General features: G+C 43.9%; 4 protein-coding genes across 10 annotated transcripts; 2 read left to right on the top strand and 2 right to left on the bottom strand.

The window, feature by feature from the left end:
- Positions 1 to 7472: 7472 nt before the first annotated feature.
- PKDREJ (polycystin family receptor for egg jelly) lies at positions 7473 to 13736 on the bottom strand. Its single transcript, XM_077178250.1, has one exon. It carries the CDS (start codon positions 13726 to 13728, stop codon positions 7588 to 7590), a length of 6141 nt encoding a protein of 2046 aa, XP_077034365.1. The 5' UTR covers positions 13729 to 13736; the 3' UTR covers positions 7473 to 7587.
- Positions 13571 to 54293, top strand: TTC38 (tetratricopeptide repeat domain 38). Of its 3 annotated transcripts, XR_013182282.1 has the most exons (17): positions 13592 to 14083; positions 17678 to 17755; positions 18203 to 18284; positions 18635 to 18806; positions 19769 to 19942; positions 20765 to 20840; positions 21917 to 22036; positions 24164 to 24223; positions 25249 to 25287; positions 26037 to 26118; positions 26989 to 27154; positions 29129 to 29288; positions 29575 to 29648; positions 30173 to 30358; positions 32118 to 32242; positions 35293 to 41973; positions 54110 to 54293. XR_013182282.1 is itself a non-coding variant. In XM_054631485.2 (14 exons), exons 1-14 carry the CDS (start codon positions 14060 to 14062, stop codon positions 30264 to 30266), a joined length of 1401 nt encoding a protein of 466 aa, XP_054487460.2. In that variant the 5' UTR covers positions 13571 to 14059; the 3' UTR covers positions 30267 to 32011. The 3 variants fall into 3 exon arrangements, 2 of the variants coding, with proteins under 2 accessions (XP_054487460.2, XP_077034369.1); XM_054631485.2 differs by lacking the exons at positions 32118 to 32242; positions 35293 to 41973; positions 54110 to 54293 and having other exon boundaries at positions 13571 to 14083; positions 30173 to 32011; XM_077178254.1 differs by lacking the exons at positions 13592 to 14083; positions 32118 to 32242; positions 35293 to 41973; positions 54110 to 54293 and adding an exon at positions 14250 to 14311 and having other exon boundaries at positions 30173 to 32011.
- LOC129119962 (protein mono-ADP-ribosyltransferase PARP12-like) lies at positions 32973 to 57306 on the bottom strand. Of its 4 annotated transcripts, none has more exons than XM_054632207.2 (15): positions 56897 to 57300; positions 54741 to 54873; positions 51870 to 52119; positions 51649 to 51759; positions 51202 to 51270; positions 50539 to 50607; positions 49913 to 50014; positions 46700 to 46823; positions 45342 to 45507; positions 43376 to 43496; positions 42709 to 42805; positions 42217 to 42298; positions 37438 to 37568; positions 35364 to 35515; positions 32973 to 34759 (listed from the first exon to the last, which is right to left on the bottom strand). In XM_054632207.2, the coding sequence occupies exons 1-15, from the start codon at positions 57175 to 57177 to the stop codon at positions 34428 to 34430; spliced, it is 2220 nt and encodes a 739-aa protein (XP_054488182.2). In that variant the 5' UTR covers positions 57178 to 57300; the 3' UTR covers positions 32973 to 34427. The 4 variants fall into 4 exon arrangements, with proteins under 4 accessions (XP_054488182.2, XP_077034366.1, XP_077034367.1 ...); XM_077178251.1 differs by having other exon boundaries at positions 42217 to 42295; positions 56897 to 57299; XM_077178252.1 differs by lacking the exons at positions 32973 to 34759; positions 35364 to 35515; positions 37438 to 37568 and adding an exon at positions 38727 to 40753 and having other exon boundaries at positions 56897 to 57306.
- Positions 57307 to 86509: 29203 nt separating this feature from the next.
- ETV6 (ETS variant transcription factor 6) lies at positions 86510 to 213714 on the top strand. 2 transcript variants are annotated; one of them, XM_054631376.2, is made up of 8 exons: positions 86510 to 86980; positions 129511 to 129637; positions 181873 to 182037; positions 184988 to 185122; positions 189598 to 190140; positions 203968 to 204110; positions 206443 to 206543; positions 209711 to 213714. In XM_054631376.2, the coding sequence occupies exons 1-8, from the start codon at positions 86948 to 86950 to the stop codon at positions 209814 to 209816; spliced, it is 1353 nt and encodes a 450-aa protein (XP_054487351.1). In that variant the 5' UTR covers positions 86510 to 86947; the 3' UTR covers positions 209817 to 213714. The 2 variants fall into 2 exon arrangements, with proteins under 2 accessions (XP_054487351.1, XP_054487352.1); XM_054631377.2 differs by having other exon boundaries at positions 129514 to 129637.
- Positions 213715 to 263819: the final 50105 nt, after the last annotated feature.

Genomic DNA, 263819 nt, shown 5'->3' on the forward strand with positions numbered 1-263819 from the left:
TGTTAAAGCCTGAAACCTAATTTTGGAAATAATCTGCCTTACCTCATCATTCCTTTACCACCAGCCTTTCCACAGCCATTCCTGGCATTTCAGTAGCACAGAGTTCTTCAGATGTAACACAGATGGGACTGGGCACTGGATTTATAAATAAATTCACCTTGAGAACACCTTAGGAAGATATTTTTTCACAAATTATGCGACCCTTGGATATGATGTGTTTTCCCTACCTCACAGGGATGATTGAGAGGATTTAATTAACTCAAGTGCTTTCATTTTTGTCAGTTAGTTGTATGGCATGTACATGCTACCCCTTTCTCCCTGTATATTGTAATTCAGATTCTTCACACTATGAGCTAACTCAGCTAAGAAGTCTACTTTTTGAACCCTGTATTTTTGTTATCAGTCTTCCTTAAAAAGGAGAAATCATTAACCCCGAAGAAGTAGAGTATGGAAAGTCACTTGAATCAAATTGAGAGGACTAATGCTGACTTCTTCTTTAAAATAGCGCAAAACACCAAGAACCACAACAACAAAAAAGAAGTATTTATGGCAGTGAGGGTCATAGACTTTGGAATGAATGTGTCCTGATCCCAAGTTAAAATAACAGCCCTGGGTTCAGAGCTGAAGTACATTAGATATAGAAACACCTGCTCTCTCACAGACCATGGCATGTAGAACAGAATCTGTTCAATGCCTACCACTGGGAAGGAATGATATCTATGTACAAACACATTTTTGGCTATGCCAGTTGAAAAGCATATGATCCTGCCTGCAAGGCACAGATGAATTTATGATGCTTTCCATCTTACTCCCAGCTTACAAGTCACTGGTAGCAGCTGTACCAAGTTTTATTTCACTGGGAACATCATTTGTCCTGAGAGCTTGTCTACGCATCAGCACTTGGGAAAGTTAAGGTTCCTAACTAAAGGTGTGAGGTCAATGAATGCACAGATTTCAGAGTTGAATGCTTCCATTCAGAAGTAAAGTTTGCTGTACAACAAAGTAAAGCCATTTCCTCCTGAAGAAAGATATTTAATGTCAAGTTTATGCATGTGCTTCACACCTTTAGTCTAAATTGCCAAGCAGACAAGTCCTGAGATGCACTTTCTCACAAAGAGTGGCTTCCAAAAAGTTCAATTGCTTTGAATAACCATGGCTTTATGCCATAAACCCAGCTGAGCCAAAGCTTTGTCACATTGGTCAGCTCCACGCCATCCTAGCAGGATGTGACAGAGTGCCAGGTGTTTGTCTGCCCTCCAGACACATGAGGCAGAGTGAGAACTCATTTCTCTCTAGCAAACCAGCAGCAGCATAAAGGACTTCTTGAGGAGAATGTCTGGGGCACTGATCCCTTCTTAATAATGACAGACAAATTTGTGGCCACAAGCAGCCCAAACCATCACCAGGTGCTACCACTATGGGGTTTTTTTTTTTACCTTGGAATGTTCTGAAGCAGCACCATTTCCCAGTAACACATCACAAGTCTGTCTGGCTGACACATGCTGAACAGGTCTTTGACAACAGCTTCTCTAGAACTGAATTCTGCCCGAGCATTTTCCACTCTGACTGGAAGCCACAAGGTATTTTAACACATCTTTACCTGACACACATGCCCAGCTCTTCTGGAAAGAACACAGATATCCACATGCTTGGGTAACCACTGAACTAACACGCTCCACAGAAGCTTGCTAGGTCAAGCCTAGAGTGCTGCAGGACGTCTGTGAGGTTGGCTCACATATCCTGGCAAAAGGTGAAGCACACAGATTTCAGTGCCATGGTAAGGAAATAACTGCAGTAAAAGAAAGGCACAGGTTAGGTAGTGCTGAAAGAGTGTTTCTCTGTGCTGTCTGCAACTGATACCTGATATAGACATGGGGAAATGGCTCTCAGTCCAGTTCTCTGGAGACTCCTAAAGGTTTAAGGGCAATTCTGATTGGAACACTCTGCTAAGAGGCCTGGAAGGCATGCCAGAAATCATAAATCACCCTTAAACTGTCAGGGTCAGTGGCAAAGAAGTAGCACAGATAAGTAATCTGATTTTCTTTGCTTCAAACCTCATTAGCACAAGTATTTATAATGCATAGGTTAAGCCCTTCTTAATACTCCACAGGAGACTCCTGTATTTCTGAGTCACTGATAAACTAGAGAAACCATTCAAGAAACAAAGTACCTATAAACAGATGCAGACTTTGATTTGAAAGGCTGTCAGATAAAACCAACATTGACACACCCTTAATCCTCTTCTATAAAACCCTTGTTTCTTTTACATGCCAAGATTTTCTTGCAGTATTCGCTGCTGATGACAATGATCTATTAAAATGTCCACAACTTGATTTTCTACAGGTAGGAGTGCTCTCTAGTAGAAGGGCAGTTCATACCCTGGCATGTGCCAGTGTTTGCTGTGACTGATATTTAAACACATTTCAGCACCAGCAACTTTGCCTTCTTCAGAAAATCTGCTGCCTAATTGATCAGGCAGTAGATAAAACAGCAGAACCTTCTGACTTGCTAGTTAATCCCCGGGTGAACAACTTTCTTCCTCCTGTTCTTTCATGCTACAGCCCTGATGTCATGTTTAGGTCGCCTATGGCTGCCTCCCTGCTTCTCCTTTGAGGTGACTTACCGTGGGTTCAGCATGAATTAGCCCAGAACTGCAATTTCACAAGGTGTGAACAATCGGAACTTTCATCCTTACTCCCTCTCCCAATGATCACTTGATTGAATTAAACCTTGATTTGTTGCAGCACCCTTTTCCCCCAGGCTGGGGGTTGTGCTGGCTTTCTCTGCTTGGAAGGAACAGAGATCCCTGCAGGCTTTCTTCTAGCCACAAGTCACAGAGCAGATCCCAAGCCCTGCTCCTGAACAACAGCTCCCATGGATTCCTCATGACAGCAGCAGGATAAACAGTCTAGGTGGTCACAGATGTGAATGACAGTGTGTCTTCTGAACAGTTGTCGGGACAGAGGAGTAACACAGACAGGCAAATCAAGCCCCTCCGTTAGGTAAAAAGGCTTTCTGAACACACAATGAATCTCAAAAAGTCATCTATACCTAAGATCCATGATTTCACAAAGCTGAGAAACACTCAACAGAAACTAAGCCCAAGTGCTCCTTACTCAGAGATGCCTGCTCTAAATTAGGCAGCATTTAGTGAGAATCTTAAATCAGGTGGGAATGTAAAGGTTCACATGGGAAGGCTGCACAAGGCACCATCTACCCATAACACACGAGATCCAAACACTGAAGTGTTGCTGAAGTGATCATCAGTTCTGGATCGCAGAACTGTTATTCTTTGCCAAAATGGAAAAACCAGACCTGAGGTCAGATTTCATTAAATCTCCTTCTGGTTCAACCACGATATTAAAATCAACCTACAGCAACAGTAGCCCTCTGTTCTGAACTCATTTTGCCTCCCTTCCACACTGCAACTCCCTATTAGAAATTTGTTACATTAACAGCCATAGGGGGAAGAGCAAGTTGCTCTATTAATATATAAGTTACTTTTTAAGTTGTCCTTAAAAAAAGTTAAGTGCAGGGCCACACAGATACCACTGAAAGTATCAGCTTGGTCAAGCACAACCTAAAACTTAGTGCAATACTTTCCAACAGAGTGTGAAAATAGGAACACCAAGATTTTGTGGAAATACAGGAGGAGAGGCTAACACAGTATTTCAGGAAATAAGACACTGCCATTTGACATCATCCTGAAAGGAAGAAATAGAGCTCCAGTGATTCATCTCCCTACAGAAAGCAAAGTTGGGACTATATGGAAAGACTAGGAGAGACTCAGCCCCATGACAGGGGGTTGCATGTGACAATGTCCATGCTGTGGAGCTGGTGCCCAATTTCTCCTGTGACCAGGAAGATGTTCAGCATTAACATACCTGGGAAAGGGAATTTCTTCCAATAAAAGCGTGACTGCAGCTCTCAGTTTGTTGGGACTGAGATCAAGTTGGGGACTGCAGAATGAAGAAAAAAAAGAAAGAAAAAAAAACCCACCAAAAACAAACAAACAAACAAAAAAACCAAAAAAAAAAAAAAAAAAAACAAACCCTAACCAGAAGGAAGGAAAAGCAAGGAAAAGCAACCAAAACTACCAGAGGGGTGAGGGGTATGGGGTGAAGAGTGCCAGCTTCAGGAAAGCTGGGAATAAAGACAGGCATGTCCCTGCCTAAAACTTCTGCACGTACATGGCCCAGCACACCTTCTGCAGCCACGCTCATTTCCTCTGGGACACGATCCTCGAGGTTTGTTATCCCATCTGGAGTGAACAGTAAGCACAGAAAAGCATCAGAGAGATCCTCTGGCAGCACATCTGATGGAGCAAAGCCCACCATCACCCAACCCTTAAAAAGTTATTTTCCGGGGCACTTGCTGGGAATTGTCACCAAAATTTGCAAATTTCCTTGTTTCACACCAAGGTCACTTCATTGGTTTCAGTTTACAGTGGAGATTATTAAGTCTTTTAGTCAGGGGTTAGCAGCTTCCAAACCTCCTGACATACACCTATGTCGAATTCCTGTCTTCTTGCCAAGCAGCAATATGGAACAAAGTGAATTCAGGCAGGCACAAGACTTCCTGAATTTTTAGCAATGTTTTCAGGTTATTCTGTTTGCCCCTGTCAGAAAGACTTGGCTTTCCAACTATTACTTGGATTACTTTGCCCAAAAACCATGCAGGTACTGAAGCTGCATTTCTTTCAACACCTGATGCATCAAACAGGTATTGAGGCACATATACAAGAACCCCTCCCACAATTCTCTGTAGGACACAGAGAAATATGTGTTCTTAGACAGCTGAAGACCTATTTTATCACAGAGTGACAGGCCATTCCTTTTGTGCAAGCTTTGTACCCTGCACAGTCTGTTCTTCAGAGGGTCTATATTCATGCTCTTTCCTTCCAGAAGTTCTCTTGGACAAATTTACTTCTCTGTTCTCTGAACTTCTCTGTTCATCACAGGTAATAAAGAAGAAAAATGGCTTTTTCTAATATGACAAATGTAATCATGGCTGGAGGTGTGTGGATCCTAGAATTCACTAAAACCAGTGAACTGCTCTTCCTGGGTCACATGTTAGGAAGGCAGACACATAACATTTTCACAGTTCTGACTCTTTACCCAAGCAGCTCAAAATCCACCAAGAATTGGCAATATCCTCAACATGTCACAGATATTTAATAAACTTTTCTTTGGCTTTAGTTCTCCATCTGTCCAGTACACACAGACAGGTCTGACCAAGATTTCACTGAGGTCCAAAAAGAAAGTGTGGGCTCAGAGTAGAGTTGATTAAGCAGCAAAGCTGATGGGGTCAGCTTTGACAGAAATTGTATGTTGCCCATGTTTTTCAAAGTTTTTCAAAGGTCTATGTAGATAAGGCTTAAAAACACTGTGATGTTTCATGCCAGATTTAAATGTGTCCTTCCCTTCTGCACCTATACATGGCTCCAAGCACAGTTAATGAGTAATTACTTCACTCATGTTGGGAAAATTATGATAAAATGAGCACACAGCTGGGGGAGAAGACATAGTGCAAAGTTATTATGGCCTGCAGTTAAAAGCAGACTTCAAAGGAGGCAGCATGGTTCAGGTGTTAGATGGGCAGCAAAAAAGAAAACAAAAAGAGCAGGTGAAGATGTCTTCACCAGGCTCTGACAAAAGGAGCAAAAAACACTTGCCAATCCTTGCTTTTTCCAGGCCTGAACTAAAGAACAAAGATGCCCAAGCCATTGCAACCACATAGATAACCTGTTCCTTTCTTAATCCAAATCTCAGGTTTTGCCTATCTATTGGGAATTTGGGGGCTTTTAACACCTTTTTTGGTGTAGTGATTTTTGTAGTAGTAAAAACACTGATTTAGTCAACAGATCAGTGCAAAGGTGATGCACAGGCTAGAGAGCTTGGTATCTCAACCAGCCTGGGGAGCACATCTCCATTACAAGTCCCTTTACCAGCAGAATCTGAGTATTTCCCTACAACTCTCCTCAAACAAAAACCATCTTTGGCCTGAACAACCTCAGACTGTTGCATCTGGGCAGAATAAAACTTTCAGGGGAGCCTTCATCGGGCTCTTGACACAACCTTGTCATATTTGTAGAGATCACAGACTGTGTTTGAGGCACGACACAAAGTGAGACAAGGTATCACTAATGCTTTTATTGTAACAGCTCTTTGACCGTAATTTACATGGGAAGTTAAGGCATGAGGAAAATATTTCTGGTACGGCGCCCAGAAGCATGAAGGTCTTAAATTTTGTTTACATATAGCATGCCATTTCATTTGTAAGAATATAGTTCTATATCCTTACTAACTACCAGTGCCCAGATCCACTTCTTTGGCTCCAAGGTGCCTGGAGCTGGAAGACAGTGGCCTATGGCTCGGAAACCGTGTTTCCCGCTCGGCAGTGCCCGGCCGGCAGCTCCGGCCTCCCTCACTCCCGGTTCCCCGGCCCGGATCCCGGTTCCCCCTCCCCTGGCTCACGTTCCCCGCCCGGATCGCGGTTCTCTGCCCGGCTCCCCTTCGCCCCACAATTCCCGGTCCCCAGCTCCCTCAGGCCCTCCCTAGGTCCCCGTTTCCACCCCTACGCGGAGCTCCCAGTTCCTTTCGCCCCGTCTCCCATTCCTCGGTCCCTCCTCAGCTCCCATTGCTCCCCATTCCCGGTTCCTGTGTCTCTGCGCCCCCACATCCTCAACCCCCATTTCCCGTTCCTCCCGTTTGCCTCCCGATTCCCGTTTCCCGCCGGCTTCAGTTCCCTCCGGGGCCCACTTTCCACCCATTTACCGGGGCTACCCCTTTCCCTGTTCCCGGTCCCGTACCCGATTCCCCTTCCCCGTTCCTGGTTCCCGTTCCCTCACAGGGGGCGCCGGGCGGCCGGCAGGGGGCGCTGTGCGCCCGCGAACGCCTCCTGCCTTCCCTCACGCCCTGCTCCGGCTGAGGGGGACACCCAGGCATTCCCCGCCTGTCCCCAGCCCTCAGGACGGACACCCAGGCGTTCCCCGCGTGTCCCCAGCCCTCAGGACGGACACCCAGGCATTCCCCGCGTGTCCCCAGCCCTCGGGATGGACACCCCGGCGTTCCCCGCGTGTCCCCAGCCCTCAGGACGGACACCCCGGCGTTCCCCGCGTGTCCCCAGCCCTCAGGATGGACACCCCGGCGTTGCCGGTCCCGGGATGGACACGCCAGTGTTTCCAGCCCTCAGGGTATGTTTTTTTGCTCTTACATCAGCATGTGCTCAGCCGGAGGCGAGAGCCATGCTCAGCACGGCGCTGGCTCCTCGGGCATCACCTCTGCGAGCTGAGCAGAGGAGTTGATACTGCCGTGAGATGCAAGGTCATGCTTAGCCACAGAAGTTGGGTGGGAGAAGTATTTTGAAAGCAGCTTCTATTCAGGCACTGGCTGTAGTGGAAACTGTTGGCATTCTCAGTGGAATATGCAGTGGAAAATTTAATAGCAGTGTTAAAAAGACAAGGTGATGGATGAAACCTTTCATGAAAATAAGTGCATTTATTTTAATTTTTGCCCTTCTCAGCATGTTTTCTTTCATCAGCTTCCAAATGCTGATATTGTTTGGTGCCTCTGAAATCAGCAAGTTTCAAGTATCTCTTTGAGTTTCTTCAGCTGAGTTAATCCCCACAGGCTTTTCCTGAGTTTCCAATGTGGTATCTTCAGAGTATCTTGGACGAACTGTGCTCTGAGTTTCTTCAGCTGAGTTAGTCCCCACAGGCTTTTCCTGAGTTGCCCATCTGGTATCTTCAGACTGTCTTCGATGACCTGTGCTCTGAGTTTCTTCAGCTGAGTTAATCTCCACATGCTTTTCCCGAGTTACCCATCTGATATCTTCACAGTATCTTGGACGAATTGTGCTCATAGCTGTGAAAAGTAAGGATTTCAGAATTGAATTGAAAAACACGTTCTGAAGAAAGGAAGTTCCAGATGCTATGAGCCACTCTCGGGAAGTCTGGTAGCCGTAGGACAAACCATAGAGCACGATGAAGAAGGATGAGAGCACGGTTATGGTGAGAACCAGGCCCCAGGCCACAGGGACACACCACCACCACAGCAAGGGCTCGCTGTCCGGGATCTTGCGGAGCTGCCTGATGGTAGTGCTTAGTCTCCTGACTTTGGACAAGATGCTCCCTTCTAGGAAACTGGAACCTGACTTCTGGGGCGTTTTACCCACCTGAGGGGAGCTCACAGATGTCGTCTCCTCCTGTGTGTCAATTACATTTGCATCTTTTTCAGATACTATGCAATTATTCCAGTACGTAGAATCTACCTTTGGGTACATCTTAGTCACAACAGGAGGAGGATCCTTCTGGGAATACTTAAATAAGACAATTATTAACATTTCCACAGGGAGGGTAAGCAAAGCACATTCAATTCCTACTGATATTGATCTCATATACCTCAGGTATATTGGAGCTTCGTCATCCTTTCCAGCATTAAAGAACATAATGTTAACAAGCAAGGTGAATAATAGTACTGCTAAAAATGTACACAACCTTTGGAACCTGGTGAAAGCCCCAGCGTTAACAGGAGCAAAAATTGAGAGCCACAGATGGTACTCTGTTAGTCTCCTGTTAAAATGAATAAGAAAATAGTCGATTTTGGGTAGAGGTGTCTGGGGGTCTGTGACAGAAAATTTCAAGGCTCGTGAGGGATCGTTCTTGTCAAGGGAAAGCCATTTTCTGCACAGAAAGAACCAGACCTTCCTGGTGGACATGTCCTCAACTTCAGCTCTGCTTAAGAACCAGGTTGGAGATATGCCATCGTTATTGAGCCTGACCTTGAAGGAACTAATATCTCCCAATTTTTTCTTAGTAGTTATCAGAAAGCAATCAATGCTTCCCCGTTGGAAAGCTGGAGAAGGCTGGTGCCATAAACAACGGAATTTACTCCTGCCGTACTGGCCGATGAGCTGCAGGAAGACCTCTGCTTTGGTCCCAGCATTGCAGCGACTGCCTGTGTACAGAGTGACCAAAAAGCTCCCATCATCAGAGGCCTCATTGTCTGGCAGAACGATAATGTACTTGATCTCCCTCTCAGCCCTGTCTCTTCTTATAGCCCAGCAGCACAAAAGCAAGAAGATGATAAAAATACAGAGCACTATTATGAGGGTCAGTGGGTTTTTAGGTATGTCTGCTATCAGGTTTCTCCCCAGATCTACTGTGTTGGGAAGAACTACTACTTTGGCTGCCAGGAACCTGATGCTGGGTGCTGGAAGGGCTGACACACTCCTGCGACGCCGCATGGAGACACAGATACAGTGCACCTTCTCCCAGTTGGTCAGGGGACCAATCACACATGTCTCTTTGCTCCACTCATTTTCAATCCCATTCAGAAATAGGCACTGGTCATTAAAAATGTATATGCTCACCATTTTCTGGTTTGGGTACCTTAAGATATAGTGTGTCTTCAAGACAACAGTGATGTTCTGAGTGTCTGCACCACCTTTCTGCACTATGTCTACCAGCAGGGACTTTGGGAGACAGACTATATAGGGACCTTTAACGCTACAGTCATCAATGATTGTCTCATTTCCACTTGCAACTGTTTGCATGTTGTGAAAAGCAATAAATGAGGCCACGGGCTGAGCGCCAGTAAGATTGGTACCTGTAAATATCAGCACCTTGAAAGTAACTTTTAATTTTGTCATGATCTGGAAGTACATGCTCGTGGCAGTTTCATTGATCTCAAAATGAAATCCTCCAGTTGTGTAAGTTTGTGTTTTATCGGGTCCCATTAGTAAATTAAAAGTAGCAACTCCACCTTTCCTGGCAAGAAAAGCGTCTGCTCTTTCAGGCATGAATGGAACTAGATCCCCATCAGTCTTAGTCTCTGCCATTTTAAACCCCATGACCATTGATATAATATCTGATGTGTAACCTAACCATGGGAAGGGGCTGTCATCAAATTCAAAAACGGCAGTAGAAAACACGGTGTCCGGCGCCACTCCTGAAACATTTCCTCTTCTCATTATTGGATAAAAACAATTGTGGCAGGTGTCTGTTTCAGGCAAATAATTTGTAATGTTCCAGGCTTCATTTTTCTTCAGAGTGATATTCCAGTGTTCTGTTTCTATTAGAGTTTCTATTTCTTCAGGGACTTTTCCCCAGAAAACTACCTCTGTTACACCTTCCATGATGGAGAAAACATGTTGAATTCCATTTGCACTGACATTCTTGAGATGCAGAAGATCAGCTCTTAGGACATTGGACAAGCATCTTAGTATTCCACTGGTCTGAATTTCTGCTCCCTCAGACCAATGGATCTGACTCCTCTGTCTCTTCAGAATTCCTGTTACTTCTGTCAGTTTCCCAATGGCAAGGTCTTGTGACCTAACATTCATTTTCTCAACTGACTCTGTGATTTCAGAAATAACAGCCACTACTTGGTTGATTTCCATGATGCTATTTACTGAAATATTCAAGGCTGCTTTAACCACAGTTTCCCGAAGGTGAGCCTGGGGGAGCTGGACAGTTGGTATGGTTTTAACAGAGTTTAAGAGTGAGGCTGCAAGATAAATCAAATAACCAGCTCTAAGACGATCACCAATTTGCTGAGCAGATGTGGACACGCTTAAATGGCTTGCTGAATCCAGCAGGTCATGAAACACACGTACAAGGGATTGAGCTCTAAGTGGCCTCCTCACATAGGCACGTAAACTCACCTGGGTAAATGCCCTGAACGCATCACGGACTTGAACGTGAATTGTCAAACGGTACCAACGAGAGGGCATTCCAACTGGGAGAAAAGATGGAGGAGTTTTAGGCTCAGAACCAAAGTACAGAATTGTGCCAAATGTGTTTTCCACCACAGAACTTACTGTGGTAGTCTGGGGTATGTTGGAAGCTACTATCACTTTATATGTCAGAGGTAAATGGCTGTCAGAAAATCCTCTACACTTAACAACAAATTTTGTCTGAAAGGCAAACCCGTAGCGGGGTCTGATGTTACACCTGCCATCCTGAGGTGGAGTATTTACTGCAAAGGGTCTTCTGTAGGAGGTGGACCTACCATCCCAGGTAGTTACGCTTAAGTGAAGTATGTAGGTTGGATATTGAGGCTTTATGAAAGTCATAGCATGTATAGACAGGTAAGCCCCAGACCTCCCCGTTGATGTTTTGGAATCCCAATCAAAATCAATTTCATTAGAGGTGTCTGAAAAAAGGGACCAGTGATATAATGGCTTGTTGCTCGGTTTACAGTTTGAGCATTTTCCAGATAGGGCAAATCTCTCTGTTGGAATTAAACTGGTACCACAGTTTTCAAGGCATTTCACATCCAGAACGAGTGGAGGGCCAGGATCTATTTCTATAACTTGATCAGCATAAGCCATCCTTCTGCCCTTTTGAATCACCAGGCGAAAGTAGTATAAGGTGCTTCCTGGGAGGTATTCTGGTGGTATTGTTTGAATGGGACCTGAGGGTGTTATCCATCTCAAATCCTTCTGGAATGGATGGCATCTGTTTTTCCATTTGAATCTCATGGTTTTATAGTCTGCTAAGTCTTTAGTGCAGTACCAAGTAAATATCAATGGTCTTTCCTCTGAATCAGGATCAGAGGATGCAGAACCATCAAGAGTCCATCTATCAGAAAATTTCACTGTGCGGACAGAGCCTCCTGAGATGTTTGCCACTAGATCAGCTCTCTCAATCTGAACATAAATCATATCATGGGCCTTGAGGACTATTGAGGTCCTAACTGGGACTACCTCAGCAGTGAAATAAAACAGATACAACCCATAATCTAAACTATTAGCGGGAACAGTTAAATGTATCATTCTTACGCCAAACATGCTCGAAGTGTTTACTGGCTTTGACCAGTCCGGCTCAGTTTTTGTGTCCACGGCAGGATAGACTTGCCATTGAGGCCTGATAGATATGCCAATGTCGCAGTCTACGTTCAGCTTGACAAAGAGGAAAAATTCTAATGCCCTTTTCTTGTACAAGATAATGGATCTGGGAGTAGGTCTCTGAATCCAACACCTGAGTATCCTACAATTTTTTTGCTTACAAACCACTGGTGCTTCTATGGTTTTTGCAGTGCGGTTGTTGACCCTGACACTTAAAAGAGCCGGTGTAGGTGCACTGCTGGTGCAGTTCACTTTTGCCACAAACCCCGTGTATTTCTCTGCATCAAAGGGTAAAGTAGAGCGACGGACAAAACGCGTGGCATTTTTTACGTGGTCATTGTATGTGTATGTGCTTCTCTGGACAATATGGTCTTTTTTTGTGCCAAAAAGCTGCAGATAGAAGGTCCACTCGCACTGAAGCATCGGATGTTGTGTAGGGATAAACCACACTAAATAACTAAAGTTCTGCAGAACAGAAGGACGGGCACTGCTGAAAACGTGGATGTCAAGGTCTCTTTCTGCCAGTGACCTAATCAAAGCCCTCTTCTGATTCATATAAAGGTACATTTTGAACTTGTACCACTGTAAGGCCAGAAACTCTATAGTGAGTAAGTAGGAGAGCTCCTTGTATTGGTAGAACACAGTGTGTGTGTTGGGACAATCTGTGGAAAAAGTGCTGTTGTTGTCTTTAGATGTGTAAAATGTTCCCTGGCTGTACCTGAAAATGTAAGTGCTGCTCTTGGTCTTCCCTGGACAAAGGTCGACACGTATGGGAGTTTCTTTGCCAGCAGTTAAGCTCAAGGTACCATTGAGCAGGTGCAGTTCCCCCATCAATTCCTCAAACCTCTTTCCATCAACATGGAAATAAACGCTGGCCACCACTATCTCATCCAGGCTCTGAGGTGTAGAAATGGCACAGAAGTTGCTTGGCAGTGTAAATGAACTGTAGGAGCAGAGCCAACCTCCTATAGCCTGTGTGTCCACCAGTCTGTAGGCAAGTGTACTCAGGGTAAGGGGCTGAAGCCACCAGGACAAGCTGAGGGGCTGCTGAGGAACACTAAGGAGCTTGGAGCTGACACTGAGGACATGCACCAAGTCAGGCTCCACCTTGAGAGAGAGGTTGAGGCTTATGTGAGGCATCTCCTCAACACTGACCGAAGCAACGTGGATCCCGGGGTGCCTGTAGCGCACAGTCAAGCGGTAGCTGTAGTAGGTGGCACAGGTCTGTTCCAGCTCAACTGTTGGATAGACAGCAGGTGATGTTGTGTCCTGGTGCTCACTGCTGGGAAGGAGAAGGCTCGAGGGGACACCTCCCCGGCTGCTGAAGCGGTACTGCCAGCCAGCACTCTTGAGGCGTGCACACCAGCCCAGCTCCACGGGCTGCCACGCTTGGATAACGTGTGTCTGCGGCCAAAGCACGAACAGCCGCATATCCTGCTCGGCGATCTCCACGCTCACGTTGCGGTGAAAGCACTCGGGTGCAGCGCAGGAGGCAGACGAGCACTGCACTGTAAGAAGGCTGGAAGCCCCGGATGAGGGAGCTTCTGTCTGCAGTACCACCTGGCCTGACCAGCGTGAGATGTTCCTCAGAGAGGCCCCGTTCAGGTACCAGAGGCAGCAAGGTGGGGATGGTGGCTGCCCCACGTCCCCCTCTACCTCCAGCCCTGCTCCTGGGGCGGGCTGGTAATGCAGGGTCACGGTGCTGTTCCACAGGCACGACACCCTGTGCTCGTTGTCCTGCCGCTGGAAGACTTGGCCGTGAGGGCCCGGGCAGCTGACCCGCAGGGGTGACGGCTGGAGACGGACAGGAGACGCCGCCGAGCCCCGGCGGCAGCAGGCGAGCAGCTGCAGAAGGAGGAGAAGGAGGAGCGCGGCCATCGCGGCCAGAGGGGACGGGGCGGAGGACGCGCGGCCTGCCGCGGCTGCTCGTTGGGGTGACCCAACGGCTGGGACAGCAGCCCGAAGGCACCAGAGCCTCCTCCGCAGGGCGGCTGGTGAGAACACTATTTAACCTCGGACACCGGGCCGGGCCGGAAGAAGGAGCAAAGACTTGGGGGCCAATAATCGCCACCGAACTGCGACTGGCGTCCCTCAGCGACGGCGCGGGGACTCCGCGCGTACCCGGCACGCACCGCCCGCCGCTCGCGCCGCTGGCGGCCCCGCCCCCGCTCGCGTCGGAGCCGCGGAGCGGCGAGATTGCAGCGGGACCATGGCTGCGCTGAGGGACTGCAAGGTGAGGGCAGGGCTGGGGGGCTGCGGGGGGACCATGGCTGCGCTGAGGGACTGCAAGGTGAAGGCAGGGCTGGGGGACTGCGGGGGGACCATGGCTGCGCTGAGGGACTGCAAGGTGAGGGCAGGGCTGGGGGGCTGCGGGGGGACCATGGCTGCGCTGAGGGACTGCAAGGTGAGGGCAGGGCTGGGGGGCTGCGGGGGGACCATGGCTGCGCTGAGGGACTGCAAGGTGAGGGCAGGGCTGGGAGGCTGCGAGCGGCTGGCGGCGTGAGGGCGGACGGGGCTAGGGGGCTGCGGGGGGACGGCAGGATGAGGGGCTGCGGGGGGACGGCACCGCTGAGGCGCCGAGCCAGCGCGGCTCGGTCCTGCCCGTCCCCTGTGCCCAGGGCCGGCGGGGGCCTCCGTGGGGTCCCGGGGGCTGTGACGGGCTTTGGGGCTGTGGCGGGCGGGGAGCTGAGCCGGGCTCGCTGAGGCTGGAGCTCAGCTTCATACACTCGGGTGGGTTCCGGAGGAGGGAAGCTGCTCTGTTGGGATCTGGAAAAGGGCTTCTCCTTCACCCATCTTTTCTACCGGGGAAACTGACCCATATGTGAGCATTTCTGGGTCTTGTTCCCAGCGCAGGGGTCCCACGGCACCCACCTGCCCCCTCCGTGGGCCTCAGAAGTGGGTCAGGCCTTCGATTAAATCAGCCTCGGGTCAAAGGGTGCAACCTGCGGGAGCTGCTTACTGATTAAGTAATTTGAGTGCTCTCTTTCTGACAAACTCCTTTTATGGTTGTGTTTTGGTTAATTAGGGCAGTGGCAGGTTAAAACAAAGTCTTGAAGATTGTGTGAGAGGTGCGTGGTTGACAGAGCTTTGGGGATCTGTCACGCAAGGAGTTCAGTAGGTGCCAACTGCAGCCCACAGAGAGCACAATTCTCAGAGCCAGCTAAGATTCTAGCAGAGGAGAAAATACAAATAAACAGTCAGCAGATCTCATGACTGAACTCTAATCTTAGAGCAGGGGAAAGGGCAGGGCTTTGGTCACACCAAGAAGCAGTGAGAAGAGCAAAGGCCATGACTCTCTAATACAAGAGGAAAGACTCTCTCCTGGAGTTAGAGGGAGGGCTGTGGGAGATCAGTATAAGAGAACCCAAAGGGAGCCTCTGTGGGAAGGGGAACTGATGATCCTTACAGACTCTTGAAGCTGATTTTTGCCCACTCACACTCCCTCCTGGACTTCTTCAGTCACAGTCTGATAACTCGCTAGAGAGAAGCCCCAGGACCTGAGTGTTCCAGTAGTCTGGGCAGGACCTCTTATGTATGTCCTAGAGGACAAGGGGTGCTGCCTTTTCTGTGATCCCAGTAGTTCTTTAGCTCTCAGTTGGCAGTGACAGATTAGGTTTGGAACACATCTTTTACATCTCTTAGGAGCCAGAAGCTGCTGTGGGATGGTTCCTCCCTGTAGCCCATTGTCCTGATGTGCTAGCAGTGGCACAGAGTAGTGGCATCCCTGATGTGACACAGTCTTGCTGCCATTCTCCTGTTGCCAGAGTGGGAGTTTCCAGTGAGTCAGGTGGGCTGTAGCCATAGCAGGACAGAGGCTTTCCAGAGTGGCTGGAAATAGCACATACCTCAGCTAGATCAGCAGTGTCCTTAGAGATAGATGCAGGCACATTTTCCACTAACCTTTGTTCTGCTGGTTTGTTCTGGTGCTCACACACAGACTTTTCCATTCTTGTGAATCAGCATCAAGTCCCCTTAGAATGGGACATCATTTTCTGCTTGGCAAGCACCTCAGGCTGTTGTGTAAAACAGTAAAACAGGCAGTGATGCAGAGACCTGCTCCAAAGGAAGCTTGTTTTTGATGACTGATGCTGAGGGTGGCTCCTGGCCTACTTTGCTGGGCACCATGGAAGATAGCCAGTAAGTAGCAAGCCTAACCTTGCTACCTGCTTGGCTTTTCTCTTTCTTCTTTTTCTGGGTGATAAATGGCATAGAGAATAAAAATTTTCAGCTCCCATGAGGCTGCTGAATAGAGCTTAAAGACTAACTGGCAAAAAAAGATAAAGGGATATATATATAAAAGATAAAGGTTTATGTAGGTATATATAAACCTATAAAGATATATTTATAAATAAATGTATATATATATAAAAGATAAAGGTTTAAAGGTATGCACACAGGATTATAAACATGGCTGGAACCAGTGGAGAAACAGATAAGAAGGACTGCAGTGTTTTTTTGCCAAGTTACATAACTCAGAAACAATAGCACATGACCAAAGAAAAAGTTCAAGGAAAGGTCACCTTTAATATCAAAGCATTCAGTGAATATGACCACCAGAGACCCCTTTTTATGACTCTCCAGGTCCAGAAAAGAACTTCCAACAGGAGGAAGATGCATGAAAATTCATTCTAGGAATTAGTTCTGTGTATTAGATAAGAAGCATGTATTAATAAATATGTATGATTATGGTGGATAAAGAAAGACTTTGTTGCAAAGTCTCACCACACCCACAGAGCAGAGTGTGTCCTGTACAGATAACAAATGCCTGCTTCCTAGTGCTTCAAATTGTGTTAGGAAGTTTATTCCAGCCAATTTCAGTATTGTGGATGTAGTATGAATTTTAAAGAAAATGTGTAATTTTAGATTCAGGTCTAGTCTTTCAGGCATGTAATTTGAAGACTCAGTTGCTTTAGCTGTTGGAATGTGAGCCTTTAATCCAATCACAGTGGGAAAGCTTTAGGATATATTAACAAAGTTGTCTTTGCTGGGTTGCTTAAAAATTTTGACGGATTATTATAGCTAGGAAATGCTTTTAAGTGTAAAATGAGAAGAGCTGAATTCTTGCAGCATCAGGAAGGACTAAGCCCCCATTAGGAGAAATCTGAATTAGCTTGCCCCAGGTCTGTTTTTATAATAGTTGTCTATCTTCCATATTCTGTGTACTGCATTAAAGTAATGCTGAAGTGATCGGGGCAGCTTCTCAAATGAACTCTGCTCATTTGCCAACAGTCAGCCAGGAGATGTTGTGCCTCAGTCATGTTATGCTGCTAGAAACTGTGGCAGCCCAATTCTGTTTTGCTTTTTAGCTTTATCCATTTCCCATGTTCTTACTGTTGTTAGGCTTGTGTGTATAAATGTGTGATCCAAATTTTCAGTTGGTTAACTCCAGAGACTGAGTGGATTTGCTCTGCCAGGCTGTTTGGTCTGCAAGTTGATTCAGAAGAACATTATTGTTTGAAGAAGATTACAGATTTATAGATTATAGGGTTTTATTTTACCATGTTTCTACTTCACACGAGGTGTGCCTGTAGCAGAGGAACTCACCAACAGCTCTAAAGAATTCAGAATGACAGGTGCTGGGGCAACCCATCGAGATCTTCTGGTACTTGTTGGCTTCTTTAGTCTCACTATTAGCTCCAACTAATTGAGTGTTGATGTAACTGCAACTGAACAAAAGGTTTGTTTCTGCCTCACACTGTGCTTCCAACTTTTCTTTTTAAAAGTGCACAGGGGATGAAAATACCAGAACAGCTTCATTTTGAACATCTGTCAGTGTCAGGAAGATGAGGGTGTAAAAGGAGCACGTTTGTGTTTGTTTGTTGTGCAGGCCTGGCAGGATGCTGGACTTGTCCTGTCCACGACCAGCAATGAAGCCTGTAAGCTCTTTGATGCTGTGCTGACACAGGTATGACTGAAAATGGGATTCAAAGGGACTCGTGCATGGAACACTCTTTACTGTAGCTGATACTTAAATTTCTTATCAGCTGGGAGAGCCTCAAAATGAGGCCACCACAGGAGTTCAGCCTTTAACTGGCTGCAGCTTTTAGCAGAGGGCTGTACCAGATGCTGCAGCCATGGTGAAAACCTCAGCCAGTGAGCTCATTCCACTTGATGCCAACACATCAGCCAAAAACCCTCTAGAAATCCAGAGTAATTGGTTCTGCTGGTGACTGAAATATATTAAACCCCAGTTTTTCTGGCTTTTTACTACACTAAACCTTCCAGAATGCAACATTTGTCTTTTAGTCATTTGCCTTGCTGTTGAATTTTAAGTGTCTGTGAGAACAAAAAGAAAAAATCCTCCTTATCATAGAGGATTTCTCCACCCTCTCTTGCTCTGCCTCTCTTATAGTATGCAACTTGGACCAATAATGAGAGCCTTGGAGGTATTGAAGGATGTCTCTCCAAGCTAAAAGCAGCAGATCCAAACTTTAGTGAGTATAACCTTTGATTCTGAGCATTGGAAGTGCTGGGTTAATGCCTGTTGTCTTAGTATTTAACTGACTTGGTTTATTCAAGGGGAAGGTGATAATTTATAGAATTCTGTAAAACTTCCTCAAACTGTAGAGCAGGCAGAATGCTTTTGTGTGGTGTTTTTTTTCTTTTCATTTCACATAATATTTGAGTGGCTGTCATGAAAACCTTCTGAGAACTTTAGGCTTGGGAGACTTCCAGACCCCTGTGTCCACAAGTCAGCTTTATTGAAAACGCTCAGCTCCTCTGGTGTTTTGTGGAGCTGAAGGCTCTGCCGTGAGCTCAGCTGGTGCTGTGCTGTTTCCTGCAGCAATGGGACATGTCATTGCCAATGGCTTGGAGCTGATTGGCACTGGCAGGACCGTGAGGCTCGACAGGGAGCTGGACAGCGCCGTGAGAGCCATGGTGGCACTTTCCGAGTCACAGCCACTGACAGAGCGGGAGAGGCTTCATGTGTCGGCGTTGGACGTGTTTGCCAGGGGGTGAGTCCTGTGTCACCCTGCTCGAGGGGCTGGCAAGAGTTCCTTTGTCTGCTGCAGTGAAGTGAAGGTTGGCAGTAGCAGTGTGTCGTGGTGGCTGACCTCTAGCAGAGGATCAGGGTGAGATGTCACAGATTGTCCCTGAATTTCTCTCTTCACCCCAAGTGCCATGTCTAGCTGGTGAGCAGCACTGTAGAAAGTAAAGTGCTCTATTGCCACCACTTCCTAGTGTTAAGCACTCCAAGTTTAAAATGTGCAACAGATCCATCAGTGTGGTTTAGAACTAGGAAATGAAGTATTTTTCTGCAGTAGGGTACAGACTCAGATGCACAGACAGAAAATTACAGACTTATCTCTCTTGTCTCCCTATGTCAAAACCTATTTTCCCTGTAAAACAGGGAGGTAAGAGTGTCACACTGTGTGCTGTAGAGGCACACTCCTTCATTCCATATGATAAATCTGTATGAACTGCAGAACATATGGGCTAATGATTCACTTTCATTATTTGTTTGCCAAACAATTGGGCAAGCATGGATTTGCCTCACATCTCAGCAAAGGAAATGAGTAAGCTACTGAGGCCCTGCCACTGGGTTTGATTCCCACAAAGGAGAGAGAAGGCGTCTTTTTACATCCAAAGTTCCATTAATTATGGTGGGTCCCTCTAGGAACTATTCAACCCTGGAGGAAAATTTTTAGGTTTATGGTTTAAGCTTGTTTCATTTTCCTTGTGTGTTACAGTGATTTGGTGTAACCCAACACTATTTCTTTCATAAGATTTCTCAGAAGGTGCCAAATGAAGATAATCCTATTATTATCTTAGAAAAGACTAAAGAATTCCTTCAAGGAAGACAAGAAGTCATTTGGTGATGAATTTTCTATTTCAGCATAGTTTGAGTTCAGGACTAACAGTAGGGGCAGGCGTGTGTCCCCTCTTTCGGTGATGGAAATATTTTTTTTATTTCTAGCCAACTTCCAAAAGCTTGTGATCTATGGGAGCAGATTCTGCAGAGCCACCCCACTGATCTGCTGGCCCTCAAATTTTCCCATGACACTTATTTCTACCTGGGATACCAACGCCAGATGCGAGATTCTGTTGCCCGTGTTTATCCTTTCTGGACCCGTGATGTTCCACTGAGCAGGTGAGTCATGCTTCACTTGGAAATTGCTCTTTACCTGGTGTGCAAGGACTATGTGGTTTTTAAAAGTTCAGGATCTTTTGGAAATAAGACATGTAGACAAAAATCAAGAGTCTAGAAATTAATCAAACTTGACCACGGATAGAACGTGTATCCCTCTTGACACTGTTGGTGAGGGATTTTTCTTAAGTGAGCTGTGTCTCACTACTAACAAATATAGCACTTGGTGTGTAACACATAGGATAAAATCATGTCCTCACCCAGGGCAGTGGCAAAATTTCTTCATTTCTTCCAAAAAAATACTATTCATCTTGATCCACTAAATAAATCAGGTGCACATAACATCCCTATTTTTTTATTTTTATGGCTTAATGGGGATGATTTACAACCAGTTTTAAAGGGCCACTTCATGTAAAAGTACCCTCCTGTGGTTTTGTGGGCACTGGGGAAAATGTAGAAGATTGCCTTTGAGATGCTCAGATAGCTTTGGTGATAGCAGTGTCTCACTTCTAGTCTTTTAATTCTGCATCTTCCAGCTGTTTTGGAGATCAGCAGCTGGTTCTGTGTAGCTGGTGATTCCATCTCATCCAGAGATGGAAATGTCCCTTCTGATGTGCATGTTGTCACTGTTTGCCATACTGGTGTCTCAGGGTCACTCATTTCCTCTGAGAATTAGCTTGGTAGTTCTGTATCCTGTGAGCTTGAACCTTGTTGTAAATTGCTCTGCAAGGACTTTTTGAGTTAAATGCTCTTTCTAATATGTGTTTTCAGTGGACTAAGCCTTGTTATAAATGGATGATGTGTTCTTTTTCCCCCTTCTGTTAGCTATGTGAAGGGCTACTACTCTTTTGGACTTGTGGAAACAAACCTTTTTGACCGTGCTGAGGAGGTTGCCCATGAGGTAAACTGCCTGCTGTTGGTGCTGAGAGGCTTGAGAATTCTCAGACAGGGTGTTGGTTCCTGCCAGTTGTTAGTCAAAGCAGCAAAGAGATACAGCTCATCATGGAAATGCTCACAGATCTTTGTGAGACTTGTTGATAACTCTTTTCACATCTCTGCCCCACCAAGGCAGTTTCACTGGACTACATTCCCCTCACTTGCTCATGAGCATGCCCTGTCAGATGGGGTCAGAACACCCCTATAAAATCCATGTATCAGCCCACCTGCTGCTTCCCACATGTATAATTGGCTGTTTGCTCCTATTAAAGAATGTTGGATTGTTTTGACATAGTCTGCTCTCAACAATCAGTCCTGTTTGGCTTCCTGCTCCCTTTTTGTCCCCTAGATGCTTGTTCCTGGATTATTGAACGATTAGCTGTAACAATGTTCCTGGGGATCAGGATCAGCCAGCCTGTTTCCTTTCTATGAAGATAGTAATTACACTTGACTTTCTCCAGTCCTCAGGATTATCCCTGTCCTCCAGGAGTCTCAGACACAATTAATCTCTAATGGGTGTTCTTGGCAAAACTTCTGTTACATCAAATTGCTGAAAGTGAAAATAGAGACTAAACCCTAAAACTTAGCCTTTACTAACATGCCAAAAGCCTAATGGGAGCTGTGGGCCAAGGAAGAGGAATTGGCTGAATACTCATAGCTGGCCATTTTTTGGAAAAGAAATAGTTATCTGCAAGGCACTATATGATGGAATATATTGTGCCTGTGCCTGCAGTTCTTTCATTGATGCATGTCTGTGAAATAGGTGTCATTTCACAGTCATCATCAAAGCCTGTGTTTTAAAGTGTTATGCAGGTGTTCATCTCCCTGCAGCAGAAGTTGGGAAGTGAAGTCAGCCAAGAAACATTCTCTTCCTTTTCTGTCCAAATCAGACTTCTGGGCTGTGGTTAGTTGGAGTGGTACAAAGATGTACTTAACATGCAGCAAGTAAAAAGTAGTCTCTTGTTCCTAGATAAGCAGTGATAAATGTCTGCATTTGCAAGTTTGTAAGGCTCATCGTGTTTTCCTGTTTTTCACTCACAGGCTTTGGCTATAAATCAGACAGATGCATGGTCTGTCCATACTATAGCTCATGTAAATGAAATGAAAGCTGAGGTGGAGAAAGGCTTAAAATTCATGAAGGAAACAGAAAAGAACTGGAAGGTAAATGTTTTTGTGGCATCTCTGAAGAAGCTATTTTTAGGTTTTCTTTAATTCCTGTAGCCAAGTTCTTGAGTCTTCTGCCTGCAGTTCCTTCCTATCTGCAGACCTGTTACAATCAATGCAGACTTTGCATATTAGAGGAAATCCTACTTTGAGGTGCTGCTACTCTCCATGCAGCTTTTAAGCAAGAGGCAGGAAGAAGTGGCACGTTATGAGGCACATGACTGTCCCTATTTGTGATCTATTGTGTGGTTATGAAGGTAAAGTGACCACTGATTCTTTCACAAGCTTTTGACTTAGGCTGATGTATGCCCAGATAGTCAGTTGAAGGACCTGGCTAAATCTCCTCATGAGACCTAAGGTGAAATGGAAAATGGCACAGTCAAATCAGCTGTTTCAAAACACTAAAATACTTGTTTGCTTCTGGATGGGGAGGGGATTTCAAGAACAAAGAAAAGAGAAATTATGCTCTTACATATATTCTAATGTACTAATTACTTTTTAGTGTATCAGTTACCTTATATATCCAACATGTTTGATACCATCTTTCAGAGTATTGAACAGGTTAATTAGTCTGTTACATGGTCCTTTGCTGTAAATCAAGTTTTATTTTGTGTTTGATAGCATGTACCCAGTGATTAAGTTTGTTACATTCAGAGCTGACAGCTGTGAGGTTTGCCTTTGCTAGAATCCACAAGAGTCTATTTTGGAGTCATCTGAGCTGACTGTCCCACCTCACACCAAGAGCAGGACTGTACTGTAGTAAGACTAGAAAGGCTGCTTTTATGCTTGTTTGATTTTTTAAGTTTAGCATTCAGATACTGGGCTTGGAAGCGCAGACAGAAAACTCTTGCTTGAAGTTCACACCTGTCACTTCCCAGAAAGCATTTTGTCTTTTAATATGTTAGTTTTAATGAAACTGTGATTGACAGTTTGGGTGATACCTTAAAAACCCCAGTCAGTGATTTCTGGATCCATTTTTTTTTAACTCTTGGTTCTTAAAATAGTTGCATGTCTCTGTGATTCATACTCTTTTATCCAAATACAATCAAGTGCAAGCCCACTTCTCTCTAGCAGTTTAATCTTTTTCAGAGCTCAAATTTAGCAGCAGGGAAAGAGTTTTGCTTTATTTAGTGAGGTAATTCCGTAATCTTGTTTGTATGACATTTGGAATGGCAGTGTGATATTCAACTTGATATTATCAGTGTTTATGCCAAGCACATAACTGCTTCTGTTGCTTGGGTTTGGTTTGTGATTTAATATTAAACAAGAAAAGATTACCAGAATGTTTATCTTAGAAGCCCTGACATTTATTGGGAACTTTTACCTTTGTGCTTCCTGAAAGTGGTTGTTACAGTTGTCAGTATGACAATAAAGATGATTTTTCCACTTGTGAGACCATTAAGTTTAACTACAGAACCAGGAGAGAGTGGGAGGAGAGGGGTGAACCTTTCTGATACTTTAATTTTCACCAAAGGATTCTGGAACTACATTGGTCTGTTTTTGATGCATTCACAAAAATGAGCTGCAATTGCCTTGAAGTGCAGGCTGGGGAAGGGGATTGGAAGTTCTGGTGCCAGCTGGAAAGGACAGTGTGAAATTGGTGCAGTTCAGCAAAAGTTCATCTCACCTGATGAGCTGCCAGTGTGTTTGGCATCTCTTGCAGCTTCTGTAGCCTGTAGTAAAACTTGTTTAAAAAGTGATTCCTCTTTGTCTGAGGTAGGTTCTATGAATGGCCCTCAAAAGCCTCCATATCCTCCTCTCTCCACTATCTGGCCAGGTTACTTCAGACAGACAAGATGCCTAAATTTTAGATGAGACAAATCTTACTCTTAGAGATGTGGATTAAATTTCTTTTTTAAAAAGGCTGCTGAAGAAAGATGAATTCTGAGGCATCCAAGTGAAACTCTTATCTGAAAAATGATGTGGGGGGAACCTTGGGTTTGGGGTGTTGCCCTGAATAGCTACAAATGTACCAAATGAGAAGGTGTCCTTGCAGCTGATTTAAATTTCTTGTCTCTTTTGTGTCTCCTGAAGTACTCAGTTTTGCTGAAGGAGGAAACAGAAATCTGACTAGATAACTTGAAAAGGGGAGTTATTTTGTAAATAATTTTTTTTTCTCTCCAGAGCAGTGATATGCTTGCTTGCCATAATTACTGGCACTGGGCTTTATACTACATTGAAAAGGTATGAGATATTTTCATACATGTGCTTTATGGTCTAGATAAGTTATCTAAAGCTCTTTAAAAGGCAGAACTAACATTTCCTTGGGGGGGTCAGCTATTTAAAGGGATGTTTTTATAAAATAGCACAATTCTATATTTACAAAGTGGCATGGTCCTTTATTGTTGTTATTTTGAGAATTTTAATTGCATTGGTCATCTTTCTGAGAATGTTGAAATATTGCTTTGAGATTATTGCATGTTTGAAGATCCAATAGTCTTACTAATTACATTTAGCACAGTTATTTAATACCAAGATGAACGTAGATCTCTAATTTTGAGACAAAAATTAACAAAATTCTTAGCAAATTCAGTTCTCATTTTCTGGCCCAAAAATTTGCTGACTATAAAAAAAGAGGCCATAAACTCTAAATTGGGTTGCCAATGCTATTAATTATTGTAACTAATTCTTACTATTGAAAGCCTTTAAAAATGGTTGAAATTTTACCCAACCTGTCAGAATTTCCTTGGATTTAATGCTTAGCACTTGTGGGGCTCAGCTTAATAGGGAGATAAATGTGGCATCCTTGAGAAGGCAGCATCCTTTGGCCAGAAGGCAGAGGAACACAGAAGGAACATAATTCTCAACAGGAGTCCAATAGTTTATTTATTTTGTCACTTCCTATCTACATAACTTTTTTGAAGGCTGCTTAAAGCTGCTTTTTCCCATCTCTTTGCATACACCATGGGATGCACTGATTTTTGCAAATAGCTGTGAAAGGAACATTAGAATGAGAGGCAATACTTCTATGTTTCTCCTTCTTGCTCAACTTGTGCCAGTATTGGTACTTATTCTTAGTGGGAACCTCAACATACTGATCATTTTGCCTATTAAATCCAGGTTTTTCTGCTTTGAATACCTCAAGGTTTCTTTGGCTTTGTTTGTTTTGATCAGGCAGTCCTGAAGAGCTGTTATGATGTCTGTTAATGTGTTTGTCTCTGGTTGCTGTGTCTGCACATTAACCACACAGTCCTCCTTTGCTTTTCCAGGGGGAATATGAAGCTGCTTTGACAATTTATGACAAGCATGTGAGTAGGGGCCTTTTTATCTTTACTGAGATCATACAAGATCATGATGTGATGATGGTGATGTGTGCTTTCTTCCTTCTGTGTGACATTGAAACCTATCACAGTGCATGATCTGTGTATAAATATTGTTCACATCTGTTACCACAGTCTTTTAGGGAAACAACTTCTCAGCAGTTCTGGGGAAAATGCCCCAAGGATTGAGTGTTACATAGTTTGAGTGCTTGAAAGAGCTGCAGTGGTACTGATTTCCATTCTGTCCATGTTTCTTATTCATACCTTTCAAAGGTAAATTAGTCAAAGGACGTCTACAAAGATCTAGTTTTGCATGTGAGGTACAAAGTAAACTGAATTTCAAAACAACGTTTGTAAATAAGCAGTATCAATTTAGATAACGTAGCACATCTTTGTAAGGATTGTAAAAATACTGCAAGCATTAGGAAAGCTGCTGGGCAGATTTCTATCTGCTAACATTGATCCAGTGAGGTAATATTTGTGGCAGAATTTTGGAAAAAATAAAATACTGTGGTGACTCCCTATATTTACTGAGAAAACACATGTAAATCATATAAATTTCTGTCATTGCAAATTCCTTTATTCAAGAAAAATGCAATTAGAACTATTACAAAACAAGTAATTTTGAATTAATAGAAGGATAAAATTAATTTAGTACTGTGAAAATAAGTTTGATAATCTGAGGAAGATTTCACTAGTGCATCACTTGGCCAGCCTATGAGTCCTTGTGATTACAGATTGCTCCTGTGTGCCTGGCAAGTGGAAGCATCCTGGATATAGTTGATAACTGTTCAATGCTGTACAGGCTTCATCTGGAAGGTAGGATATCCTCTGGCCATTCTGTTTTATAACTTTTTCTTTTTCCTTTCCCCTGCCATTCATGTTGGGGAAGTATTTCAATATAATTGAAGCAAGCTCGATCAGTGTGGCAGAAAAAACTTGAGAAAAGCATCATTTTGAAGTTCCTAATGTCCATAAGCTTTATTCTTCCCAAAAGTTTCAATTTTCTATGCCAGTGTGGCATAGCAGTCAGCTCCAGCTAGCATAGGTCACATACTTCTTCTCTGACAGCTTCACTTCTATTGTTCCTGGAGTCTGAGGCTGAGCAAACAAGTGCATAAACCTCTAAAAACCCATAGCACTTTCTGGATGTAAATTTCCAGTCACATCCTTTTTTTTCTGTTTTGATCCTGATTGAAATAGTATGGGTGTATCATCCTCTGGCTTTTGTACTCCCCTAAGTCAGTGGCATTTCCCCTTTTAAGTCAGTGTTTATACACCAGGGTTCATGGCAGGGGACATGATGGGCAGACAGTATTTCACACTGTTCTGCTAAAACACTAATGATGTATTGGGGTTTTTATTAAATCCATCTTCTCACTCTGTCTGTGATTCCTACAGATGGCTCATGATGAACAGCACCTCCAAAACATTATGAGCAATCTCATAACAAAGCCAGAAGCTCACACAGTGCAGGCTAAAATAATGCCTTTAAACTCCTGACAGTCAAGAAACTCTTGGCCCACATAAGGCAGGCTGCAGCTGAGCATTATTGCTGCATACATTTTGCTCCATCAGGAAATGTTGAGTTCAGTGGGAATGCATTTTATGCTGAGTGGCTGACAGTAATTGCAAAGTTGTACCTTCTCATGTGGCAATGTTATTGAGAGAAGTGTTTTTTACTCTTAGGTGTAAAGCTTGGGAACAGGTGGAATGATCTGCTTGGGGTTGCAAAGAAGCACACCAAGGATCACATTCTTCTGTTCAATGATGTGCACTACTTGATGTCTTTCCTTGGAGCCAAAGACCACAAAGCTACTGAGGAGCTTTTAACAACTCTGCAGGAACTTGCCAGGTAAGCAATGGAATTCCTGCACTGGGTTCAGTGGACAGCCCTCTGAACTTCAGGGCAGTGATGCAGTGATGTCTCTGGCTTGCTGAAGCTTCAACACGCTGCTCCCTGCCTTAGCATGTCACTGGGACACATCTGGTTTAAGCAGGGCAACATCCAGCTAGGAGATCCAAACTATTGTCTATTTATTGAGTTAATGTCTAGAGAGGTTCCTCATGTTGTTGAGCAGAAATCTTTTGTGTTTGAGGTCATGGACACCACCTGAGCAGTTGCTGTCTGTTCCTTTAGTGAGGTCACACTGCTGTGTTACAGACAAGGAGTAAAGTGTATTAATAAGAACATTCTACAGGTTATGTCAGCTGGCTGTGGTGGATGTTTTCTGCTCTAGTTTAAAAGGTTAATAACAGAACATTAGTTGGTAGTGATATTCTAATGGCTACTCTTTGATGTGTTGTTAAGTCCTCCTGCAGGAAATAAGGCTTCAAGTACTACTAAAGTAATAATCTAGAATATTTCACTTTCAAATTAAGTTATTTGAAAAGGTTGAATATTTAAGTACTACATCCAAATGGTGAAGGTTTTGTGTTCCCTTAGGTATTAAATGACTGTGAATTGCCTTGTTTATTGTTTTTAGGGGTTGATATACAGATGCTTTAAATTCAATTTCTTCCCCCTACTACACTCTTTTTTCCTCTGTTTAAGCATCTGTTGCTTCCTTTGCCTTGAAAAAGAAGGAAGGAAGGAGAACCTGAAATTGTCACTATTTGTTCCTGACTATATGTAGTTTTGAGGAATACTGTAATTTTTAAGAATACTTATCAAAACAAATAACTTTCAAAGCAAGCCTGTCTCATTTAACTAAAGTAGAAAACAGCAAATATCTATTGTTATTTGTTCTATTATTTATATAAATATGTCAGGATATATAAAGTATAGAAAACTGTCCACCAGAGGCTTTAATGAACATGTGTTCATATATGTTATTTATTCTTTCGCCCAGTGCTTCCTTTCACTTAATTTCAGCCTTAATAATACAATACATGTGTACATTTTTAGCTGTAATTTGAAAATTATAAAGCTTCATTTCATTATTTGAGAAAGCAGGCTGTGAGCTGAAGGGACTATATTAATGATTGGATTAATTTACGTCTATCACAAATATGTAATATATAAATGATACCCCAGAGGCGTTTTGTATGTGTTAAGAAAGCAGTTTTACAACCTGGGCACAAACAAACATCTGGCATTGCACCAGTATTTTTGCCTGGCCTTAGCCATGGAAAGTTGCTGGGAATTTGTCGGGTGTCCCATGGCGCTCTCTGGTGGTTGGTGTTACAGGCTCCTTTCCGTGGAAATGCTGGACGAGGCGTGGAAATGAGGAATTGTTCCATCATTTTCATCACTGGCTGTCTCAAGCTGCTTCAAATGAACATCTATTGTGCACTTTTATCTTTCTAGGATGCCACAGTTTGTTTAAGGAATGATAAGCACATAGGGCAGGGTTGCCTACTGGATAATGAAGGCTGGCCCAGGGAAAGAAAAGGAAGTTTTGTAAGGCTGACTTGAGAAGGAGCTGGCTTGCAAGGTCATGACTGGGAGCTGTGTGCAAGGACTGGTGGCCACATGTGGCCAGACAAAGGACTAGCAGTAGGATGTTCTGGTGGGGTCAGCACAAGAGAAACTGCAGTTTTCTTACTCTCCTAGCCCAAACTGTTCATTGCAGAGCTAGGAGGGGTTGGGCTTGTGCCTTTTGTGGGTATATTCAGGAGGATAAAAACTGATTGCTGGATGAGTAACAAAAAGGTGAAAGTAGCATAACTACACTGAAAGATACGACCTAAGTCAAGTACCTGAAACATCAGGCTTTGTACAGAAAAAAAAAAATAAAAACCTGTCTGCAGGCAGGGGCAGACTAACATTGGAATATGGCTATTTATGCTTTGGCTTATGGAAGTTAACCACTTTTTCATTCTACAGAGCACCTCGTGAAAACCACCAGCTTTCCCTGGCTCCTCGTTTGGGGCTGCCACTGTGCCAGGCTTTCATGGAGTTTGAAAATGGGAATTGTGACAAAGCTGTCGACCTGCTCTACCCAATCCGTTATGAACTAGTCCAAGTGGGAGGCAGTGATGCTCAGGTAAAGGAGATCCAGAAAAGACTTTTTGATGTGACTCAATCCCCTCTCAGTAGCCACCATGAAGCACTTACCTCATCAACAGCATTCAGTGTTAGACAATGAAAAGCTGAACTCTGCTTGTCACTGAATCCTGTTTGCAAACACTTACTAGCAGGGTTAGCTATTTATTTTTAATGTTGATTTGTTTCCTTCCTGTGAATTTAATAGTTTGGTAACCAAGACATTGTAACCAGCAATACATTAAAAATTACTTATTAGTTTGTATTTTGCTGACTTTTTTTTCCAGAGAGATGTTTTCAGCCTGTTGTTGATTCATGCTGCTTTAAATTCTAAATCAAAGGCCAAACGAAACCTTGCAAGGTGAGTATTTCCCCTGATAAATACTTGTAGAAGTAACACTGTTGCTAAAAGTAAGGAGTAATGAATATACTCTAAGTATAGAAGTAAGAATATATTCAAGTCAGAAGTAATGAATATATTCAAACCAATAAATTTAAGGCTAAAATTATATGCAAGCATTTGTGTTAAATGTAGCAACACTTAACCAGGATAGAAAGTACAACAGCTTCCAATTCCAAAGGTCCACTCTTTCAGCCTGGATGGATGATCTGTGTATGTTCAAGGGCAGTTGATTTTCAAATGGTTCCGGATTTTCAAATGGTTCTGTCTTCAACTATAGCCTGTTGACCACGTGTGTTATGGACTGCTAAGCTTCTGTGAACTGCTGCAACTCCAGTCAGTGCCACTGCTGACATCTGCTTTGCTGGGGGCTCAGAGGTGTGCTCTGCCATGTGGGCTTGCCCCTCAGCACGGAGCACAGCCTGTCTGGCAGAACAGTCCATGTTTATCACCCACTGCTCACCCTCCTGCCTCTCCTTTCACAGGTGTCTCCTGCATGAACGTGATCTGCTGAGACCCAAGTCACCAATGACCGAGCGACTGATCAGGAAGGCAGCAGCTGTGCACTCCATGGCATAGGGTTTTCCTCCAGCTTCAGCTGGAAGAGCCAGGAGCTTTCCACAAAGCCTGGGTGCAGGGAGTGCAGGGGTGCTGTGAAGGAATTTAAGGAGGTACTCAAGGTTAAAAAGATCTGAGAATTATTTCTTTAAAAAAAAGACAGAGCTGTTGCATTTCTGGAGGTTGTGCTTTAGATGATTCCACAAGGAAAGAAGAAAACTTGTGATAATGCAAGCAAAACTAGCTGACAAAACTTTCTGAAGCATCCCAAAGGCACTGCTGCCCTGGTATGTTTTCCTGAACATTCCCTCTGACTCTGATTATGCACAATGCAGTAACAGTGCCTGGATTTCAGTCCTTCTTTGGCCAAGTTTGTTACTTGGCCTACATGTGAATTTTAGCTGCTCAGGTAATTCAAAGGGAGCTTTTAAATAAAGCTGATAGGAAGATGCAGGGCCAGAGCAAATACAGGCATGAACTGAATTCCATATTGAGCTTCCAGCCCATTCAGGCAGGAGTCACAGATCTGTCTGCATTCAGGATCTCTTTCCAGGTGTACATTTTTAAACTCCCTCTCATAAAATGTTAAATTTTTCCCCCCAGTATAGCACATCAGAGCTTTCTGGCATTACTGGGTAAATGAAACCAGACAAGAATAATGACTACTCTGACATGGGTGCTCCCTCAGCACTTTTAAATCTTTGAGAAAAAGGGAAGAGCCTGGATTTCAGCTGAACAGTACCATTTCTGAAGGGTTGTTGGACTAGGTCTTTGTGCTTCCCTGAGCTTTTGGATAGTCTGGCCTTACCACCATCTCACTCCAGAGAGGCTCTGCACATTGGCAAAGTGGGGTTTAAACTAGAGGTGAAGGCCAGGAGGGAGCTTCTGCCATGGGAAGGAGGGCTCAGGGGGACAGGCACAGCTTGGTCCCAGCATGTGTGATGGGATAAACTTCAGTGCTGCAAGTCAGGCACAATGTGAGCCACAGGCCTTGAGGGAGCTCTGGTGCCTCTGGATTCCTGCAGCATCCCAGAGCTAACACACTGTCTTGCAAAAGTATTCCAGAAATCCCTAATGACAGGGAAGATGGTATTTCTGACCAAAATTGAACTCATGCCTCCTCTTCTGGAATAGAAGTCCCACACTCTGCTCTGCCCAAGCTCTGGCTTTGTTTCCACAGCTCTCCTGGCCTCACAGGCTGCCCCTCCTTCCTATCTAGCTCAGGCTTTTCCCCATGTCCCACAGCAGCCTTGTCCTACAGTTTCCTTTTGACCTAACAAAGCACTTCCATAGCTGGCCCTGCACTGCCCTTGGAGTTCCTGCATCGTGGAACAAGAGGTAGAAGTGCTTTGCTGACATTTTGCTTTACCCAATCCTACCATGATGCAGAAATAGCTTATTTTTAAAGGAAGAATAATAAAACCATGTAAGGGATTGCATTCCTTGCCTTCAGGTGTTCTGATGGATGAGCATGCTGTTCTTCAGCAGACAGCTTGTCTGCTCAGCCATGGTGGGGATGACTCACCTGGGACACGTTACACTGGATTTTTACTATTATTTTTAATAAGTGCACTTCAGGCAATGACTTTAGACAGGTAACTTTTTACTCGAGGAATGTAACAAATTGTATAGGGAACAAAAGCCTGAGAAAAGCCTGGCTATGCAGGGTGTGATCAATGTAATCAATGACAGCTCTACTTTCAATAGAACATGACTGAGAATTTTGTCTGCTTTGCCTTAATAAATTCAAAGATGATCTTTGTTAAGCTTGCCAGTACATGACTTCTTTCCATGTGTGAAGCTTTTAAATGTGTTATTCAGCCTAATTTCATAGATGTGTAGCAGTGTGCACCCACTTTGTTTCCATCACAGTGGACAGAAGCATGCAGCAGCAGAGAGCAGCAGCATCTGTGCTCGCACAGCTCACAGCCCAAGCGTGACACAGGCTCCTAGAGGTTTTCCTTGGTGCCAGTTAGAAGAGGCTGAGGTGCCATGAGGTAGGTGAACCACTGTTTCTTTCTCATCCTCCTGCATTCAGAGTATGCATTTTCCAGCTTTCCTCCCCCTTCAGCTGAGTTATCCAGACTGCAGCTCTCACCCCTAGTCCGGCCCTCTGATGGAAAAGCCAAAGCCTTGTGCACCAGACAGCTGCATCCATCCCTGCTGCAGGGTGGGTTGGACCATGGAACAGCTCTGCAATTCCTGTACTGCTGTGTCCTTGCTCTCTGTGTGTGGTGATCTGGACTGATCCTAAGCTGTCAGCATCTCACTGGCACCCTCCCCATACAGGCATGGGGCTTTCTACAGGTGCCTGATTTAGAGTCTTTAAAAGTTACTCATCTGCATATTAAAAAAAGTACACCCTTAGAACCTCTCAATATCTCACTACTTCAAGATTTAAAACCAAGAGTTCTGCCACTACCTCACTTAATTCTTTCACCTTTTCTTAGGACTTCATTAACTGCTCAGAGCAGCTGTTTAATTACATGAAATCTAACCAAACTACCTCACCACTTTAATATTAAACATCTCCTAGTTAGGAAGTTAATTTACAGAAATATTCTCTCCTTAGCAATTAGCTGAACACCTACCCTACAATAGCAGTCCAAGTGTGCAATTCCCTGATGTAGAAACACTGAAGGAAGACAGGGAATGCAGGCAGGAGCTTGTGCACTCAGCATATTTAGTCTTGCCATGTTTATGTAAAGACAAACTGCACACTGAAAGTGCCTGAACACGGGTTTTATTTGCAAATACAGCAAGCTCAGTAATTCAGGAATTCTACAGGCAAACAAGAGAAAAAAAAATCTTTAAAAGTGTTAAAATCTTCTCCACGTGTTTTCATTTAGTTCTAAGTAATTTTAGTAAGATTTTCTGGATTTATCTCTTCTGTTCTTCTTGGGAAGAACTTGCTGTCTTTGAGTGGTTCACAGATTTCTATCACAGATGCAAAAACCTTAGAGGCTATTGGTTTTTCTGTAAAGCTTATCTGAAGGTAAAAATTACTGCTCCTCTGTCCTCAGTCCCAGCTTCCCTCTGAACAGCTACAACTGCCTGAATATGGCATTTTGTACAGAGGGCCTTCAGTTTGATCCACTTACAGACTCCCTGCTAAAATCCAGTAGAAATTGCAGAGGTTTCTGACCCAGGATCACCCCCAAACCAAAAAGAGGATCCTCACTTGTCAGCACCCTGCCCCATGCAAGTGGGCAGCAGAACATGCAGACAGTGCCTTGGGACAGCACTTCTACCACTGGCCTCAGGAGAACCTAACTGGTCTCTCTTGGTCCCATTCTAATCTGGAAAAACGAAAATTACTGCACAAACAGGACAGAACATCTCCATGATCCTTAAGGAATTTCTCCTGTCCTACTGTGCTACGTGGCCAGACCCACTGGAAAGCCTGGCTCATTGGGACACAGCCTTTGTGTCCTTATGCCATTAGTTACAGCCAAACCACCAAATTTTGGTATCTGCTTACTCACATGTGGTGGCTTTCACAGTTTCAGTTGAGCTCTGCTTTTGTGTAGGTTACAGCAAGTAACTGCTCATTTCCACAAAGAATCTGATCCAACAGCTTTCTGATCCATCTGCCATTGTACAGATGAAAATTCTCGAGAACTAACAACATGGATTTAAAATATGCTTTTTCTTTTTTTGTTTATCATTTTAACTCAAAACACGTACCAGCATTAACAAGCAGTGCTTTGAAAACAAACTCAAGTCATTATTACCTACACTGAGTTCTTTATAATAATGATAGATGAGAGGATCAAGAACAGGTAAATTCTGCACTGAAAAGAATTTCTGGCTACTAAAACCTGACTGCTTCCTTTAAAACTACTGTACTGTTAATTTTCCTTTTAACTGTTTGCAAAGAGAAGTCCTCTCTATTTTTTTTAGACGATGCATTTACAATTATTTCCCCACAGCAGTCATAACATTCAATTTCCCATCCCACAACTCTGATTTTTCTGCTATGGTTATCAAAATGTCTGTGCTTCATTTAAGAGAGGAAGAGAAGAAGATAAGGCAGTCACAACAATCTGCTTTGCCAGCCCTCCTCAATGCAAAAACTGGATTAACATTCCAAAGAACTGTATTAAAAAGAAAGAAGTCACCAAGTAGGAGAACACCTGCAATACGAAAAACAAGATGAGGGACACAAACTGCCACGTTCCTCTAAGATATAACACATTTTCTTCCCTCCTCTCTAGGCACTCTTGGTCCTGTGTCTTTCTGCTCTCTTATTCTCTCCTCTCTATACTCTATTATGTACTCTGGGTAAATCTGGTGTTTTTCAAAGACAACAAAAACAGTAGGATTGAACTCATCATCCACACAGCTGTCATATAACCACAGCTTGGCAGCACACTTCATTGGGGGCCGGACAAAGGCGGCGTTGCCTTTCACGTAGTCTCCAACCAGAACACGAGCCACGAACATGGAGTGTCCCTGCAGCGTGGTGTGACAGTAGTTGTGGGAATAGCAAGCATCTCTAGCAAAGTAACTTCCTAGAAAACAAGATGGAAACGTGGGTCTGAGGAGAATCTGTACAGTGACAGCAAAATCTGAGCATCTCATGGGTTTTCAGGAGGTATCTGACTCAACTTTCAGGACTTCTCTTAGTTTACAGAATATCACCAAAATTTTTGCAAGAGAGGGGACTGCACATTTCTATTCATGTCATTTCTATTCACATGTCATTTCTATTCACCATTTGCTATTTCAGGAGTAATTTTTCAAAGCTTTACCAATAAGCACACTACAAGTCTGCGTGTTGTGTTGAGGGACAGATAAGAAAACACGAGGACCTTCCAAGATCACAATGAGGGTGTACACACCCCTCTGCTCCCTGCCATACAAACCAATTTGTAAGTTCAAATTATGGTCTCAGACATCAGAAAATGCCACCTACAGCAAATCCCAAATCACTAATGCTCTTAACACCTTGTGAGAAGACTTACCCCCAACCCAAAGCAAATCCTGGTCCTCTTCAGAAGGATCATAATACCAATTCTTGTCTTTTTTTTTTCTCCTTCTACAGTTAAAGACTTCAGAACCTTTGACTGCTCCACTATCAGGGGAGTCTCAGCAGACATCTCACTTTCTACATACCCTTCCCATATTTAGTTCCATTGCTTCCACAAATTCTCCAGTCGAAGTTCTGACTGCAGATCGTTTCCATGAAGGTGATGTCAGCTCCATGGAACAGGCGTTTTTCCTGGACTTCCTTTCCTCCATTTTCCCTTTTCATCTTTTCTTTTTGCCTGATAAAAATGAAGGGGAGGAGAATGTGAACCATGGAAGAAAGTGGTTTTTTAAACAATTCTAACAACTATGTAACATCTACACAAATGTCAGCTGGATGAGGTTTCCAGCCTGCTCTACCCTCTCAGAAGATGAGACACACTAGCAGCATGACGAACAAGATGAGATGAGCACTATTGACACAACTGCTCAGCCATGATTTTGGCTTTACTCAGGGAATTTAGGCATTTGACACTATTCCAGTTGCTACTGTGCCAACCTGTTGCTCCTCTGTAGGGCCCTACTGGTTGTGCTGTAAAGCCCCTTCCCACTCAAGCTCTCAGTGGAGTAGAGGCACCATTAACCTCAGAGGCTCTGTGCTTCCATAGTGGCTCAGAGCTGGAGGCAGCTTGTGCTCCCTGCCACAGCCCCCAGCTCCTGCCCCTGAGAGGTCAGTGCTGCTGAGGAGATGGGGCCAGGACACAAACCCAGCCTGCTTTGCCCACTGCTCACCTGGCTGGTTGAGGCCAGAGTCAGACTGAGCTATGAAAAGAGAAATCACAACAAAAGGCTCAACTCGTATTTCCCATCATTATTCCTCAGCATCCAGACACCTCTCAGTTTTTCAGAAGCTGCTGAAGTGGACATGACAGCAATATTCTACAGAGAATCATCAGCCACAAATTTAGCAGAGCCAGGGGGAGGGGAGAATCCTTCCAACTTGTAAATTAATTAATGGAAAGTGAAGAGCAACAGACTGAAACTTGTTCATTGAGAGCTTGCTATGAGGTGGTGAGGCCCTGGCACAGGGTGCCTAGAGAAGCTGTGGCTGCCCCATCCCTCAAAGTGTTCCAGGCCAGGTTGGACAGGGCTTGGAGCAACCTGGGATAGTGGAAGATGTCCCTGTCCATGGCAGACTGGATGAGCTTTAAGGTGTCTTCCAACCCCAATTACTCCATCATCCTCTGGACTTGGCAATGTTAAACTCTGCCTGCTTAGCCTAATTACCTCACTGGAGGAGGATAAAAAATATGCATTGTTACATGCTTTGAAGTCTCTTATGTTTTGCTAGATGAAAAGGTTTTATGAATCAGTTTCTGGGTTCCATCATTTTGCAAGTGCAAGCATTTATTTGAGCAGTATTTTTCTACTCCATTACCATTCCATACAGTCCTTGAATACTTACTCTTGTTTTAAACTAGACAACTGTTCTAAGCAACAGCTTAATCCTACATCAAACTAACTTGAACATGTTTGAACCCCAGCTCTAATCTGCTGGCATCCAGCTTGGCCTAAGTACTTAGTGTTCAGTGTCACTGATGCAGATGTTGAAAACCAGAAAGGAGCTCTGGAACTCAGAGATCATCAAGTTAAAACACAAGGATTCTTTCTCAGTGAATACTGACTTTGTTCAGCAAAAGCACCTGAAATAAATCTGACTGGAACAAAAAGGCCCAAGCAGCCTTTACTCTTTTTAGTATTTCATATACTCTAATGGATAAAGATTTGTAACACAGAGCACGTGTGCAGCAGGCAGTTACTGCTCCATCCCCAAGACAATCACTGTGTATTTCATATACTCTAATGGATAAAGATTTGTAACACTGAGCATGTGTGCAGCAGACAGTTACTGCTCCATCCCCAAGACAATCACTGTTCCACATCCCTGTAGGTATCCTCATCCCAGTTCTGCATCATTCATGTCTTTCTCTCCATGCTCCTCTCTCCCTCTTTCAAGGAGCCAGGCAAAGGGAACCTCCCCACAGAGCATGGCATTCTGTGGAAGGGCCCAGACACCAATCTCACTCCTGAAATTCTAATAACTAAATACCAGTCATGTCAAGGCACAGGTGACAACCTCCTTTCTCTCCTAGAAAGGACAAACAGGACAACCTGTTCTTGGAGACTGCCTCCTCATAAGGACAGGGAAACAAGTACTAACCACTGAAACACCTTCCAGAGGGATGGATTCTGAATCCTCTGTATTTTAAGGATGCTGTAATTTTTCATAGTCTGATGAAACAGCTGCTTTATTTCATTGTATTCAGAGGTTGTGTTGCTGATCACCACTGCCTATAAAATACAAACCAAAGCAAAGAAAGGCATGAGGCTGCAGCAGGTCTGGAACATGCAGAAGCCCAATTCCAGCAGATACACTTTCAGAAGGGTCCCCAAACTCTGCTTATGAAGGGTAATTAAATGCTTTAGGTCATGACTATGTGAATAACCAAATACCAAGGAAATCAGTCGGTCACTCCTGCTTTGCAAGGACACCTCACCTCTCTTCAGGAAGGATGTTGAAAGGTTTATCATCTCCAAGAGTTGACACCTGCAACTTTAAATCTCAATGGAACAGAAATTGCAAAAAGAAAATTTGACAGATTATTCCAGAGAGTGTCAGTTTTATATCTAAAGCTGATTAAGAACAAAAGATCTTAGATAACAGCATCATTTGTAATTAGACATTTATGGGAGCTTCAGCTATTAAAGATTAAACAAACAAAACATAGATACCCTCCTGGCATTGCAGTGTCTTACCTTTTCAAAGTTAGAACTTAGAAAGCTTCACTTTAATGTGGACTTCAGAAAAAAACCCCTCCATTTCTAAACAAATGTGACATCCAATACCTGCTTAAACAAATACATCTCCTTTCCCAAAGGAAACAAAGTCTGTTTAGCCATTATCCTTTTATTTATTTATCCATACATTTTGTGTTTAAAAATCCATTAAGAAATGCTTATTTTTCCCGCAGCAAATTTAATGCAAAACATAATTAAAACATTACTCGAGGTCTTCTGCTTGTTTATGTCATGCATGAATTTTCCATTTTTTTCTTCAAAGTAACTCATGTCTTTTATTTTCTAGAATCAACATTTATCTCCATAAACTGCAAAAGTGTGATGCTGGCAGGCTGATGTCACCTGGTAATACTTTCCACTTTACCACAACTCAAGTCAAGTGGGAACTCAAGATTACAAAGTGAGATCCCAACATCCCATGTTCCAAAGCGTTTTAAGCAGGAAAGCTGTGGCCATCCTAAAAGGTAGCAAGGAAACTAACATTTTACCCTACCAGGTAAAAATTCCCTGTTTTAGAAAGGTGAGTTTAGAGAGAAAATAAAGGAGGATAAACCTTGGGTTTCACAGATACTTTTAAGTACTTACTAATGAGGAGATCACCCGCAGAGAAGTGTTCTAAAGATTAAGAATGAAGTCAGCTGCACAAGAAAGAACTATTTCTTTGAATTTATTTAAAAGCCTTTAAAAATTTTAGTGAAATTTCCTATGGTTCAATACAGGATCATTTTTCAAAGCTTTACAGCACAGCACATAAAACAATCAGGATGTGCAAGCAGTGATTGTCTGTACAGTCTGTGGCACCACAGCCCAAGTTGCTCACCATCACCTACAGGATGAATATCATGTCACTGTATTTCAGGACTACATCTTTTATTTAGAATCACAGAATGGTTTGGGTTGGAAGGGATCTCAGAGCCCATCCAGTGCCACCCCCTGCCACAGGCAGGGACACCTTCCACTATGCCAGGTTGCTTCCAGCCCCATTCAGCCTGGCCTTGGGCAGGCACTTCCAGGGATGGGGCAGCCACAGGTTCTCTGGGCACCCTGTGCCAGGGCCTCACCACCCTCACAGGGAACAATTTCTTCCTAATACCCAGTCTAAACCTACTCTCTGTCAGTTTGAAGCCATCCCCCCTTGTCTTGTCACTCCAGGCCCTTGTAAATGATCAGCTCAGCACAAGGGGGGTTCAGAGGCAGGACATGTCCAGCTCTCACCACCAGCACCCCCAAATCCTTCTCCCAGGGCTGCTCCATCTGCTTATCCCCAGCCTGAATTGCCCCCAGGGGTTGTCCTGGCCCAGGTGCAGCACCAGTACTTGTTGAACCTCACTGGATTCCCATGAACCATTTCTTGAGTTTGTCCACATCCCTTTGGATGGCCCTGTCCTTCAGGTATGTCACCTACAGTGTTCAGCTTGGTGTCATCTGCAAGTTTTTTTATACATGAACAATTCCCACTTAAACTACAAATGTACTTTTGCTCTGCTGCATCCTTCAGGGTCACGGTGGGATTCTTGGGGTGTCCTGTGCAGGGCCAGGTGTTGGACTCTATGATCCCAATGGGTCCCTTCCAACTCAGCCTGTTCTATGATTCTATGATCTCTTCCTGAGGAACTGAAACCTTTCTAGGTAAAACAGAGGGTCAGCCATGATACACAAGGCCTAATCCTGTAAGAAAGGTACTTCCATTATTTTATCATATGACAACAAAGCTGTTCTTTCCATGAAATCTTTGTGGGCTTGTCCTTATTTCCACAAGGATGCTTCTAGTGCTAATAAAGGATCACAGCATCACATTGCTGTTGAAGGCTTAGATATGGCATAACTGCACAACTTCAACTTTTTTCACCTTCAGGCCTGAAAAGGAAATCCCACTGAGTGTGAGCATTTGCTACACTGTTATCAGAGAGCAGAGTTCCCAAGGCAGAGAAGGAATTGCTCTGGCAGCAATTCCCACCAGTGTATGACTGCACAAGAGCAGTACTCTGTGACTCACACCCTGAGCTCTGCTTCACTGGGGTGTTGGAAGGAGCAGGGTTGGTACTGGTGGCAGTGAGCCCACCAGAAGTGACATCTATAAAATGCACAGACACTCCTTACATTGCATCCTGTGCCTGGTACAGTGCAGCAGTCCTTGGCCTGCATGGCCAGGATTCAGCAGCACATCAGCCACACAAAGACTGACAGGAAACCACACATCCAGTGCACACTTTTCTCAGTTGTACATTAAAGACACAATTTTAAACCCAGCAAGAAGTTTCAGGATATAATAAATTCTTTTTTTTTTCCTTTAAAACTTTTAAAAACTACTAATTCCACTTTGTGAAAACATAGACAGGAGAAAGTCACACCAACTTCCCAAACAGTGTTACTAATTTCCACTGTGCATTTTATACACTTCTTTCTACAGAACTGTTCTCAATGACTTACAGATTAAGACATAGCAATACTCAAAAAATAAGCAATGTTACCAAAGCACAGATTCCCATTTTAAGCCAAGATGACTTTCTGCCTATCTCACAGGTTCCTTTTTAAAATGGATCACTTCCAGCGCAGCAGATTTTGCCAGGATTATTTGTCAATGTCTGAAGAGAAGGCAGTTCATCGAGTTGTAGCTGTCAGCTCTTACAATGGTCACCACAAGCATGCAGAATCCCAGCCACTCCCAATATTACCTACTGCAAAAAAACAAGCTTAGGGTCCCACAGAAAGATTTAATCTAGCCCAGGCTTTCACTTTTAGTGCCAACAGGTATCATGGGCATTGTTACTTTTCCTTTCCTGTGAAAGGCACTCACAAGTTAAAGAGATATTTTCTTAGGTGCCAAACTGAGCTCCTTCTACTCACACATCCCCACATGTACAACCAAAAGATACTATGGATCTGTGCACTGCATTCCAAAGCTTCCCACATTCACCCCAGTGACTCCAGAAACACCCCAACAAATGTACTCAACTAAAATTCAGACAAGTTTTCAGAACAAGTATGGGAAGCAATTAAGTACACACAGCTCAAAAGACCTGAACAGAACAGAGGTACCTGCCTTTCTGGCACTCTTTGGAAAAAATTATGCTTGGAAGTTAAGATGCTGATAAGCCAAGGGAAGAGCATATTCCTTTGTTACTTCCACTGGGCTCCAGATATCACAGGCAAATCTTCAAGTGGGCTGACTGCCAGATTCCCACACACTCTCATTATTATTTCATCTTTTCTTTATGAAAGTCATGACTCAACAGGAGGGTCTCTCTAGTAGTTTTGTCTGACCCTGTCTATGCAGTAAATAATCAAGTGTACTTTGCTATCAAATCTTGTTAAACCACTGTCTCCTTCACTATCAAATTTTGTTAAATGGTGATTTTATATCAACATAGCACTCCTCTCTTGTAAGTGAAGTGCTTTACTCCACCCTGACACACAGCCACACACTGGTGCTCCTCAGCCCCCAGGGTATCTGTGCCAACACAACCTGGTCAGCATCACACAGGATCCTGTGACACAGTCAACAAGGAAAGCCTCTTACACTGCTCCTCAAGCAGCACTACACAAAGGGTCCCTGTAACATGAAAAAGCCTTTTTTTCTAGTCCTGCAGTACTTTCACAAACTGTGCTGCTCTTCCAGAAGGACTGCAGGACCTAGAAATCTAAAAAACACCCACACATTTTGGTCTTGGTAGACCAAATAAAAAGCTAGACTTTGGGCTGACAGGGGTTGGGTTTGTTTTGTGGAAGACATCACTGCAATTTTTTTTTTAATTTGTGGTTGTAGATCTTTATTTCTGCCATTTCCTGTGGCCAAGGTCTGTGCTCAGATCCATGCTCTATGTGACAGTACTGAAGGATACAGAGATTTCCTTTCCTGGATCTCCAATCCAAATTTACTCCTCCTGTCTCAAACTTGGTGAGTTTGGTTTGTTGGAGTTTTGAGTTTTTGGTGTGTAGATAAATGCCTAAAATGCATTTGAAGTTAAGGCAATTTGGCACCTGTTTCATGAGCCCTTGGGAGATCACCATGATCTTTAGTACACCCACTCAAGAAATTGCTCCTGTCCTTTTTTAGCAGCCACAGTTACAGTTGATTCAGTTAAGCTCTGAATCTGTTTCTTTCCATCAGAATTACAAGAAGGGGGAAAAAAATAGATACCTTGTATCCGAAGTCAGGCAGTGCAGATGCATCCCAGTGACTAGGACAGGTCTGATTTGGAATAGAAGAATCCCTTTGGCTGCTTGCAAACAGACAGAAATGAAGTGTTAGTAATTCTAGTACTGCTCCATTTGGAGCATCCCCTTTGGCCAATTCCTGTATTTAATAATTAACAAAATAAACCACAAAGAAACTGGGAAATAGCCTCAGTCTGTAGGCTGAGCTCTGCATGCTGCCACTCAACCACCACAGGCCTCTTGCACTTGCTTTTTAAAGGAACAGCTGTGGCTGGAGTACCTGGAGTAATGTGTACCCCAGGCAGCAGGTGAGGCACCACAACTGCAGTTTGTGACACAGTTTCTGTTCTTCAGTCCCATGGATAGGCTTTCTCCAACAGCACTTGTGTCTTTGTACAACTACTGCCAGCACTGAGAGCCATTTTGCCTTATGATTACTTCTAAAATATGAAAAAACAGCCTAAAGGGCACTTACCCTGTCTTTATCTTCTGCACATCTTCAGAAGACACGAATTTTGGTCGCCTGCAAACCTGTCTTCGAGTTTTAAAATGAATATTTGTCTGAATCATTTCTTGAGGAGAAAAAAGAGAAGGGAAAAAAAAAGTCATGAATAAGTCTACAAGACAGGGTCATCTTGTCCTCATCAGTCATCCTTTAATGAAAACTGCATATTCAGTGTCAATTCTACCTGCTGAGGAGCAGTTGCACAAAGTCTGTATAAGCTTCCAGTCTTTCCTGTACCTCTGTGACCTAACCTGTGCCTATCCTGCTTGCTCCCTCAAGCCACTCAATGCTCTTTAAACATTGCTACAGCAGCACAAAGATGCCTAACTTGTATTTTTTACCATCCACAGTGTTAACTTACTTTCCTTAATATTTACTATGACTTTATGTGAAGACTATGAACTGTTATATTCCTGGTCAGATGTGAGTCTGGAGAGTGTCAAGGAGTAAGGGGGGAAGGTTTCTTTTGTGAGGAATTTGCTTTGGGCCACCACTACCTCACTTCCAGTAAGTGAAACTGGTGGTGTCAGGAAAGGAAGTCATGCCTTCCAAAAACTGGGAGACTTTGCAGGAGTCCATAAAGCACTGTATAGTGCTTTAGTGCATAGCTGTAGATGAAAACCTTTAAAATTACTACCTTTAAAATTGAGTTCATACTGATGTTGGCCAGCCTGGAAAGGTACAATGGCACATGGATCTGCTTGATACAAATTCTCAATAATAGCAGAAGATGGTGAGGTCGTGCTGTTCCCTTCTTCCTTTGTGGGGAGAAGAGAAAAAAATAAAGAGAATGAGAAGTATTTAGTCAGGACTAAACCCTGGATAACTACCTGGGGTAGAGGGAAAGAAAAGGCCAAGTGTAGGATGACAAGGAATCTACCCAGAACTATGGTGGCCTGGGCTGAGTACTGAATATTTGTAACATAAATACAAATACATAATTAGTAACTTTAAATTCCTGTAACAACTTGTGCTGGATTTGGCTGGGGTAGAGTTAAATTTCCTCCCAGAAGCTGGTAGTGGCTGTGCTTTGGATTTGTCCTGGAACAGTGCTGATAACACGGGGATGTTTCAGTTATTGTTTAGTTTAGGCATGCACAGAGCCAGGGCCTTTTCTGCTCCTCTCCCACCCCACCAGTGACAGGACTGGGGGGCACAAGGCCTTGGGAGGATACACATCCAGGAGAGCTGACCACAAGTGGCCACAGAGCACCCCAGCCCATAAGGTGTCACTCATGTATACAAAGCTGGGGAAGGAGGAGGAGGAGGAAGGAGGGGATGTTTGGAGTGATGGTGTTTGTCTTCCCAAGTCACTGTGAGCTGTGATGGAGCCCAGCTTTCCTGGGATGGCTGAGCACCTGCCTGTCCAAGGGAAGAGGGGAATGAATGCCTTGTTTAGCCTTGCTTGTGCACACAGTTTTGCTTTAGCTTTTTTCACTTTCAGGGTCGAAAAGGAAATCCCACTGAGTGTGAGCATTTGCTACCCTGTTATCAGGGAGCAGAGTTCCCAAGGCAGAGAAGGAATCACTGCTCTGGCAGCAATTCCCAGTCTTTATCTCATGCCATGAGTTTTCTCACTCTCTGCCCAGCTCCATGGCAGGGGAGGGGGCAAGGCTGAGCTGCAACCAGCTGTGATGGATACACTCAACTCCTTACCAAACCAAAGTAACTTTGGTTCAGGCTCCAAAGGAAGCAAAGGCCTAGGCCAAGAACTTTTCTAGTCTAAAAACCCACAAAGGAACAGGGTGATACCGTGAGCATTGATGCATATAAGCTTGGAAACAAACACTGATGATGTGATTAATGCATGAATTAGCAGGTGGTTCTTCCTAGACTGATTTGCCAAGGAAAAAAAAAAGTTGCAGGTGTAAGGAGTCTCACCTTTTACTTTGCTTGTGATTTACTATGAATCAACCACTTCATTCCACAGACAGAAAAACCTGAGTGAGCTCCTTACAAGCTCTCCCTGCTAAAGAGCAGCTGGACAGCTGTGATCTCTCCTGGACCTGGGTGACTCCTTGAGGTTGAGTACTCTGTGAGGTTACTCTGATTCTTTTAAACTGTGCTCTATCCAGCACCCTTTCTCTGTGTACTTTTCCAAGCCCCTGGATCACCTTGTGTTCTACCATTTGTGCTGCTATACTGTAAACCGTATGGGATAAACTCATCTGCTGTGGGGGAAGGTGAGATTCTATATATATTTCTTTTCCTGCATTTTCAGATAGGTTACTTTCTCATCAGAGGACTTGGACATACATGGAAAAAGACTGCATTTGACCTGAGAGAGCAGAGCAATCCTTGCATGTCCAAGGAAGGAGGGCGTTGCTTAAAAAAGAGGCAACTTCTTCCCAAGTATCTTAAGAGCAGTGTCTACATGTTAAATCTCTATGGAGCCATGGACAACTCCAAAAGGGAGCTCTCTTTCCTCCAGTCTGTCAGCATTTTATCACATCTGTTACAAACAGATGTAGCTTCACTGCCTTACTCAACACTGTAAAATTCAAGCACAAAGACTCAATTAATCCTACTGAGAAAAGGGGAAAGGATGCAGAAGCTCCACATATTCCTGCAGAAGTAACTCAAAGCACAGGATGTGAACTCACCGGTTCTCCATATTCAATCCACTTGTCTTGGTTATTCTTCCAGTACCAAATCCATTGTGTGGTCAGCAGGAATGTGGGTTTTGTGACTGATGATGGTGTAGAGAGGCGTCGAACCAAAGAAGAAGAGCAGGTCATTGTCTGGAAATTAATGTTCTTACTTGGCAAGCTGTAAGGACAAATTCAGGTTTATTAGAGTTAGCAGTACATATTTTATCCTCTCATCCCCAGTTTAAGCTGGTGCCATTTACTTTAATATAAAGTAACCAAACTTCATTAGATCTGAAATAGGAGTATTTATTTCCCACAGCACATGGCAGCTCTGAAAGCCATTTCCAAGCTTCAGAAGTGAACTGTGGCCTGTGAGACACCAAATGCCACCTCAATCACATGTCACACTGCCAGCTTTTTACAGATAACATCAGGCTCCAAGTACAGTGTGGCAAAAGGAACTTCTGTTATAACTAGGTGTGGTTACAGTCTTTCTCAGTACAAAAGCAGAATGTACAAAGTGTGGGACTGAATTTGCCAGCAAACACCTGCAGCCTATCAACTTTGTTCTTTTTCTGTGGTTACAAAGGATGCAATCACAGCAACCACAGCTGTGAGTTCTGCAAACTGCATTCACCACTGGAGCCACCTGGGCTCTTACTCCTTGAAAAGTTAATTCCCAGGAAGGAAGACTTTGATGGCAGCCTTCTCTTGGGAATATTGCTTGTGATCTCCAGAAAACTGCCAATCAAAATCATCTGGTGCCTTAAGAGGCATGGGCCAAAACTAGAATGCTATTTTGTGAAGCCAAACTTGGGGTGCCCTATGAATCCAGATCACTTTGAGTGGGACTTTTCAGAAAGGAGCTAAAAGGAAAACATGCTCTTAAAATAGAAATAAAAAAGAAGAAGAAATAAATGGGCTGCTTACACAAAGGACATTTAATAAAATGTCTCTCGGTACATAATAGATTACTATTATTGTTAACTAGCTGCAGTGGGAAAGAAGTAGCTATAGAGAAGGACCAGTTCTGAAATGTTGCCAAAAGGCCCAACTTCATTACTGTAAATAAACTGATTAATGATCTGAAATACTAGTATTTTAAACACTGGCTTTTTACTTTGTACAAAGTTTTACATGCAAGATATAGTTTTGTTATTTTTAGAAGACAAAACTGGAGTGGGATTTTCATACAATCATTCTTTCTTTGCTTTTTTAAAAGGAAAAATTCTTATTTTTAAATCCTCCCAGCTTCTGAGAGGCTCAGTAACCAGAGGCTGAGAAGTCAGACATCTTCAGGAAGAAAACACAAGTATTCCTACACAGGCTCAATCACAATACTCCAAGCAACGAGTCCAGCATTACTACACCTGCTGTTCTTTGGGTCACAATAGGCCTTTTCAATTTCCTCCATCACGGAAAGTTCTTTCCAGTCCAACCCATCATGTATCTCCCATTTATATGGCAAATGGTAATGAACAGATTTGCATCTATCTGTAACGAAATCAGACATAGTCAAGAATTCTGCAAACATTAACACAGAGAGCAAGACAAGAAAAAAACCAAATAGAACCAGCATCTTTTATACTTGGAGGCTTTCTCTCCTGGGCTTTGGTATAAGCAATGAAGACAGAGTGCTGAAAACAGAAGGGGAGTGTATTTCTGCAGTCTTACCAAGAAAAGCAACATATACATACATACATATATATATATATATATATATATATACACACACACACACACACTGCCAAATTTATTTGAAAGACACCTGTAGTGGTTCGCTAATTTGAGATTTTTTGGTTAATCTTCTAATTAGTGTGGTGGGTTTAGTGTTGGTTAATTACTAGTACACTTAATAGAATGTACTGATTTGGTTTTTGTTGTGAGATAGAATTAGGAGAAAAGTAAAATAGGATCAAAACTTTAAAAGGGTATAAATAAAAATTTATTGACAGTAACTCAAAGAAAGAGTAATAAGAATCAGAACACAATTTTTAGGACACTTCCCTTTACAACTTTTTTTTTTCCTCACTGATAATGTAAAGAGAAAAAACCTAAAATCTTTAGTTAGTTTACTATTTCTAGAATAGTCTTTCTTTAGTTTACTTAGGGAGAGAAGTCCTTGTTAATACTTCTCTACAAGAAAATAGTTCTCTCATGGCTCTTAATTTCCACAAATAGCATCTGTTTGGGGAAATTTGTAATCATGAAATCTTTCTCATTTTCTGTAAGTTTGTCTCATAGTTGTGTTTATGGGCCATGTCAACTTATGGGGTATTGGTTTAAAGATGAGTTGTTTAAAAGCAAAAGTTCTTAATATCTATCTCTGAAATTATCTATATCTAGGAATATAGACCTTTTCTTTCTTTGGGGTATAGGATCTTTATCACTCATCTCTCTTTTTCTTTTCAAACTTTTTATAGGATTGTAGCTACTTTAACACCTGTTTACTTTAGTATGGAGGTTTTTGCTCAATATCTACAATATCTACAATCTACACTTTCATTTCCTCATACTTTTAAGTGTTATAGGGAAAAAAAGAGTCCTTCTCTATAGTTCTACAACAAAACTTTAGCCTAAAACTAAAGGCATTTTTTCATCCTTCTTATTTGGGACTTGACTTCTTCTTCATTGACTTTGGTGTTTTTATGTTGTTTCTTTATGTGTTTGTACTTCCATCTTGTTCTCTGTCACTGTTGTATTTTCTGAAAAATCCCTTTGCCAGGATTCTTCTCCTGGGAAGCTGAGAAGCCTCGGAGAAAAATGAAAGCAATAATTATCTGATTTGCTTCTCCTGTGTTTTGCTGCTTTGTAATGTGGTTTGGACATTGTTTACCAACTGGTCATTGATTGGTTTCATGTAAATTGTTTTAACTTAATGACCAATCATGGTCCAGCTGTGTTGGGACTCTGGCAAGAGTCACGGGTTTTTCATTAATACCTTGTTAAGCCTTCTCTAAGTATCCTTTTTTTATTCTTTAGTATAGTTTTAGTAGCATATCAAATTAGCCTTCTAAGAACATTCAGTCAGATTCATCATTTCCTTCCTGCCACGGGGGACCCCAGAAAATACCACAGTGAGGGAGGACTGAAGTATTGGAAGAGTTAATATTTTGCCCAGGGCCTGCAGAAGGTTATGTGACCCCAGGCTCCACTGGGGCTGGGGGAAGTGGTTAGCATTTCAGCAGCTACTACAGTGATGGCTTCTCCTCTGCCCCTGCCTGGTGGCCATGGGGGGCCCAGTGGGCACCCTGTGGCAGGGGCCATCTGGCCAAGACAGAGGCCAGGCCAGCTGTGTCACCTCTTTGCCAGCCAGAATGGAAAGGAGAAAGTTTTTGAGGTTTTTTTGTCTTTAACTTGTGTTTTTCACAGAGGTGTGTACAGCTTTCCAGTGGTTTAACAGGCTGTCAATTCCCAAAGCCAAACACTGATTGGTTTCCTATCAGACACGGAGGAGATTGCTAGCAGCCTCTCCTAAAACATCATTTCTGTGATGCAAAACTAGCACATTACCAGAACCTTCCCTTTGCTGAGACACAACGCTGGCAGCTGGGAGAGCAGTGCCACAGACAGGAAGTGCCTGTTATGTGTCACACAACCGTGTGTCTCAGCTGTAAAAAGTCCAGTCTACACAACACATAAACACTGATATATCTGGTTGTCTTTTCCTTAGTCCCTTAGAAATCATGGGGTGGTTGCCAAGGCCTGAAGGGTCTTCTTCTGACTGATGCTCCACATTCAAGTGTGGATCAAACATCTTACAACTTTCTGGCCCAATGTAGCAAATAAAGGGCACTCACACTCCAACAGTTACTTGAATTTAGTTATCTGGTGGTCACAGTACAGCTACTTTGAGCCTCACCTTCACAGTTTCACCCAGGAACACTGTTCACATTACACAGGGTCTTTTGTCAAGACCAGGTGGTCAGAGGAGTCCTTTAAAAACTGATTGGACCAGATCAGGGAAAGAAAATGTCATGGTACCTCCTCATAATTAAGGAAGAGCCAAACCTGGGGGTTAAATGACTGTTCAGGACAGCTCCCAAATACAATAACTTATATTCTTCCCTCAGACCTCTGTTCTGGCCACTACCAAAAAGACAATGGACTATATTTATCTTTAGCTTAGCTGGTACAACTAAGTGGCTTTTTCAAAATGTTTTAACATCAGATCACTTTTTAAACAACTTAATGAGGGAGAATATGGCTATTATCTGATCTACATAGGATAAAGGATAGCATACATTTATGATCTGTCAATAATGACAGCACATTCAACTCATAACTTGATTTTCTAGCAACAGAAAGGGTAACACTTCACACTTAAAGGGCTTTGCCACAGAAATGTACCCAAAGCCTGCTACCATCAAAAAGCTAAAATAGGCTGGATTATAAGGATAAAGGGTTTAAGTACACCATTTGGCTTTCTTCTGATTATGTTTGTAATTCTGACAGTGTTTATTAATGACTTGGAAAGAAAAGAAACCACTGAAGAGGCACAATTGTCACCACTAGCCCAAGCCACTGAACAGGAGTCCCTCTGCAAACAAGTCTTCAACAACATTACTTTTCATAAAGCTTACCCTTGTTTTTGCAGTACTTCCAGACATAGAACAAACAGATCTCATCACAGGTATCTTTTTTGTTGTCTTTTGAAGCTTCTTCAGAGGAACTGTCCTTTTTACCTACAGCAAAGAACATCACAATCCATATTTGCTTAAAGAGAAAGATCCTGCATTTGGTACTTCCTCCCAGAAATAACAAGAATGTCAAATCCTTGCAGTAGCAAAGTCAAGCACTATAAGGATCTGACCATCTCCCATACAGCCCAACACAGAAGTCAGAGCTTTGTGACTGAACAATAAACCCTGACACTGGAAGGAGTCTCAGTGAGAGACCTGACAAAGCCAAATTCATTGCCTAGAAACAGTAGGCAAGGGAAGATCCTGCATGCACAGATACAATTCTGTCACCTTCCTAGCTAGGAAAAAACGTGTCCAGGACAGAACAGAGTGCTGCACAATTTCTGCTTGGGCAGAAATTCCAACACTGCTCTGCTGGCCATCTGGTACTATGGATTTCAGCACACAGCAAGGCACACACATAAGCTGCTGCACTCAACTACCACTGGGAGCTGTCAGGCTGTGTGAAATCAAGGCCCAGTGAAAACCACTGGTCTCAAGACTGGAGAGTTGTAAATAATTCATACCTTTATCTTTACCTCCCACTCCTGCTGGCAACTGGTCTTGGCTCTGGGCAGGTCCGGTGCTACTGGGACCTGTGTGAGAAGACTGAATGAGCAGCACTGCTGGGCCACAAGCTCAGCCAGCTGATATCCCCATCTCTGTGGAGAACTATGTCCATCACGTGTGTGATTTGATATGAAACATTACACCATCCATGTGTGGAATAGCTAAAAGACCCTCCAGTACTCCAGAGAGTACTGGACTCTTACAAGCTTTAAAGCCAAGGTCCTTCTGCCCAGAACAACAAGAGATTTACAAGTTGCTGTTCACTCTCTGGAAGGTGTATCGAGATAACAGCTCTACTGACAAAGCTGTATTAATTCCCTATGGACAGAAGGCAAGGAAAGATGCTGCATGCACAGATACAATTCTCTCACCTTCCTAAGAAGGAAAAAACATGTCCAGGACAGAACAGAGTGCTGCACAATGCTTGGGCAGAAATTCCAACACCGCTCTGCTGGCCATCTGGTACCATGGATTTCAGCACACAGCAAGGCACACACATAAGCTGCTGCACTCAACTACCACTGGGAGCTGTTGGGCTGTGTGAAATCAAGGCCCAATGAAAACCACTGGTCTCAAGACACCACTGGTCTCAAGACTGGAGAGTTGTAAATAATTCATACCTTTATCTTTACCTCCCACTCCTGCTGGCAACTGGTCTTGGCTCTGGGCAGGTCCGGTGCTACTGGGACCTGTGTGAGAAGACTGAATGGGCAGCACTACTGGGCCACAAGCTCAGCCAGCTGATATCCCCATCTCTGTGGAGAACTATGTCCATCACGTGTGTGATTTTCCACTAGCACTCCACTGCTGATACCACAGAGGTGCAATTACAGTTACAAACCCCAGCTAGTCAATGTTATTGCCAGCCACTCAACTGCTGTTTTCAATGCAGTACTTCAGGCAATAAAAGTGCAGCTCTCCCTCCCACCACATGATTGTGCCATGACTTACTCCATTCTTGCAAGTGCATAATAGCAGAGAGGAAAAAATGTGTATATATTGCAAGAAGAGAAATACAAAAGCTGATTCCACAAGGAAACAGTTGGTACTATTATCTAGGTATTTACCTTCTGAAGGTGGCACATCCTGCTTGCATTGCACTGTTTCCAAAGTTGTCTTCACTTCTTTAACCCTTCTAACTTCTGGCTTTTTCCAATTATCATTTCTGTAGTTGCGTCCTGAAAGCATCAAAAGGATGGTAGGGTTTAGCTGGGAGGTAAGGCAAGAACAGTTCCTACCTCTATCATACTCAAAATCATGATTAAGACCACTATTTCTTGCAACTTACCATACACCCTCGGTTCCCTGGTGAATTCCATATGCTTGAAATCATATATAGCCTGGAAGTTTGAAGCTGTCTTCCTATCAATGCCTACAGTTTCCAACACTCTCAGTGCATGGTCATCCAAGAGGTTATGGGAATTGATGCATCGAGGAAATCTGCATCTCCCCTTGAGGAAGTGTTGACAAACATGAAGCTTGTTGCAGTTGCTTTGCTGCATACAGTGAGAACCTTTTTTGTTGTATAACTGGCAGGTCTAAAAGTGGAGAGGATACAATAAGAAATGGAAAAGCACATTAGAATTTTTGTTTGTCCTACAGGCATACAGCTTTAACAGCAGAAAAATGGCGATTAAAACTCATGTGTTTATTGTGACTTCTTTAAACCAGACAGATTCCTTGCATAGAGGAGCAGGTATTTTAAGCTGACTCATGCATTTTCACTTTTGAAATTGTACACGTTTTGTTTCCAAGAAAAGCCAACCCAACAAGCTTAGGAGTGCCAAAATGTATGCAAGACAGTTGCATAAAATGGATGCAAGACAGTTGCATAAAAGAGTGGTTTACAGTTATTTTATTTTAAAAACCCCTACAGCATAATGAACAACAAAGAACAAATATCTCCATAAAAACATGTACACTGTGTCAAATGAGTTATCATTTCATGGAGCTGAAACTCAATTTGCATTTCTAATTTGTAAAACTTATCCTGCATTGAAGATTTGACCTTATAAAATGGTAAGAAGAATGCTTTGAGATTAGAGTACATATGGAAAAAGCAATGCACTTCTTTATTCCTCTAGTCACTAAGAAAGAGGTACACAGAGAATCAGATGAGTTACCAAATTACAGACCAAAAACTCCTTCACATTGAACTCTAAGCACCACAGTAACAGTTTTGCTCCCAGAGCAGGCTGTAATAAGAAACCTTCTTTGAAGAGGACACACAGATGTCTGGCAGAGAGCCCCAGTATCACACTGGGACTCTCACAGGTCCCCTCCAAATCCCTCTTCCCAGGAGCCACCAACCACTGCTGAGGGATGATGGGTTGGGCATCAGTCAGTGGGTGGGGAGCAACTGTACTGGGAATTACTTGTATCTCTTGGGTTTTATTAGTTTCTCTCTCTCATTCTCATCACAGTTATTATATTTTAGTCTATTTCAATTATTTTAGTATCCTTATCTCAACCCACAAGTTTTACCTCTTTTCTAATTCTCCTCCCCATCCCACCAGGGTGGGAGAGAACAAATGGCTGCATGGTACTTATCTGGGCTTAAACCATGAAAATAGGGAATTCACTACTTAGCTACATCAAGAAAGCACACTGTCCCCTTGCACCTGCCAAGTAACAAGAACAAAAACCAACCAAAAACAAAACAAACGAACAAAAAAACATGATAGCCAGAGAGTTGAGGGAAAGTGCGAAAACTCCTGATGTTGTGGTGCTGTTGTGTTGTTTTACTCTGAACCCCAGTTCAAGTCAGAGAATTCCAAAGTGTCCTTTTCTTGAGAGGTTCCTACATGCCATGTCTTCACACACAACCAGTCAGCATTTCTAAACAGGAAACAGCCAAATTGGCTTTTACATCCAACCTCCAAACTCTCAGGTTTATGAATGGCCTTCATTGATCCCAGTTTTCTCTTGGTTTTGCTATTTTACTGCATGACAGGAGTTAAAGTGCTCAATTACAGGTAGTTAATGATGCCTGCCAGGGGTGAGGGCTGAACAGATTTCTAGTAATCACTGAAGGGTAATACCAACCAAGAACAGTTGCTACTATTTGCTCACTACTGGGAACAATTAGTATTCTCCTTGCTTAGCACCACGCTCCTTCAGTCTGCCAGTAAAACATACTTTAAAACACTACACAATTTAAAAAAAAATATGCTTTGTCAAAGTCTAGCACTTTAACAGCAGGGAACAAAGAAACAATAGAACTGTTGTGTCAACAAATCTGTGGAGATTATAACCTGCAAAAGACAAGGGCAGTACTTTGGTAATTTCTTTACCAGGAACAGGGCATGACTGACTTTCAAACAGCCATACCTTGAAGACAGTACTGCCCTTATACACACATGCTGAACCAGAATGAAATGTTCAACCAAATTTAACAAAATCAACGAGTGGCATACAAACTGGGCAAAAATTCTTTTGTAGAAAGCCAGTGTACAAAAACTCCATGCACTTTGGAAGAGCCAGATTTGACACGAAACTGACTGCAGCCATTTGGTCACTTTCTCACAGGTTCTTCTCATCTCCTATACCCTCAAGCACCAAAATGTGTGCAGGCCTGTGCAGGCCTACATGGACTGGAAAAGGAAAGGGGCACTCACTTCCCTGTCATCTCATAGAGAAGAAGCAACAAACTGGGTTTTGGTCATGCCTTTTACCCTGTAAGCATGTGCAATTATTGTGATCTTTCACTCTCTCTTGCTTATCTCACCCTCTGTAAACCTCTGGTGAAGTTGCTGACATTTCTGTTTGCTTGTTTTGAGCAGCTTTATGGCCACCCTGCTGAGATAACAGAGCTGGCACACGAGACAGGCTGTAGCCTTGCTGCCCACTTCCTGCTATCAGAGGGCAGGTCTGCTCCTGACACATCCCAGATGACAGGGCCTTCTCCAGATGCGTGCTCTGGGTACTTATTGAACAGTTTTACTGCTGTGACAGTGGTTTTTTCATTATTTTAAGTACACAGCCCTTTCACAGATCTGGCTTTTTGTTTGACATTGCCATTCCAATTCCTCCTTCATTCTGACTAATCCCATTTCATATCTTAACAGCTGGACATTAAGATCAGAACTCCATATTCTCTCTTGCCCTCTCCCATTCCTAATAAACCATAACTTTCTCTTAAGAAACCAGTACAACTCACATCAGGGAGGAAGAACGCATCATTCTGGAGAAGCAGGACTTGCAGCTCATTCTCACTGAGGCCAGACAAATCATGTTTTTTTAGAACTTTCTTGTTCTCCGCATTCATGATGTCATGCGAGTACTTACAAGAGCTGCAAGAAAATACACAGAAATATCAATGTTTACTCCCTTAGTCGAGTTGATTTAAATCAGATAAGGTACAACTTGATAATGTATAACTTGGGAAAAGCCATGAGAGAAAGGTGGCTTGGTGAGAGTCTCTGAGCATGTAGATGGTGTCTGTAATTAGCCAGAGAATGGACAAACAGCAGAACTCCTCTGTGAAGTGTGGTGACCCTATCCTCCTCATTTTAAACCCAACTCCAGGCATTCTTTGCCTCCAGGAAGATCCAAGTCAAGTCACATGAGCTAAACCCCAGGAAAAGTTAATTTTAAAGGAGTACACCAAAAATTCCAGAAGTTACAACAGCCTTCATTTTGTGAACATAGAAGGTTGTTGTCCTAGGGATGGCAAGTAGAGAGACATGCAAGAGTCTGCATGAAACAAAAGCAACAGTGAAGCTGAAAACAACACATTTTGTTATCTTCAGTGGCTGTGAGGTTTTCTTAAAAAAAAATCAAAAACAGGTAAGACATTTTAAGTTTTGAGTTTTGATTAAGGAAGCAATTAAGCTACAATAATGAAGTCAGTGCTGCCACTTACAAAGCCAAAAGTCTGATGAGTATGAATTAGAGAGGCAGATTGTAGATTTTTTTTCATCTATTTGAAATGGTACTGCAAATCAGTAACAGAGAGGAGACACATACATAGTCAGCCTGTGTGTTAATTTAATGCAGTAAAATGCAGCTTCCTCATGTCCTGCTCTTCAACACATGATCTGATACAGCTTTAAGATCAGACATACTCAACCAGCAAAAGTACCTGTTAATTTACCAGATTCAAGTCTATCCCTTTACTCTTTCAGCCTCTAGTTAACTCCTGAAGCTCTCCTCATGAGTTTTACCTCAAGGTGTGTCTGGTCCAAGGTGTGTCTGTGTTTACTGATCTTTAACGCATACCAAAGTGACTTCAAATACTATGTGCTATTGAGAGGGCAGGATGGCTTATCATTATGAAGGGAATGGCTTCATTGCAAACTTTAATTCACACAAACTCATCCATCATGAGTGTCTGCACATGTCAAGGCATTTCCAACACTGAACCCCATGGGAGCTTGCTCTATTGTCTGTAATGTAACAAAAAATAAGAAAATCTTATCATCCTAATGATGAGAGAGAGACATGGCTTTCCCCCTCCCTGCTATCCAGATCTTAGTGCACAGTGATCCATTTTGTTGGGGGAGAAGAGGAAGGATCCAGTGGGATCATGCACATTCCTAACACTGCATCAGCACCGGACCTGGGGCTTGGGAGCTGAAACTACAAAGTTTTTCCATCAGTAATTGTAGTGGCAAGGCTGGGTTGCTCTTCTGCATTTGCCTTTGGTTTCCTTTATGTTTTTTAAGCCAGGCACCACCTTTGGCCACCTGTGGCTAGAAGAGGCTGCCAGGCCTGCCCATCCCACGAGTTCTCCCTATTCCAGAAACTGGGACTGATGCACCTGGGTGATCAAACAGTGCCTCTCAAACAAAGGGCCACAAGCCAAGCAATGACTTCCAGCAAAACTCAACTTTTTGTAACTCTCTCGAGCGAAACCAGAGGGCATGTCAGCACTTTGCTTTTTCCTTCTGAGAAATAGGTGTGAACAATTCCACCCAATTCAGCCAAGGAGGGCTGAGCGACTCGTGCGGAGACGAGTAGATTGAAACAAACAAAAAGGAAAGAAACAAAAAACCCCCATAAATCGTCCGCTTCTACCGACACAGCGGGGGCAGGACACGAATCCTTCCGGAGCAAGGATCCCTCGGGGCTGATCCGAGGGCATCCTGCCCGCTCCTCCCAGGGCACCAGGGCGGGAGCGGCGCATCCAGCGCGGCGTGGGAGAGGGGGCTGCGGGGGAATTTGAGGGGTGTGAGGGGGTTGGGGTGTGTGAGAGATGGGGGGTAGGGAGGGTTGGAGGGTGTAAGGGAGTTTGGGGGGGATGTGAAGGCGTTTCGGGGGTGTGAGTGGTTTGGGGCTGAGGGCATTGGGGTCTGCCCGCGCCCCCGCGCTCACCTGGGCCCCAGGTGGCACCTGCCCAAGAGGTGCTGCTTGCAGAGGTGCAGCTGCTCGCAGCCGTCGCACTCCTTACGGACACAGACCCGCGCGTCCGTCACGGCCAGGACCACCTGGCCGCCCTCCACCAGCAGGAACCGCCGGGGGCCCGCCGCCGACAGCGTGTCCTGCAGCTGCTGCGCCGACAGCCCGACGTTCTCCTGCAGCTCCCGCAGCCCCAGCCGCCCGCCATGGGCGCACAGCGTCTGGGTGAGGAAACTGGACACGGCCGGATCGCACATCCCGCTCCTCCGCCCGGGACGGGACGCGAGCGGACTGTGGCAGGAGCGGGGCGGGAGCGGGAACAGCAGGAGCGAGGCACGGACTCGTCACCGCCTCTCGGCCGCGCTCGACGGGAATCGAAACCGAAGGCACGGGCGGGGCCGGCGGCTCGGGTCGCCCTGGGGGCAGGGATGTGCCCGGCATGGAGGCCTTCTTGGCTGAACGTCACACGGGAAGTAAATAATGCAAGAAGTGATTGAAAGGACTGTGAGGTTTCCTTGTTATTATCACGGAATCACGGAGTGGCTTGGGTTGGAAAGGTCTTAAAAATCATCTCGTTCCGCCCCGACGTTGGGCAGAGTCTCCTTCCACTAGACCACGTTGCTCCTGGCCCAGAACACTTCCAAGATGAGGCAGCCGCATTTCCTCACCTTACTAACTTTTGCTCTCTCTCGACACTAACACAAATCCAGTGCAGAGCATTAAGGATATAAAGCAGGGTAAAACACATAACATACATAAATGACTCTAGTATTTACGTGGCAATGCCATTACTTTTCTTTCTTCCTGGCTGGCAGTGAGTTGCTGATTAGCACTGGTTGCAGCAGTGTCCTGGCAGGGCTGTGAAGACGTGCTGGTTGTGGCTGGGGTAGGTTCATTTTCTTCAAGTGGCCGCTGTGGAGCTGTGTTTTGGATTTGTCCCAAACACAGGGATGATAACAGACATGTTTTCATTATTGCTGAGCAGTGATTGCACAGAGCCAAGGTCTTTTCTGCTCCTTGTACTGCCACACTGGGGAGGGGCCGGGGTGTGTGGGAAGCCAGGAGAAGGAAGGCTGGGACATTTGGAGTTACAGCATTTGTCTTCCCAGCACATGGAGACATGGGATAGAGCCCTGGTCTCCTGGAGATGACTGAACACCTGCCTCCCCTTGGGAAGCAGGCAGTTAATTCCTTGATTTGCTTTGCTTGTGTGTGTGTAGCCTTTCCTTTCCCTATTATGCTGTCTTTATCTCAATCCTGGAGTTTTCCAGGTTTTACCCTTCTGATTCTCTCCCCAGTCCCACTGGTGGGGAGTGAGTGAGTGAGTGAGTGAGTGGCTGCCTGGGCCGGGCTGCTGGCTGTGGTTAAACCAGGACAGAAGTGCCAGGTTCCTTTTAGTGTTTTAGTAGGGCTGGGGAGGGTCTGTGGGATGGGGAAGAAGCCCAGCAAATACTGCCTCGAAAGAGGGTTGAGGATTAAATCCACTTGAGATTAAGTTTTCTACTGAAACCCTTTGGAAATGTAAGTTTCAGGGACAGTATCAACTGCTCCCTATCAGGAAGTTAGCCTTGAAAATAAAGCAAGTGGCCTGTGCTGCTTATTGCTGATGCCTGATTTGAAAGGCATGTGAAACTACAAAGTCACAGCCACTGTTCAGGTCATGAAGAGAGAACCACCTCCAGGAATAAGGCCAAAGTGGTACTGCCTGTGATATGCTGTTTCTTTGTTGTTGAAGTCTATGTAAGAACCTTTTCTTTGGGCATATTTCCCCATATCTGTCCCTTTCCTGTGATAATCGAACCAATGAAATGATTTTTAAAAGCAATAGAGAAGAAGAGGTAGGAGGAGGAGTTTGCCACGTCATAGCTTTAGAGAAGTAAATTGATAGTTCTGGGTTGGTTTATGCTCTAGGTGTGGGTATTGGCTTTCTCAGGTTGTCAACAGATCAGGAGGATAATAAAACTCAGATCCATACTTGAGGTAGCTTCAAGAGTGACTGATAAGGACAAAAATAATCCAAACATTGAGTCAGCAATATATTGCCAGCTTTAAACAGTAGATAATAATAATGGATCAGGCAAATTGTACAGTAATTTGCTTATATTTATTTGTCTTTTGTTTTTTTCCATCCAGTTCCAGTGAAAACATACATTTCTGCATTAATCCATCCAGAAATCTGAACTACTGGCCTGAGTTTTGCTGCATATTTTGTTGGAACAATATTAACAGTATGGAGCAGTAAAGTGAAGCACTGCAAGCAGAAAGAAACCACAAATGCAGTCTTGGCAAGCAGGTTCTATTCTCCACTTAAATACATTCAAGAAGTGTTTTGGATCAGGCCTGAGTAAAAGCAAACAAAGAAACACTGATGGATCTATCCTGTTTGTTACTATGTTTTGCAAATGCAAATGCCCAAATGCTTCCTTAGCAACTTTAAACAGAACCAATTTATGTGACACAACACAACTGGGCGAGGCAAAAGGGATCACAGTACGAAGGAGTCCCAAAATGGTGTTATTTTCATGGTGATTCCAACCTCAAGTATCAAGCCCTTTGCTTAAAGTTAGAAACCAGTATGGGTGGATTGCTGTAACCTCTTGCTACCCTGTAAATCTTTCTCTCTGGTGTCCTCCACTTGCAGCTGTAGTATTTCCTTATTTGCCCTGACTCTGGTATTCAGCTGACTCTGTAGTGAACAAAATCAGCTTTCAGAGACTTGAGACTGCAATATTGATTGATATGAGCAAAGTATGAATGGAAGTGGCTGTGTGCAAGCACCAGAAGAAACAGCAGAGCAAAGGTTAAAAGAATGACCTGTGTTAAATAACCAAAACCACAGCTTCAGGCAGTAAAATCGAGAAATCAATTGTTTTTCTCAAAGTGGAAGTTTTGCTTTCTGTAGCACAGACAACTTGTCACCAGAAAATCCTACAGTCCTACCATCTGACATGCTGGACGTGGCAGGAAGAGACACAGCACATCACCAATAACATTTATTTCCTGTTGGTTCAACTGGGAGCAGACTACAGAACGTGGAAACATAGAAAATGACCACAGAAGTTCCACGATGTGCATGAAGGCAGCATAGCCAAACTGTGAAGCACGAGGATGCCACCACAGTCAGTGCTGGGTCCCACAAGCTTTCACAGGCAGTTTTCCTCTGCCAGTGGAAAATAACATAAGCAATAACAAAAGGGTGTGTGATGATTGGTGCCCATCTTCCCTTTTGTTACATGCAACGTGGATCCTGCTGAAACCAGCACCCCTCTGGGGCTGTGAGTATGGGGACTTGACAGTGTGAACAGAGTTGGATAAATGGAATGAATGTCAATGAAGGCTGGGGAACTGAGTGAAATGAATGCATACATAAATGCAACTTCTGCAGGGTGCAGATGGATTTTGAAAAATATGTGCCTTGTCTGATGTATCTGCAGTTGAAGCACAGGACATGGTCAGACATTGGATTCTGTGGAGCTGCCTGCTCTGTGTGAAGTAGAGGCTATGCCTGCTCTAAAGTTGGTGCAGCCCAGCTACTCTGGTGGCTCTGAGGGCATCAGCAGTTTTTTTCCCTTCGGGGGATAAATAAAGTATGCAGAAACACCCTGGAATGATGCGGTCAAACCGGCTTTCCCGCTTTTTTTCTGGCAACTTCTTCCTCTTAATCCTGACAGCGTCTTCAGAGCGAGGCAGGATGAAGTTCGTTTCTTCTGATGAGTGAGCAGTAAATTCTTTTTCTCTGAAAGATTTAGGTGTTCTGTGGCTGCTATCTCAGTGGGAGTATCTCATTCCTCTCTTTTAAAAAAAGTATCTTACATAGCATAGTTTCTAGTTTAACATTATGTTATAACCTAAAACTATATTTAACACACTACTTAAGAGAATTAATACAGCATTACTTTCTAACACAACACATATAATATTCATTTTAATATTTGCGAAAAGTCAATCATAAAATACATGCACTTTTCACTCTCCCCTAAAATTTCACCCCTAAAATCCCCCGGCAGGATCCAGAACATGCGGGGGAATCGATGGGAAACCACAACGGGCTGGTCCGTGAGCTGCGCTTTGGGAGTGCCCGGCATTTCGGGTTTCCGTAATTTTGGAGGCTCCCTCATAACTTTTGGCAGGTTTTAAATAATTTTTAGGCTGTCGCAGTCATTTGCGGGGAGGGTCCCCGTAATTTTGGGCAGTCCCCCTGTCATTTTGGAGGGATTCCCCATCAGTTTTGGGGAGTCCCTCATCATTTGGAGAGGGGGTCCTAATAGTTCGGTGGGGTCTCCGTTATTTTGGGGGGTTCCCATAATTTTGAAAGGAAACATTCATTTTGAAGGGTTTCCTCGGCTTGAGGACTAAATCCAGGTGCACCGAGCCCGCTCCAGGCGCTTTGGAGTAACGGGACGAGGAACAGCGCCGGGATCGGGACGGGAATGGCGGCACGGCGGCCGCGCTTTACGGCAGCGCGGCGGCACGGCGGGGCCGTGGCTGGGCTTTACGGCAGTGTGGCGCCTGAGGGGGCAGCGCGCTTTACGGCAGTGCGGTGAGCCAGGTGGTTACCGCCTAAAAATCCCTGAAAATTCATAAATTCTTAGGGACGGGGTGTGTGTGTGTAAAATGCTAAATCCTGTTAAGTTTCTCGTTTATATATATATATATGAACACGTAATAACAATAATTTATATAAAAATTGATTTCAAAATACCACTCCCACACACACCCCCACACCCCACTCCCCCCCCCCCCCCCCCCGTACCTGCCATATTACATACAAATTTTTAGAACATAAGAACTCCTGAACAGATCCATAGGGCTGGAAAATGCAAATAAAACTTTCCTATGTATTAGTGAAACTAGAATTAAGGGCTTGAAAATGTGAGAATTTGTGAAGGAAATAGAAATAGCTCTTTGTGGTGTGGCAGGGGAGGAGCAGAGCAGTTGCTGAGTGTCATGAGGGGAAAATTGAGGTGAGCTGTCGGAGGCAGGTGGGCAAAATTTGGGAGATAAAGGTTGTGTTGTACAGAAAAACTACCTTGTTTTTATTTTGAGATAAAAATAAAAACAATAAAAATAAAATATTTTGAGATAAAAACAATATAAAAATATTTTATTTTGAGATAAAAACAAGGTAGTCAGTCGTGGAGAAGTGGGGAAGGTTTGGGTGGTAAAATTTCATGTAATCTTTAGGGGAAAGAATGAAGGTCAAAATGAAGTTCTTAGTAGAGGGCATTTTAGGGGTAAAAATTGAGCCAGGTTGGGGAAATTGTGGTGGTAAAAGTTGAGCTAATCTGTAAGGGACAGAATAAATTTATTTTGGGGGATAAAAGAGGTAATTTGGGTTATAAAATAGCTAAACTACAGGGCACATAATGAATACTTTGGAAGGATAATCTGATCTAACCTGTAGGGGACATTTGGAAGAAAGATTGAGACAATTAGTAGGTGACATTTTGAGGGTAAAATTAAGGTTATTTGTAGGGGACAGGTAGAGAGAACCTGGGGTTAAAACCTGAGGAAATCTGTAAGGCACAGAATGAACTGGTTTTTTGTAAAAGTGAGGTGACCTATAAGGGACAAAATGAACACCTTGGGTTTAATATGTGAGGTAGTCAGCAGGGGATGGAGGTAAAATTGGAGTAATCAGTAGGGAACATCTTGGAAGAACAACCTGAGGTAATCAGGGGATGTTTTGGGGATAAAATCGGAGAGAATTTTCTCAGGGACAGAATGAACATTTTTGAAGGAAAAGCAAAGATAAATTGTAAGGGGGAGCAGAGGTGACATTTTTGAGACAAGTGCTGAATTAATAGAGATGAAACAAAATCAGCCTTTTATGGGTGCAGAATCTGGGGCACTTTAGAGAGAAAATAGAGCCTTTCTGAGAGAAAGTAGGGGACTGAATATTTTGGAGAAGAAATTTGAGGTAATCTCTAATGGATAGAATGAGCATTTTGCAGGGAAAATTGAGATAATTGATGTAATTTATGGAAGGCTTTGGGGTCAGAATCTGACTTAATCTACAGGGGACAAGTATGGGACATTTTTTAGGGAAAAACTGAGGTAATGTGTAAGGGAGAGAATGCAAAAAACTTACATAATCTGCAGAGGGGATTAAAATTAATATTTTAGGAATGAAGTTGAGTTAATCTTTTGAGAGAGAATGAAAATACTGAGGTAAACTGAGGTAACCATTAGAGGGCAGCTAGGGAAAAATTTGGGATAAAATTGAGATAATCTCCAGGATAGATAATGGATATTTTGAGGTAAAAATGACATAACCAGTAGTTTATAGGAAGGAAGGACACCAGTTGCCACTAATATCCATTGGGACACTGAGCCATTGGCTACAACCCTCTGGATTTGACCATCCAACCACTTTCTTACCCAATCTAACAGCCCACTCATCAAATCCATCTCTCTCAAATTTATAGAGAAGGGTGTGGGGATCATGTCTTTACAGAAGCCTTGCACAGCTACTGTAATAAGTTGTTATTACAAATGTTCATGATTCTGTTTTTGTTCTTTTCATGCCACTGCTTTGTTCAGAAAAGCTCCCTGAAATCTGTTTGATACAGGTGATGGGGAAAATCTCCTTTAACATCATCATTTTGGGGCACCTGCCTCCCAGATAATTCATGTATTTGATCCAAACACTCCCTGTGTGCACTCATACTTTTTTTCTAGCAAGTGTGCTGCTTTGGTCATTTGCCAAGGCTGGACACAAGCACACAGAAAGGACCTCACTGTCATAGTTAGGAGTGCAAATTATTTAGGCAAGCACAAGTGAGCCAGAGAAGACCTTGTGCTGAGAGAGTTAAACTAAAAAGCAATTTTTTTCAATGCAAGTAGCATTCTCATGATTGGTGGTAGTAGGAAAAGAAAAGGGAAATATTCAGCTCTGGGTAATGTTTTTCTCAATCCTTCTGAGCAGAGTTACTGGGGGAAAACTTAATGCAAAACTTCAAGTGAAGTAATATTGAAACACTCTGAATGTGGGTATAACCTCAGTTCTAACTGCAGTGTTTTAGAAGATTATGGAACAAACCCCCCTGGGAATTCATCTGCCATCACATTTAACATCCTGTTAAATGAGGAGTGCGCCCTTCTCAAGCTGTGTGAAGCTGGGAGGAGCAGGTGCTGCAGAGAATTAGGCTTGCTGCTGACAGGGATCTGACAGGGTGGGTAAATGGGCTGACAGTAACCCTGTGAGGTTTGAATGAGTGAATGTAAGTCCTGCACCTGGAAGGGAGCAGTCCCAGGCTGGGGCTGACTGTCTAGGCAGCAGATTTGCAGAAAAAAACCAGGGGCTTCCTGATGCTGTTGAGTCAGGGACTGAATGAAAGACTCCAGTCTTCAGAAGGTGGATCAGAAGTCAAATTAATGAAGGTAGTGTGTCTTTTATAATGGGACTTGCTAAGGTGAGACTTGATTGGTCTCAAAGTAAAAACCTCTCACACTGTTGTGAGAGGTGAACTATGAATAGCACACTCTGGAGAACCATATCTATAAACAATGACTACAGAAAGAGAGATAATAATTGTTTTAATTCATTTCTCTAAGTTTCCCACAGCTTCTCACAGCTGTCCAGGAAAATCCTGGGACAGCTATGACTCTCTCTGTTCAGAGGAAATGTGATTACCACAGGTTCCTAGTGAGCAACCAGTTGCCCATGAGCCAGTGGTGTGGCCTTGTGGCTAAAAAGCCCATTGGCTTCCTGGGATGTTTTAGTGAGATGTAGCTAGCAGACCCAGGGAAGTGATCCTTCCTCTCTGCTTGGCACAGGTGAGACCACCTTTGGAGTTCTGTGCCCAGTTTTGGGCTCCCCAGGATAAGAAGGGTAACAGCATACTGGCACAGGAGTGATGGGAGACCACCCAGCTGTTTGAAGCTCTGCCATGTGACAAGTGAGGAAAGGCTGGAAGAGCTCAGTGTGACCAGCCTGGAACAGACAAGGTGAAGGCGAGACCTTACTGTGTGCTCTACTATGAAAAGCATGGAGGAAGCAAATGGTTACCTAAAAGAAGGATCCAGACTCTCAAGATGCACAAGGAAAGGACAAGAGGCAACAGACACAAACAAAAGATCTTCCAATTAAATATGGGATAAAAACTCTTCCCCCTGAGGATGGAGATTTTTTTTCAGCAGCCATTTTTACCAGTGGATCATTCTCCCAGGTAGCCTTTACAAGCATTACCTAAAATGCTGCAGTTGTTAGCACAAGCCTGAATTCACAAGGGTTGACAGTACAGTGAAGACAGCATGGTGAGTCTCTTAAGCCCCTTGGTCTTTCCAGTAATCCTCCTTGCTGTGATATAGTGGGATGCTGAAAATCAGCAGGAGTTGCTTGCAGCTCTTTGGGAAAGATTACTGTGACTTAGAGCCTGTGGAGAAAGCTAATAATAGAGGAAAATGGTAAGAGTGTAAAGAGAAGGATAAATGAAGGTAATGAAAATGAAGCAAAACTCCAACACAAAGTAAATATTTAGATTATTTAAAAAAAAATCCACAAAATTTCCAGTCATACGGGATGGAAGCTGAATGAAGAAATGAACTGTCAGGAGCAATAGGCAAGGCTGGGTTGTTCTCTGCTTAAAATCATACCCACCACATTTCATGGTGTCAGTGCAAAGCTCTTGGATCTTCCTATTCTCCTTTCCCACTCTCAGGGACAGGTGTCTCACACAGCTGTGGTACCAGGCTGGAGCTTTTCTCCTCTTGTGATGCTTCTGGGTGTCAATGCCTCAAAAAGGCAAAGGCTAAAAGACTGGTCAGAAATCAAAGGACCAAATAGGTGATGATGACATAGTAAAAAACATATTATGTCCTGGCTGCCCAGCTACTTCTGGGGCCCTGGGAGAGGGGCATGGGATAGGAACAACCCATTTGAGAGACACAGAATATGCTGAGTTGGAAGGGACTTATCAGGATCATGGATTCTAACTCCTGGCCCTGCACAGGTCACCCCAACAATCCCACCCTGTGCCTGAGAGCATTGTCCAAACACTCCTGGAGCTCTGGCACCCTTGAGGCTGTGACCATTCCTTGGGGAGCCTTTTCCAGTGCCCATTCATGCTCTGGGGGAAGAACCTTTTCCTAATATCCAATCTGACCCTCCCTGACCCAGCTCCAGCCACTCCCTTGAGTCTTGTCACAGGAATGAGGAGGTCAGTACGTGTGCCCCTGCTGCTCCTCAGGAGAATGTTGAAGACCATGATGAGGTCTCCCCTAAGTCTCCTCCAGGCTGAACAATCTGCTGGTGAGTTTGTAACCACTAGATGGAACTCGAGCACTTTGCATTAATTCACTGATGATCTGCAGGGAGATCATCCTGGTTTTAGATAAGGCTGTGAGTCTGGTAGCTGAATGTCAACACCTGGGCTCAGTAGCAAAGGCCTTTTATGGAAATAGAGAAAGAGCTCCTAAAATATGGGTGAATAATTAATTCATTCATTCTAGTGAGCAGGGATACTGAATATTTTATGTCTAAACCAAGGTAATGTTATGGGCACCTACAGAGTGGCACTGATGACTTGATGGAGAGCACTGGGATACATCATTCCTTAGACAGACCACCAGCACAGGATTTTGGGTAAGTCATTTAACATGGCTGTGGCTTGGTTCCCCCTTTGCTGAAGTGAGTTTTGAAACTGTCTGCCTTAAAGTGTGCTTGAGCATCCAGTATGTTATTCTTGAAGCTTTTTAATACTCCTTGGTAGGGTATGTCTTGCCAGTATACAGTTGCACACATCTTGCCAGTATACAGTTGCAAACAAAAATGCAGTCATCTACAACTCAAATCCTACATTCTGCTGTCTTCCAATTTCTGAGACTCCAGATTTGTTTTTTTACAGCCCATTAAATAAAACAAACTAAAGGACAAACAAGCTACTGTTCATTTCTTCAAGGCTAAGCATATTTAATAATAATTAAAGAATAACCAGTATTATAAAGCCTAGAGGCCCCAGGCAAGATCAGCTCTGTGTTGTGCTGTGTCTTGTACAAACAGAGGAAAGGGAATTCCTTCCCTTAAGCAGGTTACAGTCTTCACAGGAAAAAATGTACCTGGGGACAAAGAAAGCAAGCAGTGCCCTAGTAAATGCAAAAAAAGCTATCACTTGACATGAGGGAATTCAGAGGTAAGAGAGTAGCTCAGCAGCTGGTGTAAACCTGGCATAGCACCATGGGTACTGTGAGTTTACAGCAATTTATACCAGCTGAGGATATGCCTCAGGTAGGGGAAGTGTCTTTCTTAATATCAGATTCAAAGTCTAGCCTAGAGTTGAACCAGATCTTCCAAATCTTGATCTCAAGGCTTTGTTTTCATGCACTTGCTTCCCCACTGGCCAGCCCCTGGAAGGGTGGCTTGCTTGTCTCAGATTGTGCTGCTCAAGGCCTCAGCTGAAACATCACTGCACACAGCTTGTGTGGGAGTCAATCCAGCTGGGATTTTAGCTGGGCACAGAGTAATGTGGAGAAGGACTAGTTCAGATCTGAAACAGAAGAGACTGAAGAATTGCCATTAATTGTTTTAAAGGAGTAGTTTCTCCAGTTCTCAGCTGGAAGGAGAGTAGAATTCTTGCTATTACCAAATTTTAAAAATAGTTCATATTCTAAATGATGCTTAATGATTAAGTATTGTCTTTTCTCAGCAAACACAGTATCTTTAGCTGTTATCAGATAAGTAGGTTGAGTGTTAATTGAATATATTGTTCCAAATGCATTAGCCACCTTCAAAGTCAATAGAGATTATTTTTTCTTACCTGCATTGAGGTGATACTGTGATTATATTAAAAGTAGCAGTATACTTCAGAGCAATGAAGAGATATTTGATTTCTCAAGACACTTCAAAATATGGGAGGCTTCAAAATATTTCTCAATAGTTATTTTACCATTCAAATAAAATTAAAGAAACAGTAATAATGGTGACTATTCTGAGAAAAAGACTCCTCTTTGTCAATTTGTATGTATAAACACCAATAAATTAGTGAAATTCATCAGAATATTGAAAATGGAGCAGGAAGGCCTGCTCTGGTAGTAGGAGATTAATGATATATTCTGATAAGGACAGATTTTTTACAGGTACATTTTTCTGATTGTCCAAAGCATGCAAGGAAAGTGGTAGGGAAGTTAGTTCCTAATCTAATGTATCAATTAATTGACACATTATGTGAAATACATAAATACATAATTGATACATTATGTGAAGTACATAAATTGATAGCAGAACAGTCCAAATCTGTAATTTAAAGGTTTGTACAGTGTTTTAGTCTTCCCAATTCAGCTTGGACTTTTAACAGAAGCAGTTCACAGAACCTAAGTTGAAGCCAGTGAAGTTTCCTTTGGAGGGGTTTAACTGGGAGAGTAAAGCTCCAGAGAAATCATTACCAGGTGGGGTCACACAAAAAAGGTACAGAAAAAGAAAGAAGATGAGCACTACCCATATGGAAAGCTCCTTCTGATTCACTGACCCAAGCTAAGAACATGGCAGTTCCCATTTTTGGTATTTCTTCCTGTCTGTGTGGTGTTACTCCAGCAAGATACAAACCTTTTCTCAAGAGAAGAAGGTCAGTCAAATGAGGTACTTGGGTTGAGAATAGGTAGATGAGGAGGTTTTTAATTGGAATCTTGCCTTGCATGTGAATTCTGAATTTCCTGGCTTTGGCCAGTGCACGTCTTCTGTTTCACAAATGCTAAGGACTGAACAAATCCATCCTCCTGCTCTAGGAAAGAAGCAGTTTGCCCCAGAGACTTTGCAATATTCTTGGCAATAAGGACATAAATGAAATGAAGAAGCAACTGACTTGTAAAAGGGGATTAGAAGAGTTGTAGCACTCTTGGCATATAAGAGACTGTGTTTGTGATGATAAATTTTATTAACATGATATAAAATAGCAAAACTTTAAAACAGTAACTAACACTTAGCAACTCATTGCTAATCCTCCTAAGAGTAAATAATAAATGCACATTCAGCTGTTTCTTCACTTTCATCAAGCTATTTGCACTGACCATGCAGAAATAGTGTCTTCCAGACTGATACTACTAACACATTCACAATTTGTGCTTTATTATAAAATCCCCATGGTCTTGGCTGGAGACAGTTTTCCTAGACTTTGGGCTTGATTATTTTGTGATATGCAGGCATTTGTTTATTGGAGGGTACAAGTTACTGATGTTCAACATTCAGAAGTGATAAAGGTTCCACATTTAGTTTAATCCTATTCCATCTATTTTGGAATAATTCTGCCTCCAGGAAAGGGCAAATATGAAATATGAAGTGTAGTTGAGTAACAAAGGTAAAACTGGAAGTTTTGGTCTGAATTGGATATCACAAAAAATAAAAGGTCATCCACAAGTTTTGCTAAGCTGTGGTGACTGATGGAGGACGAGAGTGTGATAATTGTTTGCAAGCCTTTCCTGGAAACATCTTGACTGTTCCAAGATGCAGAAATTCAATCTGAGGATGATGTAGCAGTAATCAGCATTTTACCTGAAAAATGTTACCAGAGTTCTCTTCTTGGAAAGCTGAAGTGATAGGGAACATGCTGCCAGCATTTAACTCTGGACTAGGCAGTGATATTTTTCAGGGACATAGACAATCACCAAGCCAGCGTAATGTAGGCCAGGTTAAACCTTCAGCACAAAACTGGAATCAACATTTGAAGTTTTTACTTTTCCAACAATTTTCCTTTAGATTTTATCATTGCTTGGAAAGGTTTTTATGTAAGTTTATAGAGCTAAATATCTCAAGAGCTTGTAGATTTTTTTCAGGCTGGCTTGGAGAGGTGACTTTAACAATGATGTTGTTGGCTATCCCATGCCAGCAGTGTCTTGGGGACACTATGTTTACCTGATTTTACTGATGTTACTGGGGAGTAAGAGACACAGTTTGCATGCACCTGTGATGTCTCACCCTTCAGGGGAAGAGAGCACCCAAGATTCATAGATGCTCGTGATCAAAAGGAACAACAAAAGTCAGAGGGTCTGCAAAAACTCACATTAGTAAATTACACCCTTGGCATGGAAATTGGTAGGTTAACCCCACACCTACTATACAAGCACACACCAGTGGGGGTTGGATAAAGGGGTAAGATGGAAAGGAGGAAAGAGAGAAAAAGAGAACACCAGTTCTGTTGTTGATCCAGCCCATGAGATGTCCTGGGAAATGCTGCCTGGGATTGCTGGGGATACCTTTTTATAGATAAGTTTTCTCTGCCCTGAAGACAGGGTTTTATTTTCTGTGCAAATTACTTCTTAGGCACAGTTCCTTCTTTCAGACCTTTCTTGAAATGGGTAGGAGGGCTAAGGGGTTCTTGGGAGGTGTTTATTCCTCCCTACACTCCATGCCCACCTCTGAGCCTCATCCCTGTGCTTGCTCTGTGCTGTGTTGTGCTTATTTCTAGGAGCTAGAACAAGAGTGCTTGTCCCAAAAAAGTGCTGCCCTACCTCCACATGTTCCCCCTTGCCAGCCACACTTTGTTCTTTCCCACAGCATGTTATTGTTTGCTATTTCCAACAGTCCTTGGCTGGCTCCACAGCCATCTGGCTGTCAGTGTTTGAGATGCACACATTAGCCCCTTCTGGGGTTCTGCAGCACTGGATGATTAACCTTGCTGGGAAAGGGAAGATTTAATCCCAGTTAAATTACTGCAGTAACAAGGTTGCAGCATCTCCATTACCTGCAGTGCCCTGGGCGTCTCTAAATGTCCCATCATGACAGGCACTGGCCAGATTCAGGTTATTTCTGCCTGTCAGTGGGCAGGAGGGCTTTGCATCCAGCAGTCTCTCTCATGACTTGTGCCACATGCCAAGGTAACATATCTTTTAGCAGCTCATCCATGGACAAATGTAGACTTTTGCAGTATGGAATGTGTGTGTGACAGGATTGACTCGAGCTCTTCACGAACATTTGCATGAATGAAGGAAACCTTTCTCCTGTCCCATGAGCTGTGTCACCCCTGGGCTCCCAGTGACACTTGCCAGCTTTGTGTGCCCACAGACAGAGTGTACCAGCCTTTCTCCAGGGCTTAGACTCTCCCCTACACTGTAGACAGGCCAGCAAATTGGCCCCGAGACATGGCTCTTGGCTTTCAGCCCTTTCCAGCTTAGGAGAAGCTAACAGATGTTCTGCTCTGAGTTCATTACAGGTTTCCAGGCAGGGGAAATTAGCAAAGTCTCTTTAGCATCTGCCTTTTCCAGCTGAGGAGGAGTCACATGCAGAAGAGCTCCTCAGCCCTGCCTATCTGATCTTATTTGGGCACAGATCCCTCAAAGTTCACCACCTAAACTGTCCCACTCTGCCACTGTGGTGGCCCCAGCTGGCCCTGCCTTTTCTCTCTAGGGCAAAATGAACTGGCTGTGTTCAAGAAGTGTTGCTTCAGAGAACTTGTAATTGGTTTAGATGAGGAGTCAGAAAATTAAGAAAAAAACCCCAAAAAACCAGCCCTCTAAGGTCTTCACAGAATCCCAGGATGGGTCAGGCTGGAAGGGACCACAGTGGTCATCTGGTCCCACCTCCCTGCTCCAGCAGGGCCATCCCAGAGCACAGGGCACAGGATTGTGTCCAGAGGGGTCTGGAATATCTCCAGTGAGGAGACTCCACACCCTCTCTGGGCAATCTGTTCAGTGCCTGGGCACTGCCCAGGGAAGAAGTTCTGCCTCATGTCCAGGTGGAGCCTCCTGGCATCAGTTCCTGCCCGTGGCTCTGGTGCCATTGCTGGGCCCCCAGAGCAGAGCCTGGGCCCTGCTCTGAGCCTCCCTGCACACAGGGACACCCAGGGCTGAGGGCCCCTCTCAGCTGGGGCTCCTCTCCAGGCTGGACAGCCCCAGCTCCCTCAGCCTTTCCCTGTCAGGGAGATGCTCCAGGCCCTAAATCCTCTCTGCAGCCTCTGCTGGCCCCGCTCCAGGAGCTCCATGTCCCTGCTGTGCTGATGATGCCAGAGCTGGACACAGCTCTCCAGATGTGCCTCCCAGGGCTGGGCAGAGGGGCAGGATCACTGCCTGCCCTGCTGGCACTGCTCTTCCTGAGGCACCCCAGGGTCCCACTGCCCCTCTTGTCCCCCAGGCACTGCACATGGTTCTGTCACTCAGTTGCCATGGTTATTTACTTTTCTTCAGGCCTCAGGTTCTACAGCCCAGTAATTGCACGAGAAACTTGATTCTTGCTTCAATATAAATTATAGTAATAGCTGCAGATAAAGGCATGGAATTACTGATTCTAGCAGGCAAAATAAGAAAGGCTAAAAAACCCCAAGAGAGGCAGATGCATGGATGTGCAGTGAGGAAGGATGGCAGCTGGCTGGGCCATGTCCTAGGTGCCATGTCCTTACACCAGGTCTTCTGATGAGGAGCAACCTCAGCATCAATTCATGTGCCCATGCCAGACCCAGTCATACAAGGAGCAAAAGAAACACCATCCCTTCTGCCAGGCCTTGCACCAAAGGTGAGGAAGAGAACTCTTTCCCTCTCAGAGGGACAGGGGAACAACTGATTTGGACCCCCAGCTCTATTGATTACAATTAATGTTTTTTTCTTGGTGTCCATCAGCAAAGGTGAGAGCAGAATTAAACCTTGTTTGAGGAAGGAAAGGGTATCTGAATTTGGTATTGTATTTTTTTACCTGGAATTCTCCTTGGCCATATTAAGTATGGTCCAATGTATGAATCCACAGAGTTAGGAAACTTAGGAAGTATCCAGGTATCAGAACAAAAAGTAAGAATATTAATATGGAAGTTAATAATTCAGATTTTTCAGTGGAAAATTATATAAATTGAACTCTGGAAAGACAAGATTAACAGTATAAATTTAACATTACAACAGTGATCTCTGTATTGAGTCAGTGACTGCTCCATAACTCTGCCAAAGGCAACTCTGTATGGGCTACTTTTGAAATACTAACTGAAAGGCTTTATGGCAAATGGAAAAAGAATCCAACAAATGGTAATTAACCAAATTATATCATGGTAAAAACAAAGAAAAGATTAATCTCTTCCATTTAAAATTAAATAAAATGCCTTGTAATATGACACAGATAAATACTCAACAATTATGGGATGCAACATCAGTGCCTGTAGGCAAATACAGAACAATATATTTCTAATGGGAGACACTTGAGAGACTATTTATTTAAGTTGCACAAAGATTTATACTGTACTAATCTCATTATGACCCATACATAGGAAACATGGGCTGCAGCACATTATAGGATAAAATGGGACCTTAAAAGATTATCACATTCATAAGGATCTTCTCCTAAACAAGGGTAGCATGACACTTTATATATTGCAACACTTGGCTCCAGAAAGCAATGCTGTTAGAAAACATTAATGCTGTTAGACTGGTTTAACAAGCAATTTGTCTTCCAGGATTTCTTTTTCAGTTGAAAATCACCATTAACACCTGTCAGATCCATTCAAAAACATTCACCTTTCAAATCATGTGACCTGGTTTTATTATGGCTTATGTGCATTCTGAATTTGTGTCTCTGAGGGTGGTAAATAGAGTAAAAAAAAAATAAACCTTTTCTCCTGCTTTATGATAATATCTACTTCCCATGCTGTATTTTTCATCTGTCCCTGCTCAGCTGCTTTACCACTACTCTAATTTTGTTTGGTTACAGAGAAAGCTGTAACAGAGAGGGGAACTCAGGTGCAAATGCCCCCATGAAGGCACTAAACCCCAGGTTTTTGTGTCCTCTGGTCTCTGGAGGTGGGGATGGCACTGTTGTATCTCTGCTGATGCCACTGGGACAGCTGTAGGTCTGGCACTCTGGGGTTGGCCAACGCCTCCAGGCACTCTGGGCACATTTATAATCAGCAGTGGGCAAAGTGGCAGCTTTGATTTAAAATCATGAGCCTGTTTAAAAGGATTGAGGAGCTGTTCCTGTCTTTTTTATCAGCTGCCCATTGCCATTTGAAGGACAATTGCCCAGCTGGGCACTTCACCCATGGTGGCTTACTGCATCCAAGGAATAGTGGTATTTTTATAGAATTGTCAGACACATGGATCTGTCTATCTTCATCATGCCACATCAGCAACTTCTGTGATTCTGTGATTGATTCTGATTGGGAAAAGAGGTGAAAAATCTCATAAAAAAGGTTTCTGATTTTTATTTGGAGTGAAGCTTTTCTTTCTTGTGTAGCACTCATACATATCCAGAAAGATACATTTTCTTAAGCAAACTGAAGAAAGTCTTGTCATTCATCAAGCATTCATGGCACTGACCTCTAGAGTTTTAAGTGATTTGAGTTCTCTTGCACAAACTAGGAAGCAACTTTTCAATCAACTTCTCTTTTTTCTTTATAAAATAATGTGGCATTTGGCATCAAACAAGGCATTTTAAATAGAGACAGCTGGTGGCAAGTGTTTTCAGGGAGAAAGCCTGAACTTGTGATTTTCCTCACTTTCCCTCATTACAGATTTGGTATCTTTCAACCATAACATTTTTTGATTTTTTCCCCCATCCTTTCCTCTGTCTTGTGTTGGTTGGACTTGCTAGCTGGTGGTCGGCTAGAAGGGTTTTGGGCTTAATAAACAATATAAAGGCCAGACTGTTCATTTGGGATCTCTGGAGACAGAAGTATTGTAGGGACTGGACAGGGAAAAAAAAAAACCCCACAACTATGCTATTTATGTTGCAAAGATATTTTGAGGTTTTCCAATTTGTAAGAAGGTTTCAGAAAGGACTTTCTGTGGGAAGGTGTACCAAGGAGGGACATCTAGAACATGCTCTCTTCATCTCTGCTTTCTCTGCAGGTTTTGATGGCAGACACTTCTACCTGTGAAGCACAAGGATTCAGCCTTGTGCATGCTTTTACCCACTCTGCTAGTGAGAGATTTGGGATCACAAAGTGAGAGAATCCAATCCCTTAACTTGGTTAGGAAGAGGTGGTGGAGTTTTCATCAAATATAATAAATGAGATGGTATCGGTGAAATTTTGCCCGATTGGCGGGAGGAATGATGAGGAGGACTCCATAATATCAGAAGAGTAATTAATTACTTTATTATACTATATTATCCTATACTATATTACCCTACATCTAAACTGAAACTGCACAAGAACTCAACTGAACAAAATCTTGTGACTGTCTGCTGACTGACAGTCTGGACATGCACAAGGCCCTGATAGGCCAAGGAAACAAAACACCATCACTTTGGGTAAACAACCTCCACATTGCATTCTACTTTGGCACAACACAGGAGCAGCAAATGAGATAAGAATTGTTTTGATCAATTTTTTCTCTGCTTCTCTCACTGCTTCTCTCAGGTTCAGAGAATGTGATGCATTCTTCTCCCAAAAGGAACACACATTATCTGAGCAAATAAGCTGAGCATGGGAAATCTTTTATTGGTGAACGTCATTTTCAATACTGGATGATCAGGTTGGGGGGGAATTGTATGTGGGGTTTCTTGTGTTTGGTTTGGGGGGTTTTTTGTTTATTATTATTAATTATCATTATTATTGAATGCATCATGTCATCAGCATCAGAAAATGGCTTAAGCAGCAGCACCCCCAAAGTCCAACCTTGGCATTGAGAGGCAGTAGATTTACTTGCACAATATTGTCACCTGAAGACTCACATTTACTGTCCAGGGAGGAACCAAAGGTAAAGTACAGCCTTGGTAGGAAGTTCCTTTGACTTGGAACTTGGAATTTGTTCCCTTTCACACACTGTGACATGCCAGTTTTGGCCATTGCAGAGTGTGATGCAAGATGCCACAGTTTGCTGTGGCTTCGTCTTCATCTGGGCAGATAGCCAGGATCTCTCTCGTAGATGGAAGTAGGAAAAATGAGTTTTTATGTGTCAAGAGCTGCTGGTTTTAATTTTGGGAAGCATATTTTTAGTAGCAAAATGGTGGGCATATTAGATGTGTTTTTTCCTGATAGCTTTTTGTTCTTTAAATAAATGAGCACTTGTTTATGGACAGGAGGGTAGATGAGAGGAAAAGGAGGGTCAGCTTGTTTTTGAGAAGTTTTAGAGATGCTATTGGACTTATTTTTTCCAAAGGGTAGCTTTGGAAACTTAGGTTCCCAAAGTTCTTGGAGAGAATAGAATAGAATAGAATAGAATAGAATAGAATAGAATAGAATAGAATAGAATAGAATATTTCAGTTGGAAGGGACCTGCAGTTGCCTGGAATCTGCACATGAACAGGTAGGACATGAACCCACTGCCCACGTGAGCTGGACCTGCAGAGCACCAACACATCTGGAAGTGTTTGACCTTTGCATCCTTCACCCTGATGAGATCTCTTTACAAAAGCAAGCAGCCCAAACAGGCATTGTGTAGAGCTGCATCAGAAGGTGTAAATCACTGTCTCTCTTTACTGTGGGCACTGAAAAGCAGCGTTTATCTCCCCTAGGTGTGCGAGGCAGATGATGGAGCTCAGAGCAGTTCTGCAGATGGAGGATGGTGCTGTTGGCAATGGCCAGAGGGTGGTAGCACTGCACAGCTCCTACTACTCTATCCTCCTCAAACGATGGTAAAAAATAGCTGCATTTTTTCATTTCTTGTGAGGAAAAGAAGAAAGAAGAGGTGAGGAAAGGTGGGGATTTTTAAATGAAGAGGAGCTTTTACAAAAACATGTCATTTTTCTAGGCCCTAAAAACATTATGCTAGCTCAGACTAGGGCTGTTGGCAATTTTCTGAGCTTCTGCTTTTTCAGAGAATGCTCCTTTTGATATGACAGCCACAGGCTGTCAGGCTTATAGTTTCTCTGCCATGGCACACAACGACCATGAGCAATGACTCCACTACTAGAGTGGTCATTGCAGCTTCCAGGCAATTGCAGGTCCTTTCCAACTGAGATATTCTATTCCATTCTGTTCTCTATCTCTAAGGACTTTGGGAATGTAACAATATTTGGTGTCATGGAAGTCTTCTGGTATACACATCTCTCCATTTTTGTAGTTGTAGGTTACCTTAATTTTTCTGCAGGTTGGAAAACTGAGAAAATCAATTGTTAAAGGGCACAAATCACACTAATGCTAACATCAGAACTGTTGTGTGCACATGTAATTGTGCATATGGTGGTGTGTCTGACTGTTAGTATTGCTTAGCTTGTAGTTTAAAGCATAGAGGGTCCAAATGTCATTTTATGTGACATTATGTATTTTAGAGATATAAAAGCTTCCAAATGTCATTTTATGTGACATTATGTATTTTAGAGATATAAAAATAAACTTGGGCTGCTGACATCAATCATCTCTTCTTTTTCTCTCCTATGCCAGTGAGAACTGTGTGCCCCTGTCTGTTTTCTCCCATTTCCAGTTGCATTTACTGTAATAGTTTAAAGCAGAATAATGTGTTGGCCTTGCTGTGTGACCATAGGCAGGTGGCTTCACTGCTCTGAGCCTCAGTTCTTCCATAGATGAAACAAAGATGATGATGCTCTGTGGAGGGCTCTGAGATCTCCAGCTGCTATGGAAGACACAATAGTGTGATAATAATTGCCCAGGCACTGTAAGACCCCATGTTTAGTGGCTTTTTTTTTTTAATCTGTCTCCTGACACTTCCAAATGCTGCCATGCACACTCTCAGTGTGTTTTTTTCTCCCTCCTCACTGCTGCTCTTTCTCCTCTTGCTGCTACCTCTCCTCTGTCCCAAAGGCCTCTCTCAAGAAAATCTACTTCATCTATGGACCCATTTTCCTCCTCTTGTTTGGTTCTGATTTGTCAGTGCCTTTCCCTTCATAACCATTTGTATCAACAGTTCCTTCACCACCATCCCCTCTCCTGCTCCCCTCCTCCACAATTCTCCCTCAGCCCTGACACTTTCTCTAGAAACAGCCTCAGGCTATTTCTAACCTTCCTTCCCTTATCAAAGTGCTTGAAAAATCAGCTCACTTCCTTCTCTAGGCAGGGAGGCTGCCGTGGTTCCTGAGCCGGGGTGGGAACCAGCAGCTCCTGGTTGGTGATGGTGGCAGTGCCACTGAGTCAGCACCCGGCCTTCGGCACGGCACTCACCCTCTCTCCTCTCCTAGCTTTAAAATAGGAGCAGTTCTTGTGTGCTTACCTCACATGGATGTTGTAAAAGCTTAATTACCACTTGTAAGATGGTATCTAAGAGTGAAACGTGACTTTATCTCTTGCTGTGGTAGTTGTGACCACTGCAATCTGCACTTAGTTCAGGCTCTGGCATCGGGAAGTATCTTCCAGAGGCAGCTATAGCCTTCCTTTCTCCTGGTCACAAAGGTCTCTGTGCTATAATCCTCTGACACAGAGGAGTCTCCCTGACTGTGAGGATAACAGGCAAGGAGGCTGAATTTCCATCCAGTCAAGGTCCAGCCTATCCAGCCACTATCTGATCACTCTCTCCCTCTCTCTGCCCCCCTGAAATTGCTGCCAAGGCTTCTTCTGAACAAAAATCCCGGTCCTCATCACAAATGCCTTTTCCAACTTCACCAGCTGCTTTGCTCTTCCCTTCCTCTACAGCTGACAGGACCAGAGTTCAAGGTGCCCTCCCTGCTCCTCCTTCCTGGGTGCCCTCTGAGCCTGCCTTGACAGGTCCAACCCAGGACAGAGCCTTTGCCTTCCTGGGCAGCAGCTGCAGGGACAGCTCCGGTGGGAAGGGGCAGTGAACCACATGCTGGGCAGGCAGCAGTGGTTATCCCACCACTGTCTAAGTAACAGCCCAGGTTAGGCCTTGGCATGCAGGTCCACCCACCTCAGCACCTCCTGCCAAGCTGATATTGGGGTCAGCTCAAATTTCCGGTCTTAATTATGCCACTCCCTACACACACTGAAGAAAACCATCAGCAGCCTGGGCTGATTGCTGCCTCTTTCCTGGGAGGGGGCAGTTGTTTGCTCTGATGGAGGTGGCAGAATGTGCAGTGCCTGCAGAAGCTGCAGTCAACCCTTCTGGGTGCAAGACGTGCCTTTGGGAATGGGAGACAACTACAGAAAAAAAGGCCACCTCAGATTAGGACAGTCCAAACCCAATAGGAACAGAAAAGTTGTTTATCTTTTGTGTTCTTCACCAAAATGTTTTTCTTTGGAGTGTATTTGTCTGTATCTGAGCTCAAGGTATACTAGGATGTGAGGATGGAGTAGGACCTGTAAGTGGAAACTGCTGCTCAGCCAGGGAGCGGCTACTAACTCTCCATAATGCATGCACTCTAAACTACATCCATAAATGTCAGGCATGATTTAATGGGCTATAAAATCCTACATCATGATGCCACTGGAACTATTGAAAATAAAAGCAGATAAATCACAGTTCTGTGCAACAAGCTGTACTTGTGTTGCTATTTTTTTATCTACCAGGGTCTCATTGTACCATTTGTTGAGCATACACAACTCTCAGCCTTGAGTTTCCATTTCCTTCTCTATTTCCAAGCTTGAGTTTTCACAAAGCCCCCTGGCTTTGCAGCTGTGTGGTCACACTGCTGTAAGCCCTGGTCCCAAAGTCTGTAGAACTGCTCAGAAAGGTGCTGAGCCTTCCACAGGCTCAGTTTTTCCCCTCAATACCAGGGGACACAATACCATTATGAGCAGATTGACTGCTGTTGCTCATACAATATTATTCCTCACATTAGGTTATGAGCATTAAATCTACTAGACAATTTTTATCTGGCAGGAAAACAATTTGTGTCACTCTTCTACTGCCAGCAAGATACAGAGTTACAATGACATCGATGACAGAGTGCACAGCACAACTTGGAACTGGCACGACAGCTGTAATCCTGTCACCCTGTGGAGAAAATGATGCTGAAAAAGGAGGGAGGGAGGGGTGGGACTGGGAAAATATTACTAATAGAGAGGATTGGGTTTTTAGAAAAGTTTGCCTCACCTCTGCAGCTGAGGTGACTGAACTGAAGAAGTAAAAATCAACCATAGGACCTGCAAAACATAAATCAATTTGGATTTACCTGAAACAGAATTTGAACCCTGTCCCTTCAGTTTCTATTTTCTTTCTTTTTTTTTTTTTTATGTTTCACAGTAACAAAATATAGGTTGGTGATTTTTCTACTTTTACCTTGAGTTACATAATATAACTTAATGCTTCCTAATTTTTCTGATCCACATAATTTAATTACATATGAAATCAAGAGGCAGGTGGAAAGGCAAAAAGGAATAGAGAAAAATAACAGAGAAGCAAGAAGAAGGAATGAAAGAGAAGAAAGAAATTTTTTTAGCATTCAGAATTTGTGGGGGAAGTTTGAAAACATGTACTTTACAAGACAAAATCTGGAGGCAGGTAATGAAATACACACACATACAATTCAAGGAATTTTCCAAAGTAATTTTTCCCCTGAAAATCTTGTGATTTTGAGGTGAGATGCAGCTGACTCATTATTTTGAATTCAAGAGGCTGTAAATACTGAGACACACTTCACTGTTCTGGACTGTGAATTAACCAAACACAAAAGTAATAGCTTCTGATGCTTGAAATTGGGAGCTGGGCATCTAGTGCTTTGCAGAATTGTCCTCCAAAAATCCTATTTTTGGTAACCTTTTCTGCTTTCCCTTACTTACCAGTGCTTTGCAGAAGCAAAGCCCATGATGAGCCCATGTTCACAGCATTTTCTCTGTGGTCCCTCCTCTGGCTGTGCCCATGCCTGAGCCTGGCCAGCACAGCCCTGCCCCGTCACTGCACGTCTTTGGTGATGCCAGGAAGTTCCTCACATATCTGCAGAGATTTAAATTCCATTTAAACAACCAGCCCTGCTAAAGTAGGTGGAGTGGGGAGATTTTGCCTGGTGCAGCCCAGCCTCTTACCCCAGCTTGTCTATAGCTCCCTCCTGCTGACCTTCCTCTTCCTGTTCCACCCAGGGGCTGCTCTCCCTCTTTTGATACAGCCTGCCCAGCCTTGTCCATCTCCAGCCAAAGGCAGGAGTACCCTACTTTTACTCCTTGGTCCTTGCATGCCTGCTGGGCCTTCCACACATTTTGCTGGGGCAAGATTCTGTAGTGGCAGAGCAAGGAGCAGCACCTGGCCAAGGCTTTTGACTCTTTGACTCCTCCTCAGTGAGGAAGAGACACTGCCAGCATGAGCCGAGGGGACAAGCTGCATCTGTGCCCTTGAGGAACCAAAAGATTCCAGTTTAAGGTATCCCTGTCAGTCTCCTTCTGAGGGAGACCACAGTCAGGGGAGCTGAGCTGGCTTTAAACACAGGGACACACACAAACATACAGATTATGTATTCCTGTGCCTTTTCACAGAACTGGCACAGTCAAAGGAGGCTGTGCCATGAGCTGCACAGCCCAGCAACGTGGGATGGGGTACTTTTACATCTTTTACTCTCTTAGCCCTGGAAGTTTTGCTTTGTGGCACCACACTGCAACCAAAACAGTAGGAGAGGTAGAAAAGGACTTGGCTGTAACCAGCTCATGGTGCCATGGGACTGTTCCACAGCAGCATGAGAGGGGCCTGTGGTCCCAAGCATTTTGGACTAACCTGATAGTCAGGTTTAGCTTTTGCCAGGCTGGTGTCACTACAGTCAATGCTCTCAGGAGCTTTGTCAGGGCCACTCACTGCCTCATTTTTATGTGCTACATCTTGAGCATGTGTTCCAGGAGTAGCATTGTCAGCATGTGTCTGAACAGGGACCTGCAATGGAGTCCACTTCTCAAACACGACCACCAACTTGTCTCTCAGAAAATGCTGCACTGCTTTGAACAACGGTACAATTCTCAATTTCCCTTTTCTCTTTCTCGAGCACAAGAGTCACACTTGGAGCAATAGAAAACTTTTTCTCCTATTTACAGAAGCAATACACTAAATGATTCAAAATAATACAATATGTGGCAATGTGTGAGGATGATGTGGCTTAGACCACCAAGAATGATGTTCAGCATGATTTTCTTTTACATATATTTGCTGCTGGATGAATAGGTGTCATACCAGCATTTTTGCATTTCTAGTTTGGCTGTTGTGAGTTTCTGAAATGGGAAAGTGATGTGAGTACCTAAGAAAACTCTCAGTATACCTAAGTATCTTTATATCAAAGTGCATGCAGCTTTGGGGAATGCACAAATATAGCTATTTTGACTTAAAACCAAATCAAATCAAAGCAAAACAAACTTATTATCAAAATAATTATATTGGTGCAAATCCTATTCATAGAGCCAGACTATGGAATCTCAAGTAAGACTCGGATCTTAGATGAAGCAATTTGCAAGAATGCAAATGAAATGGATATAGCATTTCTCACTCTAACAGTATAGACTGGATTTCATAACTATTCCTAAAAAGTCAAGGATTTGGGACTTCTACCACAAGAAACCTGTCTGAGTCTTGGAAATGTTCATGATATCATGTTATTGACTTGCCTGATAACATGAAGTGAAGGCTAGTCTTACTGCTAATGATGACAGCATGACTGATGCATATTAAGGCCATAAAACATAGTTTAATTTCAGAAACTGATTTGGTAAGAGGGAAAGGAATCACAGTGCTAAATGTGCAATGAGAATCACTTCCACAACATCTCTGTGTACCAACCCTCATGGATTTCCCTTTAGCCCTCAAGACTAAAAAATCAGTTGCATTCTAAAATGAACATGTCCTTGCATATTCTGTGAATTTCCTGTCTCCTCCTGTGCTTTGTTGTTATTCTGTCCCTCAGTTTGGAAGAGTCATCTCTGTTGAGGCCCAGTAGTGTCAGCAGACCCATCAAGTCACATTTAAATCTGCTTAAACACTGGGAGACAAAAATAAAACTAGTAATACAAGTGAGGCAAACAAGTGAGCACTAAATGAGTCAGTTAAGTTGTGCTGGGGAAAGATAAAGGGAAGGAAAAGATAACAGAGGAGAAGCAGTAGAGTGAGTTAATGATAACTGGGCACTGGGAAGTAATGACTGGTTTGAAAATAAAAAGAGGAAAGGAAAAATACTACAATGAACAAAGTCTCCTTAATAAAAGTCAATGATTATTGCAAACATCTGAGGCAGTTGCTGTACACTGCTGAAACCAGAAAAACAAAAGAAGGAATGTACACACAAAAGAAAGAATGAAAACCTTGGCTTTCAGCTCGATGTAGGTAGTCAAGTGTCTAACTCCTTTGGAAAAAAGGTTTCAACATCCTTCTGGGACATATGAAAAACCCCCTGGTTTAGCTGCTGAGCAGGTGCAAGTAGGAAGACACTGGGAGTCCTATGGCTGTGAAAGAGGCCCAGGTGGCAGAGGATCAATGGAAGGTGCTGGGCAGATGCACTGCTGTGGACAGAAAAATTAAGTCCCAATGAAAGGGTGGTTTGTCTCCTTTACTTCAGGGTTTGCTCTGTTTTCAGGGACAATCTTTAGGCCAGAAAATACAATACCAATACAATCTAGAGCCAGATTTTTCAGACCACTATGAGAAAAACATACTTCAGTCTATTGATTTTCTCATCCTGCTGCTGTCCCCCAGCACACCACCCACCTTCCCTTTCTGGGAGAGCCCTCAGCAAGGTGGGAACTTGGCCTCACCTCACAGGCCATGGTACCTTTTGCCTGTGTTAGTGTTGTTGACATCCATCTGAACAAAAATTAGGGGAATTCTGGCTGGAGTGTTGATGACAGGTGGCTCTGCCAGATCATAAATCCTAACTAATGGGTCCTCCCTGGAGATAAGCTAAGCAGTAGCCTCTAGGTGAGAAGGAAAGAAACTCACTGGGAGCCTGTTCAAGGTTAAATGCGAGCTAATGGACTTCCTTTCCGCTCTGTGCAATCTCCACGTGGCACAGATCTAAGGGGGAGCTGACAGCTCGAGCAGCTTCCTCTTCCTTTTAAACCAGAACAACTGTCCTGCAACCATGGACCACCCTGCACACCAGGAGATTTGGTAGTTTTCTTCTCCTGCCCAGAGCAGGCAGGACCTTAAAGTCTGAGGTCTCAAGAGATGCAACTAATGAGAGGAGCTGCAAGAAATCAGGGCAGAGAAACAAGGGCAGAAAAGCTGACACATGACACAGGGTTTGGCCCTCCTTGTTCAAAGGGTTCAAAGGTGTTCTCCAGTCACAGTGTGTAGCACCTAGCCAGCATGGCTGAGGCAAACCTGCTTCTGTTGGCAAGGGCACACCACAGGGTGGGGTGTGTTTTGTGCAGCCACATTTCCTTCCCAGCTTTCTTACAGCAACTTCAATGGGATTGACTTGTGGCTGAAGAGATGCTCCAGTCATGGCTGTGGCCTTGTTCACCTTTTCTATCCTTCCCTTTTCTAGTTTCCATCCATTGAACTCACATTTAGTGGAGTATTGGAGAAAACAAACAGAATGAGCTGAGAGAGAACAGCTCTTGTAGCAGTGGGGAACAAAGCGACACGGACCCCCTTATGTATCCGAAGGAGATCTCTTTATTGTAAAAATTGGCCCCTTTTTATACCTTTAATTTCAACCTGACAAACTGAGACTTAACAGAACTCAACAGAAAGAAGGCACCCCTTGGCTGGCTCAGCTGCCATGCTGCTCTCCACATGTTCTCCCATCCAGTCAGCCTCCTGCTCATACACTGTGCACACATTCCTTCAGCCATCACAATCTCACTTCCAGCTGACTCCCTCCTCACTCATAAAGGCCTCTCACCCCTCAACCAATTCCCAGCCCTCCAGCCTGCAGCTCTGCCTTTCCCATGGGATCTTCTCATGAGCATAAGCCATAGAAACTTTAATAATTATAACCCCACATCCTACAAGCTCTAAATCACGTTGTGGTCTTGGACAGACACTTGCAACCGTCCATGCTGGTTGACAGGTTTGAGGGGATGGATCACGGCCTGTATTTATAAGGGCCATTAATCAAAGTCTGAGGAAGAGCAGCTATCAATGATCCCAAAAGGAAAGGATGAAACTCCAGGCAGAAAACTGAAACTTGGGATGCACATCTTCACCAGAATGTCTGTGGAGAAAACCAGATTGCAGTGGCACTGTAGGATGGAACACATCTGATTCAGAGCCATGCCAGGTGACAGATTCTGTACAAGCTTTTAAGGCAGCTGGGAGACAAATGAAACTCAGGATTTTTTAATTGGATGTGAAAAAAAACAAATGTCACTGTATGGGGGCATCAGGCGTTGGAAGGGGCTGCCCAGGGAGGCAGTGGAGTCCCCATCCCTGGATGTGCTTAAAAGGCATCTGGATCTGACACCAAGTGATACAGTTTAGTGATTTAGGGGATACAGTAGTGCTGGGTTGACAGTTGGACTGGATGATCTGGAAAGACTCTTCCAACCTTGAGGATTCCATGACTTTGAAGAGCAACAGCTCTACTTCATCAGTTTATCTGTGCTGAGGGAAGACAGTAAATATGAATCCTTCGCTGTTGAGTTGGTCCTATATTTTAAAAGGATCATTGGTTGCCAGGCTGGGAGGGGATAGTACTGTCCCTCATTTAGTTTAAGGCCAAAATGAAGCTGTAAGAGGCTGAAAAGAGCGAGTCCTGGTTTGCAAAATGGACCAACGGGTGCCTACAGCAGTCTGGCCTATTGGCCATGCAGGTGAACCAGCTCTGCATCGTGCCAGCACACCACGCTTAGGGCAGGCACCATGAAACATGAGCTAAGCCTTGCTCTGAGAGCACCGCGGTTGGATTCCCTCTCGTTTGCCATTTTTGGTAGCACCAAATCACTTACAGGAGCCTCCCCTATGGCAGTGCACAGCATCCTTCCAGCAGACTCCAGAGGCAGCTCTGCCTTGCAGTCCTACAGGTACAGAGCAGTGCCCTGGCCCTGCTCCCAGGCAGCTTCAGCCCTTGCAATAAAGCGGGTGCATCTAAAAGCCAGCCAGGACCCCAGAAACTGCCCGTAAAATCACAGAGAGATTTGGACAAAGAGATGGCCAAGGGGTTTCTCACTTTCTCCCCGCTCTTTTCGCTCCCATCACGAGGGCTGGAGCTGTGCCGTGCAGGAGCCGGGCAGAACCGGGCGCTGACCCCATCGCGGATGGGAATCACACACAAGGCAGGGGGTTGTATCTCCCCGCTGCGGGTGATACAGACACATCCCTGAAACCGCGCTGGGCTCCGAACGCAGGGCCAGGCCGGGCTCTGAACACGGGCACCGGACCGGACCAGGCCAGGCCAGGCCAGGCCGGGCTCTGAACACGGGCACCGGACCGGACCGGGCTCTGAACACGGGGACCGGACCGGACCGGACCGGTCCGGACCGGGCCGGGCCGGGCCAGGCCGGGCTCTGAACACGGGCATCCGGACCGGGCCGGTGGCGCCTCCACACACGCCCCGTGCCCACAGCGGCCGCGCTGCGCTCCCCGGCCGGGGCTGCCCGAGCGGCGGCGGAACAAAGCTCGCAGCGTTGCCGGGGCCCACCCGTCCCGCTGCCCGCCCCGGGACCGCCGCTCGGCGCTTAAAGGGCCCGCGCGGTGTCAAACGGCACCGGCTTGGCTACGGCGACACGGCCCGGCCGCGCCCTTCCAGCCTCCCCCCAGCCCTGGCCGGCCCGCAGCGCACCCAGGGCCCGGCCAGAGCCAGCCGCACACCCGCTCCGCCCGTGGGCGGGGGGCGCTGGGCCGGCGGTGGCGGTCGCTGCCGGCGCGGCCCCTTTAAGGGGCGGTGCGGGTGCCGGGAACCCACGTCAGTTTCGGCCCCGAAACTCCGGATCAATGAGCGGCGGCGCGGGGCGGGGCGCAGTGCCCGGCCCGGCCCGGCCCCCGCTGCCGCCTTTCGGTTTCTCTCTTTTCCAGGAAGGAAAACACCGGCGGGGACCGGGGCCGCGCCCCCCCGCCCCCCACTTCCCTTCCCGCGCCCTCTTCCCCTCTTCCCGCGCGCGCGCGCGCATCGCCTCTCGCGCGGAGCCGCGAGCACGCGCAAGGCACACGAGCGCGGGGTGGGGGGGCGCGGGCGGCCGCGCGCGCCCGCGGGGAGCGGCGGCGGCGGCGGCAGCAGCGAGGAGCAGCCCCGGCCCCGCGGCCCGACCCCCCCGCGCCACCCCGGCCACGCCGCGCCCGGCCCCGGCCGCCACTTCCCCTTGAGGGGACGGGCCGGGTCGGGCCGCGCCGCCGCGCCGGGAGAGGAGCGGAAAGTGGGGAAAGCCCGAGAACTTCCCGTCTGCCCGCCCGCGCCTGCCCCGTCGGGCTCCGCCGAGTCCCTCAAGAGAGATGTCCGAGACTCCTGCTCAGTGTTGCATCAAGGTAAAGCCCCGTCCCCCTGCCCGCCCGGCCCCTGTCAGCGCCGGTCGCGGCGGTGGGCTTCGCCGTGGTTTGCCCAGGGTTATTTTGGTGGAAATAACTGGTTTTCCCTCTGGTGTTCTTCACGCGGGCGGGGGTCGGGGCCCCCGTTTGCGGGCGCTCCCCGCGCCGCTCCGGCCGCGGTGCCGCGGGCTGTCAGCGCCCTGCGCTGCCCGGGGCGGGACACGGCGGCGGGCCCGGCTCGGCCGGCGTGGCTCCTCACGGCACGGAGCTTTAAGGGGGCCCCGGAGCCCGGCCCGGCCTCCCGCGGGGCTGGCTGCCCGCCGTCCCCGCCAGCAACTTCGTAGAAAGTTTCCTGCCGTCGGGGAGATGCAGCCGCTCCTGCTTCCGCCTGCAGTGGGTCGTGGGTCTTTCTCTCTGTCTCCTTCTCTCTGTCTTTACTGAATTTCAATATTTTTCCCCCTCTTATCCGTATTACTGCTGTTTATTTTAGTGGTTGCGATTCCCGGCATCGCTTGCCGGTGGCAGGTAGGGGAGCCAGGGCTGCCCGCCCGGCCCCGCTCCGGCAGGGGCTGAGGGATTTGTTTCCCCGTGCCCTGGCCTGCTGAAGAAGGGCTTAGCCCGGGAAGTTTATCGTTTTTAGTGGAGGCGGCATGAAGCTGAGACAATGGAAACAAAATTGAGTTTCCTTTTTTGTCCAGACCCTTCCTATCTAGCAGCCCACTGCTTTCCTCTCGCCTTCCCTCACTCCCCGGTTTTGCCTTTTATTTAGGAGTCGCTTTGTCTTGTTGCAAGGCAGGAATCTCCCTTCTGCTCCTGACTAACTGTGCCCAAGTAAGAAAGAGATCTTTAGTGGTTGTCTCTCCCTGCCCAGAAGAAAGAGGTGACTTCCAGACTCTCTCTGAGGGGAAGAGCCTGGAATAAACACTTATTCAGCATTATGCTCTTTTGTTTGCTTGTCCCGTGTGCGTACGGGGGAGTCTTGCATTCTGTATGGTGGGAACACAATTTGAAAACTTCTGGGTGTATTTTCTCTTGCTGAGTTAAACGCAATCAGGCCTGTGTCCCGTGAAGTCTCGTGGCTTAGAGTCTAGTTTGACTTTTCGTAACACAGACAGGCAAACTGGATAACGGGGTATTGTATGTGTGTTACTCTATGGTGAAATGCTAATGCAGGCAAAACGTGTTCTATTAACTCATTGGGTCCCTAAAGATATATAAAATGAGATATAGCTGCTAGTTTTTTTCTGGTAAACCCCATGGAAAGGTAGGATGTGTTCTCTGGACCAAAGAACACAAATATAATGAAAAAGTGGTGTCATATGAGCTGTATTTCCTTGTTTTCGACGTGTCATTTTGAAAATAGGAGGCTTACTTCTGCTCTTACTGAGATGAACAACTATCTTGTTGATTTTAGGAACTGTAAAACTGGTCCTTACGCACTGTCACTAAGGTATGTTAAGGAATCATACTGTAAATAATCTGTTTCCTAACTGGAGAGATACAAACTTTTCCTTCAGTCTTGACATTAAGAAATGCCACATTTCCATTACATTTCAACAGTTACTAGAAAACTGATTTTTTTTAGAAGTGACTGATTGTAAACATCATGATCTGAGCTTATTTTTTAATGTACCTTTTGTCTACATGTAGAAACTGCTGTTACTGGCTTCTCTCTTACTGGCTATTTTAGCAGTTTCAAATTTTAAAATTAAAACTTTGCAGTCAGAAATGTGAACTTTGAATGAAAACATTTCTTTACCAGTCTAACTGTTCTTGGTAGCTTTCCTTTCAGCTTTTCTAACTATCGTTGTTTTTTGGACACTTTTTTAAACCAGGTGGTAAAGGTGATTGCGTTCAGCAGCTGGATTTAAGAGGAGCTGTTTAAATGGTAGTTGATTATGTGAGTGTAGCTGATAGTTTCTTCAGTATTCCAGTCTGGCTCATGGCTTGGAATGTGATACTGAGGCAGGGGAAAAAGCTGCACAGAGTACCCCAACTTTGCTACCTTGTTCTGAAAAGTAGGGGAGTGTTGTGCTACATGGGTGTCAGAAAGTTTCACTGGGAGCCTGTGAACGGGAAGCCGTGGTGCTGGTGGGTGTGTTTTCTTGTTTTCTTGTTCTTTTCTTGGTTTGTTGTTGGTGTTCTTTCTTCCCCTTCCTCCTCCGATTCGGGACAAGGGTGCAGGCAGTAAATGCCACAGCACCTGGGGTGATGAGCACGGAAAGCTTCAGCAGAGAAGGTGAAGGCTGGTGCTTTGTTTATGCCCAAGCTGCTCATTCTTCCTATCTCGCTGTGTTAGAGAAGTGCTCTAATCAGATTTGGGAAAAGTTTGAGGAGGTGAAGTTTGGGTTTATATTTTATTACTGGTAATCATTATAAGCTTGCAGTAGTATCTTGGATTGTGTTAAGTAGTTATCAGTACGTGTGTGTGATTGTGTATTGATATGTGCTTGCTTTGCAGCAAGTATGTGCTGGCTGACTCCTCTGGGAGATGAAAAATACCCTGCTGATAGCCAGACCTTGCCAGCACTTGGGTGTGTGCTTGCCTGGCTCATGGCAAGCAGACCCACTGTACACTTGTGGCAGGGGGGTTAAGTGTGTGTGTAGGGTCTAAAGCTGTAGAGAGAACTCATCCTGGGGTTTAGAAGGTAAAATCTCAGGGGTGAGAGATGAGGATGAAGGTTGGGCCCTCAGTTTTTGCTACAGCTTCGGGTGTCGGCATGCTCTCTGCATTGACTGGCGGGCTTTGGGGTTGTGGTGAACTCCAATCTGAGAGGGCTTGAAGGCTTTTGACTCTGAGGTCAGCTGGGAAGGGGCATCTGGTGTGGTTGTGATAGTCAGACTCTTTTTTCATAGATGGAATATCTGTGTTGGTAGTAAACCTGTTCCTCTGATCCTGAGCCACAGTAGTTAGCTGATTATATTGTTGTAAATAGTGCCACGATGTTGGCACTCATTACAGTATTGGCAAGTGATCCTTAAGGCCTCACCTCTCCTCCCACAGATGGGAGAATTGAGGCACCAGGAGAGTGTAAACATCTTGGCAGAGACATGCACGGGAGCAAGAGCTCAGAGGGAGACAGGACTAGCAGTTTAGGCACTGATGATGATTTTTGTGATTAATTAAGGTCTATGTGGTGATAAGTTCTGTTTAAAAGCTCACCTGGAGCATTCTGATTGTCAGGATCTCCTTAATTTTTTGCTTGAAGTGAATATATCTTGAGAATATCACTGCGGTGTCATACGGAGATTCAAAATACAGCAGGCAAGTGGAGGGCTCCCAAAGGGCATAGTTTAGTTTGTTTATTTTTTTATAAACATGACACTTTCAGTTGCTTAGTCTGACTCACCATGTGACCATACAATTGTGCTGGCACCAGTGTGAAGTTGTGTGGGAGCTAAAACTGGGGATATGGGGACAGATCAGCTGCTTCAGGTCTTGCAGACCAGGACCTCAGGTCCCTTTGTGCCCCTGGCTGATGCTTGAGCTGAGACTGAGAGTGCTTTCTGTGGGCAGCACTGGAGGCACAGAGCCTCACTGAAATCAGGTTTCACAACTGTTTCAGTGCAGGTTTTATGTAGGTGCAAGCTTGGTGGATATAGGTGCTCTCTCTTGTGCTGAGCTCAGTGGGGTGGCTGCAGGAGATCCAGCACAGGATCCTGTAGCTGAAGGGCTTCATTAAGTGCTCATTTTGGATTGGAGAACGTACTTTGTAATAGTTTAAAAAAAGGCAGAGGAAAGAAAAAGCTAAAGGGCAAAGAGTCAGTGTAGTGTTTGAGTTTTCAATCTTAATTTGTTTCCCCTGACTGACTTACTTTTTGGATGGTGGGTTATGTCTCCTGATACCTCGTTGGTGCTGTTTCTGCAAAGAGCCCTCTCTCACTGAAGGCTTCCCGTGCTGAGGGACTGTTGAGCTCCTCATGGCCAGAATCCTGTTGCCCTCAGCCAAGGCTGAGTATCTGTCGGTGCAGAGCATGTTCCTTAGTGTTTACTTGTGTACTAGGAGGAGGATCCTCCTTCTGTTAGTGTCAGTGACAAAGCTGTCATTAAATTCAGTGGTGGAGGATTAAATGGTAGAAGACCAGTGTTTGGAAGTACGTACTATTTAACACCTGATTAATCACTTAACTCCTTGGCACCAAGTAAATTGAATCCCTCTGAAGCAAAATTTTACTAGCACTGCCCCAATTAAACAGTGGTCATTAGCATTCACTGTGTCATTACAGGTGAAGTCAGTTTCCTGGGAGGCAACCCATTAAAAGAGCATCTTGAATCTGAAATGCCCCAGTGAAACAGAGTATACTTTAATGATAATTTATATGCATATTGCAGCATGCATCCCACAGTGCCTTTTGGAGGGAGGTGACTAAACGGTGCTGTGCTGATAGAAATGATGATAAAAGGGACATGAAGTCTTGTACAGTGACACAGAAGCAATCTTTCTGCCTTTTAGAAAAGTTATCTGAGTCCTTGAGTGCTTGTGTTCTGAGTTCTTCTGACAAAAGTTCTCCCAATAACCTGCTTAGTGCAGGAAAGGGAGAGAGCTGAGGTAACTGGTGCTTTTGGCCAGTAATATAGTTTTGACCTACAGTCCAAAAATTGGCTAACTTGTTTTTGGGTTCTTTTTGCATATGTTTGTTTTGGAGTATTTTGTAGTTCATTGCCTTCAGCTGGGCATCCCCAGAGTACCAACAGCTCAAAAACCAGTGCTGAAATTGTTCTGAAAGTGATTGCCTTGTCTTTTGCTTTCCCTACCTGTGAAACAAGCATAAAATAACAATAAATGTTCCTATGCAGGGCAGTAGCAGGGCTAAGTACTTGTAATGCAGTATGGAAACAAACTGTTTATTACAGAAATCAGGGACAATATCTGATTTGTACCTGGCTTTTTAGTTCACACAGTGCTTTGGGGGCAGTGTGCTGGTGGTTCTTTGGCTGTTGGCTTTTTGGTGTGGGCCCCCTATTTCTGCTGAGCAGTCAGAGCAAGACCTTGGAGCTTCCGTATGTCCTGAGGTCTGGATCAGCCACACGTGGGCAGGGTGGTGTTTCTGTGCCCACAGAAACATGGAAGGCGGCTCTGGAAGAGGCTGGCACGTGTTGCTGCCACAATCCTGTTCCTGGCCCAGGGCAGGAGCACCTGGCAGGGATGGCAGCCAGATGTGGCTGCCAGAGTGATCCCCACCACCTTCCCCTGACCACCGCCCTTCCCAGGGCTCCCTGAAGCTGCATGCAGAGCAGGTTCCATACACAGCTGTTCCAGGTGTTACTCCTTCCCTGGTGAGGACAGGATGATGATGAGCTGCTAGCATTGCCACAACAATTAAGTTTTAAGTTGCAGTGTGTCCCTGTGCCTCCCAAAGGAAGGAGGCTGCCTGGAGCAGCCCATGGGTGGGATGTTCCTCTAGGCAGTGGTGAAGCAGCCAAACCAAACCCAGATATGTTCAGCCTGAGCAAAGAGACCAGACACCAAAGCTTCTGTGCTTTTAGCAGTGGAGTTGTGCTATTGATTCCTGCTAGTGTGGGTTGTTTTTTAGGTCTACAACCCATGCCAAATTTAGACCATACTGGTTCTGATGTTGCTGAGTTGTCTTCAGGCAGTGTTCTGAAGCACAGAGGAGAACTGCACTCTTCATCTTCTTCTTTAGTAACATGTGGGACTCAAACCTAGATTATAGTGACTGCTTTTGTTTTCTTCTTTTTTTTTTCCTTCCTTTTTTTTTTTTTTTTCTTTTCCCAAAAATGCCATGGCTGGCAGGAAAATAAATGCAGAAAACTCCAGCCAAAGTTAAACTTGTTTGTGGAATGTCCTGGAGCACTGGTAAATAAAGGATTTTGAAAAGGGTTAAGCTTTTCACTGATAGATGGTGTCATCTGCTGTAATGCTACAAAGCTCTAAAGTGAGCTGGGTACAGCAGTTAAGGAAAGCCATAAATGATTCTTCATCTAAATGAATTTCCAAAGGTTATTCCTTGTTAAACCACATGCAGTGTCTTTGCTTCCGTGTTGTTCTTGTATAGTTTGCAAAGACTGTCTTGGTTAAGACAGTCTGGAGAGAAAAAGGGTATGGAGGAGATTCTCACTGCAGTGTATTTGGTGTTCTATGGAATGTATGCACATAGAAATAGATAGCATTGTAAATAATTTTAAAGATGTGTATATTGCCAGGAGTAGCATTGGGTGTAACTGCAAGAGATGTGTTAATACAACTCCAAAAAAGTACTTTGGATGTGGCAGCTGGATTTCACATATTTAACTATTAACAGCTGCCTAATATTAAATCCAGAGTTGGGATGTTTAATTTTAAACTAAAATTAAATATGATTATGAATAGGGACAATGAATGATTTCTTGGGGTTTTTTGTTTGTTTTGTTGCAGGTTTTGTTTTGGGCTTCTTCTAGCCAGCTCAAGTAGGGCCTGATCAAGAAATTGTAAATTATTCATTTTAGGAGTTTGTTCTGGAGAAAACCAACTGGCAACCACTAAGGACTATCCTTAAACCTGATGAAGTGAAGCAGAGAGTGAGGTTCTTTATATGGTTCAAATTTCAACTGAATGTAGCCAAAGTGATTTTTTGCATTGTCTTCAGTGGGATCCTCCAAAACATATCTTAACAGAAACTAGGAATGTTTTCTACATGGTCTGGGATTCTGTGGAAATCTATGAACTTGGAGCTCTACTAGGTAAATAAAATTTCTAATAACAGTGCCAGAGATAGCAGTACTAAAATTCAGAGATGCAGTTATCCAGATAGTAGGGCCACAACAAGGCATTCTGTAGCTGCAAACCACGTTTCCCCTTTATGCTCCTCCTTTTTTTCTTAAAAGGATTTCACATCAAGGTAGTTTCCATCTTTGGTGGAGCCCCATGAAGCTTTGCTGATACTCTTGGAGGTCAAATGCAGTGATCCCAGCATTCACAGCAATACTGAGGAGCCTTTTCCTGACCTTCTATAAGGTCTATATTGTGATTTCCCCTCTCTATGGCAGAACTAACAGGTTTTTTTCTCCTGGTGGATTAGGACTGGAGATAGTTGTTTTACCACATTGCCTCTTGAATGACTTGTTCTCATCTTCCTCCCTGCCTTGTGCTTTAAAACACAGGCAAAGCCAAGCATTTCCTGACCTGGCTGAAGTTGAGCTTTGGTAGAGTGTGAGGAACTTCACAGATTCTGAGCTGAGGCTTTTGGTTCCACTTGTCACTGGAGGCTACTGAGGAAAACATTCCTCAGTAGATGGATCTTCCCTGCCACATCTGTGAGAGAGAGGCTGCTTGGATGTTTCCAGTGGGCACCACTGTGAGGGACTGGCTGCAGCTTGAAGCCTGCAGAGCAGAGGAGGTGGTGCTGATAGGCCATTGTCACCTGTGCCCCTGCCCTTCTCCTGTGGCGGCTCTGGTCCCAGCAGTGTCACTCCAGCTCCATGGGAACAGCTCCCTGCAGTTCAGAGCCCCACTCCTGGCTTGGGCAGCCTGGTGGGGACACGTGTAGGTGTTGGATGCCCGTGCCATGCTGGGTGCACACCTGAGGGGCAGGCCCACCATCTCCCTGGAGGTGAGGAACTGAAGGGCTGGGCTGCTTTCACAGAGGGATGAGGGTGCACTCAGTGCTGCCAGGGGTTCCAGGAAGGGCACCAACTTGCAGGAACAGGAGTGTTGATGGGTATGAATTCCATTCTCAGCTGGCAGACTGAGTGGTTGTGTCGTGTCTCATGACTTGAGCAAATGTGCTCTCTGGAAGAGGACCTGGGGAAGACACTGGGAGCAGCTTCCCGGAGAAGGTTATGGGATGTAAAATGTTTCATGGCTTGTGGCTTGAGATATGTATCACCCATTGCACAGTAAACACTGGGCTCTGTACACTGGAGATTCTGTCCTAGCAAACTGCCTCACAGTAGCTGAGTCATCAGAGCCATCCATGACTGACCATGTGCTGGCTTCTATTACCTCCCAATGGGGACAAATTACAATCTCAAAGTGAGAAGAGAGTGAATTAATAGTGTATGCAGAGCCAATTAGCACAGCCAAGTGAACCATGTTGACAGGCAGTGGCTGCAGGCTTGGAGAAGTGGGCAGAAAGTGCAGGGGTAGGGGTTTTTCCTTGGTAGGTTTGGGTGGGGCACTTGCAAAACTTTTCTGCTTAATAGAAATGGGTCTCTCTGAGATATTCAGTACTGTTTGCTGATGGACCTCCCAGAACTGGTCTGGCACCTGGGATCATATTTTAGGAAATGGTTTGGTTAGTGAATGAAAGGGAAAACTGAGCTCAGTTTTCGATTTCGGGTGAAATAGGCAAAAAAAAAACCATAGTGGGAAAGCAACAGGGAGTAAAATAGAAATCATCTATATATTGCAGTTTGAATCTGTTCTGTTTATCAGTTCTGATTACAGCGTGCCTTTCTGACTACTGAAAAATATACAGAAATGTGCAGTGGAGTTGCCTGGGGAAGCTTCTATAGGAAGACAGGCTGCAGTGCCTAGGACTTTTTGGCTTGGAAAGGAGACTGCTGAGGGAGATATAATAGAAAGTTGTAAAATTGCACAGCAGTGTAGGAAGGAGAGCAGCTCCTGATAGTTCATAGTTAAGAGCAGGCAATGACCTTACTAGCCAGGAAGATTAAAACAAGTACTTCTTCCATCTGTGGAGCTTTGGAGCTCACTGCTGCAGGGTTGTGTGGAGGCTAAAAGTGCAAATAGATTTAAAAAAAGAGGGTAGATGAACATGAGGGAGATACTAAGACTAACAGCCTGTGTGTGGGGGAACCTCCCTCTATTTACCCTGGGGAAAGTTAGCTTTTTCTGTGTGCTAAACCTTTCCCAAAACAGAGACTTCTTTTGGGGATAAGATCATAGACTTGCTCTGATGCTGTGTAGGCATTCCGATGCTTCCATATAAAATTTTGTACCTTGGAAGGATGGTCTTAAATACACTTCTCCTTCAGGCTCTTTTCTAAGTCTCAGCCCCAGCAGTCTTGATTTCAAGATTAGTTAATTGTTAGTGAGAAGAGAGCTAAGGAAGAGTTGGTATCTGTGACTCAGACTTGTGATATCAAGGTTGCTTGGACTAGCAAGAGATTGATTTGCTTTGCTTCTGAATTTACCCAGATTCAAATGCCAGAAGGGAAAACTTTGAGGGAATACACAGAATTGGAATTACAGGTCAGGATTTGAAAAAGTGTTCTGGTTTTGGGGAAGAGACAATTGTTTCTAAAGCCAAATGTGGGTTACCCATGCTTTCCAGAGGTCTCCTAATTACCATTATCACCCATGTGAAATGTGTTGCTGAGGCATTAACTCCTTTTCACGTGTGTGACAAATGGGGTCCCAACTGGAGCTTGTAGCAATGGGCATCAGAGTTGCTGCTTTCACTGCCTGGCCAAATGTTGCAAACATTCACTCAGCTGTGTCACTTGCTAAGGAATGCTGTCATTTGTACAGACTTTGCATCATGCTTTGACTGTGTTTGGTTTTGGTGTGGTTTTTTTTGTTGTTGTTTTTAAATGGCAAACAGAAGAATGGCTATACAAAATCAATTCTGGTATTATTTTGCATGTGTAGTTTTTAGGTATTTTCCTAAAGAGAGAGTGATTCACAGTGTTGGATGGCCATTAAAATGTATTGATGTGCAGCTAAAAATGGCTTTTAACCTAAATTTAGTTTTCCTCTCTGCTAATCTATACCATGTCCACAAATATCTATTTAAGTAATTCGATAGTCTCATAAAGATTTAGTTAGGTTTTTATTTTGGCAAATAACAAATTACTTTATTTGCTGAATGATTGATCTTTTTGGTAATAATTTTGCATGTTGTTAATGACTGGCTTTGCAGTGAAACTTAATTGCAAGTGCAGTGTCCAGCATCAAAACCTGAGCATTAAAAGTAGGTCTTAAGAAGAAAGTAAGTTCTGTTTCATGTACAGTTTTTAACCTATCTGGTACATTTTCAGGTGATATTATGTAATAAATAACAAGCTTTTTTCTTAAGCACATGAATTTTCATTTTTTAAATTGCACTGATTGTTTTCTGCCATGTTGATTTAGTATTAGTAGATTTTGTACCCTCACCTCTCACCTTTTGTTGACTGGAGGAAGGAAACAAGCTTTCTGTTTCTGCAGCCCTAAAGCATTTCCCAGCTTTGGGTGATCTAGTCATTGTAATGAACTACTTGACTGAACTGAAAGAAGAAAATCTTCTCTCCATATCTGTCACCAGAAGCTTTGCTCTTTGACAGGCTCAGGCTCTAGAGGTAGAATAGTGGGTCCCACTTGTTTGAATGTGTTTTGGAACTAAGTATTGTGCTTGGGATTTATCTTTAAAATTATTTTCTGCTATTGTTGTTAGACCTGGATATCGATGCACTTTAGTTTCATGTTTCTTAGTTTGTATTAAATGTGAAAAAAAACCCCCAAACCCCATAAAATTTCAGTTTTTAAAGGAAATGGCCTGGAAAAATTGTACATGTTGAGACATAATGCCTTGAATGAAGTGCTAGTCAGAATCTTTTTCTCTCCTCTGCATGTTACCCTCTATACTGTGTTTTTATTTAATGCTTTAGTGGTGAGCTCCATCTTCTTCAGCCACAGAGAGCTGCAGCAGTGGAAATCAGCTGATGTGGGAGAGATTCCTCCAGTTTGACATCAAGGTTTGGCTTTGCAAGCAAGAAGGGGAGCCATGGTAGCTGCAGAGCAGGCTGTTGGTTCCCAGTGACCCAAACCCCTTATGGCAGCAGTGTTCTCAGGAAGAAAAGGCTCAGAAGAAACAGGTTTTAGCTCTTGTCCTGTAGTAGAGGTGTGGTACCCAAAAGTCTCCTTTAGCTCCATGTTTGTGTTGTCACTCCCCATGAGGGAGGGAGCCAGGATTGTCCTGCTTCACAGATGGGAGCAATGTGGTTCCATGGAGCCCCTTGGTGCCCGTGGGCTGCAGCACAGTGACCCTGTGCTTCACCAAAGGGGTGTCCCCAGGCCCTTTGCCTGCAGCCTGCTGGGGTCCCCCCTCCCTGCTGGCTGGGCAGGTGATGCTGTGCTCCTCCATCGCTCCTGCTGGCTCTTCTTGCTCGGGGTGACAACCTCATGGCCCTGCTGCATGTGAAGGCTGATGTCAGCGTGACTTCAACAAGTGGAGTTGTTAGGTGAAGCTAAACACTGACGAAAGAGAGGTCTGTTTTCCTTCAGTCTAGACTGGGGTTTCATAATTCCCTGTTTGCCATCACTGGTTCACAGAGCACCCTGTCATATGAAAAATACTTGTTCAGCTCTGTAGGCTTCAGCCTCCTTTTTGTTGAAGAAGAGGAGAAGCTCTTTCCCCAAGTAACAACTGAGATTCTCTCATTTTCTTAGCCTCAATTAAAAGATGAGCATAGGTAGACCCAGGTTGTTGGCAGATGGTTGGCACACCAGTGAGGAAGGTGTAGCCCCTTCCATGATTTGCCTACAAAGGACACTGAATGCTGGCCTGGAGTGAGTTTTAGAGCATATTTACATTTAAACATTACAGTGAGTCTATGCATAATTAAATCTCCATCTTCTAAAGGGGAAAAAAACAGCAAACCCCAAAATAAATTAAGGGATTTCATTAGTAGAGTTGGCTAGAGTGATAGCTTTTGGGGATGGAGACAGTACTATTTTTGAGTTGCTCTCTGTATAACACCTGAGAAACAGAGCCACTTTGCACTGACTGGTCCTCAGAATACTTTAAATCAAATTACTTGTTAAAAAAAAAGGTTTAGTTGGTATCTATGCTTCTGGAAATAAATACATCTACTTGAAAAATAGAAAATTTTTGTTCAGAATTTATCCCTGTGGATTTTCTGAGAAAACTTGCCATAGTCTACAAAGTTCCAACACACTGCTCACCTGCACTTTTTTGTAACCACATATTGATGGTAAGAGCCCAGGTGGGCTGTCCTGCACTTCAGGGCTGGAGCTTCTGTCTTGATTTCCAGTGAAGTTCCCAGGCTGTGCTGCTCTCAGCCCACCCACCCTCACAGCCAGACACACAGAAATTTAAAGGTTTTCTATGGCACTGCTGCAAGGTGAAGCATGGGGAGGCTCTCCACACATGTGTAGATAGGGAGCTGTTTGAACCAAAGAAAGATCTGATATCTGTAATCCTGCACACCTACTCTAAGCTGTGGGATTGGATGTAGTTGTAGGAAGGAAAACAAGAACCAAAGAAGTAGGGTAGGCTTGAAACTGAAGAAATTAGAAGTGAGGATGAAGAGTTTGCTATGATGAGAAATAGCAAGATCCATTGCGGACTCCTGTGGAAATCATAAAAAAAAAAATCATAAAAATAATTTGCTTTAGTCATGAGAGGCAGAGGCAGGGAGAAGCTGAATTGGAAAGGGTTATTTCTCATTGTATGGGAGGATCAGATGGAAGCACCTGGCAGTTTAGGAGAGTGGGAAGTCTGTTTTCATACAACATGCAATGAGGTTCCAAAACTTGCTGCCAGCAGGTGTAATGTAGGGCCAAGCAGGCAATTGTTTTCAGAAGACAGTTCTACACAGATTTATCCAGGCCATTCACTGCAAAGAGAACAGCTGTGGTCCTTGGCTCAGAAAGCCCCTAACCTGTGGATTTCTGTGGGTGTGTGCAACAGATAGTTTATTCCTTGTGCTCTTACCCTGAGCATTTCCTGTTGGGTGTTGCTGGAAATGTGGTATTAGCTTAGACAGACCTTTGAGCTGACCAGGACTACTGTGTTTTTCCATTTTAATTTAGGACTTTAATATTTGGTGCTTGACTCTGTACAGATGCCTCTGACAAGTGGAAAAATAACAGGAAAACCTCTCATGTGAATCAGACCTTCTGCTCTGTTTCTTGATCTTGTTGTGCTAGTTCCTTAGCAGAGGTAACCTGACCATCTGAAATTCATGAGAGGAATGTTCTTCAGACTATGAAATGAATTTTGTTTGGGAAAATTCCTGGGGATTTTCCTATCTTTGACACTCCTCTTGGGCTGTGATGCTATTTATTGGCATAAAGTGCCTTGGCCTATTTTATTTCTTGAGGTTTTTCTCAAGATTTGGCTGACAGAGGGTGGAAAAAATAATTAGATTATTAGATAATTCAAATGCTGTGTGCTGTGTCAGGCACACCTCTTCTCATGTCTGATAAGTGAACAGTTCCTTACAAGGAGCTTTCTTTAGATGCACAAACATGTAACCACATGACTGTGGCTGATGAACAGGTGTTATACAATACAGGGACAATTCCAGCACTTCCATTGATTTATTCAGTTGGCATGCCTGAAACTGCCTGGAGTGACTATCTTGATTTGATAGTTCAATCTTTTTACCTTTCAATCCCTGACTCTTCTTTTCAAGTTCCTAGAAGCTGGGAAAATTGAGAAGGAAGTGTTCCTTACTGAGTGCCTGGACTTCATTTTTCTACACACAACTTAAAAAATGATCAAGCCAGCAGACAGGACCTTCTCGTGGGACTGTGTGTACACCAAATGTTTTCCTTCAGTGCAAGTTGAGCTGTTTCTCAACAGGTGCTTGTCCTGTGCTAGTGCAGTTAGTGGGCAGTTAGAACTAGAGAAGGGAGCTGGCTAAAAAGGAAAAAGCTCAACCTACAGATGCTTCTGTGACCTTTACAAAGACCCCCATCTGGAATGGTGTCCTACAGTAGGCAGGCATACCCACTGTAACAGCCTGGCTTTAGGCAGGACTGAGTTGTGATGCCTGTGAAGCACAGCTTGCTCACCTCTAATTCTCCTGAGGTCCTGTCCCATTGCAGCAGCCTGGAGTCACCTCTGGGACCTTCCTTTGCTGCTCTGGGTGCTGGCTACAGAGCCTCCTCAATGTCTAAAGACATCCACCTGCTATCAGTACATTAAAACAGAAGCAGAAAATCCCAAAAGATGCTGATAGCTGAAGGAATTCTGTTTTTCCAGTGTTAAACACAAGGAAGTTAATTTTATTATTCCATACAAAAGCCAATGGAAGTATGTCTGTGTATCCCATGCAAAGTCTGGACAGGCATTTTCCTAACCCACTATGCAAGCACAACAGTAACATGACCAAAGGCTGTATTATTTGCCAGGTTTCATGGATGAATCTTTCATTTCTAACTCACTTGCACCCAACTACTTAGCTCCTGAATTTCCCACTCAGGCTTTGGGCATTGTTGTGGTTCATGGTGCTGGAGTGCCATCAGTGACAGATGAGCACTTAGTGGTGCACTCTTTAATGCAGAACTCACTTTAGGCTGGTGAAGCAGGGCTCAATTTTACCATACCTGCCTTTTCTAGTGCTCAGCCCACCCCTTTCTCACCATTACAAATGGATAGCCCTGCACAGTCATGCTGAATTTTTCTTCAGGTTTGTACCTCAAGTTTTACCTCACCCTTCATACTTTTGAAGCCACAGTCCTTAAAAGGGGTGGTGGTGAGTATACTGGGAAAACACCACCCTGGGAGACTGAAGTGTTTGTTTTTCAAGTCATTTGAAATGGGAGGTTAATGATAAGCCTTGTTTTAGAAAGCAGAAGTATTCTATCTGATCTTGTCCTTCCAATGGGAAAAAAAAGGTGAGGATTGGATAATTTATATGGCAATACAGTCCTAAACTTGGACTGATTTAGACTGCTAATGGGAAGTACTTTAACTTTGACTTTTTAACTGTGTGTCAGATGAAAGGATAATCTTAGACTGTCTGATTTCCCATTGGTGCTGGGTTGCACAGCATCTGCCTATAAAATGAGAAGGAAGTGTGCAGATATCAGTGTGCAAATGTGGCAGGCTCATGTGGCCAGGTCCATTGCCTGCCTTCCCTCCATCTTTCTCATCTCAGGTCTCACTGGTGTTCATTGTTAATTAGTCTGGCTCTGGGCTTGTTAAGAAACCCTGAAACCCAAACATTTTTCCAGGCACAAGTCATTTGTGCTGGGATGTTTGTTTAACTAGTGACTGGCCTTCTCTTGTTTTTCCTCTTACTCATAAGAGGTGAGGATCTTAGACCATGATGAAAAGAAGAGTCCTGCTCAAAATATGGTGAGGCATGTGAAAATTGAAACTTCAGCAGGGGTTCTGGGTCTTTGTTCTCGGTTGACTCTGCCAATTCCTGAGTTATACAGCGTGGCTGTACAACACTGTCACACCACCCTTGCCTGCCCCAACAGTGTCTCTGAAGGAGTATTTGCTCATACCCAGCTTTGAGTTGATCACTTCTCCATAAATTTTTAACCATTCTTTAAAGGCACGACAGAAGTGCACCGCTGTTACTTCACTGAGGTTAAAGTTTGATGAAGCTCTTAAGGTAAGGTGGTAGCACCCTGAGAGATCTCATTCCACCCTTCCCCTTTCTTCTGCCAGGGGCTGGCACAAATGTTGTGGTGGATGTGGGCATGTCAGGGCAGCAGGCCTGGGTGAAAGTGGACAGCTTGTGCTAGTGCAAGGCACAGCCTGGTGGGAACATGGGGAGGGCAGGGCATGGTTTTTTTGGTGGTGGTGCCAACAGATCTGTGATTAAAGCATTGATGAAACTCTGAATAAACCTTTGGCTGGATCTGTGTTACATGACATCAGAACTGAAGCTTTTAAGGATTCACACCTACTTTCTTTACAAAAGCTGTCCCTTCAGGCTAAGTAGATTAAATATAGGAAAAGTGGTCAGGGGTTCAGGAAAACTTGATGGTTCTTTTGCTGAGACACCATCTCTCATTTTAAAAAAAACCACACCAGGCATCTGAAGCAGCATGGTTTGCTGTTGGAGAGTGAAGGGTAGAGCTGTTTCCTGGAGGTCTGAATGAGCCTTGTGGTATCAGTGTGAGCCTCTGCCACTGTCACCTGCTGCCTCCCAGTCATATTGTGGCTTGCTCTGTGTTTGAGCACCCCATGGCTGAGCTGTTTGAGTTTAATTGCTTCAATAAAAAGAGGTACTCACATGTATTGAGCTTTCTGAGATAGAGTGAGAACAAGCCTGAAAGCCAAACCTCCCTGCATTCACTGCAGATTTGTCTGTTCTGTACCACTGGTGCTGACAGTCTGGACCTGTTTAACCATGCAGCAAAGCATGAAGCCTCTCTGGGTCAGGGCAGGAAGCTTGTCCCAGGTGCCTAATCTAGAGGGCATTTCAGAGTTTCAATTACCTCTTGAAATGATGTGCTCAAAGCATGCAAACATGGCACTGATATGTTCAGTCCTTGAGCTGTGCTTACCACAGCTTTCCTGGGAACTCGGTGTATGTGCCCAGTTTGGTGTGCAAGGTATCTGTGGCAGCCTTTGGATAGAAAACTAGGCCAGCTCTCAGATCTTGTTTTACATTTCTTGTATCTTCTGTGCTGGCCTTGTAACATGGTTGTAAAATATACCAGCCTGGTGCATCTACCCATTACCCTGGACAGGGAGGGTAGGCTCAAGTTAAGGTCACTCTATGGAGGTACAGGAAGTTTTAGTCCAGCCCCTGCTCTGTCACTGTATTGTCTGTGACCTTGAAGTCATTTAATGTGATTGCCATGTCATAAAGTGTTAACACCTAGCAAAACGAAGTCAGATGAGTGGTAGAAACTGCTTGTGCTTCTGTTATACACATAATTAATAAGATCTTGCCTTAATCTCCTGCTGGAAGATTAATGCTGCAGATTCCTACTGGTAGTAGGACTCAGGGTTTAATAGCACTGGGGTTATGATTTTGGATAGTTCACCCCTTCTTTTTTTTGTCCCCCCTAATAAAACTTTTGTTGTGAACTCTTACCTGAAAAACTCTGTGGATGCCACTGTGCTGCTGGTTAATGCACAAAAGAAGGCCTGAATCATGGCTAGGATAATGAACTTAAAATTTAATGAAAATCAATATTGAAATCTGCTCAGTATGGGACTGACTAAGTTACCAATTCTGTATTACACCAAGGTTTTTGATTTGTGTAAATTTTAATGAAATTGTTTCTTCCAGCTGATAGCAGTTTAGATGATGTTGTGGTGAAGACTTGAGAAGTTCTCCTCCTTCCAAAGTTACTTGAACAGCTAAAGAAGATTCTGCAGCTAAAGGAGAAATGATGTCATTCTTTGTGACACAGAGACTGTAAGACAATCGTATTTTATTGGGCCTCATCTCTAGCCTTCACTGAATTCAAGAGGATTTGGCTGAAGCCTGTAGTGATAACTGATAAAGAAAAACTCCTTATTAGTCAGTGGCACTGGTCGTAAAGAAAGTTAGGAGAAGAGACAGATGTTGTCACAGAGGTAACATCAATAGTTCTAATTCATTTTCTGAAAGCTCGAATATGAGGAAAAAAGAATGCCTTTGGTTTCAAGAAAACAAACCCTTAGAAGTTGTGTAGATTCCTAGGGATTTATTAACAGCAAAGTCCACTTGTCTGTTTAATTACTATTGCTTTTATTTTGAGGTGTTCTCATAGAAAGCAGAATGATTCAGCATTTCAGAACTCAATTAATTTGTTTTTTCCTGACTCAGCTTGAGGAAGCTGACTGAAAGAACACTTTTCCCTCCAAATATAGACAGACAATATGTTGTCCAATAATGATGATTTCTGAATAGCAGATGATCAGAGTAGTAGCAGAAATAGGAATTGGTGGTACTTTTTTATTTTCTTTTTTCTTTCTCCTGAGCCTCAGCACTGCCTGCAAAGTTGGAAAACTTAAATAATCTCATGTACTGAAGGAAGGTTTGTATCCCTCCTTCCCAGTAAAATACATTCAGAAGGTCTCTGACAAATAAGAAATTGGTGCAGGATCTACCTCATCAGTTTGGTTGACTGCTGTAGAAGACATCTGTCTTTTATTCATCTGGCTATTATTTCATTATCACCTCCTTGTGGGTACTGTAACAATTGGAAGAAATCTCCAGTTATTAAATCCCTTTCAGGTTTGTTTAGAGTGGTTGTCTCTCTTGGTTTTGTGCCTTGTCCCATCTCAGAGGTGTGATTTCCTCTTTATTCTGCTACTCCTTGCTGAACACTTGACACAGTACAAAGAGGTGCCAAGGTAAGAGTGCAGACAAGCACTGCTGTAGACTTGTTCAGCAGGGACTCAGTGGATATCAGACAGTGAAAAGGTTGGATGCTGAATGTTTTTGTTGAGTTTAATTTTGTAAAGGAAAGAACCCCTAGCTTAACCCTTCCCTGTAAATAGATAGCCATTAGCTCTTGGGACATTGTAATTAGTAGATAGAGCTAAATATACAGAAATGAGATTTTCATTTTTTGTGGGGGGAAGGCAGGGGAAGTGGTGAAAACAAATTATGTAAGATTAGAAATCCTTGATTTAGAAATGTATCTTCCACAGTCACCCTGCTGAATGTCCATGCATTGCCCTCCCTGTTTCTCCGAGTCCTGCCACTCTTCCTGTGTCGCTGCTGGTGTGGGCTTTCAGCTCTGTTAAGGGACAGCAGCTCTGACCTGACAGGCAGCTCCCAGGCATTATTCCCTTCCTTTTCCTTTCCTAGGCTGAAACAATCCATGTTTGCCACCTTGTCTGAGATCAGGCAGTTTTCCAAGCTGCAGCAGCTGTTAGTATATTCCTCTTAGGTTATTTGAGCTGATGATGCACAGAAGATTTTGGAGCTGCCCCTGCTGGGCTTACTTAAGTTTCTGTGAGTTCTTTTTGCTGTATCCATCCTTGAATTAGATCAGCTCAAGCAGTGTTATTGTGCAATTTTTCCTCAGGACCAGTACAGCAGACAAGAAAGGTGTGTGTGTGTGTGTATGTGTGTGGGAGGTTTTCAGTCCTGTAAATAATAATAATAATCTCCAACTCTTCACTGGTCACTTCTTTCCTCTCCCATTACTCCCAAAGAGTGCTCCTGCATGTTTTACTGGTGATACAAGGTTTCCTTTGGAAGTTAGGTGCCAATTTGAGCTTCACTCAGAAGCTTTACATAAAAGTTGTTGAAGTGCCGCGAGAGAGCACGAGCTCCCTTTGAGCATCTTGCCTGCCTTTGGGGTATCCCTGTGAAGAGCTGCAGGTTCTTAAATGCTTTGAGAAAGGGCAAGGGGATCAGTTCCTGGAAGAGTTTTCTTTCCCTGGGGGACCCTGGAGGAATTTTGCTTGTACTTTATATCCACTTAGTGGTGAGAACAAATGCACCTTGCTCTGCATTTCTTGGAACTCTATCCTGCTCACCACTTACATCTCTAGTTGTGGTGCTGTGTGTTTTTGTGTACTCCTGACTCCTGTGGTGGTTGTGGATATTTTGCCTTCTGTGGTTTGAAGCTGAGTTGCTGAGGACTCTGTGTGTGTATAGGAATAACAGATTAGAAAATGAGAGGTTGGTAGGCTCAAAGAGCTTCCTGAAAGTGTGGGAGTGCAGGCCAGAGAAAGGAAGAGAAATCTTTTTGAAGCTGTATCAGTGCTTTCCATGGACAAGAATAGCAGGCAGAGGGTATTGACAGAGTGGTCTGAGGATAAGTGTTGCTGCATAGCAAAGTGTTACTGCTGTAAAAATCACTGCAGTCCACTCGTGAAACAAATTCTTCCAGTGTGAGTGCAGTTTTACTGGTGTGGTTGAGTCACAGCACATTCTGCTCACACAGCTGTGTTAATGTCAGTCAGACCTGGTGAAGGCTGATAAATCTGCACGTGTCAGTAGTGTACGTGCAACCCTTAGAAAAATGATGGAGGTGATGTGAGGAGCAGCTCAGATCATGCCTTGTGACATGCTCTGCCCCTGGAGGAGATGGCTGGGTGTTCTGTTGCAGATCTGTAGCATGTGTGGTTCATTACTGCTGCAGTGGTGTTTGTGCCCTTCCTCCAGCTTGTAGAATGTCCTTCCTGAAAACAGTTCAGCTCTTTACCTGAAAGATTGTAGTGAGCGGTAACCAGGCATTGGGTTCTTGGTGGAGCTAGGAAATATTTTGTTTCCTGTTTTAGCTGCTGTTTCCAAAGGCTTTACAAAGCAAATCAGTGGAATTTTCTGGTTTTCTAATAGGGAAACTGAGGCAGAGAGGAGCAGGGGTGAGAAGAGAGCAGCTTATGTTGCACCTACAATCCTAATATGGGAATAGCAATCTGTTTTGCTTTAGCCTGGTGCTTTGGGCACCTGTTCAACAAAACATTTAAGCATATGCCTAATGATATGCATGGCAATAGCTCCCTTACCATTTCCTCTTTTCAGAGCATCATAAACAGTGCTTCTCCCTGAACCCAGACTGCAGGGCTGTGCCCACTCATGCCAACCCATTAGAATCACCCAAGCTGTCAGCCAGGACACAGCTGGTGTCAACATCTGGCCTGTAGAACCTGTCTTATCATTAAGGATGCAGAAGGTGGAGCAAAGAGTCATCTGAGCAGTGAGGAAGTGGTAGTAGTTGGGTTGCAAGGAGATGGAAACAAGCTTGTTTGACAGGTGGCTCTTGGATGCAGTTGACTTGAAAAGAAACTCCTGAACCTCCAAGCGAGCTCAGAACAATCACACAGAGACAGCACAGGGTCACCAAGCAAACACTTTATTGCAGCAGTGTAATGACCCATGTTAATCAAGCATTGAGTGTTTAAGCAGTGTAGAACCTCTGTTTAAAAACAAACACCAGCCTAAACCAGCACCAAACCCCAACCCAAACGAGCAGTGACTGTTCCAATACATCTGCTTGTCTGTCTTCAAAGAGATTTTCAGTCTTTGCAATTATTCTGGCATAAAATGCTTCATGATTGTCAGCCCTGGAAGCTGCTTTAATGAACCCCAAGGTCTGACAGCCAACTTCCCTCTTTTAAGAGCAGCAATTTGTGTATCTCAAGAAAATTACCTTTTTCAGGATCTCAGCTCAGGAGCTGTTTGCAAGGTTGTGGGATTACAGTGCCTAGAAAGCATTACAACTCCATTTGCTGCTGCATTCTCCTCTTGTATCACATGAGACACCATTCATTTTTCTCCTCTGAAGACCAGCCTCAGTTCACTATGTCCCTCTGGGCATGTTGATCATTCTGGGGCCTTTGCCACTGATTTTGGAAGGATATGATTCAGAAGTTTCATCTGGGTTGGATTTTCTCAGTGAGATTGTTTATGAGAGAACAAATTTCAGGATCATATCCCAGGATTTTATATACTTTTGTTTCTTTCCATCTATAGATCCAGGATTTTTGTGAGTGTTGCAATCTTAGCATCAGGACTTAATCCACTCTGATTAGAACCAATGGGAGTTTCCATTAGTAATTGCCACTGACGTAAATTCCAGCTCATAAATTAGGGATCAAAATTTATTATGATATTGTAATGTGCTGCATTAAGTGCAATATAGATTATACATATATATATAGTAATTTTATATGCAATATGTGTTGTTGCTTGCTACATTTACTTTTAGAGTAATGTTACTTTCTAAAATTAGAGATTACTGTAGCTGTAGGCTGTCTGTCTGAAGAGTTAGTCTGGAGTAGATTTTCTTTTTTTTTTTTTTTATCCAATCCCAGAGACAGCTGGATTTTTTTATGGGTGACTCCTTGCCTGTGCCTCAGTAATCCCTGCATTTAAGAAAAAAAATCTAATTTAAAAAATACTCCTCTGTTGTCTTGTACAGCGTTCAGTAATCCTCAGACATCTTACACCACAGATCATAGGCACAAGCCAGTAGCAACAATAGACTGATGCTGTCTTTGATGTTTGGAACATGCAGATAACTTTGTTTTCACAGAGAAGCAAATTCTGTAAAGGATTGAAGGGAGTGAATTGATGTCTAAAGATGCCTAAAAAGAGCAACTGTATGGAATGAGAACAAAAACTGGTCACTGCCATAAAGGTGCTACCAAATTAGTAGGCATTGAGTTAACATCTAATCCCTTAGCCAGAAGGGTTAAGATTTACGTAAATAACATCTGCATAATGATTTTTTAAATGGCTAAATGGTTTAATAAAAGGTTGAATTAAATTTATTAAATGGTTAGTAGAAAGCTAGAGCCACAACGCAAGGAATATTTTCTCATTTTCCTCTTTTGTTTTGGGAGATGCACAGGGCAGACAGAACTGGTGGTTCAGAAAGGGATTGCTCATCTCTGCAATATCTCAGAAGGTAGAGTAATAGAGCCCAGCTACAGAAAGAAAGGAAGATACCTCTCCCCCTTAGAAACCTACAATTTGTGATGCAAATCAAAGGGAGGCACATGGACCAATTTCGAAACTTACTCTTAGCTCACCCAGGTAATTGCCATTCATGAGATTTGCATCAAAAATTTTGTTAAACTTTCATAAACAGATTACCAGAATTGTATAAAACTTCTGTGATCTAAGGTTCTGTGGGTCCTGTAAATGTCTACTGAGATGTTCTGGACCTGAACTTAATTTTGGCCAAATATAAGTTGAGCATCTTCATAACTTGAGGGTGAAATAATTGAAAACTTCAGCGTTTACAGTGATGATTATAGCTAAAAGACTTGAACAACAGCTCTTGATCTGAACATTCCCAAATTTGGAAGTCTGAAATTCACATCTGGTTAGAATTTTTAGATGGAAAGATTTTATCCTTAAAAAAAAATACATCGCTGATGCTGAAACTTAAACAATTGCAAAATACATCCCTTAGGAAATACAAAACATGGTATGGAGGATTTTTTGTTTTGTTTTGTTGTTTTTTTTTGTTTTGTTTTTTGTTTGTTTTAGTTTGGTTTTTTTTAAGGAATTGATTGCTGTGCTTCTCACCTTGATGTTCTCAGTTCACACTTAATTCATATTGATTATGAATATTCATATTAATTCATATTTTATTCAAGTTATAAAAGAGGACGGTAGCTTAAAGCAAGGTGCAGCTTGTGGTTAAACAAGCTTTGGGAGTTTTGGACTGGCTGTCAGTGGGAAAGCCAAGGGTTAATGGTTTGTTGTGTCAGCTCTTGGTGCAGAGATGTGGTGTTCACACACCGGGAGCAGTTGTACAAACGCGCTCGTGTCTGAACGCCTGCAGGCTTGCGGCTCAGTTTTATGTGATTGGGGGGCTTTTTTTAGAATCCTTTTTAAAAATACACAGGAATTAAGCAATTTCCTTTACATGGTGCCTCTGCCAAAGCCCACTGAAGTCACTGGGAAGACTCCCACTGTTTTTAGCTGGCATTCAGATCTATCTCTACGTGTTCCTTACGGCCTAGGCTACTGCGAGCGTCTGTGGAGGTGTGGAACCATCTCAGTTCTTCTGGAAGGGCTGTCCTGCTGTACTTCAGTTACCATGGAATAGATTGCCTGCATTACTAGCAACATAATTATTCTGGATCAAAAATACTTCAATTCCAGAATTGTCTCCATGTGGGGAGCAACTCTGGAATAAAAATCAGGCGATGGCTTTGTCTGCAATAGCTGGTGCTTCTTGCTCGCTTTCTGTAGGCAAGGTGTTTTAAACAGAGGTGCAAGGCACTAAAGTGAATCCCTTTTTACATCAGCACAGCCAGATTCTGCGAATCTTCCCTGAATTGTAGTTGTTGTGATTTATAAAATGGAACTAAAACATCCCTCCTCCCCTGACCCAGGCGTGCAGAAGTCCTTACTGTGAGCCCTGGCTACACTCGTGAGCCCACATTCAGGTCTGTGCCTGTGACTCCAGTGGGACACTCTGTATGTTCAGCTCTGATGACAGGATTGTGGCCCCACAGGAGTAAGGGAGCACAAGTGTTGCCCTTTGTTTAGGGATCAAACCTATCCACTCTCACATTTTAATGGGAGCCCCATATAGAGATGCTGGGGTAAGCCCTGTGTCATTGCCTTTTCCCACTACTACAGATGAATCAAAACACTCAGTAAATGAACTCTTTTTATAATGCGTGTATAGATCCTGTGAGTAGACTTGGAGCAGACTTTAAGGCTGAGATTTTAAAATTTCTATTTTTTTTGTGGATCTACCAAGACCTGCAGGTCTAAGCATTTTGAGCTCATTTTCCAAACTGCCATATTACTTTTGTCTTTTTATCTATTCCTTTAACATCCTAACTTTTCTATTAATGCGAGTACTGGTAAATTCACTACACAGATACAATATTAATTCCAGACATTTCACAAGCCAGTTTTTAGACATTCACCCACATGATGATGTGTTAACTTTAAAGCATGTACTTCAGAAATAAAGAAGGAGTTAAGCAAAAAAAAAAAAGTTAAAATGGAACTTATTCAGTCCCTTCTTTGCAATACATAAATTCATGTACAAATACGGAAATAGCACGATGAGTTAGTGTGTTTCCGTGCCATTTTTTATAACCACATGTGCTGTTACCTCTCTAGCATGTTTGTTACATAGAAATAGAACATGGCATTTCCCATGAAAAATGTCCAAAAAAAGGGGTTTTTTTTAATAGATCTTTCCTTCATGGTAGAAAAAAAAAGTTGTTTTTTAATTTAACTTAATAAAAGGAAAAAAAAAATCTGATTTCAGGAGAAACACTTTTTTTTCCCCCCATAAATATAAGGACATATTTTGTTAACCATAAACAGAAAATTTGCCACTTCTCTGTATTACTTCCTATCTTTAGATCTCTGCTATCAGTCTGTCCTAAAAGCTCATATCAATTAAAGCAGATATAGAAGCTTGTCATTATTGGACTTGGAGAAATCTGGTTGAAGACCTGGTCAGACATGATGTTCTGCCTGCAATTAATCCAAACTGAAGAGGTACTGCCTCAAGTATGTATCACCATATTATTTGTCCCTTCCCCTCCACTCCACCTGCCTAGAAAAGGCTTATTTGCTCAGCTTTGCCTCTGTAGTTGCTTCCTAATCCAGTTCAATCAATATTATCAGTTTGGGTTTTTTTTTTCCTTAATTTATTCTGGATAGCAGATTTATTTTAAGTTAGAACATTTTCATTAAATGGTGAAACTGGGAAGCTGAGATTCCCATCTCAGTGAGATTTAGCTCTCAGTGAACTTGGGGTCTGTTGTGTTTCCTGAGCTAGATTTTCCATCTATCTGAAGCCTACTTTCATAGTGGTATCTATATATTGAGGTGAAAATGTTTATTAGAAAGCAAAGGCGTTAGAACTGCAAACAAATTCTGTTTAAAAATAGCAGAGAATGTATTTTTCCATTATAGGAAAGAAATGGAAAGCAGATGGTGGGAATTTTTGACAGTGGGACTTACTTTATTTGTTGGTAGAAGGGGGCTTGTTTTGGAGGGTCCTTTGTTCTGTAAGTAGGTGGGGACAAAGAGACTCATCTCCTTCAGAGCCTAAATTGTGCTGTGAACTTACACACCCCTGGCCTGGGTGCTGTAGGGCTGAGGGGCCATTCCCATCTGCCTACAGACTGGGTTCCAGGTTCAGGTAATTGAAATTAGCCCTCAGCAGTTTGAATCATCTGTGATTTCATTGCCATGGTGCATTTTGTGATCCCGGCTCAGTTGGGCAGAGTCACCGTGCGGCTCCCTTGGAGCCATGGCCCCTGTGCTGCTCCAGCACATTCTCTGTGTGTTTATGTTCCTTACCCTCTGTCAGGCGCTTGCCACATCTGCTCAGCTCCCTGTTCAACCCCTCGCTGCCTGCCATGGGAGTGACTCTGCTTCCTGAAAGGGAAGGGGAAGGGAGGGAGGAACAGAGCAAATGGGCTGGTGCAGAGCAGTCCTTCTTCCAGGCTTTCTCTTTTGTATTAAATTTAGCTGTTGTGGCCATGAGCAGGCTTGTGCTCGGCAGTGTAGTCCCTAAACAGTGTAGTCCCTAAGCAGCACAGTGTAGTCCCTAAACCATCTCTGTTTCCTGCTGATTTCATGTTTTGCTGGGAAGGATGTGGTGCAGGACGTGAGGCAGGATTGAGCAAGGAGCACGGGCGTTAGTGGAATGACCCTAGGGAGAGACAGGCTGGTTCTGTCAACTCTGTCCAAAGGCAGGTAGCTGTGACCTGTCATGTAACAACAGGCTTTTCCTTCAGTGCTGGAATCATTCTCTTGTGCCATGGTTTAGTTGCCTCCCAAATTGCCTGATGCTGAACATTTATTAAGGACTCCGTGATCAAATGTTTGCGGTTTGACAGAAGCAGCTGACACTGGTTTAAAGGGAAATATGTTGTAATATTACCTCCAGAGAGCCATGGAGGAGAAACTTTGGACAGGATTTATACTTGATAAAATTCTGTTTCGACACAGTTGAGAGAGGCAGGAAATTTCTCCTGTGACTTTTCATTATAACATCATCATGAGAGCAGCATCTTTTGCTTCTTGAGAATCTGTCTGTCCCTGCTGCTAATTCCCCACCTGAAATCTTAATTTAACATGGGTGACATGAGACACACTTCAGCAGCCCTGAAGAGAAGTGTGGACAGCCATTCCCATGATAAGGATATTAAGAAGAGTCCAAGTTGTCTCAAAGCCTGTTTTTTTGCATGAATCTTGAAGAAAATGAGGTCAAGGTTCAGGTAGACTTTGGGGATTTACAGTGGTGAAGGAAATCTTGCCTCAGTGCAATTAAAATTTAACTGAAGAAATAACTTCTGGTTTGTTTGGTTGGTTTTTTTTTTTCCTGTAAAATTTCCCCTCTTGGCTTCAAAGGTCTTTGAATAAAGAATTATATTGCTGCAGTCTAGCTGAACAAGAGCAATGAAACAGCACGTGACATCTACAGTTTGTACAATCATCCTTAATGTGCTCATACATCACAAGAAATAATCAGGTATGGATTTTTTTTTTTTAATATATAGACCTGAAGTTTTCTGAAGACAGAGTTGGCATTTTGGTCAAAGATTATACAGATGCATCAGAGAATCATAACCTCCAGTGCAGAGAGGATCCATGTGGCCTTTCCCAGTCTGCTCTCAAGGTGCAGTCAGGTCCTGCTTCTCAGCCCTCAAAGCTTATTCAGGCTTTTGCTATCTCTACAGGGATGGCTCAGTGATAGTTAGCATGGGCAAGTACTGCCTTATGTTTAGAAATTAATCCTGTCTTTCTGGATGCTGAGGATTTACTCTTGGCCTAGATTTAGTGTTTGTGTGAGTGAGCAAAGCTTTTTTTGTTTGTTCTTCCCTTGTTCCCTTGTTCTCTGAAACAAATGTCTGAAATTTATAGGTAAAGAAAAAGATAGTTGTGTGGGTAATAATGTTCTTTAATGATTCAATTGCCCTGTAAATCTATGTCAGGGAGCTTGCACTTGGGATTACCCTCATTGCTGTACAAATTGGCTGGCAGAAGTTGAATAATTTGTGGATATGGGGAACATAGATTTGTCAAATGTGTACATAATATGTGAAAACACAGATTGTATCACCTGGGCTAGATTTTTTTGGACTAGGGAAGTGTAGGGTTTTTTGGTTGTTTCTGAATACTGGTCTAGATTGTATCCTTTAAATAGCATCCTTTAGTAGGAAGTGAGAAAAACCAAACACCTTGAGAGACTGACCACTAAAGATTTGTCCTCGCTGCTCTGTCAAAACACCTGGTAACTCCAGTTTCCCCACTACTCCCTTTCCTGTTTGCATACCCATCATCCTTACCTCCACTAGAGTGCTGCTTTCTTCTTGAGCTGAAGTGGTTGAAACTCCTTGTTTCCAAAGCTCCAGTTAGGGAAACAGTAGAGTGTAAGCCATCCCAGCTCCATTAACTCAGCAGCTGTGTGTAGCTGATCCAATGCCTCTGCTTAACCTGAGGGCCATTTTTGCCTAGGTTTGAGGCCCACTAGCTCCAGGTGGCTCCTGGACTTTGCTCTGGGGCAGGTAAAGAGCACTCATGCATTCCCTTTTGCCTAAAATGCTTTTGGATTGTAGCTCCTGGTGACAGGGCAGTAAGGAACAGGAGTTGAATCCCTGCAGTTGTTCATTAAACCCAGGGCTTTGGCTAGATGGGAATTTGTGGTCCAGGGTGAATTCAAAGGATGTGATTACAACTGACTCCCATTTACTAACACAGGTGTAATATTTACTAGCCAACACTGACTTCAGGATGACCTTTTTGGGTGGCTCTGGGCTGATAAACCACTTCTGAGATCAACACTATGCTGTATGTTTGGTGCAATGTCTGCTCTTATGAGTATTGAGATAAATTGGTTCAAATTAATACAGGACAAAGGAGCTTCTAGATGACCCCTTGCATAGCAATGAGTTTCATAACGAGATTAGTGTTGAGTTGCATCTCTAAAGGATGGAGGTGGCTTTATCTAAGTAATTTTTCAGATGCAGCTGGTGTTGGCTGACCAAAAGAAATCTTGCAATTTTGCTTTAATCAAAAGGATTAAAGTTGCTGGGGTGTGAGGCTGGAATAAAATGATTTTTTTTTTACAAAAAAACCCCCACCTGCCTTCATTGTATTAATAGCACCTATATTCTGAATAGTGAAAACTCCATCTCTCCCTCTCATCTCCAGGACTGTTCTTTAGGGCTTGCAGAGGTATTTGGATTTGCAGTTTTTTCCCTGAAGTCTGCAGAGCTAGTGCCCTTAGAATTTGTATTTCCACAGTAGGGGATAGAGATGGGATGGAAAAAGCCCCACCACCTTCAACAAAAACAAGATGTTTATGCTCCTTCTGACATTCCAGCTCTTGAAGGCAAGAGTCTGCTGCTTCTACAGACAAGGGGGTTGTGGTGTTTCCTCTCACTTGTTCTCATGGGTGTCTTGTGTTTCCTTTCCTCAACAGTGAGATCTGATTCTTTTTCATGTTTCTTTTTCTCTGCTATATCTGTGAGATAGCATTGTTTCCCATTTTTCTTTTCTCCCATGCACTAGAGAATTTGTGCCCCTAAACGTCCACCTGTCTCTTAGTAACAGGATTCCTCATTCTGTCTCCAAACTAGGAGCTCTGGGTACATCTGATAACAATTTCTGATGTGCCAAGGGTGGTATGTGCATCTCCCAACAGGATTGATGTTTTGGGGTTTTTTGGTGGTGGGTTGTGGGCGTTTTTGGGTGTTATTTTGGTTTTTTCTGGGTTTTTTTTCCATCTGTTCTGTAATTGCAGGCTTAGCTATGGCCAGGGGTATTACCATGCTGCATGGTATCACAGACTGTGTCACCAGCCAGGTATTGCAAGTAATAGGAGCAGGTAGTTCGGCTCCCTAAAAATTCTAGGATCTTTATTTTCCATGTTTGCGATTTCCAGTGTTCAGCAAAACCTCCAGTTCTTGTCAGTAGGAATGTGCATGCTTGCTCACAGGGTTTTTTTCAGCTTAGTTTATGCAATGTCAAATATTAAGATCTTGCTTTTATTTTTGCATACATGCAGGTTGAGGTGAGTTCCAGCACATGTTTCTGATTAATGCTATAATTTTTGGCATTAGGATTAAAGTCGAAATAGAGATATGTAGTAAAATGCATCTATAGCATAAATATATGTGCATACACATGTTGAAAGATAGAAGAGCATTGTTTGAGAGACTGGCCACTGTTTCACCTACATCAGTTAAGCCAGTAAAAAGTTTTACATTTCCATCCAAACCAGACTTACTCTGCTTTTAAATGAAGTAGTAGCTTTAATTTTTCCCCACTGGGACCTTGGATCATTGTACTATGATTCTACTTTGGATGGGGATAGGAAGAGGAGAAGCTAAATAAGTTTAAAAATATGTTTTATTTTTTGGCTCACAAAGTTATGCAATTTTAGCACTGGATTGAAGGCAGGAGGCAAATAGAGTGGTCTATAGTTGACTGCACAACAGCTGCAATTTGCTGCATGGATTTCATCCTGTCATGTGCCCGGTGTCTAATTCTGATTGGATTCTCCTGGTGTGAAGAATCACACTTGCCATCAGTGGGATGTCCGTCTGTCTGAGCCTGAAAGCAGCTCAAGGTTGCAGGCTGTAGAGGAGGAGTTTGTGGGATGGCCTCACTATGCCTATGAAGTCTGATGCACATGATTTATAAGCATCCAGTCTGTTTTGAGGGATCCTTTCTTGCACTATGAATGCAGATATTAGTGTTGAATTCCTCTGTGGTGGCCACTAAGGGAGCTGGGCACTCAGGCATCTTGCAGACATTGGGGGTGGTGTTTCTGTGGGGCTGGCCAGTGCTAGGAGGTTATTCTCATTTAAGGTGATTTTAAGGACTCTCAACAGCTTTCTGATTTTTTTTTTTAGTTGTTTTTTTTTGGTCGCAGGTGTGTAAGGAGTGGTGCCCATTCACTTGCTGTGCACTGAGATTGTATATCCCTCATAAATGGTTTGTAAATCACTTTGGGATCTCTGTGGCTGACAGGCAGATCCTGTGTAAGCACATCAGGCAGCCCTGCAAAGCCCAAGCCTTAGGGAGCTAAGCTGGCTGCCAGAGCAGCAGGTGTGTCAGCTCCGAGTTACCCGTGAGGAGCAGCTGGAGGCTCGAACTTTGCCCGTCTGTTTGCTCAGGGTTTATCTCATCCTTTATTGTGCAGCCCAGTGAAAATGAGCATTTGCTGTGGCAGTTCAGGCGGGGCCCTGGAGCCGCAGCTCAGCGAGCGCAGCCCTCGCTGCTCTGGGGGAAGCCTGTGCTTCGTGTGTCATCACAGGACATGACTGCTTTGGTACACTCCACTGATTTTTTGTATTCCTTTTTTTTTTTATTTTAATTTTTTTTTAATGTCTATAGGTTTTTTTGTTGTTGTTGTTGTTCTAGGGGTAGATTTTGACATTAGAGAAAGGCAAGAGTGCTCCAAACAGAAAGCTAAACTTGCATTTTAGTTTTAATTTTGCCTCAGGATTGTGCAAGTGGACAGCAAAATTAATATCAAACCAGAAATTTCTTCTGAATCAAAGGCCAAGTGGAAAGTGTACTCTTGAGCACTGCTGCACTCAAGATTGTTATTCTGAAAAAAACCAAAACAAAACAACAATCCTCAACACTTAAAAATAAACCCTATGTAGCAATTGAAAAGGCTATTTTTGGTGTAACATTTTGATTTTGGCCAGATTGCATGTATTGAGGGAAATGTTTACTAACATTTGTTACCAGTTCTGGTCTTCAGACCCCTGGCAGCACACTTAGAGCCAGGCAATGATGAATAATTTTTTGCCTGCTGCCTTACAGGAGGATAAAGTGGCATCAGTTTCTGGGGTTCAGAACTGTTTGCTGTTGGAGTTCAGTTATCCATATCCCAGCACTGGTTGGGAATTAGACATGTGCAATGTAGAAGTGACAGACTGAATATGCAGGAAACCGGCTGGTTGCTCAGAAGACCTGATCTCTGCCTCAGTTTACCTTGAGTAGTTAATTTGACTACTCTGTGCCTCAGTTTCCCATTTTATTTGCCATGTAACTTATCTCTTTAGCTGTTGAACAATTTAAAATGGGACTGCCACTATTCAAAACAGCTGTTCTACTTCAACACACAGTCTTAATAATAAATGTAAACAACTATGGTCTTCAGATAGTCCAAATAAATTTAGGAGGATTCTGGTTAATTTTTGATTTTTCAGCTGTGTTAACAAGGGTTGATCTTTGGACTGATATAACCAAACTTTTTCCTTAGTTGCTTTCTGTTATTCTGCCTTTCGAAGGACTTTGTGGAAAGGAAAGCAGTATAAAAATCACACAACCGGTTTGGCAGGTCCTGTATAAACAGGAGAAATGCCAGGAAAAGTCTTATGTCTTTGTTGCCAGCTTAAAAAAAAAAGGGGTTAATTTTCTCCTAATGAAAATTTCAGCTGTTGCCGTGTGTGAGGTGGACTGTGAGGATGGGCACGTGGTGGAAGGGGCTTGGAGTGCTTGCTGGAAGGAACATTCCCTCAGATGCTGGGAATATTGTCTCAGTCACCTTCTTGGCTGTAGGAGCAGAAGAAGCATTTTATCATGGTTCTTGTAAGCAGATTTGGGTTTTTTTTCCTTCCCCCATTTCCTCTGACAGTCGCAGAGCTCAGCTCTGGTGTTGAACACACCCTGGTTGATTAACTGGGGGTGATTGATGTCCCCCTGTTTTGCTTTGCTTGTAGAGGAGAGAGCTGTGCTGGTATTTAAGATGGTGTAGCTGTGAATTGGGATGGGTGAGGAAACCTGCCTTCCCAAGTGGATCTGGGCCGTTGCATAACCGTGGGAAGGGCTGGAGTGCCTCTGTCCTGATTCTTGTGGCAAAGGAGGGATGTGTTTCTGGAACAGCTTTGAAGCTTCCTTCTGATTTAGGCCATCTCTGCTGCTGCTTGTGAGCTGAGAGATTTCAGTCAATGCGTTGACAAGGAGGAGAGTTAGAAATCAGAAGTTCCCTCCCATGAGGAGGATGTTTAAAATCAATGCAAAAATGCAAAATGAAATGCATTCTGAGAGCTTTTGCAAGTTGTCCATGTCATTTTACTTCTCTTGTAGTTCATCCTTCTGTTTCTAGAGCAGCAGCATAACCCCAGAACCATGGCCATGTGGGTAGAGTGTTGAAATGGGATTCAGGTGACTTGCTGCTTCTTCCTGCACCTCTGTTCCTAACTGTGAACTAGGATTCAAACAGGCCCTTCCTGTGGTGCTTCACTATCTTGAGTATTTTGGCTTTGAGCTCATCAGGGCTGTCCTCTGCTCACTATTCCTGGAACACTTTGGGCAATGGTGCTGTGTTTGTTTGCTTCTAAGTGCTGTCACTGTATAAATGTCAAGTCCTAACAGTGAGATTCACAGCCAAATAAGAGTTCTTGGGAGAACATATTGTTTTCTAAGGTGCCAAAGTAGGTTTTTCCTCAGCCTCTGTACCCTGAATGGGTACCTAATCTGCTTATATTTTGGTCCCTCCACTTGTAAAGGTGAGTGTAATAACACTTCCCTTCATTGCAAGAAAGTGCTAAAGGTATTACAGGACATATTTGAATAGTGTAGTAATAAGGACCATGAAGAAGTCTTCAGATTGAGTTAAAATGGGCTTAAGACTTGTACTTTACTCTCTTTTTTTAAATAAGTCTGAAGTTTATTTCAGCTGGCTTAGTTCCCAAGCTTCTCACTTCTGTAGTGAGGCAATATTTGCAGGTCAGAGGCAGTCCTATGGTAAGGGTGGAGTGGCTCTCACTACAGTGTCCATTCAGAGGTGAACCAGCAATGCTTGGTTGTGAAAACAAGCCAAAGATAACCAGAGTGAAAACTTCAGCACTTCTGTTCTGCCAGGAACAACATCATAACCAATGCTTCAGGATTATGAGCTAAAACAAAATAATAATTTGAGGAAGAACAAAAAGTGATGCAGAGGTTGAAAGGAGCAATTAAAACAATTGGGGAACTTAATGAACAGGAAAAGCTATGGCAGAAGGCAAGCAGCTAAACTGAGATTTGTCACAGGACTTGACACACCTGTGGGCCTCAGCATTTATCCCACTGTCCTGTTGGCACAACCAAGGCAGTGAGGGCTGTGGAAGTGCCACAAGTTATTTTGGAGAGTCACAGCAGGTCTGGCAACAGGCAAACTTGTGTCCTCACTGTTTCTCTTCAAACCTCTTCTGTGGAGCTTGTTTTGTCCTATGCTTTGCTGTCTGGCATCTGCCACCCAGCCCTGTGCAGCACCCCTGTACAGGAGGTGATCCACTTCTTGTTCCTCTGCTGAGTGCTGGGAGTGCCTCTGGAATTTCCAGAGTGAAGGAATAAGGTCTGTGTGGGGTGTACCCTGTCACATGGACAGGTCATACCTGGAAGGCATCTCTTGTTTTCAGAGCAGTTGGGAAAGGATTGCTAATAGCTCTCCTTACGCAACAGAATATTCACCTGCTTAGTTAATTACTTATTAGCTCCAGGCAGGGACATGGCAGATTTGTTAATAGCAATGGTCAAATCATTAGAGTCTGCAGCATTAATGGAAGAGAAAGCATTTAATAAAGAGCCATCACTTGACCCTGTCATTGTCCATGGAATATAGACCATATTGTTGAATTCAGGCTCTGCTCTTTGCCTGTCATCTACCACTTCTTAAAGGTGGTAGATGTCTTGCTCAGGAGCTTCAGCTTCTCTTTAAACACACATGAAAGCACATCTGTTCTTTTGGATATGCAGTACCATGACCAGCTGTTTCTGTACGAATATGTTTAAAAACTCCCCTTAAAGTTCTGCCAATCCTGATGGTCCTGTGCTGGAAGGACCATGTTTTATAGGAAATAAGAGATTTTACTGTGCCTCACACTATCCCCCATGTGGTTTGTTTTCTTTTCCTAAGTAGTATTTTGGTGTCTGATGATCAGCAAAAAGTTCAGTTTCTTCTACTTTGCGTTCTCATACTATTAGACTGCTGACCGGAGAGACCTTACAAAAGCTTGTTTAAAAAAAAATCCATTTTTTTACAGGCTGACCTGCTGCAGATTTTGTTTCTTTTTATGCAACTTGGCTTCTTTCAGTGGTCTACCAGTGCATCTTTATGTTTTGACCACAGCTTCTTACTAGCTTGTCCTTCTGCAATATGTCTTCCAGATTACCTTCTCTTCCCTCTGTTTGTATTTCCTTTTGGATGTTGGGCTGTATCTGTCCTTTCTTCTGTCCAGCTCAGTAGTTCCTTTATTCCTTCCTTACAAGCTGGATTGTTTGACTCTTGTAAAACTTGCCTGCCTTCCATACATAGGGGAGTGTGTATGATGCAGAATGAAGAGCCTGCAAATGTGCAGGATGCAATATTCTATTCTAATATTCTGAAATCCTACCAGCTGTTTTTTATATACTCTCCTTTGTCAGCTAGAGCTTCCTTTTCTAGTCACACTGTTCTTAATGTTGCTCACATTGAAGTAAGTAGTTGGAGTGGGTGAAAGAATAGGGGGAGAGGAAGATTGTAATTTGATGTTTGTTCCATATCCAGTTTCTGTACAGTAGTCAGGGTCAGTGCAAGTTATGGCCCTTTCTAGGAACTCCCTCTGCATTTAATGTGTTGGGAGTAGAATAATCTGAATCTTTGTGATATTTTATAGTGCCAGTCATCCACGATCCCTTGCTTCTGGACTAGCTTACTAAGACAGTCTTTGAGAATGGGTATTTTATTTGGCTGTCTTCTCTTGTTGAGGATTCTGTTTAGTTTTACTCAAGTAGATATGCCCATTTTTTTCACCAGCAGCCCTTATTTATAGCTGTCCTATTCCCAGACTGGCCTAGATTCTCTCTGGAAAATTGTTTTTACCTACTTAGAGGTGTTTTGGAACAAGGGGATGTGGCACACTTCCCTGCCATGCTGTGTGTGCTTGGTTACTGTGGCACTACTTGAATCTTCAGGATTACAAACTGTAAGGTGCAGCATTGGACCTTGGCATGGTGCTTCCAGGTTTCTCTGGGCATTTGGCATGTCCTTTTTCATGGGAAGTCTGAAGTGTGAAGAAATGCTGTGGTGGGAATGCAGAGGTGCTGTGTATGCCAATATAAGTAAGCTTAAGTTACTGGAGAAGGGAAAGACTGAGGCCCATATGTGGATTTTACTTCCACCAGTGTAAATCTGGACCAGAAACACTGTTTAAAAATAAATTGATAAAATTAACTGAAGAATTTTGCAGGTACAGATGGGAGCAGGATCCAGGTGTGTATTGGGACCAAGAAGGGCAATTTCTTATATTTGTAAGTGGTATTTTAAAAATGTGTATTTCAGGATGTTGCAGCTCTACAGGAATTCTGTTTCCATCAGTGACTGAGGGTTAAAAGAAGCTATGACTTTTATGTGAATTACTCTCCCATGATTTTTTCACTACTTAACTGATGGGCAATTAGATATCCCAGGACAGTGAATAAGTTGACCTCGTCTGTGTGACAGTTCTGACCTGTGATTTGTGCTATGTAAATATTTGATATCCTCTTTTGTGAAGGACCCTGCCCACAGTAACTGTAGCTTCACTAGAAATGTTCAGAAGGCTCAGCCATGGTAGGAAGATCAGAAATACTGATTGTCCTTGGTTATGTGTTTGAATGAACAGTAACATTGCAACTTTGACAGCTCAGTAATGCAACCAAGTCAAAACACTTGTGCCATGCCAGCCCTGAGATGCAGAAGAGGAGCTTTCCCATAACTCATGAGAGGGCAGCTCCCTGTACACCATGTTTCCCCTTAGTCTTCCCATCTCAGTTTCATGGCCTGCAGGAGCCTTGCCCTGAAATGAGCACATGACTGCAGTAAGAGTGTTCAGGGTGTCAATTCCCACGCACACAGGCAGGGTTGTACAACCACCATATGTGACAGAGATGAGGCTTCCCAGCTCTGCCTCTTTTAGAAAAGAGAACACAAAAAGTGCAGTGAAATATCTCTGACGTGCAGCTAAGCCTGGAAAGTTCTTTGCTGTTGCCTTCCTTGCTTCCCTGCTGCTTACTCACTGGCCACAGTACTTCAAAGCCTCATGTGGGATTTTTTTTCCCTAGCTATACAATTAACTGTCTCTCTTGAGCCTTCTGTGGTGCTTTTTGTGGAGTGAGTGTACCAACAAATCATGGTATAGATGCCAAAGGGACCCTATGGGTTACAGTAGTGGCCCAGCTTTTTCCATGCCCTGCTTAAACACAGGTCAGTAGCAAGTTCTTCAGAGGAGCTTTGCAGTGACACCCCCAGGATGCAAATTTTGGAGTTGCATGTTGAAAAGGGCTGGGGGCAGATATTTTCTTTATGTCAGGCAGTTGAATCAATGGTTGACTTCTGCTTTGAAGTAGTAGGTCAGGGGGACAAGTCCCAGCTTTGCTACCTCTTCTTGGAGCCTTGCTGCAGAAGGGTGGGTGCATAGATAAGGCTTTACCCCTGATTGGACTATGATGATTCTGTTTCCAAATTCTGAACTAGAATCTGCCTCTTGTGTATTTTCTGCTGCCTAACTGGGATATCTACAGATGAAAATTTTTATTATATATATAAATGATTGATCTGTACTGTGCTTTTTACCTTAGTTTTATCTTCTAGTTTTACTTGATACTATCTTCACATAGCCTGTTCTATTCTCTATTCCCCCATATTAGCAGCAAAAAAATACTTTTTGAGTGTGTGGTTAAGCGAGTTTTTTGCTGCTTTGATACTTGCTAATTTGTAATATTTTGGAGTGCTTGTACAATAATGCAGCTGTATCATGGCATTTTCAATGACAGCATTGACCTCCTCAAGCTGCCTTTTCATAGCACTCAAGTGCATTGGTATTGCTGTCTGTACAATTTTCATTTAATTAGGACAGTGGCTGTAATCACTATGGGAGAAGCATGAACATCCCTAGTGTCTCTTTTCCCCTTCCCTTTGTGATGAACTATTGCACCACTGTGTTTGTTTTTTATTTGCTTGAGTAAGGATTGAGGCATGAGGGGAGAGCCATCACCTGCCCCTGTGCAGGGAGGACAGGCTGGAAGGAGGAGCCAGGGAGGAGCTGAACTTCACAAAATTGCTGAGGTTACTGACACAATCTCTGCTTTCTGCCCAGGAAACGAGATGTTAATCTTTCCCAGTGCTGCTTTGCATAAGGTCCATTCCAGAGAGCTGTGTTTGTTTTAATTTCTCTAATTACTGATGGTGTGCTGATTATGCTGCTATAGATTTGACGTGAATTGCTATATTAATGGGATCAAAAATTAGGAGATGTCTGCCATGGAAATTAAGAAGACGACAGCAGTTGGAGGAGGGGAGGGAAGTGGAGAGTTGAGTGCATCCCCTGTTACTGCACAGCTCTAGTTGGCTTATTTTGGGGTCTGAGCCTTTGTGCCTGGCAGAAGTTGGAGTATGCAAACTGTAACATGGACCAAATCCCCAAATGTGCTGTTCAGTCCATTAGAGGCTCTGATTCTTTCCTGCTCCCTAAGTTAGACCATGTAACTCGTCTCACAGTGGTCTTCTGGACTTCCATATCCAGCTGTGGTACTGCATACAAACCACTGGCAAACAGTGCATCTGCCTTCCTTCCCTTTCCTCTTCTCCTCACTTGCTTGCCTAAGGATTGATTCACTTGAATCTCTGGCTGTTTTTCCCTGTTCTGCTCTGTGGCTGATTTGCTGTCATTGTCCTGCTGGGTGCTCAGATGTTCAGGGCCTTCTGAATTTTTCCTGCAAACACATAATTTTCCTCCAACCACCCTTATCTTTTAGGCCCTTTTCCCCCCTCTGCTTTGCTTGAGCCACCTACTCCTGTGAGGATCCACAGTAGGGAAACCAGACCCTCCCAGGCTCCCCCTGGCTCCTGGTCCCTTGGCCTGGCTTTCCATTTCATGGCACAGGTACACCAGCACCCTGGGACACAAATGTGTGTCAGCTTTCACTCTCAATTCCTTTCTCCCTGGGTGGTATCATATAAAGCAGGGGAAAGCTTTTATTCAGTGATTAAGGTCAGCTGCCTTTTCTGTCCCACACAAGGTATTTACAGGCCACATTGCCTGTTTTGGTTTCCTGAAAACTGCTGCATAGGTATTGCATTTCTTTGCTTTATCAATTAAAAAAAGTAGTTTTACTATGCCACCTATCCAGCTACTGAAATAATCCTGTCATTGGGACGACACAGGAGCTTGCTTAGCAGACTTTCTTACATATTTTATTTTCATTTCTACAAAAACATGTATATTCTTTGTGCCTGCCATATGAGTGAACTTAGTAAAGGGACAAAAAGACTATCAGATTGCAAGGCTGTTTGCTTTGGAGTTTAGAAGGGTGAAATTATATCAAAAGCCTGAACCTATTTTTACTTGCAGCCTCCCTCATCCTCAACTGTTACACTTCTTTTCAATTTAATTTTGATACTTTGATTTTTTTATTAATATTTTTACTTTAGCAATATGAATTATTTGTGTTCCTGACAGAGAAAATTCTGTTCAAGTAGTTTTTGTAAGTAAAGGATGCACCCTAGCTCTCCAAACTGAAATTAGTGTGTCCTTTGATGGCTTTGGGAGTTTAGTCAGCTGTTAGATACATGCCTACTACATAGTCACAGTCAGTATAACTTGATTTACACAGGATGGCTTTATCTATGGCATTCTCAGCAGCTGAATATTTAGTAAAGAGAAAGAACCCATAGATTCTCTTGATTTTTAGCCATGTGTTTCAGCCTGTCTCTGCTAAGATGGGCAGGTGGAAGCATGTCCTACTGTCAGCAGACCTAGCTGCTTGTCCAGGTGGCCCTCTTGGAGCACCAGCCACCAGAGAAAACCCCAGGGGGAGAGCCTTCCATAAAAACTGACTCTGTGTGGCTCTTCAATTACTGTAAGCAACATGAAATTTCATGGTGAAACTTTCTTGACTCCCTGTGAGCTGAAGAAACTGATCAAAAATGATGACAGCAAGCAATATGCCACCTGTTTTAGTCACCTCTTTGTGGCTACTGGCAAAATGCTCAGGAGTTGCTATTTTGAAATTTCTTAGCTGGTAATTCTTTGGGGCTGAGCATTTGGTCCCTTGTAGGTTTAGATGTTTATAGAGTCCCCTGGCAGGTGGTGAATAAGGAATGTGGTAGTACCAAGCTCTTTCTTAGCACTCATCACCAAAAATCTCACAGGACCACATCAAATGTGTATTGATTTAGTTTATTTTACCAGTACATTAAGCTGCAGCAAGGCTGTTTGCTCAGGAACACGCAAGGTTCATGCAGGTTCTACCAGCACTACCTATCCTTCCTCCCAAGCTGTGGCTTGAACAAGCCTACCGTTCTTGGCCTTAATACAAAGGGAAATATTAAACTTGACTAGTTAGGAAATGCTTTCAGAAAAATTCCTAGTGGCAGAGTATCTGGTTGCATAACCTTAGAAGCATGTTTTTAACCAGCCACGTTTTTGTTTGGTGGATTCCACAGAGAGAAGCACCGGGCAGTCCTGGAGTTGCGGAGATTGATGCAGTGGTGTGAGCACAGGAGGTTCCTCCTGGAAACGTGACTCTAGAAAGCCTCAAAAAGCCTGGAGGAGCACATGTGACCTTGTGCATGGACTGTGCAGGCTGAGCACTGCCTGTGGCTGAGCACAGAGCAGGGCCAGGTTGTAGAACTGGCCTGGTGCTCGCAGTTCTGCTGCCAGCCGCGTTACTGCCCCATGCTGCACACAGGGATTAAGCTCATTTTTTCCACAAGCCCAGTGTCTTGACCTCCCTTTGCCATTACCATTCCACACCTTTTGGAAATCTGTCCAGGACAGTTAAAGGGCAGCTCTTTCAGCATGCAGTTGTTAAATGTATTGCCCTTGAGAGGCACATGCTGTCCTTTTTCAAGACAGCTTAACTCTGAAATTACTTCACTCATTTGAGCTGTGCTCTTGCTGTAACTCAGGTTGTCTGTGTGTCTAATAAAAAGAAAGACCTAATGTCTGTAAATTGCTTTGATATTTAGGCTAAAGGTGCTGACAGAAAAATGCAGGATTAGCAAGAGAGGGCATTTCAAAGGTACTAATAGGAATTGGATAGCTAACTCCCCTTAGTGCCTTGTAAAATGCCTTCTGCAAATAGTAATTCACACCGTACTGTGGATATCCAAGATGTGTGGGAAAAGTAACTGCACTTCCATATCTTGTTTGGTTTTGGCTGTCCTGTCCTTATGAATACTAGGAAACAATGAATCAAATGCATTTGTTTAAAACAGTAAACCTCAATGAAACTGCCATGGTATAAATCAGGTTATGGTATGCCTTTAGGAGATTGATCAGTAAAGGCAGCACATACTGGAAGCATAATGCCTTAGTTTGATACAGCACCTCCTGGGTCTTGAGGGAAATGGATGGGTTCTGAATTTAATTTCATTTTCCACCTGCTCTTGGGTAGTGAGGAGACCCCTTGAAGCCACTTTGTCTTTGCAGTGGTGATTCAGTGAGCAAGCAATATGACCTGAGCTTAGACTGTATCCTGCATTCTTCAGGAGGGAGGATAGGAAAAGGACTTCAGATCTCCCACCTATCCCCCAGTGCCTGTTAACAGAGGCAGCATCTGTGTGGCTGTATTTCAGAAATGTTCCTCTTTTTTATGAATGTCTCCATGAACAAAGCGAGCGGCTGCAGTGTGGTTCGATATCTGTGCTGTGGATGGCAGCAGGAAATGCTGGGAACTGCCAGGTCTCCCTGCCCTCCAGGGGTGCTGTGCACCAGGGGCAGAGGTGCAGATGGGCACAGAGAGCCACACCTCTGCAACAGGAAGCACAGAGTCAGCTGGTTTGGGTCAGGGAGGGAGTTGGGGAAGCTGAAAAATCAAATAATGCCTTGTAGCTCCACAGGTGCGTCTTATATTGCGTCACAGTGAACATCCCTGTTTGGTAACTGCACAAAACTGAATTCATGTTAGCTAATGGGTTGCTGTTGACTGGCCAGTGATGAGTAGAAAGAAACTGAGTTTTTGGGAGACAGGAACATAAGATTGAACAATTTCTCTTTAGAAAGTACTGAGCTGACAGACACAGGGGCCATACTTGCCAAAATAACAAAGTGATGGTGGAGTGAAACAGGCTTGTCTTCTCACTCTGTCTAAACCTGTAATATTAGTGTGTTCTCCACATGCTGTCAGTCTTCTCTGCAGTGTGGTTATAGGGTGTTGTGGTGGGACTCCTGATGTTGAGGGTAAACTTCTGGTTCTACCTGAGCTCCTGAGCAGCAAACAGCACCTTGCAAAAGATGGAGCTGGGCTTGCTTTGAAGCGGTGGCTGCAAGACTTTCTAGGTGTTCCCTTTATTTTTAGATGTCACCTAATCTGCCTGTAGAGTTTTTTGCAAACCTCCCCTTCCCTTTGGTGGCAAGGGCGCTTACATTACATTCTGCAGGTGCCTCTATCAGCCTCAGTCTATTTTCCTGTCTCATGGCTGTGATAATGCTGTGGTTTGTCATGGAAGCAATTACCTTCTCTTGGTCCAGCACCAAATTTGTCTTTTCCGTTTGCCGGAGATCAAGGTCAGGGTGAGAGGCTGCATTTGTACTGTCCTGCAGATGCTCAGAAATTACAGTACCTCCTCCTGCTTCTGTATGTGCAGGGATCTAAATCCATACTTGCACTGGTGGGTCAGTATTCTGGAGAATAACATGCATTACCTTCCAGGAAGCATATAATAATAGTTTCTTATGTTTCTGTAAAATTGTGGCTATGTTTATTTACAAAGAGTATATTTTGTACTATGATTGGAGGCTTAGAATATGGAAGAATTTTCCCTTCAGATAACATGAAGTTTCAGTCTTAGATTTCTCGTCAGGCATTTTCCTAAGAACCTAATTGTGACAGTTATGAAACTAATACAACATTCACAAGTTGCTCTTTAACTCTATTTGACTGTACTTGGTTGCAAGTTGAACTACTTCAAAGAAGGTAATGGTAACTAGTTCAGCAAAAACAGGAGTACTACATTACTTGATGGTAAATAGAGTAGTCTTTGGTCATGTGTTTTTCTGCAGCAATGACAAAAGTTACTGATTAATGTCTTTAAAATGGTAGGAAGGGGTTGAGTGCTAAACACTTAGCTTGTTCAGATCATGACTGATTTGATAACGTAAGATTAAGTGGTTTTGGCACTTCAGTGGTACTCACGCATGTATCGTGGACTTGCTGTCAGATTTTCACTGACATAAAGCCCTCGGAGTCTCCCCACTTGCATGTCACTTCCCTGTTCCTCCCTTGGCAAATTTCTGAGAAGGCCCTTGGAAATTTCATGGCTCTCTTGAAAAGTAATCCTGCCACCCTAAAAGGTGCTTGGCCCCTCCTCAGCATTGGCCAGTGTTCTGTGTGTGCTCTGGAGCTCCCTGGGCAGCTGGTGCACCACTAGTGCACATCACCAGGCACACACTTCCTTCCTTCCACCCACATCCACCTCCTCTGCCATGGTTTCATACCTCTGTTCCAAAGTTCACGTTGTCCTCTCTCTTTCTCTCCCCCTCCCCCCCCCCCCCCCACTTTCTTTTAACAGCAGGAAAGAATTTCGTACACACCTCCAGCGAGCCCGGTACCAAATTACACCTCGTCACCACTACATGTCCCAGTGCCTCAAGCCATCAGGATGGAGGAAGACACCGTCAGACTGCCAGCACACCTGCGTGAGTGTCAGCACCAGGCTGCTTAAGCTCTTGCACTGAGGAGGGGGTGGGGCAGGGTGAGGAGTTACTTCTGGTTTTATGGAAGAGAGCAGGGAAGTCCCTGGCTTTATACTTTTTTGTTGTTGTTTTAATAAGCTGGTTTGCTTTTCCTGGCTGTTGTTTTTAACTGAAGAAAATTACTCTTAAATACAGCATGCTGAACTCCCCTCCCATCTCCTGCACTCCTTGTCAAGCATTTGGCCTGTTTTTTGTGACAGGCACAAATATGGAGGGTTTATTCTGACGGGAAGTGCTATGTTTCCTTCCACTTTATTGGAATTGCTCAGTTACATTCTGCATCACAAGGTCAGAGTTTCACCAGCTGTGGCAAGTGGAATGCGCTTGTGCTGTGGCTATTTTCAGGTTCTGAGGGGTCTCAAATACTTGTGATGCCCAGGCTCTCTAGTGTAGAGCATGATTGCTGCCAGAGGCAGTGGGAAAGGAGGAGGAGTGAGCTTAGCTGTGCACAAAAGGATGCTGCAAAGGAGGAAGGACATATCACTCACATTGGAACAAAAACTGGAGCTGAGGGCAAGATCAGAGCCAGGTACTTCCTTGCTGAGATGATTTAATGTTTGACAAATAGGAAAGGCCAAGGACTGTTGGTCAGTGAGAGGTGAATTAGGATGGGGACAAGAAGAGTGGAATTTTCCTTTTTGGAGGGGAAGCAGTTCTGATGGAAATAAAGATGTTTTAAGTAAACTTTTGTCAGGCGTTACATTCCTGGGGTACTTAAGCAACAATGAACAAGAGGGACAGGAGCAAACAAAACTTTGTGCTTTGCCCTCTCACAAATGGGTTTGGGACTTTATGGGGGGGAAGAGGGAGAAGTCCATGTTTGTCACAAAATACTGTCATTCCTGTCTTCAGCTGTCTTCCACACACACTCCTTTTCTGGATGCAAACTGTGTTTAAAGCATTTCTCTAGTCCTGTGCTCGCTCCCTTACTGGCCATGAGTTACTCTGCCCCAAGGTCACTCGTTCCCATGCTGTGTCACATGTCCTGTGTGGCCCAGTTTTCTGTGCTTCCTGGTGGGAATGGGAGCTGCTGCTGCAGCGTTTCTGACTGTGTCTGGTCCCTGCCTGAGCATCCATGAGCTCCCAGGCCTGGCTGCACGTGTGTGTGGCTGCTCAGCTGTTCCCCTCGCCCGGGGAGGGCTTGGCTGCCACACTCACAGCCATTTCTATGCTTTGCCCAAAGTAGGCACAATAAAAACCCAACACAGAAGCAGTTTTTCTCCAGCAGTTCTTTTCCATACTGTTACTCCCCAGATCTTGGGGGTTTCTTCCCAGGTGCTTTCATCCTCAGATCTTGTGGGTTTTTAACTCACTGCAATACTTGGTGCTGTTTACTTCTGCTGTGGAAACCACTGTCTGTCCACTGCACAGCCAGGGTCACAGCTGGGTTTCCAGTTATTATTGTCCTACCCACTGTGTCTGGCAGATGCATAAGGCAGGGAGGCAGAGACTCCTAATGCTGACAGTAGTGGTACATGCTGTACCTGCTTCCTTCCCATCCAGCCAGCATGCTGCATAGTGTTGAATTTATGAAGCTTCCTCTCAGTGAAGACTTCTTTCACAGTATTTTTAGAATGTGATCCAACCTTTCACCTTGACTCTTGTTTTGGTTTTTCTGTTCTTTTGGTTGGCACATTTTTAAACTTGCAAGGCTTCTTTCCCTTTAGTATTTCCACACCAGTCTGACTTGTTGCAGTCTAAAAGCACAGATGATTAATCATGAAATATCTGTGAAATAGCCTTCCATAAAGTTAGTGTCTGAGGTCATAAACAACATGAACACATTTACATAGCCTTACTAATTGTAGTCAATGGCAGTGTAGTATTTTGTAGCTCAGTGTGCAGTCAGTATTGACACAAAACATTGTTATCAATCAACAGACCACCCAAACACTGTTAAAACCACTCTGTAGGTACATAGCTTCATAGCTAGGCCAGGAGCAGCCATTGTGAATTTCTAAAACAATCTCTGGTGTATCTTTTGTTACAAAACTTCATGCAGTAACTGCTGTGTTTAGGTCCAGTAACTGAGCTACAGCATGTGCAGAGAGATTTCTGCTCTTCGTGTAAAAAACTTAAGTGATGAGGAGGATATAAGGTCTCTAGATGTTCTTTTAATGCTTAATTATCTCCTTATTTGCTTTTTTTTTAAGTGTCCTATTTATAGTTTGAATTAGTCAGCTTCAGTTTCCAACTATTAGATCTCATTATCGCCTTTCCTGCTAAATATTGTCAAAAGACTCCTCCTGATATAGGTGCTTTTAAATTGTCACTTCTTAACCTTTTCTTGACTAAACTGTAGAGGAGGGAGAGGTTCTTAAGGCTATCAGTCTTCTGTTAAGCTTTCAGATTTCAATTTCTGTTTATGTCACCTCTGTGAACCAACTACCACTTCAGACATCCTTCTTAAACTGAAGACAACAGAAGTGAAGATGATATTCCAGTAGTCTTGCTAATACTGTGTATAGAAATAACTCAGCTCCTTTGGGATTTCGTGGCATGAGGTTTTAAGAGGTATTAATACAGGGTTTCTCAGTTCCTGCATGGAGTCCTCTCATTTATTTTTTTGTTTATTTGTTTATTTTTAGAGATGTGTCTGAGGAGCAGCTTTGATCTTAAACCCACCTGCCTCAGAAGTCAGGCAAAGTAACTAATTTCTAGTTCAGGCTGTGTGTAAAGGTTGGGTTTAGATTTGCCAAGTCCAAGGATTTTCTAGGTCTGAGTTTTTGTTATGTTCCATCCCTACAGTTGTTTTTTTTGTTTATGTGGAACATAATAACTTCTTTCAGGCCTCCCTCATTGCAGTAGAACAGGGAGATGTGGTAAATTCCTCCAGAGCCAGTAGGTTCTCAGGCCTGCACTCCTTCTGTTTCCAGGACATTCTGATGGTGTTCAGCAACACCAGGGCAGGGTTCAGTCCCACCCCACACGTCTTCATCTACTGTGCCATAGGTGCAGGTGACCCAAAGAGAGACCTAGAGACAAATGTTTCACATGGAACATGTAGAGCACTCTCTGGATTCAGGCAGTTTTATGCCTTCTGATAAGAAATGTCACTGTTTCTAATGTTCCAGATCACTCAAAGAACCAAGCAAAAGCAGCAGAACAATAAGTAAAGCAGTTTCCTTTGGTGTGATAAATTACTTGTCACTACTTAGTGAGCAAATGAGCCTCAGGTAGGCTGTGCTGATTTCATCCAGAGACTGGAAAAAGAAGTGCAGTTTGGAAGGGTGGAATGTGGACCTCTCTTTGCTACAGGCATCCTTCTCTTTAGTCAACAGAGCTAAAATTATATAGACAAACACCTTTTTCTGGGAGTGATGTGAAGGCCCTTTCCCCTTCTCACAGAACCTTTCATATTCTAAGTAGCTGCTTTCTCCCCAGCTAGCCTATTGTATAGAAATGCAGTGTAATCAGTCTTAACTTTAAATCTCTGGGATAGTAAGAATCATTTCTGGATAAAACACCTTTCTTTGGTGCTGCACTTCTCTGTAAGGGACTTCTGACCCATACTTTTAAACATAGTTGTCTGCCTGACATCCACCAGGAACAGATATTGGGGGCATTGTTAACAAAATACCAGTGGGGAGCTGGGGAATGTCCTTTCCTACACTTCAGGCATGTAGTCAGAAAACAGTTGCTCTCTGTCCCTGGTGTGTCTGCCATGCAGACATACATGATCTCTTTGCAGCATATATGATCTCCACTAGCCTACACTAGTGTCAGATAGAAGGAGTGTTTGGAAAATTTTTTGGTATTTTTTACCGAGAATTGAAGAGAAGCAAGTTCAGCTCACGCACAAGGTGCTGCCCTTGGTGCCTTCTGCGACCTTGGACACCTTGTTGATAAATGAAAAATGAAAATGAAAAAAACCCCATGAGTGCAAAGACTCTTAAATGTTTTGAAAAATAATACAGAAACTGTATTATTTCTGTATAATTCTGTTCTGAAACTGCCCAGGTATTGTGATAATGAAAGATGTAGAAATAGGTGGAAGTCCTCTGGAACTATTTACATCCCCCTTATTTCTGGGGAAGCACTCCATTTTGCCACAGAGACGGTTATTGGGGTTTTGTGGTGGGAGTCTGTGTTTTTTTAAATTTCATTTTATTCTTTGTCTCATCTGGTAAAATGTTAATAGCTACTTATTTTATGCTATGGCCAATACCTTGTAATAAACAGCTCTTGGAACAGGATAGAGGATACAGCATGTAAGAGATGGATATGAGAACCCTTTTCTGTGTCTGTTAATAGGCTCTGAATTATGGAGAAAACAGCTTTTTTTCCTTTTTTGTAATACACAAGATTAAAATAAGGTGGTTTGCCTGCTGAAACAGCAACTGTAAATGTGTGCTACAGGCTTCATGGTTTTCTTTTGTTTCCTTCAATATAAAACTTCTTCAAAAGGAGAGACAGAAGAAATCCCAGTGCTGAGAAAGGATTTGTTGCATGCTGTGGTCCTGTGCAACATCGTTCCCCCTTGCATGCTTATGTTGATTTGTACAGTTTGATTTTTATCTCTGAAGGGCATCTTCTCTTGGGAACATGTGTGTGTTTGTTTAGGAAGAGTGATCTCATGGGCAAAGATTTCAGAGTTTTCTCTTGATACAAACATAAAAACAAGTTCATTTGTTCCTCTGAACTAATTACTCTTCTCTCCTTAGTGTTGGCATCCTTCACATGCCTGCAGCCCATTGTCATAGTAAGACACTGCATATACTTTTCTGTGCACACAAAGCAATTCTTCTTGGCAACAACTAATTTTTCTTGCTGTTGCCTTTTTTCTGAACCCCCAACAGTCTGCACTAATGTTCAGAGTGCAGTGATACACTTGAGATGTCACAGTACATGCATCTCCTCATAGGGGAGAATTGTACTTTGGGACTGCAGTGTTGTCTTGACTCCACTCACGTTTGGGGTCTAGTGGTGGTAGGGAAAGCTAAAGAACTGTTTGTAAAATCACCTGAGTGCTTTTTGTTTCCACTGTAGGCTTGGGTTCTGGTCTTTGGTTTTCCAGTGTGTGATAAGTTCCAGGTCACAGCTGATTTGGATAAACTTCATAGAATGCAGGCCTGGTCACATACAGCCAGTGAGATCAATTTTTTATTTTAGTATCTCTCTGTTCCATGTTATTATGGTCTGTTCTACTTCCCTCATTAAGAACAGAAAGGAAATTTGTTTAGTTTTCTGCAAAGATTATATTAAAGGCCTTTAAGTTTTTAGTGAGTGTTTCATAGGAATCTTTCTGCATGGCTATTTGTATTATTATTGGATACTCTGATTTGGTGGGAACTAGTCCAGTGCTTCTGTATTGGTTTGGTAACTTTGTGACCTTAGCTGTACCAAATAGTGCAATAAAGTTCTGTGTGGGCATGAGTAGCAGGGTAGGACAGGTAGTTGGGCAGTTTCTTTAAACTAAGGCATTTATTAGACCTGAAGGCAGTTTGTTGCCAGTTTCTTTCTGCTGATCATGCATTGTTGCTCATATGTATCATATGTATCATTTGTGTTTTAAGGGCACTAGTTTTCTTTTTTTTTTTTCTTATTAAAGGAATGCAGGAAACAATTAAGAGAAGGTGGAGGAAACAACAACACTCAGGATTGCCAGGGATTCATTTTTTTTCTGTATAGTGTCTATTAATTATGCTACTCCTTTTATTAATCCTTTGGCACCTGTTAATTATTCTACAATTTTGGCTAGCAGCTGGAAAGCCACTTTGAAGCATTAAGCATATTGTTGTTTAGTTACTAGAATATTCAATGCACTGAACTGAAAGTATGCAGTGAGATGGGAAAAAAAGCCCTTTACCCTAAGCCACATTTAGAGCAGCAAGCAATGAAAATATTTGCTTTGGAAGGATCTTTGTGGAACAAAACTGACTGACGCACATACAGGGAAAATAAAATAAAAGCTTCATATGACAAAGGGACTGGGAGAGGTGGCCAGAATGTCAAATTAGTGGCTGAGACTAATCCTGGTCCTGCTGAAATGAGTGGTTAAATTCCCACTGATTTTCGTGGGACCTGGGCTGGCCTCTTTCTCAAATTATTGGCTTCTCCTGGACCTCTCTTTGCTCTTCTCTAACATTATGGCCACTTAAGCCTTGTTCTTTCCTCTTACTGCCCTTGCCTTTTCTCCTAATCTGCTTTTCACCTTATATGTATCCAATGCCAACCCATGACAAAAAAAGAGAAAAAATTAATCCTGGCAATGGCACTGCTTGCTAACACCTAATTGCAGTATTTAATCTTGATGTTACATCTTTGTCTTCTACCATGGGCTCTTCTTGCACATTTTATTGTGAGCTGTTCAGAGAGGGTCCATCCAGCAGTGCCTCCTGGTCTTTCAGTTTATAACTGTTAATGATCTACTGGCAGGCTGAGTGGAGTGTGGAAAGCCCAGCCAGCCATCCTGTCAGCCTCAGAACCCCTTACCCCAGCAAAGCTCCTTCAGCACTCTGAGCTGTGCCCAGTTGCTGGGCAAACAGGATGCAGAGCCTGAGCTGGGGAGGTACTGATCGTGCCTCTAACCTAAGGCAGGCTGTTCCACAGGCACCCTCTGGTGCTCACCTGAATTGAACTCGTCTGCTCCACCCTGCATCCCAGGGGTTTCTTACTGTCAATCTCTGGCCAGCCTCAAAGAGATCATCCAAACTTGGATGGGTGGGAAGCCCTGTCTGAGTCACTCTTGTGCCATGGCTGGGGAGGAGATTGAGATTTTGAGTACATCCAGAGGGGCAACGAGGCTGGAGAGGGGCTTGGAACAGAAACCCTGTGAGGAATGGCTGAGGGAGCTGGGGGTGTTTAGCCTGGAGAAAGGGAGACTCAGGAGTGACCTTATCACTCTCCACAACTCCCTGAAAGGCGGCTGTAGGCAGCTGGGAGTTGGTCTCTTTCTCCAGGCAGCACTGACAGAACATTGGACACAGTCTCAAGCTGCATCAAGGGAAATATAGCTTGGATATTAGGAAAAAGTTTTTTATACAAAGAGTGATAAAGTTCTGGAATGGTCTGCCCAGGGAGGTGGTGGAGTCACCATCCCTGGATGTGTTTAAAAACAGACTGCATGTGGCACTGGGTGCCAGGGTTTAGTTGAGGTGTCAGGGCTGGGTTGGACTCCATGATCTTGAAGGTCTCTTCCAGCCTGGTCACTCTGTGAACATAAATGCTAATGTTTTATGTGGACTGTGTTGCACTGGGAAGAGTGAAACACCATTCCTGATTCCACTGGGAAAACTGTGGCCTTTGGATCACGAAGATCCTGCTTTGCATTTTTCTGGCATGGTCTTTGTTCATCACCTGTAGGAAATTAACCCCCTTGTCACTGGGTTTGCACTGGGGTGACACAGGGCCCCTTCACTTGTAACTTTTGCAAACAGCCTAAATCTATTCACTAAATAAATCGATTTACTAATAGATAGCCTAAATCTATTCACTCTGTACTGCTGCCTGGTGGCTATGGCAGAAGCATCCAGGTTAAGTGTGAAAAAACTTGTAAAGGAAGCTCACTTGCTGTGAGCTGCTTTCTGCTACTTGAGAGATTCTAGAATCAAGTGGTTTATTTTTCCCAACATGCCTGGTTGTTGCCCAGAGTTAACAGCAGTTTCCTGCTCTGACCATTCCCAGTGGAAGCATGGGGAGGGGTAAGAGCCTTCCTGCCTCAGTGGGAGCTTGCAAAGCAGTCCTAATGTGGGAGGTCAAAGAGACCTGTGCTTCAGGATCTGGAAAGCTGGCAGTGTGGGTGGGAGTCCCAGTGGTGCTGAGCCAGTCTGTTACCCTTTTGGAGAGCTTCACTGTAGGGTTTTAAATCTCCAAAATACACATTCACCTCTATTCAGAGGGGAAAGGAACCATGTCACTTTAATATGGGATTCAAGCTTGATCCCTTGTGGAATTCCCCTGGAAAGTGTGGAGAGGAATAAGAAGCAGAAGCAGCAGGACATTTATGGTATTGCTGGGTTTGAAGCATTTTTAGCTTTGTCTTAAAGGGACATTGTCACGATCAGTATACCTAAAATTAGCTTGCTTTTCTCTTTCCATCCCAAATGTCTGTTTGATTTTTCATTTGTATTATGTTATAAGTGCTTCCAGGCTCTTTTTAAAAAATTATTTTTGTAAGAAATAAAATGAATGCAAAGAATGCAGCATTCATAAACAGCCATACAAGTAGAGAAAACACAGAAGAGAAACTGCGTGTAAGCCATGACTAACAACTCCACAATAAGAAACCATTGTGTGGTGAGAGCCTTGCAGCAAAACACAAGTGTGGTAAAAAGCCCTGCAGAAACAGCATAGCATCATGATCTTTTAACAGAGATGAGCTGCTGCTGCCTCTTGGGAGAGAACAGCTCTGTCCAGCACTGAGAGGGACATGCAGTGTCTAAGGAGAAAGCTGCTGTAGCTTTGAGGTCCCAGGAATTAATGTGATAGGTCATGTGTATACACACAGAGAAAGAAAAGGATTATTTGATGCCCTTTATGAGAAGCTGGATTTCTTTCTGCTGTACTTTTATGTCTTTCCTCTCTGGTGCTGGCACTCCTTCGGGTGCTTAACAAATACAGCTTGGTAAAATATCCATTAAATGGGGTTTTATGCCATTTTTAGATCTCCTCATTTTACTGCTGGAGCAGAAGGGCTAAATGATTCTTGAGTTTGTTGGAGACATTTTTGGTAAAATGATTCCATCCAGATTTGGAGGCCCAGTCCCAACACCTCAGCTAAGAGCCTCTTTGCAGTACCATTCTCCAGAGATTCTTGGGAGGGTGGAGCTCTTAATGCATCAGGCATTCCAGCCTTGTGGAATGCTTGTGCACTTTTATGGGATGAATACATTTGAATGTGCTCACTTCTCATGTAAAATGTTTTGTGCAGGACTAGCATGGTCCTATTAATGTAGCAGTGATCCTTGTTCAAGAAGTTATGAGTTAGTTATAGATTTAATAGGCATATGGTTGGTGATGTTGGGAGTTAATAAACAATCACCACTGATTGGCTTTTGAGAGTCAGAGCATTAGGAAACTTGCTTAACTCCAAATCTTTCCTCATGAGTTTTTATGCATGGAAGTCATACCCCAGGAATAGCCTGAAGCACCCTACTTTATTTACTCCATCTGCCTGTCTGGTTTTGATCTCCCTATGCTTTTGTATCCCACTGAAAAAAAAGTGTCTGCTCTGCACTGGCAGCATGGTCAGGTAGTTCTGTGGCAATTATACAGACCAGAAAATGAAAATGTTAAATTATACCATGACAAGTAAAAATTAAATTAACATCTCCAATGATTAACCAAAATGTTCTTTCTGCTTCTGAAGCCCACAGGAACAGTATGGGCTGTTCTGTAGGCAATGGAGAGGAAGGATAAAGGAAAGGATAAAGGGAAATTCTTGGTTATGGGGGTTGCTTTGGAGACAGTAGAAGTTTTCCAATCTGAGAGTTTACTGTGGGGCTCTTTGTAGCTGGAGATTCAGTATCCCAAGTCCAGAGCTGTTTGTAGCCCTGGATCCCATGGGCTATGAGAACCTGAACCTGCCCTGCAGGAAAGCATTGTTCTCCCCATGTCCTGCATGGCCTCTGCCCTGACCTGGTGCTGTGAGGTGCAGGAGGGTGTGCTACCCCTGTATGGGCTTTTTCCATCCCCTCTCTGAGGAAGAGTGGTAGTTTCACTGAATTTTGGACTCTGTACCACTCCTGCCCTGAGGGTGCAGGGGAAACATATGAACTGAGCCACAGAAGTTGTCAGGAGGGGCTGGGAACTTTAGAAACACACTGATTTCAGAAGTGGATCCTGTAGCACTGGTAATGAATTTGCACTGTCTCAGCATCCTGATAAAAAGGGTTATTTTCATACTATGTTCTCAGCATTCTCCCTCTTCAAGTTCTCTAGGAGCATTTTTTCTTCATGTTTCCCTCAAGTGTCTTAAAGCTTCTTGTTTGCAGAATAAACATCCCAAATGGGCTGTGAGCTGGTTAGAGCACTGACATTTTATTTTAAAATGCCCACCAGCAGCAAAAAAAAACCCCCACAGAATATTTTTGAAGGGAAATTTCCTTTTTGGGTTTTTGTATCCCTGAAAGAATTTCCGATGCAGGCTGATAGTAATTCCCAGCTACGTACTTCCTGATAAGGAAACAGCTCCAATAAATGCAGCTATAAATAGCTTCCTTTTTATTTTTAAAAAATGTAGGGAGATCTGTTTAGCTTTTATTTCAAACTACTGAAAGAAAGGGACAGTGTACAATAAAAGTCTTAGGTTTGGCACCCATTTGCTTTCCAGATAAGTAAAGTTTTTAAGCTGCATTTATAGATTTAATTTTATAAAGTTTAGATGTCTGTTTATTTCTGTTCATCCTTCTCACAACACTGTGAAAAAAAAAGCGCCACCTTTTTATATGGTAAACATAAATTGCATTTTGCCTCCCTCATGAAGGGAAAGTATTACCTGCTTTGTGCAGAATTCTTTATGCTTTTGCTTTGTGCCTATATTTCAGAGCTTCTCTATGTATAGTTTGTTACGGTGCTTTGTCATCTCAGAACAAGTAGTGTGATCTTCAACTGCATTTCTTTCACATTTGCTGTGGTATGCTGTAGCAAATGCATGGTTAGACTGAAATTCCTTTTTTCTAAAAGTAACTTGCTGAGACAATTCTGTGCAGTTAGTTTATAAACCTTCTGAATTTTCTGCATTATCTTCCCCCTTTTTACAGTTGTTTCATGTATTTTTAATTTCATACCTTTTACTTTGGACTTCTGCTAAAATTTTCCCTTGCCAGTCCTGCTTCTTTTTGTTCTTTAAAAAGCAAAGACCAAACATGCAGTACCTTCAGAGTAACAAATAATTATTTACCCCCACAAAAATTTATAGAGATGAATAAATTTACTGTATGAGCTAATGTGAAAATGTCTTTGCAGGTTAGATTTCAAGCTAACCATAGCAGTTATTTTGATTACAGCTGAAAATACATACATGTCCACTGCCTTGAGAGTTGTATAGAGGATGAGTGCTTTGTAAACCATCCTGAGCAGCACTTGGACCTTAGTCAGTCCCTGGTTTCTGTGCTGCAGCAGGGAAGGGTGTGTGCAGGCTGGCATGTCCTGTGATGGATGGGGGTCTCCAGCAAAATCCTGAGGCACAGCTGAGGATGGGTGTTGTCACTGGGGGTGTTGGCAGCTGAGTTATCCCCTTTCCCACTTGTTCCTGTGCTGAGCATTCCCTGATTTTCCCAGAGGTGGTGAGGTGGATGTGCTGGGCTGGATGTACAGCACTGCTCGAACCATGGCCAAAGCCCCTGCAGGGCCACGCTGCCATGTCCTCAGAGAGCTGGGGATCAACACAACAGAGATGAGGTGGAATATTCCCCCTTTTCCTCCTCCCTCTTTCTCCTTCCAGCCATTTCACAGGATCTTGTGACTTGTGGCCAAACCCTGCCCGTGAGCGAGGGCACTCAGCTGCCCTGGGCTTCTCCTCTTGGCCGCTGGCTCATGGCTGGCCCGGAGCCGAGCAGATTGCACAAGGGTGCAGCTGGTGGCAGATTCATTCCCCCGCGCCCTCTTGCTCCTTGCTGGCTGCAGTGACATGGCAGGGCTCAGCACATGCCCCTCCACAGCCCCTGAGCACTTTGCTTTACACTGTGCTCCTCTGTAGGCACCCAGAGGGGTTTTACCTCCCGTCTCCTGTGCTCCTCTCTTGGCTGCAGCAGCAAGGTTGATCTGCGTGTGCAGGCCTTGCCACACCTCCTCAACAGGCCCGTGGAACATGCACAATTAATACGGCATTAATTAATTATGGGGAGAACTCGCTGCTGGCACAAGAACCAAGGCTTGCAGCTTATAAAGTGAATCCTTTGATGCTGAGCTTTAAAGAACGTTTCTATCAACTCAAGCCAGCAGAGAGATTCTGTGATATTTATACCCTCCCTCTGTGCAGGCTCCAGAGCGCAGGGTTTGGCCACCCTGGACACCAGCAACAGGAGTGGTGGTGCTAAAGGAGGAGGGTTCAGAAAGCATAACCAGGGCTTGACCCTCAGGAACAAAATTGCACAAGTCCTGGGTGAAAATGTTGGGGTTGAGCCAGCTCAATAGGTGTGAAAAGTGACCTACTGGACTTGATGAAATGAACAGGAGTTGTCTCACTGTCTCCAGCAATTCCCACAGTTTTATCTAGAACTGTGTGTGTGTGTGAGTAAATTTGTAAGCTTGTGCTGTGCTTCTACTTGCTTGGCCAGTGTTTGGGGGAAGAGATGAAAGAATGACTGTGCCTGTTTGGTTTGTGCAATACTGAGAATTTCTCCCTTTGTACTTCCTCCTTCTCGGTAGTGCAGAAGGAAGTAGCCCCAGTTCCTGCTGGTCCACAAACCAGTTACTCATTTCAGTTCTGCCACTTGAGTGGGTCCTTGTGTATTTCCTACTAGGGGAAATCTCCCTTTATGTGTATAAGTTCCTCCTTCCTACTCTCTCTTTTGTTCTGATTTCTTCCAAGCAACCTGTCTCCTTCAATTTTTAACTTCTTTGCTGGCTTTCGCTTCCTCTCCATGATTCAGTGAAGGCGTTCTGTCAGAAAAACCCTCTGTACAAAATACTTCTTTGTTCCCTTTTTTTTTGTTGTTTTTCTGTGTTGTACTTCTTTGTATCTTGCTTCCCTGGAAAGTTCCTTAGTAGTCTTACTACCTCTGGGCTTTTACCTTCATTACTCTGGGTAGTCATTACTGTGTTGCAGGGTGTGTAATTGTTCAAAGCACCTTGTTCTTTTTATTAGAGGTTTGGTTTCTTTTACTGCTCTTTAAATACTAATAGGCAGTGGTGACAAATGTTGTTATTAAATACATGGGCTTGTTTCATCACTGCTGTACAGCTTGCTTGGTGGTTTTTTGCTTGTTGAAAGTGAGCATAACCAACTCACAGGAGTCATTCTCTACTTCCACTTTATGTTCTCAGGGATGCAGTGTGTGGTGTGGAGTAGTGGTGAACTGGTCACATGCAGCAGGTTTAGTGCAGGATTTGAAGCCTTGGAGCTCAGCAAAATAGAAACAAGGGATAGTACTTAATGTCTGTAAGAGCTAAAACATTATAGATCTTCAATTTTTACACCCTCTCTGTTTTAAAATCACACAGAATGAAAAACAGGCAGAGGAACTGGGAGTGACAGCAGAGGTAACAGTGACAGTGAGCTGAGCTGTGTTTGTGATGGGCAGACCTGGAGCAGCTGGGCTGTTAAAGGAGTCAGTATTTGCTGCTGGCCTCCTGCCACACCATTATCAGTGTGTGCAATAGCAATGGCTGAATCTCACAAGGTTTGGCGCTGATTCAGTTCAACAGAACACCCAGAAGTAAATCCAGATGTCTTTTAAATTGGTTGGATCTGTAGTGTTATGGTGAGTTCTGCATAATTATAATTTTCTTGTGAGAGTTCTGGGAGAATATACCTAGTCCCAAATAACCCTCAGTGCACAGCTTCTCACGCATGGCCTTTCTGGTACTCCACATTTGCACTGAGAACATGTGCACACAAAACCTCCACTGGAACTCAGACAAGAGTTAACAATCAAAATTTATTTTAAAGCTGAGAAATTCTGATTTTTTTTTTTTTTAGTCTGACACATGTATCTCCATGTGCATGTACATATTTAGATCCTGTGGAAAGAAGGCTTGCTCAAATACTTAGGTTTTATGCAGAGAGACTGTAACTTTTCCTTTTCCTTTTGAAACTAATTAACACCTAGAATGCATTACAACCATTTCTTTTAGGCAGAGTTGTAAAATTACTGCCTATGATGAAACAAAAAATGGGTGCAGAAGATGATAGAAGGTGTCTTTTGTGTCACAGGAGTTTCTAAGCAGGCTCAGAATTGCTGCCCTCCCCACATCTCAGCAGCAACCAGCAGACACAAGAGGGTTAGGCTGTGTTTGAGTCCAGAGGCTTAGGTTTGAAGGGGTCTTTCAGTCTGTTTTTACTGGTTCAAGTGTACAGAGTCAGCAGTATATGTGTGAAATCTCCAAGTTGGCTTAAAATTGTAGATGGGGCTCAGTCAGCTGTTTTTAATGCTTTCTTACTGCGTGCGCTCCATAGGCCACTTCCTGAGGAGTACTAATATGAAGTCTAATCCACAAATAGTCTTGGCACAAGTTTGGAAGCTGAAATAATCAGAGTGTTCTAACCTATTGTGAATAAAGGTAGCTTACACTGATAATTTTGTCTTGAAATGACTTGACCCCACTCTGAAGCATTTTCACTGCACAGTTTTATAAGTCCATATAACATCTACAACAGAAAGGTTGTAAAATTATCATTTGCTTTACAAAACCTGTCTCTTGGTCAGCTATAAATTACATGTATGCTTTAAGTAATTTGAGCATCGTGACAGTTTCATTCAATAGATCCTGACAGTGGTCAAGAAGAGCAGGGACATTTTCAGTAGGAATAAAATGCCCTGCATGTCATTACAACTTGAAGTTATGGTCATCTACTAAATTAACTGTTCAGTTAATTTCATTCAGAATTGGGATGAAAGTAAACTATCCTTATTTTGATAGTTTTTCTCAGTTTTTCATATGGGACCACAGTACAAGGAAATCTCATTCAGAAGGGTGTTGTGGTTGTTCAGCAGAAAACAATTATTGATGTGAGCAGGTCATGACATTTTCATGTGGTTTTACAGTAATACCTGTGAATGTCCCTTGACTGTAGATTAAGCAAAGATTTGTCAAAATCTTGGTCAAAAATCTGTCAAAAATCAGTCACCAGACTCCAATATGTATAGCAACTGTGCATAGATTCCACAATTTTTCCACAATTGAAGTTCTGACAGAAGCTTGTTAAAGCTCATGAATTCTTTGGGAGGTATCTTAATGCTTTGTATTTATTCAAACTCTGACCCGCTATGGGTGTGGTGGTCTCATCCACATGGTCATTTTTGTGCTAGGGAACTTAGAACAGACTACTTCCCCAGTCCTCCTCTTCCTAGGAAATGGGAGGGGCAATAGGACCCTGCAGTTTAAAGAAAAGGTCGTTTTCTAAGTGAATAGGTTTGCAGGGAGAAAGTTATAATGTGGCTATGAAATCATACTTGGTATGGAGAAGGTGACCAGGAAATGATTATTCACAGTTCCTGACAGAGCAGCAAATCCAGAGATCCAAGATAAGTCATTGGGCAACATGTCTAAAAGAAACAAGAATGGGGATGCATCACTACATGAAAGAAATCATTGCAGGAAGATGTTTGCAGGGCTGAAAGTGTGAATGGATCTCTAAAAGGAACCAGATAAACCTGTGCAGAGGGATAGGCCATGTGGTCAGTATGGAAACAGTGGCCTGCATGCAACCACAGCTCATGAATTCCTTAAAACACAGATTACCAGAGGCTGAGATAAGTAATATATGTTACAGCAGAGATTGCTTCATGTTTCCTTGTTCCTTTCACTTTTTGCTTATACATCAGCTGCTGTAGATGTTTGGGTAGATGGGTTGGGGATCTTTCCTAGTATGGTAGTTTTTATATTTTTCCCCATGTCATAACCATCTCCAGTGATTTGACAGTAGTGTGGATGCCATCCAAGCAGATATATATTCAGTACGCATATGCTACGCCAGAGGGCTCTTTTAGGTGATAACTAACTCATCAGCTAGAGGCCACAGAAAAAAAGATAAGTGAGGGGATTTGCCTTTAAGCAATTCTGACAAAAGTCTCTTTTACACAACAGCTGACTCGATCGATGAATGTAATGCCAAGGGCAGCAAGAGAGGGGGAAAAAAAAGTCATGTAAATTAGTTGGCGAGGGAACAGGGCAAAGCTATCTGGGAAGGGGGGGAATGGGAGGGAAGGGCAGGCAGCCACCTCCTGGAGCTTCAGCTTTAGGGACCAGGTTTGCTCCAAGTGATTGAAAAACAAATTTTGAAGTTGAAACTGGGAAAAATATGGAGAGCCTCTCTCCATAGCATATAAGCCTCCAGCGAATTGTAGTCACCCCCATATGCAATTCTGTTATCCCTGGCATTTGTTTCTTCCATACACCCTCAAAGGATTGCTTTCGTTTTTCTGCTGTTGTTCAGTCCAAGATCCAGTTTGACCTGTGGCCCTTTTTATGGCCCTGTCTCACATCCGTGTAAATGTTAACATGAATTTCAGTTCTGCTTTCTCTCTTGCCCCAAACAACAGTTTGGGTTTCTGGGCATAGTCATTTAAAAAAGTTATTCAGTATTATTTGTGATTTAAAAGGGTAAATTACAAACTAGCTGGAAGACTGGTGGTGCTTCTGATCTGTATCCCCTTTGCTAAGGTGCTTCATAAAATACCGTATGTCGTTATTCACTCTGGCCTGGATGTTCTTGGCTCTCTCCCACTTAGTGATTCACAAGATGTCTGTGAGATTCATTTTTGTAAGTGTGGTTCTCCCCCTTCCCGCTGTATATCCTCCCCTCCCTTCTCCTTTGTTTTCGAGCTCGTTAAATGAAACCCACGGTACATGTAAGGGACAGAGTGCAGTCTCTGACATGCCATCGGAAGAGATCTGAGATAGGCCGGAGAATTTTCCCCCTGATTTTCAAGTGGGTGATTACAATAGTTTGCAAAGCTTTTCTACAGCTCCCCCTCCTCTTCCTCTGCTCTTTTGCAGCTCTGTGTGTCCTGTGCCTCTCTCAAGATATTTTTTTCTGGTAAAAAACCAGTGCCTTGTGCCCTGAGAGCCCTCCTGGCTGTCCCTGGGGAGAGGGGAGCTGGAGGGCAGAGCTGCAGATCCCAGTGCAGGCAGGGCTGTTTGCGGGGCTCGCATGCCACAGCCTCTTCAAACAGCTCTGCTCAAAGGCATGAGCTGGGCTCACTTCTGAGGGAAATTTCCTTTTTGGGGAAGTTGCTGCAAAGGAATTTCCTGTGTGGGCAGACAGAGCTTCCTGACTTGAAGGCTTCTTGGAAGGGAAACCGTTTCATAATGAAATGATAAATTAAAGACATACCAGCCCTGGTTCGCTTCAAAACAGCTATTGAGAGAGCTCAGGCGGTGCACCATTATACTCCTGCACAGAATGAAAATAAATTGCATCCTGACAGGATTCTCCATAGTAGACCATATCCTTCCCCCCAGCCTTCCTCCCTGTAGGTCCCCTTTCCCCCTCCTTTCCCCTTCCCCTGCTATTTGCTTCACTGTCATCTGTCTTTTGCAGCCCCCTCTAAACCACCAGGCACAGGGGCATGAGGTTGGGGAATGTTTGTTAAATGTGTTCCTTCCTCCATGGAGCAGTCAGCTCTGGTTTAAGCCCTGCTGTGCTGGCTGGCAGGGGGAGTGCCCTGGGTGGAAGTCACAGAAGTGGCACAGGGCTGCCCTCAGAGCTGGGTGCCAGTGCTGCTGATGCAGTTGTGGCAAGGAGAAATTTGGGATATCCTCAAAGTTTAAGTCAGTGCCTGTAAGGAATGTCTTGGTGGGGTTATGAAAATATCTGGGAGGAAGTGTTGCAGATAACTGTTTCCTGTTAAATAAGAGGAAAAAAAGGACCTTTGCTCCATCCTGGTCAAGACACAATGGAGGGAGGGCATGGCCAGAGAGCTCAAGCTGTTTTCAGTAGGCACCAACCAGCTCATAGCATTTCCCTGCTCTGCCCTGTGATGATCTGTGGAGAAGGGAAGGCGAGTGCTTGGGGGTGTCTGTGCCCCAAGGGATGCCCATAGCTGTGAGCTCAGCTGGGCTGGGTGAAGAGCTTTGATCAGGCTGCTGGGGTTGCCAGCTACGTGGTACCTGCAGATGGAGGATATCATTTCAGATGACACAGGGGTAAGGGGAACAAACAAGTCAGAGTTTCATGTTACCTTTCTTTGTCTCGACTGTGTTGTCTCTAAACTTGATGGATGATTCTGCCCACAGCACCTAGTTCCACAAAGTGATTGCCATGCACTGATACAAGTGTGGTATCAGGATTTTCTTTTCTCCCTGGAGAGAAAGCCTTTATTCCCTGCCTCCTATTTGGCTGGCAATTAAAGCTGTTTTAATTCTTTGCAGAACTCCCCAGAATTGATGTGCATTATGTGCCTTGTTGTTCCAAGGAGGTCTTATCCCTCTCCATTGCTTACTGAGTTCCTTTGGAGTTTTGAAACTAAAATCACTGGCAGAGCACTACATGATTTTATAATAAGTGCTGTAGTTTTTGGGAAATTTTTCTTAAAAATGCATATGATGGAGTTAGTTACGTGACAGTGAAAGTATTTGAGGTTCTATTTGTATTTTTTAAAGCAAGTTTTTGGCCTATGTTAAGAAAAACTTGAAAAAGTGGTTCACATGGCTCAGAAGTCAGGTACAAAGGACCCCAAAGTGGATAAACACTGGGCTCATAACTTTATGTTGTCACCACCTCTTGATAGCATTAAATAAATGATTAGAATCAATAGACTACATTCTGTTTGCCTAAGCTGCACTTCTTTTTGTCCTTGCTAATGTATCAGCGAATCTCCACCTAAAGAAATGTCATTGGACTTTCTATATTGCCTGTCTCCTGCTTAGACTGGGGTGATGTGCCCTTCTCTCTTTGTGTGCTTGACACAGCCTCAAGCAGCTGTGGGGTTGTCATCCCTCCTTTCCAAACTGTGAGCTCCCATTATCTTATCTTCCCCCAGACAACATGGTGCTCATTTCTGTCACCTTTCTGAGCAAAAACTACACAGAATTACTTCTAATCTACTCAGAAATAAAATCCAGGTGGCATCCTGTAATGGTGGCAGCTATAGCCATGCCAGGAGGAAATCTGAGTGAGAGCAGAGTGATGAATTGCTTATAAAATAAAACAGTTTCACCAAGGTTTTGTGTGTAACAGGCTTGCATTGTTAATCAGGTGCCACTCCAATCACTGTTCAGCTTCATGATAGTGAGTTCCAGTAAAATGTGGGTGGGAGGACACTTAATTTGTGCTGGTTTTTTATTGCTTTAAATGCACACACTGCTTGTTCTTGGCTTGATATCAAAAGAGTCCTGGAAGGAAATGTGGTAGAACAGGGACATGAAAATCATGGCTGATCTCTATAAAGGTATTGTTCCTGCTTCCACGTGGAAAGCTCAGAGATTCCTGGTAGACATTCTTGCTGGTGTGGCAGAAGGGGGAAGTCTTACATTTTACTTCTGGAAATAGTGGGTCAGTAGGGATTTCTCTAATCAGCTAAAAACTAGCCATGATGAAATTTAAATAAATTGTAGGCAATTACTCCTGTCATAGAAATAGCTGTGGAAAACCAATGCAAGGTCTTTGACGACAAAGGAAAGGCTGGAGAGGTGAGGTTGGATGCATCTTACTTCCCTTACTCTTGCAGATGATGTTTTAGGGCCTTATCTGGAGCTCTGTCCCTCCATGTAGCCTGTATTTCTGTTTGAAATTATGAAGCTGGGCTATGGTACATGTCCCTGCTCCAGAACAGTTCCTTTTGTTATATGTTTGCTACCAAATATTCGTAGGCATTTCTCTTGCTAAACTGTTTGCTTCTGCTACAGTGCAGCATGAAATACATGCAGTGTTTGTGAGAGCTCAGCAGGTTTGGTATTGGAAAAGTTGGGGAAGGAATAGGAAAGCCAAAGATCATTTCCAGGTAGCTGTTCTTCAGATTCTTTTACTGTTCTGAGTCGTGGGTTGTTAGGACAGTAACTGGTGTTTTATCCAGCTGGATTTTGTCCTGATCATTTGAAATGCTTCCTTTTTCACCTCATTTGTGATTTACAATCACAAATCTATTGCAGCAAGAAATGTTAACAGGAAAGAAATGTAAACACTTCAACTGTGTTTTACTTCCTCTAAATATCTATATGTTTGTGTTGAGAGAGTTTTTAAATTAAAAATAAAATAAAGCTTTCCAGGCAGCTCTGGGAGCTGAGATAGGTTCATCTCCTCAGGATCTAGAGAGAGGTGTGCAACAATGCTGGTTGGTATGTTGCCCAAGCAGTGACTGTGATGGAAATTCAACATGGAATTTCAACAGAGGCTGTCCTACACCAGCTGCATTTGCTTCCCATGAGAAAGTTGGATTGGTGTGGAGAACACTGAGGTTGAAAGAGAAAATTAGGGACATGAGTTTCCTCTCTTGCACAATCCCTCTTTAGGCATTTTCAATCACTATGTCTGACTGTATATGAAAGTGTTTGACTTCTTAACTGCTGAAGGGTGTAATGCTTTTCTCCAGGAAATTTGTCTCTTGGTATTTGAACAAATGTTACTTCAAGGGAAAGGGTGAAAAAAGATGTGGCTCCTCATGTAACTTACTTTACTAAAAGATGGATAACATGGTAGTGAAGACCTGAATTAAAATACAGCATAAGGTGCAGATAAGACAGGCAAAGTCAAACTCCTCATAGTCTTTAGTAATTTGCATCTTTTTTTCCAATGCTTCTCTTAAAATTTTTTTCCAGGGCAGGTTGCAAGCAGAGTTCAACTAAGCAAGGGTATTGGCAGTAGGTTTACTTTTTCAATGATCTTTCAAAGTCTCCTTGGAAATACTTTGAAAGACTTTCTGAAATCCATGAACTAGAATTTGAGAAGGAAAATATTTGTCCTTTTTACAGAATGTGTTTTCAGTTCAGCAGTCTCAAAACCATAATCATTTGCATTTCCCTTGACTCTTTTACACATGTCAGAGATTCAGCTCTGCCTAGCTAGACTGAGGTGACCATAACTATCTGGTTTAAATGTTTTTGGGGATGGGCGGTCAGCTTTTTTGAAGCAGGTGAAGGGATGTGATCTCTCTCTTCACACTGACACTAAGATTGTTTACATCTATGAAAAACTAAGAGAGACAAAATGATATTTTTCTTAGGGAAATTTCCTTTCTAAGGAAGTTAGTCATATGAAATAACTATTATTATTTTTAAATCCAGTGTGAGTTGAGGGAGTGCCCTGATTACACATTTCCTGGAAAAGGCCGTTGGTGACGTACCACTGACTAATGAAAATCGCCACTCAGAAGTAGCTCTTTTCTATTCACTATTTGAAAAGGAAAGAGTGTTTTAATAGCACATGCCATTGACATTTCCTTGCTCTTTCTTTTTTAACCCACCAGCAGTGGGCCTGTTTACATCATTGGCAGCTACTGATTCACGGCCCTGAAAATACAAAACCATTCTGATATAACAAAATAAGTAAAACCAAAGCCTGATTGCTGTTATTTGCCATAAATGAGTGTGCACAGCTTAACGCCACAACCTAAAATTCAGAGAGGAAGAAGAGAAGCACAAAGGAGGCAGAACAAGCATGACAGTAGTAGATGAGTTGGATTTGCCATGAAAATCAGGATAATGCTTTTTATCTACTGGTGAGCAGCAGCCTGCAAAGAGTTCTGTCCAGAGGTTAAGAATGAAGTTTTGCACACATATGAGAAACTCTGGTCAGAAAAGGGAAAAGCTGTAGGATAGAACTTCTGTATTTCATTGTTACTAATTCAAGCTTTTCTAGTATGTGTTAAACTAGTGACCAGGAAATCTGAGAGCTGATGAGCCAGAACTACTAAATACCATTTTAGCTGTTATGTCTAAGACTCTGGGAATTGTGTTGCTTATGCTCAGAAGAGCATGACTTGTGAATGCAATTTGTTCAACTCAAAATGACCTTTGAGCCTTACTGGAAGTTAACTTGAATCACCCTCCCCCCCCCCCCAAAAAAAAACCACCAACAAAAAACCCCAGAAAAGCATAAAAATATGCCTCCTCCTACTAAATCCGTAAGAAATTGTTTAGTTTTAAAATGATCATCCCGCAATATTTTGTTTTGAGTTTAACCCCAACAACATTGACATGACAGAATTATGCAAACAAGGAAATTTCCATGGGCTGAATTGCACAATTTCAAGAAACAATCTGAGTTACTAAATAAACATGAGCACTGATGCATTAGCATTGAAGGGCTGTGCATTCTTTGTAGCTGTTGGAACAGAGAGAATAAATACACCTTTCTTCTTCCCTGTTCATTGACTTAACACACAGGAGGGTAGGAATAGAACCTGACTAAATGTGTGTGCAGTGCCAAACCACAGGAGTTGTTTGGAGGGCTGCTGCCTGAGATTTACCATGCAGTCAAAGAAGTAGCACTAAGGGAAAATACTCACAACGCTGATGGTGGTGTTAAAGCTGTGCACTGAAAGTCTAAAGTGTTCCTAGTGCTTTAAAGATTTTCCTTTGTGCTTTCATAGGATCCTGTATGGCCTGTGACAGCAGCTACTCTGGGATACAGAAAGAATTTCCAATTCCACCACAAATATTTCTGTGAAAGGTGCAATGCAGGCACCAGCCCAGAAATGATGTACATTTCAGCTTTCAGAAACATGCTCTACTTAAATAACATTGTATTCTTACCTAGAAACCTTAAGCCCACCAGAGTACATCCTAGGTACTCTCCCATAAGTGAACTACCAGGTTGTATTGTTTTACTGCTGTTTCCACTCTGTAAATTCATCTCAGGCCCTGTTATGCCTCTAAGGGCAGAATACCTTTTTTGTCTTTCAGTGCTACAGCTTCCATTATTACAAGGGTGCTTGGCTATTGTAGGGATGAGTCTTACAGAAATTAAGATAATTAAGTGATTAAGGTAAGTAAAAATCCAGTACCAGCCTCTGCCTTTGCATGAGTGAAAACCAAAACCAGTAATGGCCATGAGCAGGTTGATGAGGGATATGTCAGGTGTGTACCTGTTGGAGGAGTGGGATTCTAGAACAATCATCCAGCAAGATTAATGGCTGGAGCAGTCTGAGGAGTTGATGGAGCTGGTACTGTTTCATACAGGATTAGTGTAGAGAGGATTCAGTTTGGGGATGCTTTCTGAAGGGTGATCCTCTAATGCTCCAGCCTGCTTGATGGTTTTAGGGAAAGATACTTGGATTTACCCTGGGTGGTGCACAGGAGAAACAGCCAAATTCTCAGGAGGGTCAATAACAGGTTTTGCTAACAACTTTAAAATACTCAAGTAGAATAAGGTACTTAGTACATTTTACAACATCCAGACAGAGTAAGGCACTCTGCCAACTCAGCAAACTTTAACTTATCCAGTCTTGAGCCAGTCAACCATTCCTCCAGTCTTCTACAGATCCACTTAGGGGTCTCTTCTAAACCTGGAGGCCTTAAAGCCCTGTGTGCTGCTTATGTGAATCTGGAGTTCTCTGTGGAGTTTTCTGAGTCAAGGTTTATGTGTGCAAAACCTGAGATTTATTGACTTTCCTATGGTTATAACTTGTCACAAAAACCTGTGTCCCGTGCAGACATAACGTGTGTATGTTTGTGGAAGGGATTAGAGCTCAGACTGAGATGATGAGAGAGAGAGTTGATAGGAGCAAAAGGATTATGTGAGGAGTTAGGGAATTACAGAGGTGTTTTCTGTGAACCCAAGAGTGGAGGGTACACAAGAGACCTTCGGTCTGCTCTGTGAAAAAGAAAAACAGGGATCCAGACATAAGCTACCTGCCCTGGGATAGAAAACTGGCATATTTGGCATCATGTGACTTGCAAATGTGTGCAAAATACATTATTCCAGCAGAAACAGTTGATTTCTTTCTGAAGGCTTAGTCAATGAATACAAATGAATCAGTATAGTCTTACATTTTATTGGGTGATTATCAACTGGTGAGACTCTTCAGCAGAATGATGGATGTGGTTTCTTTATCTGACTGTCAAACAGAGAGTTTATGTGTCATTCTTCACTTACATGAGTTTGCCCAAGGCTTGCATTATTGGTAAAAACTGTCCTATTTGCTGTGTTTAATGATCTACAGGTTATCAGGTCTTCTGCAATCTTTTACTGGCTGTGACAATTTATTGCATGATGCTCCTTACTTTTCCTATTTAGAAGAAGGTCCTTTGCAAGGATAAACACATTAATTTCTAGAAAATATGTTTAAATCCCCCAGTGAAAGGTGCTTATTTCCATTATTCCAGGGGTTTAGCAATAATTCTGTCTGAAGAGGATGGAAGAATAGGGAATGTGGGTCAAAAGGCATTGACAGATAGAAGTTTATCTAACAGGCTTGCCTTTAAAGAGCATTTGAGGAAGGGTAACTGAACGCAGCAATGTGCCTTTGCCCTGAGCAATGCTGAGAGAAGCTGGAGCCCCATAGTGCCTTATGCCAGCACATCTGAGTTTCCAAAGTCAGCACTGGATGGGTGGAAAGTCTGTAGCACACAGCAGTAACTCGGAAGAGCGCAGAGAGTGAACAAAACATGAGCTGAGGACACGTTTCCTCAGTTGTAGTTATCAGGACTTTGAATGTGTTGTTGACAACTTAATTCTGCTCCATGGTCCATCCTCCAAATGGTCAGGGGAGTCTGCAAACACTGACAGACAATGGCTGCATTTTGGAAAAGGTTTCTGGTGCTACTAGTCTGAACAAAACTAGCTGGCGTGGTTTTTCACTTCAGTGGTTGAATGCACATGCTGGGAACTTCAGAAAGAGCTGCTCTGACTTTGTTTCCTCTGTGGGATTTTGCTGCATGCTCCTCTTCAAGCACACAGAAACAACTGCAGATTTTCTGTGGTGTTTCATGTAGTATGAAAGGCAGTGTAATTGTAATTCATTTTAAGAGGCACTGATTCGACTGTTTGATGTAAAGGGGTTTTCTGTCTTCCTGATGTCATTTCAGAAGGATCTCAGTGAAAAAGATCTGCAGCAGTGCAAAACTTGTATAAAAGGAAAAGAGAATTAAGCCTCAGTATTTGAGACCAATACTGATATTTACCTTTGTCTTATTTTAAAGGCCTTGGCACATGTTACAGTTATGTAACAAAAGGGAAGTACTTCACATTAGTGGTGTTTTACTGACCTGGGTAGTTTCTGTCAGTCATAGATTTCCAACTGTTTACTTTCTAGGTAAATATAAAGATGACTACTAACTATGTAAATATAAAGAGGTGGCTATTAAAAGACAGTAGCTGTCTTTGAAGAAACATAAGCTCCTCATAGTCCAGGTATCTTCAAGAACTTTAGAAAACAAAGAAACAATGTTGCTGGGGTTGGTTCAGAGCCAGCATTTCCAGTCAGTTCTTTCACATGAGGCTCTGGTGTTCTTAACGTTAAAAGAAATTAGGAAGTTCATTCTCAGTCTATTACTGGTGTGGCTGTGATTGTTCTGGACCAGGTTCTTCTTTATCACATTCCATGCTTGTAGTACGAGAAACAAGGCACTGAAGCAGGAATTCTTGCAGAGATAGTAAAGAAGACAGATGAGGGAATCTCAGGCTGCACTAGAGAAATTGTTCCAGTGAGATGATCCATGTCCTCTGACTCTCAGCCCCTCGTGTAGCCACAGACAGAGACATGGAACAACTTCAGCTATGTAAGGTCTGGTTGCAATACATGAATCTGCTCTAACAGCTTTCTTCCCTCTCTTCTCATATCCTCAAACACGACAGAATTCAAATGTTTTGAAGATGGGGATCGTTATATCTTATATCTCCTGTCTGTTGTGTTTTGGGGTTTTTTTTAACTTTTTAAATTCTGTCCTTTTAGTATAGTCTTTCTTCATAAAGCATCACACCATCTTCACTTCTCCAGAACCCATAAGTATGAAAGCCATGTAGCATACATTAAAGACCCACTAAGCATCAATTTTTATTTCAGTCACAGAACAGAGTAAGGAGAAAAATGGGGGAAAATGAGCCAGTGAAAAGGGAGGACAGGCTGGATAAAGGGAACATGAAGAGATTTGGTTTGAGTCCAAATCATACAAGCAGTGACTGTAAGTAAGCACTTGGTGGTGATCCAGTGGTTTTTGCTAAGTGAATGGATGATATCTGTCCTCTCGTGGAAGAACTGTCCGTGCACATCCATCCCCTATCGTTAAACAAACTGCAGGTGTATCTGTGAGCTCAGGTGTATCTGCCAGGCCTGGAGGAATCAGAGAGCAAAAGCTCAGAATGACCTTTGTGTCTCAGGGTTATCCCAGGCCTGAGGCAGAGTCATGTAAAGAGGCTCTTCTCCAGTCTACATAGTAGAGACTTTGTTGGTGGCTGGGGCTTCCTGCTTTCCCAAGCACTGACTTGCCTGCTGATACACAAGTGTCATGGAAAGCGATAGAGAAAGCTGAACTGGATGGTGCAGCATCAGAAGGGGGAGGGAAGCCAAGAAAAAACCCACTTGTCAACTGAACAAATTAAAAAATTAGAAAACTCAGTGTTTTGTCAGTCACTTCACCCCCCGGCATTTCCTTCACAGTTAGGACTTTAATCATCAGTAAAACAATAATAACAAAACATGTACAAGGATTCCAACCATCAGCTATTATAATTCTCTTCAACACAGCAAGGAGCTCTTCAGCAAATAACCATTAAGAGATTAAGTCTCTTTTATGAAGAAATTGTTTGGTATACTGAAGGCAGTGTATTGGATGTATTTTCACAGGCTTAAGGAGTGGAAGACCTTGACAACATGCTAATTGTCTATATGTGCCACAGAGGAATATGAGAGCCTTGGTAGTGTTCTGTGCCTTTGACCATGTAGCATTCACTGGGGATTGTTGGCTAATGCAGCCCTTGGATTGGCTGCTGATAAATGTGAGTGTTGTATATTATGATGATGCTTTCCCACCAAGATCCTGAAATACCATTTTCGCTGAGGGACTTTCAAAAGTTTTAGAGTTTCCCCAGAGGAAGGGGGTATTAATGTTATTACCATTGTCCATTTTGGAGAGGGGGAAATGGAGGCTCCAGTTTCACCAAATACAGTAAAGTAGGGTCATGTAATGCTCCTGCTGAAAATGCCAGTCTTGCCCTTCTGCTGCTCTGGCTCTTACTCTCATCTGCATTGCTGACTGCTGGCAAAATTTCTGTTGCTCAAATATTCAGACTAAGAAATTCCTCTGGGTTAAAACTAATGCTGGGAGAAAATAGTCAGGTTTGGTTCTTTTACCTTGCTAATTTCCCTGATCAGAGTGTTTGTACAGCTACTTGAACACTAACAAGTTTCAGGGGAGCTGTGTGAAAACTGGAACACGAGATGGGAGTAGGTAGGACTTATTTATTGTCACAGTGCCACTTTAAACCAATCTGAAGTGCTCATAAAACTCTGGCCTGAGGTATAGGTAAATGGCCTTTTGAAGTGCTTGTTGACATCACTCCTGGGGGCTTCCCCAAGTCAGCTTTACTCTGGTTAAGCTAACATGCACAGGGTCCCATCAAAGGCAGTCTTGTGGTGCTGCATTGAATTTCAGCCAGCCTGCCTAGCCCACAGAGCCCACAGGTGAGTAGAAAGTGCAGAGGTGGCACCAATAGTGCAAGATGCAGAATCTGGTAATCCTCATCTGTGCTCTCCAAAGCAGTGAAAAGACTTCCCCACAGCCTGATAGTAGTACTTAATTGGTTATGGTGTTTTTTTCCTTTTGTTTTTATAATGGCTGATCTATGGGCGGGAAGCCTCTGCTCCTCAGATGTAAGAGCAGCCAGGGAAAAATAAAGGACAAGGAAGCAATTTTTCCTGAAGCTTATTTCCTGGCAAGGCATGGTTTTCAGCTTTAAAAGGATGTATGAGGCAGAGAGAAGTCCTGTAAACAGGTTCTCATGTGCCAGGGCTCCTTCAGCTTTTGTCTAAATGTCTCCCAGAACACACTGACTGTGGTTCATTGTCCTCTCATAGGAACTTGGTATTAAATTGTAAATTCCATATACACACAAGACAAAGAGAAAACAAGTGAGGCTGTGTCATATCTCTTACAAAAACCCTGAGTCTTCGTTATTTCCTCACCCTGGTTTCTGAAATACTTCTAATAATGAAAAAAAATCATGAAAGCTGTGATCATTCCAATAAAAATTAGAATTAACACAACTGGACAAGGTCCCTTAAGGACTGTTTCAATCACCTGCTGCTGTGCTCCTGCAAAAGCCTTGCAGCTGAAAGGGTATCGCCAGAAGAATGAGACTTCACTTTTTTAGAAGCATGATAGGGATCAAAAGAAGTCAAGTGGTAATAAGGTCTGTGTCAGTGATTTGCTTTATGATTTAATGGTCCAGCATCTGCTTTTTAAACTTTTTTTTTTAAGTGTACTGCAGGAAAACCATTGCTACATGGCTTTATTCAGGCAAGGCCCTTGTTGCATTGCATTATAAAAATACTGGTTGGTGCATGTATGAGTGGTCTTTGCACGTGCAAGGGCACGTTTAACTTTGAACATTGAGACACAATAATGTCACATCCCTCTGAGGTGGATGCAGAGGCAGATACCACACAGTTGGATAGCACTGGGGATGTCCTCTGCAGCTTCTCAAAGGAAGCTCGCCCAAAATTCAGGAGTTCATATCCCTGATGCTGGTCATCTCTTTAAAGTCAACTCATCCAAGCTTCTGCCACATAATGATGGGTATTACAGATTTTAACTTAGCAAAATGCTGTCAGGAACAGAGACAAACAAGCTCTAGTATTTTCCTCCTACCAGCTCTGTTCCTGGTGGTTTCCTTAGGAGGCACATTTTGGTGGTTGCAGGCTGTAATCTCCTAGGATTTACTGTGCTCCCCTCTCAGAGAGCTTCTTGCAACATGACCACTGCTCACAGCTCTAAGCACACTTAATTACGTCTCAGTTTCTGTTCTGTCTTTCAATTCAGGCCTTGTGCTGAGAAATCCTTGGGGTTGTTGATTTTGAGCTTTAACTGTTAGGACTTTGTTCTAAGCACGAGAAGGTTTGTTTTCCTGAAACAGGAACAAGGTGCTGAATGAGGTCACTGCATCAATAATTCTTCTTGCTTATTGATTATCTGGCACGTGCATTTATCAACAGCTGACGAATGGAGTTTTGTTGTGATGGAGATCACAGCAGGTGTCAGAATCAGCCAGCCCACTTTAGTTTGTGAGATCAGATGTGTATCTGTGTTCTTAGTTAATACCTGTGTGTGCTGATGGAATTCATGAGGTCATTCAGTGTGGGTGTGTGTCTGCATCTGCTTCGTCAGCTGCTGATGATTTGCAGAAATTTGCTGCTGCTTTAAAAGATGGATCATGACCAAATAGCTGGTTATCATCCTGGCTACCTGATGTATTTTTTCTTTATACTATGTACTATGCCTGCTTCAAAAACTACACTCATCCTGTGCTACTTTGCACTAGATTTCTCTTTCTTGGTTAACTTGCAGATGGGTGTGTTTAAGCATGTATTTAAATTTCAGTGCTTTTATGTCTCACTGTCTGAGAATGGGAGAGGAAGATGGGGAATTGCCAATGAGGAAATAGTGTCTGCAAGCTAGGAGAATGGAAATAGTGAGAACTCAGGCACATTTTTAGGGAGGTGTAATGGGGAAAATAAAATCCCAATACAAATCTAAATGTCCCTAAAAGTCTTGGAAACCTGAATGGAAACCAACCCTGGGTACTTGCAAGTGTACAAATGATCTGTGTATAAAATTCCAAGTTCTCTATGGATTGTACAATGCCCACAGCAGATTTTTCTAACTGCATAAGGGTAATGACTTTTACTGGACAGGGTGTAACATTGGCACTTTCAACATAACAAATTATCTGGTCCAGAGAGCAAAACATTCCAGGAAATGGTGCAATTGTATACTCAAAGTATAATAAATAGATCACGAAAGCTTTTGTGGCATTATTAGATGTTCAGAAGAAAAGTAAGCATTAAACTCACTTAGAGTGTCCAACTGGCAGTCCTTGGTGTCATGGCCTAGTCTATACTGTAGAACAATTTTCTGTCACACTGCCTTCCTTGGAAGTGGGAAATGTCTATTGTAGTACCTGCTGGATTAACTCTGGCACTTCTCTTTCCTGCCTTGGATTGGCTGAGTGAGGAGCTTCAGCCATCCCCCTGAAGTCTGGGTGCTGTGCTCATATCTGGATGGTCCATCATTCCATCCCTGGTGGCTTCCTGACAAAGCTTTGTCTCACAGCAAGGTCAGCTCTGAAGTCTTTTCCTTGCCTTGGGGATTTTTTTGTTTTTCTTTTTGCAAACAATTCCTCTAAAGCACATCACCTCTAAAAAAAAAAAGTTGAATTCTCAGTGATCTGTTTTCCTTAAAAACTAAAGGAAAAGCTTTGCCTCTGAACCTGCATGTTTGAATTCTTGGTTGACCTGATCTAATGTTTGATAGTAGGATATCATGTTCCTGATGGTGGCATAGAAATATATCATTTTTTCTGCCTTAGTCTCACAGATAGGCCAATCCTGCAATGCAGTGCTTTGTCCAGTCCTGGTCTCCCCATTACAGGTAAGAAATGGACATAGGAGGAAGTCCAGTGAAGAGCCATGAAGTTTATCTAGGGACTGGAGCATCTAAAATGAAAGGAGAGGCTGTGAGAGCTGCAGCTGTTTACCCTCAAGAAGAGAAAGCTCGGGTGTGTCTTGTCACTATGTATAAATATTTGATGGAATAAAGTGAAGACGACAGAGAAAATGGGCACAAACTGAAATACAAAATATTCCATTTACACTGAAGAAAAACTCCTCTGGTGGGACGTGATCAAACACTGCAACAGGCTACCCAGAATGGTTCTGGAGTCCCTGTCCTTGGAGATACTCAAAACCCAAGTGGATGTGGCCCAGAGCAGCCTGCTCTGGTTGACCCTGTTTTGATCAGGAGTTGGGCTTGCCTTAAGATGCCTTCTAACCTCATTTTTTCTGTGATTCTGTGCTGTGTGCAGGCTGACAAACCCCAGGAAAAGCCTACAGAAAGGAATGTCAGGCTGCTGTTGACTGTTCTCCTTAGTCTGCTGTCAGGATAAATAAGCCTAGCAAAGGAGCTGATGTAGGGACAGTAGTTGCTAGGTGAGTTTCAGAACAGTTTGGAAACATAAGCATTCACTAAATTATTTGAAGAACCTCGTTTACAGGATATCATCTGTTCCCCTTTATTTTCACTGAAGTTCATTCAAAAATTCTGTCTTTTATTTTGGATAGTAAACTCTAACTCTGTTCTCAAGTACTGTCAAATTAGAACTTAAATGGCAGTGAATTGCATTTACAGAGAGATTTGGGACCACACAATAATTCATGTCCAAAGGGACCTTAGGAGGTCTCCTCTCCAACCTCCTGCTAAAAGCAGGGTCAGCTCTGAGGCCAAGGTCTCTTGGTGCTTTGTCAGGTTGGGTCTTTTCAGCCTCCAGAGATGGAGATTGCACAGATTGCACACCTCTAGGCAGCCTGTCCCAGCACTCTGCTGTCCTCATCGTGAAAAAGATCTTCCCATCTGAACCTTTTGCTCTTAGACTTTTTCTCCTTAGGTGAATGAAGGTAACAAACAGGTGCCTCTTGGGTTTTTCAGGAGTGTATCTGCAATCTAGATCTCTCACTCTCTTGAGCACTTCTAGGAGTTCCCCCATGCCCTTACCTTTATTTTGAAGCATGGAAAAGCATTTGAAAATCTTATCTGATGTCTCCTGGGGTTCATAGCTTTAAGAATTTGCAAGATTGAAACTCAATTCTCTTCTCTTTCTAAAATAATAACTTTCTTGTGCTGCTGAGGAGTGATTTAGGATTAGAAAAGTCCTTGATTTGCAGCAGGAGGGTGTGTCTCGTGAAATACAACCAAAGCAATTCTTTTTAAGCATTTCTTTCTGTTAACTTTGCTGATAATGATGTGGTAGAGATCAGAGCTAGGGCCATAATTACATGAAGTTTGCAAAGAGAGGAAAGCTCCAGAATTCCTTTTACACTGCCTAGCGTATTTCTAGGAAAATGCAACAGTAAAATCTTCTAAAAGGGAAAGAAAACTTGTGTGTGGAATCTTAAAAAGCATTTGATACACAAACATATCTTTGTGTATCAAAGAGACTATTTTTTGAATCATGTCTAAGGTAGCAAACCTCCCAAGTCAGCTCCAGTAGCATATTTTTTCATGTGTGACAGAGGTTAATTTGATCATGCTTGTTACTCTAACCATAGCTGCCTTTTTTTTTCCTTCTTTGTGGCAGTGTTTGCTTTTTCTTTGTCCATTTCTTGTTGTTCCTAAGAACAGATATTTGCCAAAACAAATGTATGTGAGTGATAAAAGCCAAGAGGAATGTCTGTTGGACCACAGGAAATTTCCTGTGCAGGAAGAGATCTTAGGACTTCCTGTGGAACAGAGCATTGTGGGTCCCTTGGCAGAAGTCCCTTTACCACAGCTGCAATTAACCAGAAGAGGGTGGAAAATAGTTGGCACTGCCTTTTGCAGTCACATAGCTCAGAAGAGCCTGAACTAGACACTTAAAAATCCACAGCATAAACAAATGGTAGATCAGAGTGGGTTTGCAGATCATTACTCCCAAAACCAAAGAAAGTAAGAATGGTGCAAAATTTCAGGTCACTTTTGCTCATACTCCCATGCTTCCTGCCCACCTGACAGACTAACTCAGTGTACATGGTACTATCCCAGAGTTTGATGGTGCTAGAAGGAGACCTCTTCACTGAAATGTGTCCATGGTCCCTGTGCTTTGTACCCCACTGTACCTTGCAGGATTTACAGGACATTGCCAGTCAGCCTGTTCTCTCCAGCAGGGTTTGCCCATGTCCCTGCTTGAGGCTTCCCTGTGGGTACTTCCAGGCGAGTTCAAATTGCCAAACAAGCCATGTCCCACATGTTGTATTAAACCTGTGTGATGCCAGAAACTTGTGCTGATTGCCTGAATTTCAGCATGGAAGACCCTTCTTTTTGAGTGATCTTTATTTTTGCTTATAGCAGATGTGCATCTCTTTCCCCAGCCCTCTTAAACAACACTTGCAGGGAGCAGAGGATCTGTTCCTGGAGAGAGGAGTGAGGAGACAAAAAAGGAAGGGCACAGGATGCTAACATAAAATGCTGTAGTAAAAAAGAAGGGAAGAGAAAACTGGATAAGAGGAGGAAATGAGTGTAGTTCATAGGGCAGAAAGAGTAGGGGACAGAAGAAAAAAGACACCAGGAGCACAAATTTTATAAAAAGGGAAACTGGCCAGTTTGAAGACAAATGTAATTTTTGTAAGAGTGTGTACAGAGCATGATTAGGTCCTACACAAGAAGGAATTTGTGATGCAGGGGATGTCAAACCCATTATTAGGTGATGGCAGAGTGAGCTTGATACGGACATTTGGCACTTCATGCTAGACTGCAGTCACAACTTCATCTGTGGGGACAGTTGTGTGCCTGTACCAGTCCTTGACCTTGCTGCCACAGAAAAAGCCCCAGAAATGGTGCCCGAGTTGTGGTCTGTGCTCAGTGTGACATTAAGGCTGTTGACTCTTCAGAGAAGTCAAATAGAACCTGACTTGTGACATTTAAACTTCTGCCTTGTGAGCCAGATTTGATGACAGTGGTCTCACCTGGGAATTTCTGTGCCTCTCAGGTAGCTTGGTGCTCCTCACAGAGTTTGGACTGTGACCCAGTGCCCTCGCCTCTGCTGCTTCAGCATTTGGTGTTTTCCTCACAGCTGTGTGCACGTTCACTCTTCTTTTGTACCAAGGAACTCTTTGTTTGCTTACTGAGTGCTTCCCCACAGGAAATTTCCTGTGATGGAAAACTCTGGGGAAGCTTCCTGTCAGAGGAGAGGCTGCAGGGGGCAGATAAGGGAGGCACTGGAGGCCGCAGACCGCAGCGGCTGAGGAAGCGCCGTCACCTGGCCAGGGAGGCTGGGGGCAGGAAGAGCCAACCACTGCCTTGAGTCATCTGGGCTGATAGGACAGGGGAACTACTCACTGGAAAACCCACAGCTGCTGTTGACTGCTGGAGCCTTCCCTGAGCTGGGCACTGTAATTTGGTGGTGTTCAACCCAGGTCTCTGGAAGCTGTGGATGAGTTTTTATCCTGGGGGACCCCCATGGGTCAGTCAGGTCAGCATTTACTGGGCTCTGAAGAAAGCCTCTAATAACGTGGCCCACTGTCAGCTGAGTGGGCTCTGAAGCTTGCAACCAGTTGAGGAAAAAAGTCATTCCTTGATGGGAGAACAGCACATTTTGACAATGTTGCCTATCTCCTACCAGTTGTTTTCCTAAAGGGGAAAGGGAGGGTCCCCTCTTTAGGTACCATTATAATTTTTGAGCCCATGGCTGACCCTGGCAGTCTCTGCAGAACCACTTTGTATCACGTACTGGGATTTTATCTTACCTTGGTGCAAAAAGGATGGTCTGACTGCCAAATAACTTACTGTGAATGGCACTCCAGGCTCCATCAGAGATCTCTTGTCAGTTTGTGCTGGGCAGCACTGGAGCTTGGTGAGCTCTTAGGAACTGGCCTGCAACTGCCAGTGTTTAATCAGTCCAAGGCTGACTGATTTAGTGCAAAATAATTAATTTGAGGAAAACACCCTGATGCCAGAAAGCTCTCCATAAACATGCAATCTCAATGGTCATGATGTTGCCTCTGCAGTTGGGTGGGACCTTAGGCAACACTAAGGCAAATAAAGTACCTGAAAACGACCTTAATCCTTCCACAGCTCTTGCCTTGTAGCCTTGCCATGCCTCAGGTTGCTCCTGTGTAATGTTGGGATGGTAGTGCTTCTTTCTGCCCCCGTTGATGTCTCCTCTGTCAAGCTCAATGAAGGACTTGAGAGCTGTCAGTCTGTCAGCCCAGAGATGTGCCAGCCCCACAAACCATACTTTGAGCTTCCCTCTCACCAATCTACCCTTTCAACTCTTCAAATTTTTCCCTCTGTCCCTACTATACCTCAGCATTCCATGCTGTCTGCTGAATTCATCTGTACCACACAATGATTTTTACAATTCCTCACACAAAGTTACTGGGTCCTGGTAACATTTTTTAGGCTTCCTTGTTGGTAGCATTCATCTCCATCGGCAATCTGTTGCCTAAATATTGCCTGCACAATGGGGTTTGTTGTCTGCATGTAATTCTTCTGTAGGTTGATTTATCCCAGGTATGCATGACAATATTTTGCCAAAAGATGCAAAATCTTTCTGACATTTTTACCTTAATGTTCCTGTTTTTCTTCAGAGCTCAGCCTCTTGAATCTGATGGAAGCATGTCATTTGCCTCTTTGCTCTTCTGTGTGTCTTGTTTTAAATACTGAGGTTAAGAGCAAATTAAATCGGACTATGAAGTCCTGAAGGAACTTCTTTAGGTGTGCTCTCCCTAGACTAGGAAAAGCAGGTGTTTTAAGCTTTTAGTTTGGTATTACAGTATGGTATAATTTCAGTACAGCCTTCATTCAGCCACCAGTGATTTTTGTGGTTTGATTAGCAGAAATGTGTGCAGCCTGGCCAGCTGCTCCAGCTGTTGGCTTGGTGACACTGGCCAGCTGGCTGTCATTTCTTGGCTAGAAGGAGACCCCAGATTGCAAGTGCTGCTTCTCAGCTATGGGGCAGACAGGAGTGAGGCACTGCTGGATCCCAGGTCTCTGGGGAAAGAAGCAAAGAAAAGCAAAGAAACAACTTCAGAGTTAGATGTTGACATCAGTCCTTATGTTTGTAACCTGCCCTGGATCAGAGGTATCTGGGAAAAATTGCAGGCTCATTTTCTGGGGCAAGCGGTTGATCCCTTTGTTTTTCAGGTTTCCAAACAGTTGCCAGTATAAGAACTTGGGTTTGATGGGTTTTCTGCTTCTTACCTACTGCAGCTGATAATTTCTTTGCCAGGACAGAGACCAATACATTGATGTTGAACTCTGAAAATGTCCAGTGCCCCAAGACCTGGAAAAGACTTGAAAGAGAGGAATTCTCTCCTGTACCCTCAATACCCCTCCTCTGGGCCATGTGGACAGGAGAGAAGTCTGCCTGTGCACAGGCAACAGTGAGAAGAGTTCAAACTTGGGCAGAAGGAAGAGCCTGCAGCAAGGAGGCTGGTCAGGGAGATCAGCCCACCAGCACAGCTAGAATTCCAGAGAGAGGGATGTGAAGGCGAGCTAGGAGGATGGATTTCTTAATCTCACCTTCCTTTTACTGCCATATATACACCTGCTCCTGCACAACTTGCTGGGAAAATGAGCCAGAGTTATGGCAGGGTGTCTGATGCCCTCCTGGAGTGCTGGTTCCTATAACAAATGACAGTATATTCCTGCTGCTATCTGTTGTCCCTTTAGCAAAGAGTGCCAAAGGTCTGAAAGTTGGCTGTAAAAGGCCCAACCCTCCTGCTGCTGACCCATGCAGGTTTCATTATGATGCCACAATGGAATTTCTGAGGGCTTGTTTTTTCACCACTACTCATCCTTTAAAGACAAGGGAAAAAATTACACTCAATATATTTATTCTGCATTATAGCTCCTAAGGTTTTAAAGGTGAAGAAATGTCAGAATTAACATTGCCAGTGAGAACCTTGATCCTCCAATCACACAAGCCTTGCATATACATCAACACATGCAGGGCTTGCAAAGTGTGGGCTCTGGGGCTGCATGGAAAAACTTCACTAAATGCTGATAAAGAGGAAAGGAGGTGAACCTTAGTAGAGGGGATAAGGACAGGAGAAAGCACTGTATTGTTCATTAAAAAAATGTCATTTTGTTTTAATAATTTGTAATGCTAATAATACACTAGGAAATCTGTGATATAGTGTGAAAACACGATAAAGTATTGGGAAAATTCAAGTTCATTACAGTTTGGCTATTAAATATTTCCAGTGAAGTAAAGTGAAACAGCTCAAGGCTGCAAAGAAATGATCCAACTGGCAGATTAGTAAACTGAGAATTCACACCCTTAATTTGTAAATATAAATAGTAAAGTTCAGAAGTGAAGTCATTAATAGACCTTATCTGTCAATAAACTTTCATGACATAAATTTTTAATACTATAAAAGTAGTGTCTTTAAAACAAGTTCTTCCTATGGAACATTTCTGCTGTTTTTCTAAAATATTCTAAATTGAAATAAAGAGCTTTCAGAACTGGCTATCAAACTGGTTCTTGTAACAATTTCTGAAAATTTTGCTTACCCCAAAATCTTTCTTACTCCAAAACTCAAAGTAGATCTTACAGTAAGTGTTACAAAACCAAAACACAAAAGAGAACTTGCATCTTGACTGCAATTGGAATGCAAATGGTTGGATTAATGCCAACCTTGGAATATTGCAAATTTCTTCAATTTTATTTTTTCAATGGGTCTGATTTTGTGTATCAAACAAACTTTTTAGGGGTCTCACCATTCTCCAAGTATTGTAAACTTTCAGTTTTCCTTTTCCCCTCAATTACTGCCCATGGAGATCAAAATGCTGCCTTCTATAGCAAAATCTATGGTGTTACCCCATCATTTCTGTTTTGTTCAGCGTTCATGAACTGGGGATTTGGGGAAAATACCAATACATGACATCCTCTTAATAGCTCAGCAGGGAGATTACAATCCAAGGAAGCTCTCTGGACAAAAATAGTATTTCTCTCCTGTTTGTGCATTGCCAAGCACACTGTGGGGTCCTGGTTTATGATTGCAACTGAGACAGTACAATTATGCAGAGTAATAATGCAGGCCTGTTGAATTAAATGATGAAGGTCATTTGATTTCAGTTAGGATTAGCATCTCCTGGCCCTTCACATGGACCAGGGCCTCATAGCATGAGCTGCTGTGTTCTCTCTTTCTGTACAAACAGGGCACCAGGCACACTGGTTTAAAGATACTTGATATTTTTAAGCTGCCATGAAAAATAAGGCAAGGGTTTGTTTTGTTAGGAAGAACTTCAAATTGTGTGCAAATTTCAGCATGGTCCTTTCCAGAGTAAAAAATCTGGAATTAAGGTGACATACAAACACCATGATAAAATCTATATTTTAAGAAAGAATTTGACCAAGAGAAGGATAGGGTTTTCAGCCCTTTCTTTTCCTGGATGGCAGTTATCCAAGTGAGACACCCCACTAAAATCACTGGAACTGCTCACAGGAATATGAGTTAAACCATGCAGCTCTCAGTGTCTTGTTTATTACTTAAACAAGACTTAAATCGATGCAATTTAGTATTCATCTTCCTTTCCACTATTTATGAGGGTTGCTTTGAAATTTTGCATTTATCTCAATTTTTACAATGTAAGTATGGATATCACTTAGACTTTTGTTTAGAATTACTTTTAGTTTGAACAAATGTCAATTGTTCATTTTAAAACAAAAGTAATTAGTAGGCTTTCATTTAAAAACAGAAAGAAAACACACATCACATTTTGACTGAATGTGAAAGAAACCTATACAGAGAAAGCAGAATTCTTTTTGCACTAACAGTACAATTTTCTTTGTTTCACATTGTGTAAGAATAGAGTTACCAAAATGTACACCAGCTTTTTACAGGAAATGAAAATAAATCAGTAAATTTTTAATAGAATGAGTATTGGGATTAGCTAATATAAGGATTTCCTAGTGCTTCTCTGGCACATGGAGAACTTACGGAGTGGAGAGAGAAAGAAAAAGAAGAGGAAAAAAATATATGCAAAGTAGGGTTATGCAAATGACCTTATCAGGGCAAGCAAAAGGCCTCTCCACCATGCCTGCCAACTCGGAAATAACAGCTATGGACACACTCAGCTCCCTCTTCCTGAGGAGATGCAGCTTTAGCCTGTGATGTTGGCAACCGCACCATGAAAGGAGATTAAAAATTGCCTCCTCTTTTATGTCTTTTTAAGAGGTTGGCAGAGGTGTTAAATGAATCCTGGAGAGGGCAAGCACCCTGATGATATCCCTGTACCATTTTTTCAATTTCGTATGGGTTCTAGCAAATGAAAGGAGCAAAGAAACCACTAGGCTTTGACAGGGGCACAGAATTAGTCCCAGATTTCTCTTGAGGCATTGATATCCATCCATCCTGATGTCCAGTTTGAAGGGAGAAGGCAAGAAGAACCATTACCTCTGATTTTCACAGGAGATGCAGACATGCTTTTCAGGTTTGAAAGGCAGTATTTTCAAAACCTTGGGCAGGCACTAGTTGGTCTGTACTTTAACATTCAGCTGGGTGGATTGAATTTTTGGTCAATGTGACATATTGGTGAGATTTTTCATAGCTAGGGTTGGACTCAGATGTCAGGAGGCAACCAGAGGGTGCAGTCAGATGAAGGGGTTGGCTGAATTGCTGATTTTGGGTTGGGTGCACATGCTGAGGGTACATCCAGTGTGTCATTGCTGCTTGTTTCAAGTTGCTGCTTCCCAGGCTTAAAAGATAAACCATGTGTGCAACATTACTTAAGCAAAATGGTAAAGACTGAAAAGAACCGGGGGAAAAACAGTAACAGTGCCATGATTTTTTTTTTTGTACAATGCATGCTGCTCACTCCTTGTTTTTCTTGTGATAACACCAAGGCATTTACGTGCAAACAAAAGGTTCCTCTTGCCGAGTCAGCCTCCTCCTCCTCCTCCTCCTCCTCCTCCTCCCACCTGATTCCGTCAGCAGAGTTGCAAAAGCATGACTTGTGACAGTGCTAAATTAATAAGGCTGAGGTTGGGTTGACAAGGGGAATCTCCTCTTCACACGGTGTGCACACCTCAGGGGTAGTGGGGGGAAGAGGAAGTCTAGTAAAAATCCAAAATGAGGCATCACAAAACATTTTGTTAAAAATCAATCACAGTGCTTTCTTTTGAGACTTAATCTTAGAGGGAAGTAGAATTTCAGGACCTAAATCAACAAATTTGATCACAGCAGGGAGGACACAATATTGAACAGGACCAATGGCCGTTCCAGCAGCTTTGGAAGAAGATGTAAGAAAGAAATACTGTAATTTATTAAGGAATAAGCCAGCTCACAAAAACAACTTTTCTGAACTTTCATTGTTGGTTATCCTAACACCTGAATAACAAGGGTGTAAATCTTTTCTGAAACTGCATTCATGTCCTCAGAAACTCTGCATGGTCTCAAACACGGAGGACTCCGTTTTCATGAACATTCAGTACTTGGGTCCATATGCTCTGTGTTTATTATCTGCCAGAGAGGTGTGAGACATCTAGTTTGCAGATTTTCTCAGGGCTTCACGGGAAATTTTTGACACTTTGCATTCCCTAATGTCATTTTGTGTGAAATTGCTGAAGAAGGCTTCTCCCACTCCTCAAATTGACAACGTGCCCGTGTCTGCGTTTCTGCCCCGTGCTGTCAGTGCCAAACTGATTGACCCCAGTCATGGGGGGTGGGGGAGGAGGGAATCACATCAGTAAGCAAAGTATTTTAGAAAAGTAGTTTTCCACTTGAAACTTGTTAAGAAGAAAGAAAAGACGTGGGAATGTCAACTTGCTTTGCACTTATGGGTACCAGTGAGCTTAGTAATTTTTGTGATGTAGGAATTACAAAAGCAGGCATGAAGGCGAAAGCCAAGGCAACCCGAGAAGTTAGGTTAGAAGGTGCCCTTTCTTCAAAATGTAGTTCACCATCCTTTCCTAATGTTTGTGTTTGCTTCCCACCTTCTTAATTCTCCAGTCTGTCTTTTTTAAAAATGATGTTCCAAGCTTTGCAAGTTGGTTGTGAGTCAGTCTTCCCAGGAGAGCAAAAACTTGAGATGATTTGGAAGTTATGATACAAAAGAATGAAGCAAAACTGGTTTGGACTTTGTAAACTAAGCAAGTTGTGAATCATTGGAAAAATAGAAGAGAAATTACTTCATGGAGACACCTCTGTAGCTCTCCTGCCTTCAATGTCATTGTGATTGTCTGAGTTTTTGTGAGTACAAGTGGTGTGTGAACAGACAGACCTACAAATCTGGATTTCTGCAATAGATAAGATAAAATAATTAGACAAATGTCCTTCACAGAGCTGACTAAAAGTTGCCAATGTACAGGGGAGCACAGCTAAGACAATTTTAATTAGACAGGTTGGTGAAAAAGCATTTCACCTTTGTTTTCTCAATAGCCACATAATGAAGTGTATGAGGAGTCCAGGAGTTTCCTGGGGTTGTTCCTGGGGACATGAGCATGGTCTGCACACTATCATATGGTTATGCTGAATCCCTTCCCTGTCCTCTCTGTCCATATTGTAGTGTCCTCCAGGCAGGTAGTCCTGCCTCAGTGTTTTATGCTACCTGGCACAGCTGTCATATAAAGAAGCCATTAGATGTTGTAAAATATTTCTGACAAGTGATACAATTGAGGGGTGAGCTCCTCACTCCTCCCTGCTGTCACAGCTCCACAGCCCAGCTCTGGGGGCTCACAGCACACAGTGCCCCTCTCCAAGGACAGGTGTCCCCTTGGCCCTGGCACGTTTGCTGCAGTTCTTTGATCGTGGCAAGCACAGGGATGGTCGTGCTTCCTGTGGGAAAGGAAGGGTGGGAAGGACAGAAGTCCTGGGGAGATAGGTTCACTGATGTCGAGGTCACTGAGTGTCTGTAGCAGCACAATAGGATTATGTAGCACTAGGAATTGTGAAGCTGGGATGATCCCAGTGCCATCATTACTAGGTGCCTGCAGCCTCTCTCACTGCACCTTTACAGTGGCAAGAAACCCAAAAAGCAGGATGAGACACAGCCTTCTTGTGATTTAGGTCATCCATTTGTTTTTCCTTTTCATTCAAAGCTTGATCCTTACTGGAACTGCATAGGTAAATCATTTGCCTCTATTGACAGTGCAATCATTTTTCCACTCCTGGAAGCAAGCCTTTCTCAGTGACATCATCCAGATTAAACTCAAGTGATGCAGCAAGCCCATGCATTATTTTTCAGTGGAATGACATGTTCTGTAACAATACCAGCTGAAGCGTTTTCTCAATTTTCTGTTACCACATCCAGCTGTTGTTTTTGCAATTTGCCACCTCCCTGCCAGTTGTGTTGGCCTAACTGTTAGTGCAATTGTGCTCTTAATTGTGTTCAGAAAGCTGATCTGGCAGAAACCAGTGTACTTATATACATGAACACAGATTCTCTCTCTCATTAAGCATAGCTCCTCCACCAAATGCACTGGCACATCAACGTAGTGGCCAGAAAACACGACAAAGTCAGCACAGTCACTAAACACTAGATATTGTCCAAGTTGTCACCTAGGATGAGCTTGTTTGAAGGACATTTACTGCAGACACCCCAGCACTGAGATAGAAATTATCCCAAACAGGATCTTGCATGCTGTCCCAAATGATAAAGTTAATTTCTTATTCCTTGTAACAGTATTTCAAGTGCTCCTGAGTAGAAATACTAATGCCTCAACTTCATATGACTTCCATAGAAATAATAAATGCAAGCCAGTTTTTTGGGGCCCTAATATGAGAAGTTAGTGGGTATGTTGACTAGCTTCAGAGCAAGAAGGAGTTAAATGCTGGAGAGGAAGCAATTCTCAAGATGCAGCAAAGATAATCATGATAATTTATCATCTGATAATCAAAGAGCACACACTTAATTCGTTCTCATTATCAATGTATTTCAAGCACAAGTACCTCAGTACAAGAGGCCTTTCTGAGCACAAGTTGCACTGGAAGGTTAAAGGGCCCCATGGAATTGTAATGCAGTTACTTCTCCTGCATGGGTGATGTGTTGTAGTGCAGTTTGGAGTCCATCTCAGTGGCCTCCTTGTCCCCTGAATGTGGAAAAGCATCTCTGGCATCTAGAGCTGTTCTTTGAAGCTCTTCACCTTTCTCTAGGACAGCAGTGTCTTCTTGGAGAAATGACTGACATTTGTAAGAGCTGTAGGGATTTGGTTCATTAAGGAACCTTCAAGAAATGAAGCTAAATCTGGACTTTTAATCATGTCATAACTCCAGTTTGCAGCATCTTGGGAGCGAGAGATGTATGCAGCATGCTAAGAGTGGGCTTTTACCTCCAAAGATGTGATTCAGAACTAAGTACACTCTGCAGTGTCCAAAGTTGGAATTTGTACAGTTTCCACCAGTAATTTGATATTTAATGTCACCTGAAGGCAGGTCTTTGCATAAAGCACAGAAGAACTCCTGTGCTGGTGTATTGAAGCAGGCTGTCATAGCCCTCCTGCATTAGGACTCCACAGACAAAGCCTGCATGAGCAAGCCATCCAAAAGCAAAATCACTTACAGTAAAAGTATGACATACTTTAACCACATGCTGGTGGCAATTTTTTTTCTATGGTGATTTGCTTAATGGTTACAGGCAAAGTGAGCCACGGTTCTGGGCTGTGCTGCCAAAATCTGCTTTTACAGTAGCAGCACAAGTGCAGCTGCAGCTCAGGAGCCCCAGTGCAGAGGAAGCCAGCAGATGACATCTCGCTGTTACAGCATGGACTGTTCTGTAGTGGAGCTGGCCCCAGGTTCCCTGGAAACAGCCTGGAAAACATGCTCTTTGTGTACACACTCACCCCTCCCCAGCTCTCACAGTCACACTTGAGTTAGGAAACTAAGTCCCAGCCAAAATTCCTCAAGGGAAAGGGACCCAACTTCTTCAGGATGTGAGCCTCTGAGAACAAAATCTCCCTGTGAGAAAAAGGCAGCTTCTTAATATGGAGGATTATAATGTTGTTGGTAGTGTTTTGTTGATATGTGAAACTGAGATTTCAAAACCTTCCACTTCATTCAGCTGTACGAAAAGGGCTTCCTGACCCCTCTTTTACCAAACTCTAGGATCTCTCTAAATTTGCATCCACTGGAAGATCAAGGTGGTGCAGCTGATGGTAGGTTAAAGTGATAAATTGCTGAAAGGAACCATCTTAATTTTTGTGTATTTATTGCAGCTAGCAACTATTTCTTCAGTTTTTCAAATCTTTCAGCAGTGTTGATCAGGTTCCTAAACCTGGAGCTTCCAGTTTGGTTACCAGTATTACTGCCTCATAGTGTAAGCATGGTAATAATCTGAGCACTCTGCTCCACTGTACAGCAATTAGGTAGCAGGCAAAAGACTTAAATAAAACCATATGTAGGTCAAGACTACCAAGATCAATTTATTTCTGATTACTTTCAAATCTTCAACCCCTCAGCCAGAGATCGAGGCCATATTGTGTTAAAAGAAAGAAACAACATGTATTGACAGTTCCTTCTAATATGGGGTTGGGCTGTTTACCTTAAAATGACTGTTGCCAGGATGCATCAAATAATTGATACAAGAAGTGGGAAGGTAAAGTAGATGTAAAGGATGTAAAGATACTCTGCATGTGTCCAGTTATAAAGAGGAGCAGAATAGAGTTCCTGGATTTGATCCCTCTGTGTATGGGCAGGCATCCAGTGCCTTTGTGCCTCACATCTGTAAAACAGATATAACAATCTAATTTGTCTGCAGTTGAAAGGCACTGTGTAGTATAAAAGTGCAAGTGTTACTTAATATCAGCAGTGGCCATAGCCAGTGCAGAAAAAATGTAAAGAATGCTTTTTATACATGGAATTTTGACCTGGATGAAGATTAAATTGGTTTGAAACAATAAAGAGTTGCTGAGAAGAAATGAAAGTTTTTATAATCCCTTGGCTTCGACTGGGAAAACTGTTTGCTTCTGGCAGCATTGTCTCTTGAGCTAGCTACCCTGTGACATTGTCAGGGCTCAGCTGCTCTTGTTTAGGATATAGCTTTTGCACATACAAGGAAAAAACCGACAGAAGACATTTCTTTCATCTCCTTTTGGAAGGGAGCAGTAGGAGAGCAATGTCTGCTCCGTGGACAACAGCCAAAAATTGGTTGAGAAGAAGTCAGGAGTAGATTAAGGCTGTAACAGGGAGCGGATCCAAGGCATCATTTCCCCCCTCCCCATTCCACTGCCACTGCTGGTGCTGCACTGGCTGCTGGGGCAGGAATGCTGTGCTGGGGCAGCTGTGGGAGCCCTGCTGTCCATGGCTCACTGACCCCTGCTGCACTCTGGCCTTCTCTGAACGTGCTGCCCAGATGGAAAAAGCCAGCTTTTACCCTGCCCTGGAAGGAAAGCTCTTGTCAGGCTTCTAGGAAGGCTTTGCAAACAACATGAAAGGAAGCTGGAGCCGTCTGCAGAGTTCTTAAAAGCTCTTGGACATGGCTCATGGAATGAATGCCTAGAAAACCCACTGGTCTTTTCATCACCTCTGTGGTTGCTCACTTCTTTGGTAGCTTTTCCCTTTCAGAACCTAAAATCCAACTTCAACACACAAACCAGCACCATTATCTACACTGGTTTGTCCTGGCCTGGGTGAATTCTGTTTCAGGCTACAAACTGCCTGTCATTGTAATATTTTTCTCTTTCTGACTAATCCCAAAGTGGGGCAGCTCACAGAGGACATCCTGATATCCACCTATTCTATAGGTTTGCTCTGGATGATGCAGTGGAGACAGAAGGGAGACCTAGTGGCTGCTGTGGGTCAAATGTAGATCTCAATTATAAGAAACACAGCCCAGCTGGCCACATTAAACCATTGGGGTTGTACTGGAAGCTTTAGTCTGACATCAGGTACAACTCCAAGGACTTCAGGAATTGGTCAGCAGAGTTTGGGGAATTTTCTGACTTGCTGGAGCTGGGGGTCTTAGACATAGTTGAGTAATTTTGTCTGAGAGAGTTACTTCATTTACTGACTTTTCTCTACATAGAAAAGGGCTTGGGCATAGAGTGAGAAAGAATATATTCTTCATTTTGAATTCTGTAGTGTGGCTTCAAATTTTGTGGGGTTTTGTATCGGTGACTTCATCTGCCATCGTTAATCAGTGAGCTGTCTCAGCCCAGCAAGCTGATTTAGAGTCCTGCTTGTGCATTTGATCAGCAAATGCAAACCATGTGTAATGTCAGCAGGTCAAGTGAGGTGATGGAACATGGGATTTTCACCTCAGTTCCAGAAAGGGCCATAGTTGCTTCCAGGAAGCTGAGCTTGGCACAGGGTGTGGGCAATTGAAAAGATTTATTTCCCTGTATGAGAGCTCGTTCTAATCGAACATTTTCCAATCAATATGTTTCTTACAGACTTTCCAAAGGCTGCATTAGGAAAGCAATTTTATTTGTTTTATGACCCCGAAGCCCTGAGGGATTCAGATGTGTCAGCTTCCCAGGGTCTCTGTAGAGACAGTGAAAGGAGAAGGGCTGGGTCACAGGGCACCACACCAGCAAAGTCAGCATGGCAGAAACCCATGGCAGAGCTTTGCTGGGTTGGTTTCTGCACATGTCTGCACACATGGAGGCCCCAGAGCAGGCACAGTGCACAGAGCATTACCTGCACTTGTGCTCTACCTCTAATACCTTGTTCAACAGGACACCAGGAGAAATAAGCCTGTGCCTTTTATTTCAGATTACTACTGAAAAAGCTGTTTTGCCCTCTGTTCCCAGCACTGTAGGAGATTCCTCAAAGCCTTGTCATTCTGATTACAGGCACTTTCAGACCTTCTTAAAGAATGTGCAAGCCTCACTTGTGGTCTCTTTTCCTGCCACAACTCCTGTGCTCCCTATCCAATCACTTTTTTCCTCAACAAGACCTGTAAAGGGGCATTTTTATCTGCTGTCATGCATTTCCGTTGTACCACTTCATACTCACCTACCAGATAATTCTCTCTGAGGATTAGCCAGGATTAACCTTTTCTTCATTTTCTACCTTTGCTTATCTCTGGGCCTGGGAAGTGCAGAGCCAGCTCTCTGCTGTAGGATGAGGCAGTCCCTGTAAGCCAACAGCAGTGAAGGGCCACTGCTTCTCCACTGCCTTGGTCAAGGGCACCTGCTGCAGAGGGCAAGTGGTCAGGCACATCACTGCACACAGATTTTTGTCCCCTACTCCTAACAGCAAGTGCACAGACCACCAGCAGTGCAGGATTTACCCTGTGGCAGGGCTGCATCTTCCACATGTATGCTAACCCCATAAGAGTCCCTGAGGGCACATAATTACACTCTTCATCTACATGGGAGTAGCTAGGCATGCCACAGATTTCTGTTACCTCTGAGGAACTGGAAAGACTTCCTGAGAAAGCAAGATTTTTGCCCTTCCTGCCTTTACCTTCCACAGAAGTGATAGTTCTGAAGAGCAGCCTGTGGGTGCTGGGTGCTTTGGGGAAGTCACTTGGGTTCAGAGATGGATGCAGCAGCCCCAGCAGAGAAAGCCCAGAATTGCTGCCTTGGTTTGGAAAGGCCTTCAGCATGATCCCACGCTGCTGTTGAGCTCAGCACTGCCCTGCTGGGCAGCAGTGTGGTGGTGGTGGTGGTGGTTCTGTCATGTCCAAGCATGTACAGGGCCCCTGGTCTGCAGCAACCATCAGTGTCTCCGAACAGGGAACCAGAGAGCAGCACACACAGCACCCTGGCAGTGCTGAAACAGGATCTTTGAAGCAGCTGTGCAGCAATTTGCACTTCAGAGCATTTTGGATGTTAACTGGCAAAGCACTATGACACCTCTCTGCGTTTTGGTAGTCCAGCATTCCAAACAAAGATGTGAGATGGGAAGGGACTTTAAAAAGTTGCTCTGGCAGAGCCTGAGAGAAGGATTTAAGTCTAATCATATGCTTTTCTTCCAGACTGTGTTGCCTTTATACAGAAATCAAGACCAAAACACAAACCTCATCCACCTCTCCTGCTTGACATACACCATCATATGCAGAGGCACATACTGTGCTTTGCAGCTAACAAGGAAAAATTTTGTTAATCAATAACAAAAAAAAGAGAGCATCAGTTCATAAAGAGTTACTTGATAGGAGACATTCAAGTGTTCTGAACTTCTCCAGCATCATTTTCCCACTAAAGGCTCACAGTAGCTACAGACTTGAGCTGGCTTCCCTGATGCTGCCAGTGGTGATGCATCTGTCCCTGGGTGTTTGGAAACCAGCTGCTGATTTGCATGCACTGGCCCTTTGCTGTTTGCCCAACCATGCTTAGTAGTTTTTGGCGTGGGAGTGTGAACAATTCCGTCTGCCCTGCAGAAAGCAGGGATAAATGAGAGCTCTGTCTTTAGCCCCTTCTCACACCAACATCCTGCCTGCCAGGGGGAGGATGGAGAGCATAGCTGAAGTGGAACAAAAAGTGAGACAGAACTTGCTGTGAGTGCTGTTTTCCATGTGTGTGCTGTCCTGTGCCTGTGTCCTCATCTCAAAACTAAAGCAGAGCAGCAGCTCTCGGTGCTACAGTGCATCACAGTCTGCATTGGATTTGTGTCCTCAGATTGTTCCAAAATGAGTCAAGGTGAAAACAGCCTGTGGTACATTATACTTCACATTTTAGGTGTTATCTGTTGCATTCACTGAACACAGCAACTCATACTGTAAAATGCATACTCTGTCTTCCAAACCAAAGAAGGGGTCGCTGAGTGCAAGTGCTTTGCATGATTTTAAGTTGGCTACATCTCTTTAAAAAACAAAGTTGTAACCCCATCAGAAGTCTGTGGTCAGGTGAAGATATTGCTGGCTATGTAGTTCTAAGTGCAAAGGTTATATTGCCTGAGCAGAGCACTCTGTTTTTCTGCCCTCAAAGCCTGACCATGCCTCAGTTTCCTAAGGGGCTCTCTGTCAGAAGTGAACTCTTCAGAGACCATCAGCCTAAACTGTCCAACAGACCAGTACATTCCTGTTGGTGCTTAACAGGTTTACTGGCTACTTCAAAAAGTAAATTACCCCATCAGTCCCTCTCCATTGTACTTTGCTTTGCTGCTTGAGTGAATAGAAAGGAGCAAAGAGTGGATTTCTCCTGCACTCAGGCTGGTTACCAGCTTGTGCTCTGCAGTGTGAGAATTGATCATCCTCATCATTTATGAGGTCACCAGAGTAGCAGGTGTGAGAACCAGGACTTCAGGTGAGGAGCATGCTGCAGAAGTAGATAATCTATTAAGACACCAGTGCATCAGCCTGCAGCATTAGAAAGGTGAGCATGGATTTTGCTCCCTGTTTAATGCATCTAAAGCTGTCAGTTTATAAACATGTCAGTGTTTTACTCTGCTGGAGGTGGTGCTTGGAAACTGACAGAAGACAGAGAATGTGCTGGATCTCAAAGAGCCAGATTTTGATGGTTTGCACGGCTTTGTCTAACCTGCTTTCAGCTGTTGAGATCAGGAAGTTTTTGTTGTTGTTTATTTTTCCACTACACAGATAGGGAAGCCATGATGGGGACTGCTTGCCAGATTTCAACCAGAGGTGCAAAGGCAGAGATGGGAGCAGAGCCAGGTCTGACTCTTCGGTCAAAATTCACCCTGGGAAGTCCATGGTCACCAACAGGGCAGGCTGGCAGAAAAGCAGCATCCCCCACGTCTGATCTGCACCTAGTGAAAGCAGCAAAAACTTCACACTGATTTCAGCAGTCAGTTCAACAGGCAAAACTCTGCCTTCATTTTGCAGCACAGCTCTTGTTTTCCTCACTTATTCTCCTTGGTAAATAGCTTTGTTAGTTAAAGACAGTGCTGTTAGCTTCTGCAGAGAATAAAACCAGAGAGATAAAAAGAGCCCATTTTCCTCCACTGTGGGCATGACAATAAAAGAAGATGGAGAGAGGAAAATAAGAAACAGCATCCAAAGAAGAAAAATAGTATAAGTGGGATTAGGTTTTCTTCCATGGACAGTACAGGAAAGCATTTTCATTACCTACTGATAGCAGTGTACACTGTGCTGTAAAATCCCTTCAGCTGCAAAGTCAAGCATCTCATGACCTTGTTTTCACAAAACCAACTACTTCTCTTAAGAAGGGTCAAAGAAGGTGGCATTCGAGTTTAGTAGATGCTGTACTGCTCATCAAAGTATTATTTTTTGAATGACAGTTTCTGAGGCACTTTTTAGCAGCACTGCTGTGCACCCCTAGAAAAGCCTCTTGTGACTGAACTGGTTCAGCCTCACAAAACAAATGGGCATGTGGTGGGGGCATGTTTTTTTGAGAAACTTAACTTCCCAGGAAAGCAGCAGGGCAGGAAGGGGGGGAAGTGAGAGGATAAGAAATCCATCTAGGGAAAAGCAGTTTACTTATTTTATGGCACCTTATGTTTTCCAAACACAATGTAAGTATTTTAATTATGGGATCACCCCAGGGGTGGAGTGATGTGGCACATCCACCCACTCAGATTAGCCATAGCCAAACTGAATTAGACTGGCTGCTTGCTGATTTCTCAGTAATTTCAAGCCAAGTGGTCCTAGGTCATATTACTTTGGGGCTTTTCTCACAAGTTTCAGAGGTGCTACTGAAACCCAGCAGAGACCTCATTTGCAGTGTGAATTGTTGGGTCTGTCTCAGAGCTGCCAGCACAGCTCATGGGGTTTGTCCCAGTCTGTGTAACTTACTTGGATGTTCTGGGTCTAGCACTCATCAATCTAAAGCTCTCTTTGGACACAGTACTTTTGTACTAATTGAACAGAAGGCAAAAATGTACTGTCACCTGCAGGTGGGAAGTGTTGATCTGTGTTTGTACAGGGAGTGATTTATTTATTACATTGTTATCTGTAAGGGAGCACACACCTCATGGTGATGTTATGGTACAACTCTGTCCTTGTCAGCCTGATTTTCACAGTGATGTTCTCTTTGGTTTAATGCCTCATCAGGTGAAGTACACATCAGGAGGCCAGTTAGATTTCTGCACAACAGTTTTCCTTTGGGCAATTTATTGCTTGCATGGCATGGCAGAGAGGGAGGCAAAAGAAATCATACACAAGCATTTCAAGCACTCCTCAGATGGTCTTGTAAAAGCCTTTCCTCTGTTGTGGTCTGCCTGCATCATGTCTCACCTTTCTCTTTTAGCTACAGCAACAGCCTGGGGTCTGGAGTGTATTTTCTGCAGCAATAGTCCTTAATTCAGCAGAAGATGAGCCTCACTCTGGCATTTTAGATGACAGTTTCCATGTCTCTGAGCAAATCTACACCTCACCCTGGTCCCTTCAAAAATAAAGGTCCTACAGAAAACTCTGACCTCAATAAGCAGACCCTAATTCATAGGGGGGAAGAGAATTTGCTTCACAAATAATTAAAGGCTACTACTTGTTTCTGTAGTACAATAGTATGCCACAGTTGAGAGCTAATGGAAATTCTTGCTACGGCCATGCAGGCATCCCTTCCTTAGGTCAGCTCTGACCCTTTCTCAGGCACAATCTCAATTCCTCTTCTGACAGAGATTCAGTTCTGTATGCAGCTGTGGCTCTGGGACTTTCCAAAGCCGTTGTCTGGGAATCTGGCAAAGCAGCAGAATGCAATTCACTTCATGTTACCTCTTGCTAAAACAGAAATAAAAGGGTTGCCTGTCTGTTAAAGAAGTAAAAACCAAACCAAAACAAGAGTGGTACAACTCTCTCAGGCTTCTTTTAGTGCTTGGTAGGAGGAGGGTAATCAGATCTCAGAGGATGGTGTGCCAGGAAGGAAATTTCTTCCCATGTGCAGTGTACAATCAGCCAGGTGCAATATAAGGAAGGGAGGTTTGTCTTCCTCTGAAGCATAAGGTATTGGCTCCTGCCAGAGGCTGTGTACCAGAGATCTGATCAGATATGGCAAATTTTATGTTCCTATGCACAGTGGGTAAGCTTTGTAGCAAGTCAAACAATGAGTCATCTCACGAGGGGGAAAGGAAAATAAAGCTTTTATCGCCCATTGGATTGGAGATAATCTCTCAACTTGGGTATAAACAGCTCTTCACAGTGCTGCCTTCTCTCCAGGGGAAGGAAGCTATTTTAAATTTGTGTGTAGAACAGATACTGAATTGTCATACCTCCCAAGCTTCTCTGGGCCCAATAAAGGTAGCAGGCAAAATGTCTTTGATAGTAATGTGGTTGGGCCTCTGTAAGTAAACACAATAGCCTAGGCTGTATAAAGTGTATGAGCTGGCTGGCAGAAAGGGAGTGCCACATTCTCCTTGGCACCTTGGAAAATCTGTCCCCAAACCAGATATCCCTACTATTTTACTAAAAAATGGTATACCCTCTTACATGGACCTAGTTCCATTGGTAATGTTTGATTGCTGTACAGGAAGCACAGGCTAAAGCAGTGCCAAAGGTGGCACAATCCTGGCCCTGGCTTTCCTCTCCAGTGTGGGAATGGCACCTGCTCACATAATGGCACCTGGAGAAGGGGTGGGCCTGTGTGAATACACCTCTCTCAACAATACATATGCTGATAATCACTCTGTTACAGGGGCTGTATTCAAGCTGCCCTTCCTTACAGACCCACCCCAGCCACCTGCAGAAGAGCCATGGCTGTCTTGCATTTGACAACTTTTCATTATTCTTGATCCATGAATGTACAAGGGGTGTGAAGAGAGAGCTTTCTGTGGAAGGAAGAGAGGATGTGCACACCAAAGATGGATGGCACCAAGGACTTTTCCTGCTGCTTGCTCTGCACATCAGAAGGAGCACAGGGAGGAAAATCCTTTTGCACAGTGGAAACCTGGAATGAAATAATGTCCTGTGAGCTTTCTTCAGGCTGCTGAGTCAGTTCTTGGTTCTCAGTGTGTCACAGATAAACCAAAGTGCCAAAGTATTTTGCAGCCCAGTGCTTGGAGTAATCCTGTACCAACATGGCATTGCTCTCCTACCCTTTCCCCTGAGACTCTGTAGGTTATGCTGTGGGGAGAAAGGGGGAATTCTGATGTCTGCCTGTGTTCCTGTGTCGCAGTTTGGTAACAGAACTGTGCTCTCTTTCTGCCCAGGTTTGCAGCCCATTTTCTGGAGCAGGGAAGATGTGGCCCAGTGGCTCCGGTGGGCAGAGAAAGAATTTTCCTTGAGGCCCATTGAGAGCAGCACCTTCGAGATGAACGGCAAAGCTCTGCTGCTCCTGACCAAAGAGGACTTTCGATACAGGTCCCCTCATTCAGGTGAGGATTATTTACAGAAGCTGTCATTGCAAAGAGAGAGCAAGCTGCAGCAAAAGCTGGAGAGGGTCAGAGGAGGAAATGGTCACCTTTGCTGAGGTGGACTGGGAAAGGGAGGGGAAAGGGAGGACAGAGACACTTGTATGAGGCAAGGACAAAAAGGTCAAAGAGAAAAGGAAGTCCTGATACACCTGAGTTGTAGGCATATTTGAATGCAAATTCAGCCCCAAACATCCAACCTGTTTATAGTTAAAACTCCCTGCAGAGCTCCCAGAAAGCAAGCTGCTCTGGCAGCATTTTGTGACTTCCAGCTCTTCCTGTAAAGGCTTATCTGTTCACAGACCCAACTATAGCAGCAAGTCAATCAAGTGCTCCAGCCTCTTTAAGCAGCCCATATTAGCATTTTGCCTCCCAGTTGTCTTGGCTGAGGTGCTGCTAAAAGTGACTGCAAAACTCCTTCCTTGGGAACTTTGCCTCTATTTAACAGCCCCCGTGGGTTTTGCTTTACTTTACCATATTCTCACATGTGCTGGAGTCCAGCCCTCAGCACAGCACAGACAGGTGTGTGAACCAGCCTGCCTATTGCTCAAATTATGTCTTCATTTATTCACAAAGGAGATTTAGAAATGTGTGTGTTGCCTGCTTGTATTTGTATCCCCTGTGGTCTGTCTGCTCCAGTTATACAGTCAGAGTAAGCCTCTGCCCTCCTGTGTCAGGGATGTTTAAATATGAGTTGTGGGCTTTGTTTTTTGTGACCACACGAGGTACTCCTGTTAAATAGAGAGGCTTGCACTTCAATCACTGTAGGTGATTAAAGAGCTTGGACCAAGTGGTGACAGAATTGCTGTGAGGAGGCTTCCAGTGCAAGGCTCACAAGGTGCAGGAGTACAGCTGGTGCTGCTGGGATCCAGCTGATAATCAAACTGTGGGGCTGATTCTGCACCAACCTGCTTGGCCACTCTCCACAACCATCCTCCTGCAGAATCTGCCTCACAAACTGTTGCTTATGTTTAGTGTATATATAAAGTTTTTAAGCATGTGCTTCAAATCCAGGATTAATTTTGTATGGAAGAAGAGCCCAAACATTAATGTCTGTTGTCACTCTAATACATTAGTGAGAACTAATGCCTAGAAATGTCTCCTTTTTTCTCCTTTTTTTTTTTTTTTTGAATTCTGGTACACCACTTGGAGTGTAAAAATTAGCCCTGCTTGAAGCAAAAGGAGTATTGAAAGCAGGGATGTGGGCAAGGGCAGCAAGGGACACCTTTATGTATGTTGTCTGCAACTCCCCTTCCTGCCTGCAAGTTATGTTCCTATTCTTCCCCTTGTGTGCTGTGAGGGCACTTGAAATAAGCAGGATTAAAAATGTTTCTAGGCTGGAAATAGAGTGTTCCCAGAGAAGAGCCTTTGACTTGCAAAATCTCACTTTATTCAGAAGGTTAAGCTGAATTTGGAACGAAATAACCCAGCTAAAGGCCCCCTCCCTTGCATTTTGTCTCTTCCTTCCCTCCAGGTATTCCCCACTGATAATAAACCTTGTGGAGGTTATCTGAGTCAGTCCCTAAAAGTTGAGATAACTGTAGGTAAAGGGACATTAGCTCAGCATTTCCCAGAATTAACTGTACGTGAAATTGAAGAACTGTGAAATAATGTTTGCCACAGAGGCATTAAGCTTTTCCAGACTGAGGCCACATGAAAGCTGTATCATTTCCCCTGATGGTTAAAGCAGGAGAAGGGCATCACTCCCACAGTCTTGCCAAGAAAGGGGCTCACAGCCCCAACACTCTTCTGTTCAGGGCTGCCCAGGGAGGGAGGGAGAGAGTACAAAACATTTTTCACCATCTAAGCATTGCTGCATCTGCAGCAGTGATGCAGAAGTCTCAGCTATTTCATTAGGTAAAAAAAAAACCCAAAAACATAGGCAGCTTTATGGATGTTTTTACTGGTCTGTCCAGCCAATCAAAAGAGGTACAAATTTGCTACCTTATTGCTCTGAGTGTTACAGCACTAGTTATTTATGATTATGCCACTGTTGCATTCAATGATGGAAATTATGTGGTAAAATCACTTTTTAGACTTTCCTGTAACTGGGTGCTCAAGGCTTTGTTTTTAATTAGGCTTTCAGATATTGCAATCACCTTTTAAAAATGCCCTAAAGTCACTGCTGAGACAGTAAAAGCAGCCTAGATGTTAAAAAGGAAGGAAACTGAACTATGGAAAGCAGTATGGCTTTAACTGTTTCACACTGAGAAACTCAAGTTGCCCACAAATTAGAATATTGGCAATTTATGGAGGCAAAGGACAAGTGGTACAATCTCATAGAAATGACCTAAAATAAACTACTAAAAAACCCCCATGTTTGAGAAAACTCTCCCAGAAAATCTAAGGTTTCCGAAGTGAAACTTCACTAATTTGCTTTTCAGATAATATGTAATTGTTGCAGCCTGTTCCTCTGTAATATGAGCAGTGACAAACAAAAGAGCTGGCAGAATAAAAAGTCAAGAGATTTCCTATCCTGTGATGTGCAATTTCACTTTGAAATGCACAGCCAGTTACACCAGACCAAATGCACAAGTACCTTATGTATTAGGTGTAGGTGTTGGAATAAGGTCATCCACACAAGATGAAATTTATAAAAGGCACAAAATAAGCAGTTAGTCCACTGGTCTCCTGGATATTGTGGTGTTATATTCCACTAAGGAAAGATACAACAATGATGGTGCCAGGGAATGTCGTTCTGTTTTGCCACAGTCACACTCAGAGGTGTGATGTGCCTTTTCTTCCTTTCAGAGGAGGACTTTGCATAGCAGTGAAATGCAGGATTTTACTGCTAGCATTTTTGGGTCTGAAAATAGCACCCAGGAGCCATGAATTCATGCATCAGATGGCTAAATGAGTCTTCTCATCAGTTATTTACATTTTCATTTCCTTTTTCCTGCTGTTTGTCTTTCAGGTGATGTTTTGTATGAACTCCTTCAGCAAATCCTGAAGCAAAGGAAAGCTCGTATGCTCTTCACACCCTTCTTCCACCCTGGGAACTCTATCCATGCTCAGCCAGAGGTCATATTGCACCAGAATCATGATGAAGGTAACTCTGTCTCATTCTTACAGGAGCTGCCTTTTACAGAGGCAAATAGGAATTATGTAATTTTCTTGTTCCAAAGTTACTTAAATAAAGCTGCTCTCCTCTCTCTGACTCCATAGCTTTGGAACAATCAAATGGTCTAGTGAGTCAACAAGCCCTTCTCCATTTATCTTCTATTATTTTGTTCTGTTTCCAAAGCACCTTTAAAAGCTATGTCAGATACAGATTAAAAAGCAGAGCATTTTATTGACCCTATTGATTCATTTTTCCTCACACCCAGTTAGGTAGACAAAGTTGCTTTGTGGACTTTTAGTATCCTGGAGATGCAACTAAATGCAGTTGTTGGCAGAGCAAGGGAGGGCAGCCTCAGAGGGGAATATCCAGCTCCCAGTCACTTCAGCTGGCAGTCTGTCAGGACATCATGCCAGAGCTCCTGGCACTGAGCCCATCACATGGCTCAGCTGTTGGGCTGGTTGAGCAATTCCTGCTGAGAGAAGTGGGCTTCTGCAGGTTTTCTCTCCTTTTTACTATCAGAATTATTTGCTTAGATCTACTAGTGGGCACACATACCATGACTATCTGAGGTGATGAAAAAAGAATAGTTAAGTTTGTGGAATTGCATATTTGAGCTTCTTCTACTGCAAAATGGAAGTGTGCTTCTTTTCACTGGAAAATTGAGGTTTTAATTTCTTTAAAAATACACATCCTGAAGTACTTCTTGATTTCTTGGGTATATCATAGAAAAAATAAAACTTAAGCTTCTTCAGAGGTCGTTTCCATGAAAGGCAGGAATAATTTTTTTCAATTAAAAATTAATTCAATTTTCAATTTAAAAATCTAGGAAAAAGTAGTGTTACTCCTTTTTTGAGTAAACAGGAGAAGGGAATTTGAGTTCGAATCTCACCCTGGTCTCTGCTAATTGGAAAAAAGGTGTGCTTATCCTATTTGACATGAATCTATTTCAAGATTCAACATGGGATTGCAAGAGAAGATTCGGGGGTGCTGTCAGACCTGTACAAGTTGCCTGTGGCCAGTCTGAGGTGGCCAGAGTCAAATGGCACCAGCAAAACCCTGAGACTAAGCCAACAGCAGGACAGCAGCAGGTGGAGGAAGGACACTCCAAAGTGTTTCCACACAGCTGTGTAAATATTCCAGGTTAGCTGAGGTTCACTTGGCAGAGCTGAGCAAGAGACAGTTGCCCACTGTATTCAGACCATTAGTAAAATCTGTATTTTCCTCAAGCTTGGCCTTCACCCATGAGTGTTCCCACTCTAAATTTCAAACAGAAATACTAGCTGCTTTCTCAGACACTCCTACCTTTAACATATGGAGCAACTTTGACTGGAGAGGATTTCACAGAGATGATGAGTTCGTATTTCATGTGTGTCATTTAAAAAATATGTCTTTTACAATCTAGTGATTAAGAAACAACTTAGATTTCTTCCTTACAATACTCTGGCTGCTGATAGCAGCACTGCTTTTCTCAGAGAACTCTGTGCTATTACTTAAAACTTCTCTTTATAATGACAAAAATTAGTTCTTGGTTTTCTGTTAGAGGAACTTCAAAATAAGCAAGAGAAACTACAGCTTGCCTGCCACAAGACTGAGCAATCAAAAAATCTCTATGCCAAAAATTTACAGGCAGGTGAATTTGTTTATTTTGACATTACTTCTTCCTGTTTTACAAAGTCACTTGGGAGAAACTATCACAATTGAGTTTTCATTTTGCCTCAGCAAAATACAACTTACTTTAAAAAGAAGAATGAATGCAAGGAGCAGAACTTAACCCAGGCTAACTCACAGACTGTGACACTGGGGACAGATTTTACCCTGGCCCCATTTTGAGTGGTTAAACTTCACAGGTGATGTGTCTTTATTACCATCTCTCCTTACTGCAGTGATCTTTTCCATCTTCTGGCTCTTTTGCCTGTTTCCTAATGGATTATACGTATGATCCTGCTTTTAAATGCTTTCCCTCTAGTGGTTTCTTACTAGGCTTAAACAAAGGGGGTTTGGCTGTTAGAAATCAATTGACTGCAGTTCAGGATATTGGCTTGGAATGGGCTCTGTCCCTGCAGAGGGATGAGCAATGGAAAGTGAATTACCTTCATCTCCAGTGGTCCCTCTGACAGAGCTCTGAGTCACTGGATGGGATGCCATGCAGGAAGCTTACACTGTCATTCCCTGCACTTCTTTCATGGCTAAGCAGAGAGTGCCAATCTTTGGGACTCTCATGCCAGCAATTGCTCACTCCCAAAGTGCAGCCCCACCCATCCCTGTATGGATAGGTCAGCAAATTTCCTGGGAGGTGAATTTCCTTTCACAGCTTTGTCTTCAAGAAAAATGTTGCTCATTTGGGATAAAGATCCAGAGTGAATCCAGTGCAGCCTGAAATTATATACCATATGTGCTCAACGTACAACCACCAGATGTGCCAAGGAATGAATGTGATGAGGATTTTATTCTGTTCAGGGTCGTTTGTAGCAGTCTTGCTTGGAGCTGAGTTGGAATTGTTTTATGGCAAACACCATCTTTGGCCATGAGGGGATTCTTTTGTTAAGTACTTTAAGAAAAAGATCTTGAAGGAAAGTGAACCATTAGTGTGTATCCATTTGTGGTGTTTCCTCTTCCTGCTTTTCCAAGAGTTCCTTGGTCTCTACTTTCTGTCCTCTCTGTCCAGGTTCAGCATCACCATGGTTTGGAGGCAGACAGGTAGGAACACCTCTCTTTGGAGTTTGCCAGCTAATGTTTCCAGAGAGCTTGGTGAAAAGCACAGCAGGGCATTCCTTTCTGCTTTAAAGATAGGTGCTCCCTTCAGCCAAGGCATTAAATAAATAGGACAAACAACAGAATATTCTGGTCTGTATTTACAGGCCAAGAATGAGCACAGTGCATTTGAATGTACAGTGATGGGGGTGGATGGTCTGTAGAAGATAAGAGTAAAATTTGGGAGTTGATTTTCTTTCTGTTGTGGCAAAGAAAGGGGACTTTAAGGAAAGCAGCCACAGAGAGTAGGTACAGTTGTAAATTTTCCCTCTTTGATCTTCATTTGGGCCATCCCACATTTGCTGGCCAGATTGTATTTAAAAGTGTTTGGGTTTAAGCAAGAACAATATATAGCTCTGGAGTTTCATGTCCTCCAGCTGTTCCATTGTGAGCATCTTGAACAGCCCTACAAATGCATTTTTCTTGTCTGGGACCACAAGTGTGTTTAATAAGTATTCTAGAGCAATGTAGGTTCTGCCTAAAATTCCAGCTTTTCCTGTAGACTTTAGTGTTCTGCTACAGATGCTATGTCACTGCCTGGCACTGCATTTTCTCAGGACTTGAGCTTTTCCTGGTTAGGCCTTCCCCTGGGTATGTGCTGATCCATCTTCTGATGCCTGCCTGGCTTCCAGAGCAGCAGGAGCCCTTCAGTCTTCACTCGACAGGGTTTTCAAACAGGTATCACTGCCTTGGCAAGAGAGCAAGAGAATAATTTCATATCCAGAGAAAATGGAGTGAACAAACAGGCAGCCTCAAATAGGCAGCTACTTGTTTCAGTTGTTGACACGTACCCAGAAGTTTCCTTCTCTTATCACCCAAGGCTTTCAACAAACACCACTGAAATTTGATCTTTGTTTTTTCTGATAAAAACCTGTTAGTCACGGTAGCTCTGGTGGTACTTTCCTCTTTGTCAGTAGTTTCCCAAGTCAAAATTGATGGCCTTAGCTAACCTGAAAGTCTGCACTGGCAAAAATTTTAATTTTGTGAGAGGATTGTTAGTGATTTATCTCCCTACTACTGTTAAGCATCATAGCTGGGAAAGCGTGTTCATGCAAAAGCGTTGCTAGAAGTCCTCCTGCTGAAGACATGTAAGTGCTTATGTGGGGCATTCCATCAGTAGACACTACAGACTAAATAAAAGAAGATGAAAATGTCCTTATGAAGATGTAACATGCTCTTAAAATTAAGGCAGGGATCAAATATAGGGTTTCATAAAGAGCTTCCTACCAGTAGGGTTTTTTTAAACAACCCGGTTCACATTTCAAACTGAGTTACTCTCTACCTTGACCTATGCCTCTACCATCTAAAACTTAATACCCAGTATTTTCCTGGAGACATTTTCCCTTTTTTTCTTTCCCTTCTACCTTAAAGTGCTCATCATGGTATTAAGAGCAATGACACAGAGAGGCATGAATGGCATGAGAAGGATTTCAAAAAAATTGTGCAGAAACACACTTTCGTCACAAGTGTACAGTCAGCTCCTCAAAATGGGATTTCTCTTAGTGTGTTTCCCAAGGAACTGTTTTAACATGGTGGTGGAGGGAGATTGTTTTCACTGTTTTCATTCTGTGTAGAAATTAATAACTATCTGCATTTATGCAGATCTTTACTGGTCACATAAATAAAAAACATTTACAAGCTGTCAGCAGTAGATCCTACACCTTGATCACAATAGACAATCTGTATTTTGGGGCCTTTTTTTTCCTCCACAGATAGCTTTGTGCAGAGAACCCCGAGGCCATCTGCAGAAGCAGTCCACCACAACCCCCCAACCATTGAACTGTTGCATCGCTCGCGGTCGCCCATCACCAACAACCACCGTCCATCGCCAGACCCCGACCAGCGCCCGCTCAAGTCCCCCATGGACAGCACCCTGCGCCGCCTGTCCCCGGCCGACAGGATGCCAGGGACAAGGCACCAGCATGAGAACAACCAGCAGGAGCCCTATCCTCTCTCAGTGTCCCCAATAGAAAACAACCACTGCCCGCCTCCTTCCGAGGTGCTCCAGAAGCCCTCCAGCCCTCGCCAGGAAAACACCAGGGTCATCCAGCTGATGCCCAGCCCAATCATGCATCCTTTGATACTGAACCCCAGGCACTCCGATTTCAAACCACCGAGGTTGTCTGAGGATGGGCTGCACAGGGATGTCAAGCCCATCAACCTGTCTCACCGAGAAGAGTTAGCTTATATGAACCACATCATGGTGTCTGTCTCCCCTCCCGAGGACCACGCGATGCCGATCGGCAGGATAGCAGGTAAGGGACATTATTCTACAAGCTACACCAAAGCTGGTGCTCTTCATTCATAACTAACCATGCTTTGTTTTAAGGGCTTCTTCTTTCCTTTTGCTACTCTGTGACATCAAGAGTTTACTGGCATTGTGCAAGTTTCACTACATCTGTGGCTTAGGCAGTGCAGTATTAATACACGAGTTTCATGACAGGTAAGCAGAGGTGCAGAATGACTTGCCTGTGACCACAGAATGTGTAATTGCTATTGAAACATTTGCATCCTGACACTCGCTGCCTCTCCACCCACTAGCAATCCATTCATTTCCCAAGATACCTATCTCTGAAGCCTTGCTCTGCAAAGAGAGGATTTCGAAGAGGTCCATTCACATTAGTGTCCAATCCTGTGGAAATGAAGAAACCCTCTGTCAGTGGCCTTTGAAATAGTGCAGTGTCAAGCCCATTATGAAGCTGGCAGCACTAATGAAATACCACCTCAGAGTCCTACTTCATAGCCTTTCCTGGGCTTCTCACATCAGGACTGTCCCTTTTTACAGAAACGAGGTTGGCTTTGTCCCACACAAACCACAGGCATTGTCTCACTTTTGTTATCGTAAATAACTGACATCACAACCACTGAATCAGGAAGCTGAGGTTACAGAAAATGTTTCTTGTACTCCAAAGGGAACTGTAAACAGGGAGAGGGGGAAGAGGAATCCAACCACTTCAGAAATACGCTGAATGCCCCAGTAACCAATTTCTTTTGAGAGATGCAAATACACACCACACCCAGAAAGATTCCATGCAGTTGTGTCAGCAGTGACCTGATGTGATCCTCAGCTCCTGTGAGGTATTGCACATGTCCACAGAGCTACAAACACCTTGTTCTTTTTTGTCCTTACATGCCTTAAATTTGTTACAGATGTGGTGCTGCTTCAGTTTTAATGAGGAAGATTTTCTGTTGTCTTAAGATTTGCTCCTTTAAATTCCAAAGATACATATCTTACTATCTAGTCAAGATCAAGCACAGCAAGAACCATGATCCTCTCACTAACAGAAAGATGAGTTACAGAAATTAATCCTTTGACATTTTTGCCAGGCTGACATTTGTCTCTCTCCTTTTGATTTTTATTACGCACAAAATTCTCAGCAAGTTAATAAATATACTTAAAGTTATGGCAGAGAAAATACCCGACTGGTCGCATCACTGGAGATTTCCTTCCCAGAAAGTGTTATTGGGAGATCAAGGCAGTTAATTTTTATTTTCCAGAGGAAAACATTCTTTAAGAATAAACCATAGTCTGAAATAAATGTAGGAAAAAATATGGGGAGTATGTGGTGGTGTAATTTTTTTACTTTACTCTTAGGAATTTTCTTACATAGTTGGTAATCTTTAGTTTCTGCACGTTGTGCAGTGGGTCCAATGACACCAGCCCCAGTAAATTCCCATGTCCTTTCTATCCCTGTGTTGTTTGCAGGGCAACAGAGCCCAAGCCCTTGGAAATCTGGGCCTAACACAGTTGCTTGGCAAGTATGTGTAGCCATGAAAAATGTTTTCCAAAGGCTAAACCTGCAGAGTTAGGTGCTTTCTCCTGCAGATCCATGTTTTGGCTGAGACCCACAAGCAAGGGTGGCATACCTGAAATAGCTGGTGAATTATTTAATGCCAGAAAAACCTGGAGTGTGTTCAAGCATTTGGTTCAGATGAGGGCAGTGTTTTATGGCCCAGGGTTGGGGAATTACAGAGCTCTTGGTTAGATTGATTTGATTGCTGCTGATAAATTGGCCTGTGTACTTCCATTGGTGCCCAAGTCCTTTAATTGTAAAAGTTCTCATGCCTCATTTGCTGTACAGGTACAAGCTACTGCTTCTCTGGTTGGATTGTAATGGCCCCTGAACTGTAGAGACACCCTCTAAAGAGCTCACAGCTAATTTAAAGGTGATAAAAACTGGATTGCTACCAAGCATTTAGACAACCCATGCTTTATGCCTGATGTCAACTTCACTGGAGCTGTTGAATTCAATGGCAGCATACTTAGGCCCCCTAGAAAGAAAGTAGCTTTCTAGCTGCTTCCCACCCATCTCTCAGCTCTTGCCAATAAGTGTTTTATTTTTTATGTCATCATAAATGTATTTTTCATCTCAGTGTCCTCACCTTTACTGCCATAGTTAACATGGAGGTGCTTGACCAGCCATGCTTGTCACTTCAGTGTGAGAGAGAGACCATGAAAGGTGTGAGATGTGGCTCCTAAACTGCAAATGTACATCAATGCAGATAAATTCTTCAAAGGGGCTTTTTAGAAATCACTGGCATTACTTCTGTTTTCTTGATGAGGATGACTGATGGGTTGGGCAATGAGAAGATTTACCAAGAGTCCAGTGCCAGAGCTAAGTACTCAACTGTTTACCCTGGTGAGAAGAGCCTTGACTTCTTATGGCTTAACCACTTGGATGCAGGTGATTTTCAGAGGAGATAGTAATGAGGAGCTGCTAGGGAAGCCTGGTAGGCTGCCGATTAAAACCTTAGGCAGTGCTCCAGAACATCTTCTGTTCCCAGCTCAGATGTTTTATATTGTACAGAAATTTTCCCTGGACTTAAGACACCTAACAGCCTCATGAATCTGTTTACTTGTAGATTGAATGTGGTTTTAAATGCAGCATGCAATTAGTTGGTGCTGAGAAAGAAAATAATGTTTTTGCTTGCTGCTATACACAAATACTCTCTTTTCAGGAGGTCGATCAATAAAGCTCTGGACTTTCTGTCAGACAAAACAATGACCTCTACTCACTGGCTGACTAATCCTTCCTACCTTTTTATGTAATACCATTTTTCAAAATATTAATTTTACTGGTAAAGCACTTTCCCTTGTACAGCAAAGGTTTTCAAGTTGAAGGTCTTATTATCTTTTCATCTAAGGCCATTTAACACTTTTCTAGCAAAGCCAGAGGCATAAAGTATCTTTATATTACTCATTAAGGTCACATATATTATTCATTATTGGCTAGAGTTGATCTTGAAAATTGTGGTTAGCTATCTTCTCAACACAATATGCACAAGTCTTTTGCATAACTTTGTCAGAACTGGAGGTCACCATGTTGAGATGAGCAAGAAGCAGGTTTGCATCCCCTGTAAATGCACCAGGCAAGGGATAAATGATGTAATTCAGGCATCATCTACTTAACAGCATGTGAAAATATGAAAAATATTAAAAACTCCCCTCAAAAGGGGAGTTCAGCAGAGAAGTGTAATGGAGAATTTTCCATACTGGAACTGTTAATTTAAAGCAGCAACACTTTTGGTAGTCAAGTCCTAACTTGGACTCTAGCAAGCAGGAATTCTATATATGGCTTATTCTTTTTCAGTAGTCAATCTTGGTTCCCCACAAACTATCTCCAAGGATATCTCTCCCCGTGGGGTGAAAATAGATACCTTTTTTCTTTTTTCTTTTTTTTTTTTTTTTTTACACAATTGCAGTTTAAATCAAGATTAAATTAGCCCTTCTGCAGTCTGGAAATTCTAGTCCCCATGAACCTAGGACTGTGAAGGTTTTGTTATCAAGGATTTTAGGGCTTTGATATCTTGTAAAAGGTACTTCCCCAAGGTGCAAGAGGCAGTTATGGGACTATCCAACTATAACAGGGTTGGTTTCATCCTAACCTTTATCACATAGAGGTTGAATGAAACATCATTCAAACAATCTTAGAAACATCCAAATTAAGGTAATGGCATGGTGCTATTTACCTCACTTTTGATTTCTTAAAACTCACTAATACAATTCTGGATATTTCTTTTGAGGGGGAATACATTGCTGAGCAGGTACAAGCTACTGCTTCTCTGGTTGGATTGTAATGGCCCCTGAACTGAGGCCCCTGAGATTTCCAGCTCCCAATGTCTTTTTCTGAAGCAGCTCTAGGACTGAGAGACTTGTTCACTAATCCACAGCATGCTGAAATCTGAAGGCAGTTGAGTCCTGTGCCTGGTGTTATCTATCAGCTGCTCTTATCAGCTGGGTTACCTTAGCAACTGGGCTGTATCTGACTTTATGAGCTGCTGGATTTGCTTCTTCCCCTTCAGGAGTCTGAGGAGAAGCCAGGCAATGTTTAAACTGTTGGGAGGCACATTGTCTGCCACTGTGTTGGTTAGGCCATAAAGCCATTGGCTGCTGTTGGAATGAGGATGGACAGGATTCTTACCCTGCTGAAGTCGTGACAGAGGTTGCCTCCAGACTTGCTCCTGGTTTACCTCAGCCTCTCAGTGTGCCACACATCCTGAGAGTACAGGGGTGTAGCATGAACCCCGTGCACCTGTGGCAAGGCATGTGGAAGTGACATCTCAATACAAACAGTCTGATGGCCAAAACCAAAAATGCAGTCCCATGGTAAGAGCCCATCAGCCATGAATGACTCACATTCTGCTGAGATCTGCAAAACAGGGCTTGGGATGGGCTCTGAGCATGGGGAGGTCTTCCAAAGGGGTTTGATTGTTTTATGTGGGGATAGAGTTTGGAGGGGGAACAGAATCATGGATTCTCCTCCTTTGTTTGAAAAAATTACTTGTCTAGGAGGGGAAAAGACAGGAGGGGACACTGGAATACCCCTTTCACAAATACAGGGCTTTAAAAAATGAAAATCAACTAGTACTTTTTTCTGTTTATACTTTGGAGTTGGGCTGGAAAGCTTTTAATGAGGATAAGAAAAGCTCAGCTGACTGAGCTGTCAGATTTGTAACAATAGACATTTAGAGTTTAAACATGAGAAGACACCAAACTTCAGTGTCTCCTCACTACTTAGCTACTAGGACCAGAGCCCCAGTGCCCATGTCTGCTCCACATGTGTCCATGGGACATTTACAGCTGTGTCACATCATAGGATAATCTTCTAGGGTTTTTTTTACCCATACACCAGCAAAATCCTTTAGGCAAATGCACCACATTGGTTTATTATTTATAATGTGTTACAACACATTAGTTTCTTTTTCTTTCTGTACAAAACAGCTGTACAAGCACAGTTTGCTATGCAATGGTATATGCTGGATGGTAGGGAGGGAGAGTGGGAAAGGAGGCAAAGAACAGTTATGCCTCTGTAGTGAAGAGGGTGAAAACCAGCATCAAAGCACAACTTAGTTACAGGTTTTGTAACTGATACCATTAGCCCTCATAGAAGGGCTGGAAAAAATGATGAAAAAGTTAATATTGGGTACTATTGAAAGGCATTTAAAGAATAATGCAGACATCAGGCACAGACAGCCACAAAGGTAAATTTCTTTTAACTAGTTTGCTATCTTGGTATGATAAGATCACCCAGCTAGTGGATTGAGGGAAGGTGGTGGGTATAGTTGTTCTGCATTTTAAGGAAGGCTTTTTGTACTCACAGCAGGGTTGAGTTGCATGGCTGTGGGATGAGCAGGTTCCCAGTACACTGGGTAAAGAACTGTCTAAGGGCAGGGCTCAGGGGGCTGTAGTGCATGGGGCCATATCTGGCTGGCAGTGTTCCACAGGGCTGTTCCACAGGGCTCACTTCTGGGGACAGTCCTGTTCAATGTATTTATCAGCAATCTGGATGCAGAACTTGAATGCATCTTTAGCAATTTTACTGATGGTACCAAAGTGGGGAGTTGCTGTTGGCTCTCTTGAGGGACAAGATGCCTTGGAGAGGGGTCTCCATAGATTGGAGCATTGGGCTGTGGTTGATGGGATGAAATCTGACAGCTCCAGCTGATAGATTCTGCACCTTGGGTGGAGCAGTGCTGGGCACATATAGAAATGGGGAGAGAAGTGTCTGGGGAGCATCCCTGCACAGGGGGTGCTGGTCAACAGCGGGCTCAGCATGAGGCAGCAGTGCCCTGGCAGCAGGAGGGGAAGCCATATCTGGGGTGTATCAAACACACAGCTGATTTCAGGACAGCACATAGCATTGCTAATACCATTTGGAAGCTACCTGTGTACCCACCTGAGAGCACCAAGGCTGTCCTCTCCACTGTCATGAGTGATGAAGCCAGCAGGATTCCATGACAGCACAGAAGTGGCTGGTGGAGCTCTGGTGACACACAGACTTTGGGGGGCAGCTTTGACAGGATGGTCGCAGCAGCTGGGCAATTTCAAGTTACAGACTGGCAGCCTAGAGAAAGGCAAAGGACTGGTTCACTTTGGCAGTTCTAAGCTGTAAGTGGTAGAAGTTCTGGTAGTAGCTGTTTTCCAGGGAACTGACCTTCCTTCCTGTAGGGCAGCAGCTCGTGCAGACAGATTGGAGCCCTGCAAGAACATGAAAATCCTGGTGTAATGCTGGCCTGTCACTTCCATTTGGATATGACAATGATAATGTATGTAGATTTACATTACATGCCATGCCAAGAGACATGGCATGTAATGTAAATGTAACTTTTACATTTCCACTACATGCCATGTCTCTTGGAACCCCTGTGGAAGGCCAGACTGCTGGAGAGACTGAAGTGTGGATGAGAGTCAAGCTCACAGAGCTCATATTCATAGGAGTTTTCTTTATAACCTTGAGAGTCTTCTTAACATGGCATTAACAATTAATTTGGGCATGAAAGTGGGCCTTCCCTGCAAATTTAACTAATGACACTCAAGCTCAAACAATGGCTGAATAGCAATGGTTTGGATAGGTGGTTGTAGGTTTTATGTGAAGTGTCTTGCATCACAGCTGTCTCATTCCTACTGCACAGTTACAGGAGCAGAAATTGCAGTCTGGGCTTATTTAGGTCTGCTCAAAAGCCAGGACTGACCAGGCCAGAGGAAAGCTCAGGTGTTTAGATTTCATTCTTCTCATTACTGTACTGTAGCACCCATTTACATCCCATGGCTAGACAGATAAGTGGCTTCAAAGTACCCCAAGCATCCCTTGGGGTCAGCAGGATGTTACACTCTCTTTTAAGAAATTTGCCTTTTAATGGAAACAGGTCCCTTATTTTCCCTGTGTACTGCACACTTCCTTCAGGCTAGAGTTTCAGTAATTCAGATTTTCTTCTACAAAGCAAACTTGGATCACTTTGAATCCTCTTAGTTAAATCAGGAGAGAACACTGTTTGTTTACAGTGTTGACACTACACTTCGTTGTCTCCAGAGACAGGCCTGTTTAAATCTGGCTTTAATACCAATCACTTACAAGAACACACATCAGTTTATGTTCCTTAAAATGCAAACATTAAACTGGTAAGGGTGTTCTCCATCTCCGGGAAGGGAAGGGAAGGGAAGGGAAGGGAAGGGAAGGGAAGGGAAGGGAAGGGTTTGGCCATGTCTCAGTGTGGAGTTTTAACCCCAAGAGGGGAAGGTCACATCTCGGTTTTTGGCAAGGGACCCATCAGAAATCACCAGTTTATGGCTTATGAAGTCCCTTCAGGAGGGACTTCCTGGGAACAAACCAGGAGCTGTGTCCTCCAACCATGCTCACACCTCCCACAGTACTCTGGGCTTTCTGAGAGAACACAGAAGTGAGGTTCATAGGAAGCAATCTATTACAGACAGTAATTTTTTTCTGTTTGGAAAAAAAAACAGAAGTCTAAACCTAAGACTGAACTGTCAGAAGATAGTAGAGATTCTCACATTGTGGGGTTAAAAATTATTACCCTTGTTGGGAATGCCTTTGCCGCAATTAAGTAATTCCTGCTTTTGCCAGCTTCTCTAAAGTACAATTCTGAAGGTAAAACATCATTCTTAATTGTTAAATTCCCATCATTAATGTGTTTGGCTGGTTTTCTGATGTCAAAGGGGTTGTGAGGTGTTTGTAAGAAGTGCATATGAAAAGGCAGAGGCTGAATTTCTTTTCCAGTCATTGCCTTTCATTAGTAGTAAAGTGAGGAAAAGCCACAGGAGAATCAGAGACAGGTTTATTTAGCAGGAGTCTTTTCTGCCATTGTGGTGGAGCAGGGAAAGAACAGCACTTGAAGATAACACTGAAAATGCCCATCTATGTGGTGGGGATGGGGGGATGGAGCAGAAGAAGGGGAGAGGAAGAAAAAAATACAAAAAATACAGTATTTTTTGTAAAGACAGATACAACTGTCTTTAGCTTTCAAAGTCTTCATCTATCAAATGGTCTGTGATCCATCAATTACACATTCCTTGTGATTTCAGTGCTCTTTTCTACAACCACATGAGGTATATTTTGGATCCTCCTTCCCTGTACAAGTTTTTATTGCCAAAGACAGAGCTTGGCCTCATCTTGCTCTGTTATTTTTACAACCTCACAGTACAACTGTTAGCAGCATGACTGTCTCAGGTTTCCTCTCTCCTTCTGCCTGATCTCCCACTTAGTGTTTGGGTACAAGACAGAAGCAACATGTAACTGTTGTATTGTGTGATCTGGCAACCTCTTTACTCAGCCCCAGCTTGAATTTACTGAGCTGAACAAACAGTTGTCTGTCAAGAGGTTTCTCCACAAAAAAAAACATTGGCTTTACTGTACCAGCTTACCATCCTGCTTCCAGCAGCAACATTCACAGAAAGAAAACTATTTTTCCTTAGTGACCTGGACATGGATTAACAGACATTGATGACCAGGATGCTCCATCTCAGGATTGGTCAGTGCTCCCCCAGGCCTCATAGCCATTTGAAACCTTAACTATGAGACTTGATTACTTTTTTCTTTTGGTTTTCTCTGCTAAAAGGAACATGTCTTGGATAGATCTTGAGGTTGGACAGCAATACAGCACAATGCTCCTGCAGCATGTGTGTTAAGGAAACTCCTCAGTCAGACCATTCCCAGGACTCTGACAGTGGCATTCCCAAGGTCAGAGACTTTCTGGGACTGAAAGCCCTTCCCCAGCTCCAGTGACTGTGAATTACATCAGTTCATCATTTCTGACACTGTGAGCATCACTACGTTGTCTTCACACACACTTTGGGTGTACTTAGAGAAACTAAAGTGCCAGAGAACTTCCAGGGTTCTATTCATGAGTTTCAGTTGTGAACAGCCATTGTTTGCTTCACTCTGAACAAAGGCAGCTGAAGCACACATCAGCTTGTAAAATAAATGGGGCTGAGCTTGGGGAACTCTTCAGCTGGTAGAAATCACAGAACCATTTAAGTCAAATGATAATCATGCTGGAGAGATTTTAGGCTAACCTACACAGCAAGGGGTAAGGCCTCAGCTGATGTCAGAGGGAGTATGACAACATTCCTTTGGCATCTCTTCCTGTGTGGAGCCATGTTGGGCTCCAAGGCAGTCATCAGCCAGATCAAACACTTTTTATATAATGCTCTCCAGTGCAAGATGTGGGTGGGTCTCACAAAACATTTCTGTGGTTACAGAGGGTTTTGGTAGTTACTACATGAAGAGAGCCAGCTCTGCGCCATGGGTCCCATTTAAACAAGAGAGGGCTCAGATAGAGTGTGTGCTTTAAGGAATATTTCAGTGATGGAGAATGTTATATCCTGAACAAAAGAGGTCTTTAGCATGCATGTGGCTATATTATTAACAGCATTATTTAGTCCTAGAGAGCAGAGATGTGAGACTTCTCACTACTGTAACATGAAGATGACCTCGGCCAAATGATACTGGAGAAGTCATTTGTAATGGCTGGACAAATATCAAAATATGAGGAACCTAAGATCCATAATGTTTCATTTACAGATGGTATTTCAATTCTAAGGGATATTTATTACTATCATATAGCTATTAGGAAGTATTTATATGCTGGTATTCTTTAGGTGTGTATTCAGAAGACTCTGCCTAATCAATTAATAATAACATGGTTTTTATTAGGAGGAGTGGGAAACTGCTGCCTCTTGCACATGTAGGGCAGTGCTTATGGCAGACAATTTGAGAACAGCTAAGTACTCTACACCTTATCACTACCCTGTACATAACTGTAAAAGTCCCTCTGGAAGCATTAGCTGCAGGAGGAAGGTTGTAGCCATACCTCTCCATTTGAAGCTGCAGTTTGCCCTAATTCCCAGCTAATTACACAGCTCAGACTTGCTCAGTATTACAGCTGAGAAAATGGTAGGGCATGGAAGTGCCAGTCTTTAGGAGCCATTTCCACATTGATGAGACCATTCAGCACTCCACCTTCCCACCCCCAACTACATCACCTTAAAGCCTCTCAGTCCCAGCTCTATCTGCAGCTAAATTTCTGTAGCTGCAGAATGTTCAAAGTTGAACCATCTGAGTTCACTTTAAAAAAAAAAAGTTTGTGTGTGCTAGGGGGAAATGATGTTTCCCTGTGCTAGGGAGGCATAGTTGCTTTCTAAGTAAGCTTATTTTAGCCAAAAGGCAGGAAATCACAGCATGCTCAAACAATTTAGGTACCAGCCCTGACTCAACTCCCTGATTGAATCTCCCACACTTTTAAACTTGCTTGGCCTCAGCAACATCCATGTGCTTTTTGCTGTTACTCACTAGCCAACACACACCCCTCATGCAGCAGCTCCTTCAGGGGCCTTCTGACAGCCAAGGAGGAGATGGAATCTTCAGGGAGTCATTTCCACCATCCAGGCTTCCCTCATACAAGTGATAGACATTTACAAAACAACCAGCCACATACAAGTCCTTCTCTCCATTTCCTCTGTCCTTCCTAAAAATACACATGACACTTTTGACCTTCCTGGAAAATATAACTTTCTGTATCACAGAATCATAGAGAATCCTGAGCTGGTAGGCACCCACAAGGATCATCAAAGTCCAACTGCTGGCCCAGCACAGGGCAGCCCAAGAATCCCACCCTGTGCCTGAGCATGTTGTCTGTCATTTCCAGCAGCCTTTTGTGGAGGTGCCTCTTTTCCTAGCAGAGAAGCTCCTTTTAAAAGCATTTTCTAGCATCACCTCTTCTTGGGTGTTGACCAATTTCACAGGCTTGCAGATGGGCTCTGCTATAATCCAAGCTCTAAGAGTTCCCAGGTAGCCTGGATTCATTGCCTCTAATGTCCTGTTAAAGATGGTCCCTACTGGTAAATTATTTAATTAGTGATCCTCTGTCAGTCAGGGAGAACCCTCCCCACCTCTTAGTTTTTTACTGTGCAATCTGTGGAGAAAGATATATAGGGCAACCATTTGTGGTTAAAAACAAACAAAAACCCCTTGAGTGCCTGTGCTCAAGTTTCTAAAGGTGCCCAAGTGAAACTAGAAGGAAGGAAGCTGCTTTAGGTCCTGTGCAAGCAGAGCTCATACACAGCTGAAGTGTGCTGCAAAGCATCAGCTGCTCCAGGATAACAAACTGTGTTTGGAGCTCTCAGCTCTGGGGAGAAGAAATGCAGTGAGCCTGAATCTTTCCTACTGGTGTTTAATGCTTTTTGTTTCCTATTTCCTTGAGACACAATTGCCACAGTTGCCCTGATGCTCAGTAAATTACTGCAACTGAGTCATCTATCTAAATTTGCTGATAGACAGCCATATGGTTTGAAATCAAGTTTTTAAGTGGTTGTAGGAACCAAGCAGAGTTTTCAAGGATTTTCAGTTTTATTGTTGAAGCAAACAGCAGTCTCAGATACTTGGGTGGTTGGGGTTTTTTGTGAGTTCCACCAGCCTACTAAATACCTCTGCAAGTCTGAGCAGCTCAATCAGTTGAGAATATGGGATGGGGCCCTTTATCATTTATGATTTTTCTTGTGAAGATTTCAAGATGCAGATCTGTTTCTCTCATTTGAAGTGTATTTATAGTCAAGCTTTGCCTGAATCCATCCTAAAAACTAATTGAACAACAAAAATCCCAAATCTGCGCTTGAATCCTAGCTCTTCTTAGCATCTGAAGCTCTCCTTATTTCCACCTGGACATCTCAGGTTGATTTTTTGTGTGCTTCTTTGGTTTTGTGCAGAAGGGAGCCCAGGGTGTGTGTTTGAATGTGAGAGAGAGAGATTAAAAATAACATTGCCTATTGCAAATGATGAGGTGAAAGTAAAGAGGAGTGTAAATCATATCTCTGCAGAACTGTAAATGTGATCTGTAACGTGCTGTAATTGGAGGTTGTCTGCCCTAGGTTGAACAGTCAAGAATATGACAAAGCCTGGAGCACCATCCCTCCAGCTGACTCCAAGGATTCTTGCACTAAAAAAGACATTTTTATACACTTCTTGCATTGAAAAAGTTCTGGAATGGATTGCACCTGTGTCAAAGAACCATTTAAGCAGGGCCTTACTACCCTTTTATCTAAAAACCTCCCACAATATTAAAAGGCACAAACCAGAAGAGCAATATAATCTCCCTTGTCTTGAATCATAAATGAAGTGTAAAAAATAAGCTTTTTCTTTTGTGTGTGTATGTGCAAAAACACTGACAGAAAGGCAATGGAGGAATTGTGTTTTGTGAATTTGTGAGGGGGAGATGACAGAAATTCAAGTGGTAGAATTCAACTTCAGTTTTCAGACCTCTTACTTAGTCCAGGGAGACTTGTGCCCAGGTTTCATTTTTTAAATTAAAACCTAGAAAAATCCCAAATGGGGATGGACATTTTTCTGTGGAAAATGTTTTTCTATGTAAAATTATAATGAAAAGAAGGTTTTTCCAAGCAAAAAGTCTTGTCTCTTGCCTTTCACATTTCTCCTCTTGGAGATGTCAGGGATGAGGTGACCATTCAGCCAGAATGGGAACCTGTGATTTTTGCCAGATGCCATCTCTTCAAAACAAAATGCTTTATTCTTTGTAGGACTGGCAGGGAGAGAATAAAGCAAGGGCACTGGCAAACTAAACTCTGGTTTTAGAGACAGTACTGGTGTCAGAGATACTCTTTGCAGTTTGGAAGTGGGAAAATAACTTGAAAATCTCTGTCCATTTCAGGTGTGCTCACTAAATGTGTTATTCATATCCTTTCTCAAAAAGTATTTTATATTCCCATGTCATCATGCCCATTATAAGACATGCCAGCCCCAGACAGACCAACAGGAATAGAAAGACAGGCTGACAAGAATCCATTTTAGCATTTAGAAGCTGGATGTATTTGGTTGGCAGCCCTTGAACCACTCTAACAAGCCATTTCTCAGAGGCTGATATTGCTTTCAGAGTAAAATGCAACCCCACAGCCACCTCAGAAATCTGGATAGCTGAGCTGTGAAAACCCTTTTGTTTCTGACAGCAGCAGTACCCCCAGCTCTGTACAAATCACATTCCATATTCCATATTCCCAGTTATTCTGTGCTGCACACACACATTGCAAACAGGAAGTAGGAGCAGCTCAGTTCTTGGCTTCCTCAGTCTCAAGAGACTGCCATGAAACTGAAAAACACTAAACTAAAACTTAAGTGTCTGTTAGACCTTTAATTAGCGACCTAAGGAGTGTTTGCCAAGAGGAAATTTGAATTCAATTATCCAAATAGAAAGTATTTAACCTCTCAATAGCACTCAAGTAATTATAATACTTAGGTGTTGTTTCTTTTCAGGAACCTTAAAAAGTAAAACAAAAAATAAAATTGAAAATGGGAGAAGCTGTCAGTTTTATAACACATGGAGCCTACAAAGGAAAGCTGTAATATTGCCCATGCTTTAGACTCGCATGTTAGCACAGAAAGGGGCAGCCTCAAGCAGGGAGAGCAGCTTGCAGGATTTGTGATTTCTCCACTAAAACAGCCAGCAACAGCATCAGGGCCAACATGTGAGCTTTCTGTGCTTCAGTACAGCCATAAACACACAACTAAGACCAGCAGGTCACCTCACCCAGCTTTTGATGAGATGGAGATGCTCTGTCAGTGTCAGGAGAACTGGGATGCATCAGAAGGGGCTGTATATTCCAGTGCATTTTGCAAACATCACTCAATACCAGCCAAGCCATTTTCATTTCAGGTCGCAGCAGCTGTTTCAGCCCTGATCCCAACTGTCCTTTCACTATACGTCCATCCACCTTTCCAGAATTAATCACAAGGGAAAAAAAAGGAGAAGTAATTATTTTCTTGCTTCTCTCTTCACAGACTGTAGGTTGCTTTGGGATTATGTTTATCAGCTGCTTTCTGACAGCCGGTACGAAAATTTCATCCGATGGGAAGATAAGGAATCCAAAATCTTTCGGATAGTGGATCCCAATGGGCTGGCCCGGCTGTGGGGAAACCACAAGGTAAGGAAGCAATGCCATTTTCCTCCTGCAGCACTTGGCCTCTTGTAGCATCACAGGATTCAGTTATAAGCAGGGGGCAAGAAGAAAAGATGGCATATAAATTACTACTGGAAAACTGGAATCTTTTATTCTGTGTACATTAGAAATACCAAGCATCCATCCTGAAGCACTAAAACCTATTATTCATATAAACCAACTTGTTGGTTTGGTTTAAAGGCCTTTAGTTATAAATGCATGTAATTAAAAAATTATGAGTGCAAGAATGAGCAATCCTTCTCTTTCAAGGCATCTTACTTCTTCTTAAAACCTGATGCTGAGGATATTCTGGTAAGATGAAGTTTACAAGGAGCTCTGTACTACAGAGCAGGAGCTTTCTGTGTTCCTGTCTGCAGCAACTCCCAGATTCCACAGGCTGCCCTGTGACAGACACCAAAAGCTGCAGGATTATGTATTTCCTTCTAAGAGGGCAGGTCCTGGTTTGTTCTCTGGAAAGCCATTACTGATTTTTATAGTTTAGGGCTGAGTTATGTATAGATATTTCTGTATACGTGTATAAGTATATTCATATGAATGTATTAATAGTCAGCATGGATTTACAAAAGGGAAATCATGCTTGACCACTGTGATATCCATCTACAACAAAATTATTGGCTCAGTGGATTCAGGGAGAATGGTGGATATAGCTTATCTTGTTTTTAGAAATGCTTTTGAAACTGTCTCATAACAGCTTCAAAGACAGACTAATTAATGACCTAGACAAGAATACAGTGAGGTAGATTGAAAACTGGCTGATCTGCTGGGCTGCAAAGATGGTGATCAATGGCACAAAATCCTGCCACTAGTCATTTTACCCCAGGGATTGATTCTGGGGGCAGTGCTGTATGTCTGTTAATGACCTGGATGATGGGCCAGATTCTCAGACAACACAAAACTGGGAAGAGTGGCTGACATACCAGTGGGTTGTGCTGTCACCTGTGTGGTTCTGAACATGCTGGAGATATGGGCTAATTGGAATTTTATGAAACTTACCAATTTACCCAACCTGAACATTAATAATTGGGCCATGCCATCAGGTCTCATGCTGGGTGTCTAAAACTGAAGCTCCTTCAGACCATTGGCCATTTGTGCAACACAGTGGCCTTTCAGCATATAAGAAATGGAAGAAGCACAAACAGTATTTCAGGGAGGTTCCCAGTGAGGAGTCTAGGAGATTTTGCAGGGAAAACTTTGTCCCTGTTAGTGTTCCATTGCCACAGGAGTTCTTGCTGTGGCCTCCCATTGCAGAGTTACTGTAGTCAGGGCAAGCAGAGGAGGTCTGCTCTTACTGGGTGTTTCAGGCACGTGGATCAGTCTCCTTTGATGATGCCAAACTCCTGACATGGAGACTCTCAGAACAAAAACGTGCTTCTGCTGGTTCGGTGTTTCTTGCCCATGGCGAGGTGGCTGCTGTACACTCGTGCACACACAGCTCACAGCTTTGCCAGCAGAGTTGTCTCTGCTGGGAGTCTCTGCCAGACAGCAACCACTGCCCCTTGGTGTAGACATAGCCTAAGGGGCTCATCCTGCTCTTCCAAGTCCCTAATCTGGGGACAGCTCTGCTGCCAGTGCCTATCACTTCTTCCTTGTGACACTCAGCTTCAGCAGAGCCATCTCCTCTGGGGGCTGAGGAAGGTTTCAATGAATCATCTCCCACTTCAGTATTCCTCAGTGCCCCATGGCCTTTGGGGCCAGCAGCTACCAGAATGAAGGGGAGGATCTGTCACAGAAGCAGATGTACAACCCAACTGGTTTTCTTGGTTTACACCTGTGTAACAAGAGGAGAAGCAGGCTATCAGTCCCCACAGTGCTCTGTGAGCATCAACTAGTTAATGCAGGGGAATCCCAGAGAAACAGTGCTCCAAGCAGGGATTGCTGACAGATTCAGCCTATTAACCACTACTCCCAGGCTTTTACAAAAGGTGTTTTCAGTAAGAACAGGCCTGTCACATCCCACTTGGCATGAGCATCTCCCTCCACCTAATGTCTCCTCTTGTAGTTAATTAAGTCTTTTGTTAGCTGTGTTCCAAGAAACTGTAGAAAAGCCTTGCTTGGAATTCTTTTAAACTCCTTGCTTAAATTGCCTTGTGTGGAAAGAGACCCACAAAACTTAGGTGATGAGGGCTGTGGGGGCAGAGTGGGCCCACAAACAGCAAAAAATGGTACATGTAATTTCTTGGACTGTCTTGGTTACTTTAGGCAGCTGTGATAGTTCTGCCACTCATTTTGGGGCTTAGGAAGGTTTTAATGAATCATCTCACCACTTTTTTTTCCTTTTTTCTTTTGAAAAAAACAGAACAGAACAAATATGACTTACGAGAAAATGTCCAGAGCCCTACGCCACTACTACAAATTAAATATTATCCGGAAGGAGCCAGGACAAAGGCTTTTGTTCAGGTAATTTTCTTTTTTTGCCATTTCTTTCTATGGACAGTTATTTTTTGAGGATGGAAGATGGAATTGTGTATGGGATATCTCATTGCCACAGTTACAACACAGGTGAAGATGGCCATACATTTGTAAAAGCTGTATAGAGCAGTGCTTCCCAGCTTTTAAGGCAGCCCCACCAATTTACAAAAAGCACAGGCTTGTCTCAATGATCAGTGGAGACAACAGAAGTCTTTTCATTGCTTTGTGCAGGCTGTGCCATTGTTTAAGACCTTAGATAAATAGGTTCAGTCAAACTGCTGGAAAACCTACTCCCAAATGGACTTCTCAAACACAGCTGCCTGTGAAAGCTGAGCAGAGATCAGGCATTTCCTCAAGGACATCACAGAAGAGAAGCTCTCAGTGACCACGTCTTTGGTGCTGCCTTGAAGGAAGAGAGGGAGCTGCAAGAGCTGTTCATAAATCAGCACAGCTGATTGGATGATACAACCAAGAATTCAGGAAACAGAACCTGAAACAGCATTAAAGCAGGGAGCTGCTTGTACAAACTTGAGAGTGAGAGCACTCCACTCCTCTTCAGACAACACCAGCAAATCCTAGTGCACATCTGACCCTCAGAGTACTGAACTCAGACCAAGGACTGCTTTGCTGTCAGTGGCCTGGATCTAGCAGTGTGTTTGGACATGATAACAATAGGAAGGCAGTCTTGGAATTTGTTTTGTTAAATAGCTAACAGAACTGCATTAGCACTCAAACTCTCTTCAGCTGAAAAGGGTTCTCTGGAATGACTTGTTTATGTCAGCTCTTAGAAGGAAACATAGGGAGGGAGAGTGAGGGAAAGAAGCAGTCATGGGCAAAATCAAGTGTTCAGTAGTAAATTTTTTTTCTGGTGGAAGGTTAAAACAAGGTTGCTCCATCAGTACCCAGGGTACCTATATCTCTGTGGCCTTGTGTGAAGACTGCTTTGCCCTGGGGGAATTCCTGATGCTGAACATTGAATGTGCTTCTCTTGAAGCCCTCCCTTCAGTGGGGGCATACACAAAACAGGAGTCCATCTCTTCTCAACCAGGCTGCCTGTTTTCTCAAAACCATTGTAGCTTAATGCCCTTGGAGACCTCAGTTGCTCTGTCAGACTTGGCCAATTTGACCAACAGATTCAAAGGTCACCAGAGAGCATAAAACATGAGCTATATAAACTTCATTTCCTTTGGAAACTGGGAAAAAAAACCCAGCAAAACATTTCTTTGCACAATTCCCAATAAAAACTTTTTGATGTTGTTTTCTTAGACCTATTTATATCTGAAGAGAAAAAGAACAGCTGCAAAAAATCAAGTTATTAATGTGCCTTTCTTGGCTATTCCTTGCAAGCAGAGAAATAATAGGAAATGTGACTTTACGTGCAGGCAGTTGTCATCTGCAAATATCTGTATGGAGCTTTAAGTAAGATGGAGTCAGAAAAGGATTTCTAATAGGTTGGATGGGTCTCTTCTGCAACAAAATAGATCGCAGATAGTGTGTCATAATTTTCATGCAGTTCTGGGTTGAGTTGTTTTTCGTTTGTTTTTTTTTTTCATGTAATCAAATGCTATTAGAAATACCCACAGTGAGGTTTCCTTGATGTGGCTTAAAGCACAGACCAGAAGGAATACCCAAAATCCTGTGGTGCAGCTCACATCAGCCCATGCCCCACATGGAAAGGGTCCCATGGCAGTGGGACCACTCTGTGTTTTGATTTCATTGTCATGCCAGATGAGCAGGGCAGTCACAGGGTTTAAATCAGGGCACGGTCTGGCCGTGGGCTTTGGTGCAGTGTGTAGCCAGGCACTGATTCACCACTCCTGCATACAAGTTTTTCACCACTGTAACACTGTTTGTTGCAGCAGCATTTTTCCAGCAGTGACACAGCAGTGAGTCATAGCCCTTTTTTTTCCCCCTAAATGCATATATGCACATGATTTCCAAAATTAGAAGGGAAGGCAAAAGGTTAGTTCCAGGCTATGCTGTGTTTGCTGAGAAGCTCTAGCAGTGACCATTCTGAGTCAGTGCTAGTAACGAGGCTCCTGCTGGTTGTTTTTGTTTTCACTGCGGCAAGGACACTGAGCATATCATCAACCTGAAATAAAATCAGCTCTTACAATTAACACATTTCATACTGCTGCATGTTAACCAGTATGTTGTTAATGAAAGACTGTGAAATTTTGTACCACTTCCAGCATAAACATCTTTCATCCTAATTTCTCCAGAAGTGCTTGGGAGTTGGGAAACTGATTTGTGTTGAAACCAGTGTTTCATCCTTCCTGTGTCACTCTCTTTTCCTTTCAATCATAAAATTGAAAATGAGAAAGCAGAGTCTTTCTGTGCTCTGTGCAGTAGTACACAATAGTGTCCTGGCAAAAACCAAGACTGCAGACTTAAACTGCAGGCTGGTGGATGTCCTTTCTCATTTCCTGCTGCTGCCATGCCTCCCCAGAGGCAGTTTCTGTCTCCAGCACCCTGCAGACTTACTGCCTTGAGACACTGGTGCTGGGAGCCGTGGCATTCATTACAGAGGATGCTGCCTCACTGCAGTCACACTTTCTACAAGCACACAGGAAGAGACTGTCTTTGCTTACAGTTCCCTAGCCCTAAACCTTTTTCCTTCAGGGCTTTTTCCATTCCTGGAACTTGTTCTGAGTTGGACCTTGGCTTTTTCCCCCTCTGTTCTTTTGGTGTTTCATGCTGTTCTCACTCACCTACACGCAGGCCTGCACAAACCAGTAACCCCGTGCCTCCCCACACCTTGCAAGGGCTTGTGCTTTGAAATATGCTGATCATCAAGACCTTTCATGTCTCTGTCACCAGACACCACACATGAGTGTACCTGGGCCGAGCTGTCATCTGACATGAAAACAGCAAACAATATAAGGGAGAAGAAATAAATATAATTCTTTGGAAAAATCTATGGATTTGGTTCAGATTTGGGCTTTCAAGAAGCCAGGGTAAAGGCTGGTGATTTCTTTGTTTCCTTTCAAGGTATGGAGGAGGGAAGACACCTGGGGAGAAGCTGGGAAATACAAAGGCTTTGGCAGGATACAGCAAAGATTATCTTGGGATTTGGAGAGCTCAGGGGTCTCAACAAGCTGATGAAGATAAAAGCTGAGACCCCTGAGAAATGCACTTGTTTCTCTGTTTTGCAGGTTCATGAAGACCCCAGATGAGATCATGAGCGGCCGGACAGACCGCCTGGAGCACCTTGAATCGCAGGAACTGGATGAACAAATATACCAAGAAGACGAGTGCTGAAGGAAACAGGTGCAGCACCTCTGTGGGTCCAGGGGAGGAACATCAGCCTGACGGTCGGCACGGTTGGGAGGGGAAGCAACAGCACAGGAGCAGTACTTGAGGTCACTGCCTAGCTTGAAGACCACGCAGGACCTGAAGCACCTTAACGAAACAAACTCACCGGCAGAAGTGGTGCTGGCAGGAAAGCCAAGGGGAGAAAGCCTGGACTTATGCACTACTTCACTGTTCCTACAAAGTCTCCCTTGAGTTTTTTCTTTCTTTTTGGTTTGTTTCAGTTTTGGGGTTTTTTTGTCATTTTTTTTTTCCCTAATAAACATGCAGTTTGACTTTCCTTATCTCACATAGGACAAGACATCAGATTATGCTTCTTCTTTTTTGGTTTTTTTGTTTTTGGAAGGCTTTCCTATGGAAATAGAGTGCTCTTATTTTCTGTGCAAGTCTCATGACACAACACTGCATAAACAATAGCAACACAGAAGGGATTTGCTCAAGGCTTCCAGTTTGCTTGGATCAATTTATATGTGCTGCCACTGGGAAATGTGTTGAAGCTACCAAAAGAATTTCCCACACATACCTGTCAAATGAAGAGGAGACACCCTTCACATGTAGGCTGGGCTGTCATTCCCAGCATAGCTTGGGCTCACAAAGAGCACTCTGAGTGGCTGTTAACTGCTGGAATATGGACCAAAACCAATCACCTAAGTGCTCCAGAGAGGAGAAAAATAAATGTGACAAACCTCTGCAAGTGACTATCAGTTAACATTTTCCCTCCTTCTAGCAAAGAAGTGGTAGAATGGAGGAGGGGGAAGGGAGGGTGGGGACAAATACATATATATGTGTGTATATATATCTAAAAGTTCCATATATATATAAAAATATATATGTAATTCCCCCCAGTATATTCACAATGCAGAGTTGTGAATTTCAGTTCAGAGTTTTCTATAAAAAGAAAGACTGAAGCCTCTGTAATTACAGAAGGAAGGGGTGTTTCTCATACCTGCTAGCAATTTTGGGGTGAAAGGTGAAGGACTGTTCCTTACATCACAGGGAGAAAGCAAAGGGACTCATCACATGGTTTGTATTACTCAGAAGCCTCTCCAGGATCATTTTGTGCTGCTGGAGAGGTAGATGATTCACCACTCCAAAATCTGATGTTAGAGAACTAGAGACCAAATAGCTATACTTATATCTTGTAATTGATTTTGGCTTTGTTTTGGGATTTGGGGTTTTTTTTATGCCTCCTACTGCCCTCCCCCATCCTACAGCTCTGCCATCAAGGAAGCTTGTCCCAGCTTGCCTGTTTTTAACATGATTTAAGACAAGAGAAAAACAAACCCTACAGCTGTGTTGCTTTCTTGGTTTGGGGTTTTGTTCTGGTTGCAAGGTGCCTCCATTTGGTTTGCTGCACTGAGGGTGCTTGGCATGAGGCAAAGAGCTGTGCCTAGTTTGGTCACAGAAAGCTCAGCAGTCCTTGATGCCCAAACAAGAGAAACTGCTGGCCTGTTTCATTTCACAGCTTGGACCACCAGGACAGGAATGTCTGTGGTGTCCAGTGATCCATCAGCAGGGGTCCTTTGAATGGAAGGAAGATCTAGCAGCAGAAATGATGCTTGCAGAGGGAGGAGGTTTATAGGAAAACTGCAGGAATCACATGGTGCCTGAAAGAAAGCACGTCCACAGCAGTGCATTAAAAGCAGAAAGCCTCTTTAATGGAAACATAAAAGAAACTAGATCTGGAAAAAAATCAAAAGGCTAATCTAATCCATTTTGACCAAAAAACAAGGTACATTCCCATGATAGAGCTTTTATCAGCTATTAAACCAACACGACATTTGCTCTTTCCACGTATTTAACAAGAGGGTTAATCTATCCAGGAAAAAATGGCACTCTGCAATGAACAGTGTCCCCTGTGTTTAAACAGAGATAGGCCAATCTCACCAAAGACTGAATATTGAGTCACAGGTCGTAGAAGGAACAGCTTTGTTAAGAGTGTGGATAAGCATCGTACAACAAGGAGAGGTTTTTCTGAGCCAGTATCTGATGAGGAATGACAGGGTGTACATTTCTCCCTGAGCTTTTCCCAGCCATGTTTTTCTATAAAATCACAGTCAGTAAGTTACAAGTCCCAGCACACCATGTACTTGATCTGTTCTGCCTCAAAATAATGGACAGGGGAGTGGTTTTTAGCAATGTGTCACCTGTCTCTGGCATGACTCTGAAGTCCTTGGAGCTCATGAGGCGTGAGATTGGGAGATGCTGTGGGACTTCAGTAGTGACAGATCTGAAACCCAAGGTCCCTTGAGACCAAGGGCACAAGGAGTTGCTCTGTCACGTTGCTCAAGGGCCCCCAAGTTGCAGCCAGGTCTCAGGAGCTGGAGTGAAGTGGTGAATTTGATAGATGGAGTGTGATCAGAAGAATGAAGAACATAAAGAAAGGCTCTAGCTGGATCCTTGGGTGTCCAGTGGTAGAAAGTTTTTGCAGAGGATGATTCATCCTCTTTACTGCTGTAGTCTAGACAACTGCATAACTGCATTATTTTCTTCAGCCTGCTGTTAAAAGATGGTGAGGGACCAAAAAAAAAACAATAGAGACTTTCTGCATAAAGTGCTCTGATGAGTCACAGCTTTTTGTCATGGCCAAGGTGCACACTGCAGAATACAGAGAGCCAGAGACAATCCACCCATTTCCTCACCATTATCTACCAAATTAGGTGCATCCTCAGCACTGGGTAAGACAGGAAAATCACACATTGTCCAGTAGGGAAGCTTTATAGTGGAAATGTTCACCTTTACAAAGAAATGCAGTCGCTTCCACTTGCACAATCTAAATCAAAGGGGAAAAAATGTTTGTGGCTGTTGGAAACTCTTCCCAGTTCACACATAAAGGACATCTTAAGACAATGTCATCAGAACCACAGAGAAGGGGTTCTCTCAAGGCTGATGCTAGTTGGAATGAAAGTAGCCTTTGACCTTGGAACAGGCCAGTCCCACAGAGGCCCTTCCTGTCTCCTGCCAGGTCTCCAGGTGCCAAAGGGAATGGTGTGGGGGACACTGGAGCTGCCAGGACTGAGGGCCTTGGGGTCTGTTGTGGGAACTACAGGATTTGAACTGCTCTTGGGGTCTTGAAGTGACTTTATTAGGTATGACTAAAAATAAAAAAGAAGTGGCAGGCTAGAGCAGCTGCAGGAGGGAGATTCCCATTGACCTCACATCCACTGGCAGATCCATGGGAATGCAAAGACAGCTTTAACATCCTGAGCTGTAGGAATGCGTTGCTGCCTGCCAGGGCTAGCAAAGGTAACTCTGTCTTTCCACCAACACTGACACCTGCCTTCCTCCCCTCCCCCAGTTTCTGATTTCCCAGTGTAGAATTCGCCAGCAGCAAAACAGCCAAACTTTCTGCCTTTGCCACCAGAGCAGGTGGGGAAAGGGAGGAAGCATTTCATCCTTGGAGACACACAGAAGTCACCTGGACACGGTCCTGGGCATTGTGCCTGGCTGGCCCTGCCTGACCACAGGGGGTTTGACCAGATCCCTGCCAAGCTCAGCACCCAGCAAAGGCTCTGAGTGGTTAAGTGGTTTTGCAAAGGTTAAGCGGGACCTTCATTGTCATCACCTTGCCACAAGCCTCAACGAGCCACAGGTCAGTCAGGCAGGACGTGCTGCAGCTCCACAGCAGAATATTTTCTGGATTAATGTTTGAAACCTGTTGACTGCCTCTCCATCCAGAGAACACTACTGGGGCCCTTTCTGTGAACACTAAGTTGCTGCCATCCTCCCCGTATTTCCAACTCCACATATGCATTCTCCAGATCTTTTTTGTCAGACTGCAACTGTACGCGAATCCAGAGTTTGAGGTCTTTTTTTAAAAAAAATAAAATTCTAGTGTTTTTATTGATGATGGCTTTTGTTTTTTTAAGGTGTGGGGCTAAGGGACTGAATCAAATGAATGTAACAAAACAAAAACAAGCCTATTCTCAGGGCCAGTGAGTTGCAAATAATTTTTAAAATGCTTGTAATTACATCATCTCAATAAAAAAAATTTAATATAAAAGCAGGAATGCCAAATTTGTTGGTGCAATCATTGCTACAAGGCTATTTCTTTTTAAGAGCCATGGTACCTAAGAGTATAGCACACAGCAGCTGTTTTCAGTCAGGAAATGAAACCTGCAGGCTCCCCCTGCCCAAACACTTATGAGCAGTGCCTTGATCTTCCCAGGGAAGTGTGGTTCAGAAAAGTTAAGGCTGTCCCTTGAAATATTTACTTTGCTGTCTGTCCTGAGAGATAAGCCAAGCACCCCTATAATGACTGGATCCATGTACCTGATTGTCCTTCCTTCTCTTGGAGAGGACATGGAAGAAAAAAGAAAAATTAAAAATGAGTTGCTGTGATGACTGATGCATCTTTTTAGCCCGCTTAACAGGCCAGATCAATGACTGGAAAGAAAGATGTTTTAAAGAATATTCATCTTTGCAAACCAGTCTAGAAACCAAGCCCCTCTCTTCCAGCAGAGCAGGTCTGTATTTTCAAGTGGTCATCCCTAACCAGGAGGTGAGGGGACAGCAAGATGAGGTGGCACAAACTGCTCCGTGCTGTCCCTGTCTCCTGCGTGGTGGGGTTTGATAGTGTGAGGCCTCCAGAGGGTTTTTGAACAGAGAGATGCCACCAAAAGCCACACCAAACAAACACATCCTTGCTCCAGAGAGGTGCCACCAAATGCCATGGCAAATAAACAAACACATCCCTTCCCCAGAAAGGTGCTACCAAATGCCACAGCAAACAAACAAACAAACACAGCCCTGCTTGAGAGAGGTGCCATCAAATGCCACAGCAAACACATCCTGTCAGTGGCACACAGCCCACAGCCAGTGCTCTCTGTGGGGAGCAACTCAAAGAATCACAGAGTGGGTTGGGTTGGAAGGGACCTTAAAGCTCATCTCATTCCACCCCTGCCATGGACAGGAACATTTTCCCCTGTCCCAGGTTGCACGAAGCTCTGTCCACCCTGGCCTTGGACACTTCCAGGGCTGGGACAGCCACAGTTTCTCTGGCATACTGTGCCAGGGTCTCACCATCCTCACAGGGGAGAATTTCTTCCTAGCATCTAATAAAAACCTATGCTCCTTACGCTTAAAGTCATTCCATCTTGTCCCATCACCTCCATGCCCTTGTAAAAACTTGAACTTTCATGTAGGATTCCTTCAGACAAAATCAAGTCTTTTTAAGGTCTCCCTGAAGCCTCCTCCAGGCTGAATAACCCCACTCTCATCCTGTCCTCTTAGGAGAGATGCTCCAGCCCTCTGATCATCTTTGTGGCCCTCCTCTATCTCATTCAACAGATCCTTATCTTCATGGCAGCCTAAAATGTTTGGATCCCATCTACAGCTCAGGATGACCCATGACAGTCTGGCTGATGTGTGAACTAGGAGCACTCAGCTGCTCCTTGCTCAGTATTTGTTTATTTTTTGTTTCCTTTCACTCGTGGTTTTAAAACACAAAGGCAAAAAGTAAGCAATAAGCAAACCCCTTTCTGAGCAAAGACATCAAGCAAGAAGGAAACAAGGTGTGTTCCACTATAATTCAGTCCCTTAAGGCCATTTTCCTTTAATTTTAGAAGAGGAAATAGATGTATCCTACATCTTGGCACAGCTTTCTTTTGCACTCTGAACAATAGCAAATGCTGCAGGTCAAAGGCATAGTGGAAGAAGTTCTCAGTGGTTTTGGCTATTGCTCCAGTGAGGATTGGTCTCAGTTCAAGAACTAGTCTTGAGTCCAGAGAACATCCTCTGGATGCTCTGGGACAGAAGAGGCACAGCAGTGCATGTTCAGTATATCTTCCTTCTCATTTTCAAAACTGACTGAGCTGCAAAGGGAAGCTCCCAGGCCAACACCAGCACAGGGAGCATGGACAATGCAGAGGTTTGCAGACTACAGCTGCCACAAGCATGCTGGTGCACGATTCTTCCATCTGGCTCCCCAGCACTGACCAGGGGAGATTTTTGCAAGGGTGTCAAAGAAGACCTCAGTGACTGTCCACACACCCTGAGGACCTACAGAGAATGCTGACAGCATTTTTTAATTATGTAGGAAGAAAGGTTTTCACTTCTCCCAGATGTGACGCCACCTCTGAGACACAAGCAAACAAGAAAACGCTGACCTCAGTTTGAAACCCAAGCAGCTTCCAAGCAGAGCAGAAAGAGCCACTTAGGAAAGATGTGAGGAGAGAAAGGATGCACTGCCACAGCATGAAGCCCAAAACCAAACATGCTTCATTAATCACCTGAAAGAAAAGGTTGGTGTGTCTGTGTAATATTCCAACAGCACAGGAACAGGTGAATCTACCACACATCAGGTCTGTCCATACTGGATGCCCACACACCCAGGGGTCTGCTAGTTACACTGGGTTCACCACAGGCACACCTTGCTCAGCTCTGCTGCAGCCTCCTCACCATGCAGAACTAGAAGCTGAGCTAAATTACATCCACCTGATGAGAGAAAGATGCAATTTCATGAGCTACTTCAGAAATGTCCCACTGCACATTGCCATCCTGCCGTGCCCAGCAAGGGGGAGGCTGCAGAGGGAGGTAGGGAAGGTTTGCAGCCTGGTTCAAGCTCTCACCACCCCGAGCAGCTCCTAAGAGCCCACCAGGAGAGGATGAACTTCCCAGGATCCACTTCCAAAATAACCAAGGACATGAGGTGGGAAGAAATCAATGCCAGGGCAGCCAGAACTCCAGCACAAAATGTAAGGCAGGACTGTGCCAATGGTGAACAAAATCACGTCAGTTTCTTCATTCTAGGTGTCCCTACCTGTTTTCCCCAATCAACTGAGAAGTTTTATGTCATTTTGAAGTCAGAGCAGAAAAAGGAGAGGCAAGAGCCTGTCTTCCCACCTTCATCCCTCCACGCTCTTTCCTCACCTTGTTGCCTTGAAAAAAGGGAATGGGGTGTGGATGTTCAGCAACCAGCTCAGCCTGAGCTGGATCCAACAGCACCAAGGTCACCAGTTAATGCAACAGCCTTTTTCCTCCTCCCCTGTGGCAGTACTGTTGTATCCCTGCTGTAACAGCCCTCACTTGCTCAAAAGGACATCACTAACAGTGTTTAATGACCATCTTCCATGTTTAGTCATCATAACTCGGGCAACCTCTCTATTACCGGCCATCTCTCCACCCCTGGCTAGATGTCCAGTGAAGGGTAAGGCTTAGGTTGTCACTCTGCAGGACACCCATTTATTGTGATTCTTGGCAGACTGGGGCAGGCTAAATGTACAAATGGGAATGAAATAATCTGGCAGTTGCTACAGAGAATTGGAGCAGTACACCTGTTTTCTTCAGTGTTGTCCATTTGTCAACAAAAGCAAGTGTGTGCATCCCCTCCATCCTCAGTGCCAGCACAGGAACCAGGCTGAGATATCAATTTAAAACCAGGCAGACCCTCTTTGTGTGACTGCTGTCACAAACTACAACCAACATGTAGGGGGAAAAAAGGAAAACACAGTGCCCTCCCATAAGACAGTAGAGGTCGTTATGGCCGATACGATCAGTTGTAAAACCTGCAGGGACACATCAATCTCTCTGCCTCCTGCAAACACCTCTGCACAAAGTTTCCCAGCATCTCAAAGTGCTGGAGAACAGCCACAACAGGAAGAACGATAACTGTTCAGGAATTAGAATTGATCTCCTACTGCCTGATAAACACTGTTAGCCTGGGGTTGTTGACTTGAAGCCAAGTTCCGCTAAATGGACAAAGTTTCCAAGTCAACCCTTCCTGGTGTTTGACAAGGTGAAGGGAAGGAACTGAAGACAGCTCAAACAAAGCAGGTATTGTTTCCAGTAGGCTGTGGAAAGATGTGAGTGCATGACCCATCAGAAGAAAGTGAGGAAAAGAAGCAGGGGTTGCGTGAAAGCTGAGGCAAGCCAAGAGTCAGTTTGGATGATCCAGCAAGGAAAGCAGGGAGTGTTCACCACAGGAAGAGCCAAGGTCAGTAACTTTCACTTGGCCAATGTGAGCTTGCAGGATCTGAGCAGGCCTCTCTTCAAAGCCCTGCAAAATGAGGACTCTGCCTCCTCTTTACCAAAGGTTAGTCATTTCCTGCATTAAAATGTGTCCCTTTTTTTCCCATTTAACTCCATCTTAATTCTGCTTCCAACCATTAGCTTTCACTGTGCTTCTCTTCTCTAACTTCTGCAAACCACGGTATTCCTTCCCACATGGAGATCCCTACTGACTGCAAGCAGTGCAACTCTTACTCTTTTTTTCCAGCTAAGTGTCTTAGGTTGCAATGCAAGATGCAACCAAAAGTATGTATTCTATCAGCATCTGTTAAAAACAGGTGGGGCAGTTTTCTTTATCTCTTCCACAGGCATCCTCCCTCCAGGAGATATCTTCTGTTCATGGGCCATTGAGTCTCACTGCATGGCTGATAAAATTCCATTATCCCACTGTGAGATGCTCCGCCCAGGGGGAGGAGCCAAGCATTTCTACCTGGATGGAATCTGAGATTTGGAGCACCAGAGACAGCCTTTTCCCACTGGATTCACAGAGGAGCAGCTTTTTTCCCCACTGGATTCCCAGAGGAAGACCAGGCCCATCCACACCACCACAGGACCTTCAGAGGAAAACTCCACCCTTCTACAGGATCCCTGCTCCAATAGAACCACATCTGTCACTCCAGGAGGGCTGCAGCCACCATTGAATGGGACTGCTACCAACACCCTGACCAACAGGGTGTCAGGTTGTATTCTGACTCTGTCAGTGGTTTGGGGTTTTTTTTGACTACTGCATTTGTATTTTAATTGTCCTAATAAAGAACTGTTATTCCTATGCCCATATCTTTGCCTGAAAGCCCCTTAATTTCAAAATTATAATAATTTGGAGGGAGGGGGTTTACATTTTCCATTTCAAGAAAGGCTCCTGCCTTCCTTAGCAGACACCTGTCTTTTCAAACCTCGACAGTAAGCAAGGGAGGAACTTAGTGGTTCCTTAGTGGCTTCCTGGAGGGGCTGCTTCTGGCCCAGAGTGCTGCAGGACACATCCACACTTGTTTCTTGGGGTGCTGACCAGCTCTTTCCTGCAGGAAAGGCTCCAGAGAGCGCATCAGTCCATTGAGAGCTGGCTGATATGAAACAGAATGGGGAAAGGTAGGAACACACACTGAAGTGTCCTTCTGGTCCCATGAGAACCCAGATAACCCAACAATCATGCTTCTTCCAATCCTCCAGCTAGGGTGGGAGGTTCTCTCTCCAGCTGGGAATGACCTGGGGATTGCCTGCAAATACAGTAGCAATCACATCAGCAAAAGAGGCTGCCTTTGTCTTTATTTATTTTCAAAATATTCTTAGTGTTGGTGAATGCTCTTTGGAACCTGCTGCCTCACAGATTCTTCCTCCCCAACTCACATTGCAGATCACTCCTAAAATTTCCATGGAATCATCAATCAAGAACAATTAATGGGCAGACAAATTTCACATGGCCAGGACTTCACCCAGCAGTTAATTCACATAATCTGACCCACCACTGAAATTTCCTCAGCCTTACACAGAACAGGAGGAAAATGTGCCAGAGAGATCTACCATCCCACACTAACAATTTCATGCATGAGGTGACACCTTTGCTTTGCTAAAGCCAATGGAAATTAGGGCTGTATAAAGTCTGTGCAACATAGAGATCTGAGCAGCGTCCATAAAATACATCCTACCCAGAAAAAATTGAGGATTTACTACAAAAGTAAAACTTAACCCTCACAGCAACCTTCTCAACCAAGTCAATTCTCACCCTGAAGTGAAAAAACACAATTTGTTTTGGTGGTACTTTTCAGGGACCTGTGTTCAGTCTTGACATCCATCAAATCCCAACACAGATGAAATGACAGTACAAAATCAGCCTCGGACCTCTCAAGGACTGAGCATCCAGTGTTGTCACGTCATGTATTTCCCAACTGGAAGAGCTTCAATAGAAATAATTTCACAGCAAAAGGCTGTTGTACAAAACAAAGGACCCACTTCAAAAAACCAAGCCAAGTCCATCTCAAGACTTAGGAAACTTCCTAAAGGACTGATTAACCTACAGTTTTCATTGAAGTCAACAAAACCCATGGATTTTGCATGGGAAGGGGCAGAGGAGAGATGCTCAGTCCCTGCTGAAAAGCCACCAACAGAACATGGCTACAGGTGTGAGAGGCACTTGTGAAAGAGTAAATGGTTATCCAAGAGAATTTCACAAAGAAGGAAACATTTTTCATTCAGCCATAAGTCTTTCAGGAAATTATTCATTTTCCAAATTAAAACATTTTCTTTAAATTCAAAACAACTCTTTTTCTCCCAACTTTTGTTTACAAAAGAGTGAAGTGCTTCACCTCTGTCCTGTTTCATCCTTCCTCCACAAAATATCAACCAAGCCTTGCGTCTTGGGCTGGGAAGTCAATTTTTGGAAAAAAAAATAAAAAGAAGTGCTGTGAGGCTTTGCTTGAACAGCTGTAGCTGTAGCTGCTGCTGCTGCTGCTGCTGCTGCTGCTGCTGCTGCTGCAGAGGGGAAGGGGAAGGAAGAGAAATTCTGCTCTTCTTCACCTGTTAGTGATGGGCACAAGGCTATTTGTAATGAGCTCATTAGACCCCAAGGCTTACTGCCAGAAAAACAAAGGGGAAAATCAATTCCTTCACCTCTTCAAGAGCCATTTAAGCAGTCCTAATCAGAAAACAAGCATCTAGTTCACTTCTACTTCTTCCACCTTGATTCTTTTTATGTAAGACAGATGCCTCCTGTGGGTCACAGCCACATGTGGTCTGTATGCCATGAGTGAGCAATTTCCAATCCACAAAATAAATGTCCTGTTGTCTTTTGCTCTTTTGATCTCTTGTTTCACTGCAGTGTTGCCAGCATCCCTAGGAAGCCACATGAAAAATTCACAGGCTTTGTGGTAAAACTGAGTCTCTCCCTAAGCCCAGCTTTGCCAGGAGTGGGGACATCTCAGACGTGACATCTGCTCCTGTCCTCCACCAGACTAAGAGCTGTGGTAATAATGTGACCAGTCAGGCAAATGATTTGCTAGTAATTTAAATCTTATGGATGCTGAAACAAAGCAAAATTGAATAAAAATCACAAGCCATGGACACAGGAACTGTCTCTGAGTGTGTCAGCTGCCTTTTACCTCTGTGAAAATTGGCAATGTCTTAATGTGTCACCAAATTGAGAACATATTGGTAAATCCATCCAATTACAGGAATGGATGTGCCTGTGTGGGAGAGAAGAGGTGTCAGCCCAGGGGCAACCATGAGTAGTTGTTACAAAGCAGCAGGAGACAATACACTGCTTCCAGGAGCACCTGAAGAAAGGAGAGGAACACACAGCTCCATCTGAGACTAACAAGGGGAAAAAGGATAAAAACATAGTAAAGAATGAGCTCCCCAGCACTTTCTGCTCCTGTTGCACATCCTTGGGAGCAGCCAACACAACCTGCCTCACACTAATCTACAATAAGGAGTCTCTCTCTGCAGCCTCAGGTGTTAGTCTGATACAGCCAGGTCCTCCCACGTACTCTCACACCCCTCCTGGTGCCAGCACCAGCCCCTTGGCGGCTGCCACACACACTGACCTGGTGAAAATAACCTGCACAGAAGGGAGAGGCTGGTTTTCAGCTCCTCGGGCTGACTCACTGCCCAACCACACAGCAGCAGTGCTGCTGTAAGATGGATAGTGGGAAAAAGCATCCCAAAGTGGGGAGAGGAGTGGGAAACCACAGCCCAGCTGGATCCCACTTGGGCCAGCTCTCCGTGGCCATCTGCCTCCCATGGTGCTCCATGCTGCCATTCCCTTTTTGCTTTCTGACATCTAACCCCACACACCCACAACTGTTTTCACTTTCGAGCAAACCAGGCTGGAAAACTGAATTTCTGGGGCAGTCTTTGCACACTGTCAGAGAGCGTGGCTGTTCTGCTGTCTGTGCTTCAGAAGAGCTCCTGTGTGCACAGCTCTCTGAGGCTTTCAGCTGCAGCTCTCACCATTTACTTTCTACCTTTCAATTATGACCTCCCCAGCTGCTCTGTGCAGCCACCTGAGAGTGACCCAACAGTTTTGTTTCAAAGGAGTCTGTAGCTCCTTTGTTGGGGGGTTCATGGGGGGCAGAGGAACAAGAGTGGGGGAGATGAACCTGGAAGACAAGCAGCACTTCCATGGTTCATAGATAACAGGTCCCCAGAGCCAGACCCTGCTGTCTTTCATTGGTGCTGCCCCTTTATTCACCCAGGAGCACCATGTATCTCCAAACAACACTGCTGTCTGCCACTGGTGGCCTCCTGTGTCCAGACCACCCTGTGTGCAGGCTTTAGAGAGAAGCCCCATCCTTTCCAAGAGAGAAAGTTAACTTCAGTACCCATTATATCTGATTATCCAAAACACAGCACAGTCTCCTGGATGCTTCCTTGGCAGTGTGACACACACTTCCAGCACCATCGCGTCTTTGATGAAGAGTTGGCCACAGGAGTAACCACCTCCACACAAGATTGCTGAAATTTCCAGGCCCTGAAATCCCCATGATATTCACTTGCCAGCTCACACCAGTATTTTGATCTTCACAGCCTCAATGAAGATGAGCTGGGGGAAAATGATGCAAGGTAGGTGGGTGTTGCTCTATTCACAGAGGCAGCAGGTACTTTCCTAATGTTCCTGATTGCCCCTGAGACATTTCCCCTCACCTTGAACCCTTCTGTTCCTTTGCTGCCTAGTAAAGTCCAAGAAAGACACTGAAGGAATTTTGGGGGTTCAGTTTTGTCATTTAGCAGCATGTGAAGGGTCATTAATGAATTTAATTTAACTCTGCAAGCTGCTTTTATTTTTTTTTTACGTCTTTACACAAGTATGACACTAGGTGTGCAGATCTTTGTTTGCATTGATAGTCAACAACTTCAGAGCCCTACAGAAGAGCACAAATGCCTGCCAAAGACAAATTGCTTTCGTTCTCTTCACTCCCCCTACAAGGAGGCAAGAAGGATAATTGCAGTAGGTGTTGTATTCCCCACCCACATTTTTTTCTCACTGCCAAACACATTGCATCAGGAACAATTAGAAACTTTTTCCTTGTGTGGGCCCTTAGCCTATATATAAAATGCACAAACATTTTTCTTTTTTAAAACTAAGCAAAACAAAATCCCACCTCCTATATGGACTCACTTTCAGGGAGCCAGTTCAGCTGATAAGGTGAGCAAAGTCAGTGGGATAGCTACAGCCACAGAGGAAAAGCTGATCTCCCAACCTTAGGAAGGGAGAAAAGGATGCTCAGGGACTGCTCATTCCATCAAGGAGACAAAGATAAAATGAGAAAGAGCTTTCTGAAAGTTACAGCTGCACACACTCACCTCAGAAGGACTGCAGAAAAAACAGCTTAGATCTGCAACTACTTCTGCTTCTGCTAGTGATGGTGTGTTGTTCCCCAAAGAACCTACCCAGGAAGCAGGGGTCTGTTACTCTGTGTGATAAACTGGCACAGCATGACTGAAACCAGATGGACAGTAACCACCTGACCCCAGATGGGAACTGGAACATCCATTACCAACACTGAATGCAGAAGCACCAGCTCAGCAGCCATCATCAGCATGAGAGCCCAGCTAGGATCCATGCTTGGCACTGACCAGACAGACTGAGAGCAATATGTGATGCTTCATATTTAGACATTAAGGCAGATGCTGGCAGCGCCTGTCCAAAGCAACATCCTCATCTAGAAGAGGTGCATCAATCCCAGCTGTGTTTTGGGATGTCCAGTCCAGACAAAAAAAAAGCACAATGCATAATCCTCCACAAGCAGTTGCAGCAAATATTTCAAAACAGCAATTTCATTTTGTTTCATGCAGTCACTTTTTAATGCTGGTTAGTGCTCATGCCTGATCCCACTACGCCCTGTCCCCCACACAGCAGGAAAATTGCATCTGGTGTGCTGACGCAAGTCAGGTTTTGTTCAGGATCAAATATGTGTGATATCTACATTCCAGAGCTACGACTGTGATGAGGTGGAGCAGAGCAGGGCAGAAGCCCTTGCTGGCTGCTCATGTGCACCTTCAGCCCCCTGCCAAGGGCTGAGCCCAGCAGCCTTCACTACCAAGCTGCTGTGCCTGTCCCAGGCTGTGTCCCCCTCACCAAGGGTTCTCTGGGGTCCCCGGCATCTCCAGGCCTCACCCTCCCACCCAGCACTGCTGGTAGCACTGGTGGCCCCAGCAAGAAGCAGGCACCAATCTATCAGAGTGGGTTATCACTTTCTCTCCTCTGACACAAAATAAAATGATCCCAGCCTTGCTGCCAGCAGCAACCACATCACAAACAAGGAGGAATCTACAGAAGTATTCAAAACATCTGGATGTTGTGCCACCACGGCAATTAAATGCATGCTCACTTTCTCACACGGTGCCTGGGGGGAAACCGACAGCACAGCAGGGCAGAGGAGGACATGCCGTGGTAATTTCGGCACCCTCAAAGCCCAGATCTTTGTTGGAACCTCTGAAAACACCCTTAGTGGCAGGCCTTGCCCCAGGAGCTTTGTCCTCACTGTACGGGGGGGCTGCCTGTCCTTGGAGGACATTCCATGTGCCCATGAGGGACTGCAGTGCCCAGGGCTGCCTCTCCAGTGCTGCCTTCAGCAGCCCCTGTGGAGCTGGGGAGAGCAGCAGGGCTGAGGAAGGGGAACGCCCCTCTACTCAGGACCAGGAGAATCATAGAATCATAGAATATCCTGAGTTGGGATGGACCCACAAGGATCATCAAGTCTAACCCCTGGCCCTGCACAGACACCCCAACAATCGCTGCACAGACACCCCGACAATCCCACCCTGTGCATCCCTGAGAGCGGTGTCCAAACGCTCCCGGAGCTCTGGCAGCCTTGGGGCCGTGACCATTCCCTGGGGAGCCTGGGCAGTGCCCGACACCCTCTGGGGGAAGGATCTTTCCCTGATCTCCAGTCTGACCCTCCCCTGACCCAGCTCCAGCTGTTCCCTGGCTCCTGTCCCTGGTCCCAGAGAGCAGAGCTCAGGGCCTGCCCCTCCTCTTCCCCTCAGCACAAGCTGTGACTGCCATGTCTGCCCTCAGCCCCCTCCAGCTGAACAGACCAAGTGCCCTCAGCTGCTCCTCACACGGCTTCCCCTCAAGGCCCTCCTTTGGACACTGTCTAATGGCTTTATGTCTCTCTGATATTGTGGCATCCAAAACTTGACACAATATTTGAGCTGAGGCTGCCCCAGAGCAGAGCAGAGCGGGACAATCCCCTCCCAGGAGCTGGGCCTGATGCCCCCCAGGACATGGTGCTTTCATGCCAGGCCAGGCTCCTCTCCCTGCTCTGGAGCTGTGGCTGGAGGAGGAGGCCGGGCAGGGATGCACTGTGGGTGGGCAAGGAGAGCAGCGCAGCTGGGGCGCTTCCAGCGCTCTCCCCTCACAGCCTGCCACAACAGGCCCGCCCGCTCCCTCCTTCCCCGCCTGCTCCCTCCTTCCCCGAGTCCACAGCAGAGCTGGGCTCTCCCCACCAACCTGCCTGCAGTCTGCCCCATGGGAGCCTTCTCATGGATCTCTAGTCCATCAGTAAAAATGGAGGTTTTGTCACAACATGGCTGCAGCAGTGCCTCGGCTGGGTGGCATCTCAGAGGGTGCAAGGTGGGTTTCCCCCAGCCCCTTGCCTGGGTCCCCTCTCCTTGCACCACCTGCAAGTGCAGTGTGGCTGGCCTGGGGGAGCATCTGGGCTGTCCGATGCCCAAACTTTCCAACCCTCATACCTTGGACCTGTCCAAAAAAAATCTGCTTGGAAAGTCCTCATCATGACCACCAATACCGACTTTTATTTTCTGCGTCAGGCACACAACAGAAAAGAAACTGTAAATGTTTAAATCATTTAATTGGCCACATTTTGACATCCAATCTTTTCTATCACCAGCACCAAGTTTCCAGTGAGGAAGTTGAGATTCCTGCTGGAAGGTTGCGCAGGTTGTCCCTAGCAGTTACTGCCTGTTATTCTTGAAGAAAATCCCAAGCCAGCATCCATAGGTAGCTCACGTTACCTCCCAGTCTCTCACCTTTAGGTTCTTGTTGCTTTCATTGCCTTTGGACAAGGCACATGCTCTCTCAATTATCTTTTCAGCAGAAGCTTCTAGTTTATTTGCAGCCTTCAAATACCTTTTTGTTCCAGCTGATTTCATTACCTGGTGGAAACAAGCTCTTTGCAGCACGGGTGAGCTTGGCTTTGCATGGATGTGCGCTGCCTAATGAAACAGGGCCCTGCTTACTCACTGCAGTTCCTAGAAGTTCATTCAGCAGAAATAAAGAACAATTTGACAACTTGTCTACCAGGCTACAGGCTGCTGGCTAGTTTACAAATCAGTAACCAACCAGATGAGACTAAAATCCTCTGCCTGGGTTCAGCTGGATGAGCTATTTTTGTGAATAGTGTATTTTCTGGGAAAAAGCCATTTCAGATGGATTGTCAAGAACTGCAAGTTCAGGTCAAGTGAAGCAAAGAGTTCCAGCTGAAAACAAGCAGGGAAAAAAAATTGTAGCATTGAAAAAGTTTAGTCTGGCATCCCTGAAAATTATTTGTTCCAGAAATGTCAAATGGAAACTTTTTGCTTTTTCACTTCAGGATGGAAATTTTCATTTAAAGATTGGCCTAAATTTCTATAAGGAAGATATTAATTAACAGGAATAAGAAGGAGACTATATCACTCTGGATCATGTCTAGCATTTCAAGATCATAAGAAATGCTTGGCTTTCTTTTTTTTTATTTTTCAAGGGGAAAAAAATCCTGATCTTCTTTGCCTTCAACCAGCACTTCTCCCAAAAACATTCACCTTAGGCACTGAGCAAAACTATGACCACCTCCCTACTGGGTGTTGAAAACACTAAGAACAGCTCATAGCATGTCTTCAAGACTACTATTTTTGGTGTGCACAACAAGGACCACAGAGAATTTACTCAATATATCCAGGGATATGGGATGGGCAAGGAGATTAAGAAGAAAACTTAAGATCTTTTGATACATATTTTCCTGTAATACAGTAAATATGGCTGTCACTGACAGGGATCCTTTTTCTCCAGCTAAATGAAGGCTTAACTCTCATTCCAGGGTCCACTTGAGGAACATTTTAGAGTCACAGTATTATCAACATGGGAAAATTAAATGCAGAGGGGTTTTTGAGCTGTGATTATGTAATAAGCAGCCTGAAAATTCGGGGCGCCTGTGCTTTTGGCTGCCCGACTTCAGATACCTGCAGCCTGATTTGCATGAGCATTAACGCACCCAGAACTCCTACTGAGATCAAAAAAACAACTCAGTGCCTCTGCAAAAACAGGTTGCTGCCATCCAAAAGCAGAGGCACGTGCATTTTTCCAAAATCTGGGTCTGCACCTCTCATCTGAAGTGGCCTCTGAGCCAAAAGCAGATTTCAGATTCAGCAGCTCCTGACAGAATTCAACCCAATTTCTACCTCCACAAAAATCCCACAAAACCCCTCTTAGAACTGCAGAGAGAAAATTTACTCTGCTGTCCTCTCTTTTTTGTTTTGGGTGTTGTTTTTTTTTAATCATTCTGATTTGGGCCATTTCTTCTAGAGCCTAGAGGTACTAAAATTGCTCCACACCCATTACAGGCCACTTACATGTGCATACCCATATCCAAACACAAAAGCAGTCAGTTTATAGGAGACACCCAGAGGTCTCACTGAAGAGCAGACAGGCACAGAAGTTTGACAAGAACCTATCCTGTCCACAGGTAGGTACTGAACATCCATGTTCTGCAGCTGATAACTGGGGTTATCACTGCCAGAAAGCAAAAGGAGGTAAATGCATCAATGTGCCAGCAATCTGTGGCCAAAAGAAGGGGGGGAAAAGCACTTCCTGCTTTTCTCACAGCAAGATGGACTCCAGAACATTCTGCATCAGCTCTGTGCTGTGTCTACCTGTGGAGTTTTGCGTTTTGGAGGGGTTTTTTCAAGTGGAGGAGCCATCTCTATTTGGCTTGGAGAAGGAGCACACATGGCCAGAGCCTGGAAAGGGCAATGTCATGCCCAGGGAGCACAACATGCTAGCAGCCTAACAGCGACTGGGTTCCATCCAGCTGTGACAGGGCTGCTGGGAGCCTGCATTCATGTGCTTTTTGTTTCATGTTTATCACCCTGGCATCAGAGCAGGGTGATGCATCTCAGTTCAGCAAGTGCTCTCTTCTCAGGAGGAGGGCAAAGGGTGAGAGGCTGAGTGCTTACAGAGGGTGAGGTAGGTACACAAATTAGCCAAGCAGATTTCATCTAGCCTTGTTTTCTGCTCTGATCTTCATCAAACACTGCTTGATAGCAGGCAAATTACTGCAGCCCAGAGAAAAGTCATCACACAGATGCTGCAGAGGGACCATTTCTGAAGATGCTCAGCAGATTTGCACCCTTTGTCTTTCTTGAAGGCAGCATTAAAAGCCACACTTCCCCATGGAAGAGCAATGATGGACAGAAAGCCAGTAGGTGTTGAGCAGAGGAATCTAATAATTTATTAACAGGTGGCCCAGGTGGCCACAGGTACTCTGAAAATCTGTTCTGGGCAAGAATTGTATTTCTTGTGAGTGCTTTCATTTTGTCAGTCTGTGTTTCAAATTGACTTTGACACAACCTCAGTGACAACGGCTTTGAAGTCTGAACAAAATGTGCTATGGAGAACATTATTCATAACCACTCAGATGGAGAGGGAATATTTTCCTTTTGAAAGGTCCTGCCAAACCTGTCCTGTGCTTTGTTTACTTTCAGAGGCACTGTGGTCATTCCTTAGGAGGAAAGGGGATAAAGGAAAGAAAGGGCAAAAACAATCTGGCAGAGAACAGCCTTACAAAATCACAGATCAGAAATTCAGTAAAAAAGTACAGGGACGATTCCAGCTGGAAACAGCTGCTTTGTGTGGACACAAAGCCAGAAGTCTTGGGTCCACCTCTGTGACACCTTGATCTGTATCTATTTTACAGAGAGCTAAGCTGCTGTACTTTGTAGGTCAGTGATTCTATTTGCAGTGGCAAGGTGCAACCCAAACAGTGAGTGTTTACATACTTGGAGAGCTCAAATCCTATTCAGTCCCCAGAGGGTGCAGCAATCATCTAGGATTTTACAGTGCAGGGATTGGCAGGGTTGGGGTTGCATTCATACAGATCCACAAAAGCTTTGAAGATACATTATTTTTACATAGGAGTTATGAGAATGAGTTCTGGCTAAAGTCTATGCAACAGTCATTTCAAATGCTCCAGGCCCAAATCTGCTCCCATTAAAGTCCCTGGAAAGACTCCAAGACAGCAAGCCAAGACCCTTGGTTTCTGTGCCTACTTTACTTTTAGTGCCTTTCCTCTGTTCATGTGTCCTCCACTTACAGCTGCTTTTTTTTTTTTTTTTCCCTGTCTGACCATTTCTGTCGTTGGATTCAACCAAGCCTTCCTCTGGCACAGTGTCATTCCTTTAAAGTTTGTAAGAATTTGTTTCCTGAACTCACTATCTTTCATGCCCTTTCCTCTTCCCTTTCCCTTTCCTCTTCCCCTTTCCTTCCCTTCTCAGGCTTTTTTGTATCACAGCTGGCCCTTCTACCCCAGACTCACATTTGGTATCTCTTTGAATGTATCTTTCCTTCCTGGTGGCTGCTTCCTTCCTGCCCACTCCCAAACACTCGGATAAGCATCATATTGCCTCCTGCTGCTCACTTCTCTTTTCCTTCCATGTCTCTTCTGCAGTTATCTTTCCTCCACTTCCATCTCTTAAGTTTATTTGTTCTGAGGATCCTTTCAACTACCTCATCTCATCTCCTGTTCTTCCTTTCACATCACCCCAATCTCACATTCTCATCTCCCCTCAGTTTCTCTGCTTCTTCCTCCCTGTGCCTGCCTTTCTTTACTACACACATCATTCCCCAACACTTTCTTTCTCAGAGAAGAAGCTGGTCATAGAGGGGAAGGGTGATCTTTTTATTATTATTATGATCAGGGGGATCTATTTGTTACCTAAGTTAGATAAATAAGCTCCTTATGCAATCGGTGGAAAAGGCTAGGACAACTTAGGAGGTTTATTATATGTTGTCTTCCTTTATCGGCTCTGTAGGGAACCTAACTAACTCCACCTGATTTAGTAGCCTGAAATTAATGAAGTCACATGAATATCCTCTGCACAATCTCACTTTTGTTTAGGTTCAAGTGAAGGAGAGAGGGAAGGACAAAATCTCAATAGCACAAGGACAATATTTGGCACTGACCAGGCAGCCTCAGCTCCTGACATACCTGGTAGGTGCTGGTGGAGTGTGGGGAGTGGCAGCTTTTCAGAGATCCAAAAGAGAGGAAAATGTTTTTGCAGACACCTGGGAGGAATGTGTCCCAGCCAGAATGGGGTTTTGGGGTGTGACAGCCAGGTCACCTTTGCAAAAGGCCCCTGGGGGATAGATTTGTTTCACATGAAGGGTAGGGCCAGCAAAAGTGGGAAGGAATCATCCAGCAAAATAAGCAAAGAGATGAGCAATGTAGTGGTCAGAGCAAGGAGCCAAAAAAGAGGTTGGTGTTTAGGAGACTTGAGAAAATCAATGTTGCTGGCACCCAGGATGCTTCAGTAAAAGTGAAGGAAGGGTGGCCATACCAAGGTCCCATGGTCTAGATTTTCATTGTCTTGGCAGACAGACAAGGAGATACTGTATTTGAGAGATGATACACAGAAAGCTCAGGAATGGAACACAGTTTGGATGCTGGAGTACAGTAAGAATGCTGAATCTAAGATGAACAGCTTGCTATTTCAATTCCTCACTCTGGGGATCTCTACAGAGCATTTGCAGACCTGGGTACACCTCTGATGTTTCCTCTGCTTGATTTCCTATGTCCCCACTAGGTCCTGGGCTACAACTGCTCTTGTAACATTTAGTATGTGCTCACTGAGGACAGAGCTCAATGGAGTCAGATCCTGCATCCACTTCAGAGTCATAAAATATTGCTCTAAACAGGATAATGCTTGGAAACCTACTGTTTAGCTTCTCATGTTTTTCACCTTGTTTGCCTTGACAAGCCCACTGAAAACCAAGCAAGTGGGTGAGTGAAAAGGAATATTAGTCTGGGACTACACAAAAGCTGGCAGACAGGAGGGTGGGAAACTCAAAGGCTGTGCACCCTTCCACAGCTGATGTCTCCATTCTTACTGCTATATCTTTAGATGACTTCCAATATTCTAGACAACACTCTCTTACCAAACCCATACCTGTTAAACAATATTCGACAAACCCCATAGCTATATTAGACAATATTCTCTTACCAAACTCTTACCTATCCTTTACTGAGAACCACTTGCAGCTCTATTTGTTTCACCCACATAGAAGTGTTAGAGTTTCCTTTTTCTTTTAATGAAAAAGAATTTGCTAAGGCCAGCTTTTCCCGGAGATCTGATAATATTCAGGGTAAGAATGGTGGTGGGAGGGCTCTCAGGACTCTCAGAGTGAATAAACATGGGAGTTTTTCAAACCAATTAAGAGCCAAAGAGGTGCCAGAAGACAAATACCATGGAACTATGGACATTTCAAGAGTAAATCAGCCTTTGATCTGAGACGCAAAACAAAACTTAAAAGTTTCTCAAGGTAAGTGTTTTTCCTCCAATCCCCCTATTTTCCTTCCCCCTCAGCAATGTTATACAAGCACCTTGCTTTGTAAGAAGTACAAAGCACTTGGGAGAGGACAATGCATCCCAAGTGACTCCAGAATAAAACAAGAAAAACCTTTCAGCACAAGGATTTGTGTAGGCGGGGGCAGAACACGAAGCACAAACAAATGCCCTGTGAGAGACTGGAGGAGAAGCTGCTTTCAACGTGCAGAGAGAAGGAGCCCTCACCCTTTCTATGGCTTTCTCAATGTAGCTGCAAAGCTCCTCTCTGACTTGCAGCCCTGTGAATTTCCACTCCAGCCTCGCTTTTACAACCAGTACACAAAGCCCTTATCTCCCAAGCACAGCTTTAGATTATAGAGAGGGCACGCTGTCAAGAGAGACTGTCAAGGCTAATGAGCACAGGGCTAACCCAGTGCTGCAGCAAAGGGACACCTCTGGAGCAGCTGCTCCAGGCAGGGTTTGCAGCACAGCCAGATGAACATTTCCATCTTTTTCCACTCTCCCTGGTTAGCTCCTATTGCTCTGAAGCTATGGATTGACCACCTGATCTCCCAATACCTAGGGAACACTGAGAGCCTTCAGAGCCCACAGGGATGCGCCACTTGCTGTGCACCTGGCGGGATGGGGAGGCACTTCCACGGACGGGAGGGATGTGCCCTGCAAAAGATCCTGGCTGTAAACTCTTTTTTGTTGTGTGTATAGCTTTCTGTTTGTCTTTTTGTTGGCATAGCATGGCTTGTAAGCATTCCAATCAAACAATCAGGGCAACTCATTCTGGAGGCCAATTTTAATGGCAAATGCAAGTGGCTCCTGACCCATGTGGGAACTGATAAAAGCCAGGAAAAATCCCCTCCATGAAGAACACCAAGCTGCTTCCCAATGAAGGAACATCACACTAAGGTGACACCCACTAAGTCAACATGACCACCTTCTGCCCTATGTTTTGGCATCACACACCCAGAAAATGAGATTTTTCTGACAAAACTACTGCTTATTCATCGCTTATTCTGGGAAAAAGCCTCCCAGTCCTCTGTGCTCTAAGGTCATTGCTTCACAGCACAAATTAGGAAAGGTACAGTTGGAAGAGTGGAAAAAAGAGGAACCTTTTGGGAATAAATTGGTCTCTTGTTACTATAAATGAAAGGCAGCCTAAGCCTGTTGAATGTGGAAATCACAAACATCCTGGTACATATTTTCCCATTCATATCATACATTCAGATAAATTGAAAGTGATCTTTCGTATCATACTCCCCCCACCATCCAATGCAGTCATTTCCCCTAATAAACTTCCTAGTGCTTTGTGTGGTCAAGTGTTAGATGTCCCCAAGGAATGAAGTTTCCACCACTTCCTTGCAAGGCATTGCACATCTCTTCATCGAGGAGATTCCTGAGATTCAGTTCAGTGTTCCTTTTATAGGAGCACTTCCATTACTCCTGATTATCCCCCTCCATATATCCTTAAGTAAATCTGTTTAGCATTTACTTTTTTCTAACACTGGCGACAGTTACCACATTCCCTCTTTGTCATCTTGTGACTACTTCATGAAGAAAAAGATTAGGGATGGCATATTCACAGACAACATCCCCCCTGTTTTTTTGGTTGTTGTTCTTGAATCCCCTCCAGCATGCCTCTGTCTGCCTAGAAGTGCAATACACGGGGTTCAGAGCAATATTCCACATGCTCTGCCTTCCCACATGTAAGAGGGTGCCTTCCCACACATTGCCCACTTCTGCAGCTTAAGAAATACCACTTCCAATCAGCTAGCTGCTATCATTCCTAGATCTCCTCAACACAATTTATTCCTGCTGCATATTTCCGTTTCAAGTTGTTCTTCTCCAGTTTGCATTTTTCCAAGTTGGAACTTGTACTGTTGTTTTCCAGACATTCTTTAATCTCTCTTGAATTGCTTCATATCATTTTCCTGTTTATAAGGGTGTTCACAGTCTTACCCAGAGCAGCATTGATGTTTTTCACTTCTTACCAAAATAAAATAAAAAAAAATTAAAAAAAAAGGAAAAAAAGTGTTATTACACAAAGCATCAGAACACTTCGATATCTGCAGTGGAAGACTACATTTGCACAACACACAATGCTCTGCTCTACCTCTACTCTTCCTCTACTGCTCTGCTTGTTTTCTAAAATTCAAACCACCACTACAGGGCTCATGCAGTATTTAAGTGAATACACAACAACCACAAGATCACCCATGGATTTCATGGAGTGCTGCTTACTCGGTTTCCCAGTGGAAAGCCACCACCACCATCACTATTTCCAACAGCATAAGGACACTCATGTTGGTAGAGCTCATTCCCAAAAACTGACAACACCAAGTTTGGGAATAAAGCTTGGGTGCTCCCTGAAGAACGTGGTAAGTCAGCCTGACTTTGTCCCTGAGCCCTGTAAGCTCTGTGCTTACACACCCACCCCACACCAGCCTGTAGCCAGAGCACTACACTCCCAGGCCTGGCGTTGCAGGCTGGCCTTGACTTCAGGGCTGATCTGGAGGTAATCTGAATGGGGATGGTGTGAATTCCTCACCTGGTGGCAGGAGCTAAGTCTCTCCAAAGGAGAGGTGATGTGTGGCTGCACAGAGCCTGCACAGTGACTTCAAAAGCATCTCTGTGTGTGTGCAGAGCTTGCTGCAGCACCAGTTGTGCAAAGCACTTGAGGCAAAATGAGAGCAACTTGCCTTCCACCACTCTCACCAAAAAACCCCACATTTTCTTCTTAAAACACATAGACAACAACGTGTCACCTTCCTTTTGGGATCAGTATCTTGAGGTCTTCTCAGCACCTCTGTTGAGGGATGACACCAACTATCAAAGTGTTCAGTGAAGGAGATTGCATATCCAGGGAAGGAAATTGTATATCCATTTCTGTATATCCATTTCTGGAGCACCAGCTGACCAATACAAACCCATTGGGCACGTGTAAGCTCAGAACTCAGCCAGTTTGGCATGTCTTTGTGCTCAGCACCTTAATTTGTAGAGACCATGCTTCAGGATAATTATCTAGACACTGGATCTCTGGCCTTAAAACTCCACCTCAGTGGCTGCTGTCTGGCAGAGGCTGGGAAAGGTCCATGGATAGTTTCAGAGTGGCCCAGGAGAAGCAGCTCAATTTTAGTGTTCACAGCAATACACTTCCAGTGGAAAATATCTAGATATTCACCCCCTTACGTTAAAACCACTGCCCGAAATAGATCTGTACTTGTGTCATAGATGACAATAAAAAACCCTGGGTGGGTGAGCAAAGTAAGAGTTTTCTGAGTAAGCAGTTTCAGAGTTAGCTGCTTCCCTAACTGGTAGGCACAGAGGAATTTTTGCTGCTTTGCCTTGCAGTAGTCTATTTGATGAGCACTGTTACCCACAGCTGGCCACTCACCTCACCTTTATCACTTCCCAGGGTCCTGTGAACATCACCTTGCCAATTATTCTTCAGAAAGAAGCACAAAACAGTGTTGAGGGGTTTTGCAGATTTTGTTTTGTTGTTTTTTGGGGGTTTTTTTTGTGGAAAAGAAAGCATCTGTGGAAAATGTGTATTCCCTTCTGTTGTGCAAGTCTCAGAGCTGGGGAGACTGGGCTTGCAAGAGGCTCTCTCCATGTGCTTCCTCATGGCAAGCACAACAGGTTTTTAAAGGGTGATGGCTACTGCCAGCAGCAGTTTCAGAAATGACACCACTTTCAGTTCAGTTTCACAGGCACACTTTGGAAATGGATCCCAAGGATGTGAGATTAACAGGCAAGAGAAACAGGAGCTTTCTCCTTCTCTTCCCCCACGGCTACCAGGGCCCTCCCCAGGCTGCTGTCCCATTGTCTCTTTCGCATTCTTTTCTTCTCAGTGATCTCTGCAGTGCCCTTGCTGCCTGAGGAGTTGGTGGAGGAGCTTCAGTGTCTTCTCCCCAGGAGATGAATCCCACAGGGTCTGGGAGAGCTATCCTTGCTGTTTGTGAAGCAGTCATGCCCTTCTGGGGGACAGGTTTTATGTTGGAGTTAGTGGGGGTTGTTTGCTTATTTACTTTTTCTCTATCTTTCCCTCCTCTTTTTCCATTTCCTATTTATCTTTCCTTCCAGAACCCTTCAAACTGTCTCCCTCATTAGAGAAGGCCTCCAGCTCTGGAGTAGGAAATAACAGCTGAAGAGCAATATTGCCAACAGTTTGGAGCCAGGGCTGAAGAAAAATACATTGTCCAGCAGGAAGAAGCAAACCAAATACAGACACCCATCCTGGGACTTGCGCAGGACAGTACCTTTGGACTTGTGCCCCTATGTTTGTTTGGGGTTTTTGGTTTTTGTTTGGGTTTGTTTGGTTGGTTGGTTTTGTTGCGTTTTGGGGGTTTGGTTTTTGGTTTTGTTGTTTTTGGGTTTTTTTTGCTGTTGGTTTGGTTTGGTTTTGATTTTGGGTTTTTTTTACCTAAAGAAAACTGCCAGGACATGTTTTGTTAACGTGCTTAAAGCAGCAACAGCTTGCACCCAGGCAAGCAGGCCTCCAGCAGCAGTGCAGCATGGCATGGGGTCCTCTGGCAGAGCGCACAGTACCACCTTTTGTTTAACAGCAACTCTGCCTGCCGTGGGTTCGGTGGCAGCCTGTCCTTGGAGGCCTCCTGTCCACACTCTGATCCAGCCCAACAAGGCCCAGCTTTGACAGGATCATAGCACAGGGACACATGTGCCTGCAGGCAAATTATCACACCAGAGGCTGTGACATGACAGGGCCGGGAGTTAACCCAAGCACGGGGCCTGCCGTGGGTGCAGCTCTGTGTCATCAGAATTAATGAACTGTCTGCAGCACAGCTGGCACGTAAAGGGGATCATTCACACCCTCCTCACATCCACAGCAAGGCAAACCCCAGCAGCCTGCTGTGCAGAGGTGCTGGTGCCCATCTGCCAGCCTACCTGCCACAGGCAGCACAGACACCAGCAGCACAGCCAAGTGTGAACCAGGAGACCAAGGCTGCACCAAAATGGAAGACAGCACATTAACAATGCAGCACTGATCTTCCTGAGCTGCTGCTGCTGATTTATAGAGCCAGCACAATTCATTTATCCAGGCTGCCTTCATTTTATTGTTATTAATTGTTACGAGGTTTTGTTGGCAGGGATGGAGAAGCTTGTCTGATTAAAAATAGCTTTGGGGACGGCAGCTGGCAGAGTCACAATGAGAGAAGGATCCAGCTCCAGATCTTTCTTCAAAGAATATGTTCCTAGCAAGTAATTGGGTGCAATCAAATGCAGAGATAAACACCAGCACTTCCCAAGGTGTAGCTCAAGGCTCTGAGAGTCACTGTTTGCTGGCACATGTTCAGAAGGGTCAAAGACCTGTGCTCAAGTCTCTCAGACTTTCTGGCAGGACCAGTGTCCTACAGCTTTGCAAGGCTGGAGAGAAGAGAGTATTCTACAGAGATCAGGATGCCTGAGCATGGTGGGATTTCAGCTGTACAAAACACATCATAACAGTTTCAAAAATGTGCAGCCTTAAGGGCTGAGAATCTGGTTTCATGTATGTGGATCTTCCCTCTGTGGATGGTGCATGTGTGCTTCTGCAGAGCCCCTATCCACATGCTCCAAGCAGTTTCCACAGCTTTCTCACTTTGTATTCTGTATTAAGCAGGTTTCCACAACTGGAAAAATAAGCAGGATGCTGAAGAATGGACACTGTAAGAGAACAGTGAGTGTGCTGAGAGCTACAACTACACTTCCCCCATTTTTGATTCCAACTGACAGTTTAACTGCAGATCCTCACTCCCCATTTTCAGTACACATCAGACCCACCTGAACACAAATATGAGCTTGTTCCTATGTCGTACACATTTTGATTTCTCTGCCTAAGCTACCAGTGTGGTGCTGCAAGAATGGCTTTCAAACACTTTGAGTGAGCCAGTGTTTCAGCTGCAGGAGAGCAGTGCTGGTAGGTTCTGGCTGATGGAATCCAAGATCCTTGCTGCAGGAGGGAGCAAGCCAGCTTTCCAGCATCCAAGTGCTCACCCCATCATCCAGCTTCACTTCCAGCCAAGCCAGAGAACAGCAGGACTTCTGGAGAGCTGCCCTCATCCATAGCCTTTGAACTCCTCATGAAGGACTCTGCTGCTGCCACCACTCACTGGCTCTCTGAAGAATTTGCTTCTTATGGCTCTTGGGCTCAGGAAAACTATGTTTTGCAGTCCCACAGATCAGGAGAGCTGGTCTGCCTTTAATATGTTGCTTTCTAATGCATTTTTGTGCTCACTTCCAGGAAAGTTTTGGCAATCTGTGAGGTTCATTCTTTGGAAAACATCTCACACTATGTCATTAGGTGAAAATGGCCTCTGGAATAGCTGAAAAATCAAAGTGCTTGCCCACATATCCTATTTGCAGGAGGAAACTGCCATGCTGCATCTTTTTGCTGGTTTTTTTTGGTTTTTGTTGTTTTTTTGTTTGTTTGTTTGTTTGTTTGTTTTACTCCAGCATGTATGAGGAAAACATCTGAAACTCTTAGAATTTATATAGGCAGATCTGACAGCCTTTTGAATTTTAGTTGAACTGTACACAACCACTGAATTTCTGAGCTTGCTTGCTTGCTTCTTGAATATGCACACGGCAATCAGACCAAGTTTTAGCAGCTCCCACAGAAAGCACGGCTGCCGTGGTGACAACAGGCTGTAAACCAAAAACCAGTGCAGCAACACGGAAATCAATAACCCACAACAATTCATCATCATTGCTGAAGTTCCGGCCCTGTCTTTTGATTTTTGATTTTTTTTTTAACGGTTTTCTTCCTTTGGCACTTTAGCACGTTTGCTCAGGACTGCCTGGATTAAAGGCGGCAGCAGCACATCGTGCCCGGGAGAGCTGAGCCCTGATCCAGGGCAGCGAGTGCCACCTACTGAAACACGAGTTTTCCATCACCGGCTACTCCCCCACCCCGCTTCCCCCCCAGCTTCCTCCGGTGCCTGGGATACACTTCCAAAAAATACAAAGGAGCAGGAAAGAGGATTTAAGTTGTTTATAAGGCCATAACCCCTATCTTAGCAGGCAAAACCTGGGGGGGTGGAGGGGGGAAGAAGGGGATTTGTTTTCCAGGTTTTTGGTCTGCCTTAAGCAGAAAGGTACACAAAGAGGGGAAAAAAGTCCCTGCTTGAAAAACATTTCCTTTTAAATGGCATGATATGCCTTTAAGGGGTAGGTAGTAGGCAATGATCCATCTTCACCACATACAGACTTGCCTTGTTCTTCCATTCTGGCTGAGTGATAAAACGTTAAATGTCATTTCCTGTATCAGTGGTTAACCACTAGATGCTGGATCAGAGATTTACCAGAAGTGCAATATTCAAAAGTGGACCTGCTGCTTTCAATAACCCTTTCTTGCACCCTGTGGGAACCGTTTAACCTTTGAGAGAGAGGAGAAGAGAAAAAACATAAAGGGATAACAAAACAAAAATACCCTGGATTTTGGTAAGGAGAAAATTCTTGAGCTTGGTGTCAAGGGCTCACACTTCATACAGGCACAGGGAGAAATCCTTCCCCAGTCCAAACACCAAAGTTTGTGAGACTGGGCTGTGCCTGAGCCCACGGTTCTCTTGCAGCAGGTGGAGATCAGGCACTGGGGGATGCGGCTCTTTGTTTTGCACTGATTTTCCTCCACTAAAAGCCATCATATTTAGCAAACAGACTGATACTGGAATCTAAAACATGCCCTCCCTACCAGCCCTTACTTTCTTTACCAGCTTTACATTTTACACTGCAGAGGAGAGCAGTTTATCTGCCCAGGCTGTATTCATTTTATCACCGTCATCACAGTCAGTTTTGGGGCTGCAGGGATGAAAATTCATTTTGGGAAGAACAGCTGGGAGAGTTAGGAGCAGATAAGGAAATTTCAGTTGAGGCTGCATTTCTGAAGGCTGAATTTTGAACATGTGGTTGTGCAATTGCCTGCGCAAATAGAGGGTTATTTTCCTAATTACATAATATTTGTAAAGCACTTAGAACATGAAATGGCTGAGCACACATCAAGAAATACCAGTTAGAGAAAGTCGTGGCCAAATAGTGGTGGACAAGAATATAGAAATAATAGCAGCAGGTGTTTGGACATACACCTGATGTCCAAACTGCCTGTGTATGGCACTTGGCTGCAGCAGCACCCCTTGCTTTACACCCCAGCCCCTGAATCCCTGCTCTCAAAGGGCTCAAACAACTTGCCTCAGCTGGAGAACAACTTTTTTCAGGGTGGGGAATGGCTCTGCCTTTGCTGTGTGCATGTACCTTGCACAACACAGCCCTTGCCCCTGAAGGCAGCCTGCAGGGAGTATTGCAATGGAAATAATAAATAGTAATAACTTCAGAGTTGAGGTACTTCACTCCTTTCTACCTCTGCCAACAGGAAACCCCCACATTTCTTGTCATTCCTATTTGCTCGTTTGCACGGCAGCAGCAGCCAGCTGACTCAGCCATGAACCTGACCCCAGCCATGGTAGGTGCTGTGCAAACACTCTGTGGCCACACAGTTCCTCCCTGGCAGGGCTGGTGCTCTCAGACATGAAAGGAAAACACTCCCAGCATCCCAGGCCAGGCACAGCTTGACCACAGGTACCCGTGCCCTACGTGGAGTTTAGTTCCTGAAGCAGACTCGAGGAGGCAATAGGAATTGGACCAATCTGATCCTGGACTGTCCAGGCAAACAAGGGCAGAGCTCAGTGTTTGCACAGCACAGCTCATGCTGCTGCCACAAACAAAGCTGAGTCCAGGGAGGAGGCTTCTGTGCCACTCAGGGAAAAACTGGGATAGTGGAATATCCAGGAAGATTCCCCCAAAAGGCGAAGTGTTTTTATTCCTCGCTCCAAAAGTAACAGGAAATCTCCAGATTACTCATCCTTTCCCAGGAACCCTGGCTGGAAAAAAATCCAGGGGCCTTGCTATTTTCCTCTACACACACAGACACACACACACACAGACACACACGCACAAAGGAGCCCTGCAAAGACCTTAACACCAGCTGTGCTTGCCCTTGCCAGAACTTCCTGAATCCACCCCCGGTTATACCCTTGCTTGCCAAGCAATGCAAATATTTGAGAGGCCACCTCAATTCTGCAGGGCCTGGTGTAAAAATCCGCATCAAACCCAAGCAGTAACGGCTGAGACTCACAGCAGCTTGGCAGCCAGAAGTCTTGTCAGGCAGGCCAAGGTTTTATATAGCAGGAGGTCACTGGAACACACTCTGGCTCACCTATCTCATCGATCAAAAGAGTGCAACTACTTAGAAACATCTCCTGCTCGCCTTCCCTTTTTAAAGTCCAATGCTAAAAAGCTGCTTGCTAGTGGGCAGAGAACAAGATGACACAGATACGGTATCTCAGGGAAAGAAAATGTAGTTTCATCTCAGCAACTGCTGAAACTCACAACACAAATGAATTCTGCTGTGCAACCCAGAGGCTGTAGCCAAGAGAAACTTGAGTCAGAAGACCTGATTTCAGTTCCTGCCTCTGCTACTGACCCACTGTTTGATCTTGGGTTAGTCACTTAACTGCCCCTGGAAATAAAGACTTCCTTTGATGACTACTGCTTGGGAACAGCCTGGACATTGTCAAGGACAGGGAAGGGCTAGGTGACATCTGCAGCTGAGGCACAGACTGGCCTGTTGCTGCAAGGTATACGTGGAAGGTGGGTGGTGAGGAAGGACTAAGGTAGAATAAGGTGTGTGCACAGCTTTTGAGGAGTTAAAAAAAGATTTCACTAAATGGGGGCACCTCTCCTCTCCGCATACATTGGGAACATGGAGCTTCTGGGCTTCCAGTATGCAGCACAAGCAGGACAAGTCTCATCAGAGAGCCAGGAGATGACTTGCCTGCCATGCTCCAAGGGTCAAATCTCTGACCACATCAGCAATCCCACACATTCAGGAACTGTGAATCAGGGCTTCAGAAACTGCAAGTCTGACTTCAACTTCCCAAAGTTTCCAAAGCATACCCTTGCTTACTGTTTCTTTTTTTCATATGAGTACACAGATTATTTTCCATATTTAATTGACTCCAGAAGCTGGAATTAATGATCTGTTTGTCAGCATGTAATGCTCAGCACAGTATGGCCACCCCTTCATGCTTCATATTTGAAAAGCTTTTTCTGCTCCTCTGTAGTTCTGTAATGGACCACACCTACTGCACAGAGGAAATAATTTCTGACTAAAGACTAAGAAGAGACATAATCTCTTGAGAATTTTATTTTCTTTTTATTTTAGGTCTGATTTATACCTCAGAATTGTATTGATTTTAAGTCAGTTCATGGCAGACTGAGGACACACAGATTCATTAAACCACGTCAAATCAAATGTCTCAATTTTAAGAACCAGGAGTGGCAAATTTAGCCCTCAACACCTACATCTTCATGCACAACCTTTCAAGGTAGTCTCTCCCCACAGCACACCGTTCCAGGCTGCAGCTTCAAGCCTGGCTTCCCTCTTTGCTCATACAAATGAACCACGCAGATCTGTCTCAGAGGTGAATATGCAGCCTCTGTCCCACATGTGTGCTGCCTCGCAGCAGCTTAGCTGAATTCTGACCCAGCCACACTTCTCCATGCCTTCACATCTGTCTTTTCAAATATCCCCTGCCAGCTGCAGGAAGGGGTGGTGTTGCCATCTGAAGGTGTGTGGAGGCTAAGGAACCCAAAAGAAACACAAGGTGAGGCTGCCACACCCCTGGGGCTATCACGAGTAAGCAACCCTTTGAGCTGGCTTTAAGCAGGGAATAAAGGAACACAGAGCTGCCTTGTCCAGAGGTTGTTTCCACAGGTATAGTCATAACAATCCCCACAGCAAAAGTAGGGAAAACCCAACAACATTATGCTTATTCATGAAGACTTGTGTTGATGTCCTCCTGCAAGGCCCCAAGCTGAGCTGTGGTGGTTTTTTATCCACCAAAAAGCAGCAGTAGAAAGCAGCCTGGTGTATGTGCCTTCTACCTTATGCACTGTGTGTAAAATTTAGGTTTATACTCTTTGGATGGTCAAGGCTTCAACATGTGAAAACAGCTTTGAGGGCATAACGTGGATGCAAAAGACCCATTTCCATGGTCTAGACTTCCAGGAAGTCTAAAGTCTAACTATGGTCACCCATGAAATATAAATTAGTTTCTTGGTCAACAGTTTCTGATGTATAGAGATTTTTGCATTAGAAGATGACAGGTTTGGCTGTCTTGAGGTTATTAAACTAAGGGTGAGAAGCTGAGTTATGCTTGACAGTTTTTAATTTCCCAAAGGAATGTAAAGATAGTGTTATGGGGGAAAACACAGAGCTAGGGTTTTTTAAGAAAAATGTCTTGCAGAAGGGACTCAAAATTAGAAGTTGATACTCTCAGAGATTCTAAGAAATTTAATTTTCCATTATACTCTCTCTAAAGGGCAACATTAGTGTCATTTTTTCTTTTAAATCTAGATTCTTCTTTATTGCTGCAGACCATGCTTTGCAGCATGGCCATTCTTATCACTGTGCATGGATTCAACTAGTAGTTTGGAAAGCACTGTAGGCTGTGACCTAAGCAGACAGAAATGTGCTGAAATGTAAACTATCAGATTTGGTAGCATCTGTCTTAAGAGATTGGACTGAGCTGGGGCTGTCCAGCCTGGAGAGGAGCCCCAGCTGAGAGGGGCCCTCAGCCCTGGGTGTCCCTGTGTGCAGGGAGGCTCAGAGCAGGGCCCAGGCTCTGCTCTGGGGGCCCAGCAATGGCACCAGAGCCACGGGCAGGAACTGATGCCAGGAGGTTCCACCTGGACATGAGGCAGAACTTCTTCCCTGGGCAGTGCCCAGGCACTGAACAGATTGTCCAGAGAGGGTGTGGAGTCTCCTCACTGGAGATATTGCAGACCCCTCTGGACACAATCCTGTGCCCTGTGCTCTGGGATGGCCCTGCTGGAGCAGGGAGGTGGGACCAGATGACCACTGTGGTCCCTTCCAAACTGACCCATCCTGGGATTCTGTGTAACACAAGAGAGTTACAGAAGTTATTATAATTTTGCAGAGAATCAGTTCCTTCCATGATAGTGCAAACCCTCAGGGCTTACACATCATGAACTGGTTCCAAAAACTAAAACACAAAAATAATTTCCATAATATTTTTTTTTCATTCACTTGCTACAGTTTACAATTTGAAGATTTTCTCTTTAAACACAAGAGTTATGAGTTTGCATTAAAAATAAAGTGGTAGTTTAATTGGGTGATTGCAGTAACAAGGGTGTAATGGGAGAAAACCCCTACACTTTTCCAGTATGTAGCTCACACAAGACAAGCACCAATACCTCAAAAGTAGTGCTGATTGCAAGCAGATCCTGCTATAACCTAGAGACAGAAGCCAGCAGTGCACTGCAAGAGATGGGCAGACACAAACAAGAAGTAAACTGGGGAAACTGGCCATTTGGGGAAAGGAGGTGTATTGGGCAAAACTGGGAGTGTTTCACTGTGAGGGGCTCACTGTGGGGGTGACCTGTGGAGCCCATGAACTGCCTTGGGCCAGGCACAGCCACCTCCTGGGGCTTTGAAACAGATGGAACCAGTCCCCAGTGAGCAAATGTCCAACCAAAGCAGAACATGGCACCTCCACTCAAACATATTTAAGCGTGAGTGGCAGCTGTTAGGAGAGAAGTGAGGAGACCTGTTTGGATTCAGGTGAGGAGATGCAGGAAAAACACAGAGAAGATTTGTGTAGAAGAGCAATAGAAGGACGTGGAGGGTGAAAATGTTGAGGGCATGGCTGGAGACTCACTTTCCAAGAAGGCAATTTTCACTGAGTCAGAGCTACCCCTGAGTGATTGCCTTCAGTGGAGGTCCCACCCCACAGCAGCAACTGTGGGAAGGCAGGAGGAACACTGCCTAGGAAGCAAAAAGCAGCAGATAAAAGCCATTGAGCACTCAGCTCCAGTGCTGTGTGCCACCATTCCCTCACTGAAAACACTGGGAGGGACTGTGTGTAACCTGTAATGAAAACTCATTTCAAAGGCAGCTGAGCCTTAGGACCAGCGAGGAAAAAATCTTTGGCAGAAGATCAGCTTGGGGAAGGAGAAAGAAAGGTGAATGACAACAGGGGACAACTTCTTTTCTCTGTTCCTAAAAACAACAATAGCTCATAGCTTATTACAAGAGCTGAAAAACTGTTTCATCCTGCTCCCTGACTCAAGCTGCTGTAAAATGCAATTATCTAGGATGCCTTTCTAGGTCTAATGCTCTAAACTTGGTAATGCAACCATCTATTCCCTTATAAGGTTCACTTTGCAACTACCCACTTCTTGCAATGTCTCCCTGCCTTCCAGCTGGTTTATTTTCCCCAAACTTTCCTTACTTCTTTCCAGCAAATAGGATAAAGTCTCTCAAGTAGCTTTACTTCTTTCAATTCGTCACTCATTCCCTCACAGACCTGAAATTATAAACAGCTGTCTACAAAAACACAATTGCTTCTAGAGTACCCAATGTTAAGGAGTCCTGGAGAGGGTTATGACTTCAGCCTGTGTACAGGGAGATGGACAGGGTGCCGGAAACAAAGATCCTGTTGCAGTGTAGTTTCCCCTCAGCCTGAACAATAGAGGGACACGTGGGATGTACAGAGAATTCCTTATAAAGAAAACGCCTCTGGGTTTACTCAGGAAGCTCCAGGAAACCAAAGGGGAATAAAAAGCCCAGCAAAGCAGGTCCCCCACTGTGTCCCCCAGGTATCTGTGACAGCAAGGAGAGCGACCCATGCAGATGTCCAGGGAGCCTGCCAAGGAGGAGATGTCTGGGGCAGTGAATCAGCTTCTCTGGGGCCAAATGACTCCATCCAAAAACGCTGAGGTGAGGGGAACAGGGTCACTGGCAGCAAGCATCCTCAGAGGAGCACCTGGCCACTGTCAGCTATTTGGGCAAGAAATGTTGTTGCATTTACCCACATTAACTGCTCAGGAGTCAAGATTTTCCAGACTTACACATGAGCAAGTAGAAGCACAAAGGTTATTTTTGTTAGCAGAAATTAGCTCCAAATAAAACCCAAAGCTACTTCCCTGCAAACTGTCAGGAACTTCCTGTGGAGAAACCCAAGTGCTGAATGAGAAAACAAGATTGACTGTTAGTGTGAATGCTTTCAAGGTTTAGCTTCTCCATAACTGTTTATGTGAGTGTATTAATGTAGACTTGAATTTTTCCTACTCGGTGGCTGATGACTCTGGCCAAGCAAGACTCAGTGCTTCCAAAGTGCCAATATGTAGGTGACCTCAGCATTCCTATTCACAAAACCACTGTCCACTCTGGTATTCCTACCTACCCAAAGAGAGCTTTTCCCTTGCAAACAGAGCATTCCAACTTACAAAGAATTGCAACAAAATCAGCAGCAAACATCACCATAAAAAGCAAAGTCTGTTGTCCGCTTTCACACTTTAAAAACTCTTTGTATTTTTGGTCATGAGACAAAGCACCTAATCTTGTGCAAAAGGTATTCCCTAAATGCAAACCACTGTCTGCTGGACAGATCTCTAGCAAATTATTTTTCTGAAACAAATGAGCATTCATTTGTTTTGCATGCAGGCATGAATCTGGATGCAGATTTCATCAAACTATCCATCACAGCACAACTGCCTCATGATAAAGATGATTCCAGCCTTGGAGCGTAGCGCCATCTGCAGAAGTGCTGTTTTCCTTGGGCTTAGACAGGCCATACAGTGTCTTGAGAAGGGAAGAAACATCTGTTTTCATCCATGATGCAGTAACAAAGAGACAACCAAAGCCACATCGTCACAAGAATCAACACAGCACCTTTCCCCCCTGCCCCTCTCTTTAGGTCCATCTGTATTAAGATCCTTCTGTATTTTGCCACAGGAAGAGGGGAGGGGAAAGGGAAGTAGAAAAGGCTTCTCCATTCAATGGTGTAGCACTAGAAAAATAATCTAGGAATAGAATGACCATATTTTTTAAACTGAGGATTTTGGTTTGTCTTCCTTCCTTCCTTCCTTCCTTCCTTCCTTCCTTCCTTCCTTCCTTCCTTCCTTCCTTCCTTCCTTCCTTCCTTCCTTCCTTCCTTCCTTCCTTCCTTCCTTCCTTCCTTCCTTCCTTCCTTCCTTCCTTCCTTCCTTCCTTCCTTCCTTCCTTCCTTCCTTCCTTCCTTCCTTCCTTCCTTCCTTCCTTCCTTCCTTCCTCCCTTCCTCCCTTCCTCCCTCCCTTCCTCCCTTCCTCCCTTCCTCCCTTCCTCCCTTCCTTCCTGTTGTATTCCAGGGAAAAAAATGCCACCTTGTGAAGACATGTTGATACCACCACTGCCAATTCCTCTACTTCCACCTCAGTGGGTAAGATCAGGAATATCTAGGTGTGGAAGATTATGTCTCAACTACTTTCATGTCAAGAGCCCTCAGGGTATCTTTTGACACACAAGTTAGCAGTACCAGTTTTAGCTGATATGGACACTGTGTTCCCTCTGTGCCCACGCTGTTTGTTCCTGTGCCCAGGCCAAGTCCTCTGTTTCACTTATGCAAGTGTTTGGAGCATGGAATTGATCCCACTGAAGACTAACTTCCCCCCTCCCTGCCCTCCTCCACTTTCTGTTTTTTCTGGCTCTCAGATCACTTTGTGTGCAATCACACAAAGGGTGGTGCCAGCAAGTAGAGGTTGGGAGGCAAGGAAGGGGTTGCTCCTCTTGATGGCAGTGGCAGCAGCTGGACTGACAGTGACACTAGAGGCACACACAAACCACCACCCAAGAGCAGGAGAAAAAACATCACTCATTGTACACTCACGCTGAGGGACATCCAGCTCCAGGCAAACCACCATGGCAGGGGAAACTGTATCACATAAACACTTGAGAGTAAGATCAAACAGTTTTAAATGGACCAACAGAGGACACTTCACATGGCAGCAGCCTGAAGCCTCTGACAGAGGAGGGAAGGCCACGCTCAGCTGTGAGCTGTGATGGAACTGTGCAAACCCCTCTGGGCCCGCTCTGCTCCAAGGCTCCTCTGCTGCACCATCCCACAAGGAAGGCCCTTAATACTTTGGTGATAGATCAGCTGCTCCAGCTGGGTACAAACTGCCCTCCGTGGGGTGAGAGGTGTGAGGAAGGCAAACTTTGATCCTAGGAAATCTGTGGAGTGAGGCTTTAAATTAAAATTGGTAAGGGAACAGCAAAGCACAAGGCCGGAACAGATGAGCAGACAGCAGGCAATGGCAGCCACAACCACAGTGTGTGAGGCAGGAGCAGGGAGGCTGGAAAAGCTGCCTGTGGCTAAGCACACACATGAAACAAGGCAAGGTTTCCTTTCCAATGTAGAAAAATAAAAACACCTGTTCTCCCCTTTCTCTCCCCCCTCACAAAAATGGTTAGCACTAAGTCTGTCTCCCTAAAGCACACCCACCATACCTTGTCTCCCTCAGCTCACTGCCACTTTTGAACCGATGCAGCCCATGAGAGGGAAATGTCACGGGTTTGTGTTCTCCAGACAGAGGATGGGATCCTATAGGAGCACGGAGGGAATTTGGGGGGTGCTGAGGAGGGTGCACAGGACCCGTGAGGCCCAGGGCAGATGTGCGTGTGTGCAGCTGAGGGGCACAGCCCACACTCGGGGTGACCAACACCCCCGGAGCCTCCTGCTCCCCAAAACTGCGCTGTGGCACCGCTGTCCCTCACGGCCACCGCCCCGGGATGGCCCGGGTGTACCCAGGCGGTGTCCCGGGAATGGCCCGGGTGTACCCAGACGGTGTCCCGGGCTGTCCCAGCACCGTTCCGAGGGTGTCCCAAGGGTATCCCGGGCTGTCCCAGCGCTGTTCCGAGTCTGTCCCAAGGGTATCCCAAGGGTATCCAGGCAGTATCCCGGGTGTATCCCGGGATGTCCCGGCACTGTCCCTATCACGCTTCCATGGCGCCATCTGGCGCCGCCGCGGGAAGGGGCGGCCTCGCCGGGGGCCTCTCCGGAGTCAATTAAAATGTAAAAATTAATTTAAATGAAATTAAAACAAAATTTTGACATGCAACTAAAAAATAATAAAAGTTAAACAAACCCTTGGCCTGAGTCGTGGCTTTTGCTGAGTCCTCCAGACTGTCAGCCAGCTGTCAAAGCAGCCGTGTCACCTTGGCAAGTGGTGGATTAAAGCACCTAAAAGTGATCTTGGTCTTTCTAGGAATTTTCCCAACAGCGCAATGTATAAAGAAACACAGTGCTGTCACCTGAGGGTGGGTAACACCCCGAATCCACAGAGGAAAGCCCCAAAGAAAGGGGCTTACCTCCCATCCCAAAGCCTTCTGGTGGGAACTGCACTGTTACCTTCTATGTCAGAGCATCCCTTCCTCAGGAACACCCACCAAGCCCTGCCTGTTCGGCTGTGTTTGCAATATTGTCCACATTATTATTCAGCTAAGAATTTCCTTTTCCTAAAACATTATTTTAAAGCCATGGTGCCTAAAGCTTGCTATGTCTTTGGAACCATCAGCACCCAGTTATGGAGCTTCCTAAGCTGAATTCTAGGCTGCAGGTGAAACTTCAGTGGAGGAAACACTGCATGAATTTCTGCCCATGGTGGCACCTAAATAAATACCCCGGATCTGAGGATGACAAGGACACTTGCAACTCCCATGTAAATAATTCATGGATTGATCTATGGCCCTGTGGTCTGTACAAGGCTGGCCATTACTACACACTGTGCTGCCAGTTTCTATGGAAAACCAGGGAAATAGAGGTTATAAAGCAAGAACTTATGAACATATATATTTATGATAAGTATAGATATGGAAAGGTAAGATATACTTGCAGGACAAGTATATCTTACCATTTTCTGTGGAAGCAATTGTTTCTTCTGTTGTCTCTGTGCTGCTCTCTTCTGGCTTTCCAAGATGCATATGAAGGAAGAGAGAAGTAATGGAATTTCCTCAGGCACCAGTGCTTCATGACACCAAAATGTTAATTTGCTCAGCACACATTGATTCTACTCACCAGCATCCAAAGTGCTGCCCACCTCCCCAGACTCCCTCCAGTTCCTGAACAGAGGGCACAACAGGCAGCTGAGACTGGTCCTGCCTTGAGTCATCACAACACATTCCCTTACAGCCCTCAGGAGGTTACAGAAGGGAAGGGTAGGAGAGAGAGCACCGGTGAGTGAGTTTGATGTAGTTTACGTGGCACAGGGGTAAAGGTGCACCCCATGGCTGGCTTTTACTTCTACAGCCTACTGCCACGGGAGCAGCTGCTGAAAGATGTCAGACAAGTTGTGAGAGTGAAAAATGGGACAGCACCTCTTGCTGAGAAGCGAAGTGCCAAGCAGCAGAGTGTTGTGCGTTCTTCCAAAGCTGTGAGGAGAAAGAACGCTTTGCATTCTGCAGAAACCTGCCACAATGAACATTTAATAAAGTGCTTCTGTCCATGTTTAGAGATGAGCTCCCACAGCTGCGGGTTACATTTTCAAGAAGCAAGAGCATACGTAGCTGACTGTGCTTGTGAATGAGCAGTTGCTGGATTTTTGCAATTCTGTTCACTGCACACAAAAGCCTGGTGCTCTGCTGCTTCATTCCTCACCCTCTGTGATCTGCACAGGACTGATGCTCACTGAGAATATTCATCTTTGCCACTTTTCAGCCGTATGCACTGTGACATCTCTCGGGATCTCTTGCCTTTGCCAGGCTGGAATGTGCCCGCTGGTATTCGCGCTGGGGAGGAGCGGGCAGAGCGCACGGCGATCTGACAGCAGTTTGCAGGTTGTGCTTTATCTCCTAAAATTGTAAAAGATGGTATTTGCCACATAGCCCTTGAGCTGTGATTGGGGCTGGCAGGGACCTCTCAAGGTCCTTCATACCATCCTTCCTGCTGTCACAAGTGGGCTGAATATATCTTTTTACTGAAAACAAATTCACAAGGTAGAACCTCCAGGGCATGAGGGCAAATGCTGTCATGAGAAAACCGTCACTGTCAGTCTTCCTGGCGTGGAAATGTCTGTTGGCAGAGGAAAGCAGCACTGGGAGTGAGCTTGGATGTGGGAAAGGAGGTGTTCCTCCTCCTGAGATGAAGATGAAGAAATGTAGTGGATGGTCTTACTCAGGCTGCAGTGACCAAGAGCCATTATCAAGCTGCTCTTTTCTCCCTGCTGTGATACAAGTGCAAAAATGAGTCTGTTCCCAGCTCCAGAATGGGGAGGTTGATCTTTAAAAACAAAAGGCTAAGGGATTGTGGGGAAGGGGCTCTGTGTCTTTAAAGCCAGGCATGGAGGAGGCTACAGGTCATTACTTTATTTTTATAGCCATTATTGTTTTCTGGATTGTTTAAAAAATGCAGATGTTTGAAGGGCTTAAGCAGCCCTCAGCAAATAACATGCTCTTTTTTTTGCCAGTGACTGTAAGACTTTCAGGAAAGGACAAGTATCCTCCCATGTGTGTGGATGACATTCAGCACATGATAAACATAACCTGAATATAAATGATTGGTATGAAAACTGGTAATAGCCTGACAGCCTGACTCCTGACTTGGTTAATAGTTGTTCTTACTAACACATTCTAGACACAGAAAAACAATGCTTATGTAAAACATGTATATATACATATACATATATATATATATATATATATGCATGTGTGTGTGTGTATATATAAAGAATCCATTATAAAGCTAATCTCAGGCAGCTTTCAGAAAATCTCTTCAACATTTTCAGCCTCTCTATTTGGTGAATATAACTTATGGCATATCTCTTTTTTTTTTACCATGTCTTAAGAAAAGAAAACAATAGCCCTCAAAAATTGTACCAATCTACTAGAAATAATGACACCTGAAAATCCTAGGAGCTGCCAGATATATAACAACAACAAAATCTTCTTACATATAGATGCATAGATTTCTGTTAAAATAAATTGGAAGTCACTTTGAAATTCAGATAGTTCTCACCACATCTGTCAAGAGACTTCAGCACAGAAGTTGACTTACACCTGATATTCTACTAATTAAATCAAATAGAAAGTCTTCTCCTAATAACTAATTAGGACCCTAATTTTTGTTTTCAGTTTTTTGGGCACTCCTGACTGCAAGCTGCTTCAGAAAGTGAGACTTTGCCTTGGACCCTTATGAATGTAAATACCCAGCACCATTTCTCAAAAAAATCCCAAACCCTCACCTTGATCTCCAGAGCACGTATCCCTCTGCACCCTGAAGATGACATTTCATTTATGTTGTACCAAAAAAGAAGCAGCACAAGGCACAGAATGGGAATGGGGACAAATGGAAAACAGACTTTGAAAGTTGTATGAATTTCTGTTATTTAAGTATCTTGCTTTCTTCCAGTTTTGGATGGATTACTGTGGACAATTTTCCTTGAATAAAATATTTTGGGTCAAAGCAAAGGTAAGTGTTTTACCTAATTCCATTTCTGCATTTCTGGATATTGTCCCCTGTGTAACCAGCCCAGCCAGAGGGGAGAGGTTGTTCCTTAGGGAACCAAACCCAGGGCACAAAATGTGACCTGAACTACAACTCCCAGGAAGCAAAGCAATACCTGACCAGGCAGTTGTAATGTAATTTTATTTCAGTGTGATTGAAAACACATGTCTGAACATACCTTAGACCAAAGATAAAATACCACAATTTGGTCTGGGAGGAAAAAGACATTTCAATTTCATATCCCCTTCAAAAAGGATTTTTTCAGTATTCACCAAATCTGGAATAATACCAGTGAGATGCCACTCAACCAACTTTACTGGTGAGCAAGGTGTTCTGTGTCTCCATGTAAGTAAATTGTGTCATTAAATAACCCTCACAAAGAGCCTCAGATCCAGTTTCAAAGGACAATAAAGCAAGTCTCAATGCTCACCAAAGATCTCTTTTCCTCCTTGAGAGACCAGAAGTTCCAAACATTGTTTGGAATGACAACATTGACTCTTCTTTGCCATCAACTACATCTTGGAGTTTCCAGCTGGAAAAACACGTAGAGTACAGCACTGTGATCAGGAGAGACCATAGCCCAGGCCTCAGACCCACTGACATTCCCAGGAATGTTTTCCACAGGCCTCCACCCAAGCCCACTGATCCACCCCCTTAAATTCATTTACAGAATGAAGTCCCTCATGGTAGCAGGGAGTTTTGGAGATTTACAGCACCACAGGAGTGCTACACCTTATGATTAATGGAGTAACAAGTGCCAGAGAAGTAAGAAGATTGGAAACTCAGTATCCCTGTCTCAGATGAAAATACCCTTATGCACAAGGATGATTGGTTTCAACTTAAATGGAAAAAGCAGCTTTTATTTTTGATCTTTAAAAAAGGGCAGTGAGTCCAAAAAGAATTGCTTAAAATGGATATCCCAAAATGCAGAAACCATGGTTCTTTTTGAAGAAGTAAAAGATTTTATCCTACATTTTCCTTTGGGAAGTACTATCTTAATTTCACACAAAATAATAAATTATTTTAATAATAATAAATCATAATAATAATAAATTATTTTAATTATTGAGGCTTATAGATCTGCCGTGTTGAGGCTTATAGATCAGTGTTATCCACCATGGCTTCTTCCACTTGCTAGTAGCTGTGCAAATCGTGGCAGTTTAGCTCACTTAAGGGCACTTCCTATTCTGATACAGCATTTTTATCTGACTGGAAATCTTGCTAAAATACTGCTCTTTTTTTTGAGAAAACTTGATCAAAGAATTTATTCCATTATTCCATTTGACCTGTGAGGAAAACTAACCGACACAGACTGCAGCTGTGTCAGCCTCTGAGCCTCTTGATTCAGATGGTTTCACTCAGCCCATGATTTCCAGTCCCACTCAAAACCATTTTTGCATTCACAACCATCAGCTGTACTGTGTTGAGTTGTGTAAGAACACTGTATATATTTTCTGCTTGAAGCTCATGAAAGTCTTCTCTTCTACAAAGGAATAAAACCAAACCCCATGCACACTTACACAAGGATGTGTTCACACCGTCCCAAACGTCAGCAGTGAACAGGAGGAATGAAAACTTTCCCTTGGGCTGAGTTACCTGATAGACAGTGAGTTCACCTCTGCCTGCTGAGCTGTGGTAGGCACATCCATCTAGGCAAATCTTTTTATCTACATGTGCCAAGAAAATACTTAGGAAGTTACTGAAACTCTCTCAGTGTGCCTCAAGAAATTAGCCAATAAATGGGATCACAGAAGAATCATGGAATGTTTTGGGTAGGAAGGGACACTGAAGATCCTCTAACCCAACCCCCAACCTTCCACTATCCCAGGTTGCTCCAAGCCCTGTCCAACATGAGCTTGGGCACTTCCAGGGATGGGGCAGCCACAGCTTCTCTGGGCAGCCTGTGCCAGGGCCTCACCACCCCCATCGTTAAAAATTTATTCCTTATATCCAATCTAAACCTGCCCTCTTTTTTATAACCATTGTCCTTTGTGCTGTACTGCAGGATCTGGTAAAAAGTCCCTCTCCATTTGTCTTTGCCCCTTCTATACACTGAAAATTCACAATAAGGTCTCCTCAGGGCCCTCCCCAGGTTGAACAGCTCCCAACTCTCCCAGCCTATCTTCACACAGGAGGTGCTCCAGCCTTTTGTGGCCTCTCCTGGACTTGCTCCAACAGATCCATGTCTTTCTCCTGCTGAAGGCTGGATGCATCACTCCAGGAGTGGTCCCATTACAGTGGAGTAGCAGGACAGAATCCCTCCCTCCCAAACAGGAATGTACAGTAATGGATAGTTCAAGAATCTGAAACAGCTCAATGACGTCAGGAAATTCAACTCAGATGATAAAATAATTTCCACAGACAGCTGTATATGACTTTTTAGTCAATGCCTCTCTCATATTTCACTATTAATCCAGAAATTTATATATTTTGTGGTTTGGGTTTATTCTTATAGAAATAAAGGAATTAAGAAAAACTTGCTTAGAGGGATTTTGTCTCAGTGGCTTTTAGGGAAACACTGCTAAATGTCTTATTGAAAAGGCTGGGAGAAAAGAGGACGATAGTCAAATGTTTTGCTGACTCCCATGCTCTGGAACATATCCTTGGCACTCAGGACAGATCACAGCCTACAGTATCCTAAACCAAACTGGTTAAAGGGCAGGGTGGTGGAAGACTGCAGTGTCTTTACCTTATACCACCTGAACTGTGCTGAGCTGCCAGTCAGAAGAAAGACAAGAAGTGACTGTAAATAACAAGAAAAATAAAAGAACATGATTTCCACCATGCAGTGTACCAAAAGAAATCCAGTCCAGGATTACTTTTCTACTGGCAGCATCATGGCACAACTGTGAGGTTTCTGAGAGCCTGGGTGTCACCAGAGCAGGCTGCTCCATAGGAAAAGGGAGCCAGGAGCTGGAGATGACAGCAAGCAGCCTGGAGCAGCATCCTCATGGGCACAGGACAGCCCCCAGTACCTGTGCAAGGTGGGCAGAGCTGGCTTGGTGATCCTTGGGACAGCCAAGAGGCTCAGAGGAGTCAGGTCTGGATAGGCAGAGCTGCAGCACAAAGAGTGAGGGCCTGAGTGAGATGTGACCCTGAGCACACCAGGGAAAACCTCCTCCCCAGTGAAGGCTCCTACTGTGGCTTTCCCTGGCATCCCATCTGGTGTCACACCACATCTGGTGGCCTGGAGCATCAGTGCCAAACCCTGGGGAGAGGAAGGAATACCAGAGTGTTATAAGAGGAGGAGGAGGAGAGCAGTGCCTCCCTGACCCCCAACCTCACTGTGCCACACCACTCACTCCATTGCTATACACAGAGAGAAGATGGGACAAAACACTTTGGAAAACCTCCATCATTAGGTAACTTAAAAAAAGAAAAAAGTTTCCATCTAAAAGTTTCCATCTAAACCAAAGAAGCAAGGGGAGCAGGACCTCTCAGAAACACGCTTTAATGCGCAGTTTATCTTTGTGTGATCTCCCCTTGCACGTTTCATTTCTGGTCTGGCACAGTGACAAGGGCCAGGAGGGGCACTCAGCCGCTTTTCGGAGCCTCGGGCTTCCCTGGAGCTCAGTGTGTGTTTCACGGCTCTGGCCGGGCAGAACTGCCCAAGCCCCTCACGCCGGGTCGGGCTCTGGCCCTCTACGGAGCCATCAGCCCGTCCCGGGCTGCGAGTGCCCATTCCGAGCCGAGGGAGGGCGGCTCTGCCGGGCCCTGCAGCCGCTTCCCCCACCGGGTGTCGCTGCCCGACGCCTTTTCCCGGCCGGGGCTGGGGCTGGGTTGGGGCCAGGGCCGGGACCGGGGCCAAGGCCGGGGCTGTGTTGGGGCTGAGGCCGGGGCCGGGGCTGGGTTGGGGTTGGCGTCGGGACTCGGCCAGGGCCGGGCCGGGGCCGGGCTGAGGCTGAGGCCGGGGCTGGGTTGGGGCTGGGGCAGTCCCGGGGCCGGGGCTGAGGCCAGAGCCGGGCCGGGGCTGCATTGGGGTCAGGCCGAGGCTGAGGCTGAGGCCGGGTTGGGGCCGGGGCCGGCCGAAGGCGCTGCTCCAAACCCCCCGTACCCCCGTGAGCTCTTGCTGAGCAGCCCGAACGCCCATGGTGGCAGCTGCTGGGCAGAGATGCTGGTGTGAAAAATGCATGTATTTTATGACTGGCTTTTCGCAAATATTAAAATGAATATTATATGTGTTGTGTTAGAAAGTAATGCTGTATTAATTCTCTTAAGTAGTGTGTTAAATATAGTTTTAGGTTATAACAAAATGTTAAAAGAGAAACTATGCTATGGAGGATACTTTTTTTAAAGAAAGGACTCGCAGCAAGATAGCAGCCACAGGACACCTAAATCTTTCAGAGAAAAAGAATTTATTGCCCTCTTATCAGAAGAAACGAACTTCTTCCCGCCTCGAAGGCGCTGTTAGGATTCAGAGGAAGAAGTTGACGATGACAGAATCCTGTATTTGAATGGAATTTATGCATCATGTATGAGGTGTATGAATATGCAACAGGCTATTGTTTTTAAGGGTTAATCCTCTGTTAACGTGGGTCCTTTTTCGGGCTCATGCTGCCCAGAAAAAGGTACCCGGACATCCGTAACTCTTTGTCTCTATTGTCTCATATTGTCCTAATTCAAATTGTCCAAATTATTATTACTCTAATTGTATTACTATTTTCATAACCATTTTATTACTATTAAACTTTTAAAATTTTAAAAACAAGTGATTGGCGTTTTTCACCCTGGCATTTGTTGGCAGATGATGCGCGGAGGCACCGCTGAGCCGCCCGTGCCCAGCTCCGTGCCCTTGGAAAGCCCCTGGCACTATTGTTGCTGGTGAGGAAAAACTGTAACCCAAGCCTTTCCATCTCTCAAAAGAAGTTCTTTCCCTGTTTAATTTATTTTTCCCTCCTGGAAACAAATATTTCCTCTCAGCAGAGCTCACAGTCTCCTCCTATTTTTAAAGGGAATCTTCTTACACTTTTGGCTCGATACATATCATAAAAATCAACATAGTTTTAGTCTTAATGTGAGAAGCCTCATGAAGAGACTGAGAAGCTGAAAAGAAACCAAATGTGAACATCGTGGAAAGTGGGGAATAATACTGCCATTATTCAGAATGTCTGCTCTTCTATTGTCTTCCAGGAAAGGCTCTTTAAATAAATTTTCCTTGTGAGACAAAGCAGTGGGATGAAAATAGATAAGCACAATGAAGCAAAAATAATTAAAGCACATTAAAAATTATATTGTATTGTCTCTATCAGAGTTTCCCCTTTACATCCATCTTGCCTACTCTGGGACAGTTTCCAGTTCTGTTTGAAAAAGCTACTGCTGAAATGAAAGGAGTCAGATCACACCTTCCCTTACACCCACATCCACCCAGGCTGGCTGTAACACATTTAGAACTATCTCTGTTCTTATATTGCTCCATAATGGACAAAGTCAGGTCCCTCCACCCAGAGGTTTTAGGAACCCAGAGCTCCAGGCAAGAAAGCAAGCTGGCTACAGCTTCTCCTGTGTGCAGCCAGCACTGGCAATTTGCAATCATGGGCTGATGCACTATTCCCTAAATACCACCAGAGATTTAAAAGAATCAAGCTGTTTTGTTTTGATTTTCAGTTTAAAACTATGGGTAGAATGGCCATCTCAAGGGTATATTCTGAGGTGGAAAGTGGCAGAAGATGATGGAAGTAGCAGGTTGGGTTGGCTGTATGTCAGAGGAGGACATTGCTCTGTGGGTAGTGATGCTGCCTCAATCCAATCCAATCCAATCCAATCCAATCCAATCCAATCCAATCCAATCCAATCCAATCCAACCAGATGAAACTTATTCTTTGTCAGTGTATTTCAAAAGTTATGCAGGACTATAAATATAGGTGTGGTTATAAGATCAACACAAATGCCAAGTGGAAAATGGCCAATTTTCCCCTTTTTTGTCGTGATAGGACACAGAACAAGGCAATAATTTCTATGGGAACAGGATAGATAAAATGGGGCAGAGTTGACATTAGCTTGGTTTTGCTCAGTCTTTTCTCTTTCTGACTGTTTCTATAAAATACAAAAGTACAAAAGTTTACCTTTAAACCTGTGGTTTAGTTCTTTTTTTCCTGTTCCCTTCAGGCTGCCCTTCCCTTTACTGGGCCTCAAGTACCACTTCCCTTTACCCCCACCCCCTGCCCTCCTTTTAGTGTTGGAGCAAATATATTCTGCATCAGGATATGGGGTATGTTTGAAAAGAAAACAAAATTTGAAGTTTTTGCAGTTCAGGGCATGACAGATCATTAATAATCCTTAATATGCAAGCTTTCCATCTGCTATTCTTGCTCTGAGGTCAGCTGGTCCAAGGAAAGCAGGAAGGAAATAGGAAGCTTCAGTGAACATGAACAAAAAGCCTTCTATAAGCCTGCAATGTATATGTGAACTCCAAGCTGCTATTCCCTGGAAAATCCAAAGTTCATTCTGCCCATATTTCTGCTCCTACTAGTAAATTCCTCTGTTGGCAGGAAAGGTACCAGGATGAGCTCATCCATGCAACAGCCTCAGATGAAGGTGCAGCCTCAAGTGCTTTTGTTTTCCTCTTGGACCTGGACAAAACAGAGAGATGGGCAGTCAACAACCGTGTGAAGTTCAACAAGGGCAAGTGCCAGTCATATTTCAGAGTGACTGGCTGTGCCTTCATTTTACATTAATCTTTCACAAAACATCTTTGTGTTCTGTTGTAGGACCCTCTGGTGCCTATTTGGGGTATTCCTGCAAAAGGTAGAGAGGTTTATTGTTAATACAAGTGCCAGTTGGGATTTTTCTTGTATATCCACCCAGATCAGCATCAGTACTTGTTGTATCAGCAAGCTGAGGTTTAAAACTTGCTGACTGCATGGCCACAGTGTTCCTTGCTCCAGCAAGTAAACAGGAGGCAGAAATACTAGAAAACAGCCTTCAGTCAAACCCAAATATTTTACTTGCCTGTTGCTTACCTTTGCTTCAGCTCTCAGGAAATGATGGTAAATCCAGTATTTCTCCAAAACCAGGCTGATGAGTCATAGAAGGCATCCTTGGCTCTTCTCACAGCATCACACAGTTTTCTGTTGTAACATGACATGAAATGAACGACACTCACACACTGAGATGTTCAAGGCAAAAAAGGCATTTATTTCTGGACCTCAATATTTACAGAATTCCAAAAGTGACCATGGAATGGAGGATGAAATTGCCACCTCTCCAACCACACTGGTCAAACCAACAGTCCATCAATTTTCTCTTCTTCCAGAAAGGAATGCAAAACAATCATTATTTACATGAAAAGTGAGTGAGAAACTCCATTACAAAAATGTAAGCCTCAGAAGGCTTAGAAGAACTTTAGAAGAACAGAGTGACAGTCTTCCCTTTTTTAGGCTGCCCAGGGGTGAGCAGGATGCTGCTCCCAACTCCTGTGTGAGTGGGCAGAAAGGCAGCAGGCAGGAGGGAGGTGAATTGCAGGGAGGCACAGAGGGGAACAGCTCCATTCCCCTGTGCTCAGGCACTTGTCTGAAAGTAGATTTACTGCCTGGGACTTGTCTGCTGCACAGGCTCACAATCTGGAACAAGTTCAGGGTTAAAAGTTCACAGCTGGGGTGTTGCAGTGTGAGTGAAGGGTGAGAACCAGGCACAAACCATTAGAGCTGATGCTGTGCTTGTTTGTTATCTGAACATGGGGCACTCTTGCCAGGGGTGCTGCAAACTCCAGCAGCCAGTCAGGAATTCTGGTGCTGTTGCATGAAATCCCACACAGCAGGTTGTGGGCCGGGGTTAGGAGACATCTGGGTTTGCAGCTACTGCAATCCTTCCTAGCCAGCCCTCAAGAGGGTTTCTCCTGTGTCCCATGTCTTGCTCCACTGGGTACCTGCTGCAGCCAAAGTAGAAAACTTTTCATTGTACAAAATGCAGAGATGATGCATCTTCCTGCCTGGGGAGGTGGAAGTGATGGGTTCCAAAATTTTCTTGCTGGAGTCAGCAGCTTTACTGACTGATATTATCTCTATGCTGACTTTTAAGCTAGTCTGCCCCTCACCTTTCCACCCCAGAGTCCTTTTGGAAGGCCCATGCCAAACATGGCTCTTTTCTCTTAGGGGAAGCTCAGATGCTTCCCAACCAAAGCTGGCATGCTGAAAGAGAAACCAACCAAATTCATCCCTGGTTGCTGAAGGGAGATAAATTTCAGAAGTCTAAAACCCAATGTGGAACTTTCTGTCTGCCACTGCAGTGGTCCTGCCTTAAATATTAATTACACAGAGCACTGCAATGGAAACTTTGGGTTATGCTTATGATACCTTCCCTAGAGATCTGAACCTGGATTTCCTTGAGTGCCAGCATGGGTGGTTTCCATGTGCCTTTTCCCCAGGCAGTGCCAGCACAAGGACAGCCCAGCTCCAGATTCCCCACCACCTCAAGCCTTAAAACACAATACACAGAGCTCCCTTATTAAGCTTAAAACTTCCTAATATCTTGCTAGATAAACTTTTCTGCAGCTTGGTGAGTCAAGTGTTAATACACAGACCATTGTTCTTTACTTTTCTACTTTTTACATAATTTTTCTGCTGATCTCATAACTGCTACTTAACTCTAATCACAGTTCTGCTGTCTCTGAAGCCTACCTTTTGCAGCTTTCCCAAAACCCTCAAATTTTATAGATTCCCACAACCACTATACCCCACCCCTTCAGTCCCTGCTGCCTCCTGGTTTGCAGCATCTGTACACCAGTTTGGGAGAGTGAGGCTTCCTTTGTTACACTTCCACTGTGGCCAGGCCAGGGTAGCTGCTGCTGAACCCTCCCAGTTCTCAAAGAAACCCAAGGGCTGCTGAACACCAGAGGTCCTGTGCTGAACTAAGTGATGGGACCTGAGCACACAAAGTCCTAAATTTAGTCATGAAAGATGGAAACCCCAAACCTTGAAGGTTTAAGCACCCGACTCCAAGCCTGAAACCCAGACTGGACATTTAACAGACCACAGAATATCTACTAGATCCTAGGTCCTGCCTGAAAATGGAATTCTGTCCCCCCAGGAACTTGCAGGTGCTCTGTTGTGCCTTAGCACGAAGCAATATGTGAAGGTCCTAGCAAGGGCAGAGTTCAGGGCTGAGGCCACCCCTCTGCTCTCAATTAAGGCAAGTAGGAAAGAAAATATCCTATTTTTGAGTGCTAGAGCCTGTCATGTTGGACACAGTGTCTGCATTCAATTAAAGAACACAAATTGGCCCTTAGTGCCAGAAGAAAAACCAAAATGAGGGCAAGCTTGATGGACCAAAATAAAATGTGAGACAGGAAAGTTTTCTCACCCCCACAAAAATGTTTGGAATACACACTGGAAAGAAACTTCAAGAAATTAGTGGAAATGCTTTGGAAGGGGTGTGACTCACCATCACTTTGAAGGCTAAGTTTTCTTTTTATTTTCTGCCTTGGGAAAAGGTTTTAAGATTCAGAAAGTATATTTTGCTCTAAGTGTGGGGGCCTGGGGTAACTTTCCTTTCCCCTCAGCATCCCAGCACTTTGTGTTTTGTACTTCAACTTTGGGGAAGGGAAGTGGGTTGAGGCTGCCACCTCCTCTCCTGCTTGGACAGAGCACAGGAGACCTGCATGGAATTACTCACCAGGGCTCTCACACAAGGAAAAGGAGCAGGAAACCTGCAGAACATCCTAAGTGCCAGCATTAAATACTAGGGGTGTTCAAAAAAAGGGGTGGAAAGGGTCATATTTTACCTACAGGTAGTGGCTCAAGCAAAGCAAGGATGAAACTGGAAACAACTCTGGGAACAAATCTGGTGTTCATACCATGCATGTGAGCTGGAAATTTATTCATGAGGATTCAGTAGGGACATTATCAAGCATCTCAGCCTTTAAGTAAGTCAGCTAATTACCTTCTGGCCTCAGGGTCCCTCCTTCTAGCAGCCCAAGGATGGGTGAAGATTGGTGCTTCTCACAGCTAGCACAGAGCTGAGCATTTTTGCTGTATCTGTTCCCAAGAAGGATGGGACATCAGCTTCTTGTGCACATTCTGAAATGAACATCTACATAAAACCAAAAATCCACCATCTGTGATTTTTTTCTGAAAAAAAATGCAACGGAAACAGTGGAGATGGCTGTAATTACAAATAAGGCATTCAGTTCTTCTAGGCATATATATATTTAATATAAAATACATTAAAAGCCCACAAAGAAGTAAAAGATACATCAGATCACTGAACTTATTATGTCTGGAAGGAACCAAAGTAGAAATCATTAACTATAAAACTATCACAGTAGCAATGCAGAAGGAACAGAAAGAACATTCAGAGGAACATTCTTCTCTTGACGCTGCACGTGAAATTCAATTCTTTCCAAGGACTTTTAGACTTACAAGAAGCAAATTACTTTTGGACATAGGGGAGGGACCTTCACATTTAATATAATCTTTGCTTGCAGTGCTTTTTGCTTTTCACCAACTCTTCCATGTCACAAAATAACACAGGAATAGGACTGGCTGGGAATACTCTCAAATATGAACTGGTCTCACACAACTGTGCAATAGTGAAGATCTGCCAAAAACAAAGCCAAAAAAAGCTCACCCTAAATCCTTTTCTCTGGAACAATCTTTTTAGTGGCTTACAGCTGGCTTCCAGCGCATGCTGAAGACTAAATCCACCAAGAAATCCACCAACAAATCACCAAGTACCTGCTGACAGCAACTGCAGTTAAATGTGCACAATGACAAGTGCCAGCTCCATTGGGAAAGGATGTTGGAGAAATCCCACATTCAATGGTGGATCTAAATGGCCAAGCCCTCCCAGCTCTACAGGTGCTTTGCCCATTATCTTTTACTCTCATGGAAAGACAGAAGTTTTATTACCAACATAAAATTAACTCAAAGAAATTAATGACTGGGACATGATGGTTACATGTCTTGTCTTTTTGGTCCTCATTTTGGAGCCATCCAAAGCTGAAGGACAATACAAACATTAAATGAGAAGAGGAAAGAAATTCCCATGTGGTCAAAGGAGCCAGGTATCCCAAACAGCAGAACTCCCATCTCTCCCTTTCCCCCCTGTTCCCACATGCCTTGTGCTGACAGAGACCTGCAGTTCTTCCTTACCTGCTGCCATTTGCCAAAATCTGTCCCTCCAATTCCAGCTTTATCTCAAGCCCATACTTCTAATTTTTTACTCCTAAGCATTTTTGGATCTTTTCAGGAGTCAGAGGGATGCCAGTGAAGGAGACAATTGGTAACCCTACCCTTCCTTTTTCAAAATTTGAGGAAATCTGGTTTTCTTCTTCCACTACTTAAGCTGCAACACAGAGTGGAGTGGACCTGTGGCCACTTACCATCACACTGAAAGGTAAGAGAGAGAAGTGAATTTTTTCAAGTACATCAACCTTCTTTATTAGTGCTGCTGGTGGAACAGTTTTTTATTAGAAGCATCTGAAATTGGGTTTTCTTCCATCAAATAATGAATCCCTCACAGCTGTGCTTCAGAAGATCAGCCCACATGAAGCCATCTGCACAGCAATACTGCAGCCACAGGGTTTCTTAAAACATTTGCAGGATGGAAAGAATACAGTGGCATTTAGGGAGGAATCACTCTGTCTATATCAAACAGAGCATTCCCAAAACCCACAAAGTTAGGAAAAAAAACACCAATGGATTTTTATTTTTTAAGCATCTATTGCCTCATGAGCCATTTAAATTAAAAATTCATCTCCAAACTCTTCTCCTGTCCACAGTGGGTGTCACGTCCTGGTAGTTTCTTCCCTGACTTTTCAGCACAGGATGTGTTTATCTAAAATCTGGCTCAGTGTCAGGACTCCCCTGCTGCTCCCTCTGCACAGGAAGCAGAATCAGTGCCAGCAGCATTCCCAGGGGTGTGATTCCAGAGCCAGGACAATGGCTCTGTGCTAAGGAAGGAGCCACAAAAGCTCAGGGAATGCCCTTGGAGGCCAAGGCCTGGTGTTCCTTAGAGAGGCAGGAGGGAGGCTGAGCACAGGTGCAGCTCAGAGGGGAATTTTGGGAGAAGGAAGGGCTTGCTCAGATCATTCCTGATGCCATCTCCTCTTCTAGCTTGCCTGCTCCCCCC

The sequence above is a fragment of the Agelaius phoeniceus genome, chromosome 5 (assembly GCF_051311805.1).
Source record: "Agelaius phoeniceus isolate bAgePho1 chromosome 5, bAgePho1.hap1, whole genome shotgun sequence".
In the NCBI taxonomy this organism is placed as follows: Eukaryota; Metazoa; Chordata; class Aves; order Passeriformes; family Icteridae; genus Agelaius; species Agelaius phoeniceus.

Coding starts and splice junctions, on each gene's coding strand:
- PKDREJ (XM_077178250.1), bottom strand. CDS start 13,728: ATGGCCGCGCTCCTCCTTCTCCTCCTTCTGCAGCTGCTCGCCTGCTGC.
- TTC38 (XM_054631485.2), top strand. CDS start 14,060: ATGGCTGCGCTGAGGGACTGCAAG. Junction 20,841..21,916: donor CTGAGGAGGTTGCCCATGAG/GTAAACTGCCTG, acceptor TTTCACTCACAG/GCTTTGGCTATAAATCAGAC. Junction 24,224..25,248: donor CTTTATACTACATTGAAAAG/GTATGAGATATT, acceptor TTGCTTTTCCAG/GGGGAATATGAAGCTGCTTT.
- LOC129119962 (XM_054632207.2), bottom strand. CDS start 57,177: ATGTGCGATCCGGCCGTGTCCAGTTTCCTCACCCAGACGCTGTGCGCC. Junction 50,015..50,538: donor AGTGGGAGGTAAAGATAAAG/GTATGAATTATT, acceptor TCTTTGCTGTAG/GTAAAAAGGACAGTTCCTCT. Junction 37,569..42,216: donor TGCCTGACTTCGGATACAAG/GTATCTATTTTT, acceptor TGTATTTTATAG/GCAGTGGTGATCAGCAACAC.
- ETV6 (XM_054631376.2), top strand. CDS start 86,948: ATGTCCGAGACTCCTGCTCAGTGTTGCATCAAG. Junction 182,038..184,987: donor ATACAGGTCCCCTCATTCAG/GTGAGGATTATT, acceptor TTTGTCTTTCAG/GTGATGTTTTGTATGAACTC. Junction 204,111..206,442: donor GGCTGTGGGGAAACCACAAG/GTAAGGAAGCAA, acceptor TGAAAAAAACAG/AACAGAACAAATATGACTTA.